This window comes from Medicago sativa, chromosome 1 (assembly GCF_051527215.1).
Source record: "Medicago sativa cultivar Bolivia chromosome 1, Bolivia_mono, whole genome shotgun sequence".
NCBI classification, from domain to species: Eukaryota; Viridiplantae; Streptophyta; class Magnoliopsida; order Fabales; family Fabaceae; genus Medicago; species Medicago sativa.
In genome coordinates this window covers 68653975-68909852 of record NC_140749.1, presented here as the reverse complement: position 1 = coordinate 68909852, position 255878 = coordinate 68653975, and the positions used below count along the sequence as shown (strand labels likewise).

The 255878-nt window shown below is 33.6% G+C and overlaps 16 protein-coding genes, 6 long non-coding RNA genes, 2 other non-coding genes and 3 pseudogenes across 38 annotated transcripts; 20 read left to right on the top strand and 7 right to left on the bottom strand.

The window, feature by feature from the left end:
- The first annotated feature begins 6717 nt into the window (after nucleotides 1–6717).
- LOC146956767 (putative E3 ubiquitin-protein ligase XBAT35) lies at nucleotides 6718–13026 on the top strand. The gene is made up of 9 exons (XM_085731334.1): nucleotides 6718–7030; nucleotides 7176–7290; nucleotides 7860–7940; nucleotides 8033–8121; nucleotides 8258–8349; nucleotides 8474–8555; nucleotides 8860–8962; nucleotides 10420–10505; nucleotides 12109–13026. The coding sequence occupies exons 1-9, from the start codon at nucleotides 6929–6931 to the stop codon at nucleotides 12736–12738; spliced, it is 1380 nt and encodes a 459-aa protein (XP_085587460.1). The 5' UTR covers nucleotides 6718–6928; the 3' UTR covers nucleotides 12739–13026.
- A 5815-nt stretch (nucleotides 13027–18841) lies between these two features.
- On the top strand, nucleotides 18842–20395 carry LOC146956766 (protein LIGHT-DEPENDENT SHORT HYPOCOTYLS 4-like). Of its 2 annotated transcripts, none has more exons than XM_085731226.1 (2): nucleotides 18842–19594; nucleotides 20152–20395. In XM_085731226.1, exon 1 carries the CDS (start codon nucleotides 18979–18981, stop codon nucleotides 19579–19581), a length of 603 nt encoding a protein of 200 aa, XP_085587352.1. In that variant the 5' UTR covers nucleotides 18842–18978; the 3' UTR covers nucleotides 19582–19594; nucleotides 20152–20395. The 2 variants fall into 2 exon arrangements, with proteins under 2 accessions (XP_085587352.1, XP_085587351.1); XM_085731225.1 differs by having other exon boundaries at nucleotides 20142–20395.
- A 6315-nt stretch (nucleotides 20396–26710) lies between these two features.
- Nucleotides 26711–26784, top strand: TRNAN-GUU (transfer RNA asparagine (anticodon GUU)). The gene has a single exon. It is a non-coding gene; the product is annotated as a tRNA-Asn (tRNA).
- A 246-nt stretch (nucleotides 26785–27030) lies between these two features.
- LOC146956764 (uncharacterized) lies at nucleotides 27031–29242 on the top strand. The gene is made up of 2 exons (XR_015016621.1): nucleotides 27031–27450; nucleotides 28869–29242. It is a non-coding gene; the product is annotated as an uncharacterized LOC146956764 (long non-coding RNA).
- A 3021-nt stretch (nucleotides 29243–32263) lies between these two features.
- LOC146956763 (uncharacterized) lies at nucleotides 32264–34765 on the top strand. The gene is made up of 2 exons (XR_015016620.1): nucleotides 32264–32973; nucleotides 34392–34765. It is a non-coding gene; the product is annotated as an uncharacterized LOC146956763 (long non-coding RNA).
- Nucleotides 34766–35835: 1070 nt separating this feature from the next.
- TRNAN-GUU (transfer RNA asparagine (anticodon GUU)) lies at nucleotides 35836–35909 on the top strand. Its single transcript has one exon. It is a non-coding gene; the product is annotated as a tRNA-Asn (tRNA).
- Nucleotides 35910–40605: 4696 nt separating this feature from the next.
- On the top strand, nucleotides 40606–46488 carry LOC146956761 (putative methyltransferase PMT8). The gene is made up of 8 exons (XM_085731324.1): nucleotides 40606–40756; nucleotides 41594–42046; nucleotides 42475–42639; nucleotides 43039–43221; nucleotides 44011–44605; nucleotides 44981–45093; nucleotides 45231–45451; nucleotides 45770–46488. Exons 2-8 carry the CDS (start codon nucleotides 41771–41773, stop codon nucleotides 46089–46091), a joined length of 1875 nt encoding a protein of 624 aa, XP_085587450.1. The 5' UTR covers nucleotides 40606–40756; nucleotides 41594–41770; the 3' UTR covers nucleotides 46092–46488.
- Nucleotides 46489–47672: 1184 nt separating this feature from the next.
- On the bottom strand, nucleotides 47673–52086 carry LOC146956760 (uncharacterized; annotated as a pseudogene).
- Nucleotides 52087–57994: 5908 nt separating this feature from the next.
- On the top strand, nucleotides 57995–65052 carry LOC146956759 (uncharacterized). 2 transcript variants are annotated; one of them, XM_085731299.1, is made up of 14 exons: nucleotides 57995–58158; nucleotides 59118–59463; nucleotides 59800–59974; nucleotides 60297–60380; nucleotides 60472–60713; nucleotides 60836–61055; nucleotides 61312–61391; nucleotides 61511–61595; nucleotides 62069–62200; nucleotides 62291–62404; nucleotides 62503–62550; nucleotides 63378–63462; nucleotides 64149–64205; nucleotides 64577–65052. In XM_085731299.1, exons 2-14 carry the CDS (start codon nucleotides 59249–59251, stop codon nucleotides 64630–64632), a joined length of 1593 nt encoding a protein of 530 aa, XP_085587425.1. In that variant the 5' UTR covers nucleotides 57995–58158; nucleotides 59118–59248; the 3' UTR covers nucleotides 64633–65052. The 2 variants fall into 2 exon arrangements, with proteins under 2 accessions (XP_085587425.1, XP_085587418.1); XM_085731292.1 differs by having other exon boundaries at nucleotides 59115–59463.
- A 908-nt stretch (nucleotides 65053–65960) lies between these two features.
- On the top strand, nucleotides 65961–72964 carry LOC146956758 (casein kinase 1-like protein 10). The gene is made up of 14 exons (XM_085731313.1): nucleotides 65961–66621; nucleotides 66726–66766; nucleotides 67728–67797; nucleotides 67954–68102; nucleotides 68188–68283; nucleotides 70105–70175; nucleotides 70734–70795; nucleotides 70902–70965; nucleotides 71044–71128; nucleotides 71267–71393; nucleotides 71468–71541; nucleotides 71656–71716; nucleotides 71981–72111; nucleotides 72214–72964. The coding sequence occupies exons 1-14, from the start codon at nucleotides 66543–66545 to the stop codon at nucleotides 72496–72498; spliced, it is 1395 nt and encodes a 464-aa protein (XP_085587439.1). The 5' UTR covers nucleotides 65961–66542; the 3' UTR covers nucleotides 72499–72964.
- Nucleotides 72965–93607: 20643 nt separating this feature from the next.
- On the top strand, nucleotides 93608–94740 carry LOC146956757 (uncharacterized). Its single transcript, XR_015016614.1, has 2 exons — nucleotides 93608–94601; nucleotides 94656–94740. It is a non-coding gene; the product is annotated as an uncharacterized LOC146956757 (long non-coding RNA).
- Nucleotides 94741–108759: 14019 nt separating this feature from the next.
- LOC146956756 (serine/threonine protein phosphatase 2A regulatory subunit B''beta-like) lies at nucleotides 108760–119790 on the top strand. Of its 2 annotated transcripts, none has more exons than XM_085731282.1 (13): nucleotides 108760–109376; nucleotides 112165–112407; nucleotides 112523–112628; nucleotides 112739–112838; nucleotides 114917–115022; nucleotides 115173–115263; nucleotides 115664–115805; nucleotides 116382–116529; nucleotides 117041–117150; nucleotides 118281–118437; nucleotides 118525–118650; nucleotides 118749–118896; nucleotides 119381–119790. In XM_085731282.1, the coding sequence occupies exons 1-12, from the start codon at nucleotides 109227–109229 to the stop codon at nucleotides 118887–118889; spliced, it is 1620 nt and encodes a 539-aa protein (XP_085587408.1). In that variant the 5' UTR covers nucleotides 108760–109226; the 3' UTR covers nucleotides 118890–118896; nucleotides 119381–119790. The 2 variants fall into 2 exon arrangements, with proteins under 2 accessions (XP_085587408.1, XP_085587400.1); XM_085731274.1 differs by having other exon boundaries at nucleotides 118749–118900.
- A 1477-nt stretch (nucleotides 119791–121267) lies between these two features.
- Nucleotides 121268–127436, top strand: LOC146956755 (uncharacterized). 7 transcript variants are annotated; one of them, XM_085731242.1, is made up of 9 exons: nucleotides 121268–121410; nucleotides 122049–122750; nucleotides 123484–124597; nucleotides 124855–125107; nucleotides 125211–125417; nucleotides 125715–125888; nucleotides 126255–126443; nucleotides 126536–126649; nucleotides 126984–127436. In XM_085731242.1, exons 2-9 carry the CDS (start codon nucleotides 122087–122089, stop codon nucleotides 127272–127274), a joined length of 3006 nt encoding a protein of 1001 aa, XP_085587368.1. In that variant the 5' UTR covers nucleotides 121268–121410; nucleotides 122049–122086; the 3' UTR covers nucleotides 127275–127436. The 7 variants fall into 7 exon arrangements, with proteins under 7 accessions (XP_085587368.1, XP_085587376.1, XP_085587353.1 ...); XM_085731250.1 differs by having other exon boundaries at nucleotides 121268–121442; nucleotides 123505–124597; XM_085731227.1 differs by having other exon boundaries at nucleotides 121268–121442.
- Nucleotides 127437–140418: 12982 nt separating this feature from the next.
- On the top strand, nucleotides 140419–142556 carry LOC146956754 (ENTH/VHS family protein). Its single transcript, XM_085731224.1, has 4 exons — nucleotides 140419–140745; nucleotides 140969–141091; nucleotides 141204–141365; nucleotides 141829–142556. Exons 1-4 carry the CDS (start codon nucleotides 140639–140641, stop codon nucleotides 142319–142321), a joined length of 885 nt encoding a protein of 294 aa, XP_085587350.1. The 5' UTR covers nucleotides 140419–140638; the 3' UTR covers nucleotides 142322–142556.
- A 4851-nt stretch (nucleotides 142557–147407) lies between these two features.
- On the top strand, nucleotides 147408–169738 carry LOC146956753 (uncharacterized). Its single transcript, XR_015021033.1, has 2 exons — nucleotides 147408–147554; nucleotides 169358–169738. It is a non-coding gene; the product is annotated as an uncharacterized LOC146956753 (long non-coding RNA).
- Nucleotides 169739–175698: 5960 nt separating this feature from the next.
- LOC146956752 (putative fructokinase-1) lies at nucleotides 175699–179549 on the top strand (annotated as a pseudogene). The gene is made up of 9 exons (XR_015021032.1): nucleotides 175699–176393; nucleotides 176539–176721; nucleotides 176823–176998; nucleotides 177083–177299; nucleotides 177889–178100; nucleotides 178178–178375; nucleotides 178499–178645; nucleotides 178912–179028; nucleotides 179117–179549. The product of XR_015021032.1 is annotated as a putative fructokinase-1 (transcript).
- A 15883-nt stretch (nucleotides 179550–195432) lies between these two features.
- LOC146956751 (uncharacterized) lies at nucleotides 195433–197786 on the top strand. The gene is made up of 2 exons (XR_015016612.1): nucleotides 195433–195645; nucleotides 197498–197786. It is a non-coding gene; the product is annotated as an uncharacterized LOC146956751 (long non-coding RNA).
- Nucleotides 197787–202699: 4913 nt separating this feature from the next.
- On the top strand, nucleotides 202700–211111 carry LOC146956750 (COP1-interacting protein-like protein). Its single transcript, XM_085731219.1, has 13 exons — nucleotides 202700–203043; nucleotides 203671–203850; nucleotides 204114–204234; nucleotides 204315–204354; nucleotides 204496–204548; nucleotides 204636–204691; nucleotides 205358–205510; nucleotides 205653–205849; nucleotides 206615–208086; nucleotides 208267–209208; nucleotides 209800–210199; nucleotides 210687–210752; nucleotides 210853–211111. Exons 1-13 carry the CDS (start codon nucleotides 202985–202987, stop codon nucleotides 210906–210908), a joined length of 3795 nt encoding a protein of 1264 aa, XP_085587345.1. The 5' UTR covers nucleotides 202700–202984; the 3' UTR covers nucleotides 210909–211111.
- A 224-nt stretch (nucleotides 211112–211335) lies between these two features.
- Nucleotides 211336–213764, bottom strand: LOC146956749 (Protein phosphatase 2C family protein). 3 transcript variants are annotated; one of them, XM_085731221.1, is made up of 5 exons: nucleotides 213109–213764; nucleotides 212532–212816; nucleotides 212141–212399; nucleotides 211876–211997; nucleotides 211336–211745 (listed from the first exon to the last, which is right to left on the bottom strand). In XM_085731221.1, the coding sequence occupies exons 1-5, from the start codon at nucleotides 213139–213141 to the stop codon at nucleotides 211608–211610; spliced, it is 837 nt and encodes a 278-aa protein (XP_085587347.1). In that variant the 5' UTR covers nucleotides 213142–213764; the 3' UTR covers nucleotides 211336–211607. The 3 variants fall into 3 exon arrangements, with proteins under 3 accessions (XP_085587347.1, XP_085587349.1, XP_085587348.1); XM_085731223.1 differs by lacking the exon at nucleotides 213109–213764 and adding an exon at nucleotides 212954–213066; XM_085731222.1 differs by having other exon boundaries at nucleotides 211487–211745; nucleotides 211876–211985; nucleotides 213109–213261.
- A 2750-nt stretch (nucleotides 213765–216514) lies between these two features.
- On the top strand, nucleotides 216515–217885 carry LOC146956748 (uncharacterized). The gene is made up of 2 exons (XR_015020850.1): nucleotides 216515–216651; nucleotides 217557–217885. It is a non-coding gene; the product is annotated as an uncharacterized LOC146956748 (long non-coding RNA).
- A 4286-nt stretch (nucleotides 217886–222171) lies between these two features.
- On the bottom strand, nucleotides 222172–223810 carry LOC146956747 (large ribosomal subunit protein eL14-like). Its single transcript, XM_085731212.1, has 5 exons — nucleotides 223758–223810; nucleotides 223574–223675; nucleotides 223350–223479; nucleotides 223107–223219; nucleotides 222172–222395 (listed from the first exon to the last, which is right to left on the bottom strand). Exons 1-5 carry the CDS (start codon nucleotides 223758–223760, stop codon nucleotides 222342–222344), a joined length of 402 nt encoding a protein of 133 aa, XP_085587338.1. The 5' UTR covers nucleotides 223761–223810; the 3' UTR covers nucleotides 222172–222341.
- A 2314-nt stretch (nucleotides 223811–226124) lies between these two features.
- Nucleotides 226125–227715, bottom strand: LOC146956746 (large ribosomal subunit protein eL14-like). Its single transcript, XM_085731211.1, has 5 exons — nucleotides 227663–227715; nucleotides 227479–227580; nucleotides 227255–227384; nucleotides 227024–227136; nucleotides 226125–226336 (listed from the first exon to the last, which is right to left on the bottom strand). The coding sequence occupies exons 1-5, from the start codon at nucleotides 227663–227665 to the stop codon at nucleotides 226283–226285; spliced, it is 402 nt and encodes a 133-aa protein (XP_085587337.1). The 5' UTR covers nucleotides 227666–227715; the 3' UTR covers nucleotides 226125–226282.
- Nucleotides 227716–228829: 1114 nt separating this feature from the next.
- Nucleotides 228830–233135, top strand: LOC146956745 (glycolipid transfer protein 1-like). The gene is made up of 7 exons (XM_085731217.1): nucleotides 228830–229026; nucleotides 229900–230029; nucleotides 230781–230836; nucleotides 231197–231327; nucleotides 231983–232118; nucleotides 232201–232332; nucleotides 232806–233135. Exons 2-7 carry the CDS (start codon nucleotides 229912–229914, stop codon nucleotides 232839–232841), a joined length of 609 nt encoding a protein of 202 aa, XP_085587343.1. The 5' UTR covers nucleotides 228830–229026; nucleotides 229900–229911; the 3' UTR covers nucleotides 232842–233135.
- A 653-nt stretch (nucleotides 233136–233788) lies between these two features.
- Nucleotides 233789–235886, bottom strand: LOC146956744 (uncharacterized). 2 transcript variants are annotated; one of them, XM_085731215.1, is made up of 5 exons: nucleotides 235533–235886; nucleotides 235110–235290; nucleotides 234827–234927; nucleotides 234675–234735; nucleotides 233789–234341 (listed from the first exon to the last, which is right to left on the bottom strand). In XM_085731215.1, the coding sequence occupies exons 2-5, from the start codon at nucleotides 235210–235212 to the stop codon at nucleotides 233947–233949; spliced, it is 660 nt and encodes a 219-aa protein (XP_085587341.1). In that variant the 5' UTR covers nucleotides 235213–235290; nucleotides 235533–235886; the 3' UTR covers nucleotides 233789–233946. The 2 variants fall into 2 exon arrangements, with proteins under 2 accessions (XP_085587341.1, XP_085587342.1); XM_085731216.1 differs by having other exon boundaries at nucleotides 234681–234735; nucleotides 235533–235772.
- A 981-nt stretch (nucleotides 235887–236867) lies between these two features.
- LOC146956743 (P-loop containing nucleoside triphosphate hydrolases superfamily protein) lies at nucleotides 236868–240510 on the bottom strand. Its single transcript, XM_085731214.1, has 5 exons — nucleotides 239665–240510; nucleotides 238746–238901; nucleotides 238559–238666; nucleotides 238362–238472; nucleotides 236868–238254 (listed from the first exon to the last, which is right to left on the bottom strand). The coding sequence occupies exons 1-5, from the start codon at nucleotides 240358–240360 to the stop codon at nucleotides 237061–237063; spliced, it is 2265 nt and encodes a 754-aa protein (XP_085587340.1). The 5' UTR covers nucleotides 240361–240510; the 3' UTR covers nucleotides 236868–237060.
- A 743-nt stretch (nucleotides 240511–241253) lies between these two features.
- Nucleotides 241254–243496, bottom strand: FIB4 (Plastid-lipid associated protein PAP / fibrillin family protein). Its single transcript, XM_085731213.1, has 4 exons — nucleotides 243216–243496; nucleotides 242092–242328; nucleotides 241766–241892; nucleotides 241254–241621 (listed from the first exon to the last, which is right to left on the bottom strand). The coding sequence occupies exons 1-4, from the start codon at nucleotides 243465–243467 to the stop codon at nucleotides 241407–241409; spliced, it is 831 nt and encodes a 276-aa protein (XP_085587339.1). The 5' UTR covers nucleotides 243468–243496; the 3' UTR covers nucleotides 241254–241406.
- A 568-nt stretch (nucleotides 243497–244064) lies between these two features.
- LOC146956741 (long-chain-alcohol oxidase FAO1 pseudogene) lies at nucleotides 244065–246802 on the top strand (annotated as a pseudogene). Its single transcript, XR_015020976.1, has one exon. The product of XR_015020976.1 is annotated as a long-chain-alcohol oxidase FAO1 pseudogene (transcript).
- Nucleotides 246803–255878: the final 9076 nt, after the last annotated feature.

Sequence of the window (255878 nt, the reverse complement as noted above, 5' to 3'; positions counted from 1 at the left end):
TGGTACATTTTCTACATTTTTTTACCACGATATTTATTTGTTCTTTGTAGTAAACTTACATAAATTAAATTTCTTCATGTTAGGAAGCGAAACAATGATTGCTCATGTTCATAAAGTGAGGAAGATTTGAAGGGGTGCTTAAGAGGTGAGTTTTGTCTATCCCTTAAATTATCTCTCTTCATGTTAGAGGATACCTATTCAAGTAAAAATATGATGTCATTAAAAATAATTGTAAACAAATTAGTTGTGAAAGGACTATTTATTCAAGTAAAAATTGTTTGCATCATTGAAGTCTAGAAAAAATTTGAGAGAAAATTTATGTTGGAGGCAATCAATCAAAGAAGGGCAAGAAACAAATTTAGAAATTAATTATTTAAAGTTGTTACTCATGGGATGTGGTTGTTGTGATTGTAAAATAAAAATGATATTGATTGATGAAACTCGGCCTAGAAGTTCAAATTGATTATTTTCATATTTTTATTGTATATCATGCAACCTAACATGATGGTTGATTTTTTTTTTCTTCCGAAGAAGCCTAACATATACTTATTTATAAATTTTATTTAATTAACAAATTATATGTTCTTATATGTTCTTTTAAATTTTTTATCTAATATAAAAGACTACTTGAATTTATAATTTTTTTGGTGGCTTTTCTAGGCGCTATAAATTTAATTTAATTTTTTGACAAGTATCTATTTGACACACTCACAAATTTAATTAAAGTAAATATATTATATGTTTTAAATATTTCATATACTATTATTTTAGTAAATAAAATTAATAAATTAGTATTGGGACACTTTTGAAGGATTCCAGCTAAAGAAGTTACCTCATTGAATTCATTTAAAAGGATAAAATATCATAATTTTTCACATTCACTCTCATCCTTTATAATCACCACTTACCTCACATTCATTTTCTACTCATTTTAACAGTTATACTAAATCTTAGAGCGTTCACACAAGTTTACTACAAAGCTCTTCATTTTGTTTTCTTACTTAATGTTATTCTTTCCATTTTAGTCTTGATAGTTTTAATTTTTTTATTCAAGCTTCATATATATTTCCTTCTAATATTTTGTATTCTCTAATTATCCTTTGTTTCAATCCACATATGTAGGTTTTGGAAAAGGGAGGGTTTTGTTGAATTTTTCATTGAAATTGAAGTTTTGTTCATTATTATTTTTTAGTTTAACACTTGGAGAGAAACATATAAAAAATGAATATTTTTCTTATTCATTTCAAATTCCAAGTGAGCATGTTATGTTTTTAATTGAACAATTTCTTCCAAGAGTTATTAACATCGAGGCCCAAGTATGGTAAAAGCACACATCTACTTCGAATTCTAAAGAAGTGCTCTTGATCTTCTTGAAATTGGAGTGACAAAGTCACGTTTTGATACTTTAAAATCAGCAACGTGATAAATTTGGGTATAGTTCATGGAATTGTTTGCCTACTCACATTCCTTTAGTCAAATTTCATTATTACTTTATTTTAAGGAATAATTGTATGACTTATTTGTCATTTAGTTGTTTTCTTTTAATTAAGGTGTAAATTTTATTAGGACTATTTTGAGATTCGATTTAATATAATTTATATTGATTTTATATATTTCATAAATACAAGATTAAGGTTGAATGTAGACGAGTTGCAAACATGTACTTCGAATTCTAATGAAATTCTCTTGATCTTCTTGAAATTGGAGTGGCATAGTCACATTTTGATAATTTGAAATTAGCAACATGGTAAATTTGAGTGCAGCTCATGGAATTGTTTGCCTACTCACATTTCTTTAGGAAAATTTCATTATTACTTTAATAAAGAATAACTGTAAGACTTATTTGTCATTTAATTGTTTTGTTTTAATTAAAGTGTAAATTTCATTAGGAATAAATGTTGATATTTGAATTAATAAAATTTATATGGATTTATATATATATATATATATATATATATATATATATATATATTTCATTAATACGAGGTAGAGGTTGAATGTACATTTTTACAAAATATTACTATTTTAAACTCTTAAATAGTTTCTTTAGGACACCCATTAACATTTTTTAATAAAATATTATAATAGTGATTTTAATTTTTCAATCAATTGTATAAAGGTTGTTAAAATTTTAATCATTGAAGACAAATCTATATAGTTTAACTATGTCGTGTCTTTGTACAAATCACTTTTTAAATTCTTCTATTTTATAAATAATATTCAGGAATTTAAATAGTTCTCATATTGATTAAATCAAATAATAAGCGATGTACAAAAAATAATATTATATAAACACATTCTAATAAAACCCGTGCAACGCACATAAGAATCTTTTTGCAAAGAATATTTTTTTTTAGTTGGGTTTGATTAAGCAAAATTACATTTGGAAATATGTTGCGATTCTAAGAAGCTGTGAATTAGAGGTTATTTGTTTAAGTGTTTTTTTATCGTCATTTCAATGAAAACGTGATCTGCAAATCCTTCCATCTTAACACATCAGAAAAATACAAAAATTAGCATTCTTTATTAATTTTGTTAATTTTTATCATTAATATTGATATTGAGTGTACTCTCTAACAAACTCATGATTTATTCAGTGAAATGTTGTAAGTGGGCCTAAAAAAACCATGTTGTTATGAAGTGTTTGAATGGAACATCTGAAAAAAGAGTCATTTGAATTTTTTAAACTGGGTTATTTCAATTTTTTATAAAATAATTTCGTTGACTCAATTTAGAATAATTTTTTTATGATATCTAAATAAAACTCACTATTTTTCATAAGTCTAAAATTATATTAAAATAAAAGGAAAACAACAAAAGTATGAGAGATAGGAATAATCCCAGAAAAAAAAAGAAGGAAACTAATAGAAGTTTTTACCGTAATCCACTATTTTATATTGACTAAAAACATTATATTGTAAAATAAACTATGTCCCAAACTATTCAACTACACATCAATTGATTTTTATAAACAGGTGAATACACAATATCTGAATCAAAATCGGTTATCTATCTATCTTCTTATATTCTATATTCATTTGGCAAGAAAAGAAAGTTAAAAATATTTTTTAAACAAAAAAACAATTCAGCACACCTACTGAAAAAGTTATATTTAATAAAAAGTTTTGAAAAAATGTCTAATCAAACCTGTGCAACGCACGGGTTATATATCTAGTAATCCTTTAAAGTGCGATTTTCACAAATCTTGATTGTTCTCTTCTTCTTTGATGAGAAACCTCTCTATCTCTGTAATTGGTTGCACAATTGCCCCAAGACTTTGAGTTCTTTGCATTCAAACAAAAAACTAGAAAATTAAAAAGAAATTTTTTACTCTAACCGAAATAAAAAAGTGAATCAATATCAACAATAGTACCCGACAATGGTGTCAAATACTTGATAGACAACAAGAACCCAATTCTATAACGTAATAAAAAATATCAATCCCACGAGTACTATTGTTGATTACCAATTACTTTTCCTAAGATTAGCTAAAAAGATTTGTAAATTTAGAGATTGGTTTTTAATTTTATAAAGAAAATACAATAATGTTAAAAGCGTCTTAGGATTGCGGTTTCATCACAATGATAGAAAGTCCAATCCCAATTCTCTTTGTTTTTTATGGAAATCAAATTCCTAAAGGTGAGATAAACTGATGTAACTCATGTCCCTTTTCAAGGATGCACATGCTTGTTTTGAACCAACGAGACATCCTATTTTCATGACACGATTGTTGGCAAACCCATTAAGTTCGATTACTCTATATCACCTGAAGGGAAACTAGACTATTTTCATGTTTTGAATCTCTTTTTATTTTTTATTTTTGAATGTCGTCCCTTTTCTTATGGTTGACACTAACCTTCACCTTTCAGTCCATTGGTTGATGTATAGGATCATGTATTGTGTTCTTATAGTATTCAATCTTATTATGCTTTTAGATAATATATTGGGGGAACCATTAGAGTTTCCATTATTCTAAAATAGGTTGTCTGACATCCACTCATATCTGAGTCCATATCAACTAATCATTAAATTAATTAATTATCTAAATAAAAATTTAATTAGTTTTATTTTATTTTATTTGACCATTAATCAATTAAGGCTCTTATTTTGATAAATAGCTAATATAATTAATATAAATATATACACTTAAATAATAATCATTAAGACATAACAATATAATAAAGTATTCCAACAACCCCAACTCAAAAGAAAGAAATCAGATGATACCACAAATTAAAATTAGACATAAAAATTGTGGATGTTATACAATTAACCAAAACTATAACATTATATTGGAAGAATAGAAGAGATTAAAGAGTGAAAGAGAGAAGAACATATTTTGCATTTATTCTCTTCAAAAATATATTTTTACTATACAACAAAAGTCAAATTTATAGAACACAAATCAAATAACTTACAAACAATGAGCGGTCTAACATTTTTTGATGATCTAACATAAGTACCATTACATTCCATCTAATGTAAGCTTCTTTTCCTACTAGCAAGTTATGCTTAATAGCTGCTTCAAATGGAGAATGATTACAAAGCATGTTTAATTGGAATTAAGTGAGAGAAATGCTTATACAAGCATACTCTTTCTCCTTCAATGTGTGACTCCTACAAATAAATTTTTGTTAAAATAAGTTATGATTATTAGTAGAAAAAATATTAATTATTGTTAAAATATAATGATATGTAGTTATTGATGGAATCAAATTAGTAAATTTGTAGAAGTGTTGCATTAGAGGGGTTCAATTCTTATTAAGAATTGATATTTCAAAATTACAAATAGTTCTCCCTTGAATATGCTTAGAGTAACATATGAAATGTGAAAATTTAGATAAAATGGACATCCACAATATTCATAACAAATTGGTCGATTATTTATCAAACTTGTTTTTTAAAAAATTAGTGGATTCAATTTTACTGTTAGTTCAAAGATAAGAATTTAACTTTATAACTTTAAGAGTGTGTTTGATACGTAAAAAATTGAGAGACAAAATAATTATACATTGTAATTGTAAAACTATTTAAGGGACACTAGGGGCAACAGGACACAAACTGAAATCATTATCTTTTACTAAACCACAATACATCTCAAATACACCCATGTTTGGTATCACTATGGATGTACCAGGATCATGGTGACCCACCATGATTTTCCAATTAAATATGGTAAGTCACCATGATTATGACATACTCGATATGATACCAAACACACATTACAAAATATCTACGATATCAAAATAGTCAATTGTCTACAAAAAATTGTAAACATCATAAAAGTTTGTCATTCCACCACGATTTATTTGTGTTGAAAATTTAGGATATTCACCAACACTCTGAAAATTTTCATTCACCATTGGCACATAACCATTAAATGGGGGTGTTTGAGATGGATATCCCATCATAGATCTATAATATGGATTAAAGTTGTTTGGAACAGAGGATGAGTGATTGAAATTTGAGGCAAAACCAAAATTAGACATGTTTTGAGGATGTTGGTTGGGAAATTGATTTGGGTTTTGAGGATGTTGGTTGGGAAATTGATTTGGGTGTTGATAATTGTTGGGATTTTGGTAGCTAAATGGGTAATCAGAAGAATTTTGGGTGTTGAATTGATTATTATTGGGATCCATTTCACTAAATAAAGACTAAAATTTCAAAAGAAAAACTAATAATAAGATTAAGAGGGTGAAAAACTTGGTTTTTTTTTTCTGTGTTCAAATCAAATGATCCAAGTCTCTATTTGTAGAGAAAAAAAAATCGCGAATTTTGGTAAAAAAAAAATTATTTGCAATGAAATAATTGAGTCAAAAATATTAAGATGATAAAAATCGAAGTAGCCAATCGTAACATGCCAAGTGTCCCAGCTTTATCCAAAACAGTTTCTCTCTCCGCGTCCACTGTCTCCACACGCGCCCTGTCGGCGCGTGCATCTCACGCGCTCGCTGTGTCCAACAAAAACGCGACGTGTGGCCTGCTCGGTTCAGAGTTCAACATGTTGATTTGCATCATCACCTCTTTCCTCCACATCATTTTCAACAACCTCATTCCAATGGTTCAACATATTGACTCTTGCTTTCAATAGGCTCATTGGACATGGTCTTATGTTGCCATGTTATGTTTAATACTCCCTCCGTTTCAAAATGAGTGTCGCTTTAGTCAAAAAAAATTGTTTCAAAATGAGTGTCGCTTTCAGTTTCCAATGCAATAATAACTTTTTCTTTTCAATTGTACCCTCCAATTAATACTCTGCACACTACTTTCAAAGTATTACTTTTAAAACTAACTAATAGTTAGCAAGGATAATTTGGTAAAATAACCCTTCTCTTTCTTTTAATCATTACATTTCTTAATATGTGTATAAACACCTAAAACGACACTCATTTTAAAACGGAGGGAGTACTTACTTTTTTAGCAAATTAAACGAATAGTATATCTTAAACAGTTGTAAAATAGTGTTGGTATTGCTAGACCGTAATAAGGTGAGATGTTCCTTCACTTTGTTTTTTTTGACGAAAGATGTTCCTTCACTTGTTCCTACATCCTAGAAAGCGTCCATTTCCTTCTTCCCTAAGAAATCGCCTCCCAACCAACACGGTCCAAACAAACATGTCATGTCACATTAATACATTATTATCATTTTCTGCATATTTACATCTTTAGCCCCAACATTCTCCCCTAATTATATTTTATCTTCTTCCCCATTTTCTCACTCTATCTATACTACTTTTCCAGGAAATTTTCAAATTTTCCTGGAAAATCATTTTCTCATTCAATTCAAACCCCACTTATTATATCATCTCTATTTGTTTATTTATACCCCAAAAAATATTCCTTTATTGCAGAATTTATAAATTATAAACCCTAAAAAAAAAAAAAAATCTGATTTTGAATTTGAATTAGTAAATTTGTAATTTTTGTGATGGGACAAGGGCAATCGAAAAGCGAATTGCTCTACCAGCAAGTCAGTTATGGGAATTCCGATGGAATTAAAGCCCTTCATAGAGAAGGTGCAGGTCTTGAGGTAAATTAATTTTTGCTAAATTTTCCATAAAAAATGTTAATGTTATGATTGTTATGATAGTTATGATGATGGGTTGTGGTTAATGGTTTTGATCCATTGGATTTTGTTGTTGATTGATATGATTTTTTTTTTATTTTTTATGCAGTGGATGGATAGAGAAGGAAAAACACCCTTGATTGTTGCTTGTATGAATCCTGAGCTTTATAATGTTGCTAAGACTTTGATTGAACTTGGAGCCAATGTCAATGCGTACCGCCCTGGTATTCGTCTCATTTTGTTTTGTTATTGTTTTGGATTCCGGTAATTAGCTTATTAGCAAATTATGCTGACTATTATGATTGGAATTAAATGGTTGGTAATTTGTAAGAAACATGAATGTTGTGGTTAATTGCCATTGGACAAAACTTGATATTTAGTGCGTGTTTGATTTTAAGTGAATTGATTCTGTAAAATTGTTTCCGGTTAAAAGCTTATGTTTGGATACATTCATGTCATTTGAGTATAAAAATCAATTATAGAATCAAAAGCTACAATTTCTAGCTTCAAGTTAGAATCAACTCAACAAGCGAGTAACCAAATATGTCAAATCAATTCTACACTTCCAGGATCAATTTGGACTCCTCAAAAGTGGATCCAAACATATGCTTAGTACTAAAAGTTACTCTACAGAATTTGTTATAATGAAGTATTGAAGTAAGATAATGTTTTCTGGGAGGATGAGCTTCCACATTCCTCAGTTTATATGATCTTTTGTTTCTGCTGTTATCCTTAATTTTTACGGGCACATATCGTAGTGGAAACTGAAACTAAACTTTCAACTACTGTTTAGGTCGTCATGCTGGATCTCCGTTGCATCATGCAGCTAAAAGGGGACTTGAAAGTATTGTTAAGTTACTTCTTTTACATGGAGGTATGGTCAAGTGTCTATATTTCAGAAATGGTTTGAATTTTAGAGACTCCAATAAATGTTATTAATATGGGATTTACTGTTCAACTTTCCAGCCAATCCTTTGCTCATGAATGATGATTGTCAAACTCCTCTTGAGGTTGCCAGGGCTAAAGGAAACAGCAATGTTGTTCGTGTAATTGAGGTAGCATTTAAACTTTTTTTAACGTTTTATTATTGTGGTACTGTGTGAAGTTGAATGGGCTGATTGCTTTCTCTTTCATCTCTTTATCTTGTTACGTAAGTACATAAGTTCTTAAAATGATGGGTACTGTTTGCAGAGTCATATATGCTTGTTCTCTGGTTGGCTGCGGGAGTTTCATGGACCTGGATTTCTTGAAGTTGTAGCTCCTAATTTGGTATCGAGAAAAGTGTGAGTATGATGTGACATGTTGAAGCATCGCAGTTCACTTCTGCATTTTCTATGTTATGGCTAATTAATCTAGTTTTGTAAAAAAAAAATTGTGATTATGTTCATTTGTCAATCTTCTTCGCAGTTGGGTGGTTGTTTTACCAGTAGGCTCCCGTGTTCTCACCACGCCTTACAAGTTGGAGCTTGCCGTATATGCTTCTTTGCAGGTACTCCATAATTAGTTAAATTATACTTTCACATATACAGACACACACACAAAATAATAAATAGTAAGTCTATGTTCCATTGACAGGAAGAAGTTTGAACTACTACCTTATTTTAATTTTCTACTACGTGGAAAAATGTTAAACTATTACAGGGACATTGAAATGCTTGTATTTACTAGTTTTTAGTTTACAATTAAAACTAAAGAATCGAGTTGGTGCTTTTCATTTGGCTAGATATTATTCCCATATCATTATATATCTACCTATTTGTATGTTCTCACAAAGCATCTAATTAAATGAGCAGGATGCACGACCCCGTACAATTATTCCTCTGTGGAAGGCCAATTTAGAAGAACCAAAGCTTCGTCAGTCGGATCCGTCAGTGGCAATTAGTGATAAGACTACCAGTAAATCTCCTACACTTACTTCTTTTTCTTTTCATGTCTATCTTCATTTTTTCGTTTTGGTCATCCATGCCTTGTCACAATTAGTTTTGGGTATTTATGTCTTGTTATACCACTAGAACTAGAAAGTTGTAGATACACTAGTGTATATTTAAGAGAAAAATTAATGGAGAGAAAGATAAGGGAATTTTTTATGAAGTACTGAGGTATGTGTATCTAAAGCTTCAATTTATATCCCTTATTTCCTATATTAATAATGGTGATAAGAGTAGAGAAAGATAAGGGAAATTGAGGCCCAAACCAAATGCAAATCCAAATTTTGAAACGCACTGGTATAATCTATAGTTCACTTGTTTTTGTACGTTTACTTGAAATTATGTGAGTTTGACAAAAAAATGAGTTTATGTGTGATTAAGTCTGTTTTGATCCTGCAATCATAAACTCATTAAAGCTTTATTCTAGAGCTATGTTGTCAATAGCGTGCTATAATGGTGTAGCGTTGGGGCGCAATCCTCCACTACTACGCCATAGGCCCGTGAAGCACCATTGAGAGTAGCGTCAATAGCGGCCGCTATTAGCTGTTGAAAAGCGGCACCATCGCGGCACAATCCTGCTACCGTATCGGTTTGATGGCGGCTATTGCAATTTTGGGTGAAAATTCTTAAAAACCCTAATTTTTCTTTTTTAATTTGTTGAGGGTATATTGTTCAATTGTGGCTCTTCTTTTCATTCTTCTTCTCTTCGTGTTGCGATCGTTCCGCGATCGTTCCTTGGAGTTTGAGTTCTGCCATTGTTGCCTTGCTCTCGTCCAAGTTCTTCTTCTCTATTTTGTGTTCTGCCATTGTTGTTGTCCTTTGCTCTGTTTCTGTGCAAAGGGTTGTATTCTCCTACCTTTATGTTTATGTTTGAGTTCTTCTTGGTTCGTTTTGTTTTTTTCCTTCCTTTCTGTTTCTGTTCATGTTTTGTTTAAGTTTTTTTTTTTTTTTGTAAACTCGGTATATGGTCCAAGGACCGACTAATCCGGGAGACCGATTCCACTGTCCACCAGAGGGGTGGGCTAGCCCGAAATTTGCACTAGGATTATTCGAAACTGAGACCTTGTGAGGTGCACACGCCAAGGTCCCAAAGACTACACCACCAGGCCAACCCATGTGGGTTGTTTTGTTTACTTTTAGACCTGTTTTTGTCTTTTTTTGATGGGATGTCATTTTGATTACATTGAAAGCTTATTTTGATGGGAAACGACACAGTTGATTATAATTATTAAGTTTTGATTGTCCCTTTAATTTTTTGTGTACTTTTTTGTTTTTGAGTATTTATGTATGTTGTTCGAATTTATGTTTACTTTATACATGGTATTTACCCTTTGATTTTTTAGAACTATGGTTTTCCATACAGGAAATGCTTCCTTGCTTCTTGACTGACTTCGATTCTGTTGATTTTTATGTGCGCCTTTTCAGGAACACGCCTTAAATTTGGGCCTGCAAGTGAGAACGACAGGCAACAACTTACCTGGTTTTCTAATGCTTGCAAAGGAATGCCGCAGGTTTGTCACATGTGATTACTGATATATACTGATGTTATTCTGTTTGGAGTATAAGAAATCCTCTTTATTATAGAGCAAAAATCAAAACATCAATGGTCCAAAGCTGCCAAATCCCTCAACATATGTGTTAGGGAGACTCCCTTAAAATGTCCAAGTTCTTTAGACCAAATAGAAACCAAGCATCTAATCTTATCTCTATATCAGTACTGTCCCAAAGGAACCTCCTTAAATGTTGAGTTACACTCAACCATAATACGCACCAAAATGTAGCATGAATTACAAATTGACACAAACTTACACTATATTCTACCAAGTCCAAAACATATAAAACTAATCATAAAATATTGGTAAAGGGATCTAAGAAAAACTATAGGCCAAACAATTGATAGAACTTATATTTAAATGGTCAGTCATCAGACATGATTATGATAGGATATTATGGCATTATTTGATCCATGTATCTCTAACCCCGTCTAGTGGGAAAAATACTTTGGTGGTGGCTGTTTTTTGATCCAAGGTATGCCTAACATTCACAAGAAATAGCGAACACTGAATTTCTAAGAGAAACATTGTAAAAACATGTGAGGACTGGAGTTGATTCCGAGTGCCAGTATACATACCACAGATGTCAGGGGGTGGGAGGGAATTATATGGCCTAGGAGAACCTACACAACATTAAATATTAATTCTATTAAGCACCACATTCCAAATAAAGGACTTGACTTTAGAGGGAACTTCAAACTATAGAGGGATTTTTTTCCTAGATGGAAAGTAGCTCAAAGATCAATGAACAAATTGGGAATTGGGAAAAAGATTTTGCTCGAAATCAGCCCAGAAGTTTGAAAAACTAATTGCAGGAAAATGATGTACTGCTAAATTTTTGGATTAAGGACAATTTGTAAATTAGTAAATAGCCTACATTCTCACTCTGGGTCTGTTATGAAAGAAGGAGAGTAATTTGTGTTTTCTCTATAAAAAGATATTATTTCATTGTTGATAATTATTTTCTTTATCTTGAAAAATGCTAGAGTGGCCAAATTAAAATTTTCTGCGATTTGCTCTAGCTTTGCAGCATTTGGTGCTCAGTGAATATACTAAAAGATGGAGGGATCCTTTCGATCATAAAAAAATCAGTATTTGATTTGCTTTATGATATCTACCAAATCAGTTCAGTTATAATGCAAGATTTCTCAATCTATTTTTTTTCCTTCCTGAAAACCAATAAATGGTGCAAACATTCGGATAGTGATAAGTGATAACCTTCCCATCAAATGTTAGTTTAATTATTATTTCCTGACACTTGACCTTGATTTCAGTGTTTATACAAATCTTCAAAGCATAAATTAGTATACCACGGTCTTCCCATTTTCTTTATTTCCTTTATTTTTTTGAAGTACATAATTCTTGCATCCAGTTTCTAACTGTTTATTTTCATATTGATTAATAAAATAAGTTAGGATATTTTTCTTTAATTTCACTTTAGTCATTTGCAACCCAGATGATTTTTGCAAAGGTTTGCAGATAATGAAGTAATAAACATTTGATGTGTAACATAAGTGGCTTGTTCCCTGCATAATGCTCCCTGAACTTTTGATTTTTCCAGGTAAGTCCAGCATTTTTGCATAATAATCAGCCTACAGTTCCACCAACAGCACCACCTGATGCTGAAGACCCAGAATTGGCTATGGCTATCCAAGCATCTATTCAGCATGTTCTTCACGAGAGGCCAAGCTTTCCTGATGCCCAGCCAAACTCTGAAGCAAGCTCTTCCATCAATGGAGTGAGTGCAGTGCAAGGTTTTCTTGGCACACCAAATATAAATGATAGTGAATCTGTAGCTGTTCCAGGTGGCAATACTCAACATGTCCAGAACGATGACAATGTTTCTGCTGGCCATACTACTAGCGGTCTGGATTTGAATCCATCAGCTCCTCCATTTGCTGATGAGGTTCAATTAGATGGCCCGGTTCATTATCCGTCAATTGATTTGAGCCCTGTTGATGTATCATCATCTCCAGTAGTTGAGAAGCTACCTAATGAAGAAGGGAAAACTGCTGGTGGAAGTGGTTCAACGTGCGTGATATGCTTAGATGCTCCAGCTGAAGGGGCATGCATACCCTGTGGCCATGTTGCTGGATGCATGTCTTGCTTGAATGAGGTTAAAACAAAGAATTGGGGTTGCCCCGTTTGTCGAGCTAAGATAGACCAGATCATTAAGCTATATCACGTTTGAGGGTTGAAACAGTGTCGAGAAGCTTACATTGCTACCACCTGTTATATAAGTAGCAGTACATGAGAGATGAAAATCCATATTCATTTAAAAATATGTTTACAGCAAGAAAAGACGGAACAGAAAAATGTAGTATCCACACCTCACAGGGTTTTTTTGTGAATAATGTTATTTCGTATGATTTTTTCTATGTGCTTGTGGGTTCAAATTATCACTTCTGGAAGTGAATTGTGAAACTGGTGTAAGTAATAGGTATTGAATATATTAAGATTTTGACCAATTTTGGTTTAATATCGAACAGACTCGGTGAAAAAAGTGGTCTCGGGACACCTGGGATCTGTATTACAACCGATGTAAAATTGTTTCATGTACCTCTTCTGCTGCTTGAATTGACAACTATTTAACATACCAGTATATTTACTCATGAGCTGCATCAATGTTTGGATTTTTTTTCTTTGGAGAAGCAAGGAATGCTTTGGATGGAACCAAAATTACAAGCAGAGATAGTTATCAAGTATGTATGACAAAAGAGACCCCACACCAATACAAAACTTCCTAAGCCAACTTGATTACATGGATGACAAAAGCACAAACCAAAATTCACAACCAATACAAAAGCCAACTTGATTCCATGTTTGCCAAGTTTACGGTATTATTCAAATTCTAGTTCCTTTAATAGACATTAAGATCAATAATTCTAAAGTAGGACAAGTGTTCCATGACTATTCATAGTCTAAACAATACTCTCCTTTGTCCCTGATTATACTATTCTTTTGACACATTTATTTATTTGTAAATATAAGATCCTTTGCAAATTTTTAGATATATTTATTCTTCATAAGCTATGTCATCAAGATAAGTCAAGAATGTTAATGACAATATTATAATTGCATATAATGTTGATTTTAACATATATTTGATAACAATTTGATTGCTAATGAAATGCTATAAGCATATTTTCTTCAAAAATTAAAAAAAACATATATTTGATAACATTCCTTAAAAAAACATATATTGATAACATAGTAAATGAATAAATGATCATAGATTAATGCCAAAGTGATGTTAAATTTCTAATACGACCAAGATCATCTCATCTGTTTTTTTTTCTTCTTTCAAATATGTTGTTGGTTAATTTGTACTCCCATTAATAAAAAAAATTTGCTTATTAAAAAAACACACAAGGCTCCATTAATACTTAATAGGATAATCATCGCAGAGACCCAGCTTACATATGCAAAATGATAGCCCTAGAGACAATTATTGACCCAGTCCTTGCACAAGAGATATGTTTATTTAAGTTTGTTTGTTGACAAATTTTGCATGCTATAATTGGAAGTGACATCTTCATCAACTGATTGACAAGAACGATATAAATGCATTCACCCAATTAAATGATCCTAATTAAAGTTTACCTTCCTTCCACCCCAATTTTAGATTATCAAGCCCTTTTATTTTAAAAAATCAGAGCGACCAAAACAATCAAGGTGAAAATAAAGTACAAAGAAATAAGGTTGGAAAAATTAAGAGTTAGAAGATCTCTTTCAGTTTAGTTAAAGGTTATGGATCCAAATTAAACCCTAAGATGCATGCAGTAATGTTAAATGTTTTAATGGAGTGTTTTGTCACCAATTACGGTTCTACTCGAATCAAACAATTAATCTCTTTATTTTTGCGTAAATATATCAGACTCACACACAAAAAATAAGAGTGAAAAAGAACACTTTTTATATGCAGCTGTATCATATAGGCTATGAAAATTATATAATTATATATATATATATATATATATATATATATATATATATATATTTTGACAAGGAAAATTATTTATATATATTATCTAATTGTGTGGGTGTGTTTGTTACCTATTATAAAAATAAAATAAAAATAATAATCTAGAGACTAGTTTTTAGATATTAGGTTTAAAAAGTGTAAGATGTTTTGTGTTTGTTTTCCCCACACTTTTTCATAAAAATAAATTAGTTTTTTTTTAAGAAGTTAAAATGAAATATATTAACCAAAATTTAGTCTTTCAAGCATAAAGAGTGTCAGATAAAATTTAGATAGAAGAAATATATGTTACATCAGGTTAACAATGAAAAGGAAAAAAGGCGATTTGTCTTCAACCACCAAAAGGATTGAATCTCAATTTTATCTATAAGTTGAATGATTGAAATCCCCTTTTGTTGAAAAACTCCAGCATTTTTGTCACACCAAATAATCCAAACGCAAGAAAGGCAAATTAGATAAAAAGCAGAACAAATGTTTTTTGAGAAGCCACCCAACACCAGGAAAAGAAGCAAGTGATCCTTTACTCCAGCTAGTGTAGCTGATACATTCCATACCAAATTTGTCCAAAATAGTCACAGGTCAAAAACAGATGATCAAAATCCTCTTGTGAGCCGCAACATTCTGAGCAAAAAACGTATTTGGTTGAATGACCCTTCGCCTGATTAAGTTATCGGTTGTTGGAAGGCGGTTTTGCAAAAGACGCCATGCAAAGATGTTGACTTTTAGAGGAACCTCCTTATGCCAATAAGAGTATTATGATTATTGTTTGAAGGATAAAAAATGATTAGTTATAAAAATAAATTATTTATAAAAAAAGGTCTTGTTAACGAGTACCCGGGGCACTCTTTAAGCATACTAAATTAAGTAATTATTTTTTAAAAATGTCAAACTTTTCAATTTTCAATGCATTGATTACACTAACTTTCATAAAACTTATTATTTAAGGTCCTTAACTAGTTTCTCGAGGGTACTGGTTAACATTTCCTTATAAAAAATGATTTTCTAGACAAGCTACTCAAACCGTTTCTCATTTGAAGCATATTTTAAATTTTTATATCTTCATATTTTGAATTTGTTTAAGAATCTATAACAAACGAATGAAAATTTCAAAAATAATTATTTATTTGAAAAAAAACGATTTTTTTTAAGAAAAATTATAATAAATGGGCTCTATATGTATTTGGTGCAAAATTCCCTCTCAAAAAATATATGTATTTGGTGCAAAATGCAAATTCATATATTGTTTCGGTTAACGAGGGTATTATATATAATTTAAATAATGTTTACTTAAAATATGAATTATTTAAGATTGATTATTTTTTGTCAAAAAAAAATTAATTCTTTTTTGTCGTTTGTCCAACACATTTACGGATTGTCCCTGCTGGATTCAGTCTTATGTGATAAGACTTTTTTTATAGGACTTATGTGGTACTATTAACATAAAATAGTAAGAATTTAGATTTGATAACACTCCTGTAAAATTTATGTGTGACTTATATGAATTATTGAATTTTATTTTTAAAACAGTAGAATCTATATCTATATATTCCTAAAACAAATCTATGTGGGTCACATAAAATTTTACTTTATGTACCAATAAAATTTTATGCTTTGTTTTTTTTTTTTTTTTGAAGGGATGCTTTGTTTTGTTTGGATAGTACGGTTTTCAAATTATTTTAACTGTAATGCAAAGCAAATAGAAGGAGATTGATTGATATGTGTATATCACACTTTCATGGTACTTTCTTTATGGCTCGGACTTACATAATTAACCATTGTCTCTAAACTATAAAAGGGGAAGCAACTTCTCTCTTTAAGGCTATTATATTAGATTTTATAAGTTTTGAGACAGATATGTAATCTAAATCGAACAATAGCAATAACTATAGAGAGTAACAATTAGATTGGATGTTTTTATTTTTTATCAAATATTGATTTATAAGCTTAATTTTTTTAACTTGCGTAAATATTGTGAGAAAACAAGTAAATAATTTTTTTATAAGTCAATGCAGTTATTTATTTATTTATCATGAATGGGTGGCGGAACATGTTGTGTGCTTGGTCTGCTTGGACCGATAGTTGTTTATGGGGTTGATTAGGGCAGATCATTACGTGTTTGAATTGTTGATTGTTCGACTTCTTTTGCTCTTCACGAGAGAGTTTGCTCCAGTTTTCTCGTTTGGACTAGATCGGGGTTTGTCTTGTAGGCGGGCTCTCGACTTGCGTTTATGTTGTTGTATTTGGCTAGTTTCTTCCTCTTTCTTATTATTCGCTTTGATATATATTCTTGTATTGTTTTTGGTTCTAGTATATTTTTTCATTAAAAAGAAAAGAATGTTCAATTCCAAAATTTTATTTTATTAGGAAGGAAAATTATTATTTTAATGACATTGTGTATGTTACTCTCTCATTCAGTCCTTAAGGATAAGACCATTTTAGAAGATTTGTTTGTCCTTAAATATAAAATCATCTACAAATTTTTAGATGTATATATTACTCGTTTTTCAAATATATCCTTATTAATACTTCTTATTTATAAAAAGTTAACATTAAATGGTATTTATGCATAAATCATGGTAACTTAGTAGTTACACTTCATTCTAACACTTCTTAATATGCGTAAAAAAATTATAGAGTTTTATAAAAAAGAATAGAGAGTAATAAAAGGTAGACATATTTAAACATGCTTATGGATTTTCTTCAAAAAAAAAATCATGCTTATGGTTTTGTAAGGGGGACAAAGAATATCATTAATTATTGTATATTGGTTTCCTAAAAGAATCAAAATTTTAGACCAGAAATAAAAAGCTAGTAAATGGATAAAGATTAGAGACAAAGAGTGTACTCCTTACAATAAGAAAGAGAGACATTTTAGGGCAGAGGGAGGAGTGTTATTTTTTCTAGGGATTAGTTCTTCCTGATAAAATCAAATTTGGGTACACATTGGTAGCGAAAATAGGAAAACCATTAAATTTGATTTTTTTTTTTACAATTGGATAACTCGTTTTAGGATAGAGAGAGTAGTGTTATTTTTTGGGTCGGCTAAAAAATGCAAGTATATATACCTCTATATATATTTTGCATTTTCAACCACCTAAATTATTTTTTTCTTGCACAACTAGCCCAAAAAATTTAAAAACTCAAAAGTTTAAACCCCTAAACTAAGGTCTAGGTTCGCCCTTTCTAAACTGAACTATCTCATATTGTAGTCAAACAATTTTCATAATTGCCATGGGTTTGTAGTTAAGTAAGGATTATTTTCTTTTTTTAAGGATGTAGTAAGCATTACTTAGTACACAAAGAAGCCTACATAGTTTACATTTTTATACCAATAAATCCATTTATACTAAAGAAGCCTACATAGTTTAAATGTTTTAAAAACCTACATATTTAATATAAAATGCACAAATTTTAAGAAAAAGTAACTATTTTATACTTTTGAATGTATGTAAATTTGAACATGATAGAAAAATCTTTAATAAAATGCATGTTTTTAAAAAAATAATAACAAATGCATCTCATAAGTTGTATAATGCTTATATTTAAGGTCAATTTTTTTTTTTAAGTATTTACTTTAATAACAATTATTAATGAACCAAAGAAAATACTAGCGAGTGTTCCTAGAATATTGACTAAAGTTTTAAAAGAAGTTAATTCATATTAAAAAGTATTGTAATTATTACTAAAACAAAAATCAAAATTTATATTTTTAAAATAATTTATATTAACGGATTCCTTAACCAAGTAGATGACTTTCATAATTGAAACTGAAATGATTATAATTTGCAAAAACAAATCATCATATCTAGGGATTAACACTTCTTTTAAAAGTAACAGTCTAATGATGGTAAATACACAAAGCCCTACTGTCTACTCATAAGCCTACATATATATGGTTGATGATCCCATTATATTCCTGTCAGACAAGGAAGGGCAAACAAGTCATTTCCTTAAAGGTGTTGTCAATCAACAAAAGAAAGAGAATCAACAAAAAACTGATTTTATATATATTTTATTTTACCCCCACACACACCTATTAACTTTATCTGTCTGCATCAATCATCTCTCACAGTCATGCATTTTTCAAATTCAACCTATTTCCATTTCCACAAAAAACCCTAAAGTCCAAACCACTGCTCCTTTCTCATTTTGATAGGGTCAAATTAAAGCTACACAAATTTTCCATATAAAAAGAAAACTCTGCCAATTCCTAAAAATGGATTTTTGCTAAAAAGCACCTAACATTACCACTTACTACACTTTCAAGTATTCTAGGAGTTATCAAAAAAACCAAAAGAATGCAAAGATGTAGCATAGCCTTGTAGGAAAATAGTCTTCACTCTTTCTTAACTGTTCTTTTACCCCTCCATCACTCTCTATCACACCCCCTCTCTCTTCTCTCTCAATAAAAAAGCCTCTAGATCGATCAAGATCCAATCTAGTTTAGTCATGAATTCATTTGAAGAATTCAACTCATCATCATCAACAAACACACAAACAAAAAACATCATCAACTTCACCAACACAACAACCTCAGAAGACAACAAAAACATCTCAAATTTCACATCTTCTTCTTCTTCAGCAGTACCACCAGCAACGACAAACACTCTAAGTCGCTATGAGAATCAAAAAAGAAGAGACTGGAACACTTTTGGTCAATACCTAAGAAACCATAGACCACCACTTTCACTCTCACGTTGTAGTGGAGCACATGTTCTTGAATTTTTAAGGTATCTTGATCAGTTTGGGAAAACTAAGGTTCACTCACAGATTTGTCCATTTTTTGGTCATCCAAACCCACCTGCACCTTGTCCTTGTCCTCTTCGACAAGCTTGGGGAAGTCTTGATGCATTGATTGGAAGACTAAGAGCTGCTTTTGAAGAGAATGGTGGGAAACCTGAAGATAACCCTTTTGGTGCTCGTGCTGTTAGACTCTTTCTTCGTGAAGTTAGGGACTCTCAATCTAAAGCTAGAGGTATTAGCTATGAGAAAAAGAAGCGTAAAAGATCTCAAATTCAACCTCCACCACCACCATCAAATGCAACTAATTAAGTACTAAGCAATGGTATATTATATATATTATTCTCTCATATTTAATTAGCATGTAACAAGTTGTTTCATTCATTCTAGAGTATATTTGGATTAGCACTGAGTTTAGATAAATCACACTCAAACACCTTAAATTTTTATTTTCAAGTTTCAACTATATGAGGGTGTTAGGGTATGTGATTTTTGTGACATTCCAAACATGCAAATATTAGCAAATATGTGTGTTTGAACAATCAAACTTAGACAATTTTTAAGTGATTAACGCAATTCAAATACATGGTTAATTTTATGTTTATAGTAGATGATTAATGAATATAACATGTATCTAAAGTCATTAACCATTAACAACAATTTTTAGGTGTTTAAATCTACTTGCAATTGAACACCTCAAAATTTTGTGGTTAATGGAGTTAGGTTGATGGTTACTAGTTTCAGCACATGGTATATTCATTAATAATCTAGTGAAAATTAGTCACTTATTTGCACTGTGTTAATAGTGGTTCTCCAAAAATAACCTCTCAATTTAAATGTTATTCATTTTTTTTTACTTTTATATTTGCTAGTTGTGTGCAGAAGTTGTGATTTGATACTGAGTGACTGCACTATTGGGAAGGATACACTTTGGAATTGGAATACCCTAAACAGAAGAAGCATGTACTCTTGGTTGAAGCATGAAGCAGTGGTTGAGTGTTATTTTAGGCATTAAAAATGACATTGAAATGGCTCTATGACACTGCTAAACTTGTAATAAAATGTTTCCATCTTAATTAAGATGTTACATGACGAAAATAATATATGGATTTCAATATTATGTTTTCATGTGTTCCCTGGATCATGAGGTAGGTAATGTGGTTTCTTCCTTCAGTTACTTTGATGTCTTGATGTTTTGCTTAGGCATATGAAACTATAACCATATGTGAACTATAATTTAATCTTTATTGTATATTGACTTTTACTTTATTTTTGCTAGCAAATTTTGAAATTATACATACTTATGTATCTAAGACCTTTTGTGTGAAAGAATGAGTCATAGTATACTATATGAAAATTACTTAGTGCAGATTTGTGGTAGGATTGTCATAATTACGCTGAGCCGCTTTGATTTCCATAAAACTACACTTTGTAATAAAATTTATGTAAAAAATAAAAAAGGGAAAATGTTTCCTATACAACTCAATTGGTGTATACACCTCGACAAAGATAGAAATAAGAGAAAGTTGTGTGATAAATATTATAGATGATAATGTGAAGAAAAAGGGAGATAAAGAAAAAATAAAATGTTAAATAAGTGTAGAAAAATTTGAAATGTTTAAAATAAGTTTCTATGTAGTTGCGATTTTGACAAACTGACCAATTGTTTAAACCCTAAACATAATGATTTGTTGCATTATCCATAGTATTCTTTGATTTCAGGGATGAGCTCTTTTGGTAGCTTTTCATTCTTTACGTTCTGTTAGTTCAGTGATTTCGTGTAGTTTACTTTAGTTAATAATCAGTTCTTAGTTATTATAGGTAGACCTATAGGTATCGCAATATAGAGTCTGATGAGTTGATATGATGCTTCAAACCGTCACAAGAATTGGAAGCATAGTCATGCCTTGGAGTTTGCGTCTAATTGGTAGTGCGTGCGTGCGTGCGTGCACTTTTGTTTTTGTCAAATTTAACGTGAAACTGGGTGCTGCCAATACACTACACACACTATAGGTGTTATTGTTAAGGGTCTTGTTAACCGGTATTTTCGGGGCACTGGTTAAGGAATCCAAAAAAGGAAAATTTGAATTAAAAGTAACACTTTTTTGACTTTTTTGAGAAATTGATTACAGAACTTCTAATACAAAAGTTGTTATATTTGCTCCCTTAAGCAGTGCCCCCGGGACATTGGTTAACATTTTCCTATTGTTAATAACAGTATCCAAAACCATACTTATACAACCGTTTTTAAACAAGTTTTAAGACAAGTTTTTCTAATGTTTTATTACTCCCTCCGTTTCAAAATGAGTGTCGTTTTAGATGTTTACACACATATTAAGAAATGCAATGATTAAAAGAAAGAGAATGGTTATTTTACCAAATTATCCTTATTAACTATTGGTTAGTTTTGAAAGTAATACTTTGGAAGTAGTGTACAAAGTATTAATTGGAGGGTACAATTGAAAAGAAAAAGTTATTATTGCATTGGAAACCGAAAGCGACACTCATTGTGAAACAATTTTTTTTGGTTAAAGCGACATTCATTTTGAAACGGAGGGAGTATGTTTTTATTTTCTCTTCATTCTTTTTATTGTTTTTGTCCAATAAAAAATGTATAAGAGAAAAATTATCATAAAATAGTCGTACAAATATCACTACTTTAATAATATACTAAATATCACTTCTTAAATAAGATGTGCTGCTAATATTTTTAGTTGTGATATATTTAGACAAACAAAAATTGATAGTGTATTCCGACACTGTATAAAATAAAATGTTGATGTATGCTGAAGTTGGAATTGCGAAAAGAATATACAAGTTAGAAACCTCATATATACATATGGTGTTGATGTCGAGAAGTGTTTTCAAAAAACTTTTTTTTGAACAATTTGTTTTAAGAAGAGCTCGTTAACCTCCAAAATTTTTATTTGTTAATCATTTTTAGCTACTAATTTTATTGGTGATCAATTTTTGTTGGATTATCTGACCGACTATTTTAGAGCATTTTAACTTTCAACTATGTTTCCTCTAAAAAAAATACTTTAAACGAGGTTTATTAATTCACCACATAGGTCATGTATCTATCTAGCTACATGTATATGTCTGTATATATGTACTCCCTAAGATCCGCCTTTGGACAAGATATATAAATTTTTTCTGTTTACAATCTGTAGCAGTACAGTACCTATCGACATACATGTATAAAAGCATGTACTTTTGTTCGTGTGTATGTAGCATTTTCAGGTGATTTCAGATCATACAAAATAAGTCTTTGAACAATTTTGCTGAATCAAAATAAGGCAATAAAATGTAGTTTAAATTACTTTGACTCCAATAGTTCGGGTTGTTTAATATGAACCCGATCCATATGAGATAATACTAGTTATAGCGTAAATTTTAATATAATAATTTTTTATTATTACCAAACTCATTTTTTTACTGTTCTCGTGAGCTTAGCTCAGTTGGTATGGACAATGCATAAAATATACAAGGTCCGGGGTTTGAACCCCGGCCACCACAAAAAAAAAAAACTCATTTTTTTACTAAAAAAAGTAAGATCCACCTTTAAATCATTTTTGAGAGGTTCATATTAGACACACCTCAATATTACATACTTTATGTTAATAATGTGTGGAGGACACTTTTACTGAGTCAACGTTCGAGAATGTAAACACATGAGAGAAAGTAGTGAGAGAAAGCGAGAGAGTTTCGGGGAGGACCTGTTTTATCTTGGTTTTTGGGTGTCAAACATTGATTACGTTTGAACCTTTTTAACCGGTGATATCTCATTTTTTCTTGGGAAGGGAAAAAATAAGCAAAACCCTTGAGAATCGAGGTCCGAGAGTTGTTTTCGCTACGGGAAGGTGTTAGGCACCCATAACGACTATAGTAACCTATAGGAACCGTCTTTACTTTCTACGCACGCGCTTTATTTTTAAATGCTATTTAAAAAATGATATTTGCACCTAAGATTTACTAAGTCAAGAATTGGAGGGAGAAGGAAGCGTTTGAATTTTTATTTTATTTGAATTGAAGGAATTTTGATTCCTTGCCTACGTACCCGTTTAAGGGATCAAATCCACCGTAGTTCTCTTCCAAAAAATGTTTTCGTTTTTGTTGGTTGATTTTAAGTTTGAAAATTGGAATTTTGAAGAATGAGAGAGGGAGGCCTCAAGGGCATAAGGTTGTGAAATTGTGAGGTTGAATTAGTTATTTTTTGGAAACAAAGTCAAGTATGATTAATTTCCATTGAAATTTGATTAAGAAAATAAAAAAGGAAAATACAATGGGATTTTGATCCCAAAGGTTTATTTAGAAAATGATTTGAGTGATATTATTCATGTTTGTTTGGAAAATTGATTTTTCTAAGTGTAAATCCTAAACATTCATCTAAACATTCAATCCTAAACATACATCTAAACATGCATATCCTAGCCATACATCTAAAATATCTATGTGATGTGTGTGCATGTGTTTGTGGAATTTTTCGAGAGTTTTTTTTGAGTGAACAGGGGTGTAAAAAGTATTAGGCGGTGTGGAAATAGCACAAAATTCAATTAAAACGAAAATTGCAGACAATCAAGGCCCAAGCCCAGACTTAAGAGGAAAAAACCGGGTCAAAGCAAGTTGGACCGGTTCAGGAGCGGGTCGGTTCAACCGAACCGGTCCAACAAGGGCTAAGCAAAACCAGCAGCAACGCTGCTCCTTCTCTCTATTTCCATTGTCCACATTCTTCTTTCTAAAAGGATTAAACCAAAGACTCTCCTTCTCTCAAGTCTATCTACATCTTTAAACAAACAACTCTGATACACAAAGCATGGATGAGGATGATTCAAAGCTACACGAAAATACAAAGGTAAAGCTTCATCCAAAGTTCAAAATAGAAAACATCTCAAATGGAAAAAATCACGGCATCGATCTGGACTTGGGAAACCATTTCAAACGCATTGCTCACGTACAGAAGCAGGATGAACATGTAATAGGTAGATTCAAAGCAATTCAAAACAAAAGATTGAAGGAAGCAAACCTTAGGATTAAATTGGAGAAGAAAGGGGCCTACACATACCGACTTCGATCTGGAACGATTGCTTAGCTCGCGAGACCACTGGATTTGACTTCTCCTTTTGACGTTCAATGATCTGGTTCGGTTGTGCTTGCTACGATCGAGGACGAAACTGATTCGCTTTCGTTTGTCTTCTTCACTACTCGATCTGTTGCTTGTTCGTACTCAATCCCCTCTTCTTTCACGAATCCGATTCTGTTTGGTGCTTAAAGGCTTCGGATTCGATTTGCTTCAACGGTACGAATTTTCGTGTTGTGATGATGAACACGTGAGAAAGCTGCTGTCTGTTAATTCAATTTCGAATAGAGGTCAAGAAATGGTGATGAATACGAGAGATTTTCGTGAAGATTTGCGGTGGATTGAGGTTTTTGATTGTGATATTTTTGTGTTATTCGGTGAAAATTGGTGGAATTGGTGAGTTTGTGATGAATTTGGGAGGTTATGGAGGTTGTTATGGTGGTTGAAGATGAAGATGGAGGTGGTTAGAGTTTGTTAGGGTGGTGATGGAGGTGGTTAGAGTTTGTTAGGGTGGTGATGGAGGTTGTTGAAGATGAAAGAGGTGGAGGGAAAATGATTTTGTGAATTTGTGGATTTCTGAGAAAATAATTAGTTGAATGTGAAATTGTGAAGTGAGTTGGATTTATAGGTGCCATGCAATAATTCTTGACCAATGGGAAAGTGCCACATGGACTAAGTAGTAACAAACTTTGACCCACGTTGACCTGCAAAAATAACAAACTAAAAGGACCAAAATGCAAATAACGAAACTTTAAGGGCTAAAATGCAATTAGTAACAATTTTTAGGACTAAAATGAAAATAAAAAATAAAATTGAATTAAAATTGGTAAAATGGAAAATAACGTAAAGTGAAACGATTAAAAATGACAAAATGGACTAAAATGAACCAACTACTAAATGAGGTACTTCAAAGTAACCTCTCTCTGTCAAAATTTCGTGTGAAAAGACCAAAATGCCCCCTAGGGACTAAAACGACTCAAAACGACTCAAATGCAATTTTAAAATGGTTTTTGACATGGAATTAAAGCAAGAGTTTATGCAAGCAAAATTAAAAGACTCAGAGACAATTTTTAAGGATTAAACAGGGTTTTAACACATGAAATGACTGAAATGCCCCTAGGGGCTAAACTAACTCAAAATGACTCAAATGTAATTTTTGAAATGGATTTTAACATGAGATTGAAACAAGGACTTATACAAACCAATTGAAAAGACTCAAACAATTTTTAAAGGACTAAAATGAGTTTGAATGTAGGAAAAAACTAAAATACCCTTTTTTCATGAATTTTGCAAATAACATTGAAATAAAATGCAGAGAAAGATGCAATTGATCAGAGACAAATTCAAATGACTTGAAATGCAAGAAAAGAAGACTAGAGCTAGTATTTTTAGGTCCAAAATTAGGGTATAACAGGACCATCGTGGGAAATATGAGAGAAAACATAATTAACCTATAACTTGGAAGGAATGTCCAAGATCAGAGGAATGGTTTATCCATAAATTTGATCAAAGGACATTTTCCTTTTTATTTCAAAACATCCTTGTGAAGTTAAAACCATTGATTTATGACATCTTTTTGTTAATTTTGGAAGAGTACATGTTCATTCCTAACAAGGTGGATATGAGGGAGTAAATATTTTGGTTTGTTTAGTTTAAGGAGGTGAAAATGAGGAAGAGTAAGAGAACAAACTTCAAAATGTTTGGCAGGGTCTTATTTATAACCGGTAAAATTGTTGGTTATCACCTTACACTTATCCCCATATTTCATGAGAAATTGAATGGTTGCATGGTTTATAGCATCTAATTAGTGACTATTTACGAAATTAATTAGTTTTGATTGTTACTTAGTCATTTTGAATTAGTGATGCTCGTTTTGGTTGTTTTGTGGAACATTTTGAATATTTGTTGTGGCGATACAAGAAGATATATCGTTGGAAAGGAGTTTGGCGATGTATGGAGATACATTGCTATGAGAGAAGCTTGGAGATGTATCGTTTTAGATCGCCCAGTACGATCGTAGAAGTGTACGAACTCTTGGGACCTTGTCTGCCATTGCATAGGGGCTAAATTCAATAAGATGTCTCCAATCATTGTAGCATGAGGAATAAAAGAAAATGTTGAGTACCAAGAAGATAAGACAAGGACACCTCATAGGAGAAATTACCAAAGGGCACAACTTGTAGTGGTTGGACTTGTACTATGAAAGTGTGACATTATGCAATCAAAAGAAATATATAATTATGTTTTAGGTGATACTACGAAGTTGAAAGAGTATCATCAGTGTTATAAGTGTGACATTATGAAGATATACCCATCAAAAATTAATTCAAAAATATGTTAACCTGTTTACAAACATGAGAAGTTGGAATAGCTCAGATGGTTAGAGCGTGTGGCTGTTAACCACAACGTCGGAGGTTCAACCCCTCCTTCTAGCGTTTTCTAATTTTTTTTATTTCACAAAAAAAACAGCTTTTATAACTGATTTTCATATAACATATTCACAGCCCACCACTATATTGGATTCTATAGCTACAGTTATTAGTGTTTGCTTCCATAAAAAGTAAAAATCCACCTTTAAATCATATGTGAGATGTTCATATTAGACATACCTTAATATGACATACTTTATGTAACGCCCCATTTTTATTCTATTACTTTTAATAGATGTGTGAATATTTTTATATGACTTTATCTGTTAAATATATGATTTTATGTGAAATATGTGTTTTTGGTGATTTTATGTGATATATGGTGTGATGCTATTTTATTATATGATTTAGGGAGTTGTATATTATTTAAATGAGTATGGCTTTATTATTTGTGGAAACATTAGGAGAAATAAAAATAGGAGTAAAATATTAATATTTTGGTTAATGGGAGTTAATTAGTAATTATGAGAGTTTAGTGGGAGTTAAATGAAAAGAAAGAAGTTATATTTTTGGGAGAAAAAGAAAGAGAAGCAGAGATAAACAGTTTCACGTACAAACAATAGAAAAAAACTGGTTTTTGGAGAGAAAAAGGAGAAGAACCAAGAGAAAGCTAGGAGAAGAGCTAGGAAGAGAGAATCCAATCGTTTTTGCTGTAGAATTTGCTGAGATAAGGTAAGGGTGGGATTCCTTTCAATAATCATAATATATAATTTGAAAATTGATGAATTTGTTGTTCTTGGTTTTTAGGGTTTGAGAAGTTATGTTAGATGATGAATTATGATGAAACTTGTTGTTGAATTGCATGATTATATGTTGTTTTATCCCCTATGTTGTCTAATAAACCTGTAAACATGTTTCTAATTCATTTTGGGTGATTAGGGGATCAAAAAATGGGTTTTGGAGTGAAAACTGGTCTGTTCTCGTAAATCTGTCCATGTCCCATCGTAGTATGATGCTGGGAAATCGTACTACGATTTTTCCAGCAGCAAAAACAAATTTTTCAGTATATCCCATCGTAGTACGATGCATTCCATCGTAGTACGATGTAACAGTGACAGCATTCCCCTGTTTCGTGTTCTTGCGTCTTTTTCACCCGTTTCTGTTTTGAATTAGCTTTCGGTGTAAACATGAAAGTTGTAGATAATTAAGTTAGCTTTCTAATGGCCTTGGTTTGGAGTGGAAAAGATTTGTAGATTTTGAGTTATGATAAAAATAGTCAAAGTGGGTCTTTAGAAAACTTTAAGAAAACTTAGCAAAACTAATCCCAAGTTAGTCTAAAAACTTATGGTTGGTTTCCCAACTTCAAACTTAAGTGTTAGGGATTTAGTTGAGGTGTTTTATGGGTATTTGGCTTATGTCCTATTGATCAAAACTTAATTGCTTTTGGGGGATGTTTTAGACTTTGAGATGAATGTAATTGATTTATAAATATATGCTATGTTGTTGATTCCCGTTGTTGACGTTGTTGTAACGTCTAATGTCAAAGTTGGGGAGTGTGTCATAATTGTTGTAGGCACATATGTTGTTGTTGTAGTCGTTGTTGAAGTTGTATGTTGATATACACAAGTCGAGTCCATATGCACACTCATGTTCTGTTGGGGGCTTATGCCCTGGAATGTTTATCATTCAAATTGTTGGGGGCTTATGCCCTGGAATGTTATCATTCACCTGTTGGGGGCTTATGCCCTGGGATGCTTTAACCATCCAAATCGTTGGGGGCTTATGCCCTGGAATGCTTAGCATTCAACGCGCGTAGATTGGTACCACCTGCATGATGCATTAGTTGTTGTTGTCGTAGCATTGTTGGGTTGTTGTTGTCGTTGTAGCATTGTCGAGTTGTTGTCGTGGTCGCATTGTCGAGTTGTCGGTGTCGTTGTGGATAACGTTGTTGTTGTTGTTGTTGTTGCTGTACCTTGTTGCTGAAAATAATTATGTCGTTGCTTATGTGTTTATTTAAATACATTATTAATGATGCCTGTTGTGATATGCTTTGTTGTTTTCATTAATTTGATGAATTATATATTATTATTATTGGATAAGTTTCTCACCCCTTCTGCGTATATGTTGCCTCGACCGTGGGTAATGTGCAGGTACTGATGACTTGTAGGTTTGGTCGGCTCAAGTGTCTAGGGCTCTGATACATACTAGAATGGGGAAATCGTTGCGAATGTCTTCTCATTTCTTTTATGTATCACATATTTTGGAAAAGACTTGCTATTAGAGTTTATCGTTGTTGAAAATAAAGTTGAATTATGTTGGGGCCTTTGTGCCAAGATTTTCATTGATGTTGAATTTTGGTTGAAATTATATTTTTAAAGAATTATTCCGCTGCAGTTTATTAAGATTCTTTATGTTGGCCTTAAATAAATAGATATTTTCTATTTATGAATTTTTGAAAAGTAGTGTGACACTCCGTTGTGTGATTACTCTGATTATAATAATTAATATTACGTTGTTGGGAGAACGGGGTGTTACAATTGGTATCAGAGCAAGTTGGTCCGTCCGGCCAATTAGTAGAGTCGTGTCGAGCCTAGTAGTGTTGTGTGACAATTTTGTATTGTCCTCGTTGTCCTGTTTGTTGTTTGTTGTGTAACCCTTAGTATGAACTGGTTGGAGTACAACCATGTTCATATTAATTGTTTTAGTAAGTCGGTGTATTTTTCTTCTGCTGAAGAAGAAAGTGGAGCGGGGTTTTTGACTACTAAGCAGCTGAAGCAGTTGGAACATGAAGGGAACTTAATGTTTTCCTTGATGGCGTATTTGTCTGTGGAGAATCAGGCTGTGATTGATAGGTTGCCGGTAGTGAATGAATTTTCTGAAGTTTTTCCTGATGAGATTCCGGATGTGCCACCGGAGAGGGAGGTTGAATTTTCGATTGAACTAGTGCCGGGTACGAAGCCGGTGTCGATGGCTCCTTACCGTATGTCATCTTCGGAGTTGGTAGAGTTGAAGAAACAATTAGAAGACTTGCTTGATAAGGAGTTTATAAGGCCAAGTGTGTCACCTTGGGGAGCGCCTGTGTTGCTAGTTAAGAAGAAGGATGGTAGCATGAGATTGTGCACAGATTACCGTCAGCTAAATAAAGTGACGATAAAGAATATGTATCTACTTCCGAGAATTGATGACTTGATGGATCAGTTAGTGGGTGCTCGCATGTTTAGCAAAATTGACTTGAGGTCAGGTTACCATTAGATTAAGGTGAAAGATGAAGATATGCAGAAGACGGCGTTTAGGACGCGATACGGACACTATGAATATAAGGTGATGCCTTTTGGTGTTACTAATGCACCTGGTGTGTTCATGGAATATATGAACAGAATTTTTCATGCTTTTCTGGATAAGTTTGTTGTTGTGTTTATTGATGATATCTTGATTTATTCTAAGACTGAAGAAGAGCATGCAGAACATTTGAAGATTGTTTTGCAGGTGCTGAAAGAAAAGAAGTTGTATGCAAAGTTGTCGAAATGTGAGTTTTGGTTAACTGAAGTAAGTTTTCTTGGCCATATTATTCTGGTAGTGGTATTGCAGTTGACCCGTCGAAAGTTGAAGCGGTATCGCAATGGGAGACTCCTAAGTCAGTTACAGAGATTAGAAGTTTTCTTGGTTTGGCTGGTTATTACAGAAGATTTATCGAAGGATTTTCGAAGTTGGCACTTCCATTGACTCAGTTGACCTGTAAAGGTAAAGCTTTTGTGTGGGATGCTCAGTGCGAGAATAATTTCAATGAGTTGAAGCGGAGATTGACAACGACTCCAATTTTGATTTTGCCAGAGCCAGATAAACCTTTTGTTGTATATTGTGATGCGTCCAAGTTGGGCTTAGGTGGTGTGCTTATGCAAGATGGCAAGGTAGTAGCTTATGCTTCGAGACAATTGAGAATACATGAGAAGAATTATCCTACACATGATTTAGAGTTGGCTGCTGTGGTTTTTGTGTTGAAAATTTGGAGGCATTATTTGTACGGTTCCAGATTTGAAGTGTTTAGTGATCATAAGAGTCTGAAATATTTATTTGATCAAAAGAGTTGAACATGAGGCAGAGAAGGTGGCTAGAGTTGTTGAAAGATTATGATTTTGGCTTAAATTACCATCCGCGTAAAGCTAATGTGGTTGCAGATGCCTTGAGTAGGAAAACGTTGCACATGTCGGCTATGATGGTGAAAGAATTTGAATTGCTGGAACAGTTTAGAGACTTAAGTCTTGTTTGTGAATTGGCACCTCAGAGTGTGCAGTTGGGTATGTTGAAAATTAATAATGATTTCTTGAAGAGTATCAAAGAAGCCCATGAGGTTGATGTGAAATTTGTAGACTTGATGGGTGCTAGTAATCAGAATGCAGATGGTGATTTTCAGGTTGATGATCAAGGAGTGTTGAGATTCCGATGTAGGATTTGTATTCCTGATAATAATGAATTGAAAAAGTTGATTTTAGAAGAAAGTCACAGAAGCAACTTGAGTATCCATCCGGGAGCTACAAAGATGTACCACGACTTGAAGAAACTGTTTTGGTGGTCTGGGTTGAAGCGAGATGTCGCACAATTTGTATATGCTTGTTTGACTTGTTAGAAATCGAAAGTTGAACATCAGAAGCCTGCTGGTTTGTTGACGCCTTTAGATGTGCCGGAATGGAAATGGGATAGCATCTCCATGGACTTTGTGACGAGTTTACCAAACACTCAAAGAGGGCATGATGCCATTTGGGTTGTTGTCGATAGATTGACGAAGTCGGCACACTTTATTCCAATTAATATCACTTATCCGGTAGCTCAATTGGCGGAGATTTATATTCATAATATTGTGAAGTTGCATGGTGTCCCGTCGAGTATTGTGTCGGATAGAGATCCGAGGTTCGCTTCGAGATTTTGGAAGAGCTTGCAAGAAGCTTTGGGCTCTCAGCTGAAGTTGAGTTCAGCTTATCATCCGCAAACAGATGGTCAGTCGGAAAGGACGATTCAATCATTAGAAGATTTGTTGAGGGTGTGTGTACTTGAGCAAGGTGGAGCTTGGGACAGTCACCTACCATTGATAGAGTTCACGTACAACAATAGTTACCATTCGAGTATTGGTATGGCACCTTTCGAAGCTTTATATGGTCGAAGGTGTAGAACTCCTTTATGTTGGTTTGAGGGGTGAAAGTATTGTGTTGGGACCTGAAATAGTTCAGCAGACTATGGAGAAGGTCAAGATGATAAGAGAGCATATGAAAGCGTCGCAGAGTCGACAGAAAAGTTATCATGACAAGCGTAGGAAGGACCTTGAGTTTCAAGAGGGTGACCATGTGTTCTTGAGAGTCACTCCTATGACCGGTGTGGGTCGTGCATTGAAGTCCAAGAAGTTGACTCCAAAGTTGGTCCTTATCAGATATCTGAGAGAATTGGCACGGTGGCTTATAGAGTTGGTTTGCCACCACATCTTTCGAACTTGCATGATGTGTTTCATGTGTCGCAACTTCGGAAGTATGTAGCAGACCCTTCACATGTTATTCCTAGAGATGATGTGCAAGTTAGGGACAATCTTACGGTGGAAACTTTACCTTTGAGGATTGATGATCGTAAGGTGAAGACGTTGAGAGGCAAAGATATACCTCTAGTGAGGGTTGTTTGGGGAGGAGCAACTGGTGAAAGTCTTACTTGGGAGTTGGAGAGTAAGATGCAGGAGTCATATCCTGAGTTGTTTGCTTGAGGTAATATTTCGAGGACGAAATTCTATAAGTTGGGGAGAGTTGTAACGCCCCATTTTTATTCTATTACTTTTAATAGATGTGTGAATATTTTTATATGACTTTATCTGTTAAATATATGATTTTATGTGAAATATGTGTTTTTGGTGATTTTATGTGATATATGGTGTGATGCTATTTTATTATATGATTTAGGGAGTTGTATATTATTTAAATGAGTATGGCTTTATTATTTGTGGAAACATTAGGAGAAATAAAAATAGGAGTAAAATATTAATATTTTGGTTAATGGGAGTTAATTAGTAATTATGAGAGTTTAGTGGGAGTTAAATGAAAAGAAAGAAGTTATATTTTTGGGAGAAAAAGAAAGAGAAGCAGAGATAAACAGTTTCACGTACAAACAATAGAAAAAAAACTGGTTTTTGGAGAGAAAAAGGAGAAGAACCAAGAGAAAGCTAGGAGAAGAGCTAGGAAGAGAGAATCCAATCGTTTTTGCTGTAGAATTTGCTGAGATAAGGTAAGGGTGGGATTCCTTTCAATAATCATAATATATAATTTGAAAATTGATGAATTTGTTGTTCTTGGTTTTTAGGGTTTGAGAAGTTATGTTAGATGATGAATTATGATGAAACTTGTTGTTGAATTGCATGATTATATGTTGTTTTATCCCCTATGTTGTCTAATAAACCTGTAAACATGTTTCTAATTCATTTTGGGTGATTAGGGGATCAAAAAATGGGTTTTGGAGTGAAAACTGGTCTGTTCTCGTAAATCTGTCCATGTCCCATCGTAGTATGATGCTGGGAAATCGTACTACGATTTTTCCAGCAGCAAAAACAAATTTTTCAGTATATCCCATCGTAGTACGATGCATTCCATCGTAGTACGATGTAACAGTGACAGCATTCCCCTGTTTCGTGTTCTTGCGTCTTTTTCACCCGTTTCTGTTTTGAATTAGCTTTCGGTGTAAACATGAAAGTTGTAGATAATTAAGTTAGCTTTCTAATGGCCTTGGTTTGGAGTGGAAAAGATTTGTAGATTTTGAGTTATGATAAAAATAGTCAAAGTGGGTCTTTAGAAAACTTTAAGAAAACTTAGCAAAACTAATCCCAAGTTAGTCTAAAAACTTATGGTTGGTTTCCCAACTTCAAACTTAAGTGTTAGGGATTTAGTTGAGGTGTTTTATGGGTATTTGGCTTATGTCCTATTGATCAAAACTTAATTGCTTTTGGGGGATGTTTTAGACTTTGAGATGAATGTAATTGATTTATAAATATATGCTATGTTGTTGATTCCCGTTGTTGACGTTGTTGTAACGTCTAATGTCAAAGTTGGGGAGTGTGTCATAATTGTTGTAGGCACATATGTTGTTGTTGTAGTCGTTGTTGAAGTTGTATGTTGATATACACAAGTCGAGTCCATATGCACACTCATGTTCTGTTGGGGGCTTATGCCCTGGAATGTTTATCATTCAAATTGTTGGGGGCTTATGCCCTGGAATGTTATCATTCACCTGTTGGGGGCTTATGCCCTGGGATGCTTTAACCATCCAAATCGTTGGGGGCTTATGCCCTGGAATGCTTAGCATTCAACGCGCGTAGATTGGTACCACCTGCATGATGCATTAGTTGTTGTTGTCGTAGCATTGTTGGGTTGTTGTTGTCGTTGTAGCATTGTCGAGTTGTTGTCGTGGTCGCATTGTCGAGTTGTCGGTGTCGTTGTGGATAACGTTGTTGTTGTTGTTGTTGTTGCTGTACCTTGTTGCTGAAAATAATTATGTCGTTGCTTATGTGTTTATTTAAATACATTATTAATGATGCCTGTTGTGATATGCTTTGTTGTTTTCATTAATTTGATGAATTATATATTATTATTATTGGATAAGTTTCTCACCCCTTCTGCGTATATGTTGCCTCGACCGTGGGTAATGTGCAGGTACTGATGACTTGTAGGTTTGGTCGGCTCAAGTGTCTAGGGCTCTGATACATACTAGAATGGGGAAATCGTTGCGAATGTCTTCTCATTTCTTTTATGTATCACATATTTTGGAAAAGACTTGCTATTAGAGTTTATCGTTGTTGAAAATAAAGTTGAATTATGTTGGGGCCTTTGTGCCAAGATTTTCATTGATGTTGAATTTTGGTTGAAATTATATTTTTAAAGAATTATTCCGCTGCAGTTTATTAAGATTCTTTATGTTGGCCTTAAATAAATAGATATTTTCTATTTATGAATTTTTGAAAAGTAGTGTGACACTCCGTTGTGTGATTACTCTGATTATAATAATTAATATTACGTTGTTGGGAGAACGGGGTGTTACACTTTATGTTAATAATGTGTGGTGGACGCTTTTACCGAGTCAACGTTTATGAATGTAAACACATGAGAGAAAGTAGTGAGAGAAAGGGAGAGAGTTTGGGGGAGGGAGATTGTGGGAAATATGAGAGAAAACATAATCAACCTATCAACTAGAATGAGTGTCCAAGATCAGAGGAATTGGTTTTATCCATAAATTTGATCAAAGGACATTTTTCTTTGTATTTCAAAACATCCTTGATGAAGTTAAAACCATTGATTTATGGCATCTTTTTGTTAACTTTGGAAGAGCACATGAGGTGTTCATTCCTAATAAGGTGGATATGAGGGAGTAGATATTTTGGTTTGTTTAGTTTAAGGAGGTGCAAAATGAGGAAGAGTAAGAGAACAAACTTCAAAATGTTTGGCAAGGCCTTATTTATAACCGGTAAAATTGTTGGTTATCACCTTACTCTTATCCCCCATATTTCATGAGAAATTGAATGGTTACATGGTTTATAACATTTAATCATTGACTATTTATGAAATTAATTAGTTTCGATTGTTATTTATTCATTTTGAACTAGTGATGCTCGTTTTGGTTGTTTTGTGGAACATATTGAATATTTGTTGTGGCGATACAAGAAGATATATCGTTGGAAAGCAGTTTAGCGATGTATGGAGATGCATCGCTAGGAAAGAAGCTTGGAGACGTATCGTTTTAGATCGCCCAGTACGATTGTAGAAGTGTAAGAACTCTTGGGACCTTGTCTGGCATTGCATAGGGGGTAAATTCGATAAGATGTCTCCAATCATTGTATCATGAGGAACAAAAGAAAATGTTGAGTACCAAGAAGATAAGATAAGGACACCTCATAGGAGAAATTATCAAAGGGCACAACTTGTAGTGGTTGGACTTGTACTATAAAAGTGTGACATTATGCAATCAAATGAAATATATAATTATGTTTTGGGTGATACTGCGAAGTTGAGAGAGTATCATCAGTGTTAAGTGTGACATTATGAAGATATACCTATAAAAAATTAATTCAAAAATATGTTAACCAATTTACAAACATGAGAAGCTGGAATAGCTCAGTTGGTTAGAGCGTGTGGCTGTTAACCACAAGGTCGGAGGTTTAACCCCTCCTTCTAGCGTTTTCTAATTTTTTCTTTATTTCACCAACCAAAAAGCTTTTATAACTGATTGTTATATTACATATTCACACACCACCACTGTATTGGATTCTATATTTTTACCGAGTCAGCGTTTATGAATGTAAACACATGAGAGAAAGTAGTGAGAGAAAGGGAGAGAATTTAGGGGAGAGAAAGGGAGAGAATTTAGGGGAGGGAGATTGTGGGACAGATGAGAGAAAACATAATCAACCTATCAATTGGAATAAGTGTCCAAGATCAGAAGAATTGGTTTTATCCATAAATTTGATCAAAGGACATTTTTCTTTTTATTTCAAAACATCCTTTATGAAGTTAAAACCATTGATTTGTGGCATCTTTTTGTTAAGTTTGGAAGAGTGCATGAGATGTTCATTCCTAATAAGGTGGATAGGAGGGAGTAGATGCTTTGGTTTGTTTAGTTTAAGGAAGTGCAAAATGAGGACGAGTAAGAGACCAGACTTCAAAATGTTTGGCTGGGTCTTATTTATAACAAGTGAAATTGTTGGTTATCATCTTACACTTATCCCCCATATTATCCCCCATATTTTATGAGAAATTGAGTGATTGCATGATCTATAGCATCTAATCGGTGACTATTTAGTAAATTAATTAGTTATGATTGTTATTTAGTCATTTTGAACTTGTGATATTCGTTTTGGTTGTTTTGTGGAACATGTTAAATATTTGTCGTGGCGATACAAGAAGATACATCGATGGAAAGGAGTTTGACTCTAGTAAATTAATTAGCTTCATTTTATCTAAGTTTAATTGTTCAAATCAACTCTCTCATATACACGAAGCCAGAAAAATGACTCTAAAAAAACACAGAATCTAACTGTGTCATTCCTATTTTCGACCTCTTATTTTTCCATGTAGAAATAAACTTAAAAAAATTGACCTAGAAGATTTTTTTATGCCTTTTTACAAGAATGTTTAGGACGCTAAAATATGGTTTTCCGTTTAAAATTATAATTTTTCGACAACTGACGAATTAATTATGATTTTTTAAACTGCAAAAACTCAAAAAAACAAAAAACAAAAAAACAGAAACATCAACCTAGAAATTGAATTTTGAGTTTTTTTTGTTTTGTTTAGACAACTATTATAATATATAGAAAGGATATGCAAAGTTTCTTAGCATTTTGAAGAAGCCTCAATTTGTTTTTATTTTTTGACCGAAACGTGCAAAATTGCAACTTTATTATGAGTAGACATACTCACGTGTCAAAATTTGTTCCCTATTTTTTCTAGCTTGTCTATAACACAACAATTAATTTGTCCTTCGTTTAAAAACTCCAAAATTTCACGGTGATGGATGTTCTTATGATGTTATAAAAAAGCTATTAAAATTAAGAAATGAAATTTGACCCACGAGTATATGGTTAATTACTCGAAACAAAATTGCAATTTTGCACGTTTCGGTCACAAAAAATTAAATAAATCGAGACTTTTTCAGAATTTTATGAAACTTTACATATCCTTTCTATAATTTTTATAGATGTCTCTACGAAAAGGAAAAAAAAACTAGCTCACAATTTGATTTATAGGTCGGGGTTTCCGTTGCTTTGTTCTGAGTTTTTTGCGTTTTGAAAATTCATAATAATGAATCTATGTATTGTCAGAAAATTCTAATTTTATGTGGAAATCAATATTTTAATGTCATAAACATATATTAAAATATCATAAAAAAATTCAACATCCAGGTCTCTTTTATGGAATTTATGTCTACATGAAAAAATAGAAGGTCAAAATTAGGAAGAATATCAAATTACAGGGTTAAAATCTATGTTTTTTATTAAATGGTTATTTTTCAGACTTTGTGTGTATCATATGGCCATCCTGATATCAACTTTTGCTACTATCTAGCGCGCCTCGCGCACAGTAGGCGGCACCTCCCGTTGAATGCACAACAAGCTACACTTCGTACATGATCATCTAATACTTCCAATGCCTAGCGTAGGATCCATGCGCCTTGCGCACAGTTCATCCCAATTTCATATCTCTATAAATTGCTGAGTAGAGATGAAGAACAATCCTTGTGAATAAACACTTATTTTTATTACTTGGCAATGATTTGGTACACATGTCAAATAATCATCGTTAATCTTTCAAAAAAGATGTGTAATCTAGTATGCAATTTTACATGGTGAAAATGAACTCCCTAAAACGAACAATGACTCACCTATTTATAGAAAAAAGATGAAACTATCATTTACGTTGTATGCATGCAAGTCACATGTCTCTTTAATTTGTAGCCTCCTTTGCAATTTTTTGTCTCATGATATCCTTTATGTTACTCTTATTTTGGCTGTAAGTCTTGCTATTCGAGTGTTGTCTAAGTAATCTTTTACGTGCGCAACACTTGTAGTTTTAATTCTCCGGCTATCTTTAGTTGTCTTGCCAACTGAACTCGAAATTAAAATTAAAAATTCAAATTTTACATATAATAATATCGAAGTAATTTTAATTAATATACAACTATATCTTGACAAATAGCATGAAGAACAAATATTTGTCAAAACAACTCGGTTGAATTTGATGAATGTCAATTCTATAATGTTGGAATTCCACCGTCCCTAATCTATAAAAAAATAAATTAAAAATCTATAAAAGCTAGATCAAACAACATTTTACTAGGAAGAAATATCTCCATTGTTCTCCAATATATAAATAAAATCCAGGGTTTGTCTATCATGTGTAAATTTCATGTGTTAAAAAGTTAAAAGTGACAAGTTTATCTTGTAACTTATGTTAAAGGTGTGCATGGATTGAGTCAACCCGAAAAATCCGTTCAGACTTACCTAAGAAAAACTTAAAAAGTGGGTTGAGTTGCATAATTGGGTTAATATAGTTTAAAAAATTAATAGAAAACCCATGAAAAAATAACGGATTTCGAGTAAAACCACACATAGGTCCAATAAACTCCCTTACTCAATAATGACCACATTTTTATTTTCATAGGAAAAAAAAAAGAGAGAATACCAAAGATTTTGGACATAAATCAAGTCTGATTTCTAAAATTGACACAATGATCTTTATATTCAAAATCAAAATGTGCTAGAATTACAAATTTGAAGGTTGCACTTTATGGTTATTTTGATTTTAATGCAATTTTATGGCATGCAACTTTAGTTTATTACAAGTATTTTATGATGAAATGTATTATTTGACATTATCATTATTATTTTATGACGCTAAAATATAGTGTACAATGAAAATAAGTTACACAATTTTTTTAAGAAAATAAAAAAATTGAGTAATTTTTATGAAAAAAAATATGTGTGGAGTCATCATTTAGTCATTTTTTTTAATAAACATCATTTAATCTTTTAATATTAGAAAAAAACAGAAAATCAATTTGGGTAATCCACTGCCAAACTCAACCCAAACTGAAAATTAATGGCTTTGTCTAAATTGACCTAAATAATGTAACGAGTTGTTATTTTACCAGTATCTTATATAGTTCGACCCTTGGGTTTGCCAAACCCACACACGTACACTTCTAGCTTATACACTTCATATTGCTTTTTTTTAAGAACTTATGCACTTTATATTAAAAACATAATTTTGTAGTAAATTATTGTCATTTCAAGAAAAACTTAGTATTTTAAATTATCTTGATCTATATAATATTATATAAGAAGATAGACATACCGTAAAATCAAATATCCAACCTAACATTCCATCCCAATTTCACTTCCGTTAAATTATCTTGACCTATATAATATTATATAAGAAGATAGACATACCTTAAAATCAAATATCCAACCTAACATTCCATCCCAATTTCACTTCCAATTTCCCATACTCAAAAATCAGTTAATATCTCATCTCTTTTTCTTTACGGTGCGTTAATACCTCATCTTTTTTTGACCGAGATTTGAACCCCGACCGTGCATATTATCATGCGTTGTCCCTGCCAACTGAGCTAAACTCACAATGACCGTTAATACCTTATCTACTCAAGTGGAAAACTATTCTTTCCATTTTTTTTTTTGTGGTGGTCGGGGTTTTTGCATATATTATGCATTTTACATATCAACTGAGCTAAGCTCACGTAGACTTTCATTTATTTTATTTCAAAAAAACATTTCTTTTTTGGAACAAATTTTAAAAAAAAAAATCTTAAAATCAATGCAAACCAATAAGATTCTCAATATTTCCCTTAAAATAATAAAAATTCTGTTTTAACGACGTGACCTGATTTTGAGTCACAATATTTGTGGCATAAAATAAAGCCACCGACTGAATCAAAGAGCTGGAAAACGCGGTTCACTGTCAGTGTTAAGTGCAAACCCACTTTCTCCAAGTGGAATCGCGGTGGTAAATTAATTCACACGCATTACTTTTTTTCCTCGAGACGGAATTCATCAGAGTCAGAGCAGACATAAACGTAACTCTCAGCGAGCATTAACCGAATTATTTTTACATTTTACAGATCGTATAAAAAGAACTCTTACGCGAAAATTGAACTCACAACTTTGCGGTTAAGTCAACTTCATAACGAGTAAGTTTGCAATTAATTAATGATTTAATTGATTAATCTATATTCTATTTCTCCATAAAAGTTGCTACCTTAATCACAGGTCAATTTGCTGTTTTTGCAAACTGTTGCTACACACTTTTAGGTTGGAAAACACACCACCTTAAATTTCACACTGTCGGTTATTCTACTGTCTCTCTATCTCATTCTCACACACATAACTAAAATACAAACACTTGTTGAGATCTCAATTTCAATCTCACTCTTGTTTTTTTCTTTTTCTTCTTCTTTTTGATAAAGCTTTTGTTTTTCTTTGACCCAATTGGATTCTAAGCTAAACCCAGTAAGCTTTTTCTCTAATTCTATTGTTTTGCATTGTTTTTTGGGATTGTAATGGATCTGAAACATTTTACTATGTGGTTTTTTTTAGTTTGTTTTAGTGGTTCTTGTTGTGAATTATGATGGTTGTTGCCACTGATGTATTGAATTGAATGCTAATGCTCAACACTTTTGAACTTAGAGTCTATTATTTCTATGATTATAACTTGTTATTAATGGTAGTTACCTTTTTCAATGCTAGTGTTGTTTTCCATTATGCTAGATCTGGTAGTTCTGTTTAATTGTATGGTTATTATTTGTATTTATTGTTAACATGATTCATGGTGTTTGATTTTAATCCTCAATTGCCAATTTTGATTTCCTGAATTATATTTTTGCTAAGGATGTGTTCACTTGTCACTTTATATCATAAATCATGTTTCTTTTTATGGGGTGATTTGGATTGGATCCATCATTTTGACTTGGTTTTTACGGTCACTTTACTTGATGACTATCATGATTGTCATCATTCACTTTTATAATTTTGTATTATTTTCCCTCCTATGGAGTGTCTGGTCCAAAGTATTTGGTTAAAAACTTGAAATGAATGAAGAATCTTGTGGATTGAGTTTTAACTTAATGTTGAACTGAATTGCAATGACTTTAGTTACACTCTAGGATTGTATATGTTAGATCACCAATTTGCATTGGATAAAGAAGTTTGAATTGGTCTCTTTTTTTGGACTGTTTTCCTTGTCTTAGTTTAAACTTTTTCGTGATGTAAACATTTAATAAAGATCTGCAGGTTACTTCAAAGTCAAGTACCGAATTTGCTGATTATTGTTTCCTTCCTTAATTGCAGGTTAATCATTAAGTCAGTGTATTGTATTGTGAGGAAGTTACATAATTCTGATTGAATTATTGGTGTTGCGACGTTCAGTTGGGTTTTGGATTGCAGATTTGGCTCTGAATGTCTGGTCAAGCAAGATCCTTTTAATCGGAATTTGGATCTGTATTGATTTCAAGTTTCAGCTAATAAATGTCGAGGGGGAGATCTGATGGGTCACAAAAGAAGCGCATAGTTGCTTCCATCTGTATTGTGACGGTTTTTATTGGTTTATTGTATGTGTATGGTGGATCCATCTTTGGTTCTCAAAGTAGTGGTTCATCTGCTCTAGAATATGGCAAATCATTAAGGAAACTCGGGTCATCATATTTGGGTGCGGATGATGACAATGATGGCAAGCAAGATGAATCTTCATCAAGTTTCGGGCAGGTTGAGGAGGACGACAATATTGTTCCAAAGAGTTTCCCTGTAAGTCTCTTTGTAAGATTAGCCACAAGGAACATCCACTCTATTTTTGCTTTTGATATTTGGTTTTATCAGTCTTTGCATTAATAAAAATAACCAAGTCTCTTGTGTAGAGTTTTGTTCAATTTCAGGTTGCCAAGCTCATGTGTACAATAGTTCAATAAATAAATAAATAATAGATGCAAGTTATATAAGATGCTTAAAATTAAATGTAAATGGAAAATTACAAGTTTTGAAAAAACTGATTTAGTGTCCACATATAGTAACTAAATCAGTCAACAAGACTCATGTTTGCATAATGAAAATAAAATTAATTGTTTCCTGTATAATATGTGGCCACAATCAAGTTTATGCACATCATTCAGATGCAGCAATATTTTTGGCTCATTATCAATCATGTGATATTATTTATAATGTTTCTTCTTTTGAAGGTTTGTGATGATCGACATTCGGAGTTGATTCCTTGCTTAGATAGACACCTTATCTATCAACTGCGGATGAAATTGGACTTGTCTGTGATGGAACACTATGAGAGACATTGTCCTCCTGCAGAAAGGCGCTACAATTGCTTGATTCCACCTCCAGCAGGATACAAGGTAAAGCTTTGCCAAGAGTTGATGTTGTTAGAAGATAAAATAATATATTGATATTATGTCAGAATTTCTAAGCTTATCCCCTTGGATCAATTTTTAATCTTAGAGCATCTCAGATTATCTCCTAGGATTAGTTTACATATTTCTTAATTATTATCATGATTTCTTTTCTTACGTTCCTATTTATTCAAGATTAGGAGTCTTGTTAGAATAAGTAGAAGTTGGTGCTTAGTCTTTTGTATTAAGTTAGCATCATGTTATTATTAATACATTCAAAGTTCTTATTATTTCTTTCCTCCTTTTAACTAAAACCCATAACTTCAACAAATGTGATTTTCAATGTATCCTCTGATACATATGTATTATTTTAATCCGAGCATTTGCCATGTCCTAATATTGCAGGTCCCTGTTAAGTGGCCAAAAAGCAGAGATGAGGTGTGGAAAGCAAATATCCCGCATACTCACCTTGCACATGAAAAATCTGACCAGAACTGGATGGTTGAAAAAGGTGAAAAGATAGCGTTTCCTGGAGGTGGGACTCATTTTCATTATGGAGCTGATAAGTACATTGCATCAATGGCAAATGTAAGTCTGCATCTGGCTTTACTGGTTTTACCCTTGAGAATGTTTTCAGACATGGGAGTTCTGTGGGATAATATCTGTGTTATGCAAGTGTCCGTACATATTCCTTCTACTTCAAATGAAAATGTTTTCACAGTTTTCCATTTTCATTTGATGGTCCAGAAGTTCAAAATAATACATATTCTGTTTTTAGTACATTAACGGAACATACATGGTTTGAAGTGTATTTGGTAAATTTAAAACAATACATAAATAATTTATTTGAGATAATTACACCTTATATTTTATCGCCACTGTATTTGTTTCTCTCCTATTCTTTCTCCTCCCTTTTTCCTTTTATCACTATTTCATTTTTTGGAATTTTTAATGTGTTCCTCACATCTAACTATGTCATTTTAATACACTTTTATATATAGATGTATATATTATAAGCTGTGCATTTATATGCAACCATCTTGTAGCTTAAGCTTCTAGAAAAATTAGTCCATACCTTAGTAGCATAATATACCTGATTCATAATTACTAGACATGATATTTTTTTCACTCAATAAAAGTGTGCCTATGCATTTTGCTTGTTCATACTACGAGGGATTGTATGTTTCCATTCAATACCTCAAGCATTTCGAAATGTTGTCCTCGAAGATTTAGATATGGTCATTTTCTTTAAATGAGTCATTATCATATCATGTTGGACAATGCTGGTTGTTTTATGTATTCTGTTTATCTGGATTTGCTTGCATTTCATGGATAAATCATTTTATTAACAATCCAGTTTCAACTTTGCATTGCCAGATGCTTAACTTTTCGAACAATAATCTAAACAATGAAGGAAGATTGCGGACAGTGCTTGATGTTGGCTGTGGTGTTGCAAGTTTCGGAGGGTACCTTCTTGCATCTGATATCATTACAATGTCCTTGGCACCAAATGATGTGCATCAAAATCAAATCCAATTTGCCCTCGAAAGAGGAATTCCGGCATATCTTGGTGTGTTGGGAACTAAGAGACTTCCATACCCAAGCAGATCTTTTGAACTTGCTCATTGTTCTCGTTGTCGAATTGATTGGCTTCAGAGAGATGGAATACTACTTCTTGAACTAGACCGGGTTCTCAGGCCAGGAGGTTATTTCGCATACTCGTCTCCAGAAGCATATGCTCAGGATGAAGAGAATCTAAGGATATGGAAAGAAATGAGTGATCTTGTGGGGCGTATGTGTTGGAGAATAGCTTCAAAAAAGAACCAAACTGTTATCTGGCAAAAACCTTTGACAAATGATTGCTATAAAAAAAGAGAACCTGGTACTCGCCCTCCTCTATGCCAGTCTGACGCAGATCCTGATGCAGTTTTTGGAGTAAATATGGAAGTTTGCATAACACCTTACAGTGAACGTGAGTACTCTTTTTTCTCTTTGTTATTTGTTGGCTTTTTGTATTCTATTGCTCATAGGGGGGTATATTTCTCTATAAAGTCAGTTCATAGATACTTCTTTAGTAGCACGATCTTTTCATTTTTCCTTTTAGGTTTATCTGTCAATGTATATGTATTCTATGATTTCTATGGTCCATTCTGGCTAAAGATTTATTATCCTTTGGTTGCAATGGATTGTTTGATTTCCATGAAGGAAACAGAATGACCCTGAGAATTGAGTATTAAATGGATTTTTTAATAATTAAAGATTCTTTTTAGAGGTTTAGCCTTTATGTTATAAATAACAAGCTGTGATTTGAAACTTGCATACTGAAATTTATGTTGGATTTTATCAGATGACAACAAAGCTAAAGGTAGTGGCTTAGCTCCATGGCCTGCAAGATTGACCAGTCCTCCTCCTAGATTAGCTGATTTTGGCTATTCAAATGAAATGTTTGAAAAGGACACGGTAATTAAAAATTACAATTGAACCTCTTATTAATGATTTTAATTTTTTTATTTTTTATTTCTAGCATAGAAATTGTGTAATAACAGTATACATTTAGCTAAACCAACTGTTGGCTTACATTTTATCTTGTGGTACAGGAACTATGGCGAGAGAGAGTTGATAAATACTGGAGTCTCATGAGTAAAAAAATCAAATCCGATACAATAAGGAATATTATGGATATGAAAGCTAACATGGGTTCATTTGGAGCTGCTCTTAAAGACAAGGAAGTATGGGTGATGAATGTTGTACCTCAAGATGGACCAAACACACTTAAAGTTATATATGACAGAGGCCTCATAGGCGCCACTCATGACTGGTATTGAATCCTGTTTACTAAAATTAGAAGTTTATTGATATCTTTCCATTCCAATATTGTCAAGTGTAAATCACAGAAAATAGTTTGTTCAAATTTTGCTACACAATAGTGTTGTAGTGCCACTGCAACCGCTATTTGACAACATTTTATACTAAATAGCATATTGTAGAACAATAACGACTTGTTCGAGTTCTGCTACACTATTTAGCAGCATCTTCCGTGCATTTTCTGCTGTCAGTTTTTGTTGGTAGTTCTAATGAATGATGAGAAATTTGATTTGACGTTTGAGTCCTAACTATCACGATACATCTCGAACAGGTGTGAAGCATTCTCAACATACCCTCGGACTTACGACTTGCTCCATGCATGGACTGTCTTGTCTGACGTAGCGAAGAAAGATTGCAGTCCAGAGGATCTATTGATTGAGATGGACCGCGTGCTTAGACCTACCGGTTTTGTAATCTTCCGTGATAAACAGCCAATGATTGATTTCGTGAAGAAGTACTTAACTGCTTTGCACTGGGAAGCAGTTGCAACCGCAGATTCGGGTTCTGACTCTGTTCAGGACAGTGATGAAGTTGTTTTTATCATACAGAAGAAATTGTGGCTAACTAGTGGAAGCTTCAGGGATACCGAATGAATAGAACAAACATGAAACAACCATTGCATTTTCATTTTTTTTAATATATGATCTGCTGCTGCAAAGGGATCAAAGTACTTCCCAAGTGGTGAAGCAGTAAGCAACTTTACATAATGTTTTCTTTTCATTCTATTTCCTTCTTTTGATTCTCATTTTTGAGGTAATGATTCAAGTTATTATTAAGAAATAGGCATCACGCTTTTATAGGCTATTCAAAATTTTGCTGCCTGCATTTGGGTATTATGTAAGCTAGTTCAATAATCAAGACATGGCAGTTGACTAAATGATTAAAGTATAGACAATGACTTATCACTTATAATTTATGTAATATATACATTTGAGCATTTTTTGCCCAATATTTCGTCTGTACAATAATATTTTTGTGCTATTCTGTTTAGTATGGCTTGCTCGAGTATCTGTGAGATGACCTCATAATCAATTTCTACCACAGATTCTGATCCAAATGTTTGAAAATGTTTGTCAATGCATTCTATTACTTGCTCGACAAGTAAATCAAAATTGAATTGATTAAAAACCATTTTTCCCATCAATTTGATCATGTTTCTCAATGCATTCTATTACTTGCTTGACAAGTAAATCAATATCGACTTTCTAAAAACCATTTTTCCCGTCAATTTGATGAAGGATATCATTTAACCATGCTTCATAATTTTGAACTAAAGTTTCATTTTGAAAATCACAATCATAATAATCAATTTCCTCCTCAACTGCCTCTAGAGGCATATTCAGATCAAGATATGACCCTAACATAACGACTCTCTGACAAGTTTCATTGTCTTGCTAGTTACTTTCTCGTTGGAATCACTACTTTTGGTTTGAACTAGCTTTCTTTTATTCAGAAATGTTCCTTTCCTCTTTGCAACAACATTCACACTTTACCTTCCTTTTCCATATCGAAAAAGCCTCTTACTTTGAACACAGAATAGTTCACAACAAAGATTGCATTGTTGATGCTGATTTCCCTTCCATATGAGTATGGAAACTTACCTGTTCTTATTGCTTTGAACCTTTTATCATATATTTATAGTATAACAATCTAATATAAAAAAACATGTATATCAGATTATGCCAAAACATTAAGCAAGATCATGCAAGAATATCAAAGGCATCAAGCTAAAATATGAAGGAGGACACAAGTGCCATGTCCTACACTTGCAAACAAACATGTAATTTTTAACTGGAGTGGACCATGTTAAACATTGTATGCATATGCATGACTCAAATTAAAAGTGACATATGATAAATGAAAGCCAAAAATAGGAACTATCGAAATTTAAAATTGGAATTTGTATAATTATTAGCATCTGCATTCATCAATTTTTCATTACATTAATCACAGTTCTCTTGGTTGCTGAATAGTTACAACTCAATTTGAACATAACTAATAACAAAGCAAAGATTTAGGGAGAAGAAAATGGAACCATATACTATACCCTAATGGCTAATAGTAGTAATAAGTTGTTATGATGCAAAATACTTGCATTCTGTCCAACTTTTGCATTAAATAAACTAGTCTAGAGTATATGCACAGAGGATCCAATGTCAGAGTTAACATTAGATTTACACCACCATCTGCTCATGCTCCATGCATAATTGCTCCGGCCAAGACGGAAGCACATCCGGATTATAGCATTGCAGTTGATCTTCAACTCAATGTTGATCAAATTCCATTGTTGGACCATCATTCACAAGTGAATCAACCCAAGATTCATGGCTTAAAAATATATCTGGATCATTAACACTTAATGCAGCAGCCATTGTTGAAGTGCTACTTCTGTAAGATTTCCTCATTTTATTGAGTTCATTGCCGGGGATGGACCAGTCTAATTTTCCATCAGGAGAGCCCCAACCAGAGAAGGCAGAAGGTTCCATGGCAACTGAGCTAGCAGAAGGAAGCTCAGAATTAAAGCTCGCAACGCTGTTGCGCTCAATAAAGCTTTGGCTCCGCTTCGAAAAGGCATCAACTCTAAATTGTGATGATGCAATCACATTTGAATTGGTAAGATCAAAAGGATTGCCCCAAAGTTGCTGGTTTGCGTTCTGATGCACTTGTATTGATGTCGGAGATTGTATTGATGACCCGAAAATGTTTTCAAGGTTAGTAGGATTCACTCCTGCAAGCCTATTTGAAGGAGATGCAAGACCTGTAAGGCGATTTTCAAGTTCGAAAAATTCAGCATTATTTCTAGCATTCATTGCAGTTTTAAATCTGCTTCTCGGCATCTGAAGGGTAGGGACTGCAGCATGAAGCTGAATCTGAGTCTGCCACATGGTTCCAGCCGTAGGCGATGATGCTGCAGATGGAGTCAAAGGTGGCGTCGACGCAGATTGTATCAAAGAAGACGGAGAGCTCAATGTGAAAGAATCCATTGAAGAAGCACTTGGTGAATTTGAATATGATGTGGGTGAAGGTAGAGCAGAACCGGTAGAAGCATACAACGGTCGAAGCTCCTCTGGTTTGTGAGCGAAAAAGCAAACCCTTCTCATGCATCTGGTTTCATCCTTGCAAAGCCTTGTTCTGTATTGAGCAGGATGAAGCCAACATTCAAAAATACCATGTGCATATTCACAAGCATCCCCTTTGTTGCATGATCCCTTCCGAAACTCAGGGCAAGGGACACATGTGTAATGATATTTCATCGGATCACGGCGCCTTGCATTTTCCCCAGGATGAACAAAGGGGCACTCAGTCCAATCATGAGTATAAGTCCTTGAACAAGGCTTCACTTTGAATGTAAACATCCTAAATTCATCTGTACTATATATTCCATTCTTTATGTCAGGTAGGGATGGATCAATGGGATGATCTTTCTTCTCAGTTCGAGATGTACCTACATCTTGTTGTTGCTCCACCATTTGGAAACCTATTTTCTTAAGGAAATCGTCGTCCTCGTCATCAAAACATGAATTAAGTATGGATTTTTAAGTGCCAATAACATAAAAATTCATCTTTAAAAAAATAACATAAAATTTCATATTTAATTTGACCCTTGTTAAAAACATTCAAATTTTTGCAATAGAGAATTCTATAATGCACGGATCATGATTGCGGAAAACAAATTTAAATTTTGAATGGTACATATGAATTAACTTAAAAGCAAAAAGCAAAAGTGTTCATGAAAAATTTACAAAGACCAAAAACATGTTTAATGCTTAAAATTACAAAACAAAAATTATAAAGAAACCGCCATGTTTTGGAAAATTGCAAACAATTCTATAAACGATGCACAAAGAAACCACGTCAATTATAATAACAACCTTTTCATGTCCATCTTTTGTCCTCTTTTAGAATATATTAAGAAAAGTGATCAAAATATATTCTAGCTGGAAGGCATACTCCTGTATCTTGGTACTTTTTTTTGTGCCTCAACAAAGAACATGTTCTTCTATTCATTCCTCTACTGATTTTTTTATTGCAAGTGTCTGTGAGATGACCTCATAATCAATTTCAAGCACAAATTCTGATCCAAATGTTTGAAAATGTTTGTCAATGCATTCTATTACTTGCTCAACAAGTAAATCAAAATTGAATTGCATAAAAACCATTTTTCCCATCAATTTCTAGCACAAAAGTTTTATCATAATCAATTTCCGCCTCAACTGCCTCTAGAGGCATATTCAGATCAAGATAGGACCGTAACATAACGACTCTCTGACATGTTTCACTGTCTTGCTAGTTACTTTCTCATTGGAATCACTACTTTTGGTTTGAACTAGCTTTCACATTTGTGCTACTGCTTCTCATGACATCCTCAGAAGCATGTTCAAGTGATAACTCAGTTTGACATCTTTTAGCTTCAAGGACTGTTTCCTCATTTAACATTTTAGGTTCCTTTTCCATATCGAAAAAGCCTCTGACTTTGAACACATAACAGTTCACAACAAAGATTGCATTGGTGATGTTGATTTCCCTTCCATATGAGTATGGATACTTACCTGTTCTTATTGCTTTGAACCTTTTATCATCTATTTATAATATAACAATCTAATATAATAAAAAACATGTATATCAGATTATGCCAAAACATTAAGCAAGATCATGCAAGAATATCAAAGGCATCAAGCTAAAATATGAAGGAGGACACAAGTGCCATGTCCTACACTTTGCAAACAAACATGTAATTTTTAACTGGATTGGACCATGTTAAACATTGTATGCATATGCATGACTCAAATTAAAAGTGACATATGATAAATGAAAGCCAAAAATAGGAACTATCGAAATTTAAAATTGGAATTTGTATAATTATTAGCATCTGCATTCATCAAATTTTTCATTACAATAATCCCAGTTCTCTTGGTTGCTGCATTCATCAAATTCATCAAATTTGTATAATTATTAGCATCTGCATTCATCAAATTTTTCATTATTAGCATCTGCATTCATCAAGCTTTGGCTCCGCTTCGAAAAGGCATCAACTCTAAATTGTGTTGATCCAATCACATTTGAATTGGTAAGATCAAAAGGATTGCCCCAAAGTTGCTGGTTTGTGCTCTGATGCATTGATGTCGGAGATTGTATTGATGACCCGAAAATGTTTTCAAGGCTAGTAGGATTCACTCCTGCAAGCCTATTTGAAGGAGATGCAAGACCTGTAAGGCGATTTTCAAGTTCGAGAAATTCAGCATTATTTCTAGCATTCATTGCAGTTTTAAATCTGCTTCTCGGCATCTGAAGGGTAGGGACTGCAGCATTAAGCTGAATCTGAGTCTGCCACATGGTTCCAGCCGTAGGCGATGATGCTGCAGATGGAGTCAAAGGTGGTGTCGACGCACATTGTATCGAAGAAGACGGAGAGCTCAATGTGAAAGAATCCATCGAAGAAGCACTTGGTGAATTTGAATATGATGTAGGTGAAGGTAGAGCAGAACCGGTAGAAGCATACAACGGTCGAAGCTCCTCTGGCTTGTGAGCGAAAAAGCAAACCCTTCTCGTGCATCTGGTTTCTTCCTTGCAAAGCCTTGTTCTGTATTGAGCAGGATGAAGCCAGCATTCAAAAATACCATGTGCATATTCACAAGCATCTCCTTTGTTGCATGATCCCTTCCGAAACTCAGGGCAAGGGACACATGTGTAATGATATTTCCTTGGATCACGGCGCCTTGCATTCTCCCCAGGATGAACAAAGGGGCACTCAGTCCAATCGTGAGAATAAGCCCTTGAACAAGGCTTCACTTTGAATGTAAACATCCTAAATTCATCTGTACTATATATTTCATTCTTTATGTCAGGTAGGGATGGATCAATGGGATAATCTTTCTTCTCAGTTCGAGATGTACCTACATCTTGTTGCTGTTCCACCATTTGGAAACCTATTTCCTTAAGGAAATCGCTGTCGCCATCATCAACATCATCTATACCTTCAAGTATACCTTGTAGTATCCTCTTCCTTGAACCGAAGACACTATTAGAAACTGAGACAATCAAGTTGATGCACCTGTTACCGTTTGCATCAGTGGAACTAACATCTGCAGATGCATCAAGCAAAAGCTTGACAACCTCGGCAGAAGCAGCAGAACAACCAGAAACAGCACAATGAAGAGCGGTAGCCCTATCTTAGCCGCACGCTCGGTTAACATCAACACGCCCGGTTTCGAGAATATAAGATAACACACCCTTGCTTCCAAATAAAGCAGCAACCATAAGAGGTGTTCTTTCTTCATATCCCATTTCCTTTGATCCAACCTTCCTTCCATACCATAACCCTACTTCATCAACATCATGATCATCTTTTTCAACAGCATTTGTGAACGCCATTATATCATCTTTGGCTGAAAACTCAAGCAAAGGTGAAATCTTATGATGAAGTTCTTCTTGTCTTCCACATTCATTTTCCCTAATCAAACCAGTTTGACAAGGTTTTCTATTCGAACCGTTGCACATGACTTTTGTTTTATCACTCTTTGTTTATCTTCCTCTCTATTATTACAATACAGAATCTGCGAAATCAAAAGAGAAAATGTGTTTTAATATGATACTAAACCAGAGAGATTTCTAAATATTTAAAGCATAGAAAACTTCCTTTAAAAGATTTCAGTTTAATCAACAATAAACAAAAAGGAATCAGATAAGGAAATAACAAGAGACAGATTCTGCTAAATTTGCAACAATGTTTCTAAAAATAAAAATATAGTGCAACAAGTATTGGTTTAATTTTTAAATGTATAATATATTTGTTTATGCACAACAATAAACTAAAAATCTTCCTTCAAAAAAAAAAAAAACTAAAAATCTTGTATAAAAAAAAGACAATAATTCTAAAAATAGACATAAACCTTAGGAACGGAAAGAAAACAAACAAACAGGTAAACTAGTTACACAACGTTATTAGCCAAACAGCAAAAACAACCTGTACATCTTTCAGAGTGAAAGAGAAAGCTAATACAAACAATTCAAAACACACTTTGAGGTATTTTCTTAGCAACCAAGCAAAAACATTGAAATCCCAAATACTTTATAAAACTTTACATGACCATCTTACTAAATTTTCCCTTAGTCCTAATTTTAATATTGGTAATGATTTTCGAAACATTGTCAATTTGACACTATGAAGCCTAGCTAGATAAGTAGTACCATACGATATGAATAAGCAAATTTTTTAAAATTTAAGATACGATACGAGTAAGATATAATAACAATTTTTTTTATAATAACAGCTATATGCATGTAAAATACATGAAAGAAATATGTATTGATTACTCTTCATGAATATATAATTATAAAGTTCACAATTTACAAAAAAAATAATCTAATTTGTGATCAAAATATAATGTGTAGAGTTTTCGTATAAATAATAATCTAATTTCGTTCTTATGAGTTTTGTTTACGGTTGATCGATTGAGTCTCATATTTCATTACATTCATCCTCAATAAACATAACCTTTAAGTATGGCTTATTGAGAGAGAAATCAACCAATTTTACATCTTAAACTGAATAATAAACATCTTTATTGAATTCTCACAACATTGTCTCATATTTTTCTTACGCTTCATTTTTTATAGGATACATATCACTGAAGTATCTTATAAATATATGCGTGTATCCGTGAAGTATCTTATAAGTACCTGATAAAATATCTTTTAAAAATTAAAACAATTGATTCTGATATTTCATAGATACGAATTTGCGGAGTATCGTCATCTGATACAAATTCATACGGATATGTCACCATGTTTAGAATGTCTGGGCTTCATAGGCACTAATTATACGAGATTTTTGTGGCTTTGTGGGAGAGTTAAAGAGTGAGGTTATATGAGTGATTTTGGGTTTTAACAAATTAGCGGTTAACATATTAATATTAATATTTTGGTTGTTTCAAAAATCAAATATATTACGATTGTTTTGTTGATTTTCATTGACTAAAATTTGTTGGATTGCAAAATATAGGTGGAGAAAAAACATAACCGGTGTCTAAGACCTTAGTAATCTTTAATAAATGAAGTATCATATGAGTATCCGATAAAATATTTTTAAAAAGATAAAAAAAAAATTGATATTTCGTAGGTGCTTATCCACATAGTATTGGTATCCGATATGAATACGTCACCATATTTGAAATATGCAGGCTTCATATGCGTTAATTATACGAGATTTGTGTGGCTTGGTGGAGAATTAAAGAGTGAGGTTATATGAATGATTTTGGGTTCGAACAAATTAACAGTTAACTCATTAATATTTTGGTTGTTCCAAAAATCAAATATATAAGATTTTTTTTGTTGATTTTCATTTTATTTTTTTTGCCATTGGGGTTTGAACCCCGGACCTTACATATACTATGTATTATCCTTACCAACTAAGATAAGCTCACGAGGACTATTGATTTTCATTGACTAAAATTTGTTGGATTGCAAAATATAGGTGGAGAAAAAACATAACCGGTGTCTAAGACCTTAGTAATCTTTAATAAATGAAGTATCATATGAGTATCCGATAAAATATTTTTAAAAAGATAAAAAAAAATTTATATTTCGTAGGTGCATCCACATAGTATTGGTATCCGATATGAATATGTCACCATATTTGAAATATGCAGGCTTCATATGCATTAATTATACGAGATTTGTGTGGCTTGGTGGAGAATTAAAGAGTGAGGTTATATGAATGATTTTGGGTTCGAACAAATTAACAGTTAACTCATTAATATTTTGGTTGTTCCAAAAATCAAATATATAAGATTTTTTTGTTGATTTTCATTTTATTTTTTTTGTCGTTGGGGTTTGAACCCCGGACCTTACATATATTATGTATTATCCTTACCAACTAAGATAAGCTCACGAGGATTATTGATTTTCATTTACTAAAATTTGTTGCATTGCAAAATATATACGGAGAAAAGGTGGGGTTTAGCATGGGAAAGGGTAATTGTTTCCCACCATGGGAAAGTTGATTCCAGCCATTGGATTAAATCTGGCACACACTATTATCATACACTCTCATCACTATATTGTTTTCTTTCCATACAGTCTTTCTCCACAACCATTCTTCTCTCCCCACTCGCTGTCACTCTCGTTTCTTAAGGAATTCTACGATTCTTGTGGTGAACCACTTGAATATGTCATGCCTTTAATATGGAACAAGTTACTGTTTCTGCAAACTATGAAGTATGAACTGAGGGGAAATACTTAGGAGCTTAGCAGACTTAATATTTGGAAGAAAATCAACGTTTTTTTTCTCTCAAAATTAAAAAAACTACCACATTCATCATCAATGCTTTTTATTTTATTTTATTCTAAAAAAAGACCAACAAATTTGTCCTTTCATGAAATTCCAGATCTGAGTTTGTTATGTTCTTGGTGTGGTTGAGCTATTGATGCGTTGATTATAATGTCTCTATTTATTTAGTATGTTTGAAGATTAGATCTGAACAAGTGATTATGATTTATGGTAGCTGAAGCTCCTAGGCAATGGGTGCCTATTAGAGTGTTTTTTGGAGTAAAATGAGCCTTGGCTTGAGTTTGGTGGTGGTGGTGAAAAGGAGGGTGGTGGTGGTGAGGTTGAAGACAAAGATAAAAAATATACAGTGTGGACTGCCTATATTATGATCAGTGTACCTCTTTAATCTAGTGGTAATAAATCAACTTTCCCATGGTGGGAAACAATTACCCTTTCCCATGCTAAATGCCACCCGGAGAAAAAACATAATCAGGATCTAAGACCTTAGTAATCATTAATAAGTGGACAAGTGTTAGAAACAATCATTTTAATACTTTCTTTTTTAGTCTTGTAAGTACACAATCACAACATCAGCCATCATGAATGCTTCCTTACTATTATTTGTTACAAGATAACAATATATTTATAGTGCCTATGAATCTGGTAATAGGGCTTGGTCTATCGAGAGAGTTTAAAAGGTCTTGTGGAGTTGGAAAGACCCTTATAGAATTCAAATTTTTATGTGAATGGCGGCTCATGAGCGGCTTCTCATTAATTATTGTAGGAGCATATTAAATGGGGTGTCAGAATTTCCGCCTCATGCTATGGATGGGATAGAGAATATGAAACAATTGTTCATTTTTTGCGGGATTGCCCCATAACAAAATTCAACAAGCTTGAGTCTGGCCTATGGCCTATCATAGGCCGTTTTTCTTGGCCTGACCTGAAAAAGCCTGAAAGCTTACTTGCAGGCCTATTTTACATTAAGGTCATCAAATAGTTCATTTGACCTCCTAAATAGGCTAAACAGACTTTAAAGCCTATTTAAAAGCCTATTTCACTACAAGCAAATTTTAACAACATTAAAGCCTACTTAAAAGCATGTAACGACAAAGCCTATTATGGGACTGATAGATAGAGAAAAATGTGTTTATATTTTTAATGTATGCAATTATTTAAATATAAAAAAAAACACTTTAATAAATAGGTATTAATAGGCCGGCCTAGCAGGCTTAATAGGCTTCTCTGGAAGCCTAAGCCTGACCTATTTAACTAATCAGACTTTTTAAAAAGCATGGGCCTATCTACTAAACAGACCAGGCCAGGCCAAAGCAGGCCAGACCGTAGGCCCCTGTAGGCCGGCATGGCTTATTCCCAACCCTAGTATTCATAATAAAGAATGGAGAATATTTTTTTTTTTTGGTTTGCAGGCACATGTAGATGTGGAGGTAAAACTATTTTTGAGGATGATTTTCAGCGTCTCACTGACCCAACTTATGCTATTCTCAAAATAGTTAAAGACATAGACAACTACACCAACCATCCTTTTAAAACTCACTAGTACGACACTATTTTCATTGGCTGGAAAAGACCTCGGGAGAGGTGTGTTAAGCTTAATTATGACGAAGCATACAACGATTCTTTGGGTCTAGCTGGTTATGGTGGTCTATTTCGGAACTCAAATGGTAGATGGCTTAAACGGTACTCTCGTAAAAGTGAAAGATGTGATGTGTTTTTTGCTGAAATTTGGGAATATATGCTTGGGAATGCAACTTGCTTCGAGATAGGGTTTACACTACTTTCAAGTTGAAAGCAACTAAAAAAACTATGGTTGACATGATCACAGGGAAAGTCAAGATCAATGGTGTCTACCCACCTTACTGTGTCGTATTCAAGAGCTCTTAAAGTTTAATTGACAGGTACATTTCAATCATATCTGGTTAGAAAGAAATACGAGTGTTGGGTGTCAGCCCTCTGTTATTAAAAAAAAACAATATATTTATAATTGATGTTCTTTAAGAAAATCATTTTGACTTGAAATCACCCCTCTTCATCTTTTTCTCTATATTTCAATCTAAATAAGTGATTTTCACATAGATCTAGGTTTTTTCTTTGTGACTTCATCATCTAAGTGTGGTGGTTTGTTGTTCGTCGTCTTGTGCGGCGCTGTTTGATTTCCTGTCTTCTTGCGGTGTTCATTTAATTCATCTTGAAAGATCGATTATTCAATCAAAGATTTGGGCGTCAACGTTGCAAATCCGGAGGCCATGGATATTCCGGGCACTTTAATTTTATCATATATTTTTGTATGCATTATGCCATTGTATGCTATTAACTTGGATGCTGTGAGTTTGTTCGCAGATTCATCCTTTACGTTTTTAGCGATGTTGAATGATGTAATCTCTCAATTTGAATAAATGAATATCATTTTGTTTTTGTAAAAAAAAAGGTGAAGCTGTTGTTAGAAAACAAATATTACATCATTAATTTTTTTTTTTTTGCAATTTTTTTTCAATATTTCTTGACGAAAAATACTAATTTTTCAACTAAGACATTCTAGTTTTGTATTTTTAATACTGACATTAATATATATAAAAACTTTGTATTAAAAGTAAACTTTAATTCATTATTTCCCAAGAAAACCATTTGAGCAGGAATTACATGAGGAATAAAAAATATATTTTAGAAAAATACATTACGTGCTATGTAAATCTTGTTAAGAACCAAATGATTAGGTGACTTAAATGATTAATGAACTCTTGTTAAAATGAATCGTTTGGAAGAATCCAAGTTCGATTTTTAACAAAAATAATTATTTGTTAAAATTTACTTATTTTTCGGTCGAACCCTAAGAATTAGTGGATTAAGAAAAAAGGAAAAAAAGTAGCCATGCCTATCTTTTTTTTTTTATTGAAGAATGCCTATCTTGTTTTAATATCTAAATCTAAATGGGTTTGTTTCTATGCAAATCTAATCTAATTTAATTTGATTTGATAAGAAGAAAGAAATGGATAATTGGATTTGATGACAACAAACAAAGAAAGTATAGGAGAGGTTTTATTAGGTAAAATAAAAAAGGAAAGAACATGAAATACTTTCCAACTTTGTTATCAAAAATAAAAAAATATTAATGATAAAAAAAAATTAAAAATACTTTTTTAGCAAATAAATAAAATAAAATAATTTCCAACTATGAAAAAGAAAAAAGAAAAAAGAAAAAAGAAGAGTAAACTGAATGATGAAAGTGGTCCTCTCTCTCTTCTCTTCTTCCTCCTCCTTTCTTCACACCGTTAATTCCGGGACCTTTACCTTCTCTCTCTAAATCCACTTTCTCTCTCTATTACTCACTCATTTCACTCTCAATTTCAGATTTTGATTCTGATTCTGATTCTGTAAGACCCTTTTGCTATTTCAATTCAATTTTCAACTTTGTTTACTTCTGCAACTGTTCTTTGATTGAATTTGAGTTTGATTTCATGTGGGTGTTTTAAAGTTTCAATTTTTTGTCTTTTGGGTTTGTGTTGATTTGAATAGTTTGTGATTGTTGAAGTAAAAATTGATTCTTTTGTTTTTTGATTGATGGTGTTATTGGATCACTGTGATTGTGATTGTTCAAGGTTGTGATTTGATATTGTTTTTGTTTACCCTTTTGACTGGTTTGACTTGTAGTGTGTGAAATTGAGTTACTTGATGTGTATATTGGGGATCGCTGTTTGAACTGAAGATGGGTGCTGATTGAGTAATTTTGATTGATCAAGCTTTGAATTCTATGGTTTTTGTGTTGTTTTAGGCTTTTGGGAAATCTGAAAGTTTATATTAGGTTTAATTGTGCTACTAGATTGTTTTGATTTTGACTTGGACTGAAATTGATTAATTTGTTTACAGCAGTTTTTTAAATTTTGCAAATTTGATCAAGATTTTTGAAGTCTGATTTTTCTGTATAATTTGGATCACTAGATCCTAGGGAGTGGTTTCAATTTTATGAGCTTTATTTGGAGATTATTTCGCTTTTCGTTACGGTCTTATGGTTAGCTTTAATTACATTCTTTGTGCTGCTTTTGCTTACTTGCTCTACTTTTGCTTACTTGCTCTAACAATTTTTCTTGTTAAAATTTGGTTATTTATGATTACCCTCTTCATTGTGATGTATTCTTTATTTTAAAATGAGTTCTTAAAACTGTTTTTGTTTATTTTCATTTGTAAGGATCCACATTTTACTTCAATTTAACGACTCTTAGAGTTTCTTAAACTCCATCTGCTTGTTGAAGTTTTGCTTCTGATCAGCTGAATAACCTTGTTCATGCTTAAGTTTACTGATCCATTACCATTTTATTTTCTGTTTGGACAGAAGTAAGTGTGTGGTGCAAAATGGCTTCGTGATTTCTTTGCTGGCGAAATGAGATTTTTGGTTAACAAAACTTCTAATATTAAGTAGTCGGTGAAATAGCGTATGTAACACAGCGGGATTAAGCTCTTTATAAAATGGATAGTTGCTGGTTCCATAAGTTCAAGTCAAAGGACAAAATGAATTCTTCAAAAAACAAGGAAACTGCAGGCGTTGCAAAAGAAAGGTCAAAGCCCCCAACAAATGAAGAAGCTCCTTCAAATGTCACCAAACAGAAGGTTGAAGCTGCAAAGCAGTACATTGAAAACCATTATAAGAAGCAGATGAAGAACTTGCAGGATAGAAAAGAACGGTATGTTCTCTCAACTTAAGTTTTGGATCATTATGACATTGAATCCGTTAATGGTAATTTTTGTAGCATGTAAAATAGTTGCTTTAACAACCTGTAGTCTTCTCTAAGGAAATATAAATTAGAATGTTCTTTAATGTCCTTGCTCACTGCTGCCACAGACCAAAAAGGTAGCAACTAGTTGGTATTCTTTGACATTGAAATATAATTTTGCTCGATGTTCTTGACATATTATATGATGCAATGTCTGTGATGTGCTGTTATGGAGTTAGTTCAAATAAGACCTACAAATGGAAATTGTTGTAAGCTCTTAGTAATGCTAGACACATTTTCTTGCAGCCGTAATATGCTAGAAAAAAAGCTGGCTGATTCTGAAGTCTCTGAGGAAGAGCAGAACAACCTGCTTAAGTATTTTGAGAAAAAGGAGAGGGAATACATGCGACTTCAGAGGCATAAGATGGGGGCTGATGATTTTGAGCTCCTGACTATGATAGGGAAGGGCGCATTTGGCGAGGTATAGCCTATCTTTATTTTTCATTAAAGTAAAACCATGTTTCTGTTGTTTTCCATATGTTACTTTGACTTTGTTAAAATATTTGAAAAATATCTTGTTCTCGTCAAATCATTATTTATCATAAAATATGTTTTTGTCTTAGGTTATCTCTCTCTTTCTTTTTTCTTCAATTTTTTCTTATTTACTAAAATAAATATGGATTAGTGGTTGGTTTGTCTTATGTAATATCAATAAATTTTTATTTTAGTTTTTTTTGGTAGTGTTAAATTTTTTATTTTTTTATTTTTTAGTTACTATAGTTTTATAATTTTTTTGGGTATAGGTCAGGATCTGCCGAGAGAAGGCAACTGGTAATGTATATGCTATGAAGAAGCTTAAAAAATCAGAGATGCTTCGCCGAGGCCAGGTACTGAAAGCATCAGGGCTTCCTCAGATTGTTGATGTGAATTGTCTGCGTCTTGTTATAGTCATTGCTTACTTTTGTATTCCTTGTTTAGGTTGAACATGTAAAAGCAGAGCGGAACCTACTTGCAGAAGTTGACAGCAATTACATTGTAAAGCTTTACTGTTCCTTTCAAGACGAACATTATTTATATCTTATAATGGAGTATCTTCCTGGTGGCGATATGATGACATTGCTCATGCGGAAGGATATACTGACTGATTATGAGGCCAAGTTCTATGTTGGGGAGACTATCCTAGCAATAGAATCGATTCATAAACATAATTATGTTCACAGGTATGCTCAAGCAGTAAATCGTAATATTACATCGTGGAAATTTTGTTATACTAATCTTACAGTAGTCTTATTTTCACGTGCATTAAAAAATATATGATGTTCTGATTTGATATGCTTTTCAGAGATATCAAGCCTGATAACTTGCTGCTAGATAGAAACGGTCACATGAAATTATCAGATTTTGGATTATGTAAACCACTAGACTGCAGTAATCTTCAGGAAAAGGACTTCTCTACAGGAATCAACAGAAGTGGAGCCCTTCAGAGCAATGGACAACCTGCGGCTCCTAAAAGGACTCAGCAGGAGCAACTGCAGCATTGGCAGAAAAATAGGCGAATGCTTGTAAGTCACATCAAATTTACATAAGTAGGCATTACTGCTTTCTTATGATTTTTCAGGTTAACAGTTTTTATATTCCTTCCCCTATTAACTAACAAACTGTGCTTATTCATATTGTTCTTCATTGTGCTTATAAATCTGGTGACCTTCTGTTCTGACTTCCTGTTGTTTTTCCCAAAAAAAAAAAAAAAATCCCATGATCCAATTGTGACTTAAGACTTGCAGCATTTGAAACTTTTCTTTCATTGCAACACTGCAGGCCTATTCTACAGTAGGAACACCTGACTATATTGCCCCTGAAGTTCTACTGAAAAAAGGATATGGCCTGGAATGTGATTGGTATATTATATAACATGTTTTTCCAGTTTTCCTTTTCAAAATTACTTTCAAGTTTTCATGGTTTTATAAGCTTCATATTTTTTCTATAAATTCTGATGAGATTGTTCTAATGTTTCCAGGTGGTCTTTGGGAGCTATAATGTATGAAATGTTAGTGGGGTATCCACCCTTTTATTCAGATGAACCAATGTTGACTTGTAGAAAGGTAATGCCTGTATCAACTGTTGATGAATTACGATGTGTGGGTTAAGGTTTAGCACATATGTAGGAGTAGGTCTATGTTCAATTGTTCCTAAAATTTTGGCAGGCTTCTGTGCTTAAAGAAAATTTATATTTCTATATTAAATGCAACCTAAATAGGAATGACCTTATCATTGATACTAGCCTTAAAAGTAAATTATTGGCTTTGTTTGAAAAAATGAAGCTTATTCCCTATTTACAATTGATAATTGTATATTTCAATTTCTTTTATATGATATTCATTCCCCTCTTATAGTATGTTATTTCCAAAATATATTTGGACTTATTGACCAGTACTGATATTTTATAACTTATAGTTAGATGTCACATATTAGTGATTAACATTATAACAATGTGTCTATCTTCTTCCTTTTACCGTGTATGCTTTTTTTTTTAATCTTTATCATCATATTGTATGTCCTACCCTCAAATTTGCAGATAGTAAATTGGAGAACATATTTGAAATTTCCAGAAGAAGCTAAACTATCACCGGAGGCAAAGGATCTTATTTGTAGACTTCTGTGTAATGTTGAAAAGAGGCTTGGAACCAAAGGGGCGGATGAAATAAAGGTGTTTTGATGTGTTCTTTTCTAAATTCTCTAATTTATTTTGGGTTACAGTTCAACATTAACAAAATAATTGGCTGGTCATTTTTTCTAGGCTCACCCATGGTTCAATGGTGTTGAATGGGATAAATTGTACCAAATGAGAGCTGCTTTTATTCCTGAAGTCAATGATGAATTAGATACTCAAAATTTTGAGAAATTTGACGAGGTATGTTATTTATGTTTTTTTTTTCAAGGATGTTTTTCCCCGGCTGTTCTTGTAATCCAGCATCACTCACTCTGTCTTGATTTCCTTATGATATGTAGGTGGACGGCCAATCTCAACCTTCTTCAAAATCAGGTCCATGGAGAAAGGTTTGTTTTTATTTGAATTCGTTGTGTAAGTGGTGTGTTGGTTTCTGTAATTTTATCTGTGTCATTGTTAGTTTACTAGGCATGATTTTTTACTAGGGACTTTCAGTAGCTCATTTCTTCTTCTCTGAAGCTTAACTGATATGTTGTGAAATTATTGGAATTTTTTATCAAAAGTAAAGCTTCTATCATATGCTCCGGTGTTTTTCTTTTCTTTTAAATCCTGTATAATGTCTATCTATCTAGTAATTTGTCTACCGCCTATCTGCATTAGTTTCTGTTTTTGGTGAAACAATAAATATCTTGGACCTGTAACATGGCGTGTGATAAGCATGAAGTAAAGTTCTTTGAAGTAGTTTGAGTAACTTTTGTTTAGTTAATTAAGGGCCTGTTTGGATTTCAAATTTTTTAAGTCTTAATTTAAAAAACACAACCTTTCACCTTTTTTTCTGTTTTCAAAGTTTTGTACAGGAAACAGTGAAAACAAGGTGATCTTTTTGTAATTAAAATTGAAAACCGAAAACATTTTCGGATTCCAAATTTTAGGTTTTGAGTCTAATTCAACCCACAAAACTAGCTTGCAAGGTTAGGGTTGGCCGTTCTTTATAAACTATTTTCAAACTTTTATTCAATGTAGGGGTTATGCTTGCATTAGACTAGTTAGTTTGAAGATAATTGATTTGCTTTACATGGCACTAGAATTTTACACAACTCTCTGTAACGGTAACTCTGAATACAAATGTTTCTTTATTGAAATTCATGGATAGTGTTGATGAGGAACATACATTCTTTCAAGTCTGGATTTGTAACTTAGGCTTGTTTTGCTGCAGATGCTGTCATCTAAGGATGTTAACTTTGTTGGCTACACATACAAGAACTATGAAATTGTGAATGATGATCATCTACATGGAATGGGTTTGTACATCTTTAATTTTATGTATATATTTGTTGCCATTATTTTGTTGAACTTATTCATCTCCCTTCATCATTTTATCTGTAATTAAAAAGTTCCTCTCCAACATATTGTTTCTTATATTCAGTGATTCTTTTGCAAATTCCTAACATTCCCATGCAAGCCATTGGATAATACCTTAGTCTGACTAACTTATTTTGAACGGTCCAGATTGTGCACATACATACCTTGCATTATATGTGCAAAGTATCTTTGACCTTTTCATACTTAATCAGCTTATGGTTCCTACTATTTTAAGTTTAATAAACGCTTGCCAGCTTATTTGAACCCATTTTATTGATGTCTCAAATGCAACATGTCTTTGAAAAAAATAGTGTCTTTTCTTACTAGAATAGATGTATGTTATTCTACCGGTTGTTATTTTCTTGTTTAACTCATTTACACGCTACATATGAAATATTCATTATTGTATTTGGACACTAATATCTGTAGCTAATTTTTGACGTTGATGCATCAATTCACTTCAATAGACTGTGTTTTTGTTGAACCTTGCAATTATTGTAGTTATTTCATGCACTCTTTGTTTTATTGTTCCCATGGGGACCCCCAAATTTTATTTCTCTTTCCTAGTTGATTCATCATTGCAACATACCTCCATAAATAATTTGAGTGTGTTTTGTCTTATCAGCTGAATTGAAGAAGAAGAGCACAAAACCTAAACGGCCATCTATTAAGACCTTGTTTGGTAAGAAGAATATGCTCGTTGTTTTTCTTTTCTTTTTGAGTGTTTTTTCTTCGTACTGTAAAAGTAGCAATTGACTTATGGTTAGTGTTGTGGATTAAGCTAACGGTCTATGACTATTTGCCTCCGTCTCCTCCAGCCGAATCTCAACCATTGGATTAATCTAACAGTTGATGGTGTTGACCACCCACTCATCCGTTGAATCCAATGGCTAAAGTTTTCTTGAAGAGGCTGCAGAATCCAAACTCTTGAATCTTGATCTTACCACTCCTTGTAGAGACAACAATTACTTGACATTGATGAAAAAATTGATTGAAAACTTTTAACAATTTCCTGGTTTTAGTTTAATAAATTATGCTATTTACATGCCACAGATGATGATTCTGCTGTCCAAGGAAGCTACTCAACAGGAAGTTCCCAAGAAGTGTGAATATTTCACTTCACAGTGATAGAAAGTAGAAACCAAAAATACTTTACAAGTTTTATAGATGGATGAGTAAATGCAAAGTTAAATACTGATTGTTTTACTCTTTCTTACATTCTTTTGTTATTTATGGGAGGGGAAGCCTCTAAAACTTTGGTTTTGGGTTGAGTGGAGTATTTATCTGTGTAGAAAAATCTCTAGGTATATGTTTTTTTGTACATTTTTGGTGGGTGGTGTTTTCTTTTGTTAACCATTTTTCTAAGCTGCAATCTGATAAGTGTCTAAGTTATTATATCTTGTAATTAAGTCACTGCTTAAGTGCTGAAAAGAATGTGATATACATCACATTCTTTAACAGATTACTTAATCTGTAAGGTTGCTTTTTATTTCTTCCGTCAAAAAGAAAATGTTGTTTTTTATTTCTTATACGACTCCAAGAACTCCATTTTCTACAAGTCCAATCTTTAATCTCACTCTTTCTTCAATATAAGTATGCCATTTCTTTTCTTCATAAAAGATAAACATGTAGATTATTGGAGGCACACCTCGTGCACGGATGGAGAGAATCATAACATATTGCGGAATTTTAGACTAGAATTCAAGCTACAATCGGTGTGAGCGGAATGTCTAACTATCTATGTGTACGATATTAGTAAATAACTGAAAAACAATAATAATATGTGTGATTATTTGTCAAAAGAATCTTCGTGACTAAGGATTGAAATTCAATAACGCCATAGATTTCAATTATGTGAGTTGAGCTGTGAACTCTAACTAAGAAATATTCCAACTTTTTTGCCACTTAATCCACTAAAGAAGAAATTAAGTATGTCATATGCCATTTGATTTGAAATCACATACTTTATTTACATTGTGATGCTGAGGTCTTACTTTTCTTGTTTTGCTTGATTATTTATTGAACAAAAATACTAATACATTAAAAAATTGTAAATTTTAAAAAATAAGAGAGTAAAATTGAATTTAAATTAATCTATAATAAATAAATATATTTTGCGTATATAATTTTTTTTTTTGTATAAAAACAATAAAAAGAATCATATATTATATCACATCACACCACACAGTTAAATCATATCTTTCAACTTAATCAAAGGTGTTTAGTTCGAATCAAATCTAAGAATGCATTAACTTAAAATGTGTTAAATCTCTTTAAAAAAAAAACATTGTCATCTATTACGATCGTATCTGACTTGCTCGCAGAATTAATATTTACGATTCTGGGTAGAGAATATCATATTAAAAAAAGAAAGGAATTGCTAGTTTGGTGTGGACAGTAATCCATTTTCTGTTCTTTCCACATCTCATCTATCCCAACATCACAACTTTTCTTTCTTTCTTTCTCTTTCATTCCACTTTTCTTTCCTTTTCCCGGAATCCCGAAATTTTCCCAGCAAAATTCACACCTTGTCCTCAAAGACAGATCCAAAACCCAACACCAATCCATATCCTCTTTCCACACTATTCACTATCTTAATTCTTACCCCAATTCCACTTCATCGACTCAAATTTAATTCCATTTTTCTCACACCCTTTTCATATTTTACCTATTTTCGAGGAAAAGAGGAAAAAAAAGTTTCTTTCATTCACGCATAATCGATTTTGCGTGCAATTCAGGGTTTTGTAGTAGATTCTTCTTCTTGATCTTATTTTCATTCATCAAAAATCAAAATCACTTTTTTTTCTCTCTGTTCTGTTTGTGGGTTTTCTTTTTTGAGGTATTGGGATTACTAAAGTCTGAATTTTTTAGTTATTCAACACACTTTTGTATCTCAATTTTGGATCTAAGATTGTGCTGGAAATATAGGAAAAAAATTGTTTTTTTATTGTTTTTGCAATTGATGTGTGTAGTAGAGTGGTTTTGAAATTTAGCTTGAATTAGGAGATTGGGTTTTGTGATGATGGATCATGTAATTGGTGGAAAATTCAAGCTCGGAAGGAAAATTGGTGGTGGGTCATTTGGAGAGCTCTACTTGGGTATGCATGCACTATGTACCTTATATATTGTTTTGCTAGGATTATGAACTTTTTTTTAATTTGAATAATAATAATTTCGTTTTCTATGCTTTTGTTTGGTTCAGGTGTTAATGTACAAACTGGAGAGGAAGTTGCTCTTAAATTGGTGAGTGAAGTTATTGACTTCTATTGGGTGCTTAGGAATGTTGATTTTTCTACTGGTGCATAGATGGTTTTTTTTTTTGGATGTAGAAGTGAAGTAATTATTATCTTTCTTGTGTTAAAACAATATGCATGTCAATAAGGCTATATATATATATTTTTTGTGGTCAAGTAGTAGCCTAGTGGCCCCTTCATATTGCAATGCATTGCCCCTAGTACCAACTTAGCTATGCTCACGGGGACGTCAATAAGGCTATATTAGTTGCTATATTTTTGTTTATTGGTTACTTGAATTTCAGTTAGGCAAAAACTTACAACTCTTGTATGTGCATGCTTCTTCTTTGCGTTACTGACATGTTGCCTTTAAAAGAAAGGAATTTTTAAGGATAACGATTGAGTTGGATATTTGACAATGAAAAACCTAAGGGAGATTGGTACTTGGCTGATTCCTTTGCGACGGTGACTTCTGATAGTAGTGTAAATCGCATAGAAATTAGAGACATAACTAATAAATGGAAAGATCATATGGCTATAGTATGATCAAATGGAGATTATTTCAATAGACAATAATGAGACATAATGTACCTAGAGTCTTGGCATATTGTACATATATTATATGATTATATAATTGTTATCAGACTATATTTGTAACCATTGGAAAAATAGAAAAACAGAGAAAACAAATGGTCTAAGATTTTATTTGTTTACATCATTTGACATGCTGGTTCATGCTTCAATATCTATCCACATCTGTTGGACCAGCATCCTTTTTAATTAGCTTGATCTTTTAAACAACTGGTTCTGTGATGACGTCTCAAAGTTCAGTTCAGTTCTGTAAAGCATAGCAATATCCAGATTTTCATTTCTGCATTCAGTCAGTCTTAGTTTGGACTATTTGTTACCTAGCTGTTTCAAAGTTAAGCTATTATCATTTATTTTATCCTTTTTCTTCCTTTGTTTGTCAGGAACCTGTGAAGACCAAACATCCTCAACTTCACTACGAGTCAAAATTGTACATGCTTCTTCAAGGGGGAAGTAAGTTTCATCCTTTTATTATTTTTCCCCTCAAATTATGCTTCTTCATCTGTTTTTTTGTCAGAACAGTCATTTGTTTACATAACATTCATGAAGTAAAATTAATAGTTTAAGAGCTGTCTGATTGATTAGCATGTTCCTCTTTTCTTTTTGAAGCGGGTATTCCCCATTTAAAATGGTTTGGAGTTGAGGGTGACTACAATGCCATGGCAATTGACCTCCTTGGACCAAGTCTGGAAGACTTGTTTAACTATTGCAATAGGAAATTCTCTCTAAAAACAGTTCTGATGCTTGCAGATCAGCTAGTAAGTATGGATTTAATTTTAATATCCCTATACTTTTAAAAGAAAGCTCTTGTATTTTTACTTATAAGCAACTCGGTTCACTTAGCTAAACAGAGTTGAGTACATGCACTCCCGTGGTTTCCTTCACCGTGATATAAAGCCTGACAACTTTTTAATGGGTTTAGGACGCAAAGCAAATCAGGTACCACTACATATCCAGCATTGACTTGAATTCAGCCTTATCTGGTTGGTCATTTATGCACAACTTCTCACATGCATTCCGAATTAGTTTCAGTTGTGATTTAAAATTAAAATTATGATCAAAGCTCTTTCATTCAACTTAATTGATTTGATGAGGACTTCAATGTTGTTGTATATTCCTAATAATTTCCTAATGATCTCTAGTGTGTAGTATCCACTATCCATAGGATAGATTATTTACTTTTCAGAACATGAATGCTGTAAATAAGCCGACCTTGCTTTTCCTTTAATACTTTATCTCACCCAATAAACCTGTGTGTAGCCTCTATTTATTGGGATTATTTAATCAATCGTACTCGTATTTATTGAGGTGAAAAATATGAAAATTAAAGGAGACCTCCTAAACTAAAGAATGAAATTTAGACAACAGATGAAAATACAGAAGATTAATGTAACAAAGCTTTCCATTCCCTCGATATATATGGAAGAATATAAAAAAATAACCCTGCAAGAAAGCTTTACACCGATCTGATAAAGCCATGTTGTTAAAGCTTCTCTCCCCTCCATTCAAGCCATGGCATCTTAACAAAAAGATTCTCTTTTTCCAAATAACATTCTCTGTCTTGGTTGTTAAAGCTTTTTGCTAAGATGTTATGTTTTGAATGGAAGGGGACTGGTGATTTCTATCCTTCTTTTATAGATTTAAGGAATCAGGACAAAATTATTTTTATCCTTTTATTTCCAGAAACACATAGCTTTCAACTGATGCATTGATGCTATCTACATTTACCAATATTGATATACCCAAATTAATGTTTATTTAGTTTGTTGTCACTTCCATGTAAAACTTCATTGCAGTTTTATAATGCATAACTGATTGTTTGAAATTCATGTCTCTAATTTTGAGAGGAATTTTTGCTCTTAGTCTTGATATTGCCATTTTCTATCTTAAAGCAAGATGTTTATCTTTACCCCATTTGTCAGCCTTGATATTATGATTACTTTTGGTCATCTTGTTCATTCAAATATTTAACATATTACTATTTAAGATATTATTTAGTTTTGGGGTCATGTTAACTTGTGCCCTAAGGGCACAAGTTAAGGAACTAAAAAAGGAAATGATAAATCAATTTTGTATTGGAAATATAAATTGTTTAACTTTTACAACAATGAATACACAAGTTCCAAGAAAATGTTTCTATTTTAACTTTTTAACTTGTGCCTTAAGGGCACAAGTTAACATTTCCCTTAGTTTTGATAGTTGGAAACAGCATACATATACACAATTCAACTATGTAGGATTTTTATGAACTAATTGGACAGTATTTCTACTAGGAGTCTGTTTATTGAGGAATTTTACTACTTTTTCTACTTGGCCTTTGATTCATTGAGTTCTGTTACTTCCATTTTGATTTTTAGGTATTCTTTTCAGGATATGTTTGATTTTCGCTCACGCTGCCACTCCCACCTTCTGTAGTTACATCTAATTCACCTGTATTTTCTTAAATATTTAATGAAGTTCATGAATTGAAAAATTGTACTCCTGGTATTTCCTAAGAACCAACTACACACTATCCTAGTCAATTTAAGCTGAGACCATAATAAGCCATTCTTGGAAATCAAGTTAAACATGAAGGTTACCAAACAAATTCAGACTCAAACAATGTCATAGGAACTTGACAGGTTTCATGTATTAAAAAAACACTAAGTTGGTTTTTTCTTTATGTTGCAAGTTTCTAATGTTTAATACCAATAGCTGAAATTCTGTGCTGATTTTTTTTTTGGAAGAATTATGCGCTGAATTGTTTTTAATACATTGCAGGTATACATAATTGATTACGGCCTTGCAAAAAAGTTCCGAGATCTTCACACACACAAGCATATACCATACAGGTACCATGTTTGTTTACTGTAGCATGTTCTAAATTTGTTCCTTGAGTACGGGGTTCCATATCATGTTTCCTTTTCACCTTTTGAAGTTTAAAAACATTGTTTTGTGGTTCCCTGCCCAGTATGTTGTTTGCTTCTGTATTTGCTATTTTTTTTTACGTTTACTGCTTTTAACTGTCTTCCAGCTCATTTATGTTAAAATAAAATAGACTTCATATTCCTTTTTTGGATTCCTTGGGTTGTCTTCACCTTGTCTTGAATACATAATGATTGTTGTGTTGCTGGATTTGGGATAACTGGCAGACAGGTTAAATTTTATAAGGATGTAAATGGGTATGTGCAACTTGAATTTTACTACTTCTGAACCTGAATCAGCATCCAAAATAATATTCCCAAACTTGAACCTTCACCTGCTGCCTGCATATGCAAGAAAATCCTCCCATATGTGTCATTACCTGAAGCCATCACTTGTTTATTTATCGTTGATTTTGTAAAGTAATTATTTTGCCCTACACATTCGTCTCCTTTTCTTCTGTGAATGACCATGGTACTTTTGTTCAGGGAAAACAAAAACCTCACTGGAACTGCCCGGTATGCAAGTGTTAATACTCATCTAGGAGTTGGTGAGTGATATTTTTTTTGCAGATACTAATCAATAAGTTTGATTAAAATTTACAAATTCAAGTGAGTGCGAATTTATAATATATCTCATTCCGTTCATACTTGCAGAACAAAGCAGAAGAGATGATCTGGAATCACTTGGTTTTGTACTCATGTACTTTTTGAGAGGAAGGTTGATTGCAATACAAAATCTTATTTCTATTATCATCTTTCTTTTTTTATTTTAATAACTCGGGAAACTGTTTCCCAGTCTCCCTTGGCAAGGTTTGAAAGCTGGCAATAAAAAACAAAAATACGACAGAATAAGTGAAAAGAAGATGCTTACTCCTATAGAGGTATTATAACCCGCTTGCAAGCAGCCTTTATGTGATTGTTTTGATTACTAGAATACTTGGGACGATTATCTATAGTACAAAAAATAATTTCCAATTATATATGTTGCAAAGAACTTATTGCATGAGTTTCTGCGTCAGGTTTTGTGCAAGGCACATCCGTTGGAATTTACATCATACTTCCATTACTGCCGATCGTTGCGGTTTGAAGATAAGCCTGATTATTCGTATCTCAAGAGACTCTTTCGTGACCTATTCATCCGAGAAGGTTAAATTTGAATTCATAGATTTTACTATTTTGTTGTGAAAATTCTTTTAAAATTTAGTAATGTTTCTTCACAGGCTATCAGTTTGATTATGTGTTTGATTGGACTATATTGAAGTATCCACAAATTGGATCTAGTTCCAGGGCCCGGGTGAGTACTTTAATAGCACTAATCCTCATTTTGTGAAGTGTTGTGTCACTCATTGTATTTCTAGCAAAACTAAAGGTTTGTGCTAATCAACTCTTTTCGGTTCTTTTTCAACAGCCAAGTGGGAAACCAGTCATAAATCCAGGACAATCAGGAGAGAGAGTAGAACGGCCTTCAGGTTTCTTCCTTCAACAGCAAGATCTGGAATCTTTATTTTTCCCTCTAATAATAATGGCATATTCATAATACTTAAAGTTCTATTGTTCTTTATGGCTGTGCTTTTATCATCAGTATCAGTTTGAAACTGATCATTTTCGCTTGTTTAAATAATTTGAGTCTGTAGATTGTACATGACAAAGTAGTGTATTAATTTCAGTCCTACAGTTGTATGGTAAAAGGCGTTGGTCAAGTTCAACTAAGGATTGTTATGCTTATATTTCAGGTGGACCAGAGATTCGGGATAGATTCTCGGGTGCAGTTCAGGCATTTGCAAGAAGGAATGGATCTGGCCATGGTGTGCATGGTGATCATTCCAGGCATAGATCTTCAGATGAGCCATCTTCTAAAGACGTGGTTAGCACTTGTTTGTCAGTTTGTGTGTTGGGTACCTTCAAAACTTTGTTATGAAGGTAACTACTTGTACTTTGCTTGTTACCTAATTCTTAATTTTTGTAGCAAGCTGATTCTGAGAGGCCGCGTAGCTCTTCTCGTCACGGCAGTTCTTCCAAAAGACCTGTCTTATCAAGCAGCCGTCCAAACTCTTCTGGTGAACCAAGTGAAAGCCGCTCTAGCCGATTGCTCTTGAGCAGTAGCAGACTATCTACTACTCAGAGGACTCAACCAGGTCTCGAGTCCAAATCATCATCATTTAATAATCGTGCTTCTGGGGCAAGAGGTGGTCGTGATGATACACTCAGGAGCTTTGAACTCCTGTCACTTGGCACTGGAAAAAGGAAATGAAGAACTAACTCTGATCAAGCAGACTTCTTGAGTCAAGCAAGGGTCATGGTTCTGTTCTCATACTTTTTCGTTGAAAGATGTCTACCCTTGTTGATTGCTCTGTATATTTTCCATCCAATGTTGGGTCCATTCAAGGAATTTCTTTATGAAGAAGCTTTGGAAGACTCCTCTTATATCTCTTTTGGTGTTCTTCCATGAATATTTCAGCATGGATGGACCCATTCACGAAGAGACAACATGTTCTTTAGAAATTTGTTAATATATGGCTGCTTGTAATAATTACATGGTCTATTTTTTTCTGCTGAAGAAAAGGAAAAGAAACTGCAATTTGCAAAATTGCTATGTAAGTTTCTGGACCCTTGTGATGCATATTTTGTACCTGAGTACTATGTTCTAGTGTACATTCATGGAATGGAATTGGCGAGTAAGGATTGGGGCATAAACACCAATCTTCTCCTTGAACAAATCATCAATTTGTAACTTATTGTTTTTTTTGCTTAAATGCAGTTTTGGTCCCCTTATTTTGCTAAAACTGCAATTATGTTCTAGTGTACATCCATAGATTTTGACCAAATTATGATGTGTACCTAAATGGGGTGACAGGTCATTAAAGTCAAGACAAATGGATGGCTTATCATATTTACACCCATTCATATCATTTACACATTTTTAATAAAATAGACTTCTCATTAAAACTAAACAAATAATTAAATCTTCAAAACCCCAGATATGAAAAACAGATGGTAAAATCCGCAAATTGAAACCAGGAACATAAAGATGAAGAGTTTCTCCATCAATTCTCTAAGATTTCTCATGCCATTGTTTCTTCTTTCCTTCTATCCTCTTTGAATCCTCCATTGATTCTCTCTAATCTCTTAATGATAAAATGAAGGGTGTTGAAAGCTCTACCTGTGGGCGGTTTCATCGACCTTTGTGAGTTCGCCGCTCCGGCTGCACATTGACAGTGTTGCCTCATAGCTACGCAACGCCTTAGATCTGTACGACAAGGATAAGAACGACTGCATCTTCCTCAATGGAACTCTAGTGGTGAACAACCTAGGAATCAATTGTTTCGTTGGAGAATGCCATAATATGATCAAATCTGTTGATTGTGAGGAATATGTTAACTTTGGAATGTTCAAACAAATGATGTGCGCATGTGGTATCTCTAGATGTTGCTAATTTTCTTCTTACTTTCAATTTGTGAATTTGTGGTTTTTACGATCTATTTTTTAATAAGATAGGTCATCCATTTGTCTTGACTTCAATGCCACATCACCTCATTTAGGTCCGCATCATCAAATTGAATAGTCAAAATTAGAATTTGGTCAAAATCTATGAAGTGGGGGACTAAAATTGCATAATTAAAAAATAAGGGGGACCGAAATTGAGGTTTTGGCAAAATATGGGATCAAAACTGCATTTAAGCCTATTTTTTAAAACAAATTTGCAACTTACTATTTAAAAGCATTCTACCAAAAAATCTTGTTATTTGCAACATGGGAAAAAATGCATTTAAGCCTGTTATTTTTTTAGAGTAAAAAACTTACTCCCTCAGTTTTAAAATGAGTCACTTTAGCAACAAAAAAAAAATTTGTTTCAATTATACCATTCAATTAATATTATATACACTACTTTCAAAGTATTACTTTTTTATTTAATAAAAAACAAACCAATAGTTGATTATGATAATTTGGTAAAATAATCGTTCTTTCTTCTAATTAATGCATTTCTTAATATGTGTGTAAAAATATTAAACGTCATTTTTGAAACGGATGGAGTATTATTTAACGGGAACAGCAAAATTTATCAAACCATGAGCAATTTATTGTAAAATGAGGAAAAAACAGAAAAGAAAAAGTAAGGTTTTCAAAACCCATATATTAAATAAAGTTTACGATTTTATTACAACCTCAGTAGATGTGAATTTCTTCACGCTAATCTACCACGTTTCCTACTCCATGCAATCCAGAACGGATTTTACTAAACCATTAACAACGGAACCCACAGAGCCTCATCTCCTCCATGAAATCCTGAACTTTCTCACTCTAGCCGTCAACCAGTTCCAGAACAGTATTTTTTGAAAACAAGCGAAGCATATCGCCTAAATATCGATATCCTTCGTTAGCAAGCTATTCATTTTCAAGCACAAACGGATTTTTAATCTTTCTGGCATCAAAGTCAGTCACATAAAATCTGCAATGACTTCAACATTTCATCGGTTGGGGTTAAGACGGGTGGAGGCGGAGGTGGAGGTGATGACATATAATTTAATTTTGTATCAGTTGATCATGCATAAATTTAATTTAATTTTTTTTTTTTTAGAGATTTATCTCATGTTTATTTATTTTATTAATTTTTTATTATTATTATTTGGTTGTTTGTGTTCAGTATGCATGGCAAAATATGAGTTGGTTATTTATTGACATGTGTGCACATTTGAAACAAAAACTATTTCAATTAGAACTACCCTCTAAAATTTGAATAATATAATCTCTAATTTAAAATAAGTTATTTTAAAGTTAAATAATTTATTTTAAACTTTTAATTGTAGTAGACAAACTAATATATTTAGTATCTGATATCATTCATGGTGTAAGATAGAGACACAACTATTCACCAAGTTGATGTGGTATATGAAGTTCATTAAATCCATCTGAAAAGTCGATATGTTGGCCAAATAACATTAATTGAGTATGAAGTTTCGTTTTAGTTTTTGTAAAAACAATTCATTCTCATCTAATTTAATTTTGCAACATCTATGATAGTTAACAGATTTATTTGTTTGATTTGATAGTGAAACCATTGAATAAAATATGATACCAATGAATTAACATATAGGAACAAATTAAAGACAATTTGTGTCAATGAAATAAATTTTGGTCTTTGTAATTCAACTACTGAATATACACATTACATCAATGTTTTAGAATCTTTGAACAAACATAACATAGTAGGATTTTATGAGAATGTTTTTAGAATGCGAAGACAATTACAGTTTCTCATACATTTTCTAATTTTGTGACAAAAATTTGATCAAGATAATATTTAGAAACAGTTGAAAGATTTATCTTTGCCTAAAATTTGTAGTCTTTGTCAATACTATGTTACCAAAGCTGCTCAAAAAGCTAAAAAATAGCATTAAGAAATAAGTGATATTTTCAGAAAATTTTCAGTCAATACTATACTCCATCTCTCTATAGTAAAAGAGATATGGTCAGAAAATTTAAATACACAAAATGATATTTCCAATGACCACATGTTTCTTTTGAAGAAGCTAAATAGCCCACCCAAATTGGCACCGGAGATAATCGAACCTGAGACCTTGCGGAGGAGCACACTCCCAAGACCCAAGCCAATACCACCAGGCCAACCCAAGTGGGTTCCAATGACCACATGTTATACTCAACCAAGCAGTAAGCGACAATATTATAGTCTATGAAATACATTGTTCTTAGTTCTTACTCAAAAAGGCTTTACCTTAGACTATAAAAAATACTCAACTCAAGTAGAATACAATAGTTTGCACATAAGATTGTAAATTCAACCACAAGGTCATCATTTTGTGTGTGGCATTTATTCTCTTCAAAGACAAATGTATCTATGTATCTTTAAATTTTTAACCATCTAATTGAATATCTTAATTTAAGTTAATGTTCTTCGTGGATATTATCTAAAAAGGTTGAAACATCAACTCTTAATAAAAATATCATCACAAGTCCATGACTATATTCAACAAAGCTTTGGTTGTTTGTGATTTTTTGACGACGACAATAACAACAACAAAGTTTTAATCAACATAACTATATTCAACAAACACTTGAAACCAATATGATACCAAAAATGAAACAAACAACAACCCTCAAAGAAAACATGAGCTATTTCCGAACACTTTCCTGCAAAAATAATATCAAAGACGTTGAAATGTGAAGGAAAAAAAAAAAAAACATAACGTAACTTTTGCAAAAGAAAAAAGATCAGAAGAGAGAAAGAGAGAAAGAGTAGAGGAAGAAGCTTAGTTGAGTATGGAAGACAAAAGCCAGCTTGCAATGGAAAAATGAAATGAGAGAAATAACAGTTGCTTCTACTGATTTGACATTAGTTGGAAAGAGTAAAAACAATATTAAACAAAATTTTGTGGCGCCCTCTAGCGTAAGCAAGAGAATGAAGTCTCCTACCGTGCATGAGTTTCATTAACCGTTGGATTACAAAGTTCCACTCAATTTATTCTATACCCGGTTGTACCATAGCCATCTTATCACCAAATTAGTTTCTTCTACATGATAATATGGTGTATCTTCTACACCTCATCATTCCTCCTTCAACCTTGCCGTTTTAATTCTTTCACAGTTCCTCCCTATATATATCTTCTCCTTAGCGTGCTATCAAAAACATGAATACTAAAAAATTCAGAAAGTAGAAAATGTAAACATGAACTTGGAAAGAAGAGTCTAACATGCACTCATAAAGAAAAATCCCAAAAGACAAGCTTCACAACCCACCATAAAAATGGAAACAAAATAAAGCTTCAAATAATAATTAAAAAAAAAATTCCTTCAATCAGATGTTCTGCCGTGATAAAAAAAAAATACTAATAATATGGAGAAAATTAATAAATTTCAGCTTTTCTTATTTATTTTGTTGACCGATTTGTGTTAGTAACAAAGAAAGCCTCTTCAAGTCCATTAATGATTTCTCTCTCTACAACCAACACTGCCATTTAAATCCTTCTCTTTTGTGATTGTTTGTTTTGGTACACGGTTGTGATTTCCGACGGCGAGACAACAATATTTGATCTACAACTTTGTGGCTTACAGAATCACCATACTGGTCGAACAACGGAAACCTAACCGACATCAAAATTGCTGTTGACACATTGCATAAGACTATGTCACACATGTAAAATACGCTTTTGTCCCCTCGGTGGTTAACTGCCGAGGAATTCATAGCCGGCTGCAGTTAACTGCCGAGGAAATCCTCGGTAGTTAACTGCCGAGGAAAACATTTATGCAGACAGTTGGTTCTGCATTAATGCTAAGCATTTCCAAGCCATTTTTAGGGCAGTTTTTACCTGTAATTAAACCAGAGCAATTCCAAAGGCAATATAATTCATACAACATTTAAACTCACTTATAAACAAGTAAAATACAATATCTTTTACAATTGTCCATAATTAAATCAAACCGACATTTGGTTCAAACTAAACAAAAGTTTGAAATTCATCAAAACGTTACAAAGTGTCCATAATTAAACAACACATTACAACTCATTACACATCATTAAATTAAATCCCTACTTACATTTATCACAATTGCATATGGAACGAACATACATATATAATATATTATTTTCCACCATATTCCGAAACATAAATCCGACGTCGCTATCGTCTTTAATAAGCCAAGGCATATAGCTTGCCGTTTTCCATGCGTATTCATCTCTATCTTCTCCTAGGTCTATGCATGGCATTTGACCAAACAAGTGACGTGTATATTGATTTTCACCAAGATGCTCAAAATAAGTGTTAAGTTGTGCCTTCAAATCATCAAGAGAGTCCGTCCTCGTTATCCTAACCTTAACCGTCTTTTTAAATGCGGAGTGCCTAATACGCCCTTCAATTTTTGCAATCTCAGACATGTTTCACTTGACAAAAGCTTTAAGAAAAGAATCATAGATTAGAACAAAATTAAATATAATGTAATAACAAATAAATCAAATGCGTAAACATTAATAAGCTATAAATAAGTATTGCAATAGTTTCAAGTAAATAAAAGTCATATTATCATATATATATCAATATAAAATACATAATGTTACTTATATATTGGCCACAAAAAATTGGCGTTACAATATCGACCCCAAAATATACGTCGGTGTAATTTCTACAAAAAAAAAGGACTAACACCGACAAAAAATCACTCGTTAAAGGGCAAGTGATTGGAGAAGATCAAGTGACATAGAATCTTCCTCATCTTTCACAATAACTTCAAATTGTTGCTTTGGTTTTTAGGGAGTGTCCAACAAAATAGGCGCCTCTTTGTTTGACTCCTTTTGTGGTTTCGGCGGTTTGTTTCCACTTTCAATAGCCATGAGCTTTCGGAACAACTCATGTTGATCCAAATACTAATCTTCCCAAGTCACCGCATCTTGTTTCTTGTGATTGTGTCACTCCGTAGATGATGGAGGTAGTGGACAACCATTCTTCAAGTAAATAAGCACAAAATGATTCGGAATTACCCCAAGGCACATGATGGGAGTTTTTTGCTTACCCGACGGTGGTGGCCCTCTTAGTGGGAAAAAAGATTCTGAGTTACCAACTTCAAGATTTGTCAACACGACCACACACCTTTTGTAATAATTAGCAACAATGTGCCCCATGTCCGGAAAAGTCAACCACTTATCAACAAGATGTGCACAACTTTTTGTATTTGCGGGAGGATGTAAGCCATTTAAAATGTAGTTATAACGATCCTCACCCGCAAATACTTCAACATAATCATCTCTATGATCTTTCAATTCTTGAATAAGATGTGTACGAATCATGAGATGATTTTGTTCGGTCAAGCCCATGAACTCGGCTATAGCCCGGAATCCACAATGTCCATCGCCAATAACATCCACCACTTTTTCAATAAATGGAAGCATGAAGCGTGGCATATAATCAATAGGCCTCATAACCGGGATAACCTTAGGCTTTGGATACCGAGAAGGTGGTGGAAGTGGGGAAATTGGTGTTTTACCAAGACGAGCACCTTTTTTTCCTTTTATATGATTATGTTGTTGGTCATGGTGACGGTTGACTTTCCGGATTTTGGGAATCAACAACTTCCCAAGAAGAAGGGATCCGACTAGTCGATGTAATTTTTCCTTTAGGCCTCACAATGTCCACTTTTTTCTTGGCTCCCTTGGTTGGTACTTTTCGTGGTGGTGGAGACATCATGGTGGTTTCAGGAAATGCCAACTGCCGCAAAACCTCTTTGACTTCAAGCTTCATTTGGAAAGGGAGTTTCTTGAGACGTTCTACAATACCCTTCAACTCATCATCGACAGAAAAACCAACTTCATTACTTTCTTCCCTCATGCGTAACCTTTGCCAATGGTGGTGTATCTCATCCAATAAAATTGGCTTTTCTTCAAGGAGTTTAGTAGCAATTTCGCATTCACATGGTAGGCCGTAAGATGTCCTTTGAACACAACCACAAATTTCCTTGTCCATGCACAACGTTTCCCTACAACGTGACTCTTCCAAAGCAATGTTGTCCAAAGCATATCTAGACACATGACCACCTAAGCCGTAGTACAAAGTGACATCTTTGAATCTATGTTCCAACACGGTAACGCTCTGACCAAAGGTTGTTTGTATTGCAGTGAACTGAAGCAACAACATGTCATGTATTTTCTCCCAACAAGTACCCAAATCACCCACACTATTGTCCAAATATTTCTTCACTAAAGCATGAGCCGATTCTACCCTATTGGTGGATCTGCAACCAAGATGCAACACACGGTCTGTCCATGCCCTCACTATTTTCTCCTTCACTTCATTCAAAGTGGTCATGACATACTTTAGGAAAGGTGGGAAATCACTACAAGCATCTTGGAAATCCACTAATGCATTTGCATATAACTCTTGAGTGGGCGATTCAACCATAGCCTTCCATGCCCTCATGATCTTCTTGACAACATCGCGATTACTCACCTCTTTCCCATCCTTTTTCCCCAAAGGATATTTACAATCTAAGACGCACCTTTGTTTAACATTTGCTTGCACATGAAAGTAACAATTCATTGCATAACTTTCTGGGAAAACAATTCCAACTGCTTTCATCAAAGACCCATCCCTGTCGGTAACAATCACCTTAGGCATATTCATCTTTGACGTAAGAAGTTTACGCAACATTTTTAAAACCCAAACAAAGTTTTCCTCTTTCTCATGTGTCAAGAATCCAAACCCAACCTAATATGTCAAATCGGTCGAAGTGACCCCAACTACCTCAAACATTGGCATCTTGTACATGTTGGTTTTGTAGGTGGAGTCCATAACCAAAACCGTTGGAAAATTGTTAAACAACTTAACGGATGTTGGATCAGCCCAAAAGATATCTTCGATTGTAGTACTTTCACTTTGTGTTCTTGAGTAATAAGTATAGTTGTGCTCCTCCAACTTTGAGATTAGATATTGCAACTGCTTCTTGTCACCTCTATTTGCCTTCCATATTTGTTGACGTTCATTGTACACTTGCTTCACATTTGTCATGCAATGTGGTCTTTTGTTCTTCAAGTGTATCAAAATATTTCTTGGAAGCATCTTGCTCTTGGTCAAGTCACGTACAATCTTCTTGTCGTCCTCCTTTAATCTACCGGCAACAATGTGTCCTTCTAAAGCCGGCTCCATCGCATGGTTGTGAACTCCATTAAGAATGTTCAATCCCCATTCCTTTGTTTGCGTACTTTGATATCAACTAATCATGAACAAGCACCCACATTTTCTTGAGTCTGTTGTCGCATGCTTCAGTTTTTTTTAGGTACTTTATGAGCTCCACTCGTTTCACACACTAGGTGCAACATTGGATGGATCAAGCTTGATCTTTGTGTAACAATTGTAAATCCCGCCTTATTTGCTTGACGACGTACCCACTCAAGCAATTATTCTCTATCTTTCCACTTAACGTCATCCGAAAAAAACCTAGCCGTGTCAACTTCGTGGGCTTGAAGTGGGAGAACACTGGGGCCAACATATTTAGAAGCTTCAACATGGACGGAAGCTCCATCAATGTTTGGTTTGACTTCAACCTTAGGCGGTTTGACATCTCCGGAAATTTGGACAAAATTTCGCTTTGTCTCTCCCAGAACATCTTTCGCGTTCTCTACCATTACTATAATTAAACAACACAAAAAATATGAATTAACAACTAAGTAATGCATAAACATACATGCCATAATGAATTAAAACAAAGAAAAACAAAGAAAAAAAACAAAGAAAAAAATTGAAAAAAATGGCAGTAGCTGCCATTTTTCGGTTGTGAAATTTTTTTCACAAGTATTCCTCGGTAGTTAACTACCGAGGTTTTCCTCGGCAGTAAGCTACCGAGTATTTCCTCGGCAGTAAGCTACCGAGATTTCCGATGCCAGGGTTCTACGTAACTGACGTAGATACCCATACAATAACCAAAAAATAAACCGATTAAAATGCTCAATACCTGTTTTTTTACGTCATGAGTGTGTTGATACCTCCTATGCTTGATGCTTGAATGATGTTGGAGCAAGATTTGATGAAAAAAAATTATTGGATTTGGGGGGATTGGATGAAATGGTATGGAAGTTGATGAAAATAGTGTGTAGGGGGAGCAGGTGACTGCTTCATCTGATGAAACATATTTCTCGACAGTTAACTACCGAGGATTTCCTCGGCAGTTAACTGCAGCCGGATTTTGAATTCCTCGGCAGTTAACTGCCGAGGGGGCATAATCGTATTTTACATGTGTGACACAGCCTTATGCAATGTGTCAACAACAATTTTCAACCGACATGGCGGCGGCACAACGCTTCCAAAAAACGCCTTCCTTTAGCAATAAGCTCACTTACTGTGACCAAAACAAACATACCACAACACCTTAGCTTTTGTTTTGTTCGATATATTACAATTGAAATAGAACATCTATCTTGACAACATTGTTAATGGATTTGGGCAAAAGTGAGAGAGGAAGAATATTAGAATTGTGAGAGTGATTATGTGTTGCTAGCGCATGATAAACTTCCGTGGAGCATCATTGTCTCACGTTGAACTCAACCATCCTAAAAATAATTATTTCAATTATTTTTGTCAAAACAATTAAAAAAACACTTTTAATGACAAGAAGTTTATGATACAAACGTGTGTAGGGTACTGAGCTCAAGAAAGAAGACTAATGCACCATAGGAGACCTATTTAATTCACTTATGCACAAAAGCAACTTTTAAAATGAGTACAACTTTTGAAAATAGATACAAAATTTTACCTTGCTTGATCAAAATTCCCGATGCCTTGTGTCACATAGTCTTTCATCCATGTATCAATTGGTAAGCCTAGAGACATGTCAATTTTTGAAGCAATGTATTCACTTTTCTTATATTATAAGAGTAGAAGAGTAGATTAAGTGTAGGTTGATTTCATATCATAGTCATAGTTCAGTTGTTGTCCTATAAAAGGATTGACAAACAAAAAGGAATTGGCTGCTGTTTCATTAAAAGATTAGCGATACATAAAAAAGTGAGGTATTGTTGTTTAAATAGCTGCAGCAACAACCAACTATCAATTTGCGGTTGGGAATTTCCCGCACTTGTGCAGTCGAAATATCAATGGTTATTTAATCATGATGAAACGGTTTAAATATAAATTTGTATATTAAACCATAAAATAAATAAAGTTTTTGTAGATTGTTTGATCTTGATTGTATGATGACCAATATCTCAAATTCGTGAACCTAAGATCTCCTATTGACAATAAATCCAAATTTATTTTAAGAGATACAATGCAAAGGGAGGTCATTGTAAATTGTCCTAATAAATTTCCTCTTTTTTTGAATACTTCACTGTCTATTATTTATTTTTCATTATTATGATAAATATTTAAAAGATTATATAAACATGTCCATTTAAGGTATAATTAGATCAAGAACTCCTTTTATTTAAAAACTTCAACAAAGTAAACTATTTTTATTTAAAAACTTCAACACAATTAATTGTTGAGTAGATATGTTTTTCTTTTTAAACTTTTTTCGGCAAAATGAAAATGAACAAGATATAGTTTTTTTTTTCTTTTCAAAATGTTCTTGCTTACAATCTTCTCCAAATGACTGTTTGTACTTACGGGACAACAAGATAGAAATTCAATATACAAGTCAATAATGAAAATTCATTGTCCTTCAAAAAATTAAATGAAAATTCATTTTTGAGGCCAGAACTTTATTTTAGGAGAAATGTTATGACAAATGATTTTTATTATTATAATTTTATTATCATATCTTACAGAAACAAAAGGACTGAATTCCCTTACATCTTTAGAGCCTTAATTCTAGATTCAATGTGCCATCATTGATCACAATAGCTGGATTATCAATAATCTTATCGATGGGTTTATCTAGTTTATTGATATATGGCTTAGTTCCATCAATGTGAGAAACTTCCATATAATCTTCATGGGTTGGTGGAGTTGGTGACAAAGCCATTCCAGCAACATTTTCCTCAGCAGATGGCATACCATGTTGTAAAATATGAGGTGGATGTGAAACAACAGCAGCATGCATTTCACTAAACATTCTTGGTCGAGGTATTGTCAAAGGTGGTGCTTCAATATGAGGGTTAATGTTGGTTAGCCTGCTTAGGGCTAAATTTTCTTCAACCATATGAGACTCCATATGAGTTATGAGAAATCGAACGTTTGTGAAAACTTTGTAGCACAATTTGCATGCAATAGTATTATTGCTATCATTATTGTTAGCCATGGTGATTGATGATAGTTTATGCAATGGATGGCCTTTTATATACGAAAATATTCATAAACATTAATTGAATGCATTAATGAACATTCTTAATATTGTGTTGACAACATTCAATTCAGTTTCAAAAGAAGACAAGAGAAACTTTATAAAAGTGATATCTAACCTGCTCAAAGGGTTAGATAATTTACCTAGTATGAGAAGATCTTTATTTATTTTTTGTTTGTATTTTTTTTTCTTTTTTGGGTTAGGTTTTAATAAATTTTAGCTTTATAGAAAATAAAAGCAACTGTAATTCAATTTTTCTCTTGTGAGAAACATTCATTACATTTTCATTTGTACTACAATAATCGTCACATCTAACTATTTATACAAATTAACAATAAATGATAAATAAAAGAAGGAGAATAATGATTTGACTGAGTTATCTTTTTTAAGGATATTTTGAATAATACAATATTTAATACTAGCAGACATCATCGATGAAAAAGAAAAACAAATAATTTATTACTTATTTAAGGATTAAATTCTTTTTAGTGATTACAAAATTTTCAAATTTTGTTTTTTGACCTCATAAAAATCTCGCTTTTTAGTCCCTAAAAAGATTATAGTTTTAGTCTTTGTTGTTAAGCCGATCTATATATTTTTGAATTATCTTCCATAGAGATGTTTCGAACATAATAAAAAATTCCTTCAAAAAAATTTACAATTTTATTAACATGAAATGAGTTAAATATGAATTCTTTTTAAATACAAAATTGTCAAGATAATAGTAACGAAAATATGTTTAGATCACTTAGAAAGCAAATTTTGAGTTCATTTTTGTGGATAACTTTTGATTGTGTTCTAAAAATCATTCAAAAATATATTAATTGACGAAAAAACCTTGGGTGATAATTATGTAGTGACTAAAAAGCGAGTAGTTTTTTGTGGATGAAGAGCAAAATTTAAAAATTTTGTAAGAAAAAAAAATATCTAACCCTTTATATAAAAGGGTCAAGATAACTTGTGTGCTAAGAATACAAGCTTTTTTTTTGAAAGATGCTAAGAATACAAGCTAAGAAGTTAAAAATGGAATGAAAAAAAATAATCTTTGTAATTTAGCTTCTTTAAAAAAAAAAAATCTTTGTATTGAAAAGATAAAATTTGTACTTTAAAAAAAAATTGATTTTCCCATTAAAAAATGAGATACATTGGAATTTTCAAGAGAGATGCGCTTTAAACATAAAGTTCAAATCCTGTAAATGACTATTGGTCCTTGAAATTATAAATGTAAGTCATTCTTTTCAATAATACAAATGAGGAGATACTTTGAAATTTTCAAGAGTATCTATTGTAACGGTTCAAATCGAGTAAATGACAACTGGTCCTCAAAATTATAAATAGGGTTAATTATGTTTTTGGTCCCTACAAAATTGCGACCTTGTAAGTTTAGTCCTTACTTAATTTTAATAGCATTTTTAATCCCTACAAAAAAAAAATTTACTTATAATTTTAGTCCCTGCTAAAATAAATTTTGTTTAATTATCCTTAAACCCTTAAATTTTTTAACGATTCTTTTTATACAAGTTTAGAACACTATGAAAGGTTCATTTACTAAAATCTATCATTTTTTAACATGAAATAAATTAAATATGAATTTTTTAAAACGACAAAAGTTTAAGATACAAGTAACAAAAATATGGACGTAGAAATCAAATTTTTGCGATATTTTTTTCGGAGGACCTTTTAATAACGTTCTTAACACGCCTGTAAAAAATTGTTGAAAAACTTAAGAGTTTAAGCATAAATTAAACAAATTTGGATTGAGTAAGGACTAATATTGAGTGCAGAAATTTTTTGTAGGGATTAAAAATGCTATTAAAATTAAGTAAAGACTAAACGTACAAGGTCGCAATTTTTTAGGGACCAAAAACATAATTAACCCTTATAAATATTAGTCATTCTTTTTAGCAAATAAATGTCGGTCATTTTACTATTTGAATTTTAAAAAAAAGACAAATATATCTTTGAATTTATAACATGTCGTTCTCTAAATTTTTCGAACATGCAAATATATCTTTCAGTTTGTACTAGATTAGTCATTTTAGCCCTTCTATTAAAAGATAGCTGAGATATATTTTCTTGATTTGGTGGAGCTTCATTAATGAGATATAAAATGGTGATGATGTTTTATTTTTAACAAAAAAGGGTGATGATGTTATTCAACATAAATGGTTATCCAATGGATTTCGTAAAGAGGTAGGTTATAGAGCGACACTAAATTTTAGAAAGATTTTTGGATATGGGAGTGTTATATTAAAAGAGAGTTTTAATTGGTTATATTAAGGCAGACTTACATTCATAGGAGGGTTTACACGTGCACAAATTCATACGAGGGTTTGCACGTGCACAATCCCACTTTAAATTAGTGAGACCTATTTAAATTTCAACCATATTGAGAGTGTGTTTTACACGTGCAAGAAATGGATGTCGGTGACACTTCGTCTCTTAGAGTAGATGCTCGTTTAATTGTGTTTGAAGATCACTTAACCACTTTGGAGTAACCTCCACCTCGTTCTACCTAGCTCTTATATTCATTCATATGTTGTGTTCTTTGGCTAACTTGGCAAAAGTGATACATTTTTCATTAGCCTTCAGTTAGAACGAGCATCTTCTGACATGTATCTTCCAATGTTAGGCTATTTCCAATTCTGTATTCCTTTCTTGTCAGAGACCATGAGTCAAAATTGTACATGCTTCTTCCCAATTTATACTTCTCCACATTTCGCAATTCGGTTCTCTATTTAAGGGCAAGAAGAATAGGAAGATTCGTCATGTGCTAGTGGGAACATACTGCACCATCTCAACATGTCTTTCCAGTTTCCACATTTCATGAGAGGCAATTCTATGACTACCATCATCATCATCATTTCTCAAAAGTAAATATAAGAAAAAATGTTCAGTCAGCACCTGATCTGCTGATTGTTGAAGTAAGGGGATATTATTTTATTGATTTTCTTAATTTACAAATTGAATATCCAAAATATAATTTTTGTTACATGAAATATGAATCATCTGAACAAATGAGAAGCTAGTACAAATTGTTATCTTGAGTCTTGCTAGCATCAGCTTCAGAGAACTCTATAAACTGAAAACATTTCAGTGTCAGTATGGCAAAGCACTTATTGTCTTCTGTTCTTGCAAGAAAAATTACAAAATCCAATTGTGGTAGTTGCATTGCATGTTCAATAGTGCAATCATGAAAAAAGGACTTAATAAGTGGATTAACAACACTGAGTTGAATGACAATTTCAACCATTTCCTTGCTCAGGGGCTCCAGTACTTGGGATTGTAACATAATCACTGACCATTCCTAAGACCGGGCATAGCATACAGGTTGTTATACTCATGCCACATTTCATGAGCTTTTCATCAAAAGTACGATTTATACATCTTCAACATATATAGGGAAGGGGGGTAACAATATTATCAAGTTAATCAATGCTTAAATCGTGCTGTTTCTATGCAATTTTCCTGTTGCAGAAAAGATCTTGTCCATGAAGTTAATCAACATGGGTTATTCAGAATTTACAAATGGAAAGGCAGAAGAGTTAACAAAAATTAACTGCAGCAACATCATGGGGAACACTAAACAATCCAAATTTGAACTAAAGTGTGCAAGTAGCATACCTGCATAATTTCGGGTATAAGACAAACCATTACAGCCGCGAGCCTTGACGCAGAGCTTTAAGAACGGTCTCTGACGCTGCTGAAGCAACAAGTGTATTCTAGAGGCAGCAGCGTCGGATAAAGAAACGGCTTGACGTCGCACCAAGAAGTGTATTCTGTAGAAACGGCTTTTGGAAAGATGTCCCAACCTGAAGAAATTGGTCATTCATGGTTTTGTTTCAGAGGGTCTCAAAACACATAAAAGTGCCAAATTTTGGCAAAATTTACTGAATTCATTTTTCAACTTGGAAATATATATGGATGTAAAGATAGAGTTTGAATACGAATAATGAGTCCTGTGATACTCATTCATTATTTTCAAAGCCTTGATCACCATCCAATGAAAAGGCACTTTTATATTGAATGTGTCTCTTTCTTCATTGTTGTCTGTTTCCTCAATCGTGAATCGCAAGAGTTGTGTTTATTTGACCAATCTAGATATCAAGAGGGACATTGATGAATGATGGTCAAACACATATGCATCACATTCATCATGTTGCTTATGTGTTGTAGTACATGACTAGAATTTTACTCAATTCAAACTGTGTAATGGATATTTACTTTTCGCCTGTTTGACACCTACTTTTAGGGAAATGGCGATGGCAACAGCAGAGAAGATAGGTACCGCAGTGCGACGTCAAGCCTGTGTAATGGATATTTACTCTGTTGCCATCTTTTGGATGAACTTGGTGCTAGAACTTGGATGGACTTCTTGCTTCAGGTACCGCGGTCCATCCAAGTTCTAGCACCGCCACATTCCTCATAAGAGAAAAGCCTTGCAAGCTGTAATTAAGTACACCATCTCTCAAATCATGGCTTAAGGACAAGTGAATCAATTGAGGAAAACAAACAGAAATCGTATTCAAGTTCACAAGTTTGTCTTTGCCTTCAAAAAACCCTCCAAATCCAAAGTCTAGGTAACTTAGATGCTTTTGAAATCATATGATAGAACTTTGGCCACATAATTGTGAAGTTGCTTATGTCTACAACCCTCAATATGGATGACACTCACATCATCCAAACAAATCATTAAACACCGCAATGAGTATTTCCAACGTATTTGATGTTAACTCGCAATAAATGGGCCAATCAAAGGAGATGAATTTAAGATAGGATAGTATATTACCAATTGATTCAACAGGAAGATTCAGAATCACAAATACTTGATCAACCACACTAATGTTCACAAACTGTAAGTAAATTATGGAAAGACTTTCAACAACTATATCACTCAATGTGAATGAATATTAACTAAAAAACAAAACTTTATGAGTGAAATTTCAAGAGGGTAATAGCAATACACAGTAATAGAAAAGATTATATGCAAGAAATAGAGAAAAATGGGATTGAAGGAAATGACTAACCAAGGGATATGGAAATGGATCAAACCAAAAGCTAGTGAAAGAGAAGTAGTTTGGGAGGGTCAAGTTTGTTGAGTAACAAGAAAACTCATAGAAAGTGATAGAAAATAAAGGAAAAGGAGAGAAAATGCAGAAGCTAGAATATTGCTTTCTTATTCAATTACTTGAGAATGAAGTCATTACAGGTATTTATAGAATTTCTATTTGATAGACTACACTCTTATAGGATTGCATCCTTGATGTAAAATTTTTGCACATCGTATTTCTATCTACACGTAAGTATATTAGTATAGTCTCCACAGGGACTAGCGTATACCATAAATCATTCAACATCATTTATCATCTCAAGTTTGGTTTAAAAGTTTGTTTGTTTAAAACTATTCTAACTAATTTACGTTAAAATAAATAGAGATGAGATAGGGCATATAACACTTAGGGTTAGAGTTCGTCAACCAAGCGTTACAACTGCATTCTCATGATCACATAAACGGATTCTAGCTTTTTAATCGATATTATCACAATCACTCAACAACATTATTTATGTCTAAATAATGTCGTGAAATCGATTGTATCGTTTAATCGATGATTTCTCAACCTATTCAACGATCCAAAAGCATTAAGTTCTTGATTTCAAAGTGATTAGCAAAACATAAATGTCTAGAATAAAAGTTTTGATAGATTATTATTCTAACCCTAGATTCAAAAGTACCTTTCAATAACATTCCAAATCATAAATAAAACATTAAACACAAGAATAATAACAATATCTAGTAAAATAGCTAGAATCTTATATTAATGATCAAAGAGATTACATGATAGCTTGATTAAGTACCTCTAAACCCACAAGCGTAGATTTAGCTACATATTCTCATAGTAGCCTTGCAAAAGATGGAAAAAAGATGAAGATTTCATGACAAGATTCATGATTTCTCTACAAATCTTGGGAAGAATCTACCTCTAACACTCTTGCTTTGTGTTTCTCTCTCTAGAAATGCCCTATCTCTCTCTAAAAACCAGAAAAAGACTATTATATTCAAGAAGTTCTCCAAAACATGAGAGAAAAGCTATTTATAGGAGGCTGTAAAAGTGCAAACTCGCTTAAGCTAGATGAACTTGCTTAAGCGAGTTACCTTGAAATCCCACGCTGCTCCATTAGATGACTGCCACGCAGCACCTTATCATGTTCAACTCGCTTTGGCGAGATGAACTCGCTTAAAGCGAGTTTGACCTTGAAATCCTGGGACTTTTTGGAGTTTTCTCGCTTCTGACTCACTTCAGGCGTGTTAAAAGCGTGATGATCTGAGAGTTTCTGCCAATTTCTCGCTTTGACGAGTTGAACTCGCTGGTCATTGCTTGTATTTTCCTGCACAAATGGGTAGAATAAGGCACCTAAAGCATAAATGGCATAATTGTATCAAATTGTAGCTTTTCCTTAAGTAACTTGCAAAACAAATCACTAAAGTGGCTAAATTAACATAAGAAGTATATCACTTTTCAACACTTATCAATCCTACTCCATAACAAACTCAGAAGTTAGTTACAACTGTTTTCCTTCCTTAGAACTTGTGATAGCTTGTGTTGCAAGTAATTGTGGCATACTGTGTTCTTCTTCTTTGTTTGCTAGCAAGCTTGATTCTAAGTCCTTGATGTTATGCTTCGATAAGGGTCGTGGGTTTCTCGCTATGCGTTTCATTCTACAAATATTTCAAAGAACAAAATGCCGATGAAAAGTAACATTTGTCGTTTTCTTTTCTTTCTTTTATTTGGAAATATAATTTGTTGTTTAATGGATTAATAATTAATGTATTATAAGGATAATGATGATACAAATTATGAATAATTACTGTTGAAACTCTTTAGGAGAGTTTGTTGCTTATATGGATTTACAAAACCTGAGTGATTAATCTTTATAATTGTGCACAGAAAATACCTTGTGTATACCAAAAAAGAAATTAGAAAAAACGTCCTTATTTTACACTATATTTGAAGCACTGTTTACATTGTAACCTTCCTTGTTAGCTAACAAAATCTTCAAAAGATAAAAACAATTGAGTTCAAGTGGTTAACAAGTTCCCAAAGGACAAATCGTTTGAAAGAACCGGGTTCTATTTATGGTGGAAAATTCATAGCATACTATACTTACTTCACCGGTTAACTCAAATTATCAGGGTCATTCCCCTGAAATATGGAGGGTTGACACAAAAAAAAAAAAAAAAAATTGACCATATGAGAATACTGATAGTGGAATATATATTCCAAATTGTTTAAGTGATTGTCATCGACTCTTGATAGATAAAAGTATAAAAACATTATCACCAATATTATTTTCTGATATCACCTTTTCCTTCAAAACATATCTACCCATTTTTGTAATCAACAATCGAGTTCCATTTCACATGCTTGGAGATTCATCAATGTCCTGCACTGACACACAAACTTTCAATTTTACCATATGATTTGGAAGTCCCAAATGATGCAAATGTATTTAAGAATTCAAGAGTGTGAACATAATCATGTGCATCGTCATATGAGTTCATTTAATATAGAGAATCAAAATTCAAATATGTTCTCTCTTCTTTGGGAATCAATGATAACATGTAAATATTGATCGCACAACAACTAAATTATTCATAGTTAGTATATATGTATATTGAAAATATGAGTGATCGTTCATATTATACAAACTATAAGGATATGCACTTTCAACAATAGACACACGCAATAGGAACACCAAAGTTTTGAATAAACATATCATATGTGTATGTAATGGTGATATCTTCATCATTACTCTCTCCGATACTTCCATCACCAATATATGAGGGTTTTTTTTTTTTTTTTCCATTCCTTAAAATCATACCTTTTTCATTAGTCCATGCATGACTATCTTTTTTTTTTTTTTTTTTTTCCATTCCTTAAAATCATACCTTTTTCATTAGTCCATGCATGACTATCTTTACACGCCTATGATTGTTCTCAAAGTGACCAGGCGCGGATCGGGAAATACTTGTGTGACATTAATGTCACGGTGACATTAAATCTGGACCACACATTGAGTGACATTAGATGTGTTGTGTGGCCCAGATGCAATGGCAATGACAATGTGTGGCCCAGATGCAATGGCACGGTGACATTAATGTCACCAAAGTGCCACCCGGCGCGGATCCATCCAAGGGTCATGTAACGCCCTCCTTTTATTTAATTATTTTTTTTATTAAGTTAGAATCTATTTATGTGATTTATTTATATATATGAGGTGTTAGTATTTTATTATGTGACATTATTCTATTATTTAATAGAATATGAGAATTATTAGTGTAAGTAAAATTGAAGGTTAGAATAGAAATAAGAATAAGTTATTGGGCCTAAATAGATTTAGGAAGAGTGATTAGTATTAGAAATAAGGAAGCTTAGGTTAGAAAGAATTTTTACGTTAAACCGCTTTTTGGAGAAAGAGGAGAAAGTGGAAAACTCAGAGAGAGAACCCTAGGAACGAAGAACGCTGCTTTTGATTTCAGAAAAAACAATCTAAGGTAAGGGTGAGACTATTTTTCACTAATATTAGGTATGTGAATCATTAGATTGCATCTAACATGCTTTATGATGAGTTTGTAAGGGGAGTCTTTATTCACCATAACGGGTTGTATGAACATATGGGTAGTGAAGGGTTTATGTTTTTCTTCCTTATTTTCAAGATCTTACGATGAATTGATGTTAAATTCGTGCTCTAATTTATTGCTATGCTTTTGGGTATGTGATTATCTCTAAATTCATGTTTTAACTGTGTTAAATTTGTGATGTATATTCTGTTGATATGTATCTATTGATGTCCTTAATTTTATTGTATAATTGTTACCGATGGTTTTCTTTATTGATAGACACCAATGCCTTTCCGTGATCTTATATGTGCCAAGATTTGTTATTCATTAAATTGGCTTGAAGTCTAAATCAATTAATTGATATTAAGTGAAACTGAATTGAACCCATGTGATCAAAGACTCTAACTATTTGCTTTAATTTAAATTTGTTGATGAATAAATTAGTAAGCAAAAGATAATTAAAAACTGTGACAAACTATTAATTACTACTTTTTATTCCGAGTACATTATCCGATACCAATGTCCTTCGACTCATTACCTCCTTCTCTGAGTTATTGTTTAAATAAATTGATTGATCTATTATTTATAGTTTAGATTAGAGTAATTATTTGTTAGCATGATTTTAGAAAGACACCGATTTATATAATATATGAGATACATGTCCATGTATGTACAGATATGTATGATTTAGTGTTACACCTTATCTATTTTTATAACCGATTTATCCATTTTATATACGTACACACATGTTAATCCATGAACTGCTATTATATTAGTTTAGAATAATTATTTCTACTCTTTTAAGTATGTGTGAAATAATAAGTCTCAGATGATTAAATTGACGATGTGTAATTGATGAATTATTTGACTAATTGATGAATTATTTGACTATGTGTGATTTAAAGAAAGGTGTTATATAAAGATGTGCTATTTGAAGATGTGTGTTTAAAAATGTCTTATATAAAGATGTGTTATTTGAAGATGTGTGATTTAAAGATGGATATATAAAGATGTGATATTGTTATTTATGTACTATATGTGTTAATTATGATGCTTATGATGATGTGATGTTTAAGATGCTGTTGATTATCATTTGATGCTGTTGTACTATGATGCTGATATGAGATGAATTATTTATATGCTGCATATACTGCTGAGTCTTATTTAAGATGTAAGTGTCGGTCTAAGTCAAGAAGTTATAGGATGTTCATGAAGTTTCTAAGATGTAAGATGTTGAGTCCATGCATACTCATTCAAAGTTGAGGGCTTGATTCCCTGGAGCTTTTGCTCAACCACGACGATGGAGCTTTTGCTCAAACACGACGATGGAGCTTTTGCTCAAACACGACGATGGAGCTTTTGCTCAACCATGACGATGGAGCTTTTGCTCAACCACGACGATGAGGGCTTATGCCCTAAAATGGTACCACATGCATTTGCATTTCATGATGATTCAAGATGGTTTAAGACGTTAAGAGTTGCATAGTCGAGTTTAGATGCATTGTCAAGTCAAGTTGTTAAGTTGTGATGTTTTAACGAATTACTTTGTGATGTTTTAACGAATTACTTTGTGATGTCTTTTAGTATGATGATATGTGACGATGACTGTGACTGCTATTTGATGATATTTTGCTAAGATAAATGATGATGTTTATGTATTTAATTATAGTTGTTAAATTATAAGATGTTTATGTTGTTAAATGTAATTTATGATTTATAAGCTTAATATTATTGTTTGAGAAATCTCACCCCTTCTGCGTATATGTTGCCTCGACCGTGGGTAATGTGCAGGTAATAAAGACTAGTTGTGTTCGTGAGTAGACTCCTCACATCGTGTCTAGGATGCTCTGATACGTAACGGGATGGGGATTTTAATACTATTTTCTGTTCCTTTACGTATTGCTTTTGAAGTTTAAGAATTATTTTTGAACTAAGATTTATGAAACTTTTATGATGAGGTTGAAGTTTAAGAATTATTTTTGAACTAAGATTTATGAGTCTTTTATGATGAGGCCTGCGTGCCAAAGACTTTTATGTTGTTGAACTAATTCCGCTGCGAAGTTTTAAAGATTAAGTTGAATAATTTTGAAGGATAAATATTTATTTATTCAATTTATGATTTTTATGAAATGTGACATTCCGTTTACGATGAATACTCTGATTTATTTACGAAATTTTCACGTTGGGAAAACGGGATGTTACAGGTCACTTGACCCCACTTCTTTAATTATTTTTTAATTAATAATATGATAATTTTATGCTCTGCCCTCACATGAAAATTGTGGTTGACCCCACAAGAAGGCCACTAATGAAAATACATACACAAATTATTACTTTTTATTATTATTAAACATTCACAAATTATTTATGGCGTTCCTCTCAAAATAATTATTTATAGTGTTAAAATATTGCAACTGAATATGAGAGTATTACGTTCAAAAAAGCGATGTCAACGACACCTAAACCTAATATTCCAACTTTCAAGATTGAGAGACACAAGAATGGGGCTTCAATAAAAATTAAAAGGTTTATTAAGGAATAAAAAAATAATACAAAGGAAAAATTAAATCTTTTTACTCCTTTTTTTATATGTTTGCTCCTTTTTCTATGTCTCCCAATTTTAAATTGTTTGATGATATACATTGATTGCAATAATTTGATAGTATTAAAAAATAAAAAAATTTATACTTTTTAAAAAACATGAAGACATATAAAGGGTAATTATAATTCATATATGTTAAGTTGTCTTTGTTTTTTAATATACAATATTCATAATTTTCAATTTTTTTACTTGCATTTATATATTTTATTCATAAATATTTTAGATAAATAATCATGCCCCCACTAGCTAATGAAAGTGACTACGATTCACTCAAACATCAATGACATGAAAATTGTTTCACAAGACATTGCAATGAGCATGTAGACATGTTCGCATTTAATAGATTGGTCATTTTGTGATTGGCTACATTTAACAGACTACTCATATTCCTATAAATTTTACAAGTTATAAACATTTTTTTAGAGGTATAAGTTATAAACATAGATATATACACCTTTGAACAATCAATTTTATTTTTTCAAGAAGAGCAGTTTGTTGGAACAAAATGTGTTTAACAATAAACCTTAAAGAGTTTTGATGATAACAAGGTATTAAAAATTGTAAATTGGATTAGCTAATATTTGTTCAAGTGTACAGGACCATAATTATAAAGTTACATCATCATTGGTTCTGAATGAGCAAATAAAGAGCTATGGAAACAACAAAAATTTGAAGCTTGGACGCTCCTGAAGGCAACTTGCTCCTGAAGAAAAAGCGCTCCTGAAGTCAAGCTGCTCCTGAAGAAATAGCGCTCCTGAAGAATAGTGCTCCTGAAGACAAGAGGTCCAGAAGTCACATCATCAGAAGCTGCATCATCAGAAGCTGCATCATCAGAAGCTGCATCATCAGAAGCTGCCTCATCAGAAGCCATTTCACCAGAAGCTGAATATCAACTGGATTTGCAAAGAATCAAGAATTGAAGAATCATCAATGCAAAAGCTGTCTATTGGATTCGAAAACACAAACAAAGGATTAGTGGAGCTTGCAACGGTCATTTCAAAGGTGTTTGAAGGTGTGTGTTTGCAATTTGGACGAAAGCGTTGACATTGTACTTTGTACGAATTGTACAACCACGTTCTCCACTACTCTGTTTTGTGTCTGCACTTCAAGACAAGAAAACAGCTCCAGAATACGGTCTCGCCTGCATAGATGTTCCTTTGGATAAGGAATGGATTTCAAATTTGTTCTTCATAGGACAACAACCAAATCAGGCAAAAGATCATTGGTGAAAGATCAAGCTTCAACAACGACTCTTTGGTGTGCTGGCAATTTCACAACGTCTCTTTCACACCTCTATATAAAGGAGTGAAGACCTAGAGAATTGGTAATGCAAGAACGCTGAACGAAAGACTCACAAGATTTTCACAAGTACCAAACCTCTGCTGAAATTGTTCTGCATTCACTTAGAATTTCTGTGTCTCAAAGTCATATCTTAGAAATTCTTAAGTCCATTGAGTCTGTATCTGATTTGTATTGTGAGCACCTCTGATTGTATATCAAGTGTTCAACCTTAAACAATTTTCTGTGTAATTTTGTTTAGGTAGGAAGTCTCTTGCAGTTGTGCTTGAGCAGGAAGTCTCTTGATTGTGTTCTTGAGCAAAGGAAGTCTCTTGCTTGTGTGCTTGAGCATTGGAAGTCTCTTGCTTGTGTGCTTGAGCATTTGTAATCAGATATTACTCATAGTGAAATCTCCTTGGAAGTGCAAGGGGGACTGGACTACTTCCGGATTGTGGAAGGAACCAGTATAATTGCTTTGTGTCGTTCTTCTTCTCTCTCTCTGTTTTATTCCGCTGCATTTAGATTCTGATCATCACTTCAGAAGCTGTCTCACTTAGCTTCTGATCAGTGTATTCAGTTATTTAGAGAAACGAAGAATTTTTAAAAAACACAATTCAACCCCCCTTCTTGTGTTTTTCTCACCTTCAATTGGTATCTAGAGCCTTGGTCTGTTGTGTATCACTTAACCGTGCAACAGTCAAAGATCTGAGAAAAACATGACTACTCCCCCTCCTGATGGTGATACTAGCTATAAAAATGTCTCACATGATTATAGTGATAGTAAGAAAACCAGTGTTGGAAAAGTTCCAAAGTTCAATGGAGATGCTGAAGAGTTCTCTTGGTGGAAGACCAATTTTTACAGTTACATCATGAGCCTAGATGAAGAATTGTGGGATATTCTGGAAGACGGCGTTGGTGGTTTAGTCCTTGATGAAGAAGGAGCTGCTGTGGATAGAAAGAAACATACTCCAGAACTGAGGAAACTTTACAAGAAGCATCATATTATCAGAGGAGCTCTTGTCACTGCCATACCCAAAGCAGAATACATGAAGATGAGTGACAAATCCACTGCTAAAGCTATGTTTGCTTCTCTCTGTTCAAATTATGAAGGGAGCAAGAAGGTCAAAGAAGCAAAGGCTCTCCTGCTTGTACATCAGTATGAGTTATTCAAAATGAAGGATGATGAAACTATTGAGGAGATGTACTCAAGGTTTCAAACCTTAGTTTCTGGTCTACAGATTCTAAAGAAGAGCTATGTTGCTTCTGATCATGTAAGCAAGATACTCAGAAGCTTACCTGCCAGATGGAGACCAAAAGTGACTGCCATTGAGGAAGCTAAAGATTTAAACACTTTAAGTGTCGAAGATCTTGTTAGTTCTCTCAAAGTTCATGAGTTAAGTCTTAATGAACATGAGTCTACTAAGAAGAGTAAATCAATAGCTCTTCCATCCAAAGGCAAGTCATCAAAAGCTCTCAAAGTGGTTGAATCTGAAGAGGAAGAACAGTCAAGTTCAGACTCTGAACCAGATGCTGCTGAAATGGCCATGCTCTCAAACAGACTTCAATATCTGGCCAAGAAGAACAGAAAGTTTCTCTCCAGAAGGGGTAACTCCAGAAGCTCAAGGAAAGAAGATCAGAAGGGATGCTTCAACTGTAAGAAGCCAGGTCACTTCATTGCTGAATGCCCTGATCTTCAAAGAGAAAAGTCAAAGGACAAGTCAAAGAGGTCTACCTTCAAACCAAGCAAACTCAAGAAGCAGATTAAGCAGAGTTTAATGGCAACCTGGGATGATTTGGGTAGTGAATCTGGATCTGATAAAGAGGAAGCTGATGAAGATGCAAAGGTAGCTGTTGGGTTGGTAGCAACAGCAACTTCAGAAGCTGGATCAGATTCAGACTCAGAAGATGAAAATGAGGTATATTCCAAAATTCCCAGAGATGAACTTGTTGAGTCACTTAAAGAACTTCTTACACATTTTGAAGTAAGAACCAATGAGTTGAAGGATTTAAAAGAAAAATATGCTGATTTGGTACAACAGCAAAAATCAACTCTATTGGATCTGAAAGCTTCTGAACAGGGACTTAGGGGCTTTGACTTCATGTGTAAAACATATGAAGACCAGCTCAGGTTCTTATGTCAGAAGCTACAAGAAAAGTGTAATGAAAAACCTTTAAGTAATCATGAAATTGCTCTTGAAGACTTCATTATATCTGGCATTGACAGAAGCAGAGTGGCTTCTATGATTTATAGCATTTACAAGAACAATGGCAGAGGAATTGGCTTTCCAGAAGTGAAACTGGAGAAAACCAATCTAAAGTCTTGTTGTGAATGCATCAAGGAAGGTCTGAAAACATTCTTTGTACCAGAAGGGGCTGAGTTGGAAACTGTTGTTCAATCAGAACCTGAAGCTTCTAGTTCTAAGGCTAAGATTACTTCAAAGCCAAAGAACTCTAAGTCAAAGGCTATGATCAAATCTGATTCCAAAACTTCAAAGGTTAGGATCCTGAAAAGATCAGAACCTATTCCTCAGAGTCTGGTGAAACCAAAATCTGGGGTTCTGAAGTCTAAGTTTCAGAAGAAGACAGTTACTGCTTCTGAAGTACCAAAACCTAAGGTGATGGCTAATCAGAAGCAACCCAACTCACAGCACAAGGTACAAGAAGTGAAGAGTAAAGCCTTAAGTACTAACCTTCCAGGACCCATAGAACAATGGGTACCTAAATCTAAAAATGTCAATAATGCAGGTATGTCTAAGAGCAGTGCCAAAGCAAAGATCATGGTACCTAGACAGCGGTTGCTCAAGACACATGACAGGAGACAAGTCCATGTTCCTCAGCCTAACAATGAAAGAGGGAGGAAATGTGAAATTTGGAGGCAACCAGTCAGGCAGGATCATAGGTACAGGAACTATTGGTAATTCCTCTACCTCAATTAATAATGTATGGTTGGTAGATGGTCTTGAACATAACCTTTTGAGCATAAGTCAATTTTGTGATAATGGTTATGATGTGCTTTTTGAAAAACCCAACTGTACAGTAATCAACAAGAAAGACAAATCCATTGTGTTCAAGGGAAAGAGAGTTGACAATGTCTATAAAATCAATTTTTCTGAACTGGCTGATCAGAAGGTGATCTGCCTACTATCAGTGAATGATAAGAAATGGATGTGGCACAGAAGGTTGGGACATGCTAACTGGAGGTTAATCTCTAAGCTTAGTAAGTTACAACTTGTGAAAGGGCTACCAGACATTGACTATCATTCAGATGCACTTTGTGGTGCATGTCAGAGAGGGAAAATTGTGAAATCATCTTTTAAAACCAAAGACATTGTCTCAACCTCAAGACCTTTAGAATTACTCCATATTGATTTATTTGGACCAGTGAGTACTGCATCCTTATATGGAAGTAGATATGGATTAGTCATTGTTGATGATTACAGCAGATGGACTTGGGTGAAATTCATAAAGAGTAAAGATGTTGCGTGTGATGTATTCAGTAGCTTCTGCACTCAAATTCAATCTGAAAAAGAATCAAAAATTTTGAAAGTCAGAAGTGATCATGGTGGAGAATTTGAAAATGAGCCATTTGAAGCTTTTTGTGAAAAACATGGAATTTTCCATGAATTCTCTTCTCCTAGAACACCACAACAAAATGGAGTTGTAGAGAGAAAGAATAGAACTTTACAAGAAATGGCCAGAACCATGATTCATGAAAACAATTTACCAAAACATTTTTGGGCAGAAGCAGTGAATACAGCATGCTATGTTCAAAACAGGATCTATATTAGACCTATTTTGGAGAAAACAGCATATGAACTCTTTAAAGGAAGAAAACCCAGTATCTCTTACTTTCATCAATTTGGATGTACTTGTTACATTCTGAACAACAAGCTCTACCTAAAGAAATTTGATGCCAAGGCCCAAAGAGGAATCTTTTTAGGTTACTCTGAAAGGTCAAAGGCATACAGAGTGTATAATTCAGAAACACTCTGTGTTGAAGAATCTATGCACGTTAAATTTGATGACAAGGAGCTTGAAGATAAAACTTCAAAGCAGGGTGAAAGTTTTGCAGAGATACAGGTTCCTGAAGCTACTCCAGAACCTGATCAGATAGCTGAGTCTGAAGATAGTCCAGAAGCTGAACCCACATCAGAAGCGCAAGATGAAACTGCTTCTGATGAAGCACAAGATGGCTCACATCAAGAAGATCCTCCCAGAAACACATTCAAACACAAGTCTTCACATCCTGAGGAGCTAATCATTGGAAACAAAGATAGTCCAAGAAGAACAAGATCACATTTCAGACAAGAAGAGTCAATGATTGGACTAATCTCAATGATTGAACCTACAACAGTTGATGAAGCACTTTCAGATGATGGATGGATCCTAGCTATGCAAGAAGAGTTGAATCAATTTCAAAGAAATGATGTGTGGGATCTGGTACCCAAACCTCAGCACAAGAACATTATTGGAACAAAATGGGTATTCAGAAACAAGCTGAATGAGCAAGGTGAAGTAACAAGAAACAAAGCCAGACTTGTTGCACAAGGGTATAGTCAACAAGAAGGCATTGATTACACTGAAACGTTTGCTCCAGTTGCAAGATTGGAAGCAATCAGGTTACTTCTTTCCTATGCAGTTAATCATGGCATAATATTATATCAGATGGATGTCAAGAGTGCATTTCTCAATGGTGTCATAGAAGAAGAAGTGTATGTTAAGCAACCTCCTGGATTTGAGGATATTAAATATCCTGACCATGTTTTTAAACTGAAGAAATCACTATATGGCTTGAAACAAGCTCCCAGAGCTTGGTATGATAGACTAAGTAATTTCTTAATCAAAAATGATTTTAAGAGAGGACAGGTTGACACTACACTCTTCAGAAGGACCCTTGGGAAAGATATTCTTGTTGTGCAAATATATGTTGATGATATAATATTTGGTTCTACTAATGCATCTCTTTGCAAGGAATTTTCTGAGTTAATGCAGGATGAATTTGAAATGAGCATGATGGGAGAGCTGAAGTTCTTCCTTGGCATTCAAATCAATCAATGCAAAGATGGAGTCTATGTTCATCAATCAAAGTACACAAAGGAGCTTCTGAAGAAGTTCAAACTTGAAGATTGTAAAGTGATGAACACTCCAATGCATCCTACGTGCAACCTGAGCAAAGAAGATGAAGGAGCTAAAGTAGATCAGAAGCTGTATAGAGGTATGATTGGTTCTTTGTTATACCTCACTGCATCTAGGCCAGATATTTTATTCAGTGTATGCTTGTGTGCAAGATTCCAATCAGATCCTAGAGAATCTCATATGACTGCTGTCAAGAGAATCTTCAGGTATTTGAAGGGAACAACTAATCTTGGACTCCTTTATAGGAAATCCTTAGATTATAAGCTAATTGGATTCTGTGATGCTGATTATGCTGGTGATAGGATTGAAAGAAAATCAACCAGTGGCAATTGTCAATTTCTGGGTGATAATCTTATATCCTGGGCTAGCAAAAGACAAACAACTATTGCTATGTCTACAGCAGAAGCAGAATACATTTCAGCTGCAAGTTGTTGTACACAACTACTTTGGATGAAACATCAGTTGGAAGATTATCAGATAACTGCTAACAGTATTCCCATTTATTGTGATAATACTGCTGCTATTTGTTTGTCTAAAAATCCAATTTTGCATTCAAGAGCTAAGCACATTGAAATCAAACACCATTTTATCAGAGATTATGTTCAAAAAGGAATTTTAGATATACAATTCATTGATACTGAAAATCAATGGGCTGATATATTTACTAAGCCTTTAACTGTTGAAAGATTTGATTTTATAAAGAAAAATTTGAACATGCACTTCGTGTCTGATTAAATGTTTGCTTGCTCCTGAATAGGATTTTAGGTTCTGAAGTTAGTTCAGAAGCAGTAGTCCATCAGAAGCTCTTTATTGAGGTTCTGAGGAAAACTCGCTTCTGATGATGACATCAGCATCTGAAGTCCAGAAGCTGGATTTGTTGCTTCTGAATAGTTGAATAAGTGGAAACGTTGGGAGTTACTTTTTAAAGTAACTTCTGGCCCACTAACCTGGTAGTTACTCTGTGAACTTCTTACGTGGCCTGTATGTGTTGGTGTATAACTAAAAGGGCAATGATGATTTAAAAGCTTTGAAAGTACTTTTCACGCGCCCCCAATTTTGTCATTAATGTTATGTTTGTTTGTCTCTTTTGAATTGCAATCGTTTTACTTTTAACACTTTGTCAATTCACACACTACTCACTCACAACAAACACATTTGCTCTCAAACCGTTTGCGAAGTAAGCGCATTCTCTCAACCTTAGAACCCTAAAATCTTCATCTTCTTCAAATCTTCGTCAATCATCAAATGGCATCATCAAGCTCAAAAGTTTCAGAATCTACTTCAAACAAGCAAAGCGTATCAGAATCTGGGTCCATCTACAAAGAAAAGACTATGGATATTCCATGGGAATCCTTGATAGTCCAAATAGAGTCACCAGTGGATTTTACTTCACTCAAGAAGTACGAAGTAAACATGGAAGGCTTAATAGAAACACAGGAGCTGTCTGAGTATTTCAGAATGCTAAATGGGCCAACATATGTGAATTTGGTCAAGGACTTTTGGTTAAAAGCTGAAGTGTACAATGAAAAGCCTGCAAAAGTTGTAAGCAAACAAGCTGGGTCAAAGAAAGGGAAAATGGTCATGGATATGAATCCTACATCATTTGACAGCTTAGAAATAAGGTCTGAAGTGATGGGCATTCCTATAACCATCACTGAGGAAGTTATAGCTAAAGCTTGTAGAAGGCATGCAGAGGGAAGATTCCAAGAAATAGTCAGGAAGGAAGATGTCCTGCTACAAGGTTACTACAACACTCTTTTGGGTGGGAAGAAGGATGCAAAGCCTTCTGAAATGGAGATTCACAACAGGATGTTGGTGAAATTCAGTAATGATTGCTTCTTTCAAAGAGCAGGAGGATCTGACCAACCCAACAATCAACAGAAGCTAGCAATTTACTTCATGGCTATTTTGGAAAAGATAAACTTCCCAAGATATGTAATGGATCATCTCTGCTGGGCCATAAATGAAAGCACTATCAGAGGAAGAAAACAAGTACCCTATGGAAGATTGCTGTCTGAAATCTTTTATCAAGGAAGGGTGCTGGAGTTCTTAAAAAGGACAAGGAGTGCTTCTGATAGATGTTTCGAAGTCTCTACTGCTGAAAGGACTATCAGTAGCAGGAGCTTATGCTCTATGAAGTTCATCAAAGAAGCCCCTAAAGATGAAAAGTGGTTAGAGATGACAACTGCTGAAACTGAGATAATCAGGGACTTTCCTCCCATCGTTAAGGAAAGTGACTCTGATTTCCTAGTTCAATCAGTAGCTGAGTATGTCCTGGAAGAAGATGCAAGCACTCAGGAGGAAGCTGTTCCTGCTAAAGTAAAGAAGGTAAAGAGTGCCACTGCATCAGAAGCAATTACTGATAAGGGCAAGCAAAAGAAGGATGTCAAAAGAAAGAGGGGGAAAGCTGAAACAGTTTATCACAAGGAAAAACTGGATGAAGCTTTGGATGAAATAGAAAAGGAGGAAGTTGAGCCCAAGCTGAAGAAGAAAAAGGCACCTGTTGATATAAAAAGCTCTATGGTTGAGCTGACTCCTGCCAAGGCCAGAATGGCTAAGGAATTTGCTGCTTTTAAGTTATCAGAGTTACAGGAGAAGAAGAGAATTAGGGCTGCTTCTATTCCCATAAAAAGAAGCAAGGACAGATCAGAGTCAGTCATCACAGAAGAGCATCTGAATAAAGCTCTTGATGGGATAAAGGCAAATGAGCACAAGAAGAAGGCATCTGAACTAACCTTCACTCCAATGGTTGAAGTAACTTCTGATATGGAGAAAGAAGCTGATGGGCAAGCTGTTCAGATGCTAGCTGAATTAAAAAGGAAAGAAGCTCAATACAATTTGGAGAGGGATCAAAGGCTCAAGGCTTCAGGTCTGGAGAATTGTGATGAATTTTTCAAGAAGAAGTCTGAAGAAGTCAAGGAAGTGGCTGTTAAAGCTTCAGAAGCGGTTCTGAAAGCACCTAGTACTATCACTTCTGAAGCTGGCCCTGCAGATCAGGTAATCCAGATTCCAGTCACCTCCATCCCCACTTCACCCTCTTCACCATTAGCACCTGAACCAATAGAAGACACTTCTGTCTTAGACAATCTTGCTCTCCACTACTCAGGTGAGTTACCCATAGACAAAGCCTCAGAAAAAGCCTCTGAAGCAACTCCAGAAGCAGCTGCTTCTGAAAACGTTGTTTCAGAAAACCCCCATCAACAAACACCTGAACCACAAAAACCCACAACACCCCCACAATCACCAACAGCTACCATTGACCCCCAACTCAACACTCAAACATCAACTTCACCACAACAACCACCATCTGAAACTGAATTTCAACCTTTACCTGAACACTCTCCTGAACCAACTCCCATGGATGTTGACATCTCTCTAGTCAATGTTCAAGCCTCAACCTCCACCACACACATTGATTCTGACCAGCCCTCATCTTCTAACACACAAACACACCTTACCATTCCAGTTCCTAACCCTATTCAAGACTTAGAAATCAGTGATTCTGATCTTGAAATCCTTGAACATCCACCCACAAACATCCTGGAATCTGGATATATCAATTCTGAGCTTCTGACAATCCTTAGTCAAGTGCTTAATCTTGTGGATCAACGAAGGACAATTGATCTCACAAGTGCATATGAAGACTCCTGGGCATCACTTCAGAACCGGGCAACTGAGCTAATTGAAAGCTTAAGGGCTAAGTGCATCAGAAGCAAGGAAGCTTCTGTCAGGAAGTTAATGGAGCATCTGAATCAGAGTCTCAGAGTAAGAAGTTCTACACTGCTCCTGGCAAACCAGCCTTTCTTCTTAGAAACGGATTACTTGACCAGAGAAGCAAGGTTGTGTAAGCTTCTGAAGAAACAGATGGCACAGCAGCAGCAAGAAGCTAAGGAAAGGGAACAGGCTCTTCTCCAGAGGCAACAACAGCTTGAAGAACTGTTGCAGAAGAAGATTGAAGAAATGGAGGAGATGAAGAAACAACATCAAACCAACACTTAGTTGCACACCCTTGTGTTTTTCTTTTTGTTTGTTGTTTGTTTTGAATTCCTAGTCCTTGCTTCTGAAACCATTCTGTTTTAATTCTCTTTGCTTCTGAATGTTTACTGATTCTGACTGTTTAGCTGCTTCTGACAATTGAATATACATGATTTTTGCTCTGATTTATTTAGTTCTTTGCTTAGTATACTCTCTCACGTTTGAGTTTTTCTCATATCTTTTTGTCTTTTGTGCTTAGATTTATTTTAATTTTTTTTGATAATGACAAAAGGGGGAGTATATGTGACAAGTATTTAAAGGCTCTGAGCCCCATTAATGGCATTTGAAATTTTTGAAAAACTTCTATCTTTTTACCTTATTGGTATAAGCTATGAATGAACGAAGGAGTATCAAAATTCAAGTAAAGTTAATTGAACCATTCTTCTTATCTATAAGTAAATTCTTTCAATGATTCAATTTTGCTTTTAAGCTCTGATAATAATTATTGCGCGCAAAATGAATTTAATTAACCTGGATAGAACTTAGGGGGAGCTTACAAACCTCACCTTAAAGACTATCAGACTCAGGGGGAGTTTGAGCTTACAAACCTCAGATTCTGATCTTACAAACCTCAGAACCCCAAAGTCAACTTGTTAATTAGATTAACAACAATTGATCAATTTTAAATACTTTTGTTTGTCATCATCAAAAAGGGGGAGATTGTTGGAACAAAATGTGTTTAACAATAAACCTTAAAGAGTTTTGATGATAACAAGGTATTAAAAATTGTAAATTGGATTAGCTAATATTTGTTCAAGTGTACAGGACCATAATTATAAAGTTACATCATCATTGGTTCTGAATGAGCAAATAAAGAGCTATGGAAACAACAAAAATTTGAAGCTTGGACGCTCCTGAAGGCAACTTGCTCCTGAAGAAAAAGCGCTCCTGAAGTCAAGCTGCTCCTGAAGAAATAGCGCTCCTGAAGAATAGTGCTCCTGAAGACAAGAGGTCCAGAAGTCACATCATCAGAAGCTGCATCATCAGAAGCTGCATCATCAGAAGCTGCATCATCAGAAGCTGCCTCATCAGAAGCCATTTCACCAGAAGCTGAATATCAACTGGATTTGCAAAGAATCAAGAATTGAAGAATCATCAATGCAAAAGCTGTCTATTGGATTCGAAAACACAAACAAAGGATTAGTGGAGCTTGCAACGGTCATTTCAAAGGTGTTTGAAGGTGTGTGTTTGCAATTTGGACGAAAGCGTTGACATTGTACTTTGTACGAATTGTACAACCACGTTCTCCACTACTCTGTTTTGTGTCTGCACTTCAAGACAAGAAAACAGCTCCAGAATACGGTCTCGCCTGCATAGATGTTCCTTTGGATAAGGAATGGATTTCAAATTTGTTCTTCATAGGACAACAACCAAATCAGGCAAAAGATCATTGGTGAAAGATCAAGCTTCAACAACGACTCTTTGGTGTGCTGGCAATTTCACAACGTCTCTTTCACACCTCTATATAAAGGAGTGAAGACCTAGAGAATTGGTAATGCAAGAACGCTGAACGAAAGACTCACAAGATTTTCACAAGTACCAAACCTCTGCTGAAATTGTTCTGCATTCACTTAGAATTTCTGTGTCTCAAAGTCATATCTTAGAAATTCTTAAGTCCATTGAGTCTGTATCTGATTTGTATTGTGAGCACCTCTGATTGTATATCAAGTGTTCAACCTTAAACAATTTTCTGTGTAATTTTGTTTAGGTAGGAAGTCTCTTGCAGTTGTGCTTGAGCAGGAAGTCTCTTGATTGTGTTCTTGAGCAAAGGAAGTCTCTTGCTTGTGTGCTTGAGCATTGGAAGTCTCTTGCTTGTGTGCTTGAGCATTTGTAATCAGATATTACTCATAGTGAAATCTCCTTGGAAGTGCAAGGGGGACTGGACTACTTCCGGATTGTGGAAGGAACCAGTATAATTGCTTTGTGTCGTTCTTCTTCTCTCTCTCTGTTTTATTCCGCTGCATTTAGATTCTGATCATCACTTCAGAAGCTGTCTCACTTAGCTTCTGATCAGTGTATTCAGTTATTTAGAGAAACGAAGAATTTTTAAAAAACACAATTCAACCCCCCTTCTTGTGTTTTTCTCACCTTCACAGTTTTCGAAGCATTTTGGAGAAATACAAAGGTCGTAATAAATTAAGTGAAATTCATAGTAGTTGAAAGTTATACATATTCTAAGGTGACTTCGAGCCACTCACATATTAGTGACATCGAGATATGAAAGGTTGGTGGAAAGACAATCCAGTATCGAGCTTGTAGACACATGCACATTTAATAAACTGATTGTTTGTAGTTGAGTACATTTAAAAGATTGCTCGTGTTACGATCCTTTTCCAATATTTTCTTGAGAATATGAAAGTTCATACTAAAGGCATGGAAATCGTGCAAAAGTGTGAAATAAAAAAGGTGAGATCAATCTTCAAAAAAGATAAGTATTTTATCAATCTTGATTATGGTAATGTCTGAATTGTACAATGTAAACAATTGCCGTTAGAATCATATAATCCAAACAACTTATGTCCATGTTGTGGAATTTAGAGATGATCAAAATGTAAGGTTATAACGAAGATAAAGTTTTTGTAAAAAAAAAACGAAGATAAAGTTGTTACCAAACATTTCTTCTTCAAAATTAAAAAGAATTATCACATACTTTTATAAATCATAAAAAACATTCTCCATTTTCAATTTCAAATAAACACAAAATCAAATCAAGTGATCAAGATCAAGTAGTTAACGAGCTCCATCAAGAAACGAATCATTCGAAAGAATCTAAATTTAGCATGTGAATGAAACAATTTTTAATCAGACTTTATCTACATCCGATTGAAAACAAACACAAAAACAAACCTAATTAAAAAACTCATCATCTTTTCTTTTTTCCCACATGAAAATATTCAAAGTTAGTCCACCAAAGTGAAGAAAAAAAAACATTTTTAAAATTTCATACAACTTGTTAATTGCAATATTTTTTTGATCAAGTCTTTGTTAATTGCAATTACCAACTCATCCCAGTCACACAATCAACAGATAAAAACAACACACACTCTCTCTACTGTTTCTCTCTCATCATTACCATTTCCATTCCCTCTCTCATTTCTCATTTCTTTTTCAAACCTCAAACCAACCAAACAAGGGTTTTCTTTTTCTCTTTCTTCTATTCATTTTCATTTCTTCACTATTTCACACTCGAATTTTCTCATCTCTTGAGAAATTTTCCCTCTCTGATTCTTCATCTTCCTCTCATGCTTACAAATTCCCTACAATTTTCAATCCTGGGTCGTGTTCATTTTCCTCAACAATTGCACAAAACGACAATCAAGATTTTTTTCGTAGTTCGTGGTGACCCATGATCTTTTTTCGCTGAAAGTTGCGAACTTGGTAACTGGGTTTTACTCACCCAATTGATAGAAGAAGAACAAGTGAAGGAATTGAAGTGATTGTTGAAGAAGTGGGGTTTAGGGTTTTTGGTGAAGTTTCGAATTTGTGATTGAATTAGGGTTGTTAAGTGTATGAGAGATTGAATTGTGTTGTGATGGATGTGGACGAAACTGGGAAGTTGGAATCTTTGGACCCAGATATGTTGCAGCTTCAAGAAGTGTCTCCTTTTGCATTGAAATCGAGTCCCTTTGTTGCTGAGGAGCTTTTCTCGCAGTGGCTTTCACTTCCTGATACTTGTCGCCTGGTACATACATATATAGTTGATTTGAACTGAACTAGTTGTAGTTTTATTTATGAATGTACTCTGTAGCACTGACATTTCTGATTGAAACCGTGTCTGACGTGCGTGACACAGACACATGTGGCTGCATTCAATTATGCTATTTTTTAATGCATTATCGGTGTTTATGTGTCAGTTTCATGTCTGATGTTTGTGCTGTTGCTTTATGGTTAGTGAAATTGGACTAAAATGGGGAATATGTACAGTTTTGTGCAAATTGAAAGTGTTTTTGAATTGTATCATTGGGGGGGGGGGGGGGGGGGGGGGGGGTTAGTTAGTGAAATTGGAGTAAAATGTGATTGTTACTGTTTAAGTTTGGAAGGAACACCCTTAGATTATTGTAGAATCAGAAAAGTTCTATAGAAGAAAAAGGAAATTACAGTATAGTATTAGGTTTTTTTTTGATGTTGTGTATGCTATGTCGTAAAAACTTCTTATCTGAGTGTTTCTCCCTTTTTAAGTAGCTTTATTGTGTATAATATCGACCCCAAATACATTAGTTTTTTTAAAGAGTTTCTTTAATTCGGTTTTAGGACCTCAAATAGAACAGTAGTGAGAGAAGAGAGTCTCTGGATTTAAGTTTTTTTAGGGTTTTCTCTTATTTGGGGTCTGGGTTCAGGTGAGGTCAGGTCACATGACCCAAACCCCCTTTTTTCCTGATTTTCTAAAGAAATTTCCTCTTTTTCCGCCATGTTCACTATATTCATTGCTGTTGCCACTATGCAAGTCCTTCCACGGTACTGCCAATTGGGGGCTTACAGATTTCTGTCACTGCAATCTGCCATGGCCCTTCCGTGGTTGTTATAAAACTTTAACTTTCCGTATAAAAGGTATAAGCTGTCTCATGAATAGTGTGAATTCATTTTGATGTCTCTTACATGACCCTGTAAGAGACGTCAAAAGGACCATGTAATACTCCATTTTTGCTTTTATACTTTCAAACACAGTTAACGACTCTCTTCTCTTCCTTGATTAAACTTTAAGACTCCCATCAGCCAGCCGTAGAAAGTGGTTTCCATTTTAACGTGTTTTGTATAATTGAACTCTTCTGTGGCCATAATTTAGTCGTGGAACTTTCCTCTATTTTCAAGATGACTTTTGAGGCATGGCAAGTGATTTCAAAAGCTTGTGCATTAAATTTAGCATTTTGAATGCTCATATGTTTCTGAATTTGTTGTGTTCTGACAATAGACAGACAATTTGTTCTTTTGTTGCGTTCATTTTAATCACCATCTTATAGAGAAGTTTTACTTTAGGAATCATCTTCTACAGTGCTTGTAGACAGTTGTATCTATTTTACTAGCAGTGGATGCCGGTTTGTGGCAGCTAGCCAAAGATCTACCACAACAATATGGCAGATGGCATTGTGGTGTATGGCGGAAGTGTAACTGTTATAATATACATATATATGAAATAATTGCCGAATGGTGATGCTAACTTGCCATTAGTAGAACCGCATACAACAAGTAGAATAGGGAGACTCGTTAATTGGACTATAAGGAGATGTATGCAAGGACACTAAACAAAATGCGAAATAGTGAGGGTTACTTAAGTGAGTTTCACCTGCCAATATTCAAACTACTGACAACAAACAGAATGGTGAGATTGATAATAATAATAATAATAATAATAATAATAATAATAGAGGGAGCAGAATAGAGAGGAGAACCATTGAACAAAGAGGGTAGATTCTCTTCAATGGAGTAACAAAAGAAAAAAAGAAAAAAACTCAGAACAGAGGGGGATGTAGTGGACAAGACAGATAGAAGGATAGAGAGGTAGACATAAGAGAACAAAAGAATATAGAGGCACCAAGAAAATTGCAGTTTAATGGAGATTGGTTGCCCACCAACGATGTGTGAGCAGGTGATTTTGGCGTGAGATGGCAAAGGAGATGGACAGAGAGAGTGAGTTTGATATGAGATGGCAGAAAATTTGCATGCTGATGATCTATGTGCAGCTGGGTTCTTAAAAGAGTATTGTAAAACAGGTTTTAATTACACATGTTTGTCTAAATGGTTTTTTTCCTATAATTCTGCTTTAACCTCCGTGACAGTGTGATCCATCCCTATCCCTACATTGCAAATAGCAACCCAATAGGCTGCAGTACATAAAAAAAGGGCAACCCGGTGCACTAAAGCTCTCGCATATGCAGGGTCCGGGAAGGGGTCCCACCATTTGGTGTATTGTACGCAGCCTTACCCTGTTTTTTACACCAGAGGCTGTTACCATGACCCAAACCCCTTTTTTTCCTGATTTTTTTAAAGAAATTTTTGCTTTTTCCTCCATGATCACTAGATTCATTACTGTTGCCCCTGTGCAAGTTCTGCCACAGTTAAAATTGTGGTCTTTCAAAGTTCTGTCGCTGCAATCTGCCATGGCCTTGTTGTTTTGTTATAAAACTTTAAATTTCCGTATAAATGAATAGTGTAAATATTAAAATTAAAATTTATTTTACGTCTCTTACATGATTCAGATATGGCTCAATATTGAGCTATGTAGTTCTTATATTATGTAAATTTATGGCTCAATATCCCATGAATTGTGTAAATTTATTAGCAAGGCTGATGAGTTCTTATATTATGCTGCCCTAGGCCCTAGCACTAGATATGTTTTAATCTATTTCCAAATTTTCCTCTACAAAAGCATTTCCATTTCTTTTTTGCGTGCTTGTTTGTTTAATCTGCATAACTGTATTTTATGCATATTTCCTTCAGGATTTTATTTCTTCATGGATGCGTTCTTAATGCAGGTGAAGTCATTGCTTGCTGACGCAAAGGCTGGAGTTCCGTTTAGTGCACTTGAGAACTCAACAAATACAAATGCTCTTTCAATCAACCCGTTACCTTCCTTATTTCCTGCTGCGAGTACACCACCACTTTCGCCACGCAGTTCGTCTGGTTCCCCACGAACCATGAAACAGAGAACTAGCCCTTCTTCATTAGGTTCTCCACTAAAAGTACTCCGTGAACCTGTAAGGGAGATCATTCCTCAGGTATTTGTCATTGTCTTAACTAATCATTTGTTCTTTTTCCTAAAAAAAATTTGGTTATGTCTAGAAAAGATTAATTCCTTTTATGGTTTATTAGCATTACTTTGAATCTTTGCAGTTTTACTTCAAAAACGGTCGTCCACCTCCAAATGAAATAAAAGACCATTTTGTGTTTCAAGTTGATAATCGATTTTATGGTCATATGGATGGATTGCAATTACTCGGTAAGAACATGATATTTGTGAGCTTATTGGTTCTATATTCTCAATTACAACATTATTCTGGAGAAATACTAGTTCTTTTTTTCAACCTAGTTATTGTATTCTAATGTCAGAATTCAAGTCTTTTACGAAAGAGATTTGCAAAATTCCATCATTTTTCTCGACTGCTCTTTTCAAAAAGATTGATGTCAATTTGACAGGAACCATAACAAGGTACCAAATCTCTTATTGGACTTTTCATCATAATAGGTCATTGCATCACATGAAGCTTTCTGAATTTATATTAGATTTAGCTCTAATTTTTGTATAGATGCTGTTTCTTTTAAGGGAAATGTTAATGAGTGCCTAAGGGCACAAGTTAAGGAAACTAATATAGTAATATTTTCTTGAAAAATTGTGCATTCAACTTTTTTAAAGTTTAAAGATTGTTCTTTCCAATAAAAAAAATCTACTTTTAGTGTCCTTAATAGCATCACCTTATAAGGATAAGGAAAATAGGGCTGACAGATGTTTGCAGATAAGAGTAGTGCTAGCAACACTCTCTTTTGAACACACACTCTAATACTCACTCTCTTATTGGTTTAAATCATTGTGGGTCTACACATTGGAAATAGAACCCACACAAAGTGGTGGGACATACATTTATTCCATCCAATAAAAGAGTGAGTGTTAGAGAGAGTGTTCAAAAGTGAGTGTTGCTAGCATTCCTCGATAGAGAGAGTGTTCAAAAATGAGTGTTGCTAGCATTCCTCTTGCAGATAAAATAAGCAGTTGGAAAGTGTTTATAATTTTTGACTGAATAGGTTATGCTCCATAGGGTTTACGACTGTTTGATGTACTTTAATTTTCTAACATCCCATTCTTTCCTGTGAAGCAATGTTTTAAAAACTGAACCGGACATCGAACCAGCGAGACCTCTGAGTCATGGTTCAACTTCTTTAATCCACTCTAACTGGGACAAAACCACAATCAAATTGTTTAAATAACCGAACCGCAGACAGATTGTTTAATACACCAATTGGTGGGACCCCTTCCCGGACCCTGCGTATGCGGGAGCTTTAGTGCACCGGGCTTCCCTTTTAACTGTACCGTAGACGGTGCCCGTTCACGGTTCAATCGAACTATCTGGTTTTGTTTTTAAAACATTGCTTGAAGGAAAAAAAAAGTAGCTTAACCTTAGCTCAGCCATCACTGATACTCTAATGATATCATTTATGTTTGGATGACAATACTAACCCAGGGAAAATACTCCCCTTGGTGGTTTGACTATTTTATGGGTGGTGATTTCAGAATTATTTTTTAGGACTCATAAACTGGACTCGCTCTTTGTTGTTTGAATTGAAGTGAATTTTGAATTTAGTAATTTACACAACTAAAGTTGGTAGTTCTTGGTGACACTTCTGGGTAACTCCGTGTAGGACTATAGTCTATAAAAGATAAAGATGGAGGTAATGTTTTCAAACTTAAAGAGGGGGTGAAAGATTGTTTCTGGATGATCGTAACATGGATAGTTAGGTCCTACGCAAAATGCAAAATTTTACATATACACACAACACACATGTTTGTGTGTGTGTGTGTGTGTGTGTACATAAAAAATAACACAACAAGGAGGCTAACCTCTAAAACAAAACACTAAACTAACTCAAATTGAAAAATTCATTATCGACATCATTATTAGTTCATATCATTTACTATTCAATAGACTAATGAAAATAATATCTGATATAGTTTTTATCACATTATCTGTTCAGTCATTGTTAATTTTTGACAAGTGGTGTATGATGTATATCATAATATATTTTTAATTAGTTTTTGAAATATGTCACTCGTAATATATTAACAACAAAATATGTGTGTGAGAAAAGCATTATTTCTTTTACCTGATCTCTTATTGGTTATTATTTACTAATTACTACCTTTCTCACTATATATAAGACCCCTTTAACTAATTCACATCACAAGAATTAAGAAAAGTTGGATATTTCAGTTGAATTAAGAATTAAGACCCCTTTAACTAATTAACCAGGAAAGCATCACCTGTTCGTTTTTAGATGAATTGTTGCAGTCATTTTCAAAATTATCCGGGGAAAATGCCACCCTCAGTTTTCCAGTTCGTTTTTTTATTATGAAATTTACTGTATGTGCAAAACTTCTTTTATCGTAATAGATCATGTGTGGCTTTTGTTGAGAACTAGAAGGGTAACAGATTTGATATTATTTGCTATGAAGTTGTTTCTGTAAACATTTGGTCCTGTTGGACTGATGGCTTTACCATTTCATATATATTTTAGGGATCAATTTATTGACTATTGGATTCGAGGCAACATGTTAGCCATGGATTTACCGACACAAATATATACCATACTGAAGCAGCCACATCGAACATACCTTGTACAGGTTTGTTTTGTTTTATATAAGCTGTCATACCCTTACTCCTTAAGTATTTTGCTGTTTATCTCTCAACTCTCAACATGAATTATTAAGAGCATACTAAAATGCTATACATTAGAATGAGAAATGTGTATACGTTTTCTATTCTTAATGTAGGATGATTTCAAACCTATCTTGAGGGAACTATTGTCCTCTCATCCTGGATTGGAGTTTTTGCAAAGCACACCTGAATTTCAGGAAAGATATGGTATGTATGATCTTATTATTTAGATTATTACTTTGTTTTGTTTTTATGTCTGAATTTTTTATATATATATAATTTGGTTCTTAAATAATCAGATCTCTTAGTCACCAGCCTTGCCCAATATCTAATTCTGATTGGCCTGGTTGGAACACTATTGATATCTTATTTTGGGGATAATTTCCAATGAAATGTCTGACAATAAGATTTTCCAATTAAGATATGATTTACTTTAATTTTTTCTTTTCCTTCCCATTATTTTTCTTTTGGGGCGGGCATGCTAGAATGCTGACTATCTCATAATATTATCATAATCTATCTTTATTTACATCACATATATTTTATATGTTTTCAAAAATGTTCTCGGGGTATTTCTCACTGTTGTTTTTTGTTGTTGTTAAAACAGCTGAGACTGTCATACATAGAATATTTTACTACATGAATAGATCAGGAAATGGCCGACTTACTCTAAGGGAGTTGAAGCGTGGGAATCTAATTGATGCCATGCTGCATGTAGATGAAGAAGAAGATATTAATAAAGTTCTGAGGTAAAGGTTTTAGCTGAAAATGTTTGAAAAATCAACTATATTTTTTACTTAAAAAACATGCCATCTTAGTCCTTGCTCCTCTATTAAGCAAACTGCTGGAGGAATAAAACTCGAAGATTCCATACCCAAACTCTGACCCTTAACTCAAGTAGATCCCCCGAGAGAAGCAAAGAACACCATAATAGAATTCAAGGTTACAGTCCCGCGTAGCTAGCTCGGTTGGTGAGCCAAGGGACACGAAGGAGTTTTAAAGAGATCCAGGGTTCAAACCCTGAAAAAGAACATAGAAACTAACTAATATTTGCTTATCCAAAAAAAAAATCAATATTACCAAAGAAAATGCTGGAAATTTCGGAAATGACAAGAGAAACTGGTGGAGATACTCTGAATTCTGAATCAAAAGATTGTTATTGTGTTTTCTCTGTACTCTAGATCTGAATGAATGCATTACATACAAATAACCAAAGATGTGCAAGCCCATGATTGATTTTCATTTCCAGTTTAGTTGTCTCTACAGAGTTTGATTTTTCTTTGCTTATTTCTGTTTGCTACAATTGTTCTCTGGTGAAATTTCAGGTACTTCTCATATGAGCACTTCTACGTCATTTACTGCAAATTTTGGGAGCTCGACACAGATCACGACTTTTTCATTGACAGAGAGAACCTTATTAAATATGGGAACCATTCTCTTACATATCGGATTGTTGATAGAATTTTTTCCCAGGTCTGTTTGTATTTTCCATCTTTGTTAGCATGCCAAGTTTAGTTTTACTGTGTATGGCTATGCCGGGCTTGTACCGTGAATTCTGTGTTCGGAAAAAATAACTTTAGGGATTGATTTGATTTATAAATTAAATTCTTTGTTTGGAAAGTGTTAAGATATATTCTTATCTGACTTTGAATCCTTTTGCTTTATGTTGTGATTGTTTAGAAGTCCACTCAAACTTGGTTATAAGATTTGATTTTAGTTTTAATTATTGAAGTTGATAATTTTTCCCTTATCAGTTTCTCTACATTGCATAGTCTAACTCAAAGGGTAATAATGTAAATGGCTTAAACAAGAACGAGTTCCGTTCATTTTGAAGGTATTCTAAATGTGGAACTTTATTTGCAAATAAATTCAAAATCTTTTGTTTAATGATGAGTCCTGAGCCTGATAACTGTTTCATCAATCAATCAATTCTATTCCATATTTTATATTTTTGTATGTCTTATTTATGCTAAAACTGAGACAGGTTCCGCGAAAATTTAGCAGTAAAGTTGAAGGGAAGATGAACTATGAAGATTTTGTTCATTTCATACTTGCAGAGGAAGATAAGTCGTCTGAACCTAGTCTGGAATACTGGTATACTCCCTAGCCTTCTCAAATACTGGAGATCCTTTTAGCAGCATAGAAAATCGTACGTCTTGACTGATATATGTCAACTTGGATGATAAACGAAAGCTAGTTATTTTCTCAACCATTTGATTTATACAATTATACCGAAGTAACTTATAATTATTGTTAAAGGTATGATGGTTTAGATAAAAGAATGAGAAGAATAAGAAAAACATATTTTAAGGGTCAAATATAATTGATAATGATTTGATATTAACTTGATACAAAATTCTAAACACTAACCCTTATTTATAGGCATACAAATACAGGACTCCTAATTCTAAATAAATTAATAGGTAAATCACGAATCAAATTATGATAATGACCAAGTTTTATGAAAACTAATATTAGGAGATAATATTATAAAGATGTTATAATATATTTCAGATATTCTAACCAAAACAACAACGCCAACGATGACGATAACAGTGATGATAAGAAAATTAAAATAATGATAATGATAATCATAATAATAATAATGACGATGGTGACAACTTTTCATGTGCTTTATAGTGGTTCTTTCTTGTGGTTCGTTTATCATACCGTTGTTTTTTATGCTCTTCTTCTGTATTGTAATTGTTCAATTGTTATTGTTAATTTATTAAATCGAGACTCTTCTGATTCAATCAATTGCAGTGTGATTTCAACTTTTCAAGCATTGTTTTTTACTACTCTGCATTATCAATTACAAATCAGTACCCCGCCTGCATAAGCTTGCTGTCCCTTTTTAAATAACTCTATCTATGCTTCAGATTAGCTGGAACATTGCTTTCAAAACCAGGCTAGACTAAGCTAATTAGACGTCTTTGAACTGGATACTGTATAGGTGTATGATCTATTCAACGAAAAACCTAGTTAATTTCAAAACCTGTGAAAACTAGCCTAAAACATGTGACGACTGACACGAGCTAGTTTCAGCTGGTCAAATTCTTTCTTTAGTCTTCCTTTTTTTTCTTTCTAAAGAATACTTTTAAATTTATTGAAGATCCAGTGCCATGTTTCACTTTCAATAAACTATTAACCCTATCTTCCTCAGCCTTTAAATTAAATTAAATTAAATTGAATCTTATAGATTTTATTCTTCATAAACCTTGTAGGTTCAGATGCATTGATTTGGATGGAAATGGAGTGTTGACACCAAATGAAATGCTGTTCTTTTATGAGGAGCAGTTGCATCGGATGGAATGTATGGCCCAAGAGCCAGTGCTTTTCGAAGATATATTATGTCAGCTTGTTGATATGATTGGACCAGAGGTCTCTCATTTATTCACGTTCTTGCTTCTTTGGTTTTGTTTTTATTGCTCTACTGTATAGCATGTGGTAACTGTCCTATGTTTGCAGAGTGAAGGATATATCACATTACGAGATGTGAAAAGCAGCAAACTTTCTGGAAATGTTTTCAACATTCTTTTCAATCTCAACAAGTTTATCGCTTTTGAATCTCGTGATCCCTTTCTTATACGTCAGGTAGAAGCAAGTCTTAGGTCCTATTTCACTATCAATGAAGACCTTTGGCAATATTTGTTGGTAAATTCTAATGACAAGGAGGGCACTTTGTTGTACAGGAACGTGAGGATCCAAAGATGACCGAGTGGGACCGTTTTGCGCATAGAGAGTATATTAGGCTTTCTATGGAAGAAGACGGTGAAGATATGTCAAATGCCAGTGGAGATGTCTGGGAAGAATCACTTGAGGCCCCTTTCTGAAGTTCAAGTAGGTAGGTTGAGTAGTGCTTTGCATGTCACATATTCATTCATTTAATATATCTTTATTCTTAATATACATAATAAATATATTGTATTTACCAGCAGAGGTTGGTCTAGTGCATGTTTGGGTTCGCGGTAAGAATGGCAGAATCACAATGAGCCATTGCAAGTTGTTTAAAAAAGAAAACACTTCGTAGCTTCAGCAAAATCGTGATTCACCATGATTTTGCCAAACTTACTGCCTATCCAAACATATACGTAATTGGTAAGGACTCGGCTCATATTCCATAAGGACGTGAGGTTGAATCTCGCTACCGATTTAAGAACCTTGTCCGAAGGTAAATGTAAATACCTTTGTAAGCGTCATTTGATTCATGAGACTTTCCTCGACTCTGCTAGTGCTCTCGGGATCCAACTGATCTAAACTTTTTATTATAAAATATACATATATGGTATTTCTTGCACTACCTAATGGATATCATAACTTGTAGGTGAATCAAAGGCTAAGTTGTGCTTCTAAGAATCTTCACACTCTACCATTTGAACATGGGAGTGGGAGTACTATGCATTTGGAGGTATTGGTATTGGAGGTAGATGTCTAATTGAGTGCTCTGGAGAGGTTCTCCTGAAATTTGTCCAGTAAAGGAAATGAGAATAGCTACAGGGTACAAGCTGGTGCAGATTTATTGTTCTTGTTCATATACTATTTTTTAGACTAATCCATATGGAATTTAATTTCTGTAAAAAGTAACTGGAGGGTTTTTGGTTCATCCCTTTTGAGTTTTGGTTGTTTTCATGGTTTTGTTTTCTTACTAAAATTTTCACAATTAATTGTACTAAACTTTCAAATTGTTTCTTTAGTTTTTACTATATAGTGAAGATACACTGAAATATAACTAAACCATCGTAGTGTTGTGTATATCATCAAGTTTCAACTTTCAATCATATAAATGACGTGTGGGTAGTTTAGTTTTCTAAAATTCAACAATAGATGTTTCTTAATGGAAGTTATCTAATGTTTTCAAAGTGCATGAAGAGGATGTATAACCAGAAAGTTGAAATTTCTTTGTTATGTTAGTTAGTACAGTTGTATTTAAAGTTTAGATAGAGTAAATTAGAAATAACTAAACCTTCAAACACTAATAATCTTATGAAAGATTAAACCTAAACTATAATTCTTATTAGGAATCCTCCATGCAATCCTATCATGGTCACTCAACCATTATGGTAAGTGAGCAGGTTAAGTTAACTGATTATAAGAACTTGGTGGTTAAACCAACTCAACTTTTTGTTCTCTCCTTCGATGTACAAGTACAGCCAGTTCAAGACGTTTCTTTTCTTTTAAATTTACTCAATTGTATTTGTTAAGTTTAGGCTGTTAATTGCTAAATTATAAGAAAAACTACATCACTTTCTAAACCTTTGATGGTGTAAGACAAATGAGAAAATGTAATGACTTAATAATGATGATTTGTAGTGACAATATTGAACTCTTTCTAGACATTTTATTATTAATTAATATAAGAAAATAGAAAAATAGATGAAGGTCACTTCAATTTAAGGCAAGACAGAAGCCTCAAACAAGGACTAGGACTTACATTACAATTTACTTATTCAAATCTACCTATATTAGCTATAATTGAATACAAAAGGTATGTTTGGATTGATATTTATTTTGCGTGAACCAGATATGTCATGCGCGCAACTGCAGACACTAATATCTTGAGTCGGATAAAACTACAAATATGAACGGTGAAACTCTATGTTTTTTTTTATATATATATATTGTTAATATTTTATACCATGGTCTTATTTATCACTCAACTTTCTAACTCTTTACCAAATCATCCTTATATTCTTACAAAAACTTATTATTCCACTTTACATTTTCCTTAAAATGTAATTAACTTATTCTATTCTTGACCGCCAATCCAATCTTACTGAATATTAGCCTAATTATAACAATAATAATAAAATAAAAAGAAAAGAATGATGATGACCTCTTTTGTTGGTGAATGTCTGCAGTATAACAACAAATGGGAAAAGTATGACAACCATATAATTTAAATATTTTTTTGTCAAGATTTCAATTTTGATTATTAAAAATACTGTAGGGGCCTGCCTGCCAAACTGTTTGAAGTTGATTGTGAAAAAAAAAAAAGTAAGAAAATAAATATTCCGGGAAAAAATAAAGAAGTGTTTAAGGTGGGACCAGAATGAAGAAAATCATATGTAACATGTTGTGTTCTGCGGAAGACACGCTTTGATTTAGTTTTGTTTTCTTACTTCTGTTCTGTTCTGTTATTCTTTCCTCTTTTACTTTTCCTTTTTCTTAACTCTGTTACTTTTCAACCGTCAACCTTTTCAATTGCATTGCCATTTCAATCACCATCATCACTTTCTTCTTCCTTTTTCAATCCTCTCTCTCTTCTCTCTCTCTCTCTCTCTCATTATTATTGGCTTCCACCTCCACTCTCTCTATCAATTTCATTCTACCTAATTTTCATTGATCTCATTCCAAGTTACCTTCCTTCTCCTCTTCCTTAATTACTGGTTAGTTTTCTTACTCTTCATTATTTATATTTTTCCAACTATTGTTTATTTCACCACTTTCATAATTCATAGTTAATAGCTTACTTCAGGTTTATCAGGTTTTCACTCTTTGCTTAATTTATTGTTTCTCCTAGAGCCTATAGAATCTTATTTTTCTTATTTCTTACCTCATTCCACTCGGTTGCTTTTGTCTCTTCTCATTCAATATATTTATGTAGTATAATCTTCTCTTTTCAATTCTCATTCATTCATGAATTCATTATTAAAAAATATGAAGAATCAGTCTCACTTTAATTTCTTGTTTCTTATTTGATGTGACAATGAATTTCTCTTCAATGAAAATACATTATGTTATGCATTGCTTCAAACTTTCATACTAGTATAATAAGGTGATGAATGAGACTAACTCACCTTCTCATATTTTTCTTTTAATCATAGCTGCCTTGTTCTCCATACAAATCATATTATTTATTTGCTGTTTTCATAATTACTTCCTTTTGTTACTATGTTAATTAATGTTAATGAAGTTAAGTATGTTTAAAATGTATTAGACTATCCTAATTATTTATCTAACTTTTGTTTCTGTGTTTTTGTTTCATCATTTAGCAACAAAGAATAATAGCACTGGTTAATTTTTGGTGAAGATGGTTTTGGGAATAAGAACAAAGAGTAGAAAAACTGTTTCAAATTCAATTCAAGTTAACTACATCATCCATGTTCATGAGATCAAACCATGGCCACCTTCACAATCACTAAAGTCTGTTCAATCTGTGCTCCTTCAATGGGAAAACGGTGATCAAAATTCCGGCTCTCTACCATCCAATGTCGGTAACGGGAAAATCGAGTTTAATGAACCTTTCAAGCTTTCTGTGTCTATGTTAAGAGAAGCGTCCAAGAAAGAAAAAAACCGTGAAAGTTTTAAGAAAAACTATTTAGAGTTTCATTTGTATGATAGGACAGTGAAGAACCAACTACTAGGATCAGCCACTATAAACTTTGCAGATTTTGGAATTATTAAAGAAGTTAAAGCCATAAGTTTTCAGTTGAACTGCAAGAAGACTTTTAGGAGTTCAACGCAGCCGTTGATGTATGTTAGTATTCAGCCATTTGATATAGAATGTTCAAGCTCATCACCAAGCAGCAACTTGTCGAAAGAATTGTCGGTAGAAAAGGAAGAAAGGGAATCTGTATCGCTACCACAGTCAGTTAAAGATGATGATGAGGAGGATGATATTGAAATTGCCTCTTTCACCGATGATGAAACTGATGACATTCCTTCAAATAATTCTGCTTCAGAGACTACAAGAGGTTTGTGCCCTCTAGTGAAAAGTACTAAAGTGATTTATCTTGTGTGCAAAGGGAATCTAATCTACATTTTATGGACATTCCTTTGTTATGATTTGTTAGTAATTGACCATTTCACAATGATTCTATGTCACTCTAACTGGATTTTGCTCAACAAAAAAACTGCTATGATGCTTTACTTTATAGACTTATAGTATCAATTGTTTTTTTTCGTTATCGTTGTGCGTATGAACATATGCATTGATCATATGCTTGTGTTTGGTTGTATGCTTCTGCAATTCATGTTCTGTTGGTCTTACCATATTCAGGAGATGAGATGACTTATGCTCATTTTACATTTCTATATCAATTACCCTATAAAGTTGGTTTTTGAACTCTAAATGTGCTGTTAGGTTCACGGAGGTAGTATAAACAAATTCATGTTCTGTTGGTCATTTAACAGGAGATGAGATGACTTTTTCCTAAATTTGTGATTGCTCATTTAACATTTGAATATCAATTACCTTATAAAGTTGGTTTTTGATTTTATTTTTAGCTCCGCATAATATTATCTAATATTTGAACTCTAAATGTGTTGTTAGGTTCTTTTATAATTGTATGTAGATACTAGATATATAGTGATGAAACTATGTAAACATATTACAGACGCTACAGTTTTTATTTTGATTACCTGATCTCTGGAGTCTGGACGGATATGTGCGCAAAATGCAATTTTCTAATTTGTCATTTTTAATAGCCTGTTGCAATTTAATTTCAGACATCTTCGAAATCCGTGAAGGAGAAAAAAAGGGATCTAATGGAGAATGTATTCAACCCTCAGAAAGTACTACTTCTTTGTTACCTGTAAACACAAAGGCTGAAGAAACCGCACAGGTCAATGCCATCGAACCTCCCTCTTCGTCTATGGTTCTACGCTCAGGTATGGCAAATGCTGAGAGTGGAAGGACTTCTGTCCCTAAAATTTCTGAGGGAAGAGTCAAGGTTGCTGATGCAAGTTCTGAAATTCAAATACACATTCAACGATCCCGTTGGCAAGATATCACTGGTAATAGGTTCAAAGACATAGCTCCATCTCCATTCACTTCATCAAGTATGAAACCACACTTTGAAATATCTTCCCAATCTCAAGTGACATCAGAGGATAGCATAAATCGAGATAGCACAGAAAACCATAGTTATAAAGAAAGTTTTCCTGAAAAAGTTAGCAGTGCTTCTAACATTGGTATGATGGAAGATAAAGAAAAAATGGATGAGAGAAGAAAAGTACGAAAACAGTTGACTGTGGGTAATGAAATTTTAGAAAATGTGCATGATAATAATTTTTCAAATGATGAATCTACATGGGCAGGAAAATTAAATAATGATACTCTTCTGCGAAGAAAAAAGTCACATGAACATCCAACAATTATTTTGACAAATGATAAAGCCGAGGATGTGAGAAATGAAAAGTTTCCTTTACAAATTACTGAGAGCAACGGGCAGTTTATCACGAGTCAAAACCTTGATCAGGAAGAGAAAATTAAAACTTTAAATGGCGTTCATGTTGATGCTGCTACTCATAAAGACGTTAATGTCAATGGCAGCCTTCTTAATGATAATACTGAATTGAAGGCCGAAGTTGAAAGGCTTCGTGAAGAGCTCAGGGAAGCTGCTGCTCTTGAGGCTTCAATGTATTCAGTTATTGCTGAACACGGCTCATCAAACAAGGTTCATGCACCTGCTCGGCGATTGTCTAGATTCTATTTCCATGCTCGTAAAGCTGGCTCCCCTGCTAAAATAGCTAGTGCAGCCCAGAGCATCGTCTCAGGGTTTGTTTTGGTTTCTAAAGCATGTGGAAACGATGTTCCAAGGTATGTAAAAGTTGATTCCATAACTTTCTTAACTATGCCGAAATGATATAATAGCTCAGGAGCATACAACTGATCATCGTGTTCTCATAGTTCTAAATTGCAATAAAACTAATGGGATAAAGATTGGTTTTTTTTTTTTTTGTGTCTATTAAATTTTTTTGATTCGTTATCATTTTCAAAAAAACCTCAGCATAGATTTCATCATTCTCATGCATTTCGTACCAATTATTAGTTTACTGTTTTGTAACCATGAATAGGTTGACATTCTGGTTCTCAAACATAATATTGCTGAGAGCAATTGTGAGCAAAGGAGTTGAACATAAAGACCTTGCCGATGGTCCATGCATCAATGGAGAATGTTACGTAAATGGTCTCACTCTTCATGAACATGAAAAAGAAAATACAGAAGAAAACTTTCATAACTGGCTGGATCCAGAGACATTTTTAGTCGCATTGGAAAAGGTCGAAGCGTGGATATTCTCTAGAATTGTTGAGTCAGTGTGGTGGCAGGTTCAATCTTTTGCTTTGTTGTCATCTCACAATAAACTTTCATTTGAAACTGAATGCTCTCTTGCACTTTTTACTGATACTTTTTGGTGTTTGCTGTTGCCAGACGCTGACTCCATACATGCAGTCTGCAGCAGCTAAGAGCTCTAGCTCTCGGAAAACCAATGGGAAGAGATATATTGTCGGTGATCAAGATCAAGGAAACTTTTCTATTGATTTATGGAAAAGAGCTTTTAAGGATTCGTGTGAAAGGCTTTGTCCTCTTCGAGCTGGAGGGCTTGACTGTGGCTGCTTGCCTGTGATATCTAGAATGGTATAATTTAACATCCGTATTCATGATGCAATATGTTTTGAATGCTGGATTCATTCTTATATTCTGCTTTTTTACATGTATATGGATGTAGATGTACATGTTTAATTTTTCTGACAAAATATCTAACTTCGTAGTTATATTATTAGTTTATTGTTGAAATGTTTCAAGTTGGATAGATAGTGTAGATGTTCATGTTTGCTCTTAATGATGATATGGGCCATTTGTTCCTATTGTTCTTATATTTATAAAATAATTGAAATGGAAGCTGATTGAAATAGGATTTCTCTTGTGTCGTAGGTGATGGAACAGTTGGTTAATAGACTTGATGTGGCGATGTTCAATGCTATTCTTCGGGAATCAGCTGATGAGATGCCCACGGATCCCATATCTGACCCTATTAGTGATTCTAAGGTTCTTCCTATTCCATCTGGAAAATCAGGCTTTGGGGCTGGCGCACAACTAAAGAATGCTGTGAGTGACTAAACATGAGTTTCTGAGCCTTCTTTCTTTTAAAAAAACACAAGATTGATCATAATCTTCTGACTTGGATTCTCAATAAAAAATGTTTCTTGCATACTTTATATACGTTTCACTGCAAGGCATGCTTCCTTACAGCAATATCAATATGTATTAGGGATGACTTTAAGAAAGTTTGTTGGCACTTACAAGATGTGAAGTGTCTTATCATGTTTTGGTGGAATAATTGAAGAAAAAAACACAATATTAACCTTAATAATAAAAAACACAATCTTAACCTAGTTAGATAAGCTTTGTTGTAATTCCACAAAGGATTTGCAATGTATGTACTATTGGTAACTTCTCCCTGTCTGTACTCAGATTGGTGACTGGTCAAGATGGCTTTCAGATTTGTTTGGCATTGATGATTGTGACTCTCATGAAGATAACAATGAAAATGATGACTCAAAATATGAATCACCCTTCAAGCCTTTCCCTCTCCTGAACGCGTTGAGTGATCTAATGATGCTTCCTCTCGATATGCTTGCAGATCGCTCTATGAGAAAAGAGGTTTGATTACTTTTTATTTTTCAACTTCTGTTTTTCATTTCTATTTTTTGGTAAACAAATTTTGATTTTCATCATGCAAAAAATTTCTATAGTTATGTCCGAGATTTGGCATATCATTGATAAAACAAGTCGTCGACAACTTTGTTCCCGATGAGTTCTCCCCTGGACCTGTCCCGGATGCTGTTCTTGAGGCCTTGTACAATGAGGTTGGTTAACTTGTTGCATTGTTTTTTATTTCTCTTTGACTTCAAGCAATTACTGTAATGCCTATATTCTCTATCTGTCTAAGCATTGTTTTAGCCCCTTAACTTTTAACATAGAGAACATGGTTATCAGTAACTTATTATACATGTGAGTTGTGTCTCGATTCGAAACAAAACCAAACTCAAATCATACGAGTCTTTAGTGCGTCTATATTCAATCCACGATTCAAAAAATAAATCTTCCGATTCACTACTTGAATATCGATTTGATAACCGTGATAGAGAAAAAAATTATATAACCAGATAATTATTTAACTATCCTTTTTCTTGATTTTAGGATGTTGAGGATGATGAAGGGTCCATCAATAGCTTTCCATGCAATGCTGGTTCCACATTCTATGCACCACCTCCAGCTTCTTCAGTTAAAGAAGTGGGAACCCCTTCATTAAGAAGTGGATCATTTGTGCTTAAAAAGTTATATACAAGTGATGATGAACTTGATGAATTAGATTCACCTCTTTCTGCTCTTGGCATGGATGATCCTAAGAAAAAGTTTGCAGTAGTAAAGGGTGGTCGTAAGGTTGTTAGATATGAGCTTTTGAGAGAAGTGTGGAAGAGTAGTGAGTGACATGTATTCAATCATTTTTTTAATTTTTGTATATTTTGTATACAATTTACCCTATAATATAGCAGTTTTTTTTAAAACAATAAGAGTAATAATGATGATGGCCTTTTATAATCTTGTACATTTTATTGCAAATGACAAGTTATTGTGTCCTGGTGAATGAAATTTTATCCCTAGCTATAAAACAAGTATCCACATATTTTGATTTCATAATTTGACTTGCATTCTAAGGAAGATCTTTTGGAAAAAGAGCACAATAAAGTTTTCAATTTCAACTGGTATAACTTACAGAATTTTCCTCTTTACCCAAACGGTTTAGTTCATTCCCAAGTGAAATGACCAAAATTCCCCTGCGTGACTTAACTCACGCAAAAAAAAAAAACACACACTAAAACCCAGCGTGGGTTAACTCACACTGGTTTTGTTTCATCAATATTTAACAGAATTCACTTTACAGCTTTTAAAGTGAAGAATTCATTTAACTATGCAAAAGATGCTATGGTTCTGATAAGTATTGCCACAATATTTAAATTAATATAATTATGGTGTGATGTAAAGTTATGGTGTGAATATTAACTTGAATGTTCCTATTTTCATTCACAACGTGAATGCGGTTCTGCCAACATATTTACTTTACTTTTCATCACACCATAATTATATTAATTTAAATCTTGTGGCAATACTTATCCAGGCACGCTATAGCTATACTCCTATTTTAAATCAATTCCTTCAAGCATCCATATCAAAGAGCCATGCTTTGACTTTATTAGAGTGAGTTATATATATATATATATATATATATATATATATATATATATATATATATATATATATATTCACTTTTAGGATTTGAAAACCAGCGTGAGTTAACTCAGCTGGGTTTTAGTGTGTGTGTGTGTTTTTTTTTTGCGTGACTTAACTCACGCAAATTCAACACTAGCGTGAGTTAAGTCACGCAAGGGCATTTTAGTCATTTCACTTGGGAATAAGCAAAACCGTTTGCGTGAAGAGCAGAATTCTAACTTACATTAAACTAGTATAACATAATTTAACAAGGGACACTCTTTAACATTTCCCTTTAACTAAATATTCAAACGTTAAGGAATAAATGTTTTATGGATGTTATTATATACTCTGTCAGTGTAACTTTTTTTAATCTCACGTGTAAGCTGTAATCATATTTACTATGAAGATTTTCTATAGATGTTTTAAAAATTAATATTATTAGTGTGATGATATTATGAGCCCAAATGGTTAAATATAGACGTAAATTTATCTGTTCTCTCGAGTTTAACTCAATTGATAGGGGCATTGCATTATATATGCAATGGTCAGGATTCGAAATATGGATTTCCAACTTATTCATCTTAAAATGTTATTTTAACCACTAAACTACTTGGAAAAAAGGTATTATATATCCTTATTTAAGAGGGTAAATGAGAGCCTAGTTGAATGCTTAAAATTTGAGGACTTGTGAAAAATAATGAATGACTTAGACTTGGCTCATTTTAACAGTTTGGTGGAACTCTCTTCCCATGTCTCTTAGGTTTTGTTTGCGAGTTTGGAGGAGAAGGGAATGGAAGGCTTTGGAGTGTTGGAAATATAGGGGAAAATGGTAAAATCTTTTACATTTTTTAAAAGAGTAATTTTTTAGAGAATGATAAATTAATGCTTATGACTAATATATTTTTAATTTTAAGAATATTATAACTACTTAGATTAAATTTGAAGAATTCATGTAAACCCCCCAAAACCCTCATCCAATACAATTTTTGAGTTTCCCAAATGAGGAGGGTTTTGTACTATGAAGAAAAGTGAAACCCCAAAGTCTTCCCCTTTCAATGTCATATATTTCTCTCACTTGCTCCTTCCTTTTTTTTCCATACCCCTCCCCTCACTTTCCTTCCAAACTCGCAAACAATGCCTATAGGTATATTGTTTGAGAAATTGACTATCTGGGAGATGTAACTTGCCTATGGTGGGATTGATCAAAGGAGCATCAACCAAGAGGAGATTTTGAACTCACAATACAATCAAACCCGAGTGTAAGGATATTGAAGATGAACAAACTAAATATGAGACTTGTATTTCAATTTATTGATTTGGTTTAATAGGAAGAAAGTCTATTTGGGATATTATTTTAAAAAAAAATGTTGTCTCAATATTGTAAAGTGATAAATAACTTCTTTTTTTTCTAAGCCAAGAGCAAGGACAAACATTTAAGAGGAAGCGACGACATCCCAATTAGGATGGCACCTCAAAGAACCCTTTCTATGCCATCAAGCTCAATGAAAATTTTATTAAAAAAGGGGGAAAAAGATATACAAGAGGGGGGATTAGGCCAAAACCCTCAAAACAAAAAGCAAAAAATAAAAATAAATGATAACGGATAAAAAAAGCCACCTAAGGAAACCTGTAATTAGGCATTCCATAACGATCCCTAAAGAACTCAGCCTGCAAAGCCTGAGGCAACACTGAGAACCAAACTGTGCCCTGAAACGATTGTAGATGAGTAAGATCCGCCCACAACTGTCTACGGGTCAAATAAGAATTACTAGCATAAACCGCCGCAATATAGACAGACAACTGCTGACAAGCAATACATTGTGCCGACACAAAAATAACAATGGGGGTAACCTCAGAACCCCAAAGAGCCCAAAGATTCGACGATAAATTACCTCTATTATTTGTGCAAAATTTAGTAACACCAATACGATGCCAATACCAGGAAAGACCAAAACCGTAGGCATTCCAATATAAAACATTCATTGATCAGTTGGAGAAGGATCCCCCCGGATCAGGTTCTATACGACGGTTTCCCTATCTGAAGTTGTTTCTTTACCTGTTGTTTCTGCCTCTTAGATAAAACCGGAGTGAAAGGCATCTCAGCATTTCCTTTATCATACTCAAGGATGCGACGCCATAATTCCAAGTCTTGCTGAATGATTGGGTTGTTGTGAGTATACTCATGAACAACTAAAACCTTGTCACTGTGTTCATCAGAATATGTGGCATGTGTTACCAGTGATGGGGGTTCATTCTGATCTAGCCTCTCCATTTTAGATACCAATTCTGTCTCAACAAGGATGGATCGGGCAATAAGAGAGCCGAGAGGATAGCCAGGTTGCACGTCATCGTGCGCTACAAACTATGCACATTTTCATGCGCAACTGAGGATGAGAGTGTAGCAGTCGTATCTGGAGACCGAGGAACTACCTCCTCCTCTCGGGAGTCCGGACATGACTGCTCCACTACATTCGAATGCATGTCAACGTGCACTACTTGAGAAGCCAATTCCAACACCAGACTAGAGGATAAGGCAGCTTGAGTGATAAATAACTTGAAATAGATAAATATTCTAAACATAATATTTATAATAATGCAGATAAAATATAATTTATTATTAACACAACTTCATTTTAAGGCGATATGTTGTGTACAATGTTTATTTTTTCAGCCAATGATATCATATCTTATGACACTAATTAAAAGGGGAAAAAACCTTAAAACTCTAGAGTTCTAACTGCAGATTCAATGAGTCATCATTGATATCAGCAGAATTGACAAACACATTGTTATCGATTGGTTTATCCAGTTGGTCTATATATATCTTAGTTTTATCGGTTGGAGACACCTCTATGGCAGCATTTTCTCTAGAAATTGGTGGAGCTACAAATGAGGTCACGTTATTAGCATTAACATTGTTCCCCAAAGATGACATGAGAGGTTGTGAAGCAACAACTTGCATGTTAGTATGCAAGAATTGATTTGTTATTGGTTGAGACATCAACCAAGGTTGTTGTGGTGGTTGCTGAAAAACTATATTTCCACCAAAACTTCCATAAGTTCCCTCCATCAACATTACTATTGGAAAATTTGGTTGCAAAAGTACTCTTTGAGAGTTAATCTGGTAAAGACTTCTCATGATAAGGTTTTCTTGAGCGAAATGAGACTGAAAATGGGTTGTCATTAATTGGTAGTTGGTGAAAACTTGGCTGCAAAATGTGCAGGCAAAATAAGGCTGGTTGAGGATGAAAAACATGGCGGCCATGATGTATGATAATGGTTTAAGGCAAAGAAATGAGAAAAGACTTTACCTTCCCTGCCTCCTCTATTAAGAGCTTTATATATAAGAAAATGTTGATTGAACATATAAATTGACATTTGGATGTTTATGGTAACGCCAATTGAAATTTAATTTATGGATTATCAAAATATTAATTAAATCTACATATATAAATATAATAATAATTTATTTTGACTTTGATAATAAATTTATATATATATATATATATATGTAATTAAAAACTACAATATTATAGAAATTGTTTATTTTTTATAATATTATATACATATTTAATTAAAAATCAATTAAATTTCATTGTAATAGTAACGATTCTACTACAATAGGAACAATATCATGCATTTTATATATAAAACAATAGGAACAATATCATGCATTTTATATATATATATATAAAGGAATAATATCATGCACTAGAGGCGCTTATTTTGATCTTATTTGCCAAGATTATTTGATTGTGGTATATACCGAAAAAATGATAACCAATGCAATAAAGTAGATAGACAATTGTCCCCGTGAGTTTAGCTCAATTGGTAAAGGCATTGCATAATTTATGCAACGGTCAGGGTTCGAACTTCAGACACTTCATTTATTCACTTCATAAGATGGATTTCTAGCCACTAGGTTAATTGATCGGGAAAAAAATAGATATACAATTAAACATAATCATCACAACTGCGCTAAATCTTATTTTAGGTCAAGCAAACATTTTCATATAAAATGAACAATCATACAAACTCATCATAAATAACTTCTAACATTCAATATCTTTCTCATCATAAATAACTTCTCACATTTTCAAATAATATTATATTGTCGATATCATTGAATATATATATATATATATATATATATATATATATATATATATATATATATATATAGAGAGAGAGAGAGAGAGAGTTAATTAAGTAAATGGTTCCTATAAATATTCTGAATTTTGTTTTTAGTCCCTATAAAATAAAATCACACTTTTTAGTCCTTGTGACATTTTCCTTTAGCATTTTAGGGACCAAAAATGCTAACGTAAAATTTTTACAGGGACTAAAAATGTTGATCGAAAATTTTACAGGGACTAAAAATGCTGACGAAAATTTTACAGGGACTAAAAAGTGCGATTTTATTTTGTAGGGACTAAAAATGAAATTTTGAATATTTATAGGGACCATTTACTTAATTAATCCATATATATATATATATATATATATATATATATATATATATATATATATATATATATATTGGTACAAAAAGGGGATAAAGATAAAACTTGTTATATTTTTGCTGTAAATTAAAAATATAAGCATGTTGTTACAATTTGAAATTACAAACATGTATATCTATAATCTTAATCGAAATCTAACTAATTTTATAAAAAAAATATTGTTCATAATTTACACATGTTTAAAAAAAACGGATAGACATGTACTCTGTATCCGTCTAAATGCTAGTTTGTGATAATGAGAATACATCAATATATAATATAAATAAATTAATAAAACAACATATTTTTTCTTTCATTTTTTTATTATTTTAAATACGCATTTAGACTATATACGAATCAACTATTTATTATCTTAAATGGAAATGTAATAAACGTTGTGAGAAATATTGAATTATAATTAGCGTCAAAATGGTTATTTTTGCATTCAATGTATATGTCGTACTCCCTTTATATAGTATTATTTGTCTCATTTACGGTATTTATTTATTTAATATTGTTTGTCCTTTCGCATTATTAATAAATTATTAATTTTTCTCTCCCTCTCAAAAAAAAATCTCTCACTAATATACATTTACCGCATCTATATATATATAATCTTAATCAAAATCTAATTAATTTTATAAAATATATTGTTCATAATTTACACATGTTAACGCAATAATAAACGGATAGTTACGCACTCTATGCCCGTCTAAATGCTAGTTAATGATAATGAGAATATATCAATGGATAATATAGATAAATTTATAAAACAACATATTTTTTTCTTTCATTTATCATATTTTTGTAATTTGTGTAGAATGATGAATTTTTTTTAAGGAGTGGAATGATGAATTTTAACAACTATTGTGGTATCAAAGTTTATTATTTTAAATACGCATTTAGACTATATGCGGATCAACTATTTATTATCTTAAATGGAAATGTAATAAATGTTAAGAGAAATATTGAATTATAATTATTAGCGTCAAAATGGTTATTTTTGCATTCAATGTATATGTCGTACTCCCTTTGTATAGTATTTTTTGTCTCATTTACGGTATTTATTTTTTTAATATTGTTTGTCCTTTCACATTATTAATAAATTATTAATTTTTCTCTCCTTCTCAAAAAAACAATCTCCTTTCACATTATTTATACTTAAATAAAGAGAACACAAATTTTTTCTAATATAAAAAATAAATTGGATAATCTCCTTCACATTTCTCTCCCCTCTCCTAACTCTCTACCTCTCTCTTAATCATATCTCTCTATGATGATATTTTTATTTTTTTAATGGAGAGAGATAAAAAAAAGTTAGGAGAGAGGATGAGAGAAAAGTAAAAAAGACATAAAAAGTCTAACTCTCTATCTCTATAAAAGCCTTCATTCTCTGATATCTTAATTCACTCTGATAGTTTATTCCAAAATTATCATCAATCAACATGGGTGACGATTTCGCTCAAGAGAACAACCGTAGCAATATCAATAATTTTGTATGTGGATTGTGCAATCATGATTGCACAAACTTCGAATCACTCATAAGCCACCTTGAGTCTCATATGGCTCAAGAAAATCTTGCTATTGCAAGATTAAACCATACCAATCCTCAGGCCGAATCAATGGCCAACCCTTTACCACCCAATTTTCCCATGCCAAAATCATTACATGAAAACAAAACCTTCGTTAAAAGCAAGTTATTTCAGCAACCACAACAACAAGGGACTGGTGGTATGGAAGTCTCTCCGATCGATGGAACTAAGCCATATATCAACATGTTGGATAAACCCATCGAGAAAAATGTCTTCATTAACATCATCAATGACACATCAGTGAATTTGGAGTTAAAGCTCTAGAAATATTTTCTTTAAAGGAATTTGTTCTTCTAGATTATTAATGTATCAAGATATGATATTGGTTGTTGTCAATTATATCATGCATGAATTAATTGAATTAAATCCTATATTGTGTTTTGATTGTAATTTGTCTGAAAAAGTTTATGTTTAAGTGATTAATTGAAAGTTGAAAACTTCATGCTTATTCGTAAGTGTTAATTGGAAGAGGGAATTATTATTGTTTTTGAAAGAGGAAGAAAAAAATTATAATGTCGTAGTTTTTTTTAAAGAAAAAAAATAGGAAAGACGAATTTTTTTGATTAATTCAAGTGGCATTGTTGGCCAGTTTACAACTGTCTTCGATCTTCGATGAGATTTGAACTCGATACTTGGATGTTAGTATGTTACAAGTCTAAGCTCTTACCACTGAGCTATTACACTATAGTTTATTGTATTATTTTAAATTTTAGTGAAAAAGGTTGTTGGACAATATTATTTGATTAGGTAAAGGAACTATATTATTTGATTAGATATTGATTTTTTAAAATTATTAATTAAACATACACTAATGATCATTTACAACCGTTTTTGAAGAGAATTAAAAAAAAATATGTACGCATAGACAAATATATGTTCTAATTTAAGTGAATATTGTAGATATATATTATTTATTCAAAATTTTCACTACAACATGATTTTTTTAAGGGATGATTATTTTTTCCTAATAAGTTCATATTTTCTACAATTACTAATCGAAAAAAAAAGGTACATACAAGTATATAATTTAATATTATTGGGAGCATTTAACTAATATGGATATTGAAGTAGTAAATTTTAATAAATAATACGATTCTTCTCCTTTTTATATTATAAAAACCACTTTTTTTAGTAAAATTGATAAGCATCTTTGGTAAAGTTCGAAATTAATTGAGTTGTATTTATCTGAACTCGACTCGATAATAATTTATTCAACTTGAAACTCGACTAAAGTTTGATATGAGTTTCTGTTTTAGTTCGAGTTCGGCTCGTTTAAATTTCACGAACAACTTGATTCACCTTATTAGATTCAGCTCCTTATCTTGAACCACATAATTCAAAAGGCATTTTTTTTATTTAAAAAAAAAATCAACAACTTTAGATATTTGACCTTGTATTTTAATTTCAAAAAGACAAATATCGAATTAAAATAAAAGCTATAACAAACATATCGTGTTTAATTTGCTAAAAAAAACATACCGTGTTTAATTGATATACACAAATACAAAGTTCAAACCTGCATAAATATAAAAATCTTAAAGCATATTCAACTACACCTACAAACACCCCAAAACAAAAATACAAAAACACCTCAAATAAAGTATATATAACATAGGCAAAATTCTACTACTGGGATTGAGAGTTTTCTCAAAATACTCTTTCATTTGATTCATGAACCATGTTTAATGAGTTAATTATCCGGCCAAATTCCATACTATATTTTAGTTTAATTGATTTATTATTTTTCCTAATCTTTAGATTTTTTTTATGTCCATATTATTGCTAAGAAAAATTCCTATACAAAAATTAAAAACATCCCGTGTATGACAAAAGTACACACTAGTAAATATAAGATAATAAGATATATATACTTAGTGTGATACAAATGATAGATATTTGGACCCCTTAACTATTTGGTAAAGAGTGATTGATGTGTATGAAAAATATTTGTTGAGAGACGTCAACACCTTAAATAAATGTCATTTATTTGAGGATTAGTGATGGATAGTTTAGCAATTGTACTAAACTGTTGTCAAGTAATAAAATATAAGTTCGTATCCACGTCGATTGTTTCAATTTTGACTTAACAATTTTATCGTACTAAATATGCAAAACCGGAGGGGTATGCTTGGCATATAGGTTGAATAACAATAATTGAAAGACTTTGATTAAAATTATAAATTAAAGATGATTAGGTCTTCTGAAACCTTTTTTTTCCTTATTTGATAATCACGTTCATAAATTACAATTACTTTGCTAGAATTACGATTAATTAACAAAATGGTTAAGACCAATGTCCTTATTTATAACTCTTTTCTCTAATCAGAACACTCTAATGTCTTAGGTGAGTTTGTAAATATAAAAATTTCGATCGAACGGTGATATAATATCACAAACCAAACAATAGTTCAATACTTTTAAAGTCGCTAATTGTTTTTAATTATCTTATATCAAGATCTAAAAGTTAGAGTTAGTAATTAGTTGAATCTTAAAATCAATTAATATATGTATCAACATGTGAAAGACAATAAACACAAAGATAACTGAATAATTTTACGTTTGCAATTGCATAAAGGATACTCAACGATTACATGGGTCAAATAGCTCAAAAGAAATTTATCTAGGACTTAGTTAAAGGAAATTAGATACTCATAATCAAAATAGGCATAGCAACATGATTGATAAATTATACATAACTTGATAATGAACATGAGGCTTCAATCCTATTTTTATGTTGAATCTCCAGCCTTGATCTCCTTAAAACCACGTTTCTAAGCTCTATGATGCAATATTTCAACTCTTAGATTTGAAATAGGTATGGCAATGGGGCAGGGTGAGGACATGTTTTACCTTCCCCGTCCCCATCCACGACTCCCATATACTTACCTGTTAGTCTACCCATACCCAACAGGGACGAGAAATTGAATCTCATGCTCGTCCCCAACGGGTTTGGGTATCCCCACCCCATCCCCTTCCGCACACTGAATCATTTTTTTAATAAAAAAAAAAGTTTTTCAACTTCGAGGGCAATGTCGTAATACATTATTCAACAATATTATCATGGGTTAATAGTGTTTTACCCCCTGTAATATAGGTCATTTCCGGTTTTCCCCCTGTAAAATATTTTATTTAGATTCCGTCCTTGTAATTTGAAGATTGTTTGGTTTTAGACCTTCATGAAAAATTTTGCCCCCTGTAATTTGAGGAAATTTCGGTTTACCCCCTGCAATTTGAGCAAATTTTGGTTTACCCCCTATTAATTTGAGAAAATTTTGGTTTACCCCCTGCCATATCATCGATTTTGTACAGTCAAAATTCATGAAGGTCCAAAAACAAAAAACTTCAAATTACAAGGACGGAATCCAAAAAGAAAATTTTACAGGGGGAAAACAAAAAATGACCTATATTGTAGGGGGATAAGACACTATTAACCCTATTATCATTTTAACATTTCCTTGACTAGTAAATTTGGTTGCTCCTTTAAATATGAATTGGAAATTATATAACATGGCAAATATCAATGAGTAATAAAGTAATTTTCTACATTTGGGACGAGTTTTTGTATGGGTTCAGGGTGGGTACTTATATCCTCGTTACCCGTCTGTTACCTTTGTTTTGATATCGGGGAAAACCTATACTCATAACCAAACCCAGACAAAACAAGGAAAACCTATCAAATCGGGATGAGTTCAGACGAGTAAACGCGAGTATGAGTTTTGTTGCAATGCCTAATTTGAAATGGGTGTTGCCTTATAAAGAAAATGCAAAAACCTTGATTTTTTTAAAACTATGTGCGCGATGCACATGTGAAATTACTAAAATATCAATGACTTTTGAAAAATTACTATGTGCCCTACCTTTCAAGCCACTCCAAATGTGTAAATAATCAGTTTAATTTTTTTATGATCAAATTTGTATTTAATGATTATTGGAGCATAAATTTTATATTTATATATTATAGTTTATTTTGGAGAGTCCAGTTTAATTTTTTTTTTTTTGCTCTGCCACTATCTTGGTGATGTAATATTTTTGTATTAACCAAAAGTAAGTATTCAAGTATCGTTTTCACAGGGACTAATGCGATATCACAAACCATTCAACATCAATTATTATCTTAAGTTAGGGTTTGATTGTTTGTTTTTTGTAAAAACTAATCGGACTAAAATACGATAATTAAACATAGATTTAATAAGGCTTAAAAACGGTTAGGATTAGATTTCGTTGACCAAGCTTCGCATATATCCTTATGACCACATATACGGATTCTAGCTTTTAATTGATATTATCACATATCACTCGACAACATCATTTATGTCTAAATAATTTGTCTAAATAATCTGTCGAAAAAATATCTCTAAATAATTTGTGACTTCGATCGTATCGTTTAATCGACGATTTCTCAATCTATTAAACGATCCGATATCATTAAGCTTTGATATTTAAAGTGGTTACCAAAACCTAAACCCCCCTTTCTAGAATTCAAGTTTTAATAGATGATTATCCTAAACCTAGATTCAAAAAGTATTTTTCAATATCATTTTAAATCAAACATAAACATGAATAGCAAGGATAATATCAATATCAAGTAAAAGACTAGAATCAAATATTAAAGGATCAAAAGGAGTACATACTATGCTTGATCAAGTACATCTAATCCCAACAAATGAGATTTAGCTACTCATTGTCATGGTAGCTTTATAAAAATGGAAGGAAAAAAAAATGAAAGTTCATTGCAAGATCTTTGATTTCTCTAACAACCTTGTGAAATCCACTTCCTAACACTCTTGCCCTATGTTTTTCTCTGAAAGTCGCCCTATCTTTCTCTAAAGGTAAAGTAAAATCGCCCTATCTCAGTACAATGACAATTTCTTCAACTTCTTGCAGAACTTAACCAAAACATTCCTAAAATTGACTCAAACAACTGCAAAATGACAGAAAAACATATAAATGTGAATCATCAATAGTCTTCGTAGTCGTGATTGGAGGATACTTTGGTTTTAAAAAATTAACAGGTATATTTTTATCATCTTTCATAATATTATAAAATATATAATGAAAAATAACTTATTATGTATACAACTAAAGGTGTTTTTTATATAATAAAAAGTTAAAGGAAAATTTTCATTAACAAGATAAAGATAGAAATATGTATAAAAAATTTTACCATAAAAAACAAGGTTAAATAATTTTTTACCCCCTATAAATATATCAAATTTCATTTTTAGTCCTCTTAAAAAATGGAATGTTTTACTCCGGATCTCATGTGTCAAACTCTAAATCATTCAATAATTAATGATTCACTTTTTTTTAAAAAACTAAAATATACCAAATTAAACACAAAATGTTGACTTGATTAAATAATATTCAACCTAAGTAATTATTAAATCATATTTATTCAACTAAATTATATTTAATTTAATAATACTTCTTAAAAAAAATTAATTTAATAAGATATAAATATATTTTTGGTCCCTACAAATATATAGTTTTTTACTTTTAGTCTCTGTAATTTGGTTTGATTTTAATTCTTGCAAATATATAACTTTCTTTGCTTGTGTTGATTCTTATTTTATTTAAGTTAATAAAATACTTGTTTATTAAAAAGGGTTTGTCTATAACATGTACAATATTGCACATGTTAAACAATCTAAAAGTAACAACTTTTTTTTTTTAAAAGCAACAATCATTCATTAAAAAGTTATATATTTAATATAAAATTTAAAAATTTCAATACAAAATTACTATTTAAACTTCTTAACATGTGTGAATTTTCACATGATAGAAAAACTCTATTAAAAAAAACAAATTAACAAATATTTTATGGACTAAAATAAAACAGCAATGACCAAAATATTGAGCACATGATAAATTAGATACATGTGTATATTTCTATTGATCCATTGCATATTTTTTTTACAGGATTGATCCAATAGAATATGGGTATTCAAGAAATTGAAGGATATTGAAGTTGTCACAAGAACCATAGGAAGAAGTTAATAACCCAAGGAAGAAAGTATATAAGAAGGATTTAAATTAACAATTTGAATTTTAAGATAATAACAATGTGAATCTATATATATGGTTGGTATTGTGTGAAGATCCTAGTTTTCAGTATAGCCAATATTGTATGAAAATTATGGCTAGAGTAAAATTCATACAATATATTATTATATTTGGTCAACTTTCTAATATTGGTCCAATCCCTCCCTTTTTCTTGTTTCATTTGTTTTCCAGTCATCAATGAACACTGTTCCTACATTATCTGAGCTATAATTTTGGCCATCCATAAATGCATTCTTATAGGCTTCAATTAACACACTTCCATGGTTTATCCTCTTTTCACCATTTTCCATTGAGTCACCATTTTTGTTGATTGTTTAGCTTATATTATTGTAACAACTATTTTCTAAAGAAATAAATTTCATACATTAAGATAACAATATTCATAATCAACCAATTAATCAAAGTTTGATCTGATATAGTTGAAATGGGTAGCCTACTCCTAGATCAAATTAAAAAGCAGACAACAAATTTCCTACAAGAAAAGTACAAATCTGCTAGGATGACATTTACAGATGTTACAGGAGCTGAATTGTAAGTATGTGTATATTTTACTTGTGTTTTTTATGCACTTATGATTTAATGCTTTGTTTAAGAAATTAAAGGGAGAATATTATTGCATATATAAATTATTAGTGCTAATAACTTCTAAATTTTGCTTTTGTAAATAAAATGTGACTCTTAGTTTGTTAATACATAATTATGATTAAGGGGCATTAACATGTTATAATAATATTTATGATTTGTGATTAATTAGGTTGGCTGAGGAAGCAACAAATAAGGATGATTGCAGCCCTGATGCAAAAACAATGACTAAAATTGCAGAGGCATCTTTTAATATTGATGAATATTGGAGGATTGTTGATGTTCTTCATAGAAGGTATATAATTTTGCAAATTAGTATTATTATTTTTTTGTTGCCGAAATTGCATATTACATATTAAATACATAAACAAATATTTCAAATTTACCATATATGATTAAAAGTGCAGGTTGTACAATGTTGATTGGGAACAATGGAGGCAATCTTACAAAGCACTAGTTCTTCTAGAATTCATGCTCACCCATGGTCCAATAGATTTTGCTCAAGAATTTCAATGCGATACAGAAATTATTGAAGAACTAGGAAATTTTACTCATATTGATGAAAGAGGGTAATTAACCTTTTAACCCATCTTCAAGAAGGGAAAAAACTTTTAACCCAGTTAATATATGGTACCTTAATTTGTTTGTTCATTAAGTTTAATTTACAACATCAGTTAAAATTTGGGAAATGGAATTATAGAAGTGCCAAAGTGCTAGGCTAGTTGAAAAATATGTGTGTATCTTCTAAAATAAATCTAACTTGAGTAAGCATAGGTGAGTTTTCACGTTAATTTTTTTGTTGAGAAATGTGATTGACCATCTTTAATTAGATTCTCTCTTTCAATCACATTTTTTTTCTATTCATAATACTCAAACTCGAGACCTTACTTAAGTAATCTTAATAGTTCTAGTAAGACCAACGCAACAGTGTTTTTATATAATTTAGTTTTGTTATCTATTCATAATTTTGGTTTGAATGTTCATTCTTAAATAATATACATCATAAATCAACTTGTTAATTATTGATTTCAGGTTTAATTGGGGATGTAGAATGCAAAACCTATCAAACGAAATACTAAGACTTTTACAAGGTGGAGAAGGTCTAAAAGAGGCACGTTTGAAGGCACTAAAAATAACAACTGAAATACAAGGTTTTGGAGGTTCATTGAGCTCTCCATCATCAAGAACAACATCACCTAGCTCATTATCTTCTGATCAATTAGCATCACCAGGATCTTCATCATTTTGTTCATTTTCTTCCTCAGGCACTCCTACTAATGTGCCACAAAAGAATAATGTGGATGAAAAACACCTTTGGGATGGTCCAGCAATTGAAGAGATTTTGATTGATTCTGATGATGATAAAGATGGAGAAATGGGAAAACCAAAAGGGTTTGTTAGTGAAATGTGTTCAAAGATTATTGGTGGTAATGATCGTGAAAAGATTGAATTTAGATGCATCTCTGATGTTGGGAGGAAAGTTACTAAAAGGAGATATGATCGACAATATTCACTTTGGTTTTAAATTAAGAATTGTATTGTTATTGTATATATACTATATAATATAATGCTAGAAAATGTCATTTGCATGGCATGCATGTTAGTCATATTTAGCATTATATATAATTTTTTTGTAAATTTCATAACATATATATGATATACGCAATGTAATATCAAGAGCGCTTATTTGCTCAATTGTTGCAAGTCCTTCCTTTGAGTCAAAATGTGGAGGCCTAAGATTAATGTTTGACTCATCTTAATACTTGGGCAGTTGGGCAAGCCCTTTATTTGGCATGTGTGCATCATTTATAGCCATTGAAAACACCTTACTTTTGAGCCTAAACTTGGACTAAGCATTAATTTGATTCAAAAAAAACTTTTAAGCATTTACGTTTTAAAGCTTATAATTTTCAGTAGTTCTACGGTCTGTCGCACCATCCTCTAGTAATGTTTTGTTGCACCTCTTTTACAATTCAAATCAATTTACTTTTAAGTTCGGTTTGAGAGTTTGGAGATGAAAGGAGGGAAGAGTTTTGGAGAGATGAGATTAGATGAAAAAATAGAGAAATCTTTTAAATTTTTTGAGATAGTGGTATTATAGAGAATGATAAATAAATACTTATGATTATTGTATTTTTAACTTTGAAATGCAATTTTTTTTAAGCAAAGAAATACAATTTTTTTAGTTCCTCTAATTAAGAGATTTTGTATTATAAAAAAAAAAAACTGAACTCCATAACCCTCTACTCTCATAGCTCTCCATTTTTTTCCACGTCTTCCTTCATTATTTTTACAAACCCTCCTCTCCTTCAAAACAAACAGAACCTTACTCATTTTATATGCATTTGTTTTCGTATCTTTGTTTGTTCTAAAAAATTCAGAGTCAAAACTCACGACGTTTTTCAAACCAAGAACTTTATAAAAATCCACACACATGCACATTAGGCCGTCCAAGTTAACAATTAACTAATCCGAAATTTCATGATCGTAGTGACAAAACATCCATTTGTAGACACACTTCACACAATTAACAAAAAATTGCTGTACACAATTAGGTAATTTTGCTTGAGTATAAGATACGAAGAACATTACACTAGTTACCAATTTTGTTTCCCTAAGTATGTGAGCATTTGTCGCATTTGAGGACTAATTATGCATTGGTAGGGCTACCCTGTGCATATCTAACTATCATATCATATTATTATATATTATATAACATAATACAGTAATGCTCCGACAGTTTCATATATAAAAAAAAAAAAAAAAAAAATTATCAAAAATATATACTAGTATTCCCATAAGAAACTAATGAGAGAAAGGGAAGCAACAATAACAATATTATATGAAACGATGAATGTGTCATTTGCTGTTTAAGAACATATTCCTCTTCATTTTCAATGATTGAATGGATTTGTGGTGATGAAGGTCCATTTCTTCATCATAACTTAAAGATGTAGGTTCCTCCACATCCTTTATGATACCCTAAGGAAAAAAAAAACCGGTGATTGCGCAAATTAATCCTCACAACTTGTGGCATGTTGCCTTCAACCGGCTTCAAAATAATAAAATATATGCCCATTATTTATAAAAAAATATATATAATACTTTTGTACTTAATTTTTATATTAAAAACTAATAGCTGCGCCCATTATTATTTATAAAACAAAATAAACTTGTCATCGTGAACTTAGCTCAGTTGGTAGAGACAGCACATAATATATGCAAAGTTCGGCGCTCCGAACACCACCAAAAACTAAATAAGCTTGATATTTATTTAAACTCTAACGGTATAATTTTTCAAAAAAAAAATAACCAAAAAAAAAATCAGAAATTTCATTTTCTAAACAGAATTTTTCTGATCTTTTCTTCAGAAAGGATTCAAAATATTTCTGATTTTTCTTCTTCTAAAACTTCAATATTCTTTTCACGAATCTATTTTCTTAATACTAACGAAAAGAGAGGCACTCACGTGTCCGTCTTTCTATTATTTTTCTTGCACAAACGTTTGTAAATTATGAATGATGTTTTTTGTGAAATTTTATTTTGATTAAAACTAAAAATATAAATATTTGTTGCTTTCAAGTTATAACAAACCGTCCTCGTGAGCTTAGCTCAGTTGGTATGGACAATGCATAAAATATGCAAGGTCCGGGGTTCGAACCCCGACCACCACAAAATAAAAACCAAACTAACCATGACTATCTATTTCAATGACACCAACAATACAACAAAAAATATAATCTATTTTTTTTTCATGATAGAAACAACAACCTTTATTATAAATATAAAAAATACGACGTCTACTCCATGGTTCTTATTGAGAAAGTCAAGTTAGTCTCTTTTTTGTGGTTGAAAGAAAAACAAACATCATTGAATTACTGTGATCATGATTGGTAGAAACATCCGCTACCTTGTATGGGTGTCCACTAATTATTTTTTTGTCTGTTTTGCTGGTGCTCTTTTTGGCTCCTTGTTTCTGTAAACTTTGATCGGTGGTGTTCTTTGCACTCCTTGTGCAGGGAGCTTCACTGTTGCTGTTAATATAAATATCATTTTGATTTGTGCAAAAAAAAAAATTATTATAAAAAAAGTTGTTTAAGAGTATAATTGGGACAATAAAAAATTAAGTATAGATATACTCATCTAGTTTGTTGCATTTTTTAAATGATAAAGGAAAAAAACTTGATATCTACACTTTTATTTTAATATTTGAATTTATTCTTGTTTAGTTAGAATAGAAATTTACATAAATACTAACAAAAGTTACCTCTTGTAAAAAAAGGAAACGAAAATTACCTATATTAATTTTGCCGTTCGATGTACAAACTAGTAAAAATAAAAGCTTGAGGGATGGTACTATAAAGCTTCCAAGAATGTGTTGAAAAAAGAAAGCCTCTCAAAAATACTCCACCGCTATGTTTGTGTATCTTCCACATGATCTTCTGTTATCTCTCATTTATAAATCTTAACCGGTCAAGCTATACTTAACCCTAATTAAACTCTAATTCTAATCTAAAGATTTCCCTCCTTTCTCCACGCAATTAATCTAAAAAATCTTTATTGAAAAAAGCCTTTAAAGGGATTCGAACTTTATAAATCTTAACCGGTCAAGCTATACTTAACCCTAATTAAACTCTAATTCTAATCTAAAGATTTCCCTCCTTTCTCCACGCAATTAATCTAAAAAATCTTTATTGAAAAAAGCCTTTAAAGGGATTCGAACCCAAGCCTTAATGGCTTCTTCTCAACATTTTCACCACTAAGCCACCAACAATTTTCTTGATTTAATTTTGCTTCTCTTAATTGATATCCAATATCAAACGCCCTGTTTTTTTTAGGGACTATTTTAATTTCAATTATGGGTCAAATCTATAATGTGATATACTTTATTCTTATTATTAAATATTATAGTTGATATGACCCGTGCGATGCACGGGTCCATGGTCTAGTCATACTTCTATCTAATCTTTGTTAACATTTCTAATGACTTTGCAAACCCTAAACCTAAATGGTTTTGGCTCCAAACATTCTTGACCGTTGATTCAATGCCAATTGAAATCAATGGCTGATAAATCTTCTTTGAAATTAGTTGTTTTGAAAATTACAAAGCATTTAATTTAGTCAGTTTCCAATGACAAATACACACACTCAATACAAGTCTCTTTCCAACACTTTCATCTTGCTCAAATCAAACCTCTGTTTTCTCTCTCATTTTCCCTCTTCTCTCTCAATCGTTGCTCTTCTCCTCTCTCAATCGCGACTTCTCTTCATCCACCTCCAGTTCCGGCCACCTCACCAGAAACCACCGCGAGAACCGTGGTTGAGAGTAAACATACCCTGAAGAGAATCTCACATCAAATTCAGATCTCTCTATTCTCCCCTCATGAATCCCGTCCTCTATTTCCCCTGATTTTCATCCTGATGATTCTCCTCCTTCGCAATCGCCTTCACGTACTCCCCTGGTAGTCGGCAAAGTGGGATTCGGACTTTGCGTGATGTGAAATGCGATCAAGATTCTGATTTCGGGTCTGTTGAACTGTAGGAGTATTATGCTGGTGGATTGAAGAGGTAAATTTCATTTTTTTTATTATTTTTAAACTTTTTATTGATTTTGATTATGAAAATGCTTGTGATTTCTTAGGGTTGTAATATTTTAGGGAAATTGATAATGATTATTGTGATATGAGGTTTAGGTTTTGTGAATTTTGAGATGTTGTTTCTTTTTACGTCAATTCTTTTTTAGTTTTTCTTTCCTTTTCTTGAATGTAGAATATAGAGTGTTTTAAGAAAATGTGTTTTATGAAAATGCGTGTAGTTTCTTAAAACTTTTGTTTGTTTTTTCTGATATGTTTTTTTTAATATCCTATACCTAGGATTTCTCCTTACTTTGAGAAATCAAGTGCATTCTTTGGAACGGATTTGGTGGTGTCATGATAGATTTATCATTAGTATTTTGTTTTCCCTAATGTAATTTTTAGTTTCATGAAGAAGGCTTTGATGTTTAGCCAGAAACTATGTTTTGTGTTAGTTTGTGTTTTGATTTACATTATGGTTATTGCGGAAAGTTGGTTGTTATTGGATTTGCGCAATTTATGTACTTCTGAATTTGGGTTGTTTTTCATCAATAAAATAGTGCTTCTTTATTGTTTAATCCCTATAATTTTTAGATTGTTATATGTGTAACAGCCCGATTTTTCACTAGATTTATTTTATTATTTATTTATGTGTGTTATATGTGCTCTTATGTGATTATTTGCCTCTGTGTGTATTTTTAGTCGAGAATTGTAGAATTCGGTGTTAGAAGGGTATTTTAGTCATTTTGGACTTAGGGGCATTTTGGTCATTTTGAGAGCAAGGGTAATTTTGTAATTTTTGTTGAAGGTTATTTTTAGTGCTTAGTAAGAGTTATTATTTTACTAAGTGTTGGAGAGTGGAGTAATTATTTATTTTACCGTTAAGTGATCGTTAGTGTTATATTTTACCGTTAAGTGAGTAGTAACATTTTGGGTTAGAATAGAAATGGGTTAGGCCCATTAGAACTTTGTGAGTTGAGCTCAATTATGTAGAGCCTATATAAACACTATTCTTTGAGAGAAATAGGGTTTACACCAACATTTTTCATTTGAGAAGAGATAGAGAGAGAAAGGGCTAGAGAAGAGAAGGGTTGAAGAGGAAAGCTAGAGGGAGGTCAAGCTTCAAGGATTGGAGCTAGGATTGGAGCTAAAGTGAAGCCTTAGTGTTGATTTTGAAGAATTGAGGTAAGGGGGTTAGACTTTAATCATAATCCTTTAGTTTAATTTCTACCCTAATTCCTTGCATAATTGCTTATTTGGGTTAAGTGATTAATTTGATTTTAGTTGTAGAAATTCGTGCTTAATTTTGATGATAAGATGATATGCATGAATTGAACGATAATTGTGTTATTGTTGTTGAATTTGTATGTCAAAATGGGTATATATGAACATGATGTGTTTTTGTGTGAAATTGATGATGAATGGAGTTGTGGTTGTTGAATTGTGAATGAATTCATGTTCAAATGTTGTTGTTGTTATCTTGACATATGTTGTTGTTGAATTGATGCATTGGGTATGAATTAAGTTGAGTTGTTGTTGTTGAATTGAGTTGTTGGAAGAGATGAATTGTTGTTGTTGTTGAAGTTTTGGTGTTTTAAGAAAAATCAATTCAATTGTTGTATAAGCCAATTTGAGTGTTGTGAAAAGAGCTTATTTGATGTGTTTGAGTCTTGGGTTGTTAAACACTTTGGGTGAATGGGGAATCAAAATAAGCACTTTTGGGGTGATTTTGAAGGAAACCCGAGGCCAAACATCCCAAATTCGGACTTTTCGCAGGGCTGGCGCTTGAACTGGGGAGCTAGGCGCCCAGTTCCAGAGAGCCAGCGCTTGAGCTGGCGCTTATACAGCATCCTGGCGCCCAGCGCCCAGACCTGTTTTGTGTGCCATTTTTCACCATTTTCCTTTTTGATTTGGCTTTAGGTGTGAACATGAAAGTTGTAGATGATTTTTTTAGTTTTCCAGAGGCTTTGGTTTGACTTAAAAATTATTTTTGATTTTTGAGTTATGATGAAAATACTCCAAGGTGGTCTTGATGAAATTTTACGAAAAATCCGCATAATTATTTCTAAGTCGACCCAAACCTTATGGATTGTTTCCTAACTTCAAACTTGAGTTTTATGAGTTCAATTAAGGTGTTTTAGAGTATTCAACTTATGGTGTGAAGGTTCTCTCTTGGTTTTGTTTTATAAATGTATGGTTTTGTAAAATGCTACCAAGAGACGAACTTGGTGAATCTCATGATTCCATTATAATTAGCCGGTGAAACGCCAAAGTATTCTCTACTGCACTTATATGTGGCCTAGAGGTATACTTAGTTGAGGCATTGGATCTTGTTTGCTTGGTTTTGGTTCAATAGCTCAATTATTTTGAAAATGGGATAATGATAGACGAACTTGGTTGAAAATGGTTCTTTTAAACCGATTACTTTATAAACCTTTTGTGGATAGTTTTATATGATTAATTGAGGATATGTGAGTGATTGTTGATGGTTGAATATGATGTATATCATGAAAGTGTCGTATTGTTCCATTTCACTTGATTTATGGAAGTTCATGGAATGTTGATATAATTATGTGAAGTTGATTGATGATGTATATATGTGACAACTATATGTTGATTGAATGGTGAATGTTGTTGATGATTGTATATATGTTAAGTGGTGGTGAATCGTTGTCGATTGCATATATACTAAATGTTGGTGATAATCATTTGATGAATGAATGGTGGTGAACATGTTTATGTTATGTTGTTTGTTGAACATGTTAAATGTTGGTTGTTGGTGGTGAATTCATACATGCTAATTTTGATGGTGATATTGTTGGTGAATGCATGTATGCAAAATGATGGTGATGGTGTGGTGAATTGTTTGTGTGAACATATGCATTGTGTCGAGTCATATGTTCATGCATTCATGACTGATGGTGGCGGATTTTATATCCAATTGAGGTGAATTGTAAGAGGAGGTGTACTCTTACATACGATGTTTTTGTTGCATTGAAGGTGATGACCTTGAGGTAATCTGGTACCGCATGCATCTAGAAGAGTCTAGAACATTGCATGCATTTGAATAATTGATGAGTCGTGTCATAATTGAATATGTGACTTGGTGAAATTGTGCATTGGTGGATTTTGATGAATGTTGTGATTGTGTGGATTAGTGTATATGTACATTTGTGAATTTTGTTGATGATTGTGAAGAATCGAACTATGCTCTAATTGCATGTTTTACTTGCTTGTGCTTATACACTTGGTGAATCTATTTGATGATAATTACTTTGGTAATACTAATGAGGTGAGAATTGTATATGTATATGTGTATATATATATATATATATATATATATATATATATATATATATGATGTGGTGATTCCTTTGATAATGATGATTGCTTGCTTATAACTTGAAATGATGGATTGTACTTGTTGAATTAAGCATGCTAGATGAGTAATGAGGTGAGTAATGTTTTCATTGATTGATCTTGATAAATGATGAGCTTTTGTTGATGACTTGGTTAAATATGTATGTTATGCTATGATAATAATGTGATAGCTTGAAGTGCAAGTAATGGGGAATAATAATCATGTGATGCTAGTATTCTAGGAGTGATGGTTATGTATATGTGATATGTATGAATCCGTGAATGCTATGTTTGTTTTATGTCGATTATTGTTTTATCTTGGTTTTTCGGGTGTCAAACATTGATTACGTTTGAACCTTTTTAACCGGTGATATCTTATTTTTTCTTGGGAAGGGAAAAAGTAAGCAAAACCCTTGAGAATCGAGGTCCGGGAGTTGTTTTCGCTACGGGAAGGTGTTAGGCACCCATAACGACTATAGTATCCTATAGGAACCGTCTTTAATTTCTACGCGCGCGCTTTATTTTTAAATGCTATTTTGAAATGTTATTTACACCTAAAGTTTGCTAAATGAAGAATTGGAGGGAGAAGAATGTTTTTGGATTTTTATTTTATTTGAATTGAAGGAATTTTGTTCCTTGCCTACGTACCCGTTTAAGGGATCAAATCCACCGTAGTTCTCTCTCAAAAAATGTTTTTGTTTTTGTTGGTTGGTTTTAAGTTTGAAAATTGGATTTTGAAGAATGGAGATTGAGAGGCCTCAAGGGCATGAGAATTAAGAAATTGTGAGGTTTGATTAGTGAATTGCAAAATATAGTCAAAGTATGATTATTTTCATTGAATTTTGATTAAGAAAATGAAAAGAAAATACAATGGGATGTTGGATCCCAAGGTTTATTTGGAAAAGGTTTGAGTGAAGTTGTTCACATTTGTTTGGAAAATTGGTTTTTTCTAAATATAAGCCCTAGGCATTCATCTAAACATACAATCCTAAACATACATCTAAACATGCATATTCTAACTATATAGTGATGTGTGTGCATGTGTCGGTGCTTGTGTCGGTGTACATCATTAGAGTCCATCGTCCTTTACATCATACCCTAGATACATTCTATGGCCTCTTTGCCAAGAAATTAAAATTGCATGAAAGTAAAATATTACAAGAACTCCTAATTATTACATTCTAATTTTTGCATGAAATTGAAACTTAAAGTGCAAGAAATTAAAGTGAATGAGGTGATGAAGTATGGAATGCTCATGATGTATGAAACAATGAACAAATGGTTAGTAGCACAAGATGTAAAGCAAGTCAAAGCTATCATAACAAAAGTAAGAAAATTAACATAAGAAAAACAAGCAAAAACAAATGTGAAATAGGCCTAAAAAATCATCACCAATGCAAGGCTTGAATATGACCTATAATCCTCATACTTCAAAGGGTTTCCAAAGAATTTCAATTCAATTTTCACAAAGAGGATTAAAGGAATATACACTACCAAGCATTTAAGACAAAAATTAGGCAAATTTCACATTATTCATTCACAAACAAAACTTGGAACACAAGGCATTAATGACATATTCACAAACAGCACCAATTTCATGGATTCAAAGTCACAATTTTCATAAAATTCATATAACAAGGTTCCATATCAAATACTCAAGACTAAGGGCCAAGATCATGCAAAATTTTCACAAGAAATTATCAAAAAAGTAACATAAAATCACAAGAAAACTCCACATATATTCTTATCAATTTTAACATGCAACCATTATCACAAAAATACCACAAAACTATCAAGAAATATGTATGAATTTTTTTGGAATTTTTATAGAGAATTTTTAGACACAAACACATGTAAAATTTCACAATTTTCAACAAAAAAATGGTAAACTTTTAACAAGAAAATACTACATATTTTTTGACCAAGATTTAACACAAAAAAAAACACCAAAAAATGTCAAGAAAATGATCAAGAATACATGAAATTTTTTTTAGGAATTTTGTCAAAGATTTTGAAACATGCGGGGGGTGTAAACAGCGAGAAATCACCAAGAACGCACAGGGGAGGGGGGTGTACGTAGCAAACTGGAACAAATGAGCAAAAAACGTTGGGCCTAGCACTGGGTATGGGTAAGGTCCATGGATTATGGGTCAAACCCATGGGTTAAGCATATGATATTGAAGGAAAAGTGGTATACGTTTCTTTTCTCCCTGAAACCAATATTCATCATGCTCATTCTTCTTCTTTCTCACGCATACTCCTCCTCCTTCAATCAGTTTACCGGCGGCGGTTGGCCGGCCAAGGGTGGCGGCGCCGCCGCCTGAGCCTGCTCCTATTTAAGTTATTTTTGCTTTTTCTACCCCTTTCTTAGATTTGAAACTAATTTCCATGGATTCAATTCCAAAACAACTTAAATCTACAACCACAAACGCATAGATATTGACAGAGAAAGGAATTTGAAGGATCTTCTTACCTCTTTGGTTTGCAATTTCGTCCTGGATTGGTTCACGATTCTGGTTCCTTGCTCCGAGCTCCGGCGAAATTCGCGTGTTTGCAAGAGTTTGCGATTCCTTTTCCTTCCTTTTGTCCGTTCCGTTGCCGTCGGATTTGGTTCAAACGCTGCTGCGTTGTTGTTGTTCCCGTGTTCAAGCTTCTTCCTCTTATTTGCGGTTCCAAGCTCTTTGTTCTTTCACGGTGATTCGAATTCACCTTCTTCGAAAACGGTTTCCGTATTGTGTACCACTGTTATTGCGGAATTCGAACCCTGTGTGTTCGTTTCAGAGACTATGTGCTACCGAATGCGTGGATATCGGATTCGATCCAAACTGTTGCTATTGTTCACAGTGGTTAGGTTCGATGGATTTGTGTGAGTGATTGTGAAAATTGAATGGTGAAGATGGTGGATTGTGGTGGTTTTGGTGGTGGAAAGTGGCGGTGTTGTGGTGGTGTGAAGTTGTTGGTGAAGATTGATGAAGAATAGAGGTGGTTAAAGGTGGTTAGGGTGGTGATAGAGTTAGTTAGGGAGGAGGAGTGGTGGAAGAAAAGGTTGTTATGGTGGTGGAGTGGTGGTTGGAAAAGTTGGTTAGGGTGGAGAAAGAAAATGAACACGTGAGGGAAAAGAAAAGAGGGAAAAGAGAGAAAAAATTTTATGACTTTTTTTGTGAATTTTGGAAAAATGATTGGTGAATGAAAAATTGACCATGGTTTGACTTATATAGGTGATGTGGTAAACTTGGACCAATGAAATAATGCCATGTGGCACTTGACTTGTAACAAACTTTTAAGAACCAATAACATTTGGACACATGGCACTTGGACTCTAACAAACTTAAAAGGGATTAAAATGCAAATAACAAAAGTACGAGGACTAAAACGAAAATTAAACTAAAATTGAATTGAAAAAAAGTAAATTGAAAATTAACGTAAAGCGAGACGATTAAAAACAACGAAGCAGATTAAAACGTATCAGAAATATTATGTGAAATGACCAAAACGCCCCTAGGGACTAAAATGACTAAAAACGACTCAAATGCAATTTTAAAATGATTTTTTAACAAGGGATTAAAGCAAGAGCTTATACAAGCGAATTAAAAGACTCAGAGACAATTTTTTAGAATTTAAACAGGGTTTTAACACATGAAAAGACTAAAATGCCCCTAGGGGCAAAACTGACTTAAAAATGACTTCAAATGCAATTTAAAAATGGATTTTGACATAGAATTGAAATGAAGACTTATTCAAACTATTTGAAAGGACTCAACCAAATTTTTAAAAGACTGAAAGAAATTTTAACACAGGAAATGACTAAAATGCCCCTAGGGGCTAAATTGACTAAAAAATGACCTAACTGATATTTTTTTGAAATGAATTTTGACATGAGATTGAAACAAGGAAAGACCCAAACAATTTTCCAAGATTAAAATGAGTTGAATGCAGGAAATGACTAAAATACCCTTTTATGTGAATTTTGCAAATAACATTGAAATAAAATGCAGAGAAAGATGCAATTGATCAGAGACATATCAAATGACTTATAATGCAAGAAAAGAAGAATTGAACAAGTATTTTTAGGTCCAAAATTAGGGTATAACAGCTGCCCCTATTTAAGTTTCTTTGTCCGGAGAGTCAAGAGACGAAGTCTTTGAGTTGACGGGACGAAGATACTTAAATATTAACATTTGCACTGCTTTTGGACATAAAAATACACTTTCAGATTTTCAAACAAACACGAATGCCATGCAACATTTCATTTATGAATGCAAGACAATCGAACCGGAATCTACGGGCTGTGTCACACCACCAAGGGATTTATAGACATCAAGGTAGAAAGAACGGGCAACAAATAGACAGGTACAAGCTGTTCTTTGGATCGAACTTGCCACTTGACCGAGAGATACAAACAAGAGACGGGTACAAGCTGTTCTTTGGATCGAACTTGCCACTTGACCGAGAGATACAAACAAAAGACGGGTACAAGCTGTTCTTTGGATCGAACTTGCCACTTGACCGAGAGAATACAAACAAAAGATAGGTACAAGCTGTTCTTTGGATCGAACTTGCCACTTGACCAAGAAATACAAACAAGACATGGATACAAGCTGTTCTTTGGATCGAACTTGCCACTTGATCGGAAATATAGACAAAGGGTAGATACAAGCTGTTCTTTGGATCGAACCTGCCGCTTGATTAATACCACAACATGTAAGTAGGTGCAAACTGTTCTTTGGATCGAACTTGCCGTTTGACCGATAACAAAACATAAGCAAAGGGTACAAACTGTTCTTTGGATCGAACTTGCCGTTTGACCGGAAACATAGACATATAAGCAGGTACAAGTGGTTCTTTTTGAATTGAACCTGGCACTTGACCAGTAACAAGATACAAATTGAGAGTCTGGTTTAACAAGATACCAATTGAGGGTAAGTTGTCATTGACCCGATTTGCAAATAGACATGACCATTTTTGTTGGCCCAAGAGTAAATTGACATTGATTTGAGTTGAAAATTGACATCGACATTGACATTGACATTTGAAATTGACATTGACATTGACATTGACATTGGCATTGGATATTTGACATTGACATTTAACATTGACATTGGTTTGGCAATTGAAATTGACATTGACATTTGACATTGACATTTGACATTGACATTGACATTGGCATTGGATATTGACATTTGACATTGACATTTGACATTGACATTGACATTAGCATTGACATTTAACATTGACATTTGACATTGACATTTGTCATTTGACATTGACATTGGCATTTGACATTAACATTTGACATTGACATTTGACATTGATATTTGACATTGACATTTAACATTGATATTTGACATTGACATTCGACATTTGACATTTGACATTGACATTTGACATTTGACATTGACATTGGCATTTGACATTAACATTTGACATTGACATTTGACATTGGATATGCAACATGTATGTATGGTATAGCAAGATTATTGGATGTATGAGCACATAAAATGCATGATTATGCATGTATGAATGCTTGAAATGCATGATTGGTTTGTAACTTGACAGAGAAAGTTTCACAGAGATAGACAAAACATTGGAAGATTGGGCACGTAGTGGCTCGTGCTGCAACATATTCACAGGGGAAAACCTCTTTGGAGAGACCGTCGTTGAAAGGACGTATCAAAACCATGGCTGAGGGCAATAAAACTTGTAGAGGAGGACCCTTGGAAGGTTCTTGGGTACAGGTCGCCGTTGTTAGGCGTGTCAGTGCTGGGTAAACATTGGATGTTCGCATCTGTGGTCAATGCTTTTCAATTTCTTTTCATTCTTTCATTTTCAAACCCCACTTTTGCCTGAACCGCCCTTTCGGGTTTTCGATTCACCGGGGAATAAAGATTTTTTTCATTGCCCCATTTTTGCCTGAATTGCCTTCATAGGTTGTCAATCAGCGGGGTGCTCATTTTTGCCTAAGCCGCCCTTTCGGGTTTTCAACTTAGCGAGCTTTTCATTTTCATTTTCATTTTTCTCTTCATTTTTCATTCTGTTTTTTCATTCTTGCCATTGACCACAGATCATCCTGGGGAGTAACCTGCTTGTAACATGTATTGAAATAGACATTGACATTCATTCACTCATGTATGTTTCATTGAAATGTACCTTATTGCTCAGGTTTGCTTTCAAAATAGACAGAAAAAGATTTTTCCATTTTCAAAAGATGTTTGTTTCAGACATTGACATCATCAAATAGAAAGAAAGTATTTTGTATATAGCATTGAAAGTAGAAAGAAAAATAGAGTTTCAAACAATAGAAAGGCTCAAATTGATGTAGAAGAGCGAGAGTCAGCCAAAGGCATGACTTCACGGATTTACAAAGCTCGGAAAATGGTAATTTTATTGGTTGGTGATACATTGAACACGATGGCCGCTATATTTCATAGAAATTTTGAATTCACAAGTACAGAAGCTTCTGATGAAGACGATCATTGACGGTTGCAGATGCCCCAAGGGTGATGGTGATTTGCCAGATATAGTTACTTGTCTTTTATTGTCAACCTCATTTTTGCATGAACCGCCCTTTCGGGTTTTCGGCTCATCGAGGCGCTCATTCTTGCCTGAGTTGCGTACAATCTCAGCGAGCTTTTTCATATTCATTTTTTTTGTCCCTAACTTTTGCCTGGATCGCCCTTTCGGGTTTTCGATCCACCGGGAAGCGCATTTTTGCCTAGGCCGCCCTTTCGGGTTTTCGACCTACCACGCTGTTCTTTTCTTTTTAGACAAAGTATTTCTTGACTATATCGGCATTAACAGGATTTGGGAGTTCAACACCATCCATGTGTGTAAGAATCAAAGCACCACCAGAGAAGGCCTTCTTGACAACATAAGGACCTTCATAGTTAGGTGTCCACTTGCCCCTTGGGTCGGGTTGTTGACTTATCCTTCTTTTCAATACAAGTTCGCCTTCCTTGAATTCTCGAGGTCGGACTTTCTTGTCAAAAGCATTCTTCATCCGCACTTGATACAACTGTCCATGAGCCATAGCATCCATACGTTTCTCTTCAATCAGGTTCAATTGATCATACCTACTTTGACACCATTCAGCCTCAGTCAACTTTGCTTCCATGATTACTCGAAGAGATGGGATCTCCACTTCCAGAGGGAGAACTGCTTCCATACCATACACTAGAGAGAAAGGAGTTGCCCCGGTTGAACTGCGCACTGTAGTACGGTAACCATGCAAGGCAAAAGGTAGCATTTCGTGCCAGTCTTTGTAAGTAGTGACCATCTTCTGAACAATCTTCTTGATGTTCTTGTTAGCGGCCTCAACTGCACCATTCATCTGAGGTCTATAAGGAGAAGAGTTGTGATGTTCAATTTTGAATTCTTCACATAAAGCTTGCATCATGCTATTGTTCAGATTGGAACCATTGTCAGTGATGATTTTGTTAGGAACACCATATCGACAGATGATGTTATTCTTGATAAACTTCACAACCACTTGCTTGGTCACATTGGCATAGGAGGCAGCCTCAACCCACTTGGTGAAATAGTCAATTGCCACTAGGATGAAACGATGTCCATTGGAAGCTTTTGGTTCAATTCTTCCGATCATATCAATGCCCCACATAGAGAAAGGCCATGGGGAAGAGATAACATTGAGAGCATGCGGAGGCACATGAATCTTGTCAGCATAAATTTGACATTTGTGGCATCTTTTAGCATGCTTATGGCAATCACGCTCCATGGTTATCCAGTAGTAGCCGGCTCTTAACAGTTTCCTTGACATAGTGTGGCCCGAAGCATGGGTCCCAAAAGTACCATCATGTACATCGTGCATTAACTTCTCAGCTTCTTGTTTGTCAACACATCTCAGCAAGACCATGTCATAGTTCCTCTTGTATAGGATTTCTCCGTCCAGAAAGAATCTGCTAGCCCATCGTCTCAAAGTCTTTTTATCCCTGTTGGAAGCACCAGGTGGATATTCACGATTCTGCAAGAATTGCTTGATGTTGTAGTACCAAGGCTTTTTACCATTCATATCTCCATCAGCTTGATCTGGCATATTTTCAATGGTAAACACATGGGCGGGTCTATCAAGACGCTGCACTTTGATTACGGGCACATCATTCCAGTGATTCACACGAAACATGGAAGACAAAGTAGCGAGAGCATCAGCCATCTGGTTTTCATCCCGAGGGATGTGGTGCAGTTCAACCTTTGTAAAGTATGTCAACAGACGTCTTGCATAGTCACGGTATGGGATCAGCTTCTCATGATGAGTCTCCCATTCACCCTTTATCTGATTGATAACAAGTGCAGAATCTCCATAGATGTCAAGGTGCTTAATTCTCAGATCGAGGGCTTCTTCAATGCCCAAGATGCATGCTTCATATTCAGCTATGTTGTTTGTGCAGTCAAAGGTTATTCGAGCGGTGAAAGGAATGTGGTGCCCCTGCGGAGTTACAATGATGGCCCCAATTCCTTTACCATAAACATTAACAGCACCATCAAACACCAATCCCCATTTGCTATTGGGATCTGGCCCTTCATTGATCAGTGGCTCTTCACAGTCTTTTGCTTTCAGATACATAACTTCTTCATCAGGGAAATCAAACTTAATCGGCTGGTAATCATCAAGAGGTTGACAAGCAAGGTGCTCAGCAAGGACACTTCCTTTGATTGCTTTCTGAGCTTTGTACACAATATCATATTCGGACAATAACATTTGCCAACGTGCGATCTTTCCAGTAACAGCAGGCTTCTCAAAGATGTACTTGATTGGATCCATTCGGGATATCAACCAAGTGGTATGATTCACCATATAATGACGCAGGCGTTTGGCAGCCCAAGCTAAAGCACAACAAGTTTTTTCAAGCATTGTGTACCGAGTCTCACAGTCGGTGAACTTCTTGCTCAGATAGTAGATGGCATGCTCTTTCTTACCAGTCTCATCTTGTTGACCGAGAACACAGCCCACTGAATCATCCAACACTGACAGATACATAATCAAAGGCCTTCCTTCCACTGGTGGGACAAGGATAGGTGGCTCTAACAGGTATTCTTTAATGCTATCAAAAGCTTCCTGGCATTCATCATTCCATACAACAGGCTGATTCTTTCTGAGCAATTTGAAAATTGGACCACAAGTAGTAGTCATGTGAGATATAAATCTTGAAATATAATTCAGACGTCCGAGGAAACCTCTGACTTGCTTCTCAGTTTGAGGGGCCGGCATCTCTCTGATGGCTCGGACTTTGTCAGGATCAACTTCGATGCCTCTTTGGCTGACAATGAAGCCTAGCAACTTCCCAGATCGTACACCGAATGTGCATTTGTTAGGATTCAACCGCAGCTTGTACTTTCTTAATCTTTCAAACATCTTTTTCAAATACACAACATGCTGCTCTTCATCACTTGACTTCACAATCATATCATCAACATATACTTCAATTTCCTTGTGAATCATATCATGAAACAGAGTGGTCATACCCCTTTGATAGGTAGCACCAGCATTTATCAAGCCAAACTGCATTACTTTATAACAGAACGTTCCCCATGGAGTGATGAAGGACGTCTTTTCTCTATCCTCAGGAGACATTCGTATCTGATTATAACCAGAGAAACCATCCATGAAGGAGAACACTTTGGATTGAGCCGTACTGTCAACAAGCACATCTATATGAGGCAATGGGAAGTTATCTTTTGGACTGGCTTTGTTCAGATCTCTGTAATCAACACACATTCGAACTTTCCCATCTTTCTTTGGTACTGGTACGATGTTGGCAATCCACTCAGGGTATTCAGCTGTCATGAGGAAACCCGCATCAATTTGTTTTTGTACTTCAGCCTTGATCTTAAGAGCCATGTCTGGACGAGACCTTCTTAATTTCTGTTTGACAGGAGGACATTCAGGTCTTGTCGGTATCCGATGTTCCACAATCTGGGGATCTAGACCCGGCATATCTTCATAAGACCATGCAAAGACATCTGGATAATCATAGAGAAGCTGAGTAATCTTCTTTTTCACTTCTGGCTCAAGTGCAGCACCAATCTTAATCTCTCGCTTGTTCTCTTCAGTACCCAGGTTGATAAGCTCAATCTCTTCCTGGTGAGGCTGAATGGCTCTTCTTTCTTGCTCAAGCAGTCGAGTGATCTCATATGGTATCTCTTCATCATCATCCTCATCTTCAGCTTCATATACAGGGAATTCAAAATTTGGATGAACCATAGGGTCACTGTGTTCAACGGGTTTATTATGGTTCAATCTGCATAATATGATTGGGATGATTTTAGAAAAAGTTTTTCATGCAGATTTTTGAAATTAATAAGAAAAATACAGATGTTTTGGTTTTTTCTGGCATTACCATTATTTCCAAGAAAAAGGCACTAAAAAGTAAAAAAACAAAGAGTCGTGAGAAAAACGACAACTTTTATTGATAACGGCAATGCCGAAACAAACATGCCCTTACAATGATATCACTTTCGCCTTGGGCAGAGCGAAAGGATTGTTATTTTGAAAACAAAAAACATGAGCAACAAAACACATTACATGGAAGCATGCATGACTAAAGGAACATCAATGGCTTCCCAATTTCTCACAGTGCCTCCTGGTATAACAAATGTAGGCACGTGGCTTCTTTCAGCAGCATCTTCAGTAATAGCATTGATGAACCCAGCACTGTAGAAAGTTCCCTTTGAAACAGCAGATGTTGGAGAGAATCCAAGGCCCTCTTTACGCTTGTTTTCCAAAATCTGAATCACTTTGCCCCAGCCAGCAGCTTGCCCTTCTTGACCCGGAGAATCTTGAAGCACTGGCACAATCACACATACATCACTGACGGTCAAGCGTTTGTCATCCATCAGACTCTGGATATCATCCTGCACCACACGACAGCCCATAGGATTTTGGAGACATTCTAAACAGGAAGCATGATCGTGTTTGAACAAAGAGGCCTGGCAGAGCTTGATATGTAATGGCACCAAGGGAGTAACGACATTGCGGACATCCAACATGGGATCCTCTTGAGGAGCGGGAATCCTTTCAAAAGCCTCAATCATATTGACAGCAGCATGGTTTGGAAGTGGATTGCCGAGGACATGAGGAGCATTATTCTCAAAATTCAACCGTCCCTTTTCTATTAGGTCTTTCACAATATACTTCAGAGCAAGGCAACCCTCAACATCATGGCCTTGAGCACCCTGATGGAATTCACATGTTAGATCCTGTCGGAACCTGGGAGGCAATGGATTAGGCGGAGGTCTGCCTGGTCTAGTGACACAGTGTCCCTTGGCCAGTAGAGTTGGGAGCAGCTCACCATACCGCATTGGTATTGGTGGAAAGGAAGGTTTGGGTCGGGGACCCTGTTGTTGCTGCTGTTGAGCAGGAGGCTGTTGTTGCACTTGCTGGGCGATGGCATTGACAGGCACTGGTGGTTGGCCCGGTGGCAGAGGATATTGCTGGTAGAATGGTGGGAAGAAAGGATGCTGAGAGTACTGCATATAGTGGTAGGGCAGAGGTAATTGTGTAGCAGCTGCAGATGGGTTACCAGACACCATCCCCACATCAGATTCTTTCTTCTTATGATGACCATTACCATACTTCTTTGATGTACTGTTTGAAGATTCACCTTTTTCTAGGACAATAATACCATCTCGGACAGCCTCTTCTAGACGGGTTCCCATTGTAACCATATCAGAGAAGTTGTTCGGAGCAGAGACTATCATTCTCTCCTTATATTCCTTCTTCAGAGTCTTCTGGAATGTCTGTGTTAACTCTTCCTCATCAAGTCGAGGAGAAACACGGGCAGCTGCCCCTCTCCATCTCTGAGCATATTCTCGGAAGGTTTCATCTGATTTCTGAGACAAGGCTTTAAGAGAGTCCCTATTTGGCTTCAGACGAGTGTTGAATTCATATTGACCTTCAAAAGCAGCAGCCAGATCCTCAAAAGTACGGATGTTGTCTTTGCTCAAACTAGTGTACCAATCTGCTGCATCATCTGTCAAGCTACTCTGGAAGCAATGGATCATTAGTGCATCATTATCTGCGTAGTTAGCCATCTTTCGGACATACCGGATAACATGGTTGTGCGGACAAGAAGTTCCATTGTATTTGTCAAATTCTGGCTCTTTGAATTTCTTAGGAACCTCAAATCGGGACACCAAGCATAGATCACGAGCTTTAGCAGGAGCACCATTGTTTCCTCGGCTAGCCTTGACCTCACGGAGTTCTCCAGCCAACTCCGTCAACTGTCTTCTCATGGCTTCCATTGCGGGATCTTGTCCACGCGGAGTATCGACATCAATTACCTGTTGCACAGTGTGTACAATAGGATCGGTAACAACGGTAGTCACCTGAGGCATAGCAGTGGACACAGGAATCTGTCCTTGTCCAGCAAAACCAGAGACACCAGCAGCAGTATTAGGAGAATAGTAAGCTGAGAGACCATAAGGACGCCCATTGGGCATAACAAAACGAGCATCAGTAGCCACGGTAGATAGTGGGATAGACGGAATTGCTTCAGTAGAAACTGGGACAGATGTGGCTGGTTGTTCTTGTGCAGCCAGCAAAGCAGACATAGTGTCATGAGCCTTAGCCAAGTCTTCTTTCATAGCAGCTAATTCGGCACGGAGCCGAGCATTTTCCTCTTCAAAGTTAGCCATGATCCTTCTCTTGTGAAATCTTGTTTGGTGAATTCTATCTGGTTGATACACTTTGCGAGCACGAGCCACTTTTCAGACTGCGGCGGACAAAACCAGGAGGCAGTAAGCACGAGAGAAGCTTTTTGTGACCAATGAATGCATATGATGCATGAAATGTGTAAATGCATATGCAAAAAGATTCTTTTTACGTGTTATCGAAGGGTTTTTAGACAAATTAGAAACTTGTAAACATTACTAAACAACGATTAACATGAACGGGAAACAAATAACCAACATATAGTTTTTACAAGACGATTCCCTTTGAAATGCTAAGCCAAGGGATAGACTTTAAAATGTAAATCAACACAAAAAGGAAATAACAACAGGAAATGGAGATCCTCAAGCATAAGAAGTGGAAGCATCATCCTCAGACTCAGACTCATAGCTGCAGTATCGTGCATAGAAGTCACGGGCACCCCTAGCCCTCTTGGAGTCTCTCATAAGCAACCTATCTTTCTCTTCAATCTCCCTCTTAGCCTTAGCTAACTCTTTCTTCAGTGTCAAGACCTCATGAGTCTTCTGCTCATCCTTTCCATCCAAAGTCATGATCAAGTTCTCAGCCTCATAGTATCTAGACCTCCACTGATGTTTCTCCCGACTCTCCATAGCTAGATGTTCCTGATACATCTCCTGGGTAGGTGGGAGTAGAGGCAAAGGCATGGTAGGAACAGATGCAGACACATATCTCATAGAGGGGTAAGGCATACCTATCTCCTCAGCTTGGTTTATCACCCACTGTGTATAGGCCTCATGAGCAATACCGGACCTTACACCCATATGTTTCACTTCTTTCTTCCGAAGCTTAGTCCAAGCTTCCATGAAATCCTCTCTAATTCCCGTGGGAGCATTGGAGTAGTGAAAGAAGTAGGGAGCTGTAGCAAGATTGATGGGTTTATCTTTCATCGGGAAACCAAATTGTCGCAAAGCAAGCTCCGGGTTATAGTTGATTCCACCCCGAGTACCAAGAAGAGGTACATTAAGAAACTTTCCACCACCAAAGATAATTTCCTTAACCCTAGAAGCGGGAGTGAGCCAAACCACTTCATTAGGAGTGAGAGCCATAATCCTCTGTGAAATAGACCAATTCTCCCGATTGTCATGGAAAGACTCCGGAAGGTGCGAAATAAACCACCTATAGAGGAGAGGCACACAACAAAGAATGTAGATACGACCTTTGCCGGAACGATCATGAATAGCATGATATGTGTCAGCTAGCAAAGTAGGAACCGGATTCTTGGAGTGGAAGATCATAATAGCATTCATGTCCACGAAGCCATCAAGATTCGGAAAGAGAATAAGCCCATAGATGAGAAGTGCAAGAATAGCCTCGAGAGTGTCCTGACAAGTGGTATTGAGGTTGGCTTTCCCAAGAAGATACTCTGAAGTGAACCCTCGGATATGTGCCTTAGTAACAAGATTCTTGGAGACATCGGTGGTCTTGAGATAGAGATCTTTAGCAATAACCAATGGAGGAGGAGGATTTTCAGGTCCTGAGAAAGGTATCCCCTTAGCAATAGATAAACCCATCAAGGAAGAATAAGCCTCTAGAGTAGGCACCAACTGAAAGTCTGGGAAAGTGAAGCACCGATACTCCGGATCATAGAATTGCACTAGAGTGTGCACAAGCTTCTCGTCCACATTAGTATGGAGAATAGGAAGTAAAGCCCCGTAACGGTGTCGGAAACCAGTCGGATCCTCAATCTTGAGTGCCAAATCTCTCAAACTAGCCAAATCCACTTCCTTGAACTTGTAGGACTTAGTCATCTTCATCCCTACAATGTTTACAAATTCAACTTGTCTAAGCCCTTCGATAACAATGCATGGAAAAAGTTTATGCATGTATGCATGTATGCATGAATGCATGATTATGTTCAAGTTCGGAGAAAACATGGTGGGTTGAAGTTCAAAGTCGAGGAGTCATGGGTGGACACGGTGTCCGGTGAAACTAGGGCTTTAGGATATAGTAACTGGGTTCTAAAAAGGTTCCCAAGTTGCAACCTCTCCGACGTATCTCACGGTGTCACGAGACAACACTCGCTCCATGATTATACGTGGAAGGTCTAACTTGAGTGTAGTATCGCGTGACGACTAAAACTCGAGACGACACTCGGTTTAGCCTCCGCACTACGTCCTAGAAAATGGCCATGGATGGGTTCGGTTATCTACGGTTCATAGCGTCATAGAACAATTAGAAGTAAAGTGCCTAAACGCGACAACACGCGCCGACAACATCACCCCTAAAATGCCTCAGCTATGTGGGATTGATCGCATAATCCAAAACACGAGGCAACCCCCGGAATGAATTGTCGATTATATCCCTCCTAAATCCTAAGTTCACTCAGCCCGGGTGCAGGACTTTTGATATTCTCACCCCACACGTTTGCAAGAATTTAAACATTTATTCACATAGGAAAGCAAGTAAAAGAAGCAAGTAAAAATACAAGCGCAAGCGTGGAAATAAAGACTAGGCGTAACTCTCGTAAATCCCCAGTGAAGTCGCCAGCTGTTTTATCTTGGTTTTTCGGGTGTCAAACATTGATTACGTTTGAACCTTTTTAACCGGTGATATCTTATTTTTTCTTGGGAAGGGAAAAAGTAAGCAAAACCCTTGAGAATCGAGGTCCGGGAGTTGTTTTCGCTACGGGAAGGTGTTAGGCACCCATAACGACTATAGTATCCTATAGGAACCGTCTTTAATTTCTACGCGCGCGCTTTATTTTTAAATGCTATTTTGAAATGTTATTTACACCTAAAGTTTGCTAAATGAAGAATTGGAGGGAGAAGAATGTTTTTGGATTTTTATTTTATTTGAATTGAAGGAATTTTGTTCCTTGCCTACGTACCCGTTTAAGGGATCAAATCCACCGTAGTTCTCTCTCAAAAAATGTTTTTGTTTTTGTTGGTTGGTTTTAAGTTTGAAAATTGGATTTTGAAGAATGGAGATTGAGAGGCCTCAAGGGCATGAGAATTAAGAAATTGTGAGGTTTGATTAGTGAATTGCAAAATATAGTCAAAGTATGATTATTTTCATTGAATTTTGATTAAGAAAATGAAAAGAAAATACAATGGGATGTTGGATCCCAAGGTTTATTTGGAAAAGGTTTGAGTGAAGTTGTTCACATTTGTTTGGAAAATTGGTTTTTTCTAAATATAAGCCCTAGGCAATTCAACTAAAATAAAAATCCAAAAACATTCTTCTCCCTCCAATTCTTCACTTAGAACATTCTTAGGTTTAATAAACACTTTCAAAATAGCATTTAAAAATAAAGCGCGCGCGTAGAAATTAAAGACGGTTCCTATAGGATACTATAGTCGTTATGGGTGCCTAACACCTTCCCGTAGCGAAAACAACTCCCGGACCTCGATTCTCAAGGGTTTTGCTTACTTTTTCCCTTCCCAAGAAAAAATAAGATATCACCGGTTAAAAAGGTTCAAACGTAATCAATGTTTGACACCCGAAAACCAAGATAAAACAGCTGGCGACTTCACTGGGGAGGGGGGTGTACGTAGCAAACTGGAACAAATGAGCGAAAAACGTTGGGCCTAGCACTGGGTATGGGTAAGGTCCATGGATTATGGGTCAAACCCATGGGTTAAGCATATGATATTGAAGGAAAAGTGGTATACGTTTCTTTTCTCCCTGAAACCAATATTCATCATGCTCATTCTTCTTCTTTCTCACGCATACTCCTCCTCCTTCAATCAGTTTACCGGCGGCGGTTGGCCGGCCAAGGGTGGCGGCGCCGCCGCCTGAGCCTGCTCCTATTTAAGTTATTTTTGCTTTTTCTACCCCTTTCTTAGATTTGAAACTAATTTCCATGGATTCAATTCCAAAACAACTTAAATCTACAACCACAAACGCATAGATATTGACAGAGAAAGGAATTTGAAGGATCTTCTTACCTCTTTGGTTTGCAATTTCGTCCTGGATTGGTTCACGATTCTGGTTCCTTGCTCCGAGCTCCGGCGAAATTCGCGTGTTTGCAAGAGTTTGCGATTCCTTTTCCTTCCTTTTGTCTGTTCCGTTGCCGTCGGATTTGGTTCAAACGCTGCTGCGTTGTTGTTGTTCCCGTGTTCAAGCTTCTTCCTCTTATTTGCGGTTCCAAGCTCTTTGTTCTTTCACGGTGATTTGAATTCACCTTCTTCGAAAACGGTTTCCGTATTGTGTACCACTGTTATTGCGGAATTCGAACCCTGTGTGTTCGTTTCAGAGACTATGTGCTACCGAATGCGTGGATATCGGATTCGATCCAAACTGTTGCTATTGTTCACAGTGGTTAGGTTCGATGGATTTGTGTGAGTGATTGTGAAAATTGAATGGTGAAGATGGTGGATTGTGGTGGTTTTGGTGGTGGAAAGTGGCGGTGTTGTGGTGGTGTGAAGTTGTTGGTGAAGATTGATGAAGAATAGAGGTGGTTAAAGGTGGTTAGGGTGGTGATAGAGTTAGTTAGGGAGGAGGAGTGGTGGAAGAAAAGGTTGTTATGGTGGTGGAGTGGTGGTTGGAAAAGTTGGTTAGGGTGGAGAAAGAAAATGAACACGTGAGGGAAAAGAAAAGAGGGAAAAGAGAGAAAAAATTTTATGACTTTTTTTGTGAATTTTGGAAAAATGATTGGTGAATGAAAAATTGACCATGGTTTGACTTATATAGGTGATGTGGTAAACTTGGACCAATGAAATAATGCCATGTGGCACTTGACTTGTAACAAACTTTTAAGAACCAATAACATTTGGACACATGGCACTTGGACTCTAACAAACTTAAAAGGGATTAAAATGCAAATAACAAAAGTACGAGGACTAAAACGAAAATTAAACTAAAATTGAATTGAAAAAAAGTAAATTGAAAATTAACGTAAAGCGAGACGATTAAAAACAACGAAGCAGATTAAAACGTATCAGAAATATTATGTGAAATGACCAAAACGCCCCTAGGGACTAAAATGACTAAAAACGACTCAAATGCAATTTTAAAATGATTTTTTAACAAGGGATTAAAGCAAGAGCTTATACAAGCGAATTAAAAGACTCAGAGACAATTTTTTAGAATTTAAACAGGGTTTTAACACATGAAAAGACTAAAATGCCCCTAGGGGCAAAACTGACTTAAAAATGACTTCAAATGCAATTTAAAAATGGATTTTGACATAGAATTGAAATGAAGACTTATTCAAACTATTTGAAAGGACTCAACCAAATTTTTAAAAGACTGAAAGAAATTTTAACACAGGAAATGACTAAAATGCCCCTAGGGGCTAAATTGACTAAAAAATGACCTAACTGATATTTTTTTGAAATGAATTTTGACATGAGATTGAAACAAGGAAAGACCCAAACAATTTTCCAAGATTAAAATGAGTTGAATGCAGGAAATGACTAAAATACCCTTTTATGTGAATTTTGCAAATAACATTGAAATAAAATGCAGAGAAAGATGCAATTGATCAGAGACATATCAAATGACTTATAATGCAAGAAAAGAAGAATTGAACAAGTATTTTTAGGTCCAAAATTAGGGTATAACAATTATGATTAATGTAATGCTTACCCCCCATGGTTTTTGCCGCCTACCTGTCTATATGGATGGGTAGACGCTGTGCAGGAGTAGTTGCTTTGCGGTGAGTGCTTGGATAGCTGGAGTTAGTCTCCGCTATCATTTTGGAGTTATAGTTAGGGCTCTGATTAGGTCGAGACAGTGTCTTTTAGTTGTGTTGGACTCATTTTATTTATTTGAGATGTACTGATTGTTGAGACTTAGAGAATTTTTATGATGGTGTTATTTGACCATGGCATATGTATTTATATCTGGAAATTTATGTTGTATCCGCTGCGACTGTTGAGATATTATATATGCATGTATGTCGAGATGTTTGAAGTATTTGTGAGACGTAGCGTCTATTTCTTGAATATTTGTTATATTCGCGTGTTTATCGCTTTAATAGAAATAGGGCGTTACAATATGCACTTTCACACAAAATCCACTAAACAATACATGACAGATGTTATATAAATGCACATACTGGTAAAGGAGTTTATAGTCAATTGTGATAAACCTCCTTCTAAATAAATTTGTAATTTTTCATCCTATTTCGAACAAACGAAGCAAATTACAGTAGCGGCGTTCTTTTGTTTAATTTATATTGTTTGAAATTGTGGCAATGATAACACAATGTTAAGGACAAAATTACTCTGTATCAGCATTTTGTTGTTTGCACTCATTTTATCATCAAAATTGCGGCGTTGCCGCAATTTAGATCACTATTTATGTTCCTATTACTATAACCCTTTAGAGTTAATAGATTATGTTAGCAATATCATATGCATCAGAAAATGATTAATAACAACTGATATATCAGCGTTATTGTTGTTTGCACTTATTTTACAGTTTAGATTGCGGCATTTACGCTACTTAAATAGCAGTATAATGCAATGCATCGTATGAGGATGATGGTGGACATCTCTTTTAATTGTTTTGTTTCCTTCATTCATTTTTGCCCTTCCAACCATTTTTCTTTCCATACAATCAATCTTCTTTTTTGTTTCTTATATAGTTGTTTGTTCATTTGTGTTGTTGTAACAATGTATTTTAATCTTCCAATTCCTTTTGATATGTGTGTGTACTTCATAAAACAGGGAAATACTTAGCGAATTTTGATGTAGCAAAAGTTCTTCTTCCTTTATCTGTTCTGTCATATACGCATCTGTTAATTTTTCCGTGTTTTTGCCATGTACAAGCAGTTTTTTATTATTTGGACAATTTGTTACTAAAATTTTGGTCCAGTCGTTCTTTTTTTTCTTTCACAAATACATACTGTAATTAGTTTTTGGCACCCTATGAAGCATTGGGAAAAAAGGTTTCCTGAGATTCTTTCTTCGTATTGTTTGTTATATTTTTCCAAGGCAAGTCATGTGCTTAGTTTTGACTAGGTGGTTCGCCGTGGCAGGTTTTGCATCAGGGGGCTGGTTGTGTTGTGTGATGCTGGAGTCCCTGCTGTTTTGGTTATGGAACAGAAGGTGTAGCAAGCACGCTGCTGGCCTTAGCAGGTTCTGCTGCCTGCTGTTTTTTGGTGGAGTGTGCAGCTATTCTATGAGTTTTGGTTGGGGATTTTGGGGTTTTCTGTTGGTTAAGGATTTTTGTTTTCAATACCCTCTCTTATGTGTGTCTGACTAATTAATTTTGCCATCTTAAATGACATTATTGCAAGCTCTCTATTGTTGTTATAAATTGAAGAATGAGATGGTTACGGTAGAGGTTCCATTGTCATTATATATTGAAGAATTGTATTGAGAGTATTTGGCATAAGAAAATAAATTTATTGTAAAAATTCGACTTGGCCCTTTGTGAAATTTGGGAAAAGATTTATTTTGTATTAAATTAAATGTATTAATAACAAGATTCATAAATTGATAAAAGAGTAATTGTTTACCTCTTATAAATTGAACCAAAAAAGAAGAACGAGAAAGATTATTCGTTAAAAAATATTAGCTTCTAAATGTTTTCTTATCTATGTAATTGATCTTATTGCAATATATTAGCTTCTCCATTGTTTATGACCGGGGCGGTAGCACGAGTAAAAGTTCTAGTATTCCTAAAGATCTTGCACATGCTCTTCTACACATTAATGTGATAGGATACAAAAAACTCATCGAATTTTTTGTTAAATTTCCCAAGTCACACAAAATGATCCCGGTCCATAATAATTATAACTCTTTGAAAGAACTCACAAATTAGTCATTAGAATTTAGAATGACTACTATTAGTAAATTAGTAATTTTTTAGGGAACTATTAGTAAATTAATTACTCCACTAATTATAAAATTGGAAACTGCCCAATTCCCAAATAGCCTACTGATAAATACTAGTAGTAACTTATTGTCAAAAAATAAATATTTCATCCGTTTCAAAATACACGTCACAGTCAACACTATCATATACTCCCTCTGGTCCCATTTACAAGAGAAAGTTGACTTTTTAGATACATTGAATAATGTATGTATCTAGTCAAAAACCTAAACCAAATACATAAATTATTTAATGTATCTAAAAAGTAAATTGCCTCTTGTAAATAGGACCGGAGGGAGTATGTCATAGTCAACTTTAATCGTTAATATCTTTAATTATCTAAAATAAAAATTATAGAAATTTAATATTTTAAAATATTTATCAAGACAAATTAAACAACATCTTACATTATAATATTTACATTTATATATTAATTCAAAAATATGGTCAAAGTAAGGGCGTCTAGAATGGAAAGATCTAATTTTGAGGACTTAAATGGGTCACATGTACACGTTACTCATTTATAATTTTTTTAATAAGGGTTTTTCTATCCTATGCAACATTGCATAGGTTAAGGTGCAATAAATGTCCCTCTTTATCAACATAAACTATCAACATAAATGTATTTTTTAATGAAAAATGATAAAAACAAAAAATCTTCTCTCCCCTATTAACCATTCTATTTATTGTAATTTGTATCTTATGAAAAACTAAGAAAAAAGAATATTAAATACTAGTCATCTTCTAAATACAACTCAGTGTAGTTAATCTTTATTTTTCCACACTATTTTCTCCTTCAACGTTAATTCTTTTCACACTATTTTTCTTGCTATCTAAATTTTTGGAGTTAAATTTGTTGATGCTAATTAAATTCTACCATGATATTCCTGATGTGAATCTCATGTCCTAATGCATATGGATAATTTTTTCTTGCTTCATTCTAATATTCATGAGTAGGATCTCTCGTGTTAATCCATGGATAAATTTTTCTGGCTTCTATCTAATATTTCTGATGTGGATCTTACTAATTTGTATAATTCTTTCTGGCTTTTATCTACACGAATTTTTTTTCCAAAAAATTATAAATTGATAGAGAAATGTGGTTGCATATTATCTGTGGATAATTTTCCATGTTTTTATTACCATAAGTAATCTTTATTGTTGCAGTATGAAATTATAAAAAAAAAATTGAATGATTAATAGATGGAGTAACAAACCACTTTTCAAAAAAATAATATAATTAATTACGACTTATTATCCTTTCATATGTGTGGAAATCAACCTCTCTTCCCCTTCTCTCTCTTGGAGCCGTCACCAAAACCCTAGTTTTTTCACCTTCATCCACCAAAGAGGGGTGATTTAGGGTCAATTTTTGACCCAAAATCACCCCTCTAGCTCGTTTTTTCTATTTCCCTTTTATTGAAATAAGTGATTTTCACATCTATTTCGTTTTTCTTTCGTGATTTTGTCGTCTTTGTGCGACGTTGTTTTGTTCGTCGTCTTTGTACGACGTTGTTTGTTTTCTTGTTTCGTTCAGGTATTTGTTCGGTTCAGATTGTTCGCTTCGATCCAGTGCAGATCAAATCAATGACTTTGGAATCATCAATGTTGCAGATCCGGAGACATGAGTATTCCGGTGGATTAAATATAGTCATATGTGTAGGCTTTAGTACTTTGCCGATTTATGCTATTAACATGGATGTTGTGAGTTTGTTCACAGATTCATCCTTTTTGTTTTTAGCGAATTTTCATTGTATCGATGTACTCTATCAATTTGAATGAATGAATATCATTTATTTTTGTCAAAAAAAATAATATAATTAATATGTTAGTTTATGTTGAAGAAAGTGATACATTTATTGCATCTTAACCTATGCAATGTTGCATAGGATAGTCAAACCCTTTTAATAATACTCCCTCAGTTTCAAAATGAGTGTCGTTTTAGGTGTTTACACGCATATTAAGAAATGCAATGATTAAAAGAAAAAGAATGGTTATTTTACCAAATTATCCTTATTAATTATTGGTTAGTTTTAAAAGTAATACTTTGGAAGTAGTGTGCAGAGTATTAATTGGAGGGTACAATTGAAAAGAAAAAGTTATTATTGCATTGGAAACTGAAAGCAACACTCATTTTGAAACAAATTTTTTTTGGCTAAAGGGACACTCATTTTGAAATGGAGGGAGTAATATCTAATAATCATTCAAAGAAGTATCATCTTGTTGACCAAATTGATTATCTACGGCAACTTCTTTAATATAAAGTCACATGCTATTACTTTTTACTTTTATTTTTCATCACCTACATTCCATATTTAAACCAAAAGTAATTTTAAGAAAAAGTGAGTAATCTTTAATAATAAAACACAAAGGTTAAATAAAGAGGTTACCAAACAGAGACAGATGACCTATTATATTATCTCTCTGTTATACCACTTGCTAAAAAGAAGAAATAAGATAACAATAGAAAACTTAATCACATTATATAGAAGAGGTGAATCAGCATTGCAGCATAATTTTTTCTACAACAAAGTTCGTTTAGGTTTAGCTTAATTAAAAATCACTATAGCTATAATTTATCAAGAAGTCAACTAAACCACAATTATAGTATGAAGACACATTAACTCAAAGGTAGAAATCATATAACAACAGAAAACTTAATCACATTTTATAGAAGATGTTAAGCATGTACCTTGCTGAGATGTCTAAAGTGAACCCTCCATTCTTGGTTCTATCAAAAGATAAGTTTGTAGAAAAGAAAATTTGTAAAACACAGACAAAATGCATGAAGTCGTTGGTCTTATAACGACTTCATGCATTGTAGCCCAAAATTTAAGTTTGAATGCAAAGTGCAAATAATCTTCAAATTGAACAATTAGGTGCTAAATTCCACTTCCCATCAACAAATATGACAAGTACAATCTCAGTTCTATAGTTTACCAAATTATCTCTAGCAAAACCTTTTACATTCTATTTGATCTTGTATATGAAATGTCAAAAAGGCCGGCCAGGCTGATATCGTTTGAACCCTGAAAATCGAGGTGTATGCTCATTTTGTTGCATATTGAGTAATTGGCAATTGTTAATTTAGCAATTAAAGAAAGAAATACAAGATTATAGATGCATACATGTCAAGAATATAACAAAATTGGCTTAAACTAATGATCCAAAAATAACACGAGATCACTGACATTGTTTAAAGATAATAGAGGAAGAAGAAGAATATATAAACAAACCTGAGTAACTAAATCAACCGACTCACGCGCCTTTTAATTTGTATATATACTTGAAACAAAACCTTTACTTTGCTAGATCGTTTCTAAAGTACCGTAAGTGGACATTAGAATTTTAATTATATTAAAATGGATTTTCAATACTCCTTTTCTCAAGTAAACATCTATTGGATTCGCGTGCGACATGCTAACATTCTATTTATCAAATAAACAAGTTACTCAAGATAATCTACTTCCATGTTTGAATTAGAATTTAGAATTGAAATAGAAATTAAAAATTGCAGAACTTAATTTTGTGGTATGTCACAGGGCAATGAAAAAGTAACATGAAACTAAGAAGCTACTGGCAATCTACTACGTCAGTTTTTTAACTATACTTTTATTAAGTGTGTTAAAATAAATTTAGAAGTCCGCGGTTTAACCCAGGAAATTAATCTCTCAAGACATAACACTTTCAAAATAATAAACTGAGATTTATTTTAAAAGATAATAATAATAATAATAATAATAATTAACTGCACTCATAAACAAAATTTTAAGACTAAATCTAGAGGATTTTCCCTCAATAAATATATTTAGAGAGTTCCTTTTCTTTTCCCCCAAGCAACATAAATTTAGAATACCAATTATAAAAAAGAAGGAATCAAATATTTACGTGACTGGAGAGATAAGAAAAGGAGCTATCATAAATCATGCTATTCTCTCTTGATGTAGGATACATTGCAGGTTCACTTTGGACTTTATATTGGACACTTGTTGTACTTCTCTCTTGATGTATCGATGTGGGACTTCAATCAAAACTACTACTATCATACAAAATTTAATTAGCTATTCTCTCTTTTACGGTCAACTAATGAACACTCAAGTCAACCACTAGGATTTGGGTCATTCTTAATTATTTGTTTTTCCTTTGTTATAATTAAATTTTAGCATTAAAATTTATTGAACCAACTTGTTAGTTAATTTCCACAAGAAACTTATCTTCACTTTTTGTTCTCTCATGTTCGTTTCTTTTAATTCCCTCTAGTTCGTTTTCTTTATCAGTGGGTTCAACAATCTAAAGACCACAACTGTATCTTTACTGCTTCATTTCATCCTCTTAGCATCATTGGAAGCATATATTATATATACCTTGTTGAAAGGACTGAAGTGAACTATCCATGTTTAGTTCTATTAAAAGACAAGTTTCTGGAAAAGAAAGTTGTAAAAGCCTGACAAAATGTGTACGGATCAGACCTAAATAGAATGGCATATGAGATATGATCATATGAGGAAAGCAGAAAATGTAAAATCACATGATGGAATTAATTAAACACAATAATTCCATCATAAGTGATGCAAGAGACAACTTTTATCATGAAAAATTTATAATATCTAGGCATCCACCACGTTGTTAAGAGTATTGATTAGGCTTGTAATATTCTGCTATTGTGGCATTATCTTAGTTTTAGCTCTAGCCTATAAGGCAGTGACATGTGTCACCTATTCTTTGCACTTAGCATGTGCCTATAAATACTTGTATACTCTGTTATCCATCATAATGAGAATTCACAATTTCCCTCTCTTCTCTCTACTCTCTTCTCTCTCCTCTAACTGAATACAGTTACAACCTTCTTCAAGGTTTAACAATGGCGGTTTCAACTTGTAATATGGTATCAGAGCTACTCACAAATCTCGGTGTCATGCTAATCATTGCTTTTCCTACTCTAGTTTCCCTTTGTCTCAAATTGAATGTAATAATGTTGAAAGTGCATCCACTTCAACCAGTAGCAATAGTGTTAGCAGTAGCAATACTAGTTTGTACAAAGTTTGGCATAGCAGACTTGGTCATCCTCATCATGAGGCTCTCAAATATGTAATGCAACTTTGTAATGCAACATTTATCAAATAAAACTGTCTTTGATTTTTGTTCAGCTTGTTGTTGCTTAGGAAAGTCTCATAGACTTCCTTCCATCTGTTTCTTCTACTACAACCTATAGTAAGCCTCTTGAACTTGTCTTTTGTGACTCTGTTGAGTCTCATGAAGGCTACTCTTACTTCTTAACAACTTGTGTTGATGCCTATTCTATTCTAGATATACCTGGATTTTCCCACTTAAACTAAAATCCCATACTCTTATCACATTTCAAAAATAAAATTCAAAAGTATGGTTGAGCTTCAATATAATCAATCATCCTATTAAATCTGTTCAAAATCCGTCTCTCCCTCCCCCTTCCCTAGGCTTTGCATAAAAAGAAAAGAAAAAAAAGAAGGAGAACAAAACCATGATAGGGAAGAGATGCAAAACCATGGGAAAGGGGAAGAGATTCAAAACCATGAAAAAGGGGGAGAGAATCAAAAACCCCCGCCGCTGTAGATGAGTCTCAGCCGCAACATAAAAAAGAATCAAAAACCCTCGCCGCCGTAGATCAGTCTCAGCCGCAACATCAAAAAAAAGCAAAAACCATGGGAAAGGGGAAGAGAAGTAAAACCCTCTGGAAATGGAAACCGGTCAAAAAAACGTGTATCGATTACTTCCCGGACCTCCGCTGTTACCACTTTCCGTCTGTTTCCGTACCTCAGACTTCCGATTGCCCCGTTAACCAACCTGAAAGAGTTCCCTCGGAACCCGTCAACCGCTGTTGCCCCTTCATATATCCTCTTCCACCGCCGCCTCCATCTGTTTCCGATTGCCCCGTTAACCAACCTGAAAAAGTTCCCTCGGAACCCGTCGACGACGATGACTTGACGGACACCGTCTCCGATCACCTTCTCAAACTCGGGTTTAGTTTGAAGAGAGAAAAGGTTGCTGATTGTCTTCGGCAACTAGGGGATTTGTTAAATGGCTTAGATGCCCCCAAAAAGGCGGAAATCTGTTTCCAGAAGTTTCTGTTTTCCGATCTCCATTGTTGTGGTAGTGCTATACTTCCTAACCCTAGTGAATTAAAGGGCAGAACTACTCTCGATGGTCCCTTCATATTGCAGGTTGGTTTCAATTTCGATCCCGTCGCTTGTATTCTTTATTTATTATTATTGTAATAATTATTACTACTGTTTTCTGCAATTTATTATTGTTTCAATTCTGTTTGCGGAACCTGAACACTTCACACCCAAATGCATGCATTGGCAGGTCGATAAAATTATCAATTTCTGTACTCATTGGGAGGAACTACAAGGGATACCTCCTCCAGGTATTGATAGGATGTTGTTTTTGACAATGACCGATGGTGTTCATACAGTCTATGGAATGGAGTCCTCTGACCAGCCTCTTGAAGCCATTCAAGTTTGTGCGTGTGTGCCTCTTGGATTAAAGGTTTCTTCGATGCCACCACTCATCCTTTTCATCCCAATACATGCATATACAATGTTTTTATTTGCTATTCTCTGACTTAAGGGATCTATTGGTACTTGTAGGTCGAAATCTCTAATGTAGAGGCGTTCAATGGACGTTTCTATCTGCTTCCTAAAAATATTAGAGTATTGGGAGGAGGATTAGTTGACGACCCAGTCACAGTCAGTCAACGTTGCATGGAACTCATAAATTTATGGAATAGAGAAGCTAATAAGGATGCAGTACCTCCTGTGTCCAGGCAAGTACTATAACCATGATTAAGTGTCCACGTGATCATATAGTAATAACCATGATTATAAATAGGTTGATTTTAATTTTTCAGGCACTACAAATTACCTGATGATCTCATAACAGAAGGCTGCAACAAAACAAGTGGACTGGTTGTTTGTTTTGGTGAAATGTTGATAGAATTCGTGTCAACAGCGGGTCCAGTCTCTTTTGATGCACCGTCTGGTTACAAGAAAGCTATTGGTGGTGCTACTACAAACGTGGCAGTTGGCATCTCTAAGTTGGGGGGTTCATCTGCATTTATAAGCAAGGTGTACATCTATGTGCTACTACATGGTTATTTGGTTTCTTGTTACTATCTACAGGACTTCCATGTTTGATTTGTTCATTAAGAAATCTATGATGTGTTGGGTTATTTGAAATTTATTACACTTTTCCGTGTGTGTGTGTCTGTGTGTGTTTAAAAGTAAACAAATAGACTCCATGAAAAGTGAGCTTGGGAATGTAACATTGGCATGCGTGTGTGTGTGTGTGTGTGTTTAAAAGTAAACAAATAGACTCCATGAAAAGTGCGCTTGGGAATGTAACATTGTCATGTTCGGGCATTTTGAGGAAACTCCTTTACTCGTATTTTCTATTTTTCATTCCCATCAAATAGAAACGACTTTAAAACCTAACCAACCATAACTTACCCATTTCCACCCCATTCTACCTTTTTCCCTTTTCTTATTGTTAAATTAAGTAAGTTTAAAAAATATTCCTACAAATATCATGTATTTACTTGTAGATTGTACCTAGGAATAATAATACTTCCCGTAGTAGTATTCTGAATTTTAGACATGATGGAATCTATGTTGGCTGAGAAAATGATTGCTTAACTCTTTACCATCCGTGTTTTAGGTTGGATCAGATGAATATGGGCATACGTTGGCTGATATTTTAAAGGAAAATAATGTTGATATATCTGGCATGCGCTTTGATTCTAATTTCAACAACGCATTGGCTTTTGTTACACTTAAAGCTGACGGCGAGCGCAAGTTCTTGCTTTTCGGAAATCCTAGTGCTGATTTGAATCTGGAAAGTCAGAGCTTGATCATGACCTCATCAAGAAGGTGCCTTTAATTTCCATCTCTGTTCAAAAAGACCGATAGTTTAAGTCCGTATAATTTTAATTTAGTACTGATTGCAGGCTAAAATATTCCATTATGGTTCCATCGGTTTGATTGCTGAGCAATGCAAGGCAGCTCATCTTGCTGCCTTGAGAATTGCTAAAGACTCTAATTGCATTCTCTCGTATGATCCGAAATTGAGATTGGCACTATGGCCATCAGCCGAGGCTGCTCGAAGTGGTATAATGAGCATATGGCATCTAGCCGATGTCATAAAGGTAAATTTTATTGTCTAGTTTTTTACTTTTATTTATACAATACACTTTATAAATGCCATTGCATGTCATTCTTTTTTCTTTCTCTTAAGTCTATCTGAAGTGTTATTTTCTTATGTATTGCAGATCAGTGAAGATGAGATTACTTTTTTGATTGATCGAGGTGATCCTTATGATGATGATGTTGTATTAGACAAGCTTTTTCACCCTAATCCTAATCTCAAGCTTCTAATTGTTACCGGTGGGTCGGAGGGCTGTAGATATTACACCCAGGTAAGCTTGCCAAAGTCATTTAACTCGGATTTTTATTGTCTGAATAGGTTTTATGATCCCTCATTTCATTATTTTCTTTGCTCTTTATTCTGATGAATGGACTGAAATGTTGGCTGTGACTTGTCGAATGTAAATTAACAAATTCGACACTCAATGACGAATATCAGGTTGTAAAACTTGAGCAAGGTTCAATATTTCACAGTACTATCTTTTGTCATGTGAGTGACCAGCGTTCAGCTAATAGCGATTACTAAATTTTTGTGCAGGGTTTTAAAGGCAAAGTTGGAGGTGTCAATGTTAAACCTGTCGACACAACTGGTGCTGGTGATGCATTTGTTAGTGGGATTCTCTACAACATAGCTTCTGACCCAAGTATTTTCGAGGTAATTCAGACATCTTTACACATTCTAGTTGTTGATTTAGAAAAAAGTTGCGAGTGTTTGGAGTTGATGCAGCTATTTTGTGTGGCAGGATGAGGAACGTCTCCAAAAAGCGTTATATTTCGCCAATGTATGTGGCGCAATCACGGTGACAGAGAGAGGGGCAATTTCTGCATTACCTACAAAAGATGCTGTCCTGCAATTTTATGCAATATAGGAACATCAGCTGTTATAAAATGTAATATCTGTTGACACACGGAGTGATTAACCTTCTGACTTTGTTTTGATAGCACTAATTTGTGAAGTCTTGTACTGCAACATTCAGGCTAGAACAGATCAATATGTTGAGTTGGGTTTCCCTTTTGATCTCGTTGTTTTGAACTCATAATTGAGTTGTGTAGAAACTATTTTCATGTGTGGATGTAAGGTGAAAAACAATTGTGTGATGGATTTGAACGTATAATTGTCCATGATTGAACAGTGGCCAAGGAAGATAAATGTCAATATGAAAAATTGGTTCATCATGACTTTTAGTTTTTGTCATTTTGAGATAATTATTTTCTCGTAAACTTCCAATATCTATCATATTCATTGTTATCTAGAATTTGAATTTTATCAACCATATTCTTACAAATTCGATACTCCATTCGTCTCTAATTATAAAATCATTTAAAAAAAATTGTTTGTCTCTAGATATAAGACCCTCTACAAATTTCTAGATGAATTTACTATTTTTTTTTCCATCCTCAAATATACCCTTCATTAGTATTATGGTTAAAATGTTTAAATTGATCATACGCAAAGTCTGAAATATGATCTTGCAATAAATATTTTCATTTTTAATACTTCTTTTTTGTTATTATTACTTACTCAAATTAATTTAGTAATTTTTTATAAACATTCAAAATCAAATCGAGAAAGAGAGATTTTCACGTGTCAAAGCAATTGTACTTTTTTACGGTGCAAATTTTATAATTTTTTGTCAATCATTTCTACACATGCTAACAATTCTTCAAAATCAAATCGAGAAAGAGAGATTTTCACGTGCCAAAGCAATTGTACTTTTTTACGGTGCAAATTTTATAATTTTTTGTCAATCATTTCTACACATGCTAACAATTCAATTAATAATCTTAAACAAAATAAAAAAAATATATCTACTTTGAATCTCTAATAAATTAAAGGCATGCACAACAAAAATAAATCAAAATAGGCGAATAATTACTGATTTAAATTGTACTAGAAAAAAAACTGATTATGATTTTATTATACAGTTTCAACTCTATTTTATTACTCAATTATAACTTAATCATTGTATTTTCTTCATGATTTTTTTAATCGGTGAAAATAATATCCTAAGTAAATAGAAAATCATTTTTACATATTAAACCAAACCCAACAAAAAAATTATTAGTTTTTCAACTAAAATTTAATATCATACGAAAAATTTAATAAAATAATTTTCCAAAAATTTGTTTTAACTTTTCGAAAAATAAATCAAGGTAGGAAAATTTTCCAATCAAACTTATTAGGCCATATTTTGTTAAAAAATTGAGCATGCAAGAATTTTGGATAAGAAATGTCCATTTAATCATACATTATCACTGCAGGAATTTTCCTTGACTTTTTTTCCCTCGCTGTCCCTAAAATGTGTTTGTCTTTGTCGTAAACAGCGTTGTGACAATAATGTCGGCCTTCCTCCATCAATAGTAGAAGCTCATGTGACCACTGAAGCTTGTATTACGTGTCGTCCAGGTTTGTTCTTAAAAAAAAAATTGCATGGTAATGCATGTTTTTTTTTTTGTCTCTCTCTCTCTACCTTAATGAGAATTTAACACATAGTTTTCTTTTATCTATCTATAAATGTTATAGATCCAGTATGTCGCATACGATTCAAATTTAGGAATCTTGATGGCTCAAACCGCGATTCCTACCATTTTGGTAAGTGCATATGTCCTTTTTATGATAGTTTTCTTTTTTATGAAAGTTATGATTGATATCAAATCAAGAGCAATAAAAGGATAGATTTTAAAAATAATGAAATATTATTTAAAATCAGTCAAGGAAAATAGGGAATAAAGTAAAAAAGAATTTAATACTCTTTACCAATGTGGAACAACATAGAATAGCTACAGTTTGTCATTGTCCAACAATCCCCCACCAATGGTAAAACTAGAAGAAAACAAAAATAAATTTTGGGAGAAAGAAGGATGAACACTTACATACCAATATCACAAAGATTGAATTGATACATAGTGAAGTAAGGCAACAATTGTGTCTTGGCAGTGAAATACTCTTGAACTGCCATAACTTTCAACTAAGACCCTTACAACTCATGTATTACCTCAGTATTTGTGATTTCCGCGATAGTTTAAACACGCTTTTAATGGCCATGCGCACACCTTGGGTACTCATGAGTGCTCTAGAAAGACTTAAGCCCCATCTCAACACAAAGGCTTAAGTCCCATCTCCCTCAACGATTCAAGTACTAGTTTCCTTGTTAGACCTTTAGCGAGAGGATCTTCCAAGTTCTTCTTAGATCTAACAAATTCTAAGGATATCACTCCATTTTTCAACAATTCTCTAACTGATGACACATATGTTTCTCCTCTTTCCATTATACACACTATTCATTGCGGTCCCAATAGCTGCCTGTGAATCACAATGAAGAGAAACAGGCGTAGAATATCATAAGAATCTTCACCATTGAATGTTGGAATTTTTATACGATGGTTATAAACACGCCAGCAAAATTAGAGAAAGACATTTGATCTATGAGTGTATGCTTATTTAGATAAAATTGTAATTGTAATTTTGCATGTTTTGGTTGGAAAATCAATATAAATTATACGATGCTTATTTAGATAAAAAAAAAAATCCATTTTGCTTTTCTTTCTTAATGGAAAAAACGCTTTCTTGAATTTCTTGAATCTTTTATTTATTAAAGTTAACCCGAATGCTAATTGTTGCCCTAATTTTAACCTAAATTCAGTGCTTGCTTTTACTGTATTACCCCTGTTTGAAATATCAAATTGCAGAAATCTCATATTAAAAAAAAAAAAAACAAATCACTCCTATTACTGTATTACCCTTGTTTGAAATATCAAATTGTATAAATCTCATATTTAAAAAAAAAAAATCACTCCTATTATCTTTTATTTATTAAAGTTAACCCAAACACTAATTGTTGCCCTAATTTTAACCTAAATTCATTGCTGGCTTTTACTATATTACCCCTGTTTGAAATATCAAATTGCAGAAATCTCATATTTAAAAAAAAATAAATCACTCCTATTACTGTATTACCCCTGTTTGAAATATCAAATTGTATAAATCTCATATTTAAAAAAAAAAACAAATAACTCCTATTATCTTTTATTTATTAAAGTTAACTCGAATGCTAATTGTTGCCCTAATTTTAACCTAAATTCAGTGCGTGCTTTTACTGTATTACCCCTATTTGAAATATCAAATTGCAGAAATCTCCTATTTAAAAAAAAATAATCACTTCTATTATCTTTTATTTATTAAAGTTGACACGAATGCTAATTGTTGCCCTAATTTTAACCTAAATTCAGTGCTTGCTTTTACTGTATTACCCCTGTTTGAAATATTAAATTGCAGAAATATCCTATTTAAAAAAAATCACTTCCATTATCTTTTATTTATTAAAGTTAATCCGAATGCTAATTGTTGCCCTAATTTTAACCTAAAATCAGTGCTTGCTTTTACAGTATTACCCCTGTTTGAAATATCAATTTGAAGAAATCTCCTATTTAAAAAAAATCACTTCTATTATCTTTTATTTATTAAAGTTAACCCGAATGCTAATTGTTGCCCTAATTTTAACCTAAATTTAGTGCTTGCTTTTACTGTATTACCCCTGTTTTATATAATAAATTGCAGAAATCTCCTATTTAAAAAAAAACAAATCACTCCTATTATCTTTTATTTATCTTTTATATTTATTAAAGTTAACCCGAATGCTAATTGTTGCATTACTCCTATTCTTTTTTAAATTGATATCAAAAACAAATTAATTGCTTGAATAAAGTGAAACCTGAACCGTGAGAGAAAAAGTAGAAAGCACAATGGAAAGAATTTTCATTATTTCACAATTTAGTTTGTTACAATGATGAAGAACTTATTTATAACCTACTACAAGACTAGCCTAATTAACATGGACTACTGTACTCACTCTATCATAGCTCTCTCTAACTGTCATAACATATTGCATGCTTATGTGGCAAGTATAACACCAGGCCATACAACACGAGGATGAGTCATCATTATCAAAGATATAAAATGAGAGGAGTAATGTAAACTAAATCCATACAATGATCATATCAATAACATAAAAAAACAACTGCCTAACATAAACAAAAAGAAAAAAATAGCACGTTGCAGGTAGGGAGAACATTATGGTGTGATGGTTTATACGTATTTTGTTGGTCATCAGCAAGTATAGTTATATGGACCTTTTTGACCCGGTTGCGAATTAAAATTGGATAAGCTGCTATCGAAATTGGTTGCAATCAAATTGTATTGTCCAAAAATGAAACATAATGTAATTGTGAGTTGTGCTTAAAGAAGCAAGAGGTGATGGTGGAATGGAAAGCATATATTGTGCTGGTGGTGGGAGATTTATTCTGTAAGATTTTTTATGGTGGCTGAAGTTTGAATCACGAACCTTGTATATATTATGCATTGACTAGAACTTTTACCCGTGCTACCGCCCGGGTCATAAACAATGGAGAAGCTAATGTATTGCAATATGATTCATTACATAGAAAATAAAACAATTCAACAGAAACTACCTTTTAGGACATGCAACAATTGTTCAAACATTTAGGAATATCTCTTTATATACTACATTTGAAGTGGTGTTGATACAATTCTCATTGTCATCCGTTAATAATATCTTTAGACCATCTCTTGATGTAACACGTGAGATTGCAACATATAGCTTACCATGCGATTACACGGATTTTGGAAGATATATGTCAACTTGCTTACCATATAGCTTACCATGGATAAATGATTTTATTAAAACTGTTTTCATTTCAACATGATGAGCACCCAATAAAAGGCAGTGAAAATAAACGTAAAAGTATTTCAATCCATTAAAAAACATTCAATCGATTCTAAAATAACACAACTGAGTGTATGATACATAATTGTCAATGTGTACGGTGAAGCTACAAAATTGCTCTATCAGCTTATATATATAAAAGCACACGTTTAGACAGGATTTGCAATACCCCAAATGCCTAGAATATAAAGCTTGCATATGACTGTCATTGATCACACGCTTTGTTCAATTCACAAATATACACAAAAAACGGCTATAATAATGACCACACAAAATGAACACTTGCAGGCAAAGACATAGTCTCATCTGGTGCCAAAAACACTCGATTAAGTTTGTTTGCGGATACTCACACTAATCTTCCACTTGTTTGCATCTAAAAGATTGCATTTTAAGGGTTAGATTAATCAATATTACATTTGAATAGCAACATAGAAGTTTAAATTCCTAAACTGCGATGACATGGTCACTAAGCAATTTCACAAAGACAACAGCTATAATAATGATCAGACACATCGCACTATTAATCTATATAACTGTGTAAGATAACTATCTTTGCTGATAATCCCGATGGACTTGTTTCTAGGGTATACCCACTTGCATGAGGCATACATTTAAACGAAAATGTAATTTAAGTGTGAAACTCATGTATACTGATAATAGCAATTTGCCAAGCCAAATAATGAAGATAATATATTGTGCCAAGCCAAATAATGAATTGAAGATAATATTGAGTAGAAAAACAAAGATTGCTTGTAAATTATGTTCAGTCATTATAAACTCATGATCCCCAATAACTATCTTCAAAATTGGATAAAGTGAGGTGATATATCGCATCATGATATAATGTGGAATAGATATGCTATAAAACGGACATTAATTCATGATAAACTTATGAACTGCAACAAGGAAGTTTAAACACTAAAACTGCGACAACACTGTCACTACGCAATTTTAATAGAAAATACTTAAAGCTAATGTAAGTTTGAAAACAATAGAAAATATTCAAAATCATTACAACGCATATTTGACACTTCAATGTTATGAATAAAAACTGATTTTTCCTCGCTTTGGTGCACCTATTTTGATTCCAATTCCTTCAAACAACGGACGAATCTGACAATATCGCTCCAATCCACGCTTATCTTGTATTCCACCTTAGGACAACGAACTAATGTTTTGGTGCATTTCCATAAATGTCTGGTGTCATCGGTCAAAAAGAACTCCTTCGTGTCTCCTGATAGGAAGGATTCCAAGAAAGAGTCGTATGAGAATGACTGCTTTTGTTTCCATCAAGTGTTGAAAGCCAATCAACACTTGTTGTAAATCAAAATGTTTTGGTGCATTTCCATAAATGTCTGGTGTCATCGGTCAAAAAGAACTCCTTCGTGTCTCCTGATAGGAAGGATTCCAAGAAAGAGTCGTATGAGAATGACTGCTTTTGTTTCCATCAAGTGTTGAAAGCCAATCAACACTTGTTGTAAATCAAAATGTTTTGGTGCATTTCCATAAATGTCTGGTGTCATCGGTCAAAAAGAACTCCTTCGTGTCTCCTGATAGGAAGGATTCCAAGAAAGAGTCGTATGAGAATGACTGCATTTGTTTCCATCAAGTGTTGAAAGCCAATCAACACTTGTTGTAAATCAAAATGGCATACAATATTAAATCGATATATCATAAATATAAACAGATTTGTTAAACAATTCTAGTTACAAATGATTATTAGAGGATAGAAGATGAAACTAAATAATCAAAAACATGAATTTCCAACTTACTCGTCAAACTCTACAATGCCTTGGCCGTCTTTTCTGCACTGTCATAATCAATTGGAGTTACTTTGGTGATGGTCGAATGGTAGCTTAAAGAAAGGTATAATAAGAATTTATGAATTGAAAGGGTTGTAACAGATGACATAGTGTGCCTTTTAATGTGATCTCATATGCCTTTGGTAACCGAAAAGCAGTATTAATTGTGTACTTGGAAGTTGTAATGACATAGAGGTATCAAGTTCTACTATGATAATAGGTTGCCTTAGAAAACAACCGCAATTAATACTGTCAAGGAATATGGATAAGCATCACGTGTAATAAGGTTGGGAGGGAATTTTGAATTTGAATTGGATGTTGTAATTTGTGTAGACCATTAAAACTGTAGATCAAGGGCTGAGATGAAGTTGGATTGTGTTGAGATTAGTATTGATCAATCCAATGGCCAAAATGAATTGGAGCCAAAAACTTTAGGGTTAGGGTTTGCAAAGTCATTAGCAATGTTAACAAAGATTAGATATAAGTATGATGTGTTGACCTAACACATTTCCAAACACACTTGGGTAATTTATATATTGCATGAATTTGTTAAAAAAAGAAACAATAGTTTTCTTTTCACGTAACTACTACTCTGTTTCCTTCAAAAAAAAAAAACTACACATGTTTCTGTTGCATATAAAATAAAAAACATGTACTAGGCTAAGCTTTTATAAATTGTGCTTTGCATACATGCTTCTGAAAATAATAATAAAAAGACCATGAGGACAAAATTTGAGTTAGACTTGTGAGACCCTTCTTGTAATAGTAATTATTATATATTATTGAAATGTGTTGACCGACCGTTGACTAATAATAAGAAATAGAAAAAATACGCAGAGAAGACTCCATCCAGCTGCCGCCGCTCCTCTCCCTCTCCCTAACCCTAATTCTCAAACCTACCAACAATGTATAATCCCCCCTTCCCCATAACTCTCCTTAACGTGGCGGAGAGATCGTCTTCCGCCAAAGCAATTGCACACATCCTAGCAAATTCTCAAGACCAACATGTTGACACAAGAATGCTCTTCACCTCCGTCAATGGATGGAACAATATTCATCCTAGAGATCTCGGGTGTAATTGATAGGTTAGGCATTGTTCATTTATTTATTTTTATTTTTTTTATTTTTTTTTGTATCAGTGTTTGTGTGTTTGATTCATAATATTGCTGCTCAGGGAAATTTTCGATGCTGTTGAAATTGTTATCGGGGGGTTAATTAATTACGGGGAGCTCGGTGATAGCTGAACGTACTTGTACATTAAGTTCCCTAATCTCTGTTATGCTGAAATTATTGTTTTTTATTTAGTGATATACATATATTTACCATTCAGGCGAGGAGGTTAGTCATAACTATAAGATGAAGCCTCCTCCGAAACCATTGAACACATATGAATTACACAAGTTGGCATCAAATAACTTCAAAATGACATTTCAACATATCATGTCGGTCAGTAAATGATTTTATTGTTCGTGTACCTCTTTGCCCCAATGTGGTAACTCAACACATTAATTACTCAATTACTATGATTACAATTAGTGACATGATTTTTCATATTTAATTATTTATAGGTGGCGCAAGACCTCTACAATGCTGGTTTTATTAGTTAACATCGCACAAGAATTGACATGTTTTCTACAAACGATGAACCTTATTTGAAAGTGAGTAATTCTTTCTTTTGTTCCAAGCACAAGTAATTCTTGGTTAGCTCTCTTTGACGGATTTGACATGAGTGTTTGGTCTTTGTCAATATTTGTATTTTTTTTGTTCAACTGTAGGAAAGGGTGATAGAACAAACACAACATCCTGAATGGGGACAATACGCAATTCACTTGTTGCATCCAAGGGAAAAGCTCTGGAGACACCCTCTGAGTGGTGGCCATAATGACAAGGCTCACCTACCAATCCACCCAACAAAATTTTGAGAGTAGCCATGAGCGATTAGCACAAGGTGATTACCTTTACTAAAGTCAATAGTTCAATATTAATTGCTTGAATAAAGTGAAACCTGAACCGTGAGAGAAAAAGTAGAAAGCACAATGGAAAGAATTTTCATTATTTCACAATTTAGTTTGTTACAATGATGAAGAACTTATTTATAACCTACTACAAGACTAGCCTAATTAACATGGACTACTGTACTCACTCTATCATAGCTCTCTCTAACTGTCATAACATATTGCATGCTTATGTGGCAAGTATAACACCAGGCCATACAACACGAGGATGAGTCATCATTATCAAAGATATAAAATGAGAGGAGTAATGTAAACTAAATCCATACAATGATCATATCAATAACATAAAAAAACAACTGCCTAACATAAACAAAAAGAAAAAAATAGCACGTTGCAGGTAGGGAGAACATTATGGTGTGATGGTTTATACGTATTTTGTTGGTCATCAGCAAGTATAGTTATATGGACCTTTTTGACCCGGTTGCGAATTAAAATTGGATAAGCTGCTATCGAAATTGGTTGCAATCAAATTGTATTGTCCAAAAATGAAACATAATGTAATTGTGAGTTGTGCTTAAAGAAGCAAGAGGTGATGGTGGAATGGAAAGCATATATTGTGCTGGTGGTGGGAGATTTATTCTGTAAGATTTTTTATGGTGGCTGAAGTTTGAACCACGAACCTTGTATATATTATGCATTGACTAGAACTTTTACCCGTGCTACCGCCCGGGTCATAAACAATGGAGAAGCTAATGTATTGCAATATGATTCATTACATAGAAAATAAAACAATTCAACAGAAACTACCTTTTAGGACATACAACAATTGTTCAAACATTTAGGAATATCTCTTTATATACTACATTTGAAGTGGTGTTGATACAATTCTCATTGTCATCCGTTAATAATATCTTTAGACCATCTCTTGATGTAACACGTGAGATTGCAACATATAGCTTACCATGCGATTACACGGATTTTGGAAGATATATGTCAACTTGCTTACCATATAGCTTACTGTAACGCCCGTCTTAACTATTTAATTAATTCAATGAAGTTTAGAATATATTTATAAATATATGCTTATATGATTTATAATTTGAGTAATTTATGTGATTTATGATTTGAGTAAGTTATACGATTTATGAAGAAATTATGTGGAGTATATGATGTTGTGAAGTTGTTATGTTGGTGTGACTTATTTTATTATTAAATAAAATAAGATATTAGAAATAAAATAAAAATATTAGAAGTTGGGCTGTGAGGTGGAAAGAGTAAGTTTATAGGTGAGATGAGTAATAAGAGTAAATAAATAATACAAACATAAGTGGGAAACGTTTTTACGTGAAACGCTTTTGGAGAAAAGGGAGAAAAGTCAGAAGAGGAGAACCAGAGGGAGAGGCTATCGATTCTGCAATTACAAGGTAAGGGTGAGACTAATTTTCAATATTATTAAGGGTATAATTCTATAGGATGAATTTAGCATGATTAGGTTAAGTTTTGGTGAGAATTGGGAATTAGGTTAGGATCAATTTTGATGAATGAATCAAGAACAGATGTTAGATTGATGCAAAATTAGTGTACAGACCTTAGATATGACTTAAGATGATAATTAGATGCTATTTGGATGAAGGAATCGTGAATATAGGTGAAAAGTTGTGATTTTTAGGTTTCTGGCCGTACTGACATTCATCGCTCGCACCTGCGAGCAAGAACACTCGCATCTGCGAGCTAGAACCCAGAACTCGCAACTGCGAGCAATGCAACTCGCAACTGCGAGTGACCTGTGAGCTCGCAACCGCGAGCAGAATAACTCGCCACTGCGAGTAAATACGTAGGAACCCAGAATGCACACTTTGCTCGCCATTGCGAGTGAAGTTACTCGCCACTGCGAGTTAGGCTGTTAGTTGCCCAAAATTGTCCCGATGCGATCCTTTCGCACGTGTAGTCTTGAGATGACCTTAGAAGTAAGTTAGAGAGCTGTTTAGGATGCTTTCATAAGCTCCAGAAGTCTGTTATGGTGACTGACACTAGAAGTGTTGCTGCATGAATGCTATAATGATGTTTTATGATATTTATATTGATGTAATTAATTCTTTATGTGAATGTTAACACATTCAAGCGTTGTTAATTGTTGTATGTTGCTGCTGTTTTCTGTTGTCGACTGTTAGTGTCTTTAGGTTGCATGAGTCGGTCTATGTTGTTGGAATTTAAGAAGTCGTCCATGATTTATGAGTCGTATGAGTTGTACACGTCGTTGTCTAAGTTGTTGGAAGTTGAGTTCATTGCATACTCATTAAAGTTGGGGGCTTTAGGCCCGGCAGCTTTTGTGCTCATTAAAGTTGGGGGCTTTAGGCCCTGCAGCCTTTGTGCTCATTAAAGTTGGGGGCTTTAGGCCCGGCAGCCTTTGTGCTCATTAAAGTTGGGGGCTTTAGGCCCGGCAGCCTTTGTGCTCATTAAAGTTGGGGGCTTTAGGCCCGGCAGCCTTTGTGCTCACACGTTGAAGAGCCTATTATGCTCATTTTGTTGCAGATTGGTACCACATGCATTTGCATATCAAGAAGTTCATGATGTCTAAGTTGTCGAGTTGTTGTCGAGTTGATAGAGTTGCATGGTCAAGGATGAGTCGTGTTGTTAGGTTGTTGTTGAGTTGATAGAGTTGCATGGTCAAGGATGAGTTGTGTCGTCAAGTTGAGTGTTAAGTTGATTATGATTTGTGATGAAAATTAGTAATGGTATTTGATGATCGTATTTGTTATGTAATGAAAAATATGCCAATTGTTAATTGTTGATATGTTATTAATGTTTAAGTTGTTAAATGCATTTTATTGGATTATATGCTTAATGTATTGATTATGAAATCTCACCCCTTCTGCATATATGTTGCCTCGACCGTGGGTAATGTGCAGGTAATAAAGATTAGAGGCGTTCGTGAGTGGACTCCTCAGTTGGTGTCTAGGTGCTCTGATACGTAACGGGATGGGGGCTTGCTTTTACTTCTATTCCTTACGTGTCTCTTTTATGAACTAATTTATGAGATTTTCCAATAAGGCCTGCGTGCCAAGACTTTAAAATGTTGAACTATTTTCCGCTGCAATAGTTTAAGATTTTTTTATGATGTTGAATTTGAAGGATAATTATTATTATTATCCATTTTATGATTTAAATGAAGTATGTGACATTCCGTTGTGATCAAAATACTCTGATTTTAAATGAAATTTTTATGTTGGGAAAACGGGGTGTTACAATTGGTATCAGAGCAGGTCGGTCCGTCCGGCCAAGTAGTGAGTCAAGTTGTGTCATTTTAGCAATTGGAATACCATTATTATGTTATTCTAAATGTTGTGTGTTGTGCAGAGAAGAGACCTGGAGGCTGCGAATCTTATTTGCTATAAGAGGACTAGAATGGCTGGAAGAAATGATGCTGCGATTGCTGCTGCTTTGGAAGCTGTAGCCCAAGCTGTGGGACAACATCCAAATGCTGGTGCTGGTGCGAATGCTGATGTGAGAATGTTGGAGACCTTTCTGAGAAATCATCCTCCTACCTTCAAAGGAAGGTACGACCCTGATGGAGCACAGACGTGGCTCAAGGAGGTTGAGAGAATTTTCAGAGTTATGCAATGTACCGATGATCAGAAGGTGCGTTTTGGAACGCATATGCTGGCTGAGGAAGCTGATGACTGGTGGGTGAGCCTCCAACCTACCCTAGGGCAGGATGATGCAGTTATTACTTGGGTTGTGTTTAAGAGAGAATTCCTAAACAGATATTTTCCTGAGGATGTTCGCGGGAGAAAAGAGATCGAGTTCCTTGAGCTAAAGCAAGGAAACATGTCGGTGACGGAGTATGCAGCAAAGTTTGTGGAGCTGGCTCAGTTCTATCCACACTACACGGGGGACAATGCTGAGTTCTCCAAGTGTATCAAGTTTGAGAATGGTTTGCGTGCTGATATTAAGCGAGCCATTGGTTACCAACAGATCCGTGACTTTTCTGCTTTGGTGAGCAGATGCAGAATCTATGAAGATGACAGCAAAGCTCATTATAAGATTATGAGTGAGAAGAGGGGTAAGGGCCAACAAAGTCGCCCAAAGCCTTACAGTGCTCCTGCTGACAAAGGAAAAGGAAGAGCTAATGATGAGAGGAGGTCTAATAAGAAGGATGCTGGTGCTGAGGTTGTTTGTTACACTTGTGGCGAGAAAGGCCATAAGAGTACTGCTTATACTAAGGATATTAAACGGTGCTTTCGTTGTGGCAGTAAAGGACATACACTTGCAGAGTGTAAGCATGCGGACATTGTGTGTTTTAACTGCAAAGAAGAGGGTCATATTGGGTCTCAGTGTACGAATCCGAAGAAGACTCAGACTAGAGGGAAAGTGTTTGCTTTGACTGGTACTCAGACTGAAAATGAGGATCGTTTGATCAGAGGTACTTGTTATATTAACAATACTCCTTTAGTTGCTATTATTGATACTGGTGCTACACATTGTTTTGTTGCTTTTGATTGTGCTTCTAAGTTGGGTCTTGCTGTGTCTGATATGAGTGGAGAAATGGTCGTCGAAACTCCAGCTAAGGGTTCGGTGACTACTTCTCTTGTTTGTTTACGATGTCCTTTGTCTATGTTTGATCGTGATTTTGAGATTGATTTAGTTTGTCTGCCTCTGAGTGGAATGGATGTAATTCTTGGTATGAACTGGTTAGAGTACAACCATGTTCTCATTAACTGTTTTAGTAAGACGGTGCGTTTCTCTTCTGCTGAAGAGGAAAGTGGAGCAGAATTTTTGTCTACTAAGCAGCTGAAGCAATTAGAACGCGATGGGATCTTGATGTTTTCCTTAATGGCATCCTTATCTTTGGAGAATCAAGCAGTGATTGATAAGTTGCAGGTGGTGTGTGATTTTCCTGAAGTTTTCCCTGATGAAATCCCTGATGTACCACCGGAAAGAGAAGTTGAATTTTCTATTGACCTTGTTCCGGGAACGAAGCCTGTGTCTATGACACCTTACCGTATGTCAGCTTCTGAGTTGGCTGAGTTGAAGAAACAGTTGGAGGATTTGCTAGATAAGAAATTCATTAGACCGAGTGTTTCACCTTGGGGAGCGCCGGTATTGTTGGTTAAGAAGAAAGATGGAAGTATGAGGTTGTGCATTGATTATCGACAACTGAATAAAGTAACTATAAAGAATAGATATCCACTTCCTAGAATTGATGATTTGATGGACCAGCTGGTGGGTGCACGTGTGTTCAGCAAGATTGATTTAAGGTCGGGTTATCATCAGATTAAAGTAAAAGATGAAGATATGCAGAAGACGGCCTTTAGGACGCGATATGGTCATTATGAATATAAGGTGATGCCTTTTGGTGTGAGTAACGCGCCTGGCGTGTTTATGGAGTATATGAATCGCATTTTCCATGCATTTTTGGATCGCTTTGTGGTTGTGTTCATCGATGATATTTTGATTTACTCTAAGACAGAAGAAGAACATGCGGAACATTTGAAAATCGTTTTGCAAGTGCTGAAAGAGAAGAAGTTGTATGCTAAATTGTCTAAGTGTGAATTCTGGTTGAACGAGGTAAGTTTTCTGGGCCATGTTATTTCTAGTAGTGGTATTGCAGTTGATCCATCTAAAGTTGAAGCAGTATCACAATGGGAGACTCCTAGGTCAGTTACAGAGATTAGAAGCTTTTTGGGTTTGGCAGGATACTATCGAAGATTTATAGAAGGATTTTCTAAGTTGGCACTTCCGTTAACACAGTTGACGTGTAAAGGTAAAGCCTTTGTGTGGGATGTTCATTGTGAGAACAGTTTTAATGAATTGAAGAAGCGTTTGACGACGGCTCCAGTTTTGATTTTGCCAAAACCTGATGAACCTTTTGCAGTGTATTGTGATGCGTCCAAATTGGGCTTAGGCGGTGTACTTATGCAAGATGGTAAAGTTGTTGCTTATGCATCAAGACAGTTGAGAACTCATGAACGAAACTATCCTACTCATGACCTTGAGTTAGCTGCAGTCGTATTTGTCCTTAAGATTTGGAGACATTACTTGTATGGTTCGAGATTTGAGGTGTTTAGTGATCACAAGAGCTTGAAGTATTTGTTTGATCAGAAAGAACTGAATATGCGACAGCGGCGGTGGCTCGAATTGTTGAAGGATTATGACTTTAGTTTGAATTACCATCCGGGTAAAGCTAATGTTGTTGCGGATGCCTTAAGTAGGAAGAGTTTACATATGTCTGCTATGATGGTGAAGGAATTTGAACTACTTGAACAGTTTAGAGATATGAGCTTAGTTTGTGAAGTGTCGTCTCGGAGCGTTAAGTTAGGAATGCTGAAAATTGATAACGATTTCTTGAAAAGTATTAGAGATGCACAGAAGGTTGATGTTAAGTTTGTGGACTTGTTGGTTGCTAGTAATCAAACTGAAGATGGTGACTTTAAAGTCGATGATCAAGGTGTGTTGAGGTTCCGAGGTAGGATTTGTATTCCAGACAATGATGAGATAGAAAGGATGATTCTGGAAGAGAGTCATAGGAGTAGCTTGAGCATTCATCCGGGAGCTACAAAGATGTATCATGATTTAAAGAAGCTGTTTTGGTGGTCAGGATTGAAACGTGATGTGGCACAATTTGTGTACTCTTGTTTGATTTGTCAGAAGTCGAAGGTAGAGCATCAGAAACCTGCTGGGTTGATGACACCGTTAGATGTACCAGAATGGAAATGGGATAGTATATCCATGGATTTTGTGACAAGTTTACCGAATACTCCTAAGGGAAATGACGCTATTTGGGTGATTGTTGACAGATTGACGAAGTCGGCACATTTCCTTCCGATTAATATTAGTTTTCCTGTGGCTCAGTTGGCAGAGATTTATATTCGAGACATAGTGAAATTGCATGGTGTTCCTTCAAGCATCGTGTCAGATAGAGATCCAAGATTTACTTCTAGATTTTGGAAGAGTTTGCAAGAAGCTTTAGGCTCTAAGTTGAGATTGAGTTCGGCTTATCATCCTCAAACAGATGGTCAGTCGGAAAGAACGATTCAGTCACTCGAGGACTTGTTGAGAGTTTGTGTACTTGAGCAAGGTGGAACTTGGGATAGTCATCTTCCGTTGATAGAGTTCACTTATAATAACAGCTATCATTCAAGTATTGGGATGGCACCTTTCGAGGCTTTGTATGGTCAGAGGTGTAGGACTCCGTTGTGTTGGTTTGAGACCGGTGAAAGTGTGGTTCTAGGACCAGAAATTGTTCAACAGACTACTGAGAAGGTGAAGATGATTCAAGAGAAGATGAAAGCGTCGCAGAGTCGACAGAAGAGCTACCATGATAAGCGTAAGAAAGACCTTGAGTTTCAAGAGGGAGACCATGTGTTCTTGAGAGTTACTCCAACGACCGGTGTCGGTCGTGCATTGAAGTCAAAGAAGTTGACTCCAAAGTTTATTGGTCCTTATCAGATATCCGAGAGAATTGGCACGGTGGCTTATAGAGTTGGCTTACCACCTCATTTATCGAATTTGCATGATGTGTTCCATGTGTCGCAATTGAGGAAGTATGTTCCAGACCCGTCCCATGTGATTCAGAGTGATGATGTGCAAGTTAGAGACAACCTTACGGTAGAGACCTTACCCTTGAGGATTGATGATCGCAAGATGAAGACGTTGAGAGGCAAGGAGATTCCTCTAGTGAGAGTTGTTTGGAGTGGAACGACTGGTGAAAGCCTGACATGGGAGCTAGAGAGTAAGATGATGGAGTCTTATCCAGAGTTGTTTTCTTGAGGTAAATTTTCGAGGACGAAAATTCTATAAGTTGGGGAGAGTTGTAACGCCCGTCTTAACTATTTAATTAATTCAATGAAGTTTAGAATATATTTATAAATATATGCTTATATGATTTATAATTTGAGTAATTTATGTGATTTATGATTTGAGTAAGTTATACGATTTATGAAGAAATTATGTGGAGTATATGATGTTGTGAAGTTGTTATGTTGGTGTGACTTATTTTATTATTAAATAAAATAAGATATTAGAAATAAAATAAAAATATTAGAAGTTGGGCTGTGAGGTGGAAAGAGTAAGTTTATAGGTGAGATGAGTAATAAGAGTAAATAAATAATACAGACATAAGTGGGAAACGTTTTTACGTGAAACGCTTTTGGAGAAAAGGGAGAAAAGTCAGAAGAGGAGAACCAGAGGGAGAGGCTATCGATTCTGCAATTACAAGGTAAGGGTGAGACTAATTTTCAATATTATTAAGGGTATAATTCTATAGGATGAATTTAGCATGATTAGGTTAAGTTTTGGTGAGAATTGGGAATTAGGTTAGGATCAATTTTGATGAATGAATCAAGAACAGATGTTAGATTGATGCAAAATTAGTGTACAGACCTTAGATATGACTTAAGATGATAATTAGATGCTATTTGGATGAAGGAATCGTGAATATAGGTGAAAAGTTGTGATTTTTAGGTTTCTGGCCGTACTGACATTCATCGCTCGCACCTGCGAGCAAGAACACTCGCATCTGCGAGCTAGAACCCAGAACTCGCAACTGCGAGCAATGCAACTCGCAACTGCGAGTGACCTGTGAGCTCGCAACCGCGAGCAGAATAACTCGCCACTGCGAGTAAATACGTAGGAACCCAGAATGCACACTTTGCTCGCCATTGCGAGTGAAGTTACTCGCCACTGCGAGTTAGGCTGTTAGTTGCCCAAAATTGTCCCGATGCGATCCTTTCGCACGTGTAGTCTTGAGATGACCTTAGAAGTAAGTTAGAGAGCTGTTTAGGATGCTTTCATAAGCTCCAGAAGTCTGTTATGGTGACTGACACTAGAAGTGTTGCTGCATGAATGCTATAATGATGTTTTATGATATTTATATTGATGTAATTAATTCTTTATGTGAATGTTAACACATTCAAGCGTTGTTAATTGTTGTATGTTGCTGCTGTTTTCTGTTGTCGACTGTTAGTGTCTTGAGGTTGCATGAGTCGGTCTATGTTGTTGGAATTTAAGAAGTCGTCCATGATTTATGAGTCGTATGAGTTGTACACGTCGTTGTCTAAGTTGTTGGAAGTTGAGTTCATTGCATACTCATTAAAGTTGGGGGCTTTAGGCCCGGCAGCCTTTGTGCTCATTAAAGTTGGGGGCTTTAGGCCCGGCAGCCTTTGTGCTCATTAAAGTTGGGGGCTTTAGGCCCGGCAGCCTTTGTGCTCACACGTTGAAGAGCCTATTATGCTCATTTTGTTGCAGATTGGTACCACATGCATTTGCATATCAAGAAGTTCATGATGTCTAAGTTGTCGAGTTGTTGTCGAGTTGATAGAGTTGCATGGTCAAGGATGAGTCGTGTTGTTAGGTTGTTGTTGAGTTGATAGAGTTGCATGGTCAAGGATGAGTTGTGTCGTCAAGTTGAGTGTTAAGTTGATTATGATTTGTGATGAAAATTAGTAATGGTATTTGATGATCGTATTTGTTATGTAATGAAAAATATGCCAATTGTTAATTGTTGATATGTTATTAATGTTTAAGTTGTTAAATGCATTTTATTGGATTATATGCTTAATGTATTGATTATGAAATCTCACCCCTTCTGCGTATATGTTGCCTCGACCGTGGGTAATGTGCAGGTAATAAAGATTAGAGGCGTTCGTGAGTGGACTCCTCAGTTGGTGTCTAGGTGCTCTGATACGTAACGGGATGGGGGCTTGCTTTTACTTCTATTCCTTACGTGTCTCTTTTATGAACTAATTTATGAGATTTTCCAATAAGGCCTGCGTGCCAAGACTTTAAAATGTTGAACTATTTTCCGCTGCAATAGTTTAAGATTTTTTTATGATGTTGAATTTGAAGGATAATTATTATTATTATCCATTTTATGATTTAAATGAAGTATGTGACATTCCGTTGTGATCAAAATACTCTGATTTTAAATGAAATTTTTATGTTGGGAAAACGGGGTGTTACACTTACCATGGATAAATGATTTTATTAAAACTGTTTTCATTTCAACATGATGAGCACCCAATAAAAGGCAGTGAAAATAAACGTAAAAGTATTTCAATCCATTAAAAAACATTCAATCGATTCTAAAACAACACAACTGAGTGTATGATACATAATTGTCAATGTGTACGGTGAAGCTACAAAATTGCTCTATCAGCTTATATATATAAAAGCACACGTTTAGACAGGATTTGCAATACCCCAAATGCCTAGAATATAAAGCTTGCATATGACTGTCATTGATCACACGCTTTGTTCAATTCACAAATATACACAAAAAACGGCTATAATAATGACCACACAAAATGAACACTTGCAGGCAAAGACATAGTCTCATCTGGTGCCAAAAACACTCGATTAAGTTTGTTTGCGGATACTCACACTAATCTTCCACTTGTTTGCATCTAAAAGATTGCATTTTAAGGGTTAGATTAATCAATATTACATTTGAATAGCAACATAGAAGTTTAAATTCCTAAACTGCGATGACATGGTCACTAAGCAATTTCACAAAGACAACAGCTATAATAATGATCAGACACATCGCACTATTAATCTATATAACTGTGTAAGATAACTATCTTTGCTGATAACCCCGATGGACTTGTTTCTAGGGTATACCCACTTGCATGAGGCATACATTTAAACGAAAATGTAATTTAAGTGTGAAACTCATGTATACTGATAATAGCAATTTGCCAAGCCAAATAATGAAGATAATATATTGTGCCAAGCCAAATAATGAATTGAAGATAATATTGAGTAGAAAAACAAAGATTGCTTGTAAATTATGTTCAGTCATTATAAACTCATGATCACCAATAACTATCTTGGATAAAGTGAGGTGATATATCGCATCATGATATAATGTGGAATAGATATGCTATAAAACGGACATTAATTCATGATAAACTTATGAACTGCAACAAAGAAGTTTAAACACTAAAACTGCGACAACACTGTCACTACGCAATTTTAATAGAAAATACTTAAAGCTAATGTAAGTTCGAAAACAATAGAAAATATTCAAAATCATTACAACGCATATTTGACACTTCAATGTTATGAATAAAAACTGATTTTTCCTCGCTTTGGTGCACCTATTTTGATTCCAGTTCCTTCAAACAACGGACGAATCTGACAATATCGCTCCAATCCACGCTTATCTTGTATTCCACCTTAGGACAACGAACTAATGTTTTGGTGCATTTCCATAAATGTCTGGTGTCATCGGTCAAAAAGAACTCCTTCGTGTCTCCTGATAGGAAGGATTCCGAGAAAGAGTCGTATGAGAATGACTGCTTTTGTTTCCATCAAGTGTTGAAAGCCAATCAACACTTGTTGTAAATCAAAATGTTTTGGTGCATTTCCATAAATGTCTGGTGTCATCGGTCAAAAAGAACTCCTTCGTGTCTCCTGATAGGAAGGATTCCAAGAAAGAGTCGTATGAGAATGACTGCATTTGTTTCCATCAAGTGTTGAAAGCCAATCAACACTTGTTGTAAATCAAAATGGCATACAATATTAAATCGATATATCATAAATATAAACAGATTTGTTAAACAATTCTAGTTACAAATGATTATTAGAGGATAGAAGATGGAACTAAATAATCAAAAACATGAATTTCCAACTTACTCGTCAAACTCTACAATGCCTTGGCCGTCTTTTCTGCAATGTCATAATCAATTGGAGTTACTTTGGTGATGGTCGAATGGTAGCTTAAAGAAAGGTATAATAAGAATTTGTGAATTGAAAGGGTTGTAACAGATGTCATAATTAAGTTGTAATTATCTCTAATTTTCCTAATTTATATGTCATTTTTTAGGGTAGTGATATATACAATGACCATGCAATTAGGCATGTTGCAGAAATTACACCTTAGGTTAAATGATTAATTTTGTTTTTCTAAAATATTACTATTCAACTTATTCAAGAAAAACTATTAATATTTTGACAAATTATATTTTCCCATAAGAAATGTATTAGCGCATATGGTCTGAGTCTGTCCTGTCTTTTTTAAGCTTGCACCTTAACATCCAATACAGGTTTCACCTTAACTTTATCTTCAATGAGAGTGACCTTAATGACAAGTATTTATGGCTACCATTAGAAACTGGCGTAGACTCTTATTTCAATCAAATCATGTAGATGGTTTTTTTTTTTTTTTGAAGGAATGTAGATGATTTATAGCTGGTTAATTTACTCACAGATTTTGTTCTCTGCCCATTTGTGTTGAGAGACTTCATTTTTGCATAACTAATCCACATCATGTATATTGAATTTCATGATTTTTGGAGGTTTACTAAAGCAATAATATCTCATGATTGTCATATGTGTAGGTTCACTAATGCAATTTTTGGAGTTTTATATTGCGAGAGAAAGATATGTTAATTTTTGGAGTTTCAGAGCAGGGCATTTGGCAAACATGTATGAAGGTTTTTGCTTATTTGTTGAAGTTAAAATAAATACTGAAGTAGGAAGGAGGATAATTTAGTTGTTGGGTATACTGGTCTATGCATAAATGTAGCGTGAGAATGACTCAATGGATGAAAAAAGTGCAGATCATGCAATGCATAAGAGCAATGCTGCAGGCGACAAATAAATATTATAAGTGTTTTTTTTTACAAGAATAATATAAGTGTTTTTTTTGAAGGAAGAATACTATAAGTGTTTATTAATTATGTATGTATAGATACATTGGTGTTGTACTTCAAGTATTTGGTGTAATTCAAAGTTGTAAATATGCGCGGAGCAAAAAGTGTATGATGTAAACCTTATTAGACTCATATTATTGTGCCTTAACTTAATGAATTTATTTGTTGTCTTATTCAAAAAAAAATAAAAAAAATAAAGAAAAACAAGTTTGATTATATAATGACAGATGTGGAATAGATTTTCAGGAAAGCAAAAGTTTTTAAATATGAGACCTTTATAATTAACTAAAATTGATGAGATCATTTTATCAAGAAAAATTTAAAAATAAAAATTGGAGACCTTAGGTGACTGTTGTCTGGCCTTATTTAACATCAACTTTTTATTTTATTTTTATGATATACTTTATACAATACAGACTGTATTATACGGTCAATATGACCCGTGCGGCGCATGGGTCATCAATCTAGTAGTAAGTTAGAATAGAAATTTACATAAATACTAACAAAAGTTACCTCTTGTAAAAAAAGGAAACGAAAATTACCTATATTAATTTTGCCGTGCGATGTACAAACTAGTAAAAATAAAAGCTTGAGGGATGGTACTATAAAGCTTCCAAGAATGTGTTAAAAAAAGAAAGCCTCTTAAAAATACTCCACCGCTATGTTTGTGTATCTTCCACATGATCCACCGCTATGTTTGTGTATCTTCCACATGATCTTCTGTTATATTCCTAAAGATCTTGCACATGCTCTTCTAAACATTAATGTGATAGGATGCAAAAAAGTCATCGAATTTTTTGTTAAATTTCCCAAGTCACACAAAATGATCCCGGTCCATAATAATTATAACTCTTTGAAAGAACTCACAAATTAGTCATTAAAATTTAGAATGACTACTATTAGTAAATTAATTTTTTTAGGGAACTATTAGTAAATTAATTACTCCACTAATTATAAAATTGGAAACTGCCGAATTCCCAAATAGCCCTATTTGATGAATACTAGTAACTTATTGTCAAAAAAAATAAATATTCTATGTGTTTCAAAATACACATCGCATTCAACCCTATCATATACTCCCTCCGTTTCAAAATGAGTGTCACTTTAGCCAAAAAGAATTGTTTCAAAATGAATGTCACTTTCAGTTTCCAATACAATAATAACTTTTTCTTTTCAATTGTACCATCCAATTAATACTCTGCACACTACTTCCAAAGTATTACATTTAAAACTAACCAATAGTTAATAAGGATAATTTGGTAAAATAACCATTCTCTTTCTTTTAATCATTGCATTTCTTAATATGTGTGAAAACACCTAAAACGACACTCATTTTGAAACGGATGGAGTATGACATAGTCAAATTAAACAATATATTTCATTATAATATTTGTATTTATATATTAGTTTAAAAATATGGTCAAAGTAAGAGCATCTAAAATGGAGAGATTCAATTTTGAGTACTTAAATGAGCCTCACGTGTACCGATCATCCATTTTTAATTTTTTAACAATAGTAACTAGTAATCACTCAATCCCTCAAACCCAACACTTCACACAAATTTCCTAAATAGAACCCACTAACCATCTATCAATAACTCTATTATTACATTTCATTTTTTAATATTAAAATAATATAAGATCTGTTCGTAATACATTCCTATTGTGGATGGTCTAACTAATTAGAATAATGCATATTGCAAAAAATCGACATATATAGTAAATATTAATCTTAGATCCAAAGAGTAATTATCTTCTTGACTAAAATGATTACCTACGGCAACTTCTTTAATATAAAGTCACATGCTATTACTTTTTACTTTTATTTTTCATCACCTACATACCATATTTAAACCAAAAGCAATTTTAAGAAAAGTGATTAGTCTTTAATAATAAAACGCAAAGGTTAAATAAAGAGGTTACCAAACAGAGAATAAAGGGAGACAGATAAGAAAAGAACCCTCAAAAAAAGTGAAGAAGGGTAAAATGGTAGTTTAGAAAACAACCTTGAAGCCACAAAACACAGATCTCTGTTTGTCTTGACCATGTCACTGTCTAACATTGGCACCTCCAATTGTTTGTCATTTTAAATGTTTTTCCATTTTTACCCTCAACTGTTATTCTCTCTAAATTGCTGAATAAATTGCTGAAATTATTATTTGTCACTCTCACACTGGTTTTGGTTGGAGTTGGTATCCAAAGACAACAAGAACAAAAAACAATAACACAATCTTTGGATCCTTTTTTCTCTTTCACATTTTCTACTTAACGTCCCCCTTTTTTTTTTTTTTTTTTTTGGTTCTATATATAAAAATACTATCTTTTTCTTTCATTGAAGCTATTTTGGCTTGTTTTTTTGATCTTTGATGACCCTTTTGGATTGTTAATCTGATTCTGAACTCTATTGGTGGATTATTAGTTTTAGCTTTGTTGGGTCTTTTTTTGTGACAAAAAAATGAATTCTTCAATGAGGTTGGATTCAGCTGTTTTTCAACTCACACCCACTAGAACAAGGTAATAATAGTTTATTCATTCAATATTCATCAATGGGTTGAATTCATCAATATTTTGTTCAAAACTTTGAACTAGTTAGTGAACAAGTTTGTGTTGTGTGCAATGGTGAAGTTTTTTTTTTTGTGCCTTGGTTAATACTTGTGTATGTGCTGGTTTTGGTGACACTGAAGTTGTTTAAGGATGTTAATGACTTTAGGTTATTTCTTTATTTGGTAAATAGTGGTTTAGAAGATATGTTTTATTTTCAAGTTTGTTGATTTAATTTAATTGGAGCCAAGTAACATGATATGGTTTTTGCAACATTGGTTTTATGTGCAAAGTTTAATACTAAATTTTATGGAAATTTCTGAGCATTTTCCAGTTTGTATTTGGTTAGGGTACTATTTTGTATGTAATCAAATTTGAAGTTTTGTGGATTTCACAATGATGTTGTATGCATGATTGTAAAGTACTAGAATTCAAATTTAGAAAGGGGGCACTAACACTTACGAAGTTAGAAACCGTTGTTTTTTCACTTGTAACTTTAGTTACTGGTTGATTTATGCAAAAGCATGTTCAAAAGATTTACACATTGTCTGTGGACTTGTGGTTTTGATCCATCACTCTCTCTGCCTTTGTATATATCAGGTTTGACTTGATTATAACTGTGCATGGGAAGAAGGAGAAAATTGCCTCAGGCTTGCTCAATCCGTTTCTTTCTCACTTGAAGGCTGCTCAGGATCAGATAGACAAGGGTGGTTATTCAATTGTTCTTGAGCCTGAGGGTGGCAGTGATGCTACATGGTTTACCAAGGGAACTCTTGAAAGGTTTGACTCTTAATATTTTGGTGTTTATTATTGTGTTTAGCAGAGAGCTTCAAAATTGATGTTTCATAAACATTATCATTAGTATTATCGCATGATATAGAATGACATTTTGAAAAGAAAGTGAAATTAAGCATAGAAGTGGTAACTTGTAATAGTTGATTGCAAGACTTTTTTCTTCTTCTTCCGATTATGACAATTTTTCTAGTTCACGTTTTATTCAAAATTAGTTTAGTGTGCTGGACTAATCTTCTATGCTTATATAGGTTTGTTCGCTTTGTAAACACTCCTGAGATATTGGAACGTGTTTATACTACAGAATCTGAAATCTTACAAATTGAAGAGGCAATTGCGATTCAAGGAAATAATTCTATGGGGATTAGCACTGTAAGTAAATATCAAGCATTATTGTATGATTGATTGTCAGCACTTAAAAAGAATGTTTCAGTAATCATGTATTTCTACAGGTGGAAGAAAACCAAGTAAAACATGCAGAAAATACAGAAGGTACATTTGAAAGAACAAGTCTATTTCAAATTATCATTGAGAAAAACTCACTTGTATTAAACAAATATGAGTGTATTTAATGTTCTGCGTAGATTTTCAAGATTTACATATACAACTTACAAAACTTGCTGCTGTGCACAGGTAGGAAGACTCAACATGATACTAATGAGGAGAAAGCGATTGTACTTTACAAGGTTAATAACTTAATAGGTCTTCAATAATACATACCATATTCATTTATTAACTTCATTTATTATTCTAATTGTATGGTTATGTGTCAGCCTGATGCACATCCACCTGAAGCAAATGGACATGCCACATTAGAAGGAAACTCAAAGTAAATTCCGTTTCCTTTACTTCCTCCACTCTTTGACCATCTTTCGTAGTAGAAAATTATAACTTTTAATTTAGTGTCGTCTCTGATTAAATGATATAATCCGACAAGTGTACATTCCATACTTTGCATACTTGAAGTTGTATCAATCAAGTTTCATGCTAGGGTATGCTTATAGAAAATATAGCAAATGTGTTAAAAACCTTTGATGATATAGTACAAAGTTTGACACCTTTTTTTACATCACAGACAATTCTAACTTCTGTTAAGAGTTTTATGGTGAATCTTACATAAGGTTTCTGATAACATGGTATTTACATCTCGAGGTTAATTGGTTATCCACCACTGCATTAAAAGCAATATCTTGGAAGACTATGAGTTTTTGATTTACAATTATTTGAAGATTATTTTCAAATGCAATTGGAATTATTGTCTAATGCGTCTATCACAGCCTAAGTTATTAGGACAAGATTTTCCATGCTGTTATAAATTTTTAATTAAAGTTCTGTTGGACTGAGTTTCTTGTTTCCCACAATTGCACATAACTATGATAAGATAAATATGCTTCTCTTTTCTTAATTTGTTCGTTATTCATAAAGCTTCTTTTGACAGTGTGAAACAGATTGTTAACATATGTTTTCTATTCAATGTTATCACGTATTTTCTCAGAGTTCAGCTTTTGAAAGTCCTAGAAACGCGGAAATCAGTTCTACAGAAAGAGCAAGGCATGGCATTTGCACGCGCTGTTGCTGCTGGTTTTGACATTGACTATATACCTGCGTTGATGTCATTTGCTGAATGCTTTGGAGCATCTCGATTGATGTAAGAGAACTTCTGTTTTTTCATACACCATTTTGACCTTAAATATTGGTTGGTCAAAAGTTGTGTTCTTTCTCCCATTGACCTGTAACATACATCTGACATCTGGACAATCTTACCAATGCTATTCTTTGTCGCTTATCAGGGATGCATCCGCAAAATTTAGAGATCTTTGGAAAAGAAAACACGAAACTGGACAATGGCTTGAAATCGAAGCTGCTGAAATGATGTCCAACCGCCCAGACTTCACTGCATTAAATGGCTCTGGCATTATACTTCCCAATATGGCCTTTGCATCCCCTACTGAATTTGACTCGGAGAACAACGGGAAAGCAAGTTCAGGTACCTGACAATTCCTGAACGTTATGAATTTGTGAACTTGTAAATTTATGGATGATAAATGTCCTGAAAGGATGAATATTGTTGTTTCAAAACAGTGCCATGTGTGGTAACAGAAACGGGAGTGAGTGTTAGGTTGTCAAGAACCAAAACAAAAGTAAATTAAGCGTAACAGAAATGAGGATGGATGTTGCGTTGGATGTGTGGCAAGACTAGACGGGATAGGATTAGAAATGACAACATTAGAGGGAGAACTAGGGTAGCACGTATAGTAGAAAAGATGATGGAAACTAGGCTTAGGTGGTTTGGGCATGTAGAGAGAAGACCTATATAGGTTCTGTAGTAAGGAGAGTAGATCGGATGGAGGGTAGTCAAATCACTAGAGGTAGAGGAAGACCTAGAAAAACTATAAGGGAAACTATTAAGAAAGATCTAGAGATTAATTAGTTGGATATAAATGTGGTATATCATAAAGCATTATGGCGTTGATTGATCCATGTAGCCAACCCCACTTAGTGGGATAAGGCTTGGTTGTTGTTGTAAAACAGTTCCATGTAGGAATGCAAAATGTTGCTTTGATAAAAATGAACTACGATACACGTGACAGGTTTTGAAAGGGGATATATAAGTCTTCGTGTATGGTTACCCGCGATATCTGGCTTATAATTTTCCTCAACTGAGATTTTTAAATGCTGATAGGCACAGTACATCTGCCTTTTTTCTTTGATTATTAGAAATGTGTGTTGAGATTTTTGTTTACTTTTCCAGATGTGCCTCCAATGGACCGTCAAGGCCCCCAAGACAACATGCATGCTCAATTTCCACATCACATGTTCCCTCCTTGGCCTGTTCATTCTCCACCAGGCACTGTACCAGTCTATCCGCCATATCCAGTGCAAGGCATACCCTACTATCAACCATATCCTGGAAGCAGTCCATATATGCAGCCCAATTATCCACCCATGGACGACCCTAGACTAACTCCTGGTCAAAATATGGGTTTAAGAAGGCATTCCATGGATAGTAGACAAAGCAATACGGGATCAGAAACATGTGATGTAGAAGCCTCAAAATCAAGGTTGCATGATGAAGTGGATATGGAGAGGGAAGGTTCGCAGACAGGAGATCGACGGAAGAAGGGTTGCCGGTCGGGTAGACAGAAATCTGGCATGGTGGTTATTAGGAATATCAATTACATAACAAAGACTGAAAACTCCTCTGGCAGTGGATCATATTCAGATTCTGTCTCTGAAACTGATGAAGATATTGATGAACAGGAGCATGCGAAGACTTCAAAAAGGAGAGGATCAAGAAAAGAATCTTTGAAGAAGTTGAGCTCGTCCGATAAGGAAGAAACAGACCATGTGAAGGATGCAGATGGAGGACACTGGCAAGCTTTCCAAAATTGTTTACTGAGAGATGTTGATGAAGATAGACATGCCATTGACCAAGATCAATATGGTATGGAAAAGGTGGATGACAGGAGAAGAAATAAACACGTTTCAGTCAATGATCCTTTAGTTTTGAATGATCGGGAAATGCATCAAGTTCAAGGCAGTCGTACTATAGATGATGCACAATCTTTAGAAGTACATGGAAGAAGCAGTGGTTCAAGGAAGGCTGTTAGTGATGATTTCATTCTTCGTAAACAAGAAAGTCGGTCTGGTAATCCATATCCTTCCTCAGATCTGGAAATCACCGAAAGTGGACAAGGTTATTCAAACGATAATTTGCAAAGGAAGTTGTTTCATGATATGAATGATGATTCCTACATGTTGGAGCATAGATCAATCCTAGTCAATGACGCAGGAAATGCTGAGAGACACATGATCGACATAGACTCTGAGTTCCCAATGGTGCGTCAAGAGAAAGAAAAAACCTCAAACGGGATCGACCGTATGAATAATCAGCTAGATGAATTAAGCATGATGCCTGTACGAGGAGCAGAAGGGGGATCAATGAGTTACGATCCTGCTTTAGACTATGAAATGCAAGCCCAAGCTGGTGGTGCTCTACCAGGTAAAAACAAAGAGGTATTGGCTGATGCTAAACCAGGATCTAAGAGGTTGGATAAGGAGCCAAAATCAAAACTTACTCCAAATAGTTCTGATAAAAGAAAGTCCGTTGGGCCAATAAGGAGAGGGAAGACTTCTAAACTTAGTCCTTTGGAAGAAGCACGGGCACGTGCTGAGAGTTTACGAAACTACAAAGCTGATCTCCAGAAAATGAAGAAAGAGAAGGTACTCATTCCTACTCTCATAACTCCCAGTCTCCCATCCCACTCATGTTTCTATTTCATACAAGTAGCTTAAAATGGATTTGAAACTTGTATACAGAACCTTAACATGCTTTTTAGTTATATTAAATTGAGAAGTCATTTGTTTGTTACACAACACTGTTTTTTCCTTTCTCATATCTAGGAAAAGGAAGCAATTAAACGCATAGAAACTTTGAAGATGGAAAGGCAAAAGAGAATCGCTGCCAAGAGTAGCTCAGTCACTACACAGTCACCCGTGGCATCTCATGCTACCAAGAGACAAGTTCCATCAAAATTTTCACCAAGCTCTCATAAAGGATCAAAATTTAGTGATTCAGAACCAGGACCATCTTCACCCCTTCAAAGATTCCCTGCCAGAACTGCTTCTGTTGGATCTGTTGATTCTTTGAAATCCTCAAAAACCAGCAGATTGAGTACTAGAAGCCCCTTGAATGATAACAAATTAAGCCAATCAGTATCTTCTTTGCCTGAATCTAAGCTAGAGAAGGATGATAGCGCAACCAATACCAAGGTATCTATGGCACGGATTAGAAGATTGTCAGAACCTAAAATGAGTTCCGTTCGTCAGACTTCCTCAGTTAAACCGCTTGGTGCAGGGACAAAATCAAAGACTAAAGCATCTGATGGACCAGAGAGCAAAAAGATTTCTGCTATTGTGAATCATGATAAAAGCAAGATAGCAGCCCTCCCAGAACTGAAAGTTCGAACATCTAAGCCAAGTGAAACAGTCCAAAACATATCATCAGTGAAAGTGAAGACACAGAAGTTGAATGATAACAAGTCTTCAATGAATTCAGAAGGTACTATACTGAAGAAAAGTGAAACTGGAATTTCGTCCAGTAAAGATGATGGAGATGATAATCCTGTCATTGAAAAAACTGTTGTGATGCTTGAGCATGAGAAGCCTTATGCGCCTGCTATTTATACCTCAAAGAAAGAATATGATAGTGATAAAGTGACGGAGAAAACTGAGACAACATCCAATTATGTTGCCATTCGTGCTCCTATTTCACCATTAAGCATGGACACAATGGATAAAGGAACCTCAGAGAGCCAGTCACACCTGCAACCCATATCTACTGAGGTATGTATTCACAACAACTTACATTAACTTCAATGATGATTTAAATACCTTGTTAGCTCATACTCTCGTAGAGTCGTAGGGGAAAGGTGCATGAAAAAACTTGATATTTTGACTATGAGAACAAATGTGCTACTGTCTATTAGCATCCTATGCTAACAAGTGCTTCTGGGCACTTGTTAGCATTTTCCTTTAAATAATTACGGTAAACATGAGTATTGCAAACACAATGTTTTATATTCACGGTCTTGTCTTTCCTATAAACAAATGGCTCACTAGATCACAGAGCAACGTACTTGGTCCCTTATTTGTTCCCGCCTTTTACTTTCTACATTTTCTACAAAAAGAATCTGATTTTTTTTTGAAGGAGAGAAAAAAAAATCTGATTTGTATACTTCAAATATTATGTGTGAAATATACGTCTATCCAATTCTATGATAATTAGAATTTCTATAACATTTGATTTTAAAACTTAAGTGCAAGAAATTTCATTTTGATTTTAGATGTGTTGGTATTGTTTATCCAAATTCTTGATGGATTAGATAACGTCTTAGTTCATCAGCTAATTTTGAATATAATATCTTCCAAAACCAGGTCAAAATGGATAATACAGGAAAAGAACCTTCAATATCATCCAGCAATTGTATTGCTGAGGAAACATATCATGCCCCATATGCTCGAGTTTCTTCCATGGAAGATCCTAGTACAAGAAATAGTGAGTATGGCAAAGCAGCTCCAACAAGTTTAGAAACTGCAGCAATCGGTGCAGACACTGGTAAAGCACGTGTGTCTGACATCAGGAACTCAACACTTGAAAAGATTCCTGAAACAACTGAGAAGCCTCATGCAAAGGAATCGCCGAAAGGGTTCAGACGACTGCTGAAGTTTGGGAAAAAGGGTCATAGCTCAGCCACACGCAACGCGGAATCAGATAATGTCAGCATCGATGGTTCCGAGGCAGATGAGGTTGGAACTAACGGTTCCTCTAATGAAGGTAATTTGCTCTTAAAGTCATTGGCATATTAAAACTAGTATTCTGTAACATTTTCTGACAGTACACTCTCACTTCTAGGACCTCAATTTTTGTACCATGATCCACCAAACACAGCCTTCACATGATTGTTAAGAGCAAACTGTGAGGACTGAGGTCCAATCCATTAGGTTAAAGTTGACATTACTAAATGAGTTTTGAGACTATCCTTCTATATAACAGAATTGTTTCTAGAGTTTTTGTTAACCAAACTAAACTAAGAATATGAAGATTTAAGATTATGACAATAGTGTGCATCTTGTAAAATTACTCCACTTTTTGAATGATTATACTATTGAAAGTATCTTGTGATATATGCATTTACATAAATTCAATGATATTGACAAATTGTTTTGAAGTCCTACTTATTCAATTATTCGGTTTATACTTATTTAATTCTATATATGTATACATAATAAACTGACTATCAAATTTTCCATGTCATCTTCAGTTCATACTTTAAAGAATTTGATCTCTCAAGATGAAACTCCAACTGCCAGCACAACTCAACAAAAGTGTAAGCACTAAATGCATGCTCAATTTACTAATTAGACTTGAATCAACTTTATGTCTATAGTAGTATTACTGATCTGAATATGGATGTTGTTGTTATGCAGCTTCTCGCTCGTTTTCATTGTTATCACCATTTCGAAAGAATAGTGAAAAAAGATAATGATGGCGTGATAGAGTGGATGTTGGTATTGGTAAGGTTGATGCAATCCCAAGCTTAAACCCTTGATTCTTTTTTTTTTGTCTTAAATGTCAGTCAGGAGCAGGAAAAGAGAACTGAGTCATGTATTGCTATAAAATTGATCTTTGTATATTCATCTAACGTTGTTGATATCCACAAGTGATTAAGGATGATGTTTTTTTGTCTCTTCTGTGTTCACTGGAACAAATACTTGAGCATTTTTGTTTTGATCCGACAACACATTTCTTGCAAAACATAATACCATTTTTGTTTTGATCCGACAAACCATTTCTTGCAACACATTTCAATATTTATAATATTGAAAGGTTTTTTTTTTGTTGATAATTTAGGAAAGGAAAAAGTTGGTAACATAAAAACATCTCAAAAACATGTAGCACATAAACCATGCTAATATGAACTTGTATTTTTTTATTTTTTTTTTAAATATGCTTTGGTATTTCAAAATATTCCATTGTAGCTTTTTTTTCTATTCCAAAATAGTTGAAGTCAATTGAATGTATAATCTGAACCATGCAATGTAAATAAATGGCATGAGTATCTATGATCAATAGGGATGTAATAAAGGGTCAATGATGTAAGGAGCAATTTGGAACACAGTTTTCAGTCTATATAGGATACATCCTTTTGGCTACTACCATTAGGAGTGAATATGGTGAAGCTTCAGTCAAAACGAATGATTAAACATGAGATATTGCTTTTGCTCATTCTATTTAAAGCTTCATTTGCTAAGCATTCAGCTGCTTCTTGTGGATCCTCTATGTGACTTATTAGATTCACTGCTTCTTGATTCTTCATCACCTACACATATATTTGGAGATTCATTTACTTCAAAGAATTATTACTATGAAAAATGATATTTTCTTTTTGTTCAGTATTTAAATAAAGAAAAACCAAAAATGAATGCTACTCTAATGGTGCTCTATCTTACCTCCCATATTCCATTGCTTGCTAATATCAAAAATTCAGTATCAGAATCAATACTTTCACTTCTTATGACAAGTTCTGAGCTGCTAGATTGCTTGTTAGCTACTGCATTTCCTGATTCATATGCTAGTATGAGATAAATGAACAAAATATGAGTCCATTTATTGATGAACAACAAAAACATTAACAAAATATATTATGGTTTAACAAAAAGTGAACATTTTATTCCAAAGTCTAATAAATCCAAAGACATGTTTACCATTGGATACCTGAAAATATTCTGCGAGACCAATGTCTTTTGGCTGATTGTTGGTATGTGTCAGTTTTCTGATGAGCCATTCCATCTTTACACACAACAACTCTGTAATTGCCTATATTAGCTATTACAAGTTTTTCTCCATTGATTACCATAACAGATGCTGAACCCATTCTACATGTCTCTTCATATCTGTGTTCTTCTCTCATCTTTGCCCTTACACCTAGATAAGCTCTCTTCATCATTTCTTTGCTTTTTCTCCATATTTGAGCCTAAGAAGCAATAAATTATGATGCATTTAAAAAAAAAAAAATCTTTCATGATAAAGTGACCAATATTTAAAGGAAGCATAGTTTGAAAAAAGAAACCATTTTTAGCAATACCATCATGTTTACTCAAAGTACCTCTTGAAGCTTCTTGGCAAAGAAATAGGATTGCATGTACTTGGTAACCTTGTCTCCAACTAGTGGATCAAAGATTCCAAAATACCACAATTCTGTTTGATCCATTTGCTCTCTCTGTACCACAACTGAATCAAAATCTGAGTAATCAGAACCATCTTTGATCATATGATGCTCCACCACTTGATAACCATGTGTTACTGGTGTCATCCATGAAGGCTTCTTTGCTGGCATGAGCCTTCTCTTCCTTCCTAGAAATCTTAGCAGAAACCTTCTTAACCTAAATGCCTATCCAAATCAGTAGTTAGATTAGCTTTACACTAACACAGACACCAAACACGACACTGATACGTAGTAATAATTTACGAAAATAAAAGTAATTGAAGTAACTACATCTACTGACATATGTTGGACACTAAATACACCATTGATCTATAGTGTCTGAAGAGTTTATGAACGTGTCATAAGTTGTTTCAATAACCTCTCTCAAATAGCCACCAGATAAACTCAAATAAGTAAATCCAGACAGACGCTAAATGTAATGTAATATGGAAATAATGGAGAGAGGACATTGACTTACCTTGAGCTTGAGATGAAGATGTCTGATTCTCATCTTGTTCAATATTGTTTGATCAAAACTTGAAGGAAAAAAAAAACTTATATTTGCAGAAGTTGACTAGAAAAGTTAGTAAAACAAGTATCCTAGATAGAAAATAAGAGAGAACTCAATTTCTTTGGTTTTTGGTAATATATATATAGGTGTTGAGTAAAAAATGGATTGGCCTTTTTTTCTTCTTCCTTGGCACTGGCTACAAAGTTGGTTTAATGGGCACATGCAAAATCTAGAATAATATTGTTCCAAAAGTTAAACTTAGACTCAAAGATATACCCATGGGAGTTCCCAAGCTACTAAATTGAATTAACCATTTAGCTTTAAATTTCAGCTAAGATGACTTTGAATAACAAGTTAAGGTCAAGCTCTACTTATTGAACCAAAAGAAAAAACTGAAATTCAATAAAAACAAAGGAAAATTGCACAAGGTTTGGGATGAAACAAACAGTTTTTTCTTAATGGCAGCATGACATACACCATTTTTATTTTAATATTTTTAAACCAACACTCACGAGTCGCAACCCTTTTGTTAACAAATTTGTACTCAAATCTATTTAAATTATTGCTTATGATCTGATATGAATTTTGGTCCAATCCATGATGTAGGTTTAATTATTGCATATGATCTGAGGTAAATTATTACTCCAATCAATTTGTATGATCATTCTTTCCCCCTTTTAAGGGTTATTCTTTTTGTTTGACGGATTTTATGGGTTATTCTTAAGTTTGTAATTTAGTGTCAACTATTGGGAGATGACTCGGTCACTCGGTTGTAGTTTTTTATTATTATTTTTAATTGATTTGAACTTGTTTCTTACTCTAATATACTCATATCTGTTCTTCATAGTCTACAAAGATTTATAACTTTGATTTATATTTGAACATAAATGCAAACAATACAAAAAAAGTTGAAAATGGGAACAATAGAAGAATAAATAATTGTGAACGGCAGAGGCCATAGAGAAATGACAAATGGCACATAAATATTCACGTCCTTTTAGCTACGCTCCATAGTGTTGAACGCATTATTTTAACTTAAATATTATTAATTTGGTGTCAATACATTAACATTTTCCTTTAGTTTAATAGGCATACATTGTGTTCATATGAGCTTCATACAGTTTATATCAACAATGCATAATACTCCCTCCATCTCTATATATAAACCCCTCCACAATTTGTATATTTGATTATTATTTTATGCAAATATATTTAACATTTTAAATGTGTAAAACAGAAGCTACTGAGGATTGCTGCTTGTTCAATCTACGTTGCCAAAAATTATGGATAATACTTCAGTGACATAATGTCACGGTGACATTAAATCTGGGCCACACAAAGGTTTGTGTTGTGTGGCCCAGATGTGTTGTATGGGTGACATTAAATCTGGGCCACACAAAGGTGTGTGTTGTGTGGCCCAGATTTAATGTCACGGTGACATTATGTCACCAAAGTGCCACCCAAAAATTATATTGTACTGTTTTTTAGCGAATCAAAAGTCAACGGGATTTGTAGAATAAAAAATCTAACATAGACTAGAAGTAATTAGATGCCACCTTTGTCCTTTATTTTACTTTTTTAAATTGAGGCTCAAGATCTTTCATTCATTGATTCATCAATAATACAAGATTTATCAATAATACAAAAAGGATTAGAATGACGATTAGTTATGGATAGAGCTTCTCTAACAAGTTTATAGGCAACACCATTTGTTAGATTCCGGATAAAAGTTACTCCAAAATATTGTCAAATGGAAATAAGATTTGCTTAAAATAAAATTAGATACATTTAAATAGCAAGATCATATAAATAGGAGTATCATATAGTAACTTGTAAATAGGGGATAAAAAATACTTTAGTTTTTTTTTTTTACAGCAGTAAGTTTCATTTTTTTTTTTTTTTACAGCAGTAAGTTTCATTTACTCTAAAGTTAAAATAAGGATAGCACAATCAAAAGGATCATGAGTTGGGGGTATTACATCCATATTTTAAAATCAATATTGTTTATCAAGATAACTGGATACATGCTAACATACATATAGAAATTTATGAAGGCGTTAACAAACAAAAATTCTAATGTTAAAAACTAGACTAATTTCTTCTATGACCAAATGTCAAAATAATGTGAGATCCAAATTCTTTAACTCCATCCAACCACGTAAAAGAAAATATTTACATGTGTTTGCTCAAATCGACTAGTGATTCCAAGTCGACACCAATTTGACCACATGACATGTTGACATTTGTAGTTATCTTTTTTATTGCTTTTAAGCCTACATAAAAAATCTCAAACTTATAGTTCAAACACGCTGTTTAACCATATGTCTATCATTTTCTCTCTTATTCAACAAGATCAATGCACTATGTAACAATAAGATCAAAAGAAGATGTATCATGCTCAGGGGCGGATCTCTGTTGAGACCCCCAGGTGCCATGGCAACCCCCAACATTGCTATATATATGATATTAGGCATAATTATATCATGAATTTCCATTGGTTGCAGTGGAAGGGGTGCCGATCTTTCATTGAAATTATTGAAATTGCGCAGGTTTGAGTCCTGCCTGCCTCCGTAGTTTTTAATATTTCTTATTTCTTCCTCAACTGTAATTTTTATATTTTATTCAAAAAAAATTATTCAAAAAAAAAGGTTCCTGTGGGGAATCAAACCAGCTCTCACAGGCCACAATCAAAAGAGACCAACCACTGGACTGTTGGTTGCTCATTGATTTTTCATGATACTGTTTAATATATATTACATACAATTTTGGTACCCCCAAGAAATTTATTCAAGATCCGCCACTGATCATGCTTAGAGTGGTCAATACTATCTATTATATATATGAGAAAACAAATGCCTACCAAAATTCTACAACTGTCCCTGACCCAATAATTTTTTACATGTCTATTTTCACTTTTCACAAGGGGTAAAAATGGATATTCATGTTCCAAGATTGAATCTCATGCTTTTTACCAATATCGGACTTCCATACCCTTATCCTAAACTCAATTTTATATCTAACACAAAGGGTAGATATGATATTTTGGTATAGGAACCCACTTTTCTGATTGAACACTATTGATATAGTCTATTAACCATGGGTCTGCCAAGAATGCAAGCTTTTATCCAACATTTTACTATTCACCAATTTCAAATTTCAAAATTCATTCATTCACTTTATATTCCCTCTTATACCTTCTTTCTAAAAAAAAATCTGCATTTCTCTACTCTCTCCTCATCTTGAACTATAACATAATTTTGGCTTTCTCTAATTTTTATCTCTCTCTCTTTCTCAATGTTTATATCTATTTCTTCTTCTTCTTCTTCACATGTTATTGCTTTATATTCTTATATTTTCTATAATTAATTATTGTTATGAATAGATTACATATTGATGTTGATTGCATTATTTTCTTTATGTTTGAAGTTTAAGATGAAGACAGTGATGAAAATAGTGAGCAGCTTGAAGCTTTTTTCTTTAACTTCATCAAAATGACAAATTATCATCAAGGTATGCTAAATAATTTTTGTTTTTTTATTCTACTATGTCTGAACATATCAGAATATATACTCCTATTTTTTTATTACAAACTTTATACAATTTTATTAGAATACACTTTATACTATTATTGTTAAATCATAAATTTTACTAATCTTTTTTATCTTAGAAAATAACATAATCTTCTTGCATTTGTCAAATTAATATTCTTCTTTAAACATGATAAGAGGAGAGATGGATATTGTTGACTGTAAAAGACAAATCAAATATAATTATTTTTTAATGTCTCTAATTAAGTAAATCACACTCTAAATCATGTAAGAGATTCCTATCAAATTTACATTCAAGCATGACAAAATATAAAAATTTCTGCATTAAAAAAATACACAAAAATACAAACAAATAAAAAAAAATGCAGATCCAAAGAAAAAAAAATAGTTTATTTCTCAGCTATCAACTATGTTACTTTCTTTTTTCTTACACAACTTTATTTTGATCAAAAGTGTTTTCTAACATTTCATTGATTTAATTTGCACAAAACCTATGTTTTTCTTTTTTACAAAAATTCATGTTGTTTTGTTAAATCATGCTCACAAAACAAACTTATAAAACCATTAAAAATTATTCTTTTTGATTAGCAAACAACAAAAATAACAGATCCATACAAAAAATTCTTTTTTTTTTCATCAAAACAAAAAAAAAAATTCTTTTTACTAAACAAAGAAAAATATTACAGATCCATACAAATTTAGATATATATCAGATCCAAAAAATATAAACAGATTCATTAATCTAAAAACATAATCATATATATAGAAACATGATTCAAGAGAGAAAATATTGTGCTGCATGTAAAATTGTAAAAAAAAAAAAAATTAGATCTAATCTTATCATTTGATTGTTGTTGTTGTTTCAAGTATGACAGTAGTGGAGAATAGAATATCTCGTCCTCATCATGACATGAAGACCTACCAGCAACATAAAGAGATGAATTTGATGCACTACGAATTCCGGCATAGTGGAGCCGACTTCTGGCATGGTGGTTGCCGACGAAGTTGCTCCGATGGTCATTTTTTGTGATTGCTGGTGTGGTGGTTAGCATGAACAGGATGATTGAATTTACTTTTCAAGGGATATCCCACTGTGGGTGGACAATATGAGAGAACATGGAAGAATTCAAAAATTAAATAGTGAGTTTTGTAGAGGACAATGAGATGATTAGAATGGTAGTTTTGGTTTTGCTGAACAGTGGTCGGAATTTGTTGAAAATGAAGAGAGAAGGTGGACTGATGGTAGTTTGTATGGATGAGAAAAAAAAAATGAGATCCAATAAAAGAGAGAAATAGGTGTTGTTGTGTGGAGATAGAGAGAGAACGCGATAGAGAGACAGATAACACTTCCTTTTTTTTAGTTTTTTAATTAATAAATAACTAAATAAATATAATAAACCCCTTTTATGATTCTTTAAAAAAAAAAACATTTTTGACCATAATGATGATGATAAAAACGTGTGGTGAATGGTGAGTTCAAAAGACAGGTGTAATAGATGATAAAAACTGGTAGATGTGTATAATTCAATAATTAACATAAGTATTGAATGATGGAAAAACAAATTAAAAACAATGTACAAAATAACAACTACTATTATTTTAGTTGATAGTAAAGATCCAATTTAATCTGTACCAAAAAAAAAAAAAGATCCAATTTAATCCTTTATAATTTTTATGCGAACTAATTCAATCCTTGACAAAAATTAAATCCAAATTACTGCATAATATTATTGAGAAATTAGTCCATAAATTATTGTATTAGAACGACTTATAATAGAGACTAAGTCAGTTTTGAGGATTAATTATGATATTTGTTAATAAAATAAACTGAGAGTTTATAAAAATACTATATCAATTTTTTTATAGAAAAAACTCCATATAAAATTTTAACTACCAAAATTATCCAAACAGTGTATAATTGATACTTAAAGTGTATTCATAAATATTAATACTAATTTTTTAAGATATATCAATACAAATATATGGAAGGATAAGTATGTGTGTGTGTATATATATTAACAATAACTTGATCGCATCTTCAGCACAAGACGTGCCTAAAGAAAACGACTGGAGTTACACAAAAAGTCCTCAAAATGATCTATGAGTTTATAAAAATACTATATCAAAAAAAAAAACTCAATAAAAAATTTTCGCTGCCAAAATTATTCAAAGAGGGTATAAATTGATATACATGACCCAATTTGAACACTAATTTAATATATACATATGCATAAGAAACTTAGAACGTCAAAGTTATTGTGTTGCCCTAACATAATACTTTGGTTTGCTTTAATAACTCAGTTTTGAGGATTAATTTTGATATTTGCTAATAAAATGAACTGAGAGTTTATAAAAATACTATATAAAAAAAAACTCCATATAAAATTTTCACTATCAAGATTATCCAAAGAATGTATAATTCATACACGGGATTCAACTTGAACACTAATATAATGTATACATATAAATAAGAAACTCAAAGAATGCCAAAGTTATTGTGTTGTCCTAACCTAATGCTTTGGTTTGCTTTTGAGGATTAATTATGATATTTGCTAATAAGATGAACTAAGAGTTTATAAAAATACTATATATAAAAAACCTTCATATAAAATTTCCACTACAAAAAATCATGTAAAGAGTGTATAATTGATACAAGGGACGCAATTTGATCATTGAACTAATGGTCCTAACCTAATACTTTGGTTTGCTTTTGAGGATTAATTATGATATTTGCTAATAAGATGAACTAAGAGTTTATAAAAATACTATATATAAAAAAACTTCATATAAAATTTCCACTACAAAAAATCATGTAAAGAGTGTATAATTGATACAAGGGACGCAATATGATCATTGAACTAATGTATACAAATACATAAAAAAAACTCAACGTCTGCCAAACATATTGTATTCTCCTTGCCTAATACTTATGTTCATTTCGATAACTCAGTTTTGAGGGTTAATTATGATATTTGCTCATAAAATGAACTATGAGTTTCTAAAAAAACCTTTTCGAAAATAAAAAAATAAAAAATAAACTCCATATCAAATTTCCACTACCAAAATTATCCATAAAGTGTATAATTGATACACGTGATCCAATTTGAACACTAATTTAATGTATACATATACGTAAGAAACTTAACGACTGCCTAAATTATTGTATTGTCCTAACCTAATACTTTGGTTCGCTTTGATAACTCACTTGAGGATTAATTCTGATATTTTCTAATAAAATAAACTAAGGGTTTATAAAAATACTATATATAAAAAAACTTCATATAAAATTTCCACTACAAAAAATCATGTAAAGAGTGTATAATTGATACAAGGGACGCAATATGATCATTGAACTAATGTATACAAATACATAAAAAAAACTCAACGTCTGCCAAACATATTGTATTCTCCTTGCCTAATACTTCTGTTTACTTCGATAACTTAGTTTTGAGGGTTAATTATGATATTTGCTCATAAAATGAACTATGAGTTTCTAAAAATACATTTTCAAAATAAAATAAAATAAATAAATTCCATATCAAATTTCCACTACCAAAATTATCCATTGAGTGTATAATTGATACACGGGAGCCAATTTGAACACTAATCTAATATATACATATACGCAAAAAACTTAACGACTTTCAAAGTTATTGTATTGTCATAACCTAATACTTTGGTTCACTTTGATAACCCACTTGAGGATTAATTCTGATATTTTCTAATAAAATAAACTAATAGTTTATAAAAATACTATATATAAAAAACTTCGTATAAAATTTTGACTACCAAAATTATCCAAAGCGTGTATAATTGATACACGAGACCGAATTTGAACATTAATCTAATGTATACATATACATAAGAAACTTAACAACAGCCAATGTTATTGTATTGTCTTTGTCTAATACTTTGGTTTGCCTTGATAACTCGATTTTAAAAATTAATTCTGATATTTGCTAATAAAATAAATTAAAATTTTATAAAAAATACTATATCGAAGTTTTTTTTTAATACTCCATTCAACATTTCCACTACGGAAATTGCCCAAAGTGAGTATAATTGATACACGCGACTCAAAATTACTCACCTATTATAATATACTAATTTTGTCACTATATAATTAGTTAAAATTAGTGACAAATGATAAAGATGAAAAACAATTATAAATTTTTTATACCATTATTTACTATTATATTTGTTCTTGCTGACACACGTTTCGCCGCGCGGCGCAGCCGCGCTACCCGTGCTCAGCACGGGTATCTCGACTAGTTAGCTATCAACCTCAAAAAAGAACATTGTGAAAACCCAGCTTATGATCTTACTGAAGAGCTCTAAAATACTACATACCTTCCCCTCTGTTGTAACGAGACATAAAGAAACTCTCTTAAGAAAACCGCCAAGTGAATTAACACTCTTCCAGCTACATGAATGAATATACCAAAGTTCACTTCATCAACAATGCAAAACACAGAGTACTTAGTAGTAGTCAGTACCATTATTGGCACGTCACCTGCACTAGAGCATGGACTAAACATGCAAGTTACTGGTGGATACTTCAACTCCACAGTTACACTGCCATGCTTCTCACAGTGGAGAAGATGACAAAGGTTCTTATTTAGAAAATAGTATTTGTGATCCTCTCTAGTTTTTAAATCTCTATTTTTTAACTGAATCTCTCTGGGATTTACTAGTCAAAACCTCCATAATTTACGAACCTTAATTTGCACTTTTGGTGTTATATCAAGATAGTAAGATTGCAAAACTGAAGCACTCAAAAAATAAAAAAGGCCAGTAATTCTTGCAAGTTCACATTTTGTTTGGATACAATAAAGATTGAGCACACTAAGTTCTTGCTCTGCACTAAACATATGTATTTTATAAATGTTTGTACTTTGTAGATATTCGATATACAACTTTAGGTTAAGAACGTTTTGAATGCCCTGTGTAGACCCTAGAAAACCATTGAATCTAAAGTAAGTTTAAATCATAACACGGCAACGTATACATCTTTTCAGTGTAGTTCAGCACTGCATACGAATATCAACAATGTTCATGGGCAATAACATTTCTTTGGCCATTTATGAATATAACACTAGCTTATGCATATCATGGTTGGCAACACTTTTTTCACCAGAATGTCCACAAGGGACATTCATACAATGTTTACAGGAGCTATTGATGTACAGCAGAAGCTGCAAGACTGTTAACATGTAACTTACGGGCATATAAATATGCTGAATTGTCCTAGACTTGGGGAGCAAAGAACAATTTAATAGAAACCCACTCTCTCTGCCTTGAGGGTAACAAGTGTTGGAGAACTTGAGTATTGCAACATTTGTAATGGTATGATACCAAGTCATGAATCGGAGTTGTATACTTGTATCAAAGCTAATTTACAAGTAAAATGAAGATGCCATTTGAAACTTCTAACAGATTTTAAATGAGAACATAACCAACATTAAAAAATATGCAAACCTAATACGAATAAAACCTCTAGCTCTTTCTTGCTTGATTATATATTATCAAAAGACCGACATTAAAAAATATGCAATCAAAAGCATAAATGGAAAACTGAGTACTAAAATAAATCTCATAAATAGAAGGAAATCAACAACAAAATTTGAAAATTGTATCATCATGAAGTAATGCCTAAGCTGCGGTCTTCCTCAGCTTAGCAAGTTCTTGCCTAACAACACCAGCCCTCTGCACAAATTGAAATTTAAGAACATCAATACAACATCAGAATCAGAATTAATACAACCTAGACACAATTTGAAAAACAAAATCAAACCCTACATACTCAACTAAGGGCCTGTTTGGATTAGCTTATTTTAGCTTATAAACAGCCAAAAGCATGTAAGACTGTCTGTGAGTACTTATGTGTGGCATGTTCAAAAGTTGTTTTAACAGTTCATTTGATAAGTTCTCCAAATTTTATGATAAAAGATTAAGGGTCTGTTTGGATTGGCTTCTTTTTGAGGTTATTCAAATAAATAAGCTTTTATGTATTATTCATGAGCTTGTCAAGTTTGTCTATGAAAAAACGGCTTATGGAGATACAATGTTTGTTAGGGAGAACTTATGAATTAACATAAGAGCTTATTTATTTACATAAGCTACTTCTCATAACCCAATTCAAGCGGGCCCTAAAGCTTATAGAAATACAATTTGATTCATCTTATCTTGTGCAACAGAAACAGTTCATCCATAACAGCTTATATAATAACCCCACTTACACTATAAAATGCAAATTAAGTTATTTATCCAAACAAGGCCCAACTTAAGAGCATTTCACAACAGCTTCTATAATAGCCACTTGAACTACAAGCTGCAAATTAAGTTGTCTATCCAAGCAGGGCCCTAACTTAAAATCATTTCACAACAGAAAACAAAAAACAGCAACTAAAATTATACCTTAATCTTGGCCAACATAATCTTGAACCTATCAAAATCATTAAGGGCAGCCCTCCTCTTCTTAACAATCAATTTCCTTCCCCAGGAGCTCTTCTCCCACTTGTTATTCACATCTATCAAATTCAAACAAAACCAATTACCACAATTAAAATCCAATTTCAACAAAAAAAAGCTAAAAACAACTTAAGAAAACATAAAAAAAAAACAAAAATAAATATATAGATAGGTTAATAGAAAATCTACCTGCAGCTTCCATAGCCTTGACGAGATCCTTCTTCTTAGGAACTCTCTTGATATCAATCTTGATATCAGTTAGGGACAGTCTCTTGAAATTGATTGGGGCTCTCTCCATATCAGGTGCATCAACAAGAGCCTGCAAAACAAACAAATCACAAACATTTTTGAGAAATTACGCAAATGGGCTAGGTTGAAAATGGAAAAAGATTGGAAATTTGAAAATGGGTTACCCTAGTTTGGTCGATAACATCAACGATAACAACGAGCTTGCCATAATCTGGACCATAGTTGACAAGTGCAACTCTTCCGATCTCAACAAACCTCTTGAACGGCTGAACAAAGAACACACAGTGAGATTAGAGAAAGATTAAGAAATGGAATTGAGACAAAGATGAACAGAGAAATGTGATTCACCATTTTCGATTTTCTGAGGCACTCGCAGCTGAAACAAAGGTTAGAAGAGTGTTGTCAAAATTAGGGTTTTTGTGATGTTTTATAAAGAGGGGCATTGGAATGGGCCTTTGTTCGGGTATGGGCCCAAAATAAAGAAAAGCTATTATTGTCTTAGAAATTTTCTACTCTCCCCACCTCATCTTTACTTATACAACAAATCTAGCTTCTTTTGTTACATTGTATTCTAATAATTTTCAAATTAAATTTTAAATGATTTTGGATATAAATTTATTAATGTATGTAAGACATTTTGAAAATAAAATGTTAGAAGAGTATTTTGTATTCTAAAAACTTACTTTTGAAATCAAGTGTGCTAAGATGTTTGGTTATTTGATCGTTTTGAATGTGTATGTCTTTTAGGTTTGACACTCAGGGATTGATTGTTTGTGTTGCAGGGTAGCAATTTATGGCAGCACATACAACCTGCGTTGACTTGGCAAGACATTAATGTTGTGAAACTAGCACATTTTGCGTCGATAATCTGGAGCATTTGGTACATCAATATTACCTTCTCAGCTAAGTCCCTCAAAAAAAAAAAAAAAAAAACCTTCTCAGCTAATGCCAACAGAGTTGGGATTAAATTGTGGGTGTATTTGGAATTTTGCTCTATGTGCATTTGATTTGGTACACTAGCTACAGCTTGACCCTGCCAATTTTGAAATGGATTTCAGGGTAGTTGCTTCTCATTTTTTCCCCTGATGGAAGTTGCATCTCACGTTAATGTTCACGTTCAAGTTTTAAGTTTTTTTAAGTCATTTTTTTCATCTAACTTATTATCATTATTTGTTGGGTTAATTATGTTTCTAGTCCCTATAAAATAGCGACCTTGTAAGTTTAGTCCCTACTTAATTTTAATAGCATTTTTAGTCCCTATAAAAAAAATTTACTTATAATTTTAGTCCCTGCTAAAACAAAGTTTGATTAATTATCCTTAAACTCTTAAATTTTTGAACGATTTTTTTGAGACAAGATTAGAACACTATGAAAGGTTCGTTTACTAAAATTTAGAATTTTCTGACATGAAATAAATTAAATATGAATTTTTTAAAACGACAAAAGTTAAAGATAAAAAGTAATAAAATATGGATGTAGAAATCAAATTTTGCAATAATTTTTTGCGGACGAACTTTTAGTAATGTTCTAAACATGTCTGCAAAAAATTGTTCAAAAATTTAAGAGTTTAAGCATAAATTAAACAAATTTGAATTGAGTAGGGACTAATACTCAGTGCAGAAATATAAAATTAGGGACTAAAAATGCTATTAAAATTAAGTAGGGACTAAACTTACAAGGTCGCTATTTTATAGAAACTAGAAACATAATTAACCCTTATTTGTTTGTTAGCAGATTGTTTTGTTATTTCTTTTTTGTTGACAAGTGAGCATTCCTGTAATGGTGTTTAAGGTGTATGATACATTATTTTTTTATGTTAAATGATTACTGGATTCATTACTATTTATGTGTATCATACATCTTAACGTTTGTAATCTGTTTTTATCCTGTAGTCATTTTGATTTTTTTTTTTATATGAATCCATACAATCCTTTCAAATTATAAAATTTCATAAAGTCCTTTGAAATCTCAAAAAATCTGTATTATACATCCGTTATAAATCCGTTAAAGTCATGTGTTCAAAATCCTGATTGTAAAATGTCATTTAAAAAAAAGTCTTTTAAAATCCAACAAAAATCAATATAATCCCTCAAAATCTTCATGATTTTGTTTGCCAAAATAGTCTTCTGAAATCTCAATCCAATACGCCCCCCCAAAGTAAGTTTAAATCATAATTAACTCATAACACGGAAATGTATAACAGTCAAACATCTTTTCAGTGTAGTTCAGCACTGCATACAAAAATCAACAATGTTCATGGGCAATAACATTTCTTTGGCCATTTACTTAATGATATGTTCACCAGAATATGCCCACAAGGGAGTAGCTAGACATATACTTGTTTTCAATTAAAAACAAAGCATATACAGAAGCTGCAAGACTATAAGACAAAACATGTAACTTACAGGCATATAAATATGCTGAATTGTCCTAGACTAGGGAGCAAAGAACAATTTAATAGAAACCCACTCTCTCAGCCTTGAGGGTAACAAGTATTGGAGAACTTGAGTATTGCAGCATTTGTAATGGTAGTTGTATACTTGTATCAAAGCTAATTTATGAGTAAAATGAAGTTGCAATTTGAAACTTTTAACAGATTTTAAATGAGAACATAACCAACATTAAAAAATATGCAAACCTAATAACAATAAAACCTCTAGCTCTTTCTTGCTTGATTATATATTATCAAAAGACTTATGCAATCAAAAGCAAAAATGGAAAACTGAGTACTAAAATAAATCTCGTAACACAAATATCTTAGGATCAAACATTTAACCAACTGTCTTAGTGATACAAAACACTCAAAAATCCAAGTTGTACTAAATAGAAGGAAATCAACAACAAAATTTGAAAATTGTATCATGAAGTAATGCCTAAGCAGCGGTCTTCCTCAGCTTAGCAAGTTCTTGCCTAACAACACCAGCCCTCTGCACAAATTGAAATTATGATCGTCGTCAACACTACATAAGAATGAATACAACCAAAACACAATTTGAAAAAACAGAATCAAACCCTATAAACTCAGCTAAGGGCTTGTTTGGATTGGCTTCTTTTAGCTTATCAACTACCAACTTGAAACTTATGTGTGGTATGTTCAAAAATTGTTAAATGGTTCATTTGACAAGTTCTCCAAATAACTTAAGAAACAGATTAAGTCTGTTCAGATTGGCTTCTCTTTGAGCTTTATACAAATAAAAAAAAATTATGTAATATTCATGAGCTTGTCAAGGAAGTCTATGAAAAACCAGCTTATGAAGATACAACTTTTTGTTAGTGAGAACTTATGAATTAAGTTCAAAGCATATATGTTCGCATAAGCTATTTTTCATAAGTTAATCCAAACGGACCCTAAAGCTTATACAAAAACAATTTGACTTCATTTTATCTTGTGCGATAGAAACAGCTCATCCATAACAGCTCGTATAATAACCAAATTTACACAATAAGCTCCAAGTTAAGTTATTTATCCAAACAGGGCCTAACTTAAAAGCATTTCACAACAGCTTCTATAATAGCCAACTACACTAAAAGCCTAATTAAGTTATTTAACCAAACAAGGCCTAACTAAAAAGCATTTCACAACAGAAAACAAAAAACAGCAACTAAAATTATACCTTAATCTTGGCCAACATAATCTTGAACCTATCAAAATCATTAAGGGCAGCCCTCCTCTTCTTAACAATCAATTTTCTTCCCCAGGAGCTCTTCTCCCACTTGTTCTTCACATCTATCAAATTCAAACAAAACCAATTACCACAAAAAAAAAAAAATCCAATTTCAACAAACAAAATATAAAAACAAAAACAACAATAAATACATAGATAGGTTAATAGAAGAAATTCTACCTGCAGCTTCCATGGCTTTGACGAGATCCTTCTTCTTAGGAACTCTCTTGATATCAATCTTGATATCAGTTAGGGACAGTCTCTTGAAATTGATTGGGGCTCTCTCCATATCAGGTGCATCAACAAGAGCCTGCAAAACAAACAAATCACAAACATTTTTGAGAAATTACGCAAATGGGCTAGGTTGAAAATGGAAAAAGATTGGAAATTTGAAAATGGGTTACCCTAGTTTGGTCGATAACATCAACGATAACAACGAGCTTGCCATAATCTGGACCATAGTTGACAAGTGCAACTCTTCCGATCTCAACAAACCTCTTGAACGGCTGAACAAAGAACACACAGTGAGATTAGAGAAAGATTAAGAAATGGAATTGAGACAAAGATGAACAGAGAAATGTGATTCACCATTTTCGATTTTCTGAGGCACTCGCAGCTGAAACAAAGGTTAGAAGAGTGTTGTCAAAATTAGGGTTTTTGTGATGTTTTATAAAGAGGGGCATTGGAATGGGCCTTTGTTCGGGTATGGGCCCAAAATAAAGAAAAGCTATTATTGTCTTAGAAATTTTCTACTCTCCCCACCTCATCTTTACTTATACAACAAATCTAGCTTCTTTTGTTACATTGTATTCTAATAATTTTCAAATTAAATTTTAAATGATTTTGGATATAAATTTATTAATGTATGTAAGACATTTTGAAAATAAAATGTTAGAAGAGTATTTTGTATTCTAAAAACTTACTTTTGAAATCAAGTGTGCTAAGATGTTTGGTTATTTGATCGTTTTGAATGTGTATGTCTTTTAGGTTTGACTTGACACTCAAGGATTGTTTGTGTTGCAGGGTAGCAATTTATGGCAGCACATACAACCTGCGTTGACTTGGCAAGACATCAACATTAATGTTGTGAAACTAGCACATTTTGCGTCGATAATCTGGAGCATTTGGTACATCAATACTACCTTCTCAGCTAAGTCCCTCAAAAAAAAAAAAAAACCTTCTCAACTAATGCCAACAGAGTTGGGATTAAATTGTGGGTGTATTTGGAATTTTGCTCTATGTGCATTTGATTTGGTACACTAGCTACAGCTTGACCTTGCCAATTTTGAAATGGATTTCAAGATAGTTGCTGATTACTTTAATAACCTACAAAAAAAAGGGCAACTCGGTGCACTAGAGCTCCCGCATATACAAGGTCCGGGAAGGGGTCCCACCATTTGGTGTATTGTACGCAGCCTTACTCTGTTTTACACAAGAGGCAAGCTCAAAAACATTATTTTAGAAAGTAGACATTTTTTTAACTCTTTTTATTATTTAAACTCTCATTTCAAGTTTGTTTATTGACAAATAAATGATGTTGCTCCTTTTTATAAATAAATAAAATGTTATAACTTATAGGCATATTTATTAGAGAAAAAAAGTCAATAATGACAATTTTTGTTTTGTTTTAACCTTTACTTCATGTCTAAATTTTATTTCTACATCAATACTAATAGTGCATTTAATTATTTTTTTATTAATTTTTTTTTTCTTTTTGAAAAAGAATAAGTGGACTCACTTCATACTCGTAGTGCCGTCGTGGGAATCACTTTGCAAGTCATGAAAAAACAGATCTGAAAACGTATAAAACAATCAAACCAAAAACACCAAAAAGGAAATTACGTTATTTAGTGAAAATACACTTGATTTGCGCCTATAAACTTGATTTGCGCCTGCGATTGTTGTCAATCACAGATCATCGCTGTTCTTCATTCTTCGACTTTGTTTCACATGTAAGCCTTTCTCAATTGCAATTATTTTTTTTCTTTTTCAATTGTTCAATTCTAATTGTTTTCTTAATGGATCAGTGTTTGTAACTTTGAAAAGTTGTGAAATTTTGGAAAATTAGTTCATGGGCATGCAATTCAACTCATTTTCAGCTTTGGTTTTTTTTTTCTTCTTTTCTTCTTTCAGTAAAGTTTTGATTTTTAATTTATTTTAAAATAAGCAGCTCATATTCTTGTGAGTTCTTTGATTTCCATTTGGTGATGGGCACAAAACTATAGTTAAATCATGTAAGGAAAATAATTGTGATGATCAGATGCAAGTTATTGCATATACTTAGCTATAAGCATTATGTAAAATGGAGACTACTCACTTCAACTCATTGTTAGGATATTATAAGCTAAAATTCCTGCCATTTATGAAAGATCTGTGTTTTTATTATTGATTTTACATAACAAAATTTATTAGCTAATAAAAAAGAAAGGAATATATCATATATATGTGTAGGGTGATAGGAGTGGATTTATGTTGATTTGGGGCCTGTTTGGATAAACAGCTTATTTGCAGCTTATAGCACAAGTGTTTATCATGATAGGCGCTTATGTATAAGCTTAAATAAGCTAATTTTATGCCAAAAGATCTAATGAAGTTAAATTCTTTTTGTATATGCTCTAAGTTGTTTTTATAAGCTAGATTCATTGAACAACTTATGAAAATGAGTTTGAAAAAGCTGTCATATGCTGTTTTCATAAATTATCTCAAATAGTTTCACAAAACTTATGTCAGTAGATAAGCACAAATAAGCCAATCCAAACAGACCCTTAGTCTGGTTAAACTTTTACTTGTATGTGTTTATTGAGTTATGGATGTGTCATGTGCAGCAAAACACAAAAATGGAAGGGACTGTTTTCGCTGCTACATTGGAAGGAATAAAGCATGTAAAGTCTGAACAGGGAGAAATTCTGTCACAGCCTTTCTTGGATGTGTGCAAACATATACTTCCTGTTATAGGTAATTGCTCTATGTCCTTTGATTTGACATTTTGATGTGTTTTATTTTGTGAGGGGAATATAGAATGGCCCGTTTGAATAATCAAATGCATATTAAACAAAACTATAACTACCATAAATTTAATCTAATATTCCAAATGAATTCAAGTCTATGCAGCATTGAAGCCTGTAACCTAAATCGCCACTATCTGCATCTTAAAAGACCGCTGTATCTTTATTGAGCCTACTTCTTTACCTTACTCCTCCTTATATTCGACACATACTAGCATGTTTAATGTAAGGTTACTCCGATGATTGTGTGGCATGTTTTTTTTTAGCATGTATGGCATGTTTTAATGTACAAATTTGGTTCTTTAATTATACTGTGGAATTGTTTATGCAATATCTGTGCATTTATGGCGTCTTCCTTTTACCCCTTAGCAGTATGTGAACATTTTGTAGACTGTTTTTAACCTGTTTCTTGGTTATTTAAGTTTCTAAATCATTTTAATTTTAAGGAAATATTTCATTAAGAGGAAAAGGAATAGAAAACAATAGGATCTTGAACCCATCACTATCAAAAACATACACAGACATATCTTTTAATCTGTAAAAGTAGTTCATTACAATCTAAACTCTACAACATAAACATGTAAAACATGATAGATTGCAAATCATTGTGTTACAATTTGATGCTTGGTCTATGTGTCAAATGTGCCATAATATGATTACTTGTATCATTGTTGACTGAACTGGTGTTATTCTTATGGCAGATAAGTTTGGAGCTGCTATGACCCTTGTCAAATCTGACATAGGTGGTAATATATCGGTATGTTTTGTCACCTGTTTTTATCTTGTGTTTTTCATCCCGTATATATATATATCTCATATGATTGCTTGCAGCTTTAGATCAATGTAGTATTTTTGTTTTCCTTAAGATGACATACCATGGTTATATGGCTATACTATACCTTGAAGTGTATGCTGGGTGTAGATTCATTTTTCAAATTCATATTTAGTTGGCTTGTATATATATAATTACGCTGTACTACATTTTATAGAACTTTTGGCAAATCGTATGTACCAAACTTATATTTTTTATCGAAAAAAAAAAAACTTAAATTGTATTGGATTCAACAATTCAGATGCCACATATTCTTACTCTGTACTATTTTGACTTTCACCGCAGAGATTGGAATCCAAATATTTATCTAATCCAACCAAATTCAACTGCCTGTATAGTTTGGTACAAGTAGAAGTTGAAACTAAAACTGCCAAGGCATCATCCAGTTGTACCAATGGACTTCTCTGGCTTACAAGGTAATGAATGCCAAACAATTACTGCTTAACTTATAATTCCTACTGTTATGGTGTTCTCAAATCTATTATTATAGAAAACTCTTTCTTGACATTGTGATGTTCCAAGTAGAGTTTGTTTTGCATGAGTAAATGAACAGTCAAAATAAAGATTAGGAAAAAAAGATGCCAATATATGCATAAGATTCCGAAAGGATTATTTTAGCTAGAAATCTGATAATAGAAGTTATGTCAATGCACGTGCTTTCCAAAATTTGGGACCAAAAATGCAATATGATACTGGACATAATGAATAGAGATTCTATAAAGAACAGTAATGTGTGCATACATGCAAGAATGTTTGCTCTGCGTGGATGATTTATATTATTTCTATTTGTTCTTCTAATTGAGTCACTTTTTCAAGGTGTGTTAGGGAAGATTTATAATATTTTTATTATCTTTCAGCTCAATGGTGGATCCTTTCAGTAGCTTCAATTATAAAGCTTTTTATTTTTCTTCAATTTATGTTGAGGTTTTGAAGCTCGGAATTATTCGTAGTTTACTAATTTTGTTTTCCCATGGTTAGAGGCCTCAGCAAATGCTTATTTGTTTCCTTTATGTAATTTGTTAGTATTTTAATTTATGATACATTTATTTCTCTGACATGTAAAATCTTCAGAGCAATGGATTTCTTGGTGGCACTGTTCCGAAACTTAATTGAGCATGCGGATTGGTCAATGTCACAAGCCTGTACTGATTCCTATAACAAGACTCTAAAGAAGTGGCATGGCTGGCTTGCTAGTTCTAGCTTCACTGTAAGGGATTTGTTTTCTATTTTTTAGGAGTGTTCATGTAGTATATGGTAACATGGATTTGTAACAAATATTTTACCTACAGGTAGCGATGAAGCTTGCTCCTGATAGGAAGAAATTCATGGAGGTGATACAGGGAGGTGGTGATATCAATGCTGACATTGAGCAATTTTGTACTAGCTTTTCTCCTTTCCTTGAAGAGAATCACAAGTTTCTGGTAATTTTTGTTTTAGTTCTTTTAGCGTATTAATGATGATTGCTGACATTAATCTACAAGGCCTGAAAAAGGAGACTGAACTGTGGACTTTGGATTCCCTGCATTTTGAAAACAAGGGATTTACACGCATTAATTGAGATCAGTCGAATCAGATTACATCTGCATGAAATCATCTGGGAACAATGTTCATCTTGGATTTGAGATTGGACTGCCAAGATCAATTAATGTGTCATGCAATTACTGCACGGAATCCAAATCCCTGAAACTCTGCATTATCGTGTTCTTAGCTAAGCCATATTTAGAAATATATATATTTTGTTAAATAAAAAAAGTCCAACACACACACACACACACACACACACACACACACACTCACACACACACACACACTCACATAGTGACAGCAGTTCCATGATAAAGATATTGATTTCTTAAAGGATCTTTGAACTTAAAAGCTTGTTGTTTTGGCACAGGCTCGATTTGGATTGGATGAATTGAAGGCTTCATAAAGAATGGATTCATGGACAGAAGTCTATTGATGAATGACTCTTGCATTCTCACTCTCTTTTTTATTTGAGTCCTGAAACTCTGTTTCTCTATTGGCATCCAAAATAATGGACATGATAACAAAATTAATGACTTTATAGTCGTTTACCTTACAAATGACTTGTTTTCTGTTTGGTGGATGGAATGTTGAGACAAATGCAATTTGGTTTGGCAAGATACAAACTTATTGAACTATATTTGCATTTGGTTAATTGAATATTGATTATCTATACAAACAAGAAGAGTGATTATTTTCAGTTTTATCAATACAAACAAGAAGAGTGATTATTCAGTTTTTGAAAGAACATGATTGTTGTTTACAACTGAGCTTTAAGACACTAACTGAACTCTAGCTAGAAAAAAAAAAGATTTTTTTTTTTAAGGGAGAAAAAAACAGACTTGATGGATGTCTAAACTGTAAACTGTAATTTCTTTTGCCAGGACAGGAATGTTTGTAAACTCGATGTCGTAGGTTTTATTTTCAACCAAACCAAAATTGCCTTAAAAAGCAGTTCAGATACTTCTAACTAGTAACTAACACACTTGGCACGTCAACCCAAAATATGAGTACAAATCATACCACCCCTAGATCAAATGCAAGTTGCTTCACATTTACCCTTAAAATTTTAACTAATACTATAATATCATCCTTAAAATTTTAACTAATACTATAATATCATTTTTTTTATTTGGAGGTCTATTTTCTAATAAAAGATTATTTGTTTCTGGAGATCTAAAACAAGGGTTTGAGCTGCTTTATGCTTGGACTAGCCATGCAGAGAGCGTGCGAAAGTCATCGTGTTAGACAAGGGCTTATGCTGTTAAGGGACGGTTGAATCCAAAAAGAAGGGAGAAAGTAAACATTAATAATTCAAAATTCAAAAATATAAATGGAAAAAAGAAAAGGAGATGGAAGAAAAGTAGTTGTAATTTGAAGTGACAACACCATGTAACATAAGATGATGATGATATAATGTCATAATAATATTAACAAGAGAAGAATAAAAAATATCCTGCTCTCGAAATCTCTCTCTAAAACTGAAATTATTTATGCCAGAGCACTATTAATCACTTAAGAGGTGTCTGTTGGGCTGAAGGCCCTGGATCTGTGAAGGGGATATCAGTTAAGGAATCAGCCTTAGATGACTTTCGAGTTCTTGAGGTCTTTCTTGTGGAAGAAGTTTCCTTATCCTTTTCCTCCGACGATGATTTTGCCTTTCTGCGAGATTGTTTTGTAGTTGGGGGCTTGCTGTTTTCTTCATCTTCATTGGATTGACGACTTTGTCTGTGTCGTCGAGTTGTTTTTGTGGATCCTCCTTCCTCTCGTGGTGGAGACGAGTTCGTTGAGGATTGGTTCTCTGATGAACGCGGCCTTGATCTTCGAATGCTGTTTCTCTTCCCTTCTCCTTTTACACTATTGGTGTCTCCTTTTACTCTATTGGTGTCACTATTATTACCGTTATCTGCATCCATAGTTATATTCATGAGAACTATTTAAAAACTAGTGCATATGATCTTGGTCAAACAATTCGAATAATACATGTAATTGCATTATTTTTAAAGAAACAACATATTACCACTATCTGCACCCATAGTTATATTTATTAGAATTCAACAAAATTCTGTCAAAAATAGTTATATACCAACAACATAAAAAAAGTTGAAATTATTGTTACTTGTTAGGCAAGTCTATTTTGCAACTTCTTTAACATTGTACACTAGTCTAGGATTAAATATAAATACCAAAAATTCTTTTAACATAATTGATTTGACTATAAATAATGAAAGAATCAAACCTTGACCTTCAGAGGTCTTTGCTCCTGTTGAAGGTTGTTGTGTTTCTTTGAACTCTGTCATCTGCAAAATTTAACATTTAATTTAATAAACAATTAATCAAGTAGTGTTGGGGTTCATTTTATTGAAGGAGAAAAAAAAATGAACATTTTACCCAGCTAGGTTTATTTGTCATTTCATCTTCACATCCAATATGTGCCAAATGCTTTACATCTGTTGGGAACCCAATTTCTATCTCCTGTTCTTCATCCTCATCTGGAAAATTCTTATCCTTTAATTTTTTTTCTTTCTTGTGTGTGTGTATATATATATTGAAATTCATTAGCACCACTAAGGTTTTGAAAATATATGTAGTGCATGTTTGTTTTCACGGTGACATGAGTCTCCGTAAAAAAAGACTTCTTAATTTAATTTTTTTTGTGACGATAGAGACTTACCAAACATCTGAGATATGTATCTGAGTCCTTTAAGGAGGCCTTTCACTTGGCCTTTCACCGCGGTCGAGGACATCTTTACAGATGTACCACCTCCTTGATTCATTTTGCAATACTATGTATAAACCTTCCACTTCAAAGGTGTTGACACTTTCAATCTTCAATGAAAATCAACTACAATTTTCTGAAAGTCGAAAAAATAATAATATCAATCATACAATAGATCTTCTGTCATAATACAAGATGACATATAATCATAAATTTGGAAGCTAGCATACGACAATGACGTTGTTGCTAACAAATGAGCGGCATTGTCAATCACATTACCAATTTACCAACTAATCACCATATCATCTCATAAAGTTATGATCATCAAAATAATATAAAAAAATAAAATATAATATAATACAATATATGTACATATACCTCCAAAAAGAAATGTTGGAATGAACCATGCACTACTTTGTTAGCCTAATTCCCAAAGCTGAAAACCACAAATTAAGCATCAAACAAAAATGATGAATAAAGAAAAAATGTGTATGTTGATGACAACATGGGAGGAAAAGTATAGGACAGTTCTTGGCTGGAAAGGTTTGGAAAAAGAATTGAATCTTAACCAAACCAAACAAACCAACCAAAAAGAGGGAGAGTTTCAGGAAAATCTCAAAAATCAAAATGGAAAGTTTACTGGATTTTGATCTACAAGCCCCTAACGGTGGCCATGCAAATCAAAACCAGTAACTAAACAAGTTTTTTTTGATGGACATCCATAGATGTTGCAATCTAATTTTCATTTTCTTTGGTTATATTTGTGATTAATATTAGTAATCTATTGTTAGTCATAAATTATGCGACAATAACGCTTTGAATTCTCAAATGTATAATACATATTCCATGGCATTTCTCAATTTGGTGAATAAATAAAATACACTTAGTTATTTTTTGCTGGAATAATTATTTATAGAAATTTTAACTTTTGGTCACTCACTAATATGCATTAATTCATGGTGGTTTTCATTGTTTAAAATATAATTGCCAAAATATAATAGGATGAAAATATGAACGACAAAATTCATATGCATTCTCTCCTTTGGAAAATAACTTGAGGAAGTGGACATCTTGAGGATAATACTTTGGTGACATAATGTCACCGTGACATTAAATCTAGGCCACACAAAGGGTTGTGTTGTGTGGCCCAGATGTGTTGTATGGGTGACATTAAATCTGGGCCACACAAAGGTGTGTGTTGTATGGCCCAGATTTAATGTCACGGCACCAAAGTGCCACTCACATCTTGACCATTGATCTCCACATTATTTCCTCAAGTTTCTTTCCAATTGAGAGAATCCATTTCCGTAGGCACGATAAAGTATATGTATGTACAGTGGATCATTTTTTTGACAAGATTTGAAGTCCAATTTCATGCAAGCCATGAATTCAAGTCCCAATAAGGGAACAACTCAACAGTTTCAAACAAATGGCTCTGCACTATTTTTAGTTTTAACAGTAGTTCTCATTGGCCTCAGATTTTAACCAAATTCTATGCTTTCTTGGTCAGGATCAAACCCAACCTGAAGCCAAAAATCTTGTTCAGGAGGTAGAAATCTGTAAAATAGAAGAGGCATTGTAGGAAGAAAAAGCATCTGTAGAAATACTGGTTAGTAACTTAGTATATACTTTTCTGGAACTACGATAATGCAAGTGCCAAAAGGGAAGAGGGTATTTACTCAGTATGGAATGGTAACAAAGCAGACAGAGAAATACATTTATATAGATCATTCATTCATTATCAAATATAGAGCAAACTCCACACAAAAAAATAATACTGAACAAATTCAACACAAAATGAAATAGTAGTATTTCATAGGTAAATGATCACATTTCAAGGAAGAAACACATCCTCCAATCACATATTGTACAGCTTTTTTCATGCTTCAGTACATATAAATTGAAGCTAATTTCCAATAACATATGCTTCCAAGTTCTCCTTGTTGGACACTCTTAAAACAGAATCCTTCTTCTCACTTGATTTCACAGGAGAACATTTGAAATCAAAACTTTCATCAGACCTCTTTTTTGTAGGGATTGGTGTTCCATATTGGGAGAGCTCCCTTTGGTTTCCACAGAGAGTAAATATGTTGTGAATTCTCAGCATCCTATTGGAACCATTATTTTCCTTGTCAGCTCCAGAATAATCCTCTATCTTCGGACTTTTGTTAACAACACTACATACCCTCTTTTCCTCTATCACCTCTTTCTCCACTTCCTCATCTTCTTCCACTTTATCATGATCCTGCTCTGCTTCTTCTTCTCCTTCATCTTCATATACTGTACTTAGACATGCTTTTTGACCAAAGTTTGGTGCACAAACATAAGCATCTTCTTGTACTCCATTTTTCAAAGTATTTGGACAGGGTTGGTTTGGTGAAATGCCTTGCATGCCGACAATAACTTCGCGCGCAAGGAATGGTTCTTGATCGTCCATGTCCAAATCCATCGATTTCACCATTCCAAGATCATCCGTGCTTTTGTAAACACTAAGCAGTTTTCTCATAAACCCATTCGGCTCCATTTCTTTTGACTCGTTTTCATCCTTACGCTCTTGCTTTGAAGAGCTGCACAGCTGCAACTCAATTTCTTCCAGTCTCTTCCTCAGAATTTCAACTTCCTCCTGCTGCTGCAATATCCTTTCTTCCATTCTCTTCCTCTCCAGCTCAACAAACTCATTGGTCATTCTTTGACACTCTTCCAATTTCTTTTCCAACTCTTGTCTCAGATGGCGGGTTCGTTCGTTTACCTTTAGGTTAATCTCCTCCTCACTTGCAGGAGCTGTTTCCACTTTAGCTCTTAGCACAGCAATTTCTTCCTCTTTCTTCATGAGCTTTTTGTGCGCTTCGTTTCGCTCTTTCTCTCTTAGCTTGTTTTCCATTTGTAACTTCATGATAAACTCATCCATTGCAGCAATTCTTGATCCTAAAATGACGGTTGAAGAAGAGTCTTCCTCCTTAACCGGGGTATGAGGACCACGAACTATACATTTCGCTTTGGCTCCATATTCTAGGGTAGAGATTGTCTTGTGGATCTCTTTAGGATCAGGACTTGCGCATAGTATCATTAGAATTTTTGACTTATCATCTTCAAATGAATCCTTAAAAAGGGAAAACAGAAAAAATACTCAGCATCAAAAGAGCTAACTTGGAATAACATGGAACAGGAATCAAGCAATTAACTAAAAAATAATAATTAGTTGATTACCTGCAGAAGCATGGTAAGTTTGCTGTCTCTAAAAGGCACATGTGAATCACCATTTGCAATGGACTCAACCACTCTCTTCAGCGCTATATTTCCTTGGTTAATTTTTGCAGTCTGTAAATTCATCAACAGTGTTATATAATCAGTAGAGAACCTGCAAGATTAAAGAAAGAAAATCGATATGGCAGAAAAATAATAACCTGCATTTTTGCCTCAAATCCAGTTTGACCAGCTTGTTCAATATTTTCTGATCCTGCCATGTCCACAAGCATTAGCCGTCCTCCCACTGTTGGGACATCGAGTATCACCTGATCAGAATAAAAAAGTCGTCAGTTACCAACCAACGATAAATTCGATCAGAACCACCTTCCACAAAAGCAACTATACCATGCAGTGACTTCTAGAACTCCTGTCATTACAAAGAGTGCTTTTAACAATCCTTCGCTTCTCCACTTTCTGAATTTCTTTTGAGATCTTCCCTGCTTCATTTCCAGATATATAGGTTGCATTCTTAGCCTTTTTCCCCATCACTTCAAGTTTGACCTACAAGTTAAATTGCAGAAGTAGGAAAGTGGCACCATCCAAATGTTAGCACACTCAATTAATTAAAAAGGGTATGGTTCAGTTAACACTTCAAACAAACATCTGATTTTTAATATTAGTATGAATAACTAGCCCAGATAAGCTTATCTTATCCTGAACCAACTGAGTTAAAGAAAGAGCAAATTCCAACCAAAATGTGTACAAATTATGAACATAAGTTGTTCCGATCTCAGTTGACCTTTTGGTGTACCGGAACATAATAAGTAAAACATGCAAACTTCATGAGCATATCACTAAACGGAGCCAAATAGCAATCCTAATCTTAAACCTTAGATATGATCAGAAGAACAAAACCTATAGAGTACACAAGAAAGTGGCACTATCCAAATGCTCAGCACATACAATTAGTTAAAAACAAAATAGTTTGGTTAACACTTTCAAAACTAACATCTGATGTTTAATATTGATTTGAATAATAACTAGTCCAGATAAACTATTGAGCTATATAGATGGTGAATTTAACCAACAAAATTTTGTACAAATTATGAAAATAACTAAAACATACAAATTTTGTGAGAATATAGCGAAACGGAGCCAAATAACAATCCTAAAGCCAAATTCCAGAATCATATGATCTGAAGAACAAAAACCTAAAATGTACAACAACAGACTAAACACATTTGAAGCAAACATAACAAAACAAAAAACAGATCAAATGATGAAACCAACATGTTATGTTACATCACATGTACTGTATTAGTACCTTTGAAGCATTGTTCTTAGACCAACCAAATCCAAACCCTCCACCTCCACCACCACCTCCATTAGTGGACAAAAGATCATAAATCTCCTCATTATAAATCTCCAAAACAGTAACCTGAACAAAAGTCCTCACCCCGAGACAAAACCCTTTAGAAGAATCACCATCACTACCTTCAGAATCTGTATCCCCATCTCCAAGAATATCCCTCAAAGCCCTATACACAATCCCCGCCTGCTTCGAACATCCAAACATCGTATGACTCTTACCAGAACCAGTCGGTCCATACATCATAATAGTACATTTATCCCCCAATTTCACACCATTAATCCTTGATTCCACAAATTTCTTGTAGAACAAGTCCAGTTCCTCTTCCTCAGAAACAGACACCCCATCAAGAGTAAAATCTCTATAACCAAAATCAGCCTTAACCCTAATAGATCTAGAGTTAGAACTTGCTTGTAAAACAGATAAAGGCTTGTCTTTTCGATCCGGGTAGTCACGAATTCTCGCAATAACTTCAATTGGGTGTTCAGGAGGGGAATCTTTGTTGTTGAAATTGGGATTTGGTGATGGGTGTGGATGTGGTGGTGTAGGTGCTGGTTTGAGACCATTGAAATTGAGACGATGCTTTGAACGTGGAGTTATCAAATGCGTTGAATGGATTTGCTTGGAAGAGGAAGAAGGTGTGGGAGCCATTAATGTGAATTTTGAAGCAAAACCCAGAAAGGAAATGGAAGAAAGATTGAATCTTTAGGGTTGAATCAGTGACCCAGTTGAGAGAAGAGATTGAAGATGAAGAAGAAGATGATGATAGAGAAAGAGAGAGAGAAAGTATAGAATTATGATGAAAAAAGTATAGAGTTTTTTGGGTTTTGAAGTTTAACAAAAATGTAGCCGTTACAGTCTGTAACGTCTATATGTCATTCCAAGAGTTTTAATGAGTGAGGAAATTTTAATATTTTCACAATTACAATATTTTAGAAGTTTTTCTTTTCAATGGTACTCCCTCCGTGTCAAAATATAAGCAAAATTGACTTTTTAGATTCATTCATTTAATGATGTATGTAGTCCATATTATGAACCACATACATCATTAAATGAATGAACTTAAAAAGTAAATTTTGCTTATATTAAAAAACGGAGGGAGTAATTTTTTTTTTCTCTCTCGTGCATATACTTTTTTCTCAAGCCTATTAATCATATTCAATGTTTATGTAACAAAAAAAATCATATTCAATGTTCTATATTTCTACCAATTTTTTTTAAGGTTCATTATATCAACAAAAAAGAAATTCTTGACAAATTTAAAATAAAATTGATTGAATACACGTGTAAAAAAGTTTTACACCGTCAACGTATAGAAAGTTAATCCCAAAAGTTTAGACTAAATTTATACGCCGTAAGTATGAACATTTTTTTACACATGCATCTGATTAATTGTTTAAATAACCTCTAATTTTTTTTATTAGCGATCCATTTCAGTATTAGAGCAGGTCCCCCATTTTCATTGGGACGCCCCTTGATGTATCCTTTCAGTGTGCATATTGAGTAGTATAGGGTAAATCGATTTCTATCAGACAAATATGTAATTATCTATAAACAAATATTCCTTTAAGGTTAAATATGTTACACTTAAACAAAAAGCCCTAGGAGCTCCATAGTGTGGGTTGGGTATATCAATGTTACAATATTGAACAACATTTATCAAGCCAATACAATACTATCATAAAAAGCATAGTCACTTATGCAATCACAAAGACCCTTAGCTCGCCTCTATCTCCTCTGGTGACGCGGGTATCTGCGTCAAGATATGTAACTTCAAAATCACCACTTCCTCTATTAGATTGTGGCCTCAATGCATCTGGAATTTGAGGCAAATCTAGAGGCGGCAACTGTGAAAATGTCCCGGTTGTCTTCACTGTGGTTTTCTCAAATATTATCTTGATCTTCGAAGATCCTGAATCATCACAAACCACTCACAGTAAAGAGGCGGTCTCAATACAGTACAATACTACAATTTTGATATCTTGCAAATAGAAGAAAAGAAAAAAAAATCATGCAAAAGCTACCATGTATATGCAGTAGAAAGCATAAAACTAACCTACGAGCTCAAATTTGTGAGCTAATGTGGCAGTTACTTCAAGGGGCGGTAGAGGCCATGGAGCACCCAACTGAAGGTCCACTATATTATCAAAATCTTTGCTTAAGATGTCAATTCGTTGAAAAACCTAATAGCAAAAACAAAACAGTTGTTAAACATTTGATAAACATATTTTTGGAGATCAAAGCACACACATAGGACCGAAATGAGACTAAAACATAATTTGTGACAATCTAACAAGTTGCTCAGTTGCAACTTCCAGGAAAGATAGTTATGAACAATTAGTGCAAATATTACATCATTATATCAGGCTAGTAGTAGCAGACCTGTCCAAGAGTTATAGGAAGGAGCCTTCCTGTGGGAGGTCCAGGACGGCTCCCACCTAGAGTACGAGAGGAGAACGCGCTGCTATATATCAGTTTCCATCTTCCTTGCAACTTATCAAGGTTGTCTGTGAGGTCTACTAATCCTCCAGCTTCTTCAAGTTCCTTAGCCGCAGCATCTGCCTTTTGTAGGTCTTCTTCATTTGCAGCAAGACCTCTATTTAGCGCAGCAACAGCACTCTGCAGCATTAACAAATCAAACAAGTTCAAAAAATAAAATAATAAAAAGCTCAACATCAAAATCATCTTGAAAATCATAAAAATAAGTTTACCACCATTCCAAAATCCTTATGTAGTTGTGTAAGGGTTTGCTTGGATTGATTTATTTGAGCATATCTACTTACTGTATCAGAGAGTTTATGGAAACACCTTATGACATGTCCATAAGTTGTTTTCAACTTATATCTATAAGCTCTCAGAGATAGCTTATGAAAGCAGTTCTCTCCGTGAGACCGTTTACAACTTATACATAATCCCTTATATGATAAATACTTATACTACAAGTGCTTGCCCTGTTCAGATAAACGGGCTTATTTTGCAGCTTAGAGCATAAGCGCTTATGAACAAGCTATCTCTAAAACAAAAGATAAAATACAGCCAAACTGTTTTCGTATAATCTATAGCCTGTTTTCATAAGTTATCCTTGAAAGCTTATGAACATGTCATAAGTTATCCCAAATAGTGTAGCAAGCAGATAAGCTCAAACAAGTCAATCCAAATTCCAAACAAACCCTAAATCAAGTTATTTATCCAGAGGGGGCCTAAATACATTTTAATGACAATTTTAACTAAATAGATTATCCATAAAACTTAGATACTTAAGTGAAATGCATAAATTCAACATGTAACCTATACTATATCTATATATTTTTGTTTTGCAAAGGCAGTAACCTATAACTATTTCCCCTATTTTTATTATGCAATTATAATAACTAATCATACACTCAACTCAACATGATAATAGTTAAAGTTAAACATGAAATTGACCATTTAATTTGTCAAACAAAAGCTAAGAAAAATCAACATCCAAAGAAGCTAAGCTAATGAGAAAGAAAAAAAAAACTGACCAGAAGATTGAACTTCAAGGGGGAAGTAGAATCAAAAGGATTAGAAGGAATTGGAATAGAGCCAGAGATTGAAATATCAGCTTCAGCAGCAGCTTTCACAATAAGGGACGAAGGCTTGATATGTTTGCCCTTTGGAGTAAGAGAATTGATGCTGTTGCTTCTAGGAAAGAAACAAGAACAAGAAGTAGAAAATGGTAGTAGAGGGTGAGAGAGAGAAGTTGAGGGGTGAAGAAGGAGATTGAGGGAAGCCATGAAAAAAGTGTGGAAGAGATTAGATTAATGGAAAAAATGAGATTACTGTGTTGTGTTATATATTATATTATTATTATTATTATGTGTGACAAAGAGAAAGAGAGAAGAAAAAAACAAGACAAGAAAGAGTTAAAGTGTTGAGAGTGTTCTGTGTTCATACATTCACACGCGTACTTACTAATGTGCCACGTTTTGCTATCTCCAACAAGGATTTTGGTCTTTCATTTAGTCAAACCTCTGTCGACATGCAATGCCTTGTTAGATGCTTTTTTTCATTCTAAATGTGACTTCAAAGATAAGTATTATCATAAAACTATTTTTATCTCTAAATATTTGGGCCAAAGACCTTTTTATAAGACATACTTTTTTTACAAGGATGTATTAATTTTTTTTTATTGGGACCAAAATCAAAATATTTCATATTTACATGGACAACTTACAAATTAATTTTGTAATATATTTTTCCTTTTTTCGAGAAGAAAAGAAAATTATAGAAGGATTTAAAAAGGAAAGTTACATAATAACTTGTTTTTCACATATACAAAATAACTTTTTAATATTTTGAATTTATTATTTTTTAGGAATAATATATTGAATTTATGAATCTTATGCTCTGATGGATACCTCAAATCTTTCCTTATTTTTTCTTATCAGTGATGAGTTGCAGGTGAGTTTGTGTTCTTGTTTGCTTCTATATTGAACATGAATTTGAAGGTTACAAATGAGTGTTAATTTCTATTATGTGCATGTCTTTTGACAAAATAGTTGTTTTAAATATATAAGACTGTTTGAGAAAAGTTTATGGAAACAACTTATGTTATGTTTGTAAGTTTTTTAAGCTTACTTCCTTAACCTCTCAACGATAATAACTTATCAGCATGCATGTATGGTTATGATATTTTCAAATAATTAATCTAAAAATGTGCATAGGTTGCAGAGATAATAATTGAAAGAGCACTGCCAGAAGTAGTTATACTCCTTAGAGTGATTCTATGGATACTATCAACAAAGTTGGGCACTTTGTTGCTGAGTGGATCTCTCTGTCTGACTAAGAAATGGCCTTTCATCAACAACTTCTCAAATATTTCTTTGCAAAACAGAGAAAAGGTTCTTCAAAAATGGTTCAAGCATCGATTTTTCACACCTATTAGACTTGCATTTCTTTACGTCAAAATCCTTTGCCTTATTGTATTCTTCTCTCAGGTAATGCTACGTTCTTCATTCACAAACTCTTAGCAATGTTCTTTTTATTGTGTTTGTGATGGAATATTCACATTACTTGTATGCATGCAGTGTGATGAGAATGGTGAAAACCAAGCATGGGAAGCCATTGGTTATCATGTTGACAATGATGAGAACACAAGTAATATTCAAAAAGAGAGGCCTCTTGAAAGGGGAATAGTGGAAGCTATGAATGAGGATGATTTGAGTCTGCCGCAATCTCTTTCCAATAAAGGTCTTGAAATTGATATAGATGCTAATAACAACATCCTCAAAGTGAAATGTGATGTGGTAATTGTCGGTTCCGGTTGCGGTGGAGGAGTTGCAGCTGCTGTTCTTGCAAGTTCAGGCCTCAAAGTACTTGTTCTTGAAAAGGGTAACTATTTTACTCCGAGAGATTTTTCTTCTCTTGAAGGTCCCTCTTTGAATGAGCTTTATGAACTAGGAGGAACTTTTGCAACATCGGATGGAAAAATAGTTCTTCTTGCAGGTTCAACAGTTGGTGGTGGTTCCGCTATTAATTGGTCAGCATCGATTAAAACACCGGATTATGTGCTAACAGATTGGTCAGAGAATCATAATCTACCACTCTTTTCAAGCCAGGAATATCTTTCTGCTATGGACACAGTGTGTGAAAGGATCGGTGTAACCGATACTTGTGTGGTTGAAGGACTTCAGAATCAAGTTCTCCGAAAAGGTTGTAACGAACTTGGTCTTCAAGTAGATTATGTGCCGAGAAATTCATCAGAGCATCATTACTGTGGTTCTTGTAACTATGGTTGTAGAAAAGGAAATAAACAAGGGACCGATGTTACATGGCTTGTCGATGCTGTGGAACACGGTGCTGTAATACTAACAAGATGCAAAGCTGAAAAGTTTATTTTGGAGAATAACAAGGAAGGATGTGTGAGAAGAAAGAAATGTTTAGGAGTTATGGCAAATGTTTTAACAGAAAACATCACATTGAAAATTCAAGTTGAGGCCAAAGCAACAATCTCATCATGTGGAGCACTTTCCACGCCACCTTTAATGATCTCTAGTGGATTAAAGAATAAGAATATCGGCCGACACCTTCATCTTCATCCCGTGCTAATGACGTGGGGACATTTTCCGGACACAATGTCTGATCTCAAGGGTAAAAGCTATGAGGGAGGAATAATAACTTCTGTACACAAAGTGTTATCAGATGAAGACTCCAAAGTAAAAGCTATAATTGAAACTCCTTCACTAGGACCAGGAGCATTTTCTACCGTGATTCCTTGGGAATCCGGATTCGACTTCAAAGAAAGAATGCTAAGATATTCAAGAACTGTTCATTTCATCACAATTATTCAGGACAAAGGCTGTGGAGAGGTGAAGAGCGAGGGTAGGATCAAGTATGAGTTAGATGAAGAATTTGACAAAGAGAACATGAAGCATGGACTGCAGCGGGCGCTGAGGATACTAATAGCAGCTGGAGCGGTTGAGGTAGGTACTCACAGAAGTGATGGACAGAGAATTGTTTGTAGTGGAACTAATGAAATGGAATTGAATAAGTTCGTGGAATCGGTTTGCGCAGCAGAAGGACCAATGTCACATCAAGAAACTTGGAATATGTATGCATCTGCTCACCAGATGGGGAGTTGTAGGATAGGAATCACTGACAAAGAAGGCGCGGTTGATGAAAATGGACAAAGTTGGGAAGCTGAAGGACTATTTGTGTGTGATGCAAGTTTGTTTCCAACTGCAATAGGTATCAATCCCATGATAACTATTCAGTCTATTGCATATTGTGTTGCCAAGAGAATTGCACTGATTCGGAGAAAATAGAGTTTGTTGTGTTCTTTGTACTCTCTTTCAAACAATTATATCTGTAGGTGTAATTGATTGGTGCGAAAAGCATTCTTTGTTGTTTGCAACTTTGAATTGTAACATTATGGGGTGAGAACTACGTTACCCTCTCTTGTTTAGGGGGTAATTACTCTCTCATGATATTAACCAATCAAAATGTGCATAGACAACATAATCAAAATGTAATATGCATAGACAACATTAAATGTAAAATAAATGAATCAATTTTTTCTAAAAATAAAAAAGTTAATCTTAATCATAAGGTAACTTTTAATACTTTTAATTTTTATATAGAGTAAATTACACTCCCCTCCCTCTTATGTTAAAATATACACTTCCCTCCCTTTAAAAATAAAATCTACACTCCTCTCCCTATAAGATGCTTGAATTACAACACTCTCCCTTAATAATTAAATATGTACTACACTTTAATATATTTTAACATAAATAAATATTTTTATGATATATACTAATTTTGAACCACCATTTAATAAAAATAAATTCATTTCTTTATAATTTAAATATCAATGGTAATTAAACTTAAATATTTTGCTATTAAGTTTATAATTTATAGTATAAAACTAATTTTTAAATAACCATATTTTACTGTATTTAGTAATTATTGTAATTTTATTTTTTGGTTGTTTTATATTTTATAATAGGGTTTAAAACTATATGTTAATGTAATTGTGAATAAAAAATAGCGAAAAATATGTATTCAAATTTTGATTATGTTAAAGGACCAATCTCTAAGAATCTAAAAGGTTTTAAGATGATAATAAAACGCACCTATAGAAATGCCAATGCCCTCTTCAAATAACTTCAAGTGCAGCCAACAAAAATTCTAGCAGTCGCGATTGAACATGTCCGACTTTGAAATGCATGATAGTCTCAACCCATGTCACCCTCAAACAATGTTTAAGGCCTGCAGGCCAACATCACTCTCTGATATTAAAAACTTAGAAGATAATTGAAGTTGAAGTTTACCTTATAAAATGGTGAGCAGATTATGTTGCGAATGACACAGATGAAACAGAAGCGGGTCGGACGATAAAAAAGGTTGAACGGACAAATGAGCAGAGCTATAAAAGACTGAAAATTGCAGTTCATAGTTAGCACAAATGTGTCCAAAAATGCTTTAAATGATAAATCTAGGGATGATATAATAGAATTTTTATTTTCAAGCAAACTAAGCTAGGTTATTTGCTCGAAATATATAGTCATTATACTAACCAGAAGTAATATTCCAGGAAGTGCATCAATTTGGCTAGGAGAAAATCCTGCAGCCCTTAAAAGAAGGTGCATCCCTCAATTTGGCTATGCAGTTCTTCTGAAAAGCTTCTGGCTCTGATTTCTTCATCCCTCATCAGGTAACACCAATCTCTATTTTTGGAGAAATCAGAGCCGAAGCTTTCCAGATGAACTACATAGCCTTGTTTGTTGGTTTAATTCCTTTTGTGTCCAATAATTCTAAGTCAAAAGATGGCCACACAGTTTCACATATGCTTGCAATTGATTCCATATGAGATGAAGAAAAAGCATGTGAATATTTTGCTTTGCTTTTTCTTCTTCCACCTCTCAATCGAGGATGACACTCTCTGCCTTTCTCCATTTCTCACTGCCTTTCTCCATTTCTCAATTTCTCTCCAACAATAGTACTATAAGCTTCTTCACAAAAAAAGTAGTACTATAAATCTATGCATGTGCTTTACTTCTATTTATAATCAATCAAAGACATGTGTGCAAAGTGCAAACCATGACATTGCAGTATTGCACATACATAGAGTAAAAGTTACACTTAATAGCCTTTAATTTTTTGAGCCAAGGGTGGGTGATGATCCCATTGTAAACAACAAAACCATCATATGTATAGACTTTAATTAGGGGTGATCAAGGGCAGGTTGGAAAAAGTCATAAGCACATATCTATGTCCTAAATTTTGATCTGGACATTGTGAACATGTACCTATATCTATACTATATATAAAGAAAATTACATGTTCCGGCTCTTGTGGACTGGCTTTTTCTCTTTCCAAAATTACCATCAACTTTCAATACAAATAACACATATAACATATATATCCAAAATTACTATCAACTTTCAATACAAATAACACATATAACATATATATATAAGAGTAAATTTAAATATTAAAATAAAAATGTAACAAACACGATATGAAATATATGTCCAATTTCTTTCCTTTATCCTTTAAAAAATGTAACAAACTATATGAGTATCTATCAATACAAACTCAGCCACTGTGCATCTAATGCATACAGTGATTATCTTTGTTTCTTAAGTTACAACATATTTCAACCAGCTTAAAAGGAAAAACTTGCAACTAATTCTCAAATTCTGATTTTTTTTTTCCTGAAAAAATTCTCAAAATATGATTCAATTTTGTGTTTGTAATTTATCCCCAAGTTAGTTTTTCTTTTCTCTACCATTGTTAAAGATGGATGCGATTTAATCACGCATTTTCCCTTCCCATCAAACCTTCTCTTTAATTGAAATCAAATCACAGAGGTATGGAGATTGTTCAACCAAGCGAGAGAAAATAGACAAACTATATTAAAAATATATGGATAAAATCATTGATAATAATTTTGTTTGAATTATATAATACACATGTAACAACAGATAAAATCACCGTAGACAAATGTTTGGAATATAACAATTTTGATGTCTCTTATACATTGTCTATAGCTAAATGTCTATATTTTTTTAGGTAAAAGTCATGTTTGAATCATTGCTCGTGTATTTAACTATAACTTGGTTGACTATCACTATTAGTGGTGTTAGATTTTTTTTATATATATATATATATATATATATATATATATATATATATATATATATATATATATATATATATATATATATATATATATATATAGGGTTATGTTACAAGACACCTTCATAAAAAGTAGTGTGGTGTCTTTTATCAAGTCACACCTCAAGGTGTGATTTTCACTTTTTTAGTTATAACTTTGATAAAAGACACCTTCATAAAAAGTAGTTGGTGTCTTTTAACAAATGTTCATAGAGTAACTTGATAAAAGACACCTTCACAAAAGGTGTCTTCTATCATAACCCATATATATATATATATATATATATATATATATATATATATATATATATATATATATATATATATATATATATATATATATATATATATATATATATATATATATATATATTATATGGTTTCAAGAAATAGCAACAGTCAATATCTGGCCTAGTGGTAAGAATTGTTTGAAAGTAGCAAGAGAATGTGGGTTCGAATCACATCAAAAACGAATGTGGGTTCGAATCACATCAAAAACGTTTTTTATTGTTTGAAAGTAGCAAGAGAATGTGGGTTCGAATCACATCAAAAACGTTTTTTTAATACCTTTTGTAAAGGTAAAAGATAAATATGTAAAAAAGGGGCCACTGTCTGAGGTATCGAACCCGCGAGCTTCTGCATAAACGTGGCACCCCCAATCGACTGCAACGGCTAGAGAATTTGTTTGATATACTACATCTAATATAATATATAACCAAAAACTGGGGGATGCTGTGGCCCCCGTGGGTCTCTGAAGAGATCCGCCACTGGTTGTCAAGATTACAACAGTGTCTTCGAATTATTGAGGACGGACACTGACAATCACCTATGCATTGTTATTAATATGGTAGTTGCTCCTCATATTACATTCATGGATTCTTTTTTTATTTTTTATTATAAAGAGGGCTAAAAACATTCATGGATTCTGATCACACTAACTTTTTCAAACAAATGTTGCTTTTACTTTTTGTCTATTAATGCATGTGAACCATTAATTTAGTGCAGGTTTGACAATGCAAACACACTATACAAAATCAATAAATGTGATATGAGGAGCAACTACCATGTTAATAACAATGCATGGGTATTGTCAGTGTCCGCTCAACAATTCGGAGACTCTGCTATAATCTTAACAACTTTCATTTGAAAAGTATAAAAAACAAAAAATCCAACACCACTAATAGTGACAGTCAATAAGTTGTAGTTAAATACACGAACAATGATTCAAACATGACCTTTACCTAAAAAAATAGCATTTAAGTGTACTGTTTACACTATGTATGTGCACTCTCATGGTTTGCACACCTGTCTTTAATTTGATTATAAATACAAGTAAAGTATATGCATAGACTTATAGTACTACTACTTTCTTTTTGTGAAGAAGCTTATAGTACTATTGTTGAAGGAAAGAAATGGAGAGAGGCAGAGAGTGTCATCATCTATATTGAGAGGTGGAAGAAGAAAAAGCAAAGCAAAATATTCACGTGCTTTTTCTTCGGTTCATATGGAATAAATTGCAAGCATATGTGAAATACAGTAGTGCTATATGGTGCGAAGGTTTTTTTTTCGTACATATAACAGAACTGAACTTAACATGCAAACCCATTACATAAAGTTACTTTTTGTTAAAAGTAAATTAATTAATTAATTAATTAAAATAGTCAAAGTTATCCAATAATGGGATAACTGGTTAAGTCTCATTTTTCGGTAACCACCTCTTTGCATGGCTGCCACGATTGCTGCCATTAACATTTTCCTATATTTATTAGTACCTCCATAATAATCTTCCATCTAGTATTTATTAGTACCTCTTTGCATGGCTGCCACCATTGCTGCCATACGATTAATACCTCTGCTATATTTATTAGTGTAACAACTCCGTCACAATGTTTCGAATGATGTGAAACTTGCTTGTAGCTGCCACTCTACAATGATGTTTTCAACTACAGGACAGCACAACACCCACGGTTTCATATCAATGCATTTAAAGGTAAAATTTGTCATTTTGGTTGAAATAGTGATAGGGAAAGAAGGATATCAGACGGTCATGAATGATACAACTCATTCGCAAAAACTATATCGTGCACTTAAGCATTTTCCAATTTTAAAACTCTTAACTCCATAATATAGTTTCAGGACAATGGTTCACATACATTAATAAACAAAATGTAAATGCAACATTTGTTTGAAAAAGTGAGTGTTGAAAAAACCCAACACCACTAATAATGACAGTCAATTAATTTGTAGTTAAATACAGGAATAATGATTCATACATGACCTTTACCTAAAAAAAATACTCCATCCGGTCCTATTTACAAGAGAAAGTTGACTTTTTAGATACATTGAATACTGTATGTATCTAGTCAAGAACCTAAACCAAATACATAAATTATTTAATGTATCTAAAAAGTATATTGTCTCTTGTAAATAGGACCGGAGGGAGTAGGCATTTACCTATAGACAATGTATCAGAGACATCAAAATTATTATATTCCATACATTTATCTAAAAAAATGACACGGATTTTGTCTGTAGTGTATTATATAATTCAAACAAAATTATTATCATTGATTTTATCCGTATTTTTAATATAGTTTGTCTTTAAAAAAAAGTTTTGAAATGGTTTAAACACCCCTCATTGGTAGAGACCAGAGGTAGAAAGCATGTGGTAGTCATTAGATGATGAAACATATAAGATAGTATCATTGTGGTATTCATACTAGATTAAACCCAACAACTTCATTATTTCTTGTCTCTCCCCCATTGCCTCTTGCACTCCTATTTCATGTGGTACCCGCTTATTTTTTTATGTGTCAAAATACTATCGTGTAATCTCTGTTTTATAGAGTTGAAAATTACAAATGTTGATTTCTATTATGATCATGTTAGGTAGTCTAGTGGATGTAGCTCACACATTTTAAATGTGGAGAAATGGAGTGTCCGGGGTTCGAACCCCAACCCTTGCATATAATATGCATTTGTCCCTACCGACTAAGCTAGGCTCATAACCCACTTGAATTTGCCTGATGGTATTGGCTTGGGATCTGAGAGTGTGCTTCTCCTCGAGGTCTCAGGTTCGATTCTCTCAAGTGTCAATTTGGATAGGTTAATTTAGCTTTTTAAAAAAAAAAAAAACTAAGCTAAACTCATGGGGACACCTGTTGTGTGAATTTAAAGATTGTAAATGTTAATTTCTATTCTAAACATATTTTGTGGCGGAATAAGTTTAAAATATATTTTGGTTTCTAAAAAATAAAGGGAAATGCTAACTAATGATCATAGTACGCTAGTTAAGGTATTGTAAAAAGAAATGTTTACCTTAGAAATTATGTAGTAATATATTGAAATCTATAAATTTTTGAATACCAAGAGACAATTTTTAAGTTGTGAAAAATCTTGATTCAATATCAAGTGATTTTGTTGGACTCTTTAAAAAATCCTGAAAATCTTAATTCCTTTTTGTTTCCAATCATGCCCTTACGTTCCTTACATTTGTGCCACGTACAATAATAATTGGTGGTGGTTTTCTTTCTGATTTTTTTTTTAAATTACGGTTACCACAAAATCATGTATGTATGTATTCTAAAATCAAATCTTTCCTAAAAATAAACACCTTTAAATTTTGATATTCATGTAGCGGCTCTTTGTTTCAGATCACATTCTCTCTTTACCGTTGCTGTTGAGGGGCAGTTTAATCCAGGTATTCCTAATACCCTAATTCTTAATATCCTTGATAAATCAAACATGTCGTAGATTCAATCATAATCAAGACCAACTATGACAAGGTCACATGATTGAAAAAAATACTGAGACCAATCACAAGGATATATCTTTAACATAGACACCCAATGATATAGATCAAACCATCCATTGTGTATTAATATCATATATCATCCTGTATTTTATTGATCGAAACTCGCTGGACACCTCCATTTCTCCACATTTAATTGTGTGAGCTCTATCTTTAAAATGGAGGTGTCCAGCGAGTACTATTGTTTCCAAATTCCTTTTTAATAAACTTACTTTTTAAAATGTTTGAATAGTCCTCATATGAGACCAAAAGTAGTATTAATGAAATTTAACTAGTATAACAAATCTTATATTTAATGACAAATTTAATAAACTTAATGAGAAAATGTAACGCTTTTTCCTTCAAAAAAAAAGAAAAAATATAACGCTTTTAATCATTGCATTCCTTTTTTGACGCTAAAATTTATTCTTTTTTTTTGGTCAAATTCAAATTCATTCATCCCATTCTTAATAACAGTAGCAAACATTATTTTTCTTTTGCCTAAAAAAAAAGCAAACATTTTTTTTTAAGAATCAAACAAAATAACCTATCCCTTAAAAATTCAAATAAATAGTTATGTGTTCTCTACTATATGAGTTTGAAGGTTACAAATGTTGATTGAGTTTTATTTTTTTATTTTTTTTAGGGAAAGTAACTTATATCATTTCATTGAAAATTAAGTCATAATACATGTTGAAATTTCATTAAAGGCACGGAAGCTATAACTAGATGTGACTGCCTTAACTAATGTATGTGCAACCTCATTTGTTTGCCTCCTAGTAAACTCGACATGAGAGTTTGTTAAAAAAGACGTACATAATTGGATACTACTATCCATTATGGAACCAAATTCGGTGACATCTCCACGTCCTTTGTTGAAGTAATCAGCTACTCTTTTCGAATCAACCTCAAAATCAATGTTGATTGAGTTTTGTTGTTTCTTTAATGTAAGGAAAATCCTATATATAGCGAAAATAGATTTCCCGAACAACCCACGAACATTGAATTCACACAACCCCTTCTTCTTTTTTCCGCCAAAAACTCCGTTTTTTCCACCAAAAACTGAATGTGATGTTCTCCACCCTATTAAATATTGGCAGCAAGGCTTTTGTGAAATTTCAAGAAGGATTCCTTCGCTGTATATAGCACTCATATGAATTTAATATATTACTAGTATGGAGCCCGTGCCAAGCACGGGTAATTATTGTTATTTGCAATTCTTTTTTTTTTTTTTTAAGAAAAAAAATCATTAACATTGGCCATCGTAGTAAATTTTAAAATAAAAATACAATGTATTTTGTGAAGTATTTTAGCAATGGAAAATATTTGAGGGTTATTTGAGCCAGACTGGTAGCAAAATTGTGTATGAAATCTATCAAGCTCAAATATTGTTTAAAAACTGAAATAGGGTCATATATCCGGGTGAAGATCCTCTCCATTTAGAAAATAGACACATAAAATAGGTAGTGGATCCTACCATAAAGTGGGTCCCACCATGATTAATTACTTTAGACTTTTTTATGTGTCTTTATCTTTCCAAATGGTAGAAATGGAGAGGATAATAAATGGAGAGGATCTTCACCCCATATATCCGACCCAAATATACCTGAATGATGGCAACATAGTTTGTGTTAATCAATTGATTGAAATTGAAGGTATGGATATGTAAAGAAATCATGGATTATATTGGTTTCTGATATTGGGTAACTTGAGTATATCATGTATGAAATTGATGATGAATATACATTTGAATAATATTCAATCCATACCCAAACTAAATTGTTTATAGGGTAGTGTTAACTTGTGCCCTTAGGGCACATGTTAAGAAACCTAAAAGAAGAAACTTTCTCTAAAATTTTGTGCATTTAAATGATTAAAAAGTTAAATATTAAATGCAATGCACAAATTCCAATAAGTTTTTTTCTATATTTGAATCATTAACTTGTGCCTTGAGGGCACAAGTTAACATTTCCTTTGTTTATATCGTAGATGTCGGTGTAATTAATTGCTGCAAAAAACATCCTTTAATTTAATATAATTGTTGCATTGATTAACAACATTATGGTGATTTTCCATTCTTGAGTCAGCATTCTTGAACATGTTTCTTTCTGTAACCAAAAAAAAAAAAGAACATGTTTCTTTCGAGGTTTGTTTAGATCAAAAGGCATTAAAGGAATTTACTCCAAGCTTGCACCCGTGTGTGTTTCAACTTGAATAATTCTTCTCGTTTTCACTCTAAATTCATTGAAGAACAACTAAATCATATCTCCCTCGTCTTCACTATAAATTCATTATGTTTTTTCGAATAAAAAAAAAATGAAATAAGAATCATAAATATGTCAAAGACAAGCAAAATTTGATGAAAAAAGATACTTCATCCGTTTCAAAATATTAACAAAATTCACTTTTTAGGTTTATTCATTTAATGATGTATGTGGTTCATAATATGGACCACATACATCATTAAATGAATGAACCTAAAAAGTAAATTTTGCTTATATTTTGAAACGGAAGGAGTAAGACTAAATCACTAAGATTTGATCGGTATTAAAATTGGACTAATGTTTTACTTTTCGGTGGGGGCATTTGAAATATCAAGAAATGTATACTTTTCTTTGATAAATTATAAGAAATGTATATTCCAAATGAGAGCCAGGCATAATATAAGACAATACCTAATATCAATTGCATATTTGTTATTATTAACACCGCAAAACAATCACGTGAATACATA

Excerpts from the sequence above, each read along its gene's own strand:
- LOC146956755 (XM_085731242.1), top strand. The coding sequence starts at position 122,087 with ATGGTTTTGGGAATAAGAACAAAGAGTAGAAAAACTGTTTCAAATTCA. Across the intron at positions 125,418-125,714 it reads TGCCTGTGATATCTAGAATG|GTGATGGAACAGTTGGTTAA; the intron begins GTATAATTTAAC and ends CTTGTGTCGTAG. Across the intron at positions 126,444-126,535 it reads ATCGCTCTATGAGAAAAGAG|TTATGTCCGAGATTTGGCAT; the intron begins GTTTGATTACTT and ends AAATTTCTATAG.
- LOC146956758 (XM_085731313.1), top strand. The coding sequence starts at position 66,543 with ATGATGGATCATGTAATTGGTGGAAAATTCAAGCTCGGAAGGAAAATT. Across the intron at positions 67,798-67,953 it reads CATGCTTCTTCAAGGGGGAA|CGGGTATTCCCCATTTAAAA; the intron begins GTAAGTTTCATC and ends TTCTTTTTGAAG. Across the intron at positions 71,542-71,655 it reads GATCTAGTTCCAGGGCCCGG|CCAAGTGGGAAACCAGTCAT; the intron begins GTGAGTACTTTA and ends CTTTTTCAACAG.
- LOC146956761 (XM_085731324.1), top strand. The coding sequence starts at position 41,771 with ATGTCGAGGGGGAGATCTGATGGGTCACAAAAGAAGCGCATAGTTGCT. Across the intron at positions 43,222-44,010 it reads ACATTGCATCAATGGCAAAT|ATGCTTAACTTTTCGAACAA; the intron begins GTAAGTCTGCAT and ends TTGCATTGCCAG. Across the intron at positions 44,606-44,980 it reads CATAACACCTTACAGTGAAC|ATGACAACAAAGCTAAAGGT; the intron begins GTGAGTACTCTT and ends GGATTTTATCAG.
- LOC146956759 (XM_085731299.1), top strand. The coding sequence starts at position 59,249 with ATGGATAGTTGCTGGTTCCATAAGTTCAAGTCAAAGGACAAAATGAAT. Across the intron at positions 60,714-60,835 it reads AAACATAATTATGTTCACAG|AGATATCAAGCCTGATAACT; the intron begins GTATGCTCAAGC and ends TATGCTTTTCAG. Across the intron at positions 62,201-62,290 it reads AAGGGGCGGATGAAATAAAG|GCTCACCCATGGTTCAATGG; the intron begins GTGTTTTGATGT and ends CATTTTTTCTAG.
- LOC146956745 (XM_085731217.1), top strand. The coding sequence starts at position 229,912 with ATGGAAGGGACTGTTTTCGCTGCTACATTGGAAGGAATAAAGCATGTA. Across the intron at positions 230,030-230,780 it reads ACATATACTTCCTGTTATAG|ATAAGTTTGGAGCTGCTATG; the intron begins GTAATTGCTCTA and ends TTCTTATGGCAG. Across the intron at positions 232,119-232,200 it reads TTGCTAGTTCTAGCTTCACT|GTAGCGATGAAGCTTGCTCC; the intron begins GTAAGGGATTTG and ends TTTTACCTACAG.
- LOC146956766 (XM_085731226.1), top strand. The coding sequence starts at position 18,979 with ATGAATTCATTTGAAGAATTCAACTCATCATCATCAACAAACACACAA.
- LOC146956743 (XM_085731214.1), bottom strand. The coding sequence starts at position 240,360 with ATGGCTCCCACACCTTCTTCCTCTTCCAAGCAAATCCATTCAACGCAT. Across the intron at positions 238,667-238,745 it reads GTTCTAGAAGTCACTGCATG|GTGATACTCGATGTCCCAAC; the intron begins GTATAGTTGCTT and ends TATTCTGATCAG. Across the intron at positions 238,255-238,361 it reads AACTTACCATGCTTCTGCAG|GATTCATTTGAAGATGATAA; the intron begins GTAATCAACTAA and ends TCCCTTTTTAAG.
- LOC146956750 (XM_085731219.1), top strand. The coding sequence starts at position 202,985 with ATGAATTCTTCAATGAGGTTGGATTCAGCTGTTTTTCAACTCACACCC. Across the intron at positions 205,850-206,614 it reads CAACGGGAAAGCAAGTTCAG|ATGTGCCTCCAATGGACCGT; the intron begins GTACCTGACAAT and ends TTACTTTTCCAG. Across the intron at positions 208,087-208,266 it reads AGAAAATGAAGAAAGAGAAG|GAAAAGGAAGCAATTAAACG; the intron begins GTACTCATTCCT and ends TCTCATATCTAG.
- LOC146956749 (XM_085731221.1), bottom strand. The coding sequence starts at position 213,141 with ATGAGAATCAGACATCTTCATCTCAAGCTCAAG. Across the intron at positions 212,817-213,108 it reads ATCTTCATCTCAAGCTCAAG|GCATTTAGGTTAAGAAGGTT; the intron begins GTAAGTCAATGT and ends TGATTTGGATAG. Across the intron at positions 212,400-212,531 it reads TTGCCAAGAAGCTTCAAGAG|GCTCAAATATGGAGAAAAAG; the intron begins GTACTTTGAGTA and ends ATTGCTTCTTAG.
- FIB4 (XM_085731213.1), bottom strand. The coding sequence starts at position 243,467 with ATGGCTTCCCTCAATCTCCTTCTTCACCCCTCAACTTCTCTCTCTCAC. Across the intron at positions 242,329-243,215 it reads CCTTGAAGTTCAATCTTCTG|AGTGCTGTTGCTGCGCTAAA; the intron begins GTCAGTTTTTTT and ends TTAATGCTGCAG. Across the intron at positions 241,622-241,765 it reads TCACAAATTTGAGCTCGTAG|GATCTTCGAAGATCAAGATA; the intron begins GTTAGTTTTATG and ends GTGATGATTCAG.
- LOC146956756 (XM_085731282.1), top strand. The coding sequence starts at position 109,227 with ATGGATGTGGACGAAACTGGGAAGTTGGAATCTTTGGACCCAGATATG. Across the intron at positions 112,408-112,522 it reads TAAGGGAGATCATTCCTCAG|TTTTACTTCAAAAACGGTCG; the intron begins GTATTTGTCATT and ends GAATCTTTGCAG. Across the intron at positions 115,023-115,172 it reads ATCGAACATACCTTGTACAG|GATGATTTCAAACCTATCTT; the intron begins GTTTGTTTTGTT and ends TTCTTAATGTAG.
- LOC146956754 (XM_085731224.1), top strand. The coding sequence starts at position 140,639 with ATGGGTAGCCTACTCCTAGATCAAATTAAAAAGCAGACAACAAATTTC. Across the intron at positions 141,092-141,203 it reads GTTGATGTTCTTCATAGAAG|GTTGTACAATGTTGATTGGG; the intron begins GTATATAATTTT and ends TTAAAAGTGCAG. Across the intron at positions 141,366-141,828 it reads ACTCATATTGATGAAAGAGG|GTTTAATTGGGGATGTAGAA; the intron begins GTAATTAACCTT and ends TATTGATTTCAG.
- LOC146956746 (XM_085731211.1), bottom strand. Across the intron at positions 227,385-227,478 it reads ATGTTATCGACCAAACTAGG|GCTCTTGTTGATGCACCTGA; the intron begins GTAACCCATTTT and ends TTTGTTTTGCAG. Across the intron at positions 227,137-227,254 it reads CAAAGCCATGGAAGCTGCAG|ATGTGAAGAACAAGTGGGAG; the intron begins GTAGAATTTCTT and ends TGAATTTGATAG.
- LOC146956744 (XM_085731215.1), bottom strand. The coding sequence starts at position 235,212 with ATGAATCAAGGAGGTGGTACATCTGTAAAGATGTCCTCGACCGCGGTG. Across the intron at positions 234,928-235,109 it reads ATACATATCTCAGATGTTTG|ATGAGGATGAAGAACAGGAG; the intron begins GTAAGTCTCTAT and ends AGAATTTTCCAG. Across the intron at positions 234,736-234,826 it reads TGACAAATAAACCTAGCTGG|ATGACAGAGTTCAAAGAAAC; the intron begins GTAAAATGTTCA and ends TAAATTTTGCAG.
- LOC146956747 (XM_085731212.1), bottom strand. Across the intron at positions 223,480-223,573 it reads ATGTTATCGACCAAACTAGG|GCTCTTGTTGATGCACCTGA; the intron begins GTAACCCATTTT and ends TTTGTTTTGCAG. Across the intron at positions 223,220-223,349 it reads CAAGGCTATGGAAGCTGCAG|ATGTGAATAACAAGTGGGAG; the intron begins GTAGATTTTCTA and ends TGAATTTGATAG.
- LOC146956767 (XM_085731334.1), top strand. The coding sequence starts at position 6,929 with ATGGGACAAGGGCAATCGAAAAGCGAATTGCTCTACCAGCAAGTCAGT. Across the intron at positions 7,031-7,175 it reads GAGAAGGTGCAGGTCTTGAG|TGGATGGATAGAGAAGGAAA; the intron begins GTAAATTAATTT and ends TTTTTTATGCAG. Across the intron at positions 8,122-8,257 it reads ATGTTGTTCGTGTAATTGAG|AGTCATATATGCTTGTTCTC; the intron begins GTAGCATTTAAA and ends TACTGTTTGCAG.